Here is a 281,800-nt window from a genome sequence, read left to right as displayed (position 1 = left end):
CCCATGCATGCAGAGCCCTGGGGCAAGCAAACCCCCAGCAGGCTCCTGAGAGCACCACACGTGGATCTGCTGGAGGGGAGCCCACAACATGCAGACAAAAAAAAAAACCAAAACAAAAGGAAGACGGCTGCTTCCAAAAATGGTCGGCCATTCCATCATAGAACGTGCAGGGGGAAAAAAGAGGTAATGGAATATTTTTAAATTCATTCCATATACAGTAACAGAGATGGGACAAGAAAAAACTAATTAGTATTAGTATTTTTGAACAATCATTCCATAATATACTGATTTTTATATTTAAACAGGCAATGAGAAGTTCAGAATAAATAATTATTAACAACCCAACAAGGCACATGATCTACGTGGGTAAGACATCTTCAGCAACTTCAGTGGTAAAAAGAAGGCAAGTGTCATACCCATCTAGGGAATATCCACGATAAAGACACTCAAATGAAGAAAGTGAGGCATATAATCCGGTCAAGAACTCTACATGCCATCTAGTGGTGATAAGGTGCAATCGACCACATATAAGGAAGTCAAGCTTTATTTTTGGCTATTTTTAATGAAAGTATTTAAATAAACATGTACAAAAGACCTTCTTGGTTCAAACACAGGTGTTTTCAGCACTATTTTGAGATCTCCGTGGCACGTATGTACATACTTTGGTAAACCTCTAACCGCAGTTTTAGAATCACACGACAACAGGAAAGAAATACGTTTCTCTGTACATGTTGAGGAAAGTAATGACTAACACAATGACTACAGCATTAGTTGTCAAACTTTGTCAGGCAGTAGCAGGACTGACCATATCGTAGTGCTAATGTGGACAGTGTCAAGACCTCTTGCTAACATTTAAGATGGGGTTCAAGCTGAAATACTTTCACATCACTATATGTAAATGGAAGAAAACCATTTAAAAACATAGTACTTTCTCTTCATAAAGTGCCCTTTTTTAAACTGCTTGTTCATGTTTCATTTTACAGTAAAACAAGCAAACAAACAAACAAACAGCCAGCAACGTTCTGACTCAATAAAGTTCAGTAATTATCAGTCAGTAGGTCGCGAATACAAAGACTGAATCGGTGAGGTGGAGAACAGGGGAGGAACCCACATCTGCTGTATGAGCTCCGGCTCACGAACAGCCAACCAGCTTCTCACGTTCCATTAACTGATGAACCACAGCTTTGTCCATGGCGTCCAGGAAACTCTCCATAGCCAATACGGAGGTCTAAAAACATACAGGAGGAAAGACTTGGTGGGGTACAGTGAGGTTGGAGACTGAGGGGTGAAGACCAGTACCTTCGCATAGAGGGCGTGAGCCAAGAAGGGGATTTTTCGAAGCGTGCGTCCACTTAAGCCTACGCTCTTCCTGACAGGAGGGGACAGAAGACGTGAATCAGTGAAGCCTTTACGTTCACACGAGGCTGACGGTGAAGGAGCCAGCATGTGCTTCTCAGAGGCAGCAAGCTGGTCCAGAGGAGTTTGTGTTTTGGAGAGATGTCACTCACCTGGCGATCCCTTGGAGGTGCAGGCTGAGTTCGGACACGTCGTTCTCCACGTAGTCAATGGTGTCCAGCTCATCAAGGTTCAGAAGGTGCTGCCTCGGGCAAATGACCTGCCGCTGAAATGAAAACGAAGATGAGTGCAGCTGTCTCGTACCGCAGATGACGTCATGGAACGGGACACGAGGTCGATGCAGTAACACACACACACACCTTCATGAGCTCCTCTAGACAGGACAGATAGATGTTGAAGATGGCGGAGGCTCCGGGCAGGCCAATGTACTGCTTTATATCAGCCCTGTCCACAAACGCCAGGTCGATCTTCTCAGTCACGTTTGACGTAGTGAGGATCACCACATTTGGATAGCTGCATTTTGCCAACAACAAATAACCAAAGTTTTTACTCTTCTGTAATTGTAATTTTGCTGTAATTTTAAAGACCTATAGAACACAAAGCAGTGAAAGCACCACTTAAGTTTTCTATCAGAGTGAACATAACACAAGACAGAGTTAGACTCTTAGGTTTTCCTGCAGCTAACATCAATATAGTCCAAGCTGGGCTAAGCAGACATCAGTGTGGAACAGCCAACAGTAGACACAGACACAGAGAGCTTTGCTCTGACCGTTTGATCTGGTCCAACTGTGTGAGGACAGAGTTGACCACTCTGATGGCATCTGAAGGTTCTGTCCCAGCCTGGGAGGCATTCCGCGCTGCTGTTAGACTCTCCACCTGCCCACATGCCACAATTCATATGTATGTATAATATGTATAAGAATCGTAGTAAAGTACACAAAGTTTCCAGAGAAACAGAAAAACATACAACATAATAACAAACATATATGTATAACATATAACATACACACACACTGTCATAGACATCAAACACAGCAACAGTGAACATGCACATATTACATTTCAAGTGTTTAATAAGAACACTCATGAGTGACACTCAGGATACTGAATCAGCCTGTGTATAAATCAGCCTGTGTATAAAATCACACATTAGTAAAGGAGGCCAAGCTCACCTCATCAATCAAGACAAAAACAAGGGCCTCTTTGTCATCTATCAGCTCCTGAATCTTCTGGAACATCTTGGTGACCAGTTTACCACTCTATCAAACAGACTCAGAACACTTAATTATAACCAACACTGAATGAAATCAAGCGGCTAAGTTATACAACAATATAATCTTCGTAATAACAGAATATTGACTCAGTGTTAGAATAGCATAGAGTGAAGTAAGGCTACCATGAGATAATAAAAGGTCATACCTCTGAAAACCACTTAGAAAACAGACTATGACTGTTGATTTCCACAAACTGACCATATGAATATCTGTGGAATGTGCAAAAACTTATATAAGCAAACGGCTTGGAGAGAAAAGGGATGTATTCTTCCAACAGCGTTCCTACAAAACTGCTCACCTTCCTGACATTTTGATGGACAGCTTCTGGGCAAGAGCTTTACACAGAGACGTCTTCCCCGTTCCTGGAGGCCCTGAGGAGAACAAGCTAGAATTTAGCTAGCAGTGCTAATGCAGGACGATGCATTCTGACTTTTTCAGTGTTAACCAGAGGTGGACATTCCAGGTTCAGAAAGTAAAAGTCCTCACCAAGATTTTGCTCAGGCTTCTTGGGTGGTTTTGATTCCACTAATTTTACCTAGTTTGCACTAATTAGAAAATCCAGCAAGCTTGAGTAAAATCCTGGTAAGGACATTTACTTTCTGAACCTGGAATGTTGACTTCTTATAAACATGAAACAGGATAAACGGAAAACATCTATCTAACTAAAGAACACCACAGCAACAAAACGTTCTTCACACTGAGAAGAAAGAAATCAGTCGCTTGGCATGCTGGGACACTCCACCACATGTTGCTACGCTACAGCAGACTGAAAAACAGCTTCTCCCCCAGAGCCATAACCTCCATCAGACCCCCTCCCCTGACCTGCTGAATGTCGAATGTGTTTATATTTTAAACTAGACTCACTCTCATACTGGATATGAAGCTCATCCTGGATATGAACTGGGACAGACTTATGAGCAGAAAGCAGTAGCAGCTACCTATGGAGGTCCATAGTGTGGTCTATATTCATATACATATTGATGTATTTTATCTTTATATACATGTTTGAGTACTTAGAATGTACAAGCTAGCATTAGCTTAGTTATCCAACATACAAGTTGTCATTTGGGCACATCATATCCTTTGAGTGTTTCAGCAGCATTAACCACACACACACACACACACACACACACACACACACACACACACACACACACACACACACACACACACACACACACTATATGGGACAGTGTCATTCTTAAATCACACATGTAGGACAGATCAGTGAGTATATATAAAAGAGGGAACGGTACATAACAGCTGATAACATCTCTGGTTCTGAACTGAACTGGCTGGAGTAGTACATCATTCAAATATCACTACCAATAAATAAATAATAAAAATAAATAAATCGGTCTATTATGTCTTCCTTGTTACTAGGGCAAAGCAACATGTGACTCCTTTATGGGATGCCATTTCAAGCACAGCTTTCACACTGAATGACAACAGGCTTTACTCAGTATGAAAGGCAATTTATGCAACTTTCACACCAATAACTCCAACAGCTGATGGAAATGGCAAAGATAAGAAGAAGAAACTGTCCACATCAGGGTGGATGCAGCAGTTACACAATAAAACCAATAAAACGATTGTGTACTGGTGCTTAAAGGCATTTTAAATATTGTGGTAAAAGAGAACATATAATACAAAATTTGCAATAAACAAACATTTTGTAACTGTTTACACAATTCAGTCTTACCGTGAAGCAACACGACTCGATTCCAGGCAACCAGATTGCTGTCAACATTTTTGTCAGAAAAGAAAATCGCTGTTGACACATAATCCAAGAGCTGCAAATTGAGAAAAGATGACATACATCACATGGTGCCATTTAAATGTGGCTGAGGGGCTTTCTTCTCAAACACTGCACTTTAATGACTCATACTTGTGTTTTGATGCCTTCCTCATAAATCAGACTTTCCCAGATCCCATGAAACTCAGCTGTAAAGAAAAAGCCATGGAATGCAGTGAATTTAATGGATACATAATTCATATCTGGAATAATACGGACACGTGTGACGTGTCATGTGGCATCATTGGGTTAGAGACCAGAGGAACTGGCAACAGTAAACCAAAGCCAACACGACCTGCAGGTAGGGCCCAGTGATTGGCTGCAGAGAGACCCGTCTCCTCCTCCTCCAGGCTGAGCGTGCTCGGTCCATCGTCATTCAGAGAGAAGATGTAAATGCACAGATTGCTCATCTTCAGATCAAGAGGCTGTGGTGAGAAAATGCAGAGCAACTGACAATCTACAACACAGAGACTCAATGAAAAATAATAAAAAAAAACTCAAAAGTAAACGAAACCTTGAAAGGCGTCATAAAATGTCCACTACTACTAATGGCTACTGAGGATCCTTAGTTCCTCATTCAAATAGTGTAGTAGAAAGTACAGCATATTTAAATAATTACTTAAACCATGTTTAAACAATGTATTTACCAAACAATAAGTGTCCTAAAAAGTGGTGAATATGAAATACAGATGAATTGGCATGAAACACTACTTACTGCCTTGCCATCGACGTCCACCACAGCAACAGACTCAACGTTATTAGTCAGGAAGTCGTCATCAAACTCAGTCCACTTGTAAGGTCCAATGATCAAGCAGTGTCGGTCGAGCAGAACCAGGACATGCGCTCTCACCTCAGTCCTTCTCACAGTGCTGCAGACATCAAATTAAAATGGTTAACAAGGACACTGGAACTGCCAACGCAGCATGGCTCTAAGGTAAAAGCAACATAGCCATGATGGGTAGTGCTGATGAACCATGACAGCTGTGAAAGGAATTACTTTATTAGTTATAGTACTAAAATCACAGTCTTCATGTCCAGCTATTAAACGTTGTTAATGTATGGTATTTATCATGCATTGTATGTGCTATTATTAATTATTTAGCCTTTCCCTTTCTCATTATTCTCTCAGTTCTCTGTTCGCTGATTGGGGGTTTCAGGAATGGTTGCCACAGAAGCTAATGGGGATCTTAAAGAAACAGTGAAATGTGACAGTCCTAATAATCAGAGCAGTTAAGGTCATTCTAGTTTTCTTCAGATGTGCTTAATGTTTTTTTATCTTCTACACATGCAAAATTAGCAGCCCTGAGACCTTGTTATAGTTACCATTCACTGATGGAAAAAGATTTTTCATAAGACCTTGATTATACTTGATGTTCTGTGTAACTGAACAGCTTGCTGTGTTCTTCCACTCTTAAATTTAGAGAGAACAAGTAATGATTTGTTTTAAAAATTAGGTTAATGCAAGGATTATGTATCTGAGGGTCTCTCTTGTTTTTTAAAATATATAACTGATTAATGTTTCTTCCCCAAGTGAGTCTACACGAAATTTCTTGAACATTAATCACTAAAGACAAAAAGCAACGTGCATAGAGTCGATATCAATATTACTATATTCAAGATTACTTTGATGGACCACTGATGATAAAGTTGCGCTTTCCGGGCAATGTGTGCATCTACTTGTGTGGAGAATAACTGCTGAACATGTCCCAGATGGAGAACATCAACATTCATTAGTAAACCATCGTAAGTTTGTACCTTTGAGATTTAACAAGAACCTCAACTTGAACATGGGGTCGGTCGGCGCTGGCGTCCTCACACGGATGTTGACTGTGATCGCAGTTCAGCTCCATCTTTTCTCCATTCATCCTTTAAAAGAAAACACAGAATACCTAAGTTCTTACACCAAACTGGTGGCATTGGACCGTTGGATCAATATTTAACTACTTGGCCAGCTTACAATAAATCCAATTCAAGCTCAGATTTGCAGCTACTATCTAGATTTATACTGCAGGTGGTAACTGTCATTTTAATGAAAATGAGATTAGCCAGCTATGTTACCCTAGCAACCCACAAGAATGGCAGCACAGTAATATTACAGGTAGCTTAGCTAGCTAGCTCAGTTATGTCCGCATCCAACTGCGAATATAGCAGCTAGCTAAAACCGCTTAGTAAAATGATCGATCTGGTTTATTCATGTTTTATTAACAAAACATTGGTGCCACACCGTTGAAAGAGTGCTAGATGGGTAAGTATTGGGTATTCAACTCACCTGAATGACAGCCAAAAGCAGTCGAATTTACCGCGCAATGGCTGACCCGGAAGTGCTGCACAGCACTCCAGGAAGTAATTAGTGGTCCGCTTTCTTGTTGTTGTTGTTAGCGCTGATGGCGCTTGTAATATTCTGAAAATAAGTGTTTTTTTCTTTTAGCTCTGGCTTGGAGAGACGCATAAAATGGGGAAAAAACACAAAAAATACAAGCCCGAGTGGAGAACAGTGGATGGGGGTAAGTTTGGGTCTAATACCCGATAAAGCTAATCAGCTAGCGGGCTTTATTCATTTGAGCTGGGTTAGGTGGAGCTAAGGTAGCGTTAGCAACATAGCTAACACAGACTTCATCAACCTCCGTTCAGTGGGGCAGATCTGCATACATATATATAGGTCTGCATACATGCATATACATTCTGTTACCACTCGTGGTGACGCTAGGTAACCTGCTTTTAAAGGCAAGCAGGTCACAGTCCGCCTGACACGAAGTAACACCAGAGTAGAAGTGAGCTGGTGGAAGATCTGTCATTAGAAATGTAGGTTGTCTGAATGTGAGGGTTTCTCTGTATTGCTGCTTTGCCCGTGTTGTCATTTTAAAGTGCATAATTATTGTCACTATACACGATATCATGACATCCTTATCCTCCTTGGAAAATATTTTTTAGAAAATATTTTTTATCAAGTATGCTTTGTCATCAATATTTATGTCTCAAGATGAAATCGTACCTGCTGCTTTTTTTAAAAGAAGAATAAATGTACTTTCATAACTCAAGATCTTTCCTTAACTTGTAGCTGTGGCCATGTCTTTGCTGTTTTGTTTTGTCAGACTATGAGGACAAAACCCCAGCTAAGCCACTGAAGCTCGTGCTGAAGGTCGGTGGCAGTGAGGTCACTGAGCTGTCCGGCTCAGGACACGACTCAAGCTACTATGACGATCGCTCTGACCATGAGCGGGAACGTCACAAAGACAAGAAGAAGAAAAAGAAGAAAAAATCAGAGAAAGACAAGCACATGGACGATGAAGAAAGAAGAAGAAGAAAGGTTAGTAAACTAATAGGCAGCTCAGGGGTCTAAAGTGTGTTTACTTTATTATTAGTCTTTTAGGAGGACTTGAACCAACAATAGAAACTTCAGTGGTTTAGTATACTGCTTATTTTAACCTTTTTTATAAGAACCTATTTAAAAGAGGCCAGTACGGTTATGCCAGTTAACACAATAAATGTCACTGTGTCAAGTCATCACCGGTGTTGCCATATTTCCAGGAGGAGAAAAAGAAAAAACGAGAGCGAGAACAGCTGGAAAATGCAGCCAACGTCCCGGTGGAGCCCTTCACTTTGCCCAAGCCTGTAGAGGTACAGTCACTAACCAGCTCTTTAAATCTTGACTGAAGCAGGTTTATGGATAACCATAAATAACATCTACACAAAAGGATAGGTCAAAGGAGCGTGTACCTTGCAGCTGAGTGTACGGTTTTCATGTGTGAAGGTGGGGGTGGTGGTGGTGGAGGAGAGGAAGAGGAAGAGGGACAGGGACAGGGAGAAGTTTGAGGTGGAGGCGGAGGTTGACGACTTCCACCCCGGCGTTAAGATGGACTTGGACACCCAGACGGATCGACCTGTTAGAGCCTGCCGCACTCAGCAAGGTAGGCGTTTCTGTAGCAACACCTCTGGCACGGTCGGACCAATCAGAATTAACTGACAAATTGTGTACTGTGGAGGGTTTCTAGGGCAAGAAAAATGTGTCAACACTAAACATTTACAGGATGGCTTTTAGAAAATCAGCCTCGGTGCCCAAAGTTGTGGGTTTTATTATAATGCTTAATGGTGCAACCACCATGGGTTCCATAATAGAACATTTATATATTCTACTGAATCCATGGTGCTGACATTAGTCTCTAGTTTGTCAAGTTTCCCTGGGCCCTGTGGTGAAATATGAGCTTAAACTTAGTAACTTGTTTTTCACTGTTGTGGGCTCTCACATTAATATGTGCCATTTCTGTCCTGCTCTCAATCAAGAAAATGAATGCACGCCCCGGCAGCAGCTCCTCGAGCACTTCCTGCGCCTGCTTCAGAGGTGACAACTGTCCGATCACATGATCCATTACAGCCAATCGCCTCGTTTTATTTCTGGCTCAGTTCTCAGTTCTTATGCTCCCTTTTCTGTCTTCTCAGAAAAGACCCTCACGGCTTCTTCGCCTTCCCCGTGACTGACGCCATTGCACCAGGCTACTCCATGATCATTAAGCACCCCATGGACTTCAGCACCATGAAGGAGAAGATCACAACAAATGAATACAAAACGGTCACAGAATTCAAGGTAGCCACAAGCTTTCACATGATGGAGATACAGCAGTTTTGTGAAGTTTGATGATGTTAGTTTTTTCTGACCTGAAGTTTGTAGTCACAAAAATCTACTTCTTGGGCTAATGCTAACATTGCTAATGAACTGTTGAGGAGATGATTGGTTCCCTAGGTGACTGAGTCCCTGCTGTTTCCATCTGTCTGATTTGTAGGCAGACTTCAAACTGATGTGTGATAATGCCATGGTGTACAACCGACCAGAGACTGTCTACTACAAAGCGGCAAAGAAACTTCTCCACACAGGCTTCAAAATGATGAGCAAAGTAAAACCTCGTTACCCACCTTCCTTTAACAGTTCTGATAAAAACTGCAAATCAATTTAAATACATATTTTGAAGACCACGAATTAAGGAAAATAAATTAAGATGCATTCAATATCACTTGGCTTTTCAGTTACAAAATACATCTATACATTTCAGCCTTTGTTGCCTTCATACGGACAAGTCAAAAGATTAAGATGTCCCGTTAAGATGTTCAGAAGTTGCCACATGATCTGTTTAAATGCAAAATGTTACTAAATAGGGGTTCTCTTGATTTGATGCGGCTTATTGAAGACAGAAGCAGAAATGCCAGATTCATTGTTAATGGCCTTTTTTGACTTGCCCATATGAAGGCCATAATGGTTGAAACAGCATGCATAATAAATTGAATAGTCAAGTGGTATTACATGCTTCTTTTACATTTATCTATTTCCATTTACATTTCTATTTTACATTTATCTATTTCCTCTTGAGTTCCTCAGAGTTCTTCAAAATATTTATTTAAGAGGATCCCTGATCTGAAGAGCATCAGAAATAGCCAACTTTATACTCAAGTAACACTCCATGCCCTCAAATAGTCTTTTGTACTGACTATAAATCTGTAGTTTGTCATCCATAACCTTTTTTCAGTTTTATATACCCTGGTCCTAAAATACTCTCTTAATGTTTTCATTTGTCATTTACTGCTAAATGTTTTTTAGGTTGCTATGTACAGGTGCATCTCAATAAATAAGAATATCATCAAAAAGTTATAAATTAATAAATTCAGTAATTCAATACAAAAATGAAACAAACATTATATAGATTCATAACAGTGATCTATTTCAAGTGTTTATTTCTGTTAATGTTTATTATTATGGCTTCAGCTAGTCTGCGTAGTCTTCCATAACACCTCAGCAGTGCCACAGGCTGATCACCTCCATTCCACACTGCATAACGCAGTCATTCATGCAAAAGTGCATTTACTGTATATACATTTCAATATAGCCAACATTTCTGAATAAAAAAATAATTTTTTCAGTTGGTATTATATATATATTTTATATTTTCTGAGATAATGGTTTTGATGATATTCTAATTTATAGAGATGCACCTGTATATGCTACATAGCTTTCCTACGCTTGCTAATTACGTCATTTTTTATTAATTTTTTTACCATATCCAACTTGCTTTGTATTCCATATCCGCTCTCTACGGACCCTTTCTCTTCCTCCGTCCCAAGCCGTGCGTTGTTGTGTTCCTCCACCCGTGTGGTGGTGGTGTGCTAAGGCATGGTGGTAGTGGAGTAAAGGCCTGGGCGTGTGGGTCTGTTTCTGCTCTGTTCCTGCAGGAGAGGCTCTTAGATCTGAAGCGCAGCATGTCTTTGATGCACGACATGGATTTCTCTCAGCAGGCCGCCATTCTTGGCGAGGAGGACGTGGCCGGCGATGAGCCCCTGCCCGAGGTCGCCCCCGTCCACATCGAGTCGGCCAAAAAATCCAAAAGGCAGCCAGTCAAGGAACCCATGATCAGGTGAAAATCCCAGATGTCTGGCCTTGCTGGAGTTTGGGGAGAGGTATTGGCGCACCAGTGACACACGGTCACTGCTTTCCTTACTAAACCTCGAGCCACTTCTCAAAACACACACGACTCTGACACTCGCATGCTAACAACCACATTCTCTTAAGAGCCACTGGTGTGCAATCATATTCTGATACTTAGGATTTGGAATAACACTTGACACAGTGACCATTTAAGTATGTAGTCACAGAAATGACTTCTGGTGAAAGCCTACACAGTTATTTATTAACCTTTGAGTGAGGGTCTGAATTGGGACTGATAAAATGTGATAATTTGCAGTAATATTGGATTATACATTTGATGTTTATAAGAGCAGAAGGAATTGTGCTGTCAGGCTGATGTAGCACTCTCAAAGGAAGCTGATTTCACCCAAATCATGCATCTGTGGCTTGATAAGAAGTATTATTTGCAACCTGCCACAGAATGGCTGATTTGATTTAATTTAGTAGTGTGTGGACTACTAAATGTAATGCTTCTACAAAATATACTTCCATTACTAACACAGCTAACAATCAGTGGAATCAATTAGAAAGCATTTAGCAGGCATTTAGCAATCATATAAAGCTTACAGTCTCCTATATACACTATATTGCCAAAAGTATTCGCTCACTTTCCTTGATTCAATATGACGTTGGTCCACCCTTTGCAGCTAAAACAGCTTCAACTCTTCCAGGAAGGCTGTCCACAAGGGTTAGGAGTGTTTTTACGGGGATAACACAGTTCCCCGCTGTCTGCATGCCTAGGTGCTTAATTGTATACCCCTATGGCCATGGAAGTGATTGGAACACCTGATCCCAATCATTGGGATGGGTGAGCGAATACTTTTGGCAGTATAGTGTACCTCAGTTAGAGGATTTATTTGACAGTTTAAACTCGGTCAACGATCTGTGTTTTACGCAGTGACCTCTATGAGCCGGAGGGAAACGCGTGCAGTTTGACCGACAGCACGGCGGAGGAGCACGTCTTGGCGCTGGTGGAGCACGCGGCCGACGAGGCACGCGACCGCATCAACCGCTTCATGCCAAACTCAAAGGTACAGAGTGATCAGATGGACACACACACACGAGCTAATGGAGTGGTCCCAGAGGAAGAGTCAGTCGTCACAGCAGCACAGTAGAGACAGACAGGAAATGTAAACACGATGGCGACATAAAATCTAGCTGTAGTAATGGCTACAATAAGAGTGCAATAATAATTACAGGAAAAGTAAGGCAAAAATAAAATGGAATATTTGCATATATATTATGCTGCTAAGTGAAAAACATTGGGATTGGGAATAAGCAACAGTGCAGTAAGTATCATAGCTGTCATGCAGGATCCTGAATAAGATGGATAAAGATGTATAGAGACATCCATTGAATAATTAATGTCCTTTTTGACTCTTTTTTTTTTTTATCCTTGCTTGAATCTATTCACAGAAAAATCCACAGTCACTGCAGATCTGTCTACACAGGCTGACATGAAGGACCTTATATTTGTTTTGTTTTTTTCAGATAGGGTACCTTAAGAAAGAATCGGATGGCTCTCTGCTTTATACTGTAGTCAACCCACAAGACCCAGAGACAGAAGGTACACAGAAAACCCCAGAATCCAGTTATGTCTCTTCACACAACATACCATACCTTCCACTCCTCATCCTCCCTGTTTTCATTCCTCTTACAGAGGAAGAGACCCATCCTGTAGATTTAAGCTCTTTGTCAAATAAGCTCTTACCTGGCCTCACTCCGTTGGGGTTTAAAGATGACCGGAGACACAAGGGTAAGCTGCTCAAAGCCCATTTGTTCCACCATGCTGTTAACGCCGTCTGATGCCATGTTCAGTTCATGTGGTGTTGTTTGACTTTCGTCTCTCCTCCTGGGCTCAGTAACGTTCTTGAGTAGCGCTTACAACACTCAGACACTCCAAAACAACTCCATCTACCCAGACCTGCTTCCAGAGGAGATGGAGATGCTCTACTCTGCCTACAGCGATGACACAGGTGTTCAGTGTGCCCTCAGGTAATACTCCAGTGTATCGTGGGCCTTCTGAAGGAAGTGTAACTTCTCAGTGCCCGTGGCCTACAGACTCTCAAAAAACTTTTTTTCACTTCTGAATATTAGTTGTGTTGTAATATGAGAAGATGGTTTGTCATGGTATCAACCTGTGTGTGTGTGTGTGTGTGTGTGTGTGTGTGTGTGTGTCAGTCTACAAGAGTTTGTAAAAGACTGTGGAAGTTTTACCAAAAGGCTGGTGGACGACCTCTTGGATAAAATGACGGGTGGGGATCATTCCAAAGCCGTCTTCCAAATCCGACAGGTGCAGCGTCTTGTGTTATTCATCCTGAATTCCCAATGTGTTACATACTATGCACCCTTCATGAATCACTGTTCTCGGCTCTCTCAGAAAAGGAATATGCTAGTGGATGAAGCAAAGTCCGGCCTGTGTGATATGCAGGTAAGACTGTTTGTCTTTGATCTACAAAACAGAACGCGGGAGACAACAGCATTTTGTACAGCCGTGTTTTACGCCCGTTTTAAGGGGACATATGCATGTGCGATTTTGTGGTAAAAGCCATGAAAAGCATGTTGAAACAGCTGATGATACATAAACCAGTTTTACTACTGTCATTTGAAGAAAAAAAACTCCCAAGAGAATTCATGTGCTGGTATTGCTAACTGACTGTGCCTTGTTCTGTGGATCCAGGCCGCTGATGGAGGAGTAATGGAGGGTGGCTCTGTACTGGACTTCATGGGCCTAAAGAGCTACCCGGACATATCTCTGGACCTGCTCAACCCTCTGGGTAAGGCTTCTCTGTCGGCACTTTTCAAAAGTACAGAGATCTCGGTACGGCCCTTGTCCCACTTTCTAACCAGGCTGTTTGTGCTATGATGCTGTGCTTCTGAAACTGTTCTCTATGAAGTCTGGCATAATAACGTTGTGACACAGAGCAGGGCTGATTTGCTATGCAAAACCATGGCAGTTTTGATCACATGGCCTTTGATGGTGTGGTCAAACACAGTTTTGATCACATCGCCTCAGCTTCTCTCCTCCGTTCAGTGCTCTTCTCCATTTGTGGTTATTGATCAGCAGACAAGCCGGTGAAGAAGGAGCCGGAACACGAGGAGGGTCATCCGCACTTTGACGACACGGCCAAGCTGCTGCAGGAGTTCCAGGAGGCGGGGGTGGAGAGGGTCTGCTCCCGCCCGTCCTCCAACATCTCGTCTCTCTCCAACGCCTCCGACAGAGAGCAGCACCACTTGGGTAAAGAGCAGCCGCTGCACATCTGAACTGAGCATGTTTAATGAGCAGTGAAATCAGAACACACCAAAAACCTCACCAGTGTTGTAGGCTGAACAACACCACAATATAGAAATCTGCTAGAAATATATGTAATGAAATTATTGCATTAAATTATTAATTATTGTTATCTGCATTAAATACACATTTCAGAGGGACATGAAAGCCAAGACTATATAACAGGGGTAATCAACTATATTGTTCCGCGGGCCAAATTTGGCAGATAGCTCTGACCAGCGGTCCGGGGGACGGGAGGGAGGGTGGCGAACGTAAGTGGCGTTGTACGTAACACTCGTGACGGAGTGTTTTTTTCAATAGCGCTGAAATAAATGATCCGGTTTAAAATTAATTCTCCCATCAAAATTAAGAAATATTTTAAACAATTTATTCTGGGTCCGGATGGGATGGCATTTGGGTCCGTATCCAGTTGATCAGGGATGAATTGACCGCCTGTTGGTGACCTCTGCTATATAATCATAGTGACATCTTGATTGCTTTTTAACAATGCCCACCCCTTTTTGTGAATAGGGAGCCCATCTCAGCTGGGTGTTGGAGACCAGTCGGAGATGGTTCACGACCCCTATGAGTTCCTGCAGTCTCCAGAACCTGGTTCAACAGCCAACAGCTGATGTGTGTGGTGCTCCACACACATCAGATCACTAGCCTTAACAACCACATGTAAATGACCTGATTCAGTGCTGTACCATTGTGCTTGTGACTGCGAGCTTGTACATATTAGTAGCATCAAATACCCTTTTTCACAATAAATGTCCCTCAAAGAGTTTGACTTTGTTTTTGTTTACACCAACACGGGAGTTTCGTTAAGTATAATGTTTCACATTTGAGAAGGTTACAAGATGTTCACAGTTCAAAGCCTTATTACACTGACCAGGGCCGGAGTGGGCCACTTTTTCGGTCCAGGAGTTTCATGCCCAAATCCGGCCCAAAATTATTTTTCCCTCCCAATCGGCCCAAACTAGAGACTGACATGAGCCGGCCCATCGGGAATCCTCCCGAATCTCCCGATTAGCCACTCCGGCTCTGACACTGACATTATAATGTGGATAATATAATTTTGGCAAAATGTGATGCTCATGGTAATATCTTTTCCAAAATGTTGTACATTTGTATATGATCCCTGATGACAGATGGCCATATACTCAGTCTGAATGAAATGTCTGCATAGCATCAAAAACTGACAGCATGTATCACTTCAGCTCTGCTGCTGAGTCAGCTGAACCACGTTAAGGTTATATTTACAAAGTGGACGCTCTCACCCTGAGACACTTACAGAAGTGCTTTGTTGTCCACGGGGGCTGAGCGAAGTGCATCACTTCCTGAAATAATGTTTTATATTTTAAAACGTGTGTGTTTGTTTGAGGGCTCAACCCGCTGCGATGTTTGCAGTGTGTACATGAGCCGAGGTGCTCTAGGACCGTGGAAACGCTTCACCCAAACCCGCTTCTGCCGGAGCGAAGCTGTCCAGATATCAACGCTTCATCTGCGACGACTTGGCGAGTGTGGTCAGGACTTTCTAACGCAAGGGGGATACGTGGTCATTTAAATGTGCGCCTGGCGAACCGTTTTCACCCATGCAGCTAATTAGGAGACTCGAGGTGTTCACCTGCAAACAAATTAAGCTGCTGGTGTCGCTCGTTTTCATCCCGAGTCATCGTGGCCCTCTTCACTTGGGAAGAAGTTTACCAGAGACTAGATCAGCTGTCTGAAAACAGATGTGGTTATATAAGACTCTTCTGAAAACGATATCCTAAGATGACTAATGTAAGTATGTTTATCACTACTTGTCATCTTTGCTTGCATAGCGTTTGTGTGTGTTTTAAATGTCAATTATACTTCAGGTATCTTAGCTAACCAGGTGTCTTTTTGCCTTATCGACGGCAGTAATACAGGCAAGATAAGAAAAAGTATAGTCACAAGCGCTTCTGTATTTATTTTATTCTAAAACTACAAGTAGCGTCTTCGTATTAAGAGTAGCTAAACATGAAATAGCCAGCCGACAGCCTGGCTGGCTAACTTAGTCTAGCTAACTTAGTCTAGCTAACTTACTTAACTTGGTTAACGTTGCCATTATGTTGGAGGACGCGCTGTGCAGTGTTGCTAAGATACGGCGCGTGCTCGCTTTAATTGCAGGGCAGGCGCTGCAGCGCCACAGTGACTTACATGGCCTGGGATTTGAGATTATATTTGCTAGGCAACTCCGATACCTCTCTCGTTTTCCACAGGAGTTGGTCGGAATACTCCTCCCGACAACAAAATTGGGTTTTAAAAGCATTTGCTTTAACATCCAACATATGCACCGTGTTGAGAGTTGAACAGCTGTTGAGATTTCCACCCGCAGAGGGCGGAATCTGGAACAGAATTCACTGTAGAAAGGCCGCGTTTCTAAAGCGGTAGCACTTTCAAAAAGTACAAAAAATCACATAATTGTACTTTTCAAAGGTAAAACGCCTGTCCCCTCTAAAATGCAGCCTTGACGTGGGTGCCTAGATCCTTATAATGTATGTCTCTGTGGAGCAAAGTGTTTCTATTCCTGAGAATAGAAACACAATTCCACAATGCTCAGAACAATTTTTTTTCTGGTAAACTGAACTGGGGATACATAATTTACTTTCATTTGGCCTGCAGTATAAACAACCAACGCTCTCTCAGGACATGGGTCCTCAGTACAGATATCACTTCCCTATCTAGCTAATTTCCCTGGCAAATGGGATTCCAACCCCATTCTATTGTGTAGAGATGAAGACTGTACTTCTATGAGTAGAGACATTGTGTGCTAGAAAGTGTTGAGTTTCAGAGTTCTTCCAGTTCATTAGTCCTCACAGCCACCCACCTCATCACTGCACGTTAATCAGGCGTAAGAGAGAGGTTAAATCTCGTTTTAAAATGGGTTTCCAGTTACTGCGTTCCGTAATCTAACAAATCTTGTTCAACTCAACAGCTTATTCCCAAGTGTTCCATAAGCTAAATTAGCTGTATTCCCATAAGGAAAACACCGAACACTGCAGTTTGTAGAGACTCCAGGGGTGGTTTTGGGAGTCACTGCTTTATTAGACGGGTCAAACTGCCCTCTCTGTTGTAGATGAGTTGCTTCGAGCGCCATCTGAGACGCACGGCCCCGGCACGGGGGGGCAGCCAGAATGAACTGGTCACTGCACCCATGCACTCCAGGGTGAACGGCTGGTCCCGCCCCCTCCACGTTCTGCAGCCACTCGCATGGCTCATGTTCGCCTTCATGGCCATCGTTGGCTTTGGTGTCTACATCCCTCTCCTGCCTCCTCCGTGGAACTACCTGTCATATGGGGTACCCTACACAAATGCTCTTCTCATGCTATAATTCCATCGGTCTGAGCACCTGACTGTGGTTCCAGAGGGTCCTGGGTTCTATCCCCGGCTATGTGCACATCATTTTATCCTTAAAACGGCTCCAGCAGAAGGACTTTACAAGCCGCTGTACACAAAAGCATCACCTGAATAGCAAAATATAAAAAACAAATAGAAGTAGTCATGGTCTCCTTTGGGAAAGCAGTTCCAGTTTATGTATACCATTACAAATGTATACAGGTTCCATTACATGCATAATATTATAAAGAGCTACAGCTGTTGCTCTGCTACTGCTCCAGTTATTCACAAAGTAGGGTCTCTCAGGCCAGAGGATGGAGATGTTTACCTGCACTGGTAGCTTCCCTGTGTTCAATAGGAAAGACACAAAGCGCTGATTTAGTCACACTGAACCTCACTCCTCAAACAGTGAAACTTCTTTCTGTGAGACAGAAGCAGTATGCTTCTCTGTCCAGTGACCAAGTGCTTCTTAAATTTGGCCCAGGGCCCTGTACGACGGTGCTGGAATCGTACAAAACATTCTTTCAGTTTTCAAATTTTGTGGCTTGCTTTTACTCGGTCAGTTAAAGATTTGTGCTGTACTGTGTCTGCAAATGCATGTACCTGATGTTGTGCCTAGGTGATTGGTACGACGTTTGTCTTGCACTTGGTAACCCACTTGGCAGCGGTGACTGTAGACCCAGCTGACTTCAGCGTCCGTGTGAGGAAGGACTACTCCAGCCCCATGCCCGTCTTTGACCAGAAGAAGCATCCACACGTCATACACAATCAACACTGCTACTTGTGTGAGGTGGATGTGTATGTACAGTGTTATTCCAGTCATTCTTATTTATTTTCATTTAACATCAAGTGGTGATTATACAAGAGAGTGCCGTATAATTATAATGGATTCAGTTCACTAACACATTTTCTCCACAGCTGATAATTTAAGTTTTCTAACTCTACTTTTAACAGGACTGGTGCTCTCCATACTGGTGATCTCGGTATGGGAGTAGTGTGTACCCTCCATTGCTTTTTGTTTCCAGATAAACGGTTGCTATAACAACAAAAGCCCAACATCTGTTTGCATAAAGTTTTTTACTGCTTCTCTCTGTAGGGGGCCTAAAGTTAAACACTGTAGTAGTTGCAATAAGTGCATTGCAGACTTTGACCACCACTGCAAATGGCTCAACAACTGTGTTGGAGGAAGGAACTATCGGTAAGAAGTTTAAGGGGAAAGCGAAAACACGGGGCCAAATTCATAAAACTTAATGTCAGACTTAATGTGAGGTAAACAGCAAATAGCACATGTTAACATGTTTGGATTGTCGGTGTATTATACCGTTTGCGTGATGCATGGTGCTACTCACTGACCTATAATAAAGAACAGATCGGTTTGGAACACCATTTTGTCTTCATTTACATATGACTTGGCAACTCGTAGTAAGACACCGTTCTGTACAATATAGAACTTGTATACAATCAAATGTCTCGACAAGAAACTAGTATGGACTGCAAACTCTCTTCACTGAGAATGTTCACACATGCAAGTCCTCAACAAAATTCGAATTAGTGCTTAGAAGTCATCCACTCAGTGAAACCATGCAGTTCTCTTATTGGTGAATGTTACAATTGTTACAGTATAATGTAACAGACAGTTTCAGTGTAGCACTTGTGGTGGTCTGTCTTTTGGCCTGGGTCTTTAAGATCAGTGGATGAGTTTACATGTTGATTTTGATTGGTTTTCACCTAGGGCACAGGTGACATTAGCGTAGCAGTAATTATCGCTGTTTTTTTTTTTTTTTTTTGTCTCTCACCATGGTTTTATAAATCTGGCCCACAGTCACTTTGATCATGCCATGTGAGCATTTTGAAACTGTGTATGGTTTTTATGGTTTAAAATACACGTCACCATCCCTGAGAATTGTGTGTTCTCTTGTGCCAGGCTCTTTTTTGTCACCGTTCTCTCTGCGGTTTTTGGAGTCTTCCTCCTTGTTCTCATCATTTTGTTCATCTTCATTGAACACCTTGTGAACCCTGCAGTTCTGCGCACAGCAGAAGCTTTTCAGGGTGAGTGTGTCCCCAGTCCCCTTGGTACTCTGTGTTTAATCCTGCTTCAGTTTGTTCCATGACCACACAGACTTTATTACAAAATTATGTGACACTCAAAAGTGCGGGATCTTTCAATAAGAAAACGACTCGCATTGTCACACTCGCATCACAAGGCATAAAACATAGTATTTACATACATTAATGTATTTACTACTGCTATTGTGAATTTGTTTGTGAGCACTAAGTGAGTTCACTGTAAGGAAACTACTGTCACAAGCCCTCATCTGCTTGCTACTGTCCATTGTGAGGAGAGGAGAGTTGCTCAGGATGAGGTCTTAGGGCTTGGGGATTCTGTAGTGACTGGGCTCCTGCACCCACAGGGAAGAAATCACAGAACCTTATTTAGCAGAGTTGTCATTTGTGAGCCAGGGTGGTCCTTTTTTCCTTTTAAACAAACGTTCAATTTACCCAGTTTTTAAATGCTGATGCTGTCTTTTTCAGGTTTGCATGTAGGACTTTTAGCATTATTGGGTAATGATGCTTTTAATTAATAAATGGTACAAAAAGGCCAAATGCCTTAAAAGGTATGCATCACACTGCTTTAGCTAAAGCCCTGTTTACACTTGGCATTAACATGCCTCCTGGGTGATCGGATCATAAGTGCCCAGCACTAAGTACAAGTGTGAATGAGGTACTATGCATCTCAGAGACACATTCTAATCCAATCACTCGGACCTCTTCTGGAGGTGATCTGGGACATGTCAGACCATATTACATCTGTAGCATAACCTGAAATGTATCCTGATGCATCCTCAACAGCAGTAAAGTACGCCCATATATGGCCCATAACAAGTCTTTGTCCTATAGCAGTAAAAGGCACAATAATTGTGATAATTTGAAATTTGCTTTGTATGTAGTTATACAAATCAGCCTAATGGATAAAATCAGTAGTCATGGCTGGTGGATCAGTGAAATTAAATGTCATTTATGTTTGACTGAGGACGTAAAGTTGGTCAAAGTCTTTTCTGGATGTGAGGAAGGATTTAAAGGACTGTAAACGAGTGCAGTACAAGTGTAGTAAATGTGTGCTGCACTTCAGGGGAGATGATGTAAGAAATACTACAACACGTGATCAATGTGTCACATTTCTGTCTCCTTAGCCATCACCTCTTTTAATATATCCGTGCTCGTTCTTCAATCTCCCTGTACAGCGTTGAACGGCAATGGGACATGGCTCGCCTTCCTGCCCCTGGCACCAGTGGAGACCAGTTCAGCCAGTCTACTGGTATTGGCTTTCTTCACCATTACTGTTGCTCTGGTCTGCCTCTTCCTCCTGTGCCACCTGCTGGTCTTCCACATATACCTCTGTGAGTTTACACGTCCACATACGTTTTCACAGCTATGTTTGTGTTCTACAACCTCACAGAAACATTTACGAATTGTTAAACTTCAGAAAGACTTGAAGTTTAAAAACAGGGCTTATATTGGGTCGTGTAGCTATTATAAACTTATACTGACCAGCTGCAAAATCTGTTCAGCAATACATTTTGCTTATATTCCAGAATAAGTATTAAAGACACTGGAGTAACCATCAGCTGATCATTTGAGCACACTGGGATCAGCCTCTTTAGTCATAGCCAGGTCTTAAACCACTGGGCTAACATTCTTCCCTCACCCACTATAACTATGCTAGCAGTTACAGTACATCTCGTACTATATACACCATCAAGCATATTGGTATTCAAAATATCTTGGGAGCCGACATTACCGCTAGTGATTGGTTGATTAAATACTATTTTGATATAATCTAGCAACAGCTAAATCTTATTCCCAACATTGGCCAAAGGTTTTTTTTTTATTATTATTCGTGCACTGTAGAGTGCAGATCAACTTTGAAATACAGCTGTACTACAAGGTAGCAGGTAGATTGGCTTTACATACAGTATTAATTCTCCTGTGTTCCTTTCTGCAGTATTAAAAGGATTGAGCACATATGAGTACATTGTGATGCAGCGTCAGCGACAGAGCTCCAGGGAGCAGAAAGCAGAAGGACCTGCGCCGTCCTCCGCTGCTGTACCTCAGGTAATCTGCTATAGCTTCTCCTGAGTCCTTTCCAATGTGGCCCTTGAACCTTAGGCTGTACTTAAGTGAAGGAAAAAATATACAGTTGAATTGAATTGAAATGATTTTTTGCAGGTTTTGGTTTGTGATGCTATAGTTTTTATAAGATTAAGTACAGGGCCTCTGTTCTTTGATTAAAGTCATAATGATACCGTTTACTCCTCTGCTAGCAGAGTCTTGGTCCTTTGGACATGTCTATAGACTGTGATGCTCCACTGTCAACCAGATCAAGGTACATTTTGGAGAATATATGGGGGAAATGTAGAGCCTCTTCTTTTTGTTTTAGCTGATAGTATGGGGGGGGGGGGGGGGGGGTTAGGATGTATACTTCTTTAAAAAAATACAATTGTTGCGCTTATTTTGCTTCTTAAAGTTAAATAATGCTGGTAAGGATGTTTCAAATGATCATTTATTAATTAATAAATGAATTAATTTATTCATTCATAAATTCATTTATTCATTAATAAATGAGTTTGGTTATTCCAAATGACTTTCTATCCCTCTTCATAGTGTCTTCAAATACCAAGACAGAGGACAGATGTCCAGTCATCTGTCAGGGCCCATATGTTCAGAGGTCATTCAGCATTAACAATAACACTAATACTTATCGTTTATCCTTCACATTAACCAATTATGGTATTGAACGTTTATCCTTCACATTAACCAATTATAGTATTGAACCAAAGTCTGGGTGTTCCTTTTTCTTTTGGTGTCTGGTGTCGCTCTATATAGATGGAACATTTTCCTCAAACAAGTGATGGAGAGAATCACGCCAACTATGGTTCAAAAGCACTGCCGCAAATAGGACCAGGTAGGACACCATGCCATATTCGTAGCTTATAAATAATTGTTGAAGTATCAACTCCCCAAGATTGTTGGAAGGTAAAGAATTACGGAAAGGTCCAGGATTTGTAGCAGTGTTGTCACACTAAAGGACACATTCTACTTTTGGGTTAGATTGGGTTTTAGTTTAGATACTCCAGTAATAGTCTGACCTGAGTGAGGTTTCTCCACGGCAACACTCAAACCCCTGCTGTATGTCTCTGTTGATATGTGCAGGTGAGGCTGTGGTCGTTCCTCCGGTGGGTTGGGGCCTGAGTCTGAGCCCGGTGCAGGGCAGCCAGCAAGGAGGCGCTGCCAGGCACAGCCAGACGGAGGGAGAGGGAGTTCCTGTGGTCCAGAGTCCTTTAGGCACCTCCATCATGGATGCCGCCACTGTCCACCAGCAGCTCATCCACTGAGGCGAGACGTCTGCAGCATTCGAGTGCAGGGTCCTGCTCCAGAGTGAACGGACCCGGCTCACCGAGTTCTTCATGAGTGCTTGGTTCTCACAGCCAATAGATGAAGAATGAGACTGAACTGTGCAGAAGACTCAATCTCCAGAAGGGTTGGAGTCCTCATGTCTTAATAAATGGTGCCATGGCTCAGTAGGCCTTAATACTCTAGTACAGCCTGAATAACGGCAACCTTTTTTGTTTTGGTTTTCCCACTCCAGACTGCAAGGAAGCCATTGGTCATCAGCCAAGGTCAGGGGAAAACTGCATAAGCAGTACAGAAAAACATAAAACCGCTTAACACTGAGAGACCTCTATGGAGCTGGATCTAACTCAAGTTAACACCTTAGGAACACAGTAGTGTCCATATATGACTTTATATGTGCATAAATACGTTAGACAAAGAGGGTTTTTTCCCTTGAAGAAATCGAACAACCTCGTGAACCGGTTTGCTTTAACACTACACCCGCCCTTATTTTTAATATAAGGGTTTTAAATAAGCGAGAACATTATTCGTCAGCCCACTACATCGGATGTTTGTAACCATAATAGCATAAACTTCTGAACCATTATCGCCGTGGTTGTTCAAGTTCAATATTTGGAGGGCCTTGCCAATTTCTCGTTCTGAAACGTGCCGAAATGAGTCACTTGGCTAGCTGCCCAACAATGTTCCCGAACTTGTTCAACAGTTTACCACAGAACAAGACCTGGTTTCGCTTTGCAAATGTGAAACTATATCAACACTCAAAAGTTGTCGACGCCTTCAAACGACCAAATTCCAGGAACTCGCTTGTACTATGTGTATTTGCGAATAGCTTTATAAACCCACTTTTAAGTATCCGCAAATAACGAAGGAAAAAAACATTCATCGCATTTAAGAAAAGTATTAAGGGACCTATCAAAGTAACGAGAGCTTGTAAAGAAATTACAGAACACTACTTAAATTCAGTTATTTTATAAGCTGAAATAACCGTAAGCTCCGTTCATTTAACACGCAGTTAAAGTGATACCAAATCCAGCCTCTAGGGGTTGATCTTCACTTCACTGTAATCACATCGACTCGTATATGCTGTTGGGCCGTCATCATATTTGACCTCAAAACCTCCGCACCATGTCGTGGCGTTAATACGTGGCCCAAAAACTTCTTACAATGGAGAAGGAATCGCCCCATCCAACACTAACATTAAAGCTCTCTGTGGGGCACATTTCCTCTCCTATATCACCCCCCTGCACTCCTTTCTCGTACTCTCATCAATACTGTTGACTTGTTTTCATTACCACAGAATGTCTTTTCATTTTACGTTTTATTTAAACTCGGTCTATGCCCCTATTCGTAATCACCTATACAGTGACTGGTTTAGATGCACAAAATGAGCCGCACTACTGATCTGCTAACGAGTTTTATAGCTATCCACAAGCCGCGGTCATTTTGAACATTTTGAACATGAACATTTTAATTACTTGTATTCAGGAATTGATTGCATATTTTACTTTTCTTTTTTTTAAAGAACAGATTAAATTTGTTTATAGCATTATTGCAGATTATATTTGATAATGCATACCAAATAAATTATATTTTAAAAATCCATACTCTCAGACTGTAATGTTTCTTTCTGTCTCCCAAATGCATCTTGCAAAACTCTTGCATGACCAGGTACATGTGTTAGCGGGTGTTTATAACCGGATATCATGTGTTAGCGGGTGTTTATAATGTCTTGATTTACAACAGTGTCGCCACATTCCTCTCGGACATGTGACCACAGCACTATGTAATCTCCCCAAAACTCATCAGGGTGGCTGCAAGTCTCAAAACACTCAAATAAACGGTCATCTCCGAATTCACAAAATATCGTTAACTTTGCTAGTGCAACTGACGATATTTAAGTCAGTCAATCTTTCACTGCAGTAAATATTTTTGAAATTTAACTACAGCCTTTCATGCGTGTACCTGTGAATTGTATAAAACTCATCTGAGCTTATAAACCGCCCTTCCCTCTTGAGTGACAGCGATCTTGGCCAATCAGAGAGCTCCAGGCCGGAGCGCATCTATCAGCGCTTTGGGCTGTCGGACAGACTGGAGCGCGAGCTGCGCGAGGACCGAGGACATCCTTGACGTGTTGACAGGCTGGACCACTGGGCTGGACACCGACATGTTCTGGTAGAGACTGGCGAGGAGGCGTGGGCAGTAGAGCGTATTTGATCAGGTAAGCTCGTTTTTGTTTTCCTTACATTAGTTGTGGTGGTAAAACGCCTCGTTGCTGCCTGTAAGGCTTTAATCCTCCACTGTGAAGACGTATGAAGTCGCATCGCGGAAATTCGAATGACAAATAAACATCGGGAATGATTTTCCGCCTCGTTAAAGCGACATGTTAACAGGAAGTTGTGTGTGTTTTTTTGGTTTCATTTCGGCTCTCTTCAAAACGCTCGTTTTGTTACGTAATGCAAAGGTGTCGTAATGTGGTTTTATTAGCCTTCAGATGCAGTGGTGATCTGGAGCACAACAGCTTTTGTGCAGGCGACGCGTGGTGAACAACAACAGTCATCACGTGGACCGATGATGGCCAAGACGAGTTTATGTAACACCTCCTAGAAGAAGCGGATCTGTGATGGGATGCGCGCACAAAAATAGAACCGAAATTCTATTTTTATGATTGAATACCAGCGTCCATGGTCTTTGTGTAACTACCGTGTAGTTATTATTCACTAGCTTTAATCTACCGACGCCTGGGGGGCCACCGTCGCTGACGGCCTGTAATCACAAATTGGTTAATTGCCCCCTTTCTTTAACCATACGTGTAAACTGCCCACTTTTTTGTAATGGCTCTCGCTGCATTTTGACACTTTAAAGACTGATATATAAATACTGTCGAGAGCTGTGTGATTTATGAACGCCAGTGACACATGATGTGATGATCCCATAGATGAGAATGTGTAGTGTGTGAGTTAGGCTAGGTACCACCTCGTCCTGGTGGTCAAGCTCTACTCGCCAAGTAGCTCAAGAACACAGCTATATTATTCATATATAAAGGCCTGTTCACACTATGTTGGCATTAGGTTTGCTTGCTGGAAGGCTGCGGTCACTAGAGGAGCCTGCCCCAGTTTGCTCAGATATGTTGCAGTCCTGATAAAAGTCACAGGCCTTTGTCATCTGCATTTCAGATGAACAGTGTGTGTGTGTGTGTGTGTGTGTGTGTGTGTGTGTGTGTGTGTGTGTGTGTGTGCACGCGCGGGAGGATTGTGTTGAGATAAGAGAACGACCTTCACCACAGAGACAAGCAAAAAGAGAATATGAATTCAAGTTCCACAATTAACTATGTAGCATGTAGCCACATTCTCATTAACATTCTGTTTCTCACAATAGCATTTTTAACAGGCATAGCAAAAAACTTCTGTATGTTCTGTGTGGGAGTTTTATACATTTATTTTTAAAGTCTCTTTGTAGAGGGCTATTTATTTTTAAAGCCTCTCTGTAGAACATGAAAACCTAACACTGACCAAAAGACATAATGCAGATTGTCAGTGCTTGGCCGCGTCGGTGTAATACATGTATCTCTCTTCGTCTCTATGACTCACTACAGTCTTCCACTGCTGCTTTAAAACAATGGAATCCCGATGCCTTGGGAAGTCCAGCAGCTAGTGTAATGCTCCGTGTCCACTGGCGTCCCTGGCCAGGTGTTGGTACACAGACGCGGCGGTTCAGAAGAGCGCCTGTCACAAGGCCTCTTCTCCAGGCACGGCCCCAGCCAGTGAGTCATTAATCAGCTGCAGTAAATATAAGTCCGTGCAGCCAGTGGTGCGAACAGGTCACCGGTCCGAGCTTCCCTGGGCCTGCTGTGGCCCGATAAAATGCTGCATTGTTGTGGTCAAGAAATGACCTATTGTAAATGTGACATGAGCTAATCTATGACAATCGCACTTTAATTCATGCCTTTTTGGTATCTGTACCATGATAGAAAAATGTTTGTGACATTGTTTAAATTAAATTTGCAGGAATAAACCAACAGCATGATCTGTTCTCTTTAGAGAATTAAGAAACGGAACAATATGAAATAGGGGTTAAAAAGTAGACCCTCACATCCAGTCTCACAGTTACACTCGTGGGCATACACATATGTACACACACAGAACACAGCAGTGACTTGATTGTGAGGCTAGTACTGTACTGTGGTGTGTGTGTGTGTGTGTGTGTGTGTGTGTGCATGCATGCGTGTGTTGGGCTGGTGGGTGATGTAATGACGGGAGCAGGCCGTGAATGGGGGGCATCTCTGAAAGCCCAGATCTTGTGGTCAGTTGGCAGGCCTCACTGAGGCACACGCATGCCAGATCGAGACGGTGCGTAGGGGGAGAGGCGTGCGGCAGATGGCCCCCCCCTCCACGTCCAGGCACCACGCAGACACATGGATCTGCACTGCTCTCATCAACCTATGCCCGCCTCTCTTCCTGTTTACCTGGTACATTAGTAATCCCGCTCCGCCCTCCGTGCTGGTCTCCTGCTTCAAAGGGCTGGTTCTCAGAGGGTTCCTCACAGCTGTTCCTCACAGCAAGGCCCACTGCTTCCACTGCACGTTTCCCAGATATAAATAGACCATGTTTAAAATAGGCCAATTTATAGTCTAAGCATTCATCTGTGGAGAGCATCCCCAGAAGGAGAATGTATGTAGGCATGCAGTCATCACCACAATTATCCGTCTCCTGAGATCTGTTTTTTCTCTGTGGTGTCTCTCTCTCTCTCTCTCTCTCTCTCTCTGTCTTTGTCCATCTTTTGCTGCAGTTAATACATCACATCAAGCATTTCTAGCTATAGAAGATGCCAGATGTCTGCCTTAATAGGTGTCTGTAATCAACAAAACCACAAAAGTGTATTAGAGAGTTTCAGCAATGTGATTGTGCTTAATTCGCATTTGCATTGTATATTTGCACAAGTTTGAGGGCAACTAATAATTTCCACAGGTCAAATAGTCTTAGTTCAGTGCGTGCTTAGAGACAGTGTCACTTTTAATAGCAATACGATGTCCCACATGAAGAGACAGTGTCTCGTATGATGATGATGTGGGTAATGCGTGGAAGAATATTACTCTGTGTATTTTGGAAATATAAGGACTTGCACAGTCAGACTAGATTCAGTTGTTGGATTAACAGAGAATGTACTTATAAAAATGATGACCTGCAGTTGTGGTGACCTCTGCCCTCCCATGGCTTGTGAAAGCTGGCGATGTCACTGGGTATGTGTGTGTGTGTGTGTGTGTGTGTGTGTGTGTGTGTGTGTGAACTACATCACACACAATGGACCCACAGTGTTTCTCTGGTTGAATGGTGTTATTGATAGTGATTAATAAAGGTTTGTTTCTTACTACAATGAGCTGTGAAATACAAAGCCCTTGAACGGGGACATCTTCAAGGGGAACTTAAGAATCCACTTGTATATTAATTGCGCTTCTACAGCTCATTTGAGTCCATTGACTTGCTCCGTGGAGTGATCAGGGTGCGATTCAGCCGTGCGGACCCGGCACCAGCCCGCGGGAGCAGGAGGAGCCTGTGTGACCCAACGTGAGTGAGATCACGCCAGTGTGCACTTCAGCGCTTAAACCCGCTCCTGCTCTGCCGCAGATGGCTACGGAACCACCGTGTGCGTCGTGGCGTTTGGATAGCTAGCTTACGTGCCACGGTGCCGAGACAAGACACCGGGCCTCTTCTAAAGGGGAGGTTTCCCTGGCAACCCTGGTTCCCTGAGCGTGCACTTGTTGCGATGCCGGTCGGCTATGGGAGCCGTTGGGAGGTGAGCAGTGTGTGCGCAGATGATCAGCTATGATGGTCATGTGTGAAAGCTCGTGCCAGTTAATTTGACACGTTTATGGCAGTAATGATAACAGCAGTAAAGTTTGATGGGCTGTATGTGGCCAAGCAGCCAATCGCGTGACTGCTGCCAAAATGCGAGTGCAGTCGGACACTTGCATCGACAGAGCTGTAGGGTTTATGGCACCAAATTATATTTGTGACTCATTGCTTTAAGGTCAGTAGTAAATAGTTTTAAGGACGGTGTGCAATTGTGCTTTGGTTTGGCTTTGAAATCTACAGTAGCTGAACTCCAGGATGTGTTTTGGTGTGGAGCGGCGCTGAGGTGTTTGCATGTCTAAGCAGTGTGAGGGGGCCTGATCCGCATGTCTTTAGGGTCCACTTTTATTGTCTAGGGACTAACGTGAATGGAAGGGTTTTTGTGTGGCACTTAAAAACCCACAAAGTAACTTCAACACAGTAGGTGAAATAAGTCAAACGTGAGAATGACACCGTAGGCCGGTGGATAGAACTGACAGCAAACTGCCAGCTTTTGTAGTGGGATTATTTACTGAGCCCTTCTGCAGAGCAAGAGACGGCCTGCTCAATACTGGCGGACAGTCATAAATCACCACAAGCTGTCACTGCACTTTTTATCTAATGTGAAAATGAAAATGTGGACTGGCGGCGTGGAACTTTGCACTCTGGTCCCAGGAGTGTGTGAGCGGGCGGCCGTGCCCACCCGACGCCTGTGCCAGACGCAGTGAGCGCTGTCTGTCTGCACTTTCAGCTGCGCAGGGAGACAGCGAGGACATCGCGGCGAGGTGAGGACAGAGAGCTGGAGGGGACACCAAGGGCTGAGGTGAGAGGACATGTTAGCGCTTTCTAACCTGCATGTGGTTTGTTGGCGTGTGTGAATATTGTGCATGTGTGGATGCCGTTCTGTTGTACGAGATTGTGTCTGTGTCGGACTTTTTAAAGGTAGCAATGTCAAGAGATTTTGGGACGTTTGATCTCCACTGTGGGATCCATTTATTTCATAGATCGTTTTCATTGATAATTTTTTTATTGCAGTTGTTGATTTATTGTGCATTCCTTTTGTTAATATACAGTATGTGTACAGATGGTTGGTATGATAAGACATTATTAATCAACAGTGTAGCATATCTTTTGTGATACGTAGTGATGTGATTCATGATTGCTTTGGGCCAGGCTCAGCAGAGCAGCACTGTCACACAATGTTCTAAGAAAAATGAATCAAAAAGTGCCATGTTCACTCGATAAAGTAGCAGTAATTTCGCAGGGCTGCCTCACAGGGTCTTGAAAGCACTTCATCCAAAAGAACAAATAAGGCCAACGGTGCATGAAAACTAAAGAATGGCCATAATGATCAGCTTCAGAGGTTTTTTTTGTATTATTAATTTTGTGTATAGACTGCAGGCAAACGTTTCTGTCCGTCTGAGGGTGTATTCTCTCTCTGTTAGCCCCTCGGCTGCAGAGGTCTGAATTCCACAAGAGCCTATTAATAACTGCAGCCTGGTGCCAGAGCTCTTCACATCTGCCCAGTGTGTGTGTGCGCACCACAGCCCGGGGCCCTTCCCTCACCCAGCTCTCACCCAGCACACCTGACACGCAGGGGCCCTTTAAGGGCCACAGGTTTGAATCCCAGCTGCACCTGTCTCTCTGTGCTGCAGTACGTGCTTGTTTTGCTGTCGGGCCGAGTCACACGTTTGCCTTTTTGCTCAGATGGGGCAGAGGTCTGTTTGGCCTGCACTGATAACTTGCTACGATTTAAACAGGGAGAACATTTTTCATAATAAAGCAACAATAAGTCACAAGAGGCAGTGGGTTACAGTGGTTGCATCCAGTAATTAAGTCCCTAATAATTGTAGTAAAATCACTGTAATAGTATTTATATAGCACCTTTAAAGACACCCAAGGTAATTTACAACCTTTTATATACATGCTGGTGTGACTTATGATTTATAAGACATTCAATAAAAATAAATTGCACCTAAACAATTCTTCAGTTAAGCAGTAACTGCTATGCAGTGGTTGCCATGCTACATTGTTACTAATTATGCTTGAAATTTTTATTAGTAACTTATTAATGAAAAATTAGTCATAATGTCAGTCAGTCATAATGAATGTGTATATAAATTACTTCACAACAGCTTCAAACATTAAGCCGGTTAGTTTTTTGGAACCAGAACCAAAGCATGTTTTACCAAGGAGGAAAGCATGGATACCTTGGCTCTGCTCAACTGCATTTGGACTAAACTGGGCAGTTCTTGAGCGTTGGAGGAGCTCAATCACACCGTTGTCAGGAACTCTCATTGACTACATGCAGTGGCAGTCTGCAGCAGTTCACTAAGGCTAGCTATAGACCATTCCCCCAGTGATTCACCTGAGATTAAATTGTGATTTGGAAGGGGAAGCCCATATGAAGTCATATGAAAATCTGTGCAGTACAGCTTCAGCGGAAGCCCTTAGAAGCAAGAAATAGATGATGAGATTTCATCTCAACCTGTGATCTACTGCCAGGTTCAGTCTTCTTGGAGACCACTTTCACAGTTAGAACTGTAGGTGTTAATATCCGGAGACAACGGCGGCAGGAAGAAATGCCGTCCACCATTGTGCCATCAACTTTTATTTCTTTTCCACAAAAACGTCCTGTTACCTCGTCTTCTGCCTCTCTCTCCCTCCTCAGCACCATGGAAGAGTTTAGAGTTCAGACCGCCAAGCACCCCGTGCCGAACAGCGCCCCCCTCAGGCCCCCCAGCGATCACTCCAGGGAGCGGGCCAAGCGGCTGTCGACGGACTCCAACGGGACGAGCGAGGGGGGCGCGGGGGCCAAGACGCCGGTGGAGCTGACGGCGCTGGAGGAAGCCTTCCGCCGCTTCGCCGTGCACGGAGACACGCGCGCCACCGGGAGGGACCTGCACGGCAAGAACTGGTCCAAGTTGTGCAAGGACTGCGGGGTCATAGACGGCAAACTCATCACCCTCACGGACGTGGACATAGTCTTCTCCAAAGTCAAGTAGGCCTTCCCTTCCGTCGTCAGCATTTTAATGCATTTTAATCTGGGGATTTTGAGAACATTCCACACGGGGTCTTGTTAAAGAACCCAGTTCACTAGTTATCCAACTAGAGTCTGGTGACCACCTGGCTATCATTGCTATTGCTGCCAACTTACCTTCACATTACAATCTTTGTCTTCAAGAACCAAAGATGCTCTTTTTGAACAGATAAATCTGTTTAACTGTCCTTTCTTGATGTTCCTTATCGGACACTGAACTTTTAAGACAGTTAACACAGTGTAATATTTAAATTACTTTGCGCCTTTCTTGTTAACGCTGTGTTAGTTTAACAACTTGCGACACCTCCTCCATTTTGTCATGTCATCCAGGGCAGCAGGTCAATACGGCTCCGTTTATATGACCCTGCTGTCTGCAGGTCAGGGGGCTTCAGGCTCCACATAAAGCCCATACAATTGTGCATCATTACAGTAGTGAGGAAACTCTGCCGTTAAAGCATTACAAAGCTTTCTGGAGGCTAGTTTCAACAGCAGTAGCTGTTGTGTTTACATGCACCAGAATGTGGCATCAGGACTATGCAGAAAGGATTAGTGCTGCTCTGACTGAACCCAGATAATAAAGACAACTCCACTGCAGAGGCAGTGTTGGCAACACGGGTCCTTAGCAAGGACTCCCTGTCATCTACTGAACGTACACTGACACACAAAACGCACCGAAGTGTCAGAGCCGATCTCTCCAATCAGCTGATTGACACGGTGCCCAGCTGTCCTTCGGCACACTGCCGTTTAACGGCCGCTTCTTTCATTTTAAAGCCATAAACTATTTCTACTCCAGACTGGAGTGTTTGGATGTGTGACTGCAACTGAACCTGAGAGACAGCAGGAGCGGAGCAGCTCAGATGGGTCTCGGCCTCCAGCAGCAGAGAGGGCAGGTTATCAGAGCGGGGAGACGTGCACCAGTCATGGTCAGCAGGCAGAGGCTCCCCTCAATGACATGCCTCAATGATGGCTCACATTTATCAGCAGATGTGTCTAATATCTAATATATGTTAAAATATAGCCCTTTGGATTGAAAAGTTATTATGGAAAGAAATATGGAAGAAATATTGGATGTAAGGGAATTTACATCAAGGCAATGCACAAATATTCTGTTGGTTTACCATCATGCAAGCAGTTTGGTCTTACATTAGTTAAGAGAGAGGCCAGCTGTGTGATTGTTGTGTGAAGAAGAGAGCAGAGATGGGCCTTATCAGCTAGTGCACTTGGTTGTAGTGCACTAGTGCTGCTGCATCTAGTCTTTTGGGCACTGTGTCCCAAAGGTATCCTCTTAAGTTCCCCTTAATGTTCAGAGATCATTTTGAATTTGATTCTCTGTACCATCTTTACTTCCTGCTGCGCTTTTGGGAAACTCAACTTCTAAAGTTCTCTTCTGTGGATGATTTATTGAAGAGCCTATGTAACACACACACACACACACACACACACACACACTGACATTAGGCAGCAGGGAGAAGTCGGAGAGGAATAGAGAGCGAAAGCCCAAACAAAATCGCCCACTCGCCTGAGAGCTCAAATTAATAATAAACCCAAAGGGGGCGTGTTTACCGAAGCCTGTTGCTATGACAGCTGAGTTACCCAGGGAGACCACAGGCTTTATGGACTTTTGTTTACGTTATTCATCACCACGGCGATAGTTGTTTGTATTTTTGTAACTATGTTCTTTTTTCATTGAAAATGAGTCGTAGTGTGATAGCCATTAAAAAGGGTAAACGCGTTTAAGAAGACACTGTAAACATCCGAGAGAGTTTGGAGTAAGGACACTGTACCTGAGACCTGGAAGGCATCCACACACCTGCCAGTACACAAGCGAACATCATCCTTCACTCTCATTTGTAACTGCTAATAAAGATTGTAGGTATTATCACAGTAAGGAGTCATTTCAGATTTGATCTCCTCAGCAGCCTTTCAAACGGCAGAAGCTGTTCCGACCATAACAGGGCAGTTCTCAGGCCCAGCCCACTGGCTGTGTTTAGGGTTTCTGCTCTCCCAGGAAACCCAGTCTGCAGTGTGCAGGAAAACCCCTGTGACGTCTGCAGTTTCACTCTGAGTCCCGTCACACAACAGATCTATCTTGCCTTGAAAAGACTCACATTCTTGTACTTCAGCAGACTGCACACTCACACAACATGATGGCTCATTTCGCCGCTCTCTTCCTCTGCTCTGTTTTGCATGCAATTTTCCAGGAACAAATCAAGCCGTACCATCACGTACAACCAGTTCAGGGAGGCTCTCTCGGAACTGGCCAGGAAGCGGTTTAAAGATAAAAGCAGCGAAGAGGCAGCGGAGGAGGTCTTCAAGATGGTGGAAGGGAAGTCGCCCATTATAGCTGGAGTCACGGTAAGGGTCACCGCAACTTTTACAGTTAGAGTCTGACCATGAGTGTACCATCAGTTCGAACCAAGTTTTAGACTTAAAAATATTTAGTTTTTGTTACTCCAAAAAGACCTTTAGAATACAGATCTCTTCTTTCCTTCATTTCTCTGAGAACGCACTATGCGTCTGTGTTAACCCATTATAAGCAAGTATGCTGTAGTCCACTGATAACAAAGAAAGAAAATGCTGACCCAGCAGCTTAAGAGAGGTCGAACTTTTAATCTTCCCTTCTCTCTCCCCCGCCCCAAGAGAGCCGTGGCGTCCCCAACTGTGTCACGTCTGACGGACACCACAAAGTTCACAGGATCCCATAAGGAGCGCTTCGACGAGACAGGCCGCGGGAAGGGTAAAGCAGGCCGGGTGGATATGGTGGACAAGTCCGGATACGTCTCCGGATACAAGCATGCAGGCACGTACGAGAAGAAAGTTCAACCAAAACCCCAATAAAAACCGATTTGAGGTTACCACAAACGAACAAAAGAGAAGCACAACAGCATGATATATTCCGTTTCCGATTGAAAGTTGTTTTTTGTTTTCCTGTGACCAAGATCAGTTGTCCGTTCCTTTTCCGAAGCTGTTTGAGAACTGGAACACTGTTTACACTGACACCGAGATGTCACCAGTGGCCACACTCCTCTCACTCAACTGAGTCTCAAAGAGGCAAAAGAAATATCGCATGAATTACAAAAGCAAACAGGTCTTACAAATCAGTCAGGAATCAGGAATGATGCTGCCAAGATTGATACCAACAAGAAAAACACTACACAGAAAAAAAATGCTTCACAAAATACATACAATAACCTACATCATATATATATATATACACACACACACACACACACACACACACACACACACACACACACACACACACACACACACACACACACCCTGTTGTTCTTGAGAAGGATATTTGATATGAAAAATTCAGAATTTTTCTGTTCATTTGGTGGTTATTTTAATTCATTTATATATTTAATATTGTCCTTTATAAATGTGTCTTCTATTGTGCATCTTTCCTTGTGGTCAGATTACGTTATGTGTAGATTTCTTTTGCTTCTCTTTACAGAGCAAAACGTATTGCAGACTATGTCCTATTCGGGTTCCCATGAACTAAATTACTTAAGTTTTATTAATTCTGCTGATAACAGATTTTTGTGACTTTGCGCAGACCTGTTTTAAAGGTAACTAAATTTGACAATGCATATGCTCTTAGCTGCTTGTGTGGTGTTCAAAGAAATCGCCATAGTGATCATTGTATATCTAATATTTCGATAGTAAGTGTTACTATCCATTCTAAAATGTGTGGTGTAACTGTACTCCTGATGCTAAAGCTTGATGGCATACTGTGAAATACTGGCTGTAATTTCTTTGCTGTTGATGCCCATCGTACGAACGCTCGGATCAGACAGACAGGAAGTAGTGATGCAGACGTTGGTCCCATGTTCTGCCTCACAGCCGTGGCACTATACTCACACTCTCAGCTATGCACAACTCTCCTCACTTAGTGTCAATCTGACTACTGAACTAGCCAGCTACCCTTACAGAAATCTGCCAGATTCCATCAAATATTGAAACATGTTAAAGCATTAGTATTTTTTATTATTTTTTTTATACAGAAAAGTTTTATTTAAAAAAGCAATGCATAAACCCCTTTTTTTTGGAGGGGGGGGAGGCATACATTTTATTATTGTTATTATTATTGTGGCACCTTTTACAATGTGCAATTTTTCCAGCCTAATGAACAATGTTTACAAAATAAGTATTTTTTGCCAAATAACATGCAATAACTTAACAGCATTTTAGGCTCAAATGTTTCCCTTTTAATTGCCCCTTGTTACAAGTTACCTTAATGAAACTTGACCAGTTCAAGGAAAAATCTTAAGCGGGTTTCTTGGTAAGACAGAACGGCATGTACAGACATATTCTTCTACAGAACATCTATTTTTCCGATTAGATGGCACTGCTCCTGCTAGCTCCTGCCTCGGTCACTCATATTGATATCACACTGCTAGTTAGACATTTTGTTGTTGTATTTAACAAATTCTTATTTCATTCAGATGTTTTGTGTGCTTGAATGCCAAATACTGTAATCCCTCTGTTTCGAGGAACAAATGTCTTATTTTCAAATAACTTTTCTTTTTTTTGTTGTTGTCGTTTAACGTTACAGTGACATGCTGCATGTTATGTAGTCTTGGTAACGTTCAACAGACTTTAATGTGTCAGTGTTTTGTACCATTGTTCAAAATAAAAAAATAATTTAGGAGGTAAAAGCAAGAAACTGTGTCCTAAAGAGCAGCCTGGTTTTCATTAATTCCTCATTCAGGCTTGGCTAGACTGGTTACACTGTTTTTTTGTTACATGCTATTACATCATGACAAAAGCGATTCTTAAAGAGGCAGGCCACCCCAAACCCCTAATTGTGATGGATGGAAATACAGTTGGGTTAAATAACATTTGCTGTATAGTCATGTATTGGTGACATGAGAGAAAACTCATCTGGCTGCTGACAGCAGGTCAAGTGTTGCTTCACTGACATGGCTTGGGAAAACCCGATGACATACTTCCACATTTACTTCCACATACACAGTAAGGGATCGTGGGTACATTGTTTTGCATAGTGACCTTTTAAATTTTGTCATCCTTATGAACAGGGCAGGTCTTGGCAAAGAAAAGACTGATAAAGATTGTAATGTTAGATTTATTCATAAAGTGTTTGGGGGATGGAAAACAAGATATTTAGTACAACTGAGGCAAAAACCCATTTGCATAGTGAAAAGACCCACAGAATTCTCTACAAAAATAAATAGTAATACACATTTTAGGGAATGTGATGTATTGCTAAGATATAAAAACACAAAATATTCTGATCCAATCAAGAAACCTTGTCATCCCTGACACACAGGGGAAAGGGTTGCCTCCTAATCTGGAGACTGATTCAGGACTACATCTTGAGCTGAACGACCCCTAATTCTGCTCTAGTGTAAGCAGCTTACCGCCAATATACGATCTGAAGTCAGCAGTAATAATGAAGATGTTTTCTGGACTTTTTTGGAAGTTCAGTCTGGTTTGGCACGTGCAGAGTGAACCGGGCCACCCTGCATGCCTGCTCCTCCACCCGCTGCTCCCTCTGCCGTGACTCCGTCAGCTCCGCAACAGGCCCCTCCACCTGGCGTAACACACGGGGCTCTCGTTAGCCATCGCAAAGATCCCTCACAGGTAGAGGACAATTTCACAACACAGCACGACCCAAGCATGTGCACACAAAGAGACGCAAGACCCGCTCTACCACCAGAAAGACGATGTTCTTTCCGTAGCGCTGGGTGAGCTCCCGGACTGACCTTATTCCTCTGGGTCCGGCATTTGCCGCAGCCGCTCGGAGAAAAGACGCTGTTCCAGTGTGATCAGCTCTTTCTGCAAGGACACGTTTTCCTCCAAAACAGTCCTCAACTGCTGATCAAGATGCTCCTTGTCATCAACAGAACACACAAATTTAGGCACACTTACTTTACATGCCAGAGAAGTTCTAAAATACATTATTGGTCCAGACATTGATGTCTAGAATTTCCTAAACAGCCTTATTGTCATGTATGGACTAACTGGAAGCATTCCAGCAGTGCTCTTGAAACCCTGTTGATATTTAAAAACCTGAGTGTTCAATGCTTAAACCTGGCCTGCCAAACAGCTGTTTAACATTTGAAAATGTGAGAGTTAAGTTTTCTGTTTCACTGAGTCAGACTCCATCTAATCCAGTCTGACCGCTTCTCACTCTTGAGTGATTTGTCTGTAATTTGTTCAGTCACTCATGCCTCACACTTACAATGGAGCTGTGTGCCTTCTGTAGCTGCTCGGTCAGGCCCTGAATCTGGGACTGGTGACGTGTCTCCTGCTGCTCCGCATGGCTCTTGAGGGCCTTCGTCTTCTCCCTCAGAGCCTTTCTCTCCTGTTCCCCGCTTAGAACCTCCTGCTCCATCGTACGGAGAATCCGGACAGCTTGTGCTACAGACACAGGATGGAGGTATCATGGCGCCGGGAGAAATCTGGTGCCTACGTGCAGGACGGTGCGGCTGCAGACGTCACCATCACTCACTGAGGAAGTGCTTGGGGTCGTGATCCTTGTACCTTCCACACCAGTACTCCTCCACCAAGCTGAGGAGGAGCTCCATCGGCTTCTCGCAGGTTCCCTGACAACAAGGACGTTGTATTGAAGTAACGTCTGTACTCAAATCCCCGTGTAGCCCAAGACCAGCGATCCAGGTAGCCGCACGTCTGGCGTAGGACGAGCTCACCTGGCGGGACCGGCCCGCTTTCTCTGGGACGGTGGTGGGTCGTCCTCCATGTTCCCCGTCCTCAGCTCTTCTGTAGGTTAGTCTCGGGGGGTGCAGCACTGGGTTTGGTTCGCGTTCACAGTGACCCTTTACCAAGCCAGCCCGCTGTCTGTCTTCAAGAGTTTAATAAGAGAATTCATAACCAATTATCCATGGTGGTACATGCATAATAACATAATACAATTGTTTAATTATTTGCACATCCCCAACCGATAACTCTTTGAGCTTGGAGCAAACACGGGAACGTTTGAGTCGAGAGCATCACACCGAGCCTGGCGGTCCGACAATACCTTGCAGAGCCGCGGTGCTGCTGGGATGTGGTGTAAAGCTGCCCTCCGCCTGCGTGAGGTTGAGGGTCACGTCCTTAGCTGTCTTTGGCCACAGCGATGCAGAACTGTGTCCTGTTGCAGATGCATCCAGGAAAGTGACTCTGGGTGCATGCTGGCTAACAGTCCCTGGTTATCGGATCAGTACTGATTAGAATTTAGTACATAACAAAGCACAGAGAGCCAGAAGGTGCAACGACTTAATTTGAAAGTGCTTAATTTTGAACTTTGGAGAATAAAATGGACAGGTTTGTTAAGACACTCTAGTCCTTCTCTAGTCTCTAGTCCTGGAAGACTGGAAGGCTCCGAACAGTTTTGCTCTTTGGTTGTTCTAGCACATCTGATTTCAGCGCAAAAGAAACATAAATCTACAGAGGCCATGTCCCCCAAGAGCATATTACACCGAGCAAGAGTTCAAACTTCACTATATTACTTTAGCCAGAAGCCAGAAGTGTGCACTAGGTTGTAAGAGACATTCTGAGCAATACTGTCTCGTGAATTACCCACCAGATGCTGGGAAACTGAGGAGAGCTAAACAGTTCGTACTGACAGAGGAAGAAAAATGTTGCCCTCTTGTGGACATAGAGAGTAATAAATAATGCATGGATTAAACTCACCACCTTTACTACAGCGTTTCCTAATACTGGGTTTAGACTCCTAAACATGAGGAAAGGACACATTAAAACTGACACATGTGCCTTTATGACTGTGATCTGTAATGATTGAATTACTTTTTAATTGAAAGATTAAATAAATAAACAAATAATGCACCTGATCTTTTGAAGACATCATCCCAGAACCACAATCATTGATTAAATGTATAATTTCAGAAGCAATTTCTGAATGGGAGGAAAGCTTGCATCAAAACAAGTATGAACACTTAACAAAGTTGACTTACAATCATGAACTTTGGAAACATCACATCATTAGATCATATTAACTGTTAAATGTCAGTTTACCCATAGTAATTTTTTTGGGTAAAGTAACAGAATTATTTAAGTCAGTGAAGTAACTCACCTGGTGAGTGAACAGAGTCCAGCTCACTGTCTTTAGTGGGACAAAGACAGGAGGCTTCTGATGTCTTCTTGCTCCTGTCTCCAAAGGGTTTGTGGTTCAGTACAGTTTCCTCATTTCCCTCTCTGTGTGCCAGCGTCCTCATCATCACCCTCCTAACCGAGGCGATCCTGGGCTCACTGCTTCAGTCAAAAGCACCTCACATAAACAACCGTCATTTAAAGAGGAAGAACAGGTGCTCAGGCGTGTCCTCTACTCTTCAGCATGCATCTCTGATCATGTCCCACTCCCAGCAGATCTGAGTCAGGGCATTGGGCCTTTCTTGCCCATGACCAACTGTATCAGGAGCTGGAAAGAACAAAAGCCCTGAAGGCCCAGACCGAGTATCTGCTAAACAGGCAGGTGCACAAACATTTTGACGAGTGAACAATGCGAAGCTGTGAAATGGTAAACAGAGAGGTGAGCAGAATCTGTAAAGCACATTGTGTGCTGAGGGCGTCACCTATTCCCCTTCTCCTCTGTAGAAAGCGAAGGTTTCTGACTCATCTCGTGTGCTGACTCTACAGAAAAGTACATTAGAGCAGCTTTCCTCTCTCTGTCTCTTACAGCACAGTCATCTGTGGTGGAGGGAACACAAACAAAAACGTCATGTTTTATTACGAATAATAAAATAACAGTCATTGTTTTGCAAAACTTTACCAAACACATACCAAGTTTCCGCAGTTTGGTGATTGCATACACTAAGTAGAGGCGGTAGGACGGTTCTTGTTTCACCACGGGGTTGAGCCTCAGATCCAGCTCATTTAAATTTGTAAGTTTACGTAAAGCCAGGACGTCTTGAAGAGATGATATTTTGTTGTAGTACAAGTTAAGGGTCTCAAGCAGGTGTAAATGTACAATTCCCTACATGTCAAACAAACAAAACAGAAAAGGCACACTTTGGTATGGCACTTAAAACTTTACTTAGGATACCTACCTAGTTAGTGACAACACTCACCTCAACAGAGACAAGGGCATTATGAGAAAGGTCCAGAATCTTCAGGCGGACAAAATTCTTGAGAGAAATGCCCAAGTTGCATATTTTCCCCGTCTCATATGTCCCCGGGAGACACAGAGATCGGACATCCGCTGGGTGTTAATCACACAATTAGACGGGTGGACAGTTGGGCCTCCACCACAGGTACAGTGTTGCTAGGACAACGACTAGCTAACAGGCTAACTCACGGTTAGCGAATGAGTTTATGAGGAAACTACTTGAGTGCTTTTGTGAAATAATTCTGAAAGGCAACTTCGTAAATACCTAGCCCGGTGAATTAATTTAACAGTGTATACTTAACGTAAATCTGATTTACCCAGGCAGCTGTGCTGCAGATTGAGCCTTTCTCGTATCCATTGCTCTGTTATTGGTAAACAGTTTGCCGCCATTGTTTCAAACGTCCTCTGACAGACTGCGCATGCGCCTCTTTCGTAGCTGCTCAGCGCTTGACTTGATTTGCAGAGGTATCTTTAGTGTACAGTGTAACAACATGTAGCAACATCTGTGAATATGAAGTATCATGATGCATGAAAAGAAGCTGTGGTTAAGGGAAACGTCTGTTTTACTACATGTGCACCATTCAGTATAATGCAGAAGGACTAATGCATGTTGATCAGTAGGCTATTAATAGTATGTTTGCTCCTTGGGAATTAAATAAGCACCTTGTTGTTGCTAGTACCGTAACAGGTGAGCTAACAGCCTGCCCAATGATGAAAAGGTATGACATTAGAGAAAACACCATAGATCTGACAGACAATTAGTTGTCTGAAATATATTTATTAAGGAAAAGAAAAGGCACTGGAATTTTTTAAATCACTAAAAGCACAAATCACTTGCTGAGCTCAGTAATCTTTATAAACGTCATATTTAAATACCAAGAGAAACTGCAGTGTACTGTAATACGACATTTAGAGATATTCCGTACACAAAGTTTCCAGAGACACAGGACGTTTCGAAAGAGGGACAGGGGTCCTTCATCAGCCATCGGCTGTGCAAGCACTTTGCTGCAATGTACTTCACATTTTGACTACCTCTACATCTTTACAGTACAATCCCTGCAAAAAATGCAGAGGGGCACACACACACACACACACACACACACACACACACACACACACACACACACACACACACATACACACACACATATATATCAAAAAGAGTCATATCAAACAATTAGTATTTCAGTGACTCCAAGAGCTTATGGTTCACATTACCTGACCAAGCAAATTCTAATATCAAACCATTAATAATTATTACTGTTGTTATTGGTGTTGTTGACATCGATGTCGATGAAGATGATGATGGTGGTGGTGGTGGTGATGATGATGATGATGATGATAATGATGATGATGAAATAATATCAGTGTTATTAATATTGGACACAACAAATTATAACATAGTTGTTACATCATCATCATATGAAATACTAATTATTTGATATTGACTAATTCAATCTGTGTATATTTCCCTGTATATATAAATATGTAAAACATTATTGTTTACACATTTTTAATTTAAAAAAGACCTATTGCAAAAGTGTACACTGTAGCCTCACAGTTGGCTAGTTTTAAGACCACGCAAATTCTCTGTGCTATCACATGACCGATGCTTGTGAGAGAAGTGTACTGCAAGGCGTGGGAACCGTCGCTGAACGGCTGTGGCGTAAGACACCGCACTGCTCTCAATGTCTCTGTTTTCCTCCGTACGCCACCGTTATCTTCTCCACCGTGCTCCCTCTCGGCGGGTAGAATGAGAGGATGTCTGATGGGCGAGATGTTGACTCGGGCGGGCTGATGGACGCGGCGGTTCTTCAGGTTCTCGGCGCGCAGTCTGACAGCGCGCGTCCCACTATGGAGAGAGAGGAGAGCGAGGGAGGCGAGATGTCGCTGGAGGATATTTTAACGCTCTACAATCAGCCCATCAACGAGGAACAGGCTTGGGCAGTGTGCTACCAGTGTTGTCGCTCTTTGTCCGAGGAGCGATCACAGAGTCCCGGTTCTGCTGGGGTTTCCGTGATTGATCCTGCTGGGATTATTGAAGGACCGGGCGATGTCAAAATTCATAGAGACGGCACGGTCGTGTTGCAGACTCGAACATCTCCAGGTAAATACTTCCCGTGAAAACCACCAGCAGCCTATTAACATTACAGAGCTTGCTTTTCCTGTAAAGGTGTAAAATGTTGGATGAGCGATGCTTGTTTTCTAAATATCCATCAATTTGCATCTCTGCACCGCGTCAGGCATTTGCTATATCAGGCATCATAAGCCAGATCTTTAGACGAAATTAGATCTTCAGCCATTTTTATATTGTGATTACCCATTATATAACTGAGTGGCATGGGCCTGCGATCGCCAATGTAATGTACTAAATTGTTTGCCACATAAGAATACGGTACATATGGAAGAGAACCGTCCGACTTTCCGTCCGTCGCTATTTATGGTTGGTGAGATCTGATCTATTTGGCGTGCGGACGCTGATAGATTTCGCACATAAACAGCGATATGGCGCAAGTTGCAGTTGCAGCAATCAGCAAGCATGCGATCACAAAATCACACTCAAATGATTGGTCATCATTTGTATTTGTCACAATTATAGTTGTTAATATCCCGTTAATTTTCGTCTGTAGCCAAAGCCTGTTTTTTCCAGTAGCCTATATTATAAAACATTTAGATTTAATTCTTCACACACATAACTGAACTTTTACGAATCACTGAGATATTTTAAATGAGCTCCTTTATGCCGTCCACTATGATTTATGCATTTGGAGCATCTGGTGTTGAAGATTTGCTTCAAGGCCCATTTGTTATTCTGAAATTCATAAACACCTGAGTATAACTTTAAATCATATATTAGGGAACATGCAGTTTTAAAATGCCATTGGTTGGCAGTATAACTAGTATAACACCTCTGTAGGTGTAGATGTTTGGCTGTGAATATTGGTTAATTTTTCGACACCTTCAAGCAGCTATGAGTAATAAGGGAGAAATATTACTGCATGTGAGTTTGGTGCGTATTTGCACTGGGTGGTGTCTCTGTTTACATTATTTAAGCTAATGTCTTACCTGAAATGAAAAAAACAATTATAACCTGACATAAGATTTGTATTTGGGAGTGTTTGAGATAAATACATGCTCAAAATGTTTGTCTTCTTGGTCTTTGAGATAATGAACTAAGGGGCGATTTGAAGACATGTTTTGGAGCCACTGACTAAAAGACAGGATATGTTTGGAATTCACAACTCGTGAGAAATAACATCTCCACCTTTAGTATATAAAAGTGTCTGTTTGCAGTGCCAGAGTCTGTGAGAGTCGTGAGTTCTTTTCTCATGCCCTGTCTAATAGAGATTGCTAGTCAGTGACCTAAATGCATTCTGTAAGGCTTTTAGCCCTTTGGTAACCGTAACCTCTGTCACGCACGTCTGTGCCATGCTGGAACCCTGACCAGAGGAAGCTGGTTCCAGGGAAAGTTGGCTGTGTGTGTGTTTTTTTGTCAGACTGAGGAGCGTTCATTTCCAGCTCTAGAGATCCACAGCACTGTGCTGGGTTGTTTCCTCCTCAAACACATCTAACTCCGTGCTTCCGGGACTAGAAAGTCTTGGTTTAACCGGCGACTATAACAGACACATTCAGTATTGAATGGTCTATTACACTACATTTAGTGTTTAAGATGACTTCATTTAGGTCAAGTTAAAAATTTAAATATTTGTCTTCTGTGTGTCTCTTTTTATTGCTGTCAGTTAATCTTAGAATGCCAGCATTCTCACCGGCACCATACTATAAGAACACTTATCTCTTATATATGTTTAACAGACAGTGAGTCACTGAGTTCCGGATTGAGAATGAGTTATTGTTTAATCCAGCTACCATCCCAGCCGGTGTGAGATTTTTTGTAAGATTTAATTTCTTCCAATATTTCTTCCTATATTGCAGTACAGACCCCCTATATGACATTACAGACCCTCTATATGACAGTACGAGCCCCCTATATGACATTACAGACCCCCTATATGACAGTACGGGACCCCTATATGACATTACAGACCCCCTATATGACAGTACGGGACCCCTATATGACAGTACAAACCCCCTATATGACAGTACGGGCCTCCTATATGACAGTGCAGACCTCCTGTTCCCTGTTAATAAGTAAGGATAGTTCTGGAGGCCTCATGCTGTTCTGGTGCCTGTTTTCTGGGGCCTGTGTTTGCTCATTGATTTTCCTCATGTAGTCAATTGGTGAGCCATGTCATGTGTTCAGTTCTTGTGCTACACCATATCACTTCACAGTAATAACCAGTGCAGAAACTGCACACAACCGTGTTCCCTTACATTTTCTCTTACATTTTCAAGTTCTCAGCACACCTTGTAATGGAGAGCTCTGTAACTGCTGATTACCTGGTTCAGGTGTATAAGGTCTGGGGACAGAGGGAGGCCCCTTTGCTGTAGATTGAGAATCTCTGGTGAGAAAGATTGGAGAGCTCCTAGTGGCACGTATATGTCATTACATCAACAGTCTAGCTGTTCAGTGTTTTCACAGCGTGTTTACATTCGTCAGCATGGCTACTTCACAGGATATGAGTAGATATGGCCCCATCCTACACTACCCAGCTCAGAACTCTCTGTCCCTATGGACCACATCAATGCTAACAGTCTTGTGGTTACCTAGGGTAGTGTGTACAGCCCTGAAATCTGATTAATCATTCTGTCTCCTATAATCCTGACAGACTGTTTTATTTATTTCTGTAGGTAAAGATCAGGCATCGTCCTCAGCGATATGGGTGAGTAAAATTCGTGTTCTTTGCCCTGCAGGGAACCATTACCTCTCGGCTTTTGGGGGATGCGGAAGTTGGCTAGTCTGATATGTATTTTGCTGAGACAACCTTTGCCAAAATTGTTAATATGAGAATTAACTAATTTAAAAATTGTAATTTGAATGACATCAGATTTCATTCACTCTCAATCTCTTTAAGATTTTGAAACATGACCGATGATCTTGAGATGAGCAGTAATTGGCTTTTGATTATTTAAGTATTTTAAGTGCATGTATTTAATTTACTCATTTTTATTTCTAATAGGTGAACTGCACATGTAGTGTTAAGCAAGTAGAGACCATGGAGATATTAACAGTGTTACAGTGATTCTCTTTGGTGTATTTAGCCACCACATTGGTATATTTCTTGAATCCTCATTAACATTTGCAAAACTGTAAGTGTATTTCTCAAAACTATTCATGAACACAGACTATAGCTAGCTAAAAATCCCAAAAGTCTCAATAACATGTCAATTATGTTCAGTATTTATGCCGATGAACATAGCAGTATCATCAGAATGACATGTTCTTGTTTATGAACAGGACAGTCAAAATAATTAGCCATGTTGTCAGTATAACAGTCTTCTCTGTGTTTCTTGAAGACTAAAGTTTTGATGACCAAAGCTGCATTTTTCCTGAATGCCTTTTATCCATTTCAGCAGTTGCCCATTATTATATGTCGACGATTGATTGCAAGAGATTAGACAGAATCCATTTTTGCTTTTATTCTATGTATTGTAATTTGTTGACAGACGTGTCGTTGACCTACAGAAAAGAAAGACCAGGCTGTTGTACAGCACATACATACACACGCACAAACACACACACACACACACACACACACACACACACACACACACACACACACACACACACACACACACACACACACACACACACACACACACACACACACACACACACATACACACACTTCTTCATAAAGGAAGAGCAAAGTGTCACCTGATTTATCAGTTCAGGAAACATTTACCAAAATATAATTTTTCAACAAAGTATATTTGACAGATGATAACTGGTTCAGCACTTTTGAATGTAATGACTTCTGCAATGACTCACTCTGTTGAATGTGGATATAACCACGCAGCAGAGAACAAGTATAATCCATTTTAATCATGTCATAAGCCATTTATAATGTATGAAGCAGCAGGCAATTTTACATAAATGCTTGCATGTGTTTTGCTTTTTGTTCAAACGAATGAGAAAGTGCTTTTATGATGGGCACCATTGACTGGGTGATGTTGAGGTTGAACAAACAGTTCAGAGGATGTCTGAACAATCTTCTTTTTCATTTTCAAGTTCACATGTTCAAGTTCTGCAGTGTTGCTTCTCATGTATTATTATTACAATGGTATTACTACAAAAATACATAAATGAGAAAACACAATAACATCTTTATATATTAGTTATCAGACACCCTGCTGTCTAAATATCGACATTAACTATTGAAAATTCCATATCAGTCGACCACTAATGTGCATTATGTCAGCACAATATTATAGTGTTTTTTTTCAGAGCTGGTGCCACACTAATTGCCTTGACAATATGATATTTTGACCCCATAAAAGACGCTTGAGAGTTACTGGCTGTTAACATGCTGTCAACATTTACACCGTTCCTGTAAGCTACTGTATATGTAACAACCCTTATTGAATTAAATACAGCTAGTCCATTATTTAGTCCATTATTAATCATTTTAACCAATATTCATTGGCTTTACATAACTACTTATGCAACTCTTTTTCAACATTTCCACAACGGTTCCAGTGGACACGTTTGTCTGCTGAAGCTCTTATTGCACTTTGGTGTGACCCTTGGCCAGAGGCTCAGAGCTCTTAGCAGAACTAACTGAACAAAAGTGTTGCCCTGTGACTGCAGTGTCTGGTCACCAGCTGGTGACATTTAGAGACCAATTAGAGACTCACCCCCACCCTCTCTAATGTTATGGTTTGCATTTCGAGTGACCTTGCCATTTAACTCACAGTCAGGTTTCTCTCTGAGCACACACACACACACACACACACACACACACACACACACACACCCATCTTTCAACGAGTGAATCTGAGACCTCGGACCCAAATCCCCTCTAAGCTGCTTTGCTTCGGTGAGGGATTCTGCTTCACCCTTTCTATGGCTCCGTCAGGCTACGGCGCACGTTAATACACGGCACTCGTCTCCGTGCCCCTCGTCTGCTGTCTGAAAGGACAGGATATCTTGACTTTCTTTTGCTTTTGGGGCTCTTTCAGATGTCCCGGTCAGTGCTCGTGTTCTGAGAAATGGGCGCAGCTGAGCCAAAATGGCCGTCACGCCTCCTGCTACGCCCTCTGGCAGGTTCTCTCATTCTACCATAGCAGTCCATTAATTACACGCCACTCCTTGTCATACACTTCAGGGACGTTACAGAATCTCTCTTCTGTTTATACTCGTTGCGAAGTCTCTTGTGCCTTAGCTGAGTTTTTGAGCCAGTTTTCTTGAGTGTTATTTGCTGTAAAGTAAATATACTAAGTAAAGTAAAGTAAATATACTAAAGTATAATTTTGAGTGGTTAGACTACATGTCAACGTCCACAATATAGTAAAGTGAAAGCCAGAGATAAAGTCCTGATCAGTAGTGGCCAGGAGAAATCGAAACAAGTAAATAATAAATACAGTGGAAGTGATTAATAGTGTACAAATAGTGTGCACTGAGGCTGTACACTGTCCTGAGAATTACTTGAGAAGTATATGTGGCATGAGGCGGCTGAGTTAAAGATCCTGACAGCGATGGGGAAGAATGACCTCCTACACTTCCACCACCTAGAGTCTGACTTGATCTGTGTGGAACTGGAGGGCCAGCTCTGTTTGATGATGTGTAGGGGATGAGATGAATTGTCTGTGATTAGGAGCCATGTTGCCACCATCCTCTTCTGAACTACCAACAGTCCCGGTTGGCTCCAGCCTGTCCAGCCTTCATCATCTGATGAAGATGACCTCATTCCACTAGTATAACATCTATGGCGTCCTGCTGCGAACATTACCTGATGGACCAGGTCTTCCTCAAAAAGTAGAGACTGCTCTGTGTTTCCCGTAGACTGCCTCAGTCTTACACATCCAGTCCAGACTGTGGTCCAGGTACCTGTAGGTCTCCAGAGTGTACACCTCCTCTCCCAGGACAGATGGAGAGGTTGACAGGGTGTTAGTTCTTCTTTTAAAATCAGCTGAATTATTTTATTGCGGGTCTTCCTCTCTCTGCATTGTCTTACTATATCCTGTGGTAATACACAAAACACACACACACACACACACACACACACGCACGCACGCACGCACGCACGCACGCACACACACACACACACACACACACACACACACACACACACACACACACACACACACACACACACACACACACACACACAGTTGAGGAAAGCTTCCTTGTGTTTCATTCTGTGCATTTTCTGTTCAGTATACCCATGTGTGATTGGTTCCCTGGCGTGGGCTTATTTGAGTGACGATGCCTCTAATTCGGAGCCTCTGTGGTGCTGGGAGACCCACTTCATCCCCGCCGTGAAGGAATTGGCCCAGTTTCATACCTTTCCAGAAGCACTTTGTGATGGAAATCAGTTATGACAGTGTTCAGGTTAAGTAATTACATAGCACTTAATTAATTTGCCATCCCAATAATCACACATCGTAGTTAGAAAGGAATTAAGAATGACAGTCACTCTATGATTAAGCTTGTGCTTTAAGAAATGTTAGTTTTCTTAATATGTTGATTTCAAGAGATCTACTTATTTATTTATTTATTATTTGGGGCAGTGTGCACTGATCTTTTTAAGCATTTTTGTGCATATTGTGTCGTGACTGAGCACGTTATGGTTAGTCTGTGCTTATTCTTGGGCATATGCCTCTCCAGGCAGAGATTCAGCTCTCTGTTGTCCTGACCAGTAAGCTCCCTCCACCACTCCCACTGATGTCTGCTGTCCTGACCAGTAAGCTCCCTCCAGTATTCCCACTGCTGTCTGCTGTCCTGACCAGTAAGCTCTCTCCAGTATTCCCACTGCTGTCTGCTGTCCTGACCAGTAAGCTCCCTCCACCACTCCCACTGCTGTCTGTTGTCCTGACCAGTAAGCTCTCTCCAGTATTCCCACTGCTGTCTGCTGTCCTGACCAGTAAGCTCCCTCCACCACTCCCACTGATGTCTGCTGTCCTGACCAGTAAGCTCTCTCCAGTATTCCCACTGCTGTCTGCTGTCCTGACCAGTAAGCTCTCTCCAGTATTCCCACTGCTGTCTGCTGTCCTGACCAGTAAGCTCTCTCCAGTATTCCCACTGCTGTCTGCTGTCCTGACCAGTACTCTGGCTCCACCACTCCCACTGCTGTCCCGGCATCTCCCTCACTCAGTCCTCATTGTGTCAGGGGTGTTAGGGCAGGGAGAACACACGAGCCTGATGCTCATTACCATACTCCATTACCATACTGCATTACCATACAGCATTACCATAGGTCATTACCATACCTATTACCATACTCCATTGGGCTATGAAGCAAGGGTGTCCAGTGCCCTGTTTTGGTAGGAGACGGCCTATAAACGAGCCTGTCACTATTTACTTTTGGGTTAATTAGTTGAATTCATACATATCCAAAAGCTATTTTTAATTTTCCATTATTACATAGTGTAGTGAATCAACAAACACATTACATATGACTTGCAAAGGAGCTATTTCCAAACTGAGGCTGTCCTCACCAGATAATTTACCTGTGATAACAGGTGGGGCCCATTATAGGACAGGGATCCCTTTGTCGTCTGCATGTGTTTGATCAGATTCTGCCCCCTCTACTAGGTTGGGGTCCAATTCAAAAATGCTGTGGTCTTCATAACTTCAAAGGGCAACCAGGACCTGTGTGGACAACGCAGTCATTATCGCCCTGGTTCTCTGAACTGCCACAGTGGTTATGCTGTGTAATGGACCACATGTGACGCTCTCTCTCTCACACACACACTTGGATTTCTCCAAATTGAGTATTTCCACCTCTGCTGTCTGTGACTCTGCCATGGTTGCCATGGTGAGGAGAATGGATGGTGTCTGATGCTGAGAGATGGAGGTTTCTGAGCGGTACCCGGGCTCTCTTCTGGCCTGGTTACTGACACATTTGCACTGCAGTTTTTAGCTAGTCGTGGCCTTCTTGTGTTTGGATTTGGTTTTGGGACCAGCCACTTACATACTGCTACCTGCCTGAATCAAATCCGAATAAACTAAACAACACCGAGGAGCTGTCAGAGTGACGTTGCATTATGCACAGTGTCGCCGGGGGAGAAATCAGAGCAGTGTTGTGAGAACTGTTGTATGTGGAAGTTTCAGGTCACCCTCCTGCACTCTGGTCTCTGGACTCGGGAGGTGTGATGTACGTGGGATGGACTGAGGCTAAAGATCTGAGAGCACAGGATTTGATGTATTAAAAAAGAAAAACCGGATGGCACAAAGGCGGGGCCATTTTGTGTGTTGTCTGAACCGTGGAGGCAATTTGTAATCGCAGCCCTGGCAAAGGAAGCAGAGTTGTGGCAGGTGAAAGTGCCTCTCATCGCACAGACAGTAGGGCTGCTTTTCTGAAATGAAGAAGACAGCGTAAAGGCATGGAGGAAATGTGATGTTCGCCCCCGTGGTGTGCTGGGATGCTAACTCCCCCCTCAGCCTCTGTCCCTGTGCCCCTGGGAGGATGGAGAACACACCCACTCAGGAGCAGACCTCTCAGCTGTAAACCAGTGCTTCATAGTAACTTCAGAAGTCATAAACACATTCTATTTACAAAATTAATTTCAAAATATGAATGCCTCATATGAAGGTTGGAAGTTTATATCCTTAACACAACAGATTCTGTGTGTATAGTGTTTATATATATATCACCTTCGCCTACTTTATAGGTGCATTTTATAAACACACCATTAATAAAGAGCTAGCACCACGGCTACCACAAGCATAGGGTCATATCTATGGCCTCTAGCCAGCCCCAAGGGAACTACATTTCCCATAATCATCATGTCCGTTCCCTATCCCCAGCCTTTTAGTGACACCTATGTCCAATTACCCTTAATGTTTTGCCTATTTAAACCGGCCTGTGTCCATTAATCTTTGCAGTCTTGGTCTGCAGAATGAATGGCTTTTCTAAGCTATTCTACCGAAGTCACCTGGTCATGTTTGTTCTGGCCTTGGTTCTGGTCTTGTTCCTGGTCCGGTTGGTTCTGGTCTTGTTCCTGTCCTCTTCATTTTCACCCATGGCCTTGTTCCTCAGACGGTTCATCAGCCGTCTCGTCTGATGTGTTTGATGTGATGTTACGCCTAGATTGTTTTTTTCTCTGTTGTACTTTTATTAAATTGACTGAATTTTAACCTGCGTGCCACCCTCATGCACTTCTGCTCATCAAATCTGACACATGGCAGCATAGGCCCCACACACACACACACACACACACACACACACACACACACACACACACACACACACACACACACACACACATGCACGCACGCACGCACGCACACACACACATGCACACACATACACACACACACACACACACACACAAACACACAGAAGAGACGAGAGGCATCTTGTTAGCTTTAGGTGATGATTTGACCAGCACTATTGAGTTTGCATAGTGGGTATCTCTGACATGCAGCAGAGGGCGGGGCTGGGGGTGCAGAGGGCGGGGCTGGGGGGACGGGGTTGGGGCTGGTGGGACAGGGGGTGTGGCGGTGTATAAAGATGGCTATTTCATCACAGCCCCTGCAGAGCATTGAGGCCCAGGAGCCCAGCAGGACACATCCAGACACGCTGCTGACCCTTCAGATCTCTGGCTTTTGTGTAAACACACACCTTCATGCCCCAGTGGCTCTGTCTCACTCTCACTCTCTCTCACACTTTCTCCCTCTCCATGTGTCTCTCTGTCTGTCTGTCTGTCTGTCTGTCAAGTCAGCTGATCTCAGTGAGTCTTTCTCTTGCTGTCATGCTCCGTCTCTCTATGCCAATTATTATTCTGACAGTTCATTGGAGTGTGTTTACTTGTAGCTGTGCGTGCGTGCGTGTGTGCAATTGAAAGTGTTCATTATGATCTACAACACTGTAGATGTTTCATTTATTTTTATATTGAGAAATGTGTGTGTGTGTGTGTGTGTGTGTGTGTGTGTGTGTGTGTGTGTGTGTGTGTGTGTGTGTGTGTGTGTGTGTGTGTGTTAAAGGTAATTGAGTCTCTGGGCATTATGATCTACAAAGCTCTGGACTACGGTTTGAAGGAGAACGAAGAGAGAGAGTTGAGCCCCCCACTCGAGGAGCTCATCGACCTCATGACCAATGTGGGTGAGCCAGACACGGACCCATGTCCTGACGAAGGCTATGAGGCCACTGAGGAGGAGGAGGAGGAAGGTCTTGACCCTGGCAATGGATTTCGGCGCTACCGTGAGGTTCTCAAGGTATGGCTGAGTGTTTGTTTAAAAGGTGCTTTCGCTCATGCTATTTCGAGATACACTGGTTCTGTGTTGCTTGGGGATCTTGCCTAATGATTTATGTTTACTGTGTTTTACATCTGGCTTTCTGAATCTAGCACTGACAATAATACAGATGTTTGTCATATGTGATCAAGAAACCACAATATAATGTATATACGCACACAGAGTTTTCTCTCAGGGCTACTCTGGGACTATGATAAGCTCTTAGCAGGCCCTGCATGGATTTGTGGCTATATTGCATAATATCTGCTTTCTCCTCCTGTCACACAGATGCCCAGCACAGTGTTACAGGAGGAGGTGGGGTGGGGAAAGTGCTTACAGGGTCTGTTCTACAGTCCTGCCTCAGCATTTCGACTGTGCAAGGCTCTCTTATGATGCCTGTTTTAAAGTTCTGCCTCAGCATTCTGATTGGGCAAGATTCCATTATGATGCCTGTTCTAGAGCCATACCTCAGCACTCTGACTGGGCAAGACTCCATTATGATGCCGGTTCTAGAGCCATACCTCAGCACTCTCACTGGGAAAGGCTCCATTACAATGCCTGTTCTAGAGCCATACCTCAGCACTCTCACTAGGCAAGACTCCATTATGATGCCTGTTCTAGAGCCATACCTCAGCACTCTGATTGGGCAATGCTCCATTATGATGCCTGTTCTAGAGCCTTACCTCAGCACTCTGACTGGGCAATGCTCCATTATGATGCCTGTTCTAGAGCCATACCTCAGCACTCTCACTGAGCAAGACTCCATTATGATGCCTGTTCTAGAGCCATACCTCAGCACTCTGATTGGGCAATGCTCCATTATGATGCCTGTTCTAGAGCCATACCTCAGCACTCTGACTGGGCAATGCTCCATTAGGATGCCTGTTCTAGAGCCATACCTCAGCACTCTGACTGGGCAATGCTCCATTAGGATGCTTGTTCTAGAGCTATACCTCAGCACTCTGTTTGGGCAATGCTCCATTAGGATGCTTGCTCTAGAGCTATACCTCAGCACTCTGTTTGGGCAATGCACTCACCAGCCATATGACCTTACCTTGCAATCTCCGAGCCTATCTAAATAACATTACTTGCCATGCTGGATATTTAGCATGGAGATGTGCAGACACAGAAACAGCTCAGGAAGGAAGTTTGATTAGTCATGTGATCAGCAGCATCAACAGTATCTGTTCATATGTCATATAGTGGCAGCACGTGTGTGTGTGTGTGTGTGTGTGTGTGTGTGTGTGTGTGTGTGTGTGTGTGTGCACATTCGTACACAATTATCTCTTAGACACTGGAACCAACTCACTGTGTGGATCCTGCTGTCCGCTCTCAGAGACTGGGACCAGCTTGCTGTGGGGACCCTGCTGACATGCACTATTTTTACTCTCTTAACACCACATGTAAACAGTGTGTTTATGTTCACCATCTTCCTCCTGATTTTCTTTGCTTTTTTGTTTTGTTGTGTTTCTATTACTTCTTTTGCACTTTATTACAAATTTTGTTCCAGTGGTGTCCAATGTTGACCAGATAAGGATGGGCTCCCCTTCCCAGATATCTAAAGTTGCTTTGTGACTTTTGCTTTGTTGCTTTGTGGCTGTTATAAAAAGCACCATATAAGTACTGAATTCTGAAACACTAGGTTCAGTGTACTGTATGGCACGCTGCTGAACAGAAGTTCAGTGTTTGTTCTGGAATAGAATGATCATTATCTTATTCCTACTGTATATCTACAGTGTGTTGCAGTGAAGGTGGTCTGGGCCTGAAACACTCTTTCTGCATCAGCTCAAGAAACAATGATTTATAGACCAGTGTTCAAACCCATACTGGCTTCAGATCCATTACATCTTACTGGGATCTTTGTTTCATGTTGTGTCCATATTATAAAGCTCATCACAGTTGTGTGATCAACTGTTCTCTCTGTGCCAAAAAACACTGATTTCGTGGTTATGACACATTCGGCTTACAGTACATGGTGAGCATGCCTGAAGTGAGAGGCCAGCTGATTGGTGAAGGTCTGCTCCTTGTATCCTCTGATTGGTGAAGGTCTGCTCCTTGTATCCTCTGATTGGTGAAGGTCTGCTCCTTGTGTCCTCTGATTGGTGAAGGTCTGCTCCTTGTGTCCTCTGCAGCTGTGTACGCTACACCTTCCCAGACCGGCAGATGCCCCCAACCACTACCAAGCCGTGTGTCGTGCCCTCTATGCTGAGACCATGGAGCTGCGCACCTTCCTGGACAAGATCCGGAGTGCCAAAGAGGTACTGAAACACCACCCACACCCTCCCAAACACCGCCCACACCCCCCAACACCATCCACACACCCCCAAACACCACCCACACCCCCCACAAACACCACCCCCCCCCCCCCCCCCCCCAAGCCATCCACAAACACCACCCACACCACTCACCCTCTGTGAGAAGTGAACCCCTATTAGCCGATATAGACCCACAGGTTTCAGCATTGCCAATCGGGGCGGCCGTGTCTGTTCGTCTTCCAGCTTTTTCTGTCTAGTGTTTGATACTGAATTGGTATGTTCACGAGTCTCAACTTAAAAATAAAGCCCTGTCAACATTACACCAATGAGTCCACCATGAGCAGCCATCTCTGCCTTTCATCTGTTGTTAAACACAGCAGCATCTGAGGGTGCAGTATTCCTTTAAAGGGATGTCAAGACTCTATGGATGGTTGATCACTCTGACCTATACATGTTCCCATGACCTATACATGTTTCAGCTGTGCAGTTCAACATGGATCAACTAAAGGGCAGTGGCTCATGAAACTCTGCTGTGCCTTCATTTTGCAGGTGACATATGGACCATGTAGAACTGGTGTGTTAATGTCATAAATTCTGCAAGGTCAGAGTGATATATGGGTGCATGGACCCCATGGTCACTTTTCATTGGTAATTCCAAAATTGCACAGAACAGACAACAGGAAGCAGCAGGACATAATCATAGTGGTCCTATTATCACTATGGTCTTATTATTGCTGTGGTCTTACTGTTACCGTTGAGGGAATTCTAATGTATAGCGTTGAGACAACACCACACTAGGTCAGATATCCTTTAGACAAACGTGGAGATAAAAAATACAGGAATGAATCAATACAGCAATATCAAGGTCACATGGTTAAGAAGGCTTTAATGTGTATGAAGGGTGTGTGTGTGTGTGTGTGTGTGTGTGTGTGTGTGTGTGTGTGTGTGTGTGTGTGTGTGTGTGTGTGTGAAACATGAGATGGGTCTTTCATCCTGTATATATTACTCTTTCTAAAGTGATCTCTGTGTTCCCATGGGGGGTGTGGGGCAGCGGGGGGGAGGGGGGGTGGTCTTATGGTAGCGGTGTTTCCCTACACTGCTTTTTTTCCCCCTCCTAACAAAAGGCCACTATAGACACAACGCCCCCAAACCCCCACCCACCCCTGTTGGGCTGCTGTAACTAGACCTGCAGCAGGCAGAGGCACCAAAACAAAAGTGCGGCACTAAAGGCCCAGTGCTACTGCAGCCACTAGAGGCAGATCTCAGCATCTCACGCAGGTTAGAAGCACCATGAAACAGTGTCCTAGAAACAGCTCGTTTTTGGCCATCTCGGCGATAGGTCATAAATGCACCTTTGACCAGGCATGTCAGAAAATGGTATAATTAATCATGAATAAAAGGACATGTGCAGATGAAGAGGAGGCCTTACTCTCTGGATCCTTCAGGAACTCATTACATTACATTACACTGCATTACATTACAGAGCGTGTGGGGTGGGGGTGAGGAAGTGTAAAACATGCTCTCTCAACTGTGATTGGTTAGAACCTGCGGAAGATGGAGGGCGATGCGACAGACGATCCGGCCAGAGACCTGAATGAGTTGCAGAATGCTGACTGGGTGAGTGACGTCCCTAAAATACAACGATGGTTTCTCTTTAGGACCCTCAGTGATGGGACATACATAAGGGAACTTTTTCTCTTTTCAACTTCTTCCACTTAATATGAAACTCTTATTTGTAAGAGAACACCACTTACATTTGAAACATATGACACACATTGCTGAGCCTGATGAAGTGTGAAATATCCCAAAAATAATTTGACTGTAAACTGCTGGTTGTGAATGTGTGACTGTAGTCTGTGCTGTTTGAGGGTGTGACTGTAGTCTGTGTTGTTTGTGAATGTGTGACTGTAGTCTGTGTTGTTTGTGGGGGTGTGACTGTAGTCTGTGCTGTTTGTGAGGGTGTGAGTGTAGTCTGCTGTTTATGGGAGTGTGACTGTAGTCTGTGCTGTTTGAGGGTGGGACTGTAGTCTGCTGTTGTTTGGGGGTGTAACTAGTCTGTGCTGTTTGTGGGGGTGTGACTAGTCTGTGCTGTTTGAGGGTGTGACTGTAGTCTGCTGTTGTTTGGGGGTGTAACTGTAGTCTGTGCTGTTTGTGGGGGTGTGACTAGTCTGTGCTGTTTGAGGGTGTGACTGTAGTCTGCTGTTGTTTAGGCTGCTGTTGTTTAGGTGACTAGTCTGTGCTGTTTGTGGGGATGTGACTGTAGTCTGAGCTGTTTATGAGGGTGTGACTGTAGTCTGAGCTGTTTATGAGGGCGTGACTGTAGTCTGTGCTGTTTGTGAGGGCGTGACTCTAGTCTACGCTGTTTAAGATGAGATAAGATAAGATAGATAATCCTTTATTAATCCCGCATTGGGGAAATTTGCAATATTACAGCAGCAGAGAGGAAGGGACAGAGAAAGGAAGTATAAAAACTATTTAAAACAAAAATCTATGGTTTGTGAGGGCGTGACTGTAGTCTGAGCTGTTTGTGAGGGCGTGACTGTAGTCTGAGCTGTTTATGAGGTCGTGACTGTAGTCTGAGCTGTTTGTGAGGGCGTGACTGTAGTCTGAGCTGTTTATGAGGGTGTGACTGTAGTCTGAGCTGTTTATGAGGGCGTGACTGTAGTCTGAGCTGTTTGTGAGGGTGTGACTGTAGTCTGAGCTGTTTATGAGGGCGTGACTGTAGTCTGAGCTGTTTGTGAGTGTTAGGGTGTGACTGTAGTCTGAGCTGTTTATGAGGGCGTGACTGTAGTCTGAGCTGTTTATGAGGGTGTGACTGTAGTCTGCTGTTGTTTGGGGGTGTGACTGTAGTTTGTGCTGTATGTGGGGATGTGACTGTAGTCTGTGCAGTTTGTGGGGGGTGACTGTAGTCTGTGCAGTTTATGAGGGCGTGACTGTAGTCTGTGCAGTTTGTGGGGGGTGACTGTAGTCTGTGCAGTTTATGAGGGTGTGACTGTAGTTTGAGCTGTTTATGAGGGTGTGACTGTAGTCTGAGCTGTTTATGAAGGTGTGACTGTAGTCTGCACTGTTTATGAGGGCGTGACTGTAGTCTGAGCTGTTTATGAAGGTGTGACTGTAGTCTGCACTGTTTATGAGGGTGTGACTGTAATCTGAGCTGTTTATGAGGGCGTGACTGTAGTCTGCTGTTTGTGAGGGTGTGACTGTAGTCTGAGCTGTTTGTGAGGGCGTGACTGTAGTCTGAGCTGTTTATGAGGGCGTGTCTGTAGTCTGTGCAGTTTATGAGGGTGTGACTGTAGTCTGAGCTGTTTATGAGGGTGTGACTGTAGTCTGAGCTGTTTATGAGGGCGTGACTGTAGTCTGTGCTGTTTGTAAGGGCGTGACTCTAGTCTACGCTGTTTAAGATGAGATAAGATAAGATAGATAATCCTTTATTAATCCCGCATTGGGGAAATTTGCAATATTACAGCAGCAGAGAGGAAGGGACAGAGAAAGGAAGTATAAAAACAATATATAAGATAAAAAATTTAAAACAAAAATCTATGGTTTGTGAGGGCGTGACTGTAGTCTGAGCTGTTTGTGAGGGCGTGACTGTAGTCTGAGCTGTTTATGAGGTCGTGACTGTAGTCTGAGCTGTTTGTGAGGGCATGACTGTAGTCTGAGCTGTTTATGAGGGTGTGACTGTAGTCTGAGCTGTTTATGAGGGCGTGACTGTAGTCTGAGCTGTTTGTGAGGGTGTGACTGTAGTCTGAGCTGTTTATGAGGGTGTGACTGTAGTCTGCTGTTGTTTGGGGGTGTGACTGTAGACTGTGCTGTATGTGAGGATGTAACTGTAGTCTGTGCAGTTTGTGGGGGGTGACTGTAGTCTGTGCAGTTTATGAGGGCGTGAATAGACTGTGCAGTTTGTGGGGGGTGACTGTAGTCTGAGCTGTTTGTGAGGGCGTGACTGTAGTCTGAGCTGTTAATGAGGGTGTGACTGTAGTCTGCACTGTGGTCCAGGCGATCTGCTGGGTGCAGGTGATGAGGGACCTGAGGCACGGCGTGAAGCTGAAGAAGGTGCAGGAACGTCTGTACGACCCTCTGGCCATCGAGTTCCAGCTCACGCCCTACGAGATGCTAATGGACGACATCCGCTCCAAACGCTACAAGCTCCGCAAGGTCATGGTGAGCATCACACACACACACACACGCTCACGAGCCGTGATGCCGTACGGCTGTCCCAAAGTGTTCACCATCACTCTTGGTGAGCTAGTGTCTGCACATGAATGATCACCCCATGTGTGTGGAAATGGTGGCCAAGAGTTCCCCACCCTCACGTGACACTTAATCCGACCGCACCCCACGACACTAAACGCAGTGGAGCCGGTATTGTGAGTGAGCAAGGAGACACCTCCTATTCTGGAATAAAGAGAAGTGCGCGTACCCCACGGTGTTCTCACAGGTAATCCCAGATGCAAGACGCCTGGAAATATGAGATTGCTGTATATGGCTATGTGAGACTAATGATAATGCATGATCTTTTAAACACAGTGGCTGGGTCTGTTATGTGATCCTCAGAACCATTCACAACAGCTCCTCCCTATTGTGGCTTCAGGGTTAAGGACTGTGATTTTAGCTTTTATGCATGTGTGCGGGAGAATGTGAAAGGTACATGTCGATACGCACGCGTGTGTGTTTCTCAGGTGAACGGAGACATTCCGCCGCGGTTAAAGAAGAGCGCTCATGAGGTCATCCTGGAGTTCATAAGGTCAAGGCCCCCCCTCAACCCCGTGAGTGCTGTTTTGAAGAGTCGTACATGACACCCAGTCTCTAGTGGTGTGTGGGTGTGTTTGTGTGCGTGTTGGTTCTCACAGAGGTTTTCACAGAGGGTTTTAAGACAGGAACAGTGTGTCTGTGTGTGGAAATATACAGAAAATGTGTAGGTGGTACTGCTTAGTCATTCTCTGCATTTATTCACACGTGTAGTGTGTGTGTGTGTGTGTGTGTCACTCCCTATGTTTGTGCATGTTTGTCCACATGTGTTCAAGCATATTTGTGTGTGGGTGTGGTGTGTGCTTTTGTGTGTGTGTGTGTGTGTGTGAATGTGGGTGTGTTGTGTACAGGTAGCAGCTCGTAAGCTGAAGCCCCAGGCTGAACGTCCTCCAAGTCTACATGAACGCATCTTGGAGGAGATCAAATCTGAGAGGAAGCTCCGCCCAGTGTCACCTGACCAGATCCGCAGGAGCAGACTAGGTGAGCCCGGACACACACACACACACACACACACACACACGCTCACACACGCACACAAACGCACACACTTTTAAAACAGAACTTCTGTCATTTCACTTATTAACTATTATTACTAATCCACAAACTGACCATTTTAAAGCTGATTTTTATGACCACCGTATGTTTGGTGTTCACCTTCACTGCTGTGCTTCAGACGTGGTGTTCTGTCCGACCTGCTGCTGGACCGAGTGGCCAAAAGCTTTAAAGCTTTAATAAACAGGCGCTGACTGATATTTCTGCTCACTGTAAACCATGATAGCACACAGTGCTGACAGAGGTACTGGTCCATGGGTCACGGTGAGGTACTGGTTCATTACTCATGGTGAGGTACTGGTCCATGGGTCACGGTCAGGTACTGGTTCAATACTCATGGTGAGGTACTGGTCCATGTGTCACGGTGAGGTTCTGGTCCAATATTTACGGTGAGGTAGTGGTCCATGTGTCATGGTGATGTACTGGTCTGTTATCCATTACTCATTGGGAAGCACTTGTTCATGGGTCATGGTAAGGTACTGGTCCATGGTTCACGGTCAGGTACTAATCCATGGCTTATGGTGAGATATTGGTCCATGGGTCATGGTGTGGTATTGGTCCATGGCTCATGGTGAGATACTGGTGCATGACTCATGATGGAACAGGCCTGTTAGGTTCACTGCTTTATATATCAGATGTTTTCACTTCCATCCTCCCTTTCCAGCATTTTCTGTCATATGCACTGAAGTATCTGATATCTGAATGTTTTAAAGTCAGCTGTGAATATTTTAATACTAAATAAAAATAGTAATAATTTGTAATGGATTATCATGTGGTTTTATGAATTATCATGTGGTAATGGGACTGTAGTGGGTTATCATATCTAGGAATGGGGAGTCAGTCTGTTTCTGATCTCATCTCCCAATCACATCTGGAAAATCTGCCTGTTTTAATGCGCCGGTTGTTTTGTTTTTGCAGTACATCGGCCACTTAGCATGTCCCAGAGCTTTGACTCATCAGGTAAAGCTGTGTTATGTGTTCCCTGCTGTAGCCTGCCCCCCTTGGGTTGGTCCATGCTGCTTGGACCAGCCCTGCCACACATCCGCACTACCATTCCATGCTTGTGTCCCTAGTGGCTCGGCTGGGGGACCTGATTTCACTCATACCAAAACAGCCCATTTCAGAGAGTCTGATACTGTGTAGCACTGTACGAGTTCTCCAAAAGAGGTATGAGTGACTCCAGAGGCACCCTCCATCACCGTGGGTTTTATATGCTCAATCAAACCTGATTCAGCTCATCGGCTAATTGTCAGTGAGTTTGTGAGTATTGTGATGTGTGAGAATGAACAGACAAATGTGTAGTGAAACGGTCCCCTGCATCTGGGAGCCAGTGAAATTCACCTTAGCATACTCCGTTTGGAGAGGCTTTGTTTTGGTGTTATGTTTTTGTTTGGTGTCTGTATTCTGAGTGTTTTAGCAATCTCTCTTCCATCTTGGAGAATACTGTCAGATCTGTCAGATTTAAGTGTGTTCCTGTAAAACGGGTCATTTCTTAGGAAGGAGCAGCAGTGTAATGAACAGTGCTGTCTCACCTACAGTCTCATTTTGTCAGATAAAATTATACACTGTTACTATCAAATGTATTTTTGCTGTTCCTGAGTCCTGTTATATTTTGCTCCAGATCCCTTACATGGCCCGAGAGCTTTCCTGTCCTCCTCTTTGACCAATATATCAAGATGTTTCATTGTTTCATTGTTTGCAGGAATGCGTTAAAACTGCACAGCATGTTTATGGCGCCGAGGTCTCATCTGTCCTCCTCGGGCACGTGCCAGTGGCAGCATCTTGGCTCTCTGGCTCCTACAACACACTGTGCACTTTTCTGCTCTCTCTCGATGAATCACTTCAGCTGGGATAATAACATCTGATCCCAGGCTGCTATTAGATCAGTCACAGGCCTCTCCCACACTTTGGCTCCGTGTTCGTGCATGTTCACGCAGACGCTGAAGAGCTCACTGGTCAGACAGATGGCATGCATCACAATGAGCCTGCAACCTAGAGGCAGTCTGTGTGTGGCCCGTTACTGGGGTGGTGTCTCTGTTTTAGGGAAGGGAAGGCACCTGCACGTCACTGAGGGGTTTTGTGGAGCTGTGGCACTAATAGTGCCTGACACCTTCACAAATGCCACGTCAACCCAACGACCCTTTGACTCTGTATCAGATGAGCTTCCGATATTCAGACCGGCTGCTCTTATTCAAACAATCAGAGGAGCCATTTTATCACACGTCTCTCGCTAAGAACGAACTTCCAATCTGCTTACTCAAGTAGTCACTTGAGTTTTTATGAAACCCACCTGTAATTTGTGTAGTGTGTGTGTGTGTGTGTGTGTGTGTGTGTGTGTGTGTGTGTGTGTGAGTGTGTGAGTGCGTAACACCTGCTGGCTTACACATGCTTTTGGATTCACCCTGTCCCTATCTGCTACACACTCTGTGTCCATATGGTGCTGTATTTTCCTGCACGTGACAATGCCGTGCCTGTCCCGTGCAGACATCGCCACACCCGACGCGGCTAGGAAGGCGGCCAGTACCATCTCGCTAGCCAGCAGCACAGCAGCGCAGCAGAATGGTACGGGCGGCTTCCAAAGGAAGCGGCTCCAAGCGCCCACCCTGGCCGAACTGGAGAGCTCCGACACAGATGTGAGCGTGTTTTTATGCACCTCTACAGGAAGATTTACTGAGACATACTAATATGGCAGATGGTGGGGTCTTTGGGGGGGGGGGACACAACTGCTGTGATAACACCAGCACAATGCTAAATAGTACTTCATTGGTTTTGTTTGTTGTTAGCCATGTTTGTGATTTTAAGTGAAGAATCCATTTAGTTTTTGCAAAGATTAGTCTTTCTCCTTGCACTCTAATCTGTTAATTACAGATTGAGCTCCATTTCTGTTATGAGGATGGATAATTCATGTGAATGACAAATAGATTTTTCCACCTTCAGTTTGAAGAAATAAGATCACCTGACCAATGGGTGATCGGAGGTGGCAGTCCTGTTGACATAATATCTGACTTGTTCTGCAGGATGAGATAGTAGGTCAAAGGTCAGCCAGTAGCTCCAGTATTTCCACACCCATGGTGGAGGACACATCACCAGAGACTGTGGTAGGCAAGAAAAGTGAGTGACCAAACTGCAGCCAGCCACACACACCGTTTAACTACCCTCACAGAGTGATTTTGTTTACATTTACATTTATGGCATTTGGCAGACGCCCTTATCCAGAGCGACTTACATTTTTATATCATTTTTTATACAAGTGAGCAATTGAGGGTTAAGGGCCTTGCTCAGGGGCACCTCAGTCATGGGCTGGGGATCGAACCTGCGACCCTCCGGTCACAAGACCAGTTCCCTAACCGCTAGGCCATGACTGCCCTTAGTTTACTAATCTTTGGAGGCTAACACATACATACACACATTGAACAGCACTGGTTAGTATTTTACCTGTTCAATATCCCCCCTCTTATAGCCCAATCACTGACTCATTCCCCTCTTACAGCCCAATCACTGACTAATCCCCCCTCTTATAGCCCAATCACTGACTCATCCCCCTCTTACAGCCCAATCACTGACTAATCCCCCCTCTTATAGCCCAATCACTGACTCATCCCCCTCTTACAGCCCAATCACTGACTCATCCCCTCTCGTACAGCCCAATCACTGACTCATCCCCCTCTTACAGCCCAATCACTGACTCATCCCCTCTCTTACAGCCCAATCACTGACTCATCCCCCCTCTTATAGCCCAATCACTGACAAATTCTCCCTCTTATAGTCCAATCAGTGACTCACCTCCTCTCGTACATTCCAATCACTGACTCATCCCCCTCTTACAGCCCAATCATTGACTCATCCCCTCTCTTACAGCCCAATCACTGACTAATCCCCCCTCTTATAGCCCAATCACTGACAAATTCTCCCTCTTATAGTCCAATCAGTGACTCACCTCCTCTCGTACATTCCAATCACTGACTCATCCCCCTCTTACAGCCCAATCATTGACTCATCCCCTCTCTTACAGCCCAATCACTGACTAATCCCCCCTCTTATAGCCCAATCACTGACTCATTCCCCTCTTATAGCCCAAACACTGACTCATCCCATCTTGTACAGCCCAATCACTGACTAATCCCCCTCTTATAGCCCAATCACTGACTCATCCTCCTCTTACAGCCCAATCACTGATTCATTCCCCTCTTACAGCCCAATCACTGACTCATCCCCCCTCTTACAGCCCAATCACTGACTCATCCCCCTCTTACAGCCCAATCACTGACTCATCCCCCTCTTACAGCCCAATCACTGATTCATTCCCCTCTTACAGCCCAATCACTGACTCATCCCCCCTCTTACAGCCCAATCACTGACTCATCCCCCTCTTACAGCCCAATCACTGACTCATCCCCCCTCTTACAGCCCAATCACTGACTCATCCCCCTCTCTTACAGCCCCATCCATGTTCCTGCCCATCTCCTCCACACCCCAGCCAGAGAGAAGGCAGACGCCTCAGAGAAGGCACTCCATCGAGAAGGAGACGCCCACCAACGTTCGCCACTTCCTGCCTCCCTCCAGACAGAGCTCCAAATCGTTGGTGAGTAAACGAAAAGCGCTCTCTGTGAGCCGGGTTTGTTTGTGCGTTGCCTGTTTCCATGGTAACCGGCGTGCTGGTGCAGGAGGAGTTCTGCTTCCCGGTGGAGTGCCTGGCCCTCACGGTGGAGGAGGTGATGCACATCCGCCAGGTGTTGGTCAAAGCGGAACTGGAGAAGGTTCAACAGTGCAAAGACATCTACCATGCCTTGAAGAAAGGAAAGGTAATGAAAGGTTAAGAATCAAAAACAGCACCACAACGTGCCAAATAGGGCAATAGGTTCTGTGTTTACTAATGTACGTTGGATTAGTCTTTGAAATTATGTAGTTTTGTTACGATACTACGAATGATCAAACTGCGAGTTTCAGCAACTTCTAATTATTAATCTACATTTAATTCATATACATGGATTTTCTATTATTTTTATGGATGATTTTATGCAGCTTTGCTTCTGCTGTCGGACAAAACGATTCTCCTTCTTCACCTGGTCTTACACCTGCCAATTCTGCAAAAGGTACGGACGACTGATCTTTTAGGAAAGGCAGCATGAATAGGGGCTACATGCAGTTTTTCACCAGGTTTCTTTTCCTCTCTGCAGGCCTGTGTGTTCACAGTGCTGTAAGAAGGTCAGTTTCTCTTCTACATATTAACGGCGAGCTATTTTTCATACAGTGGGTGGACCTGTCACCTAACAGTTTGGCTGCAGAACATTAAGACATAATTTCTGTAATGGCAGGAATATTTTCCTGGATACAGTGCTCCAAAGCCGGTTCTGTTTACGTTTGAAGCAGCTTTTCTGTGCACCAGCAAAGTATTCTAGTCAACACACAAGGGTGTGTATTGCGTTACTGCTAAAGTTATAGCCAGCCATAACACTATTAACAACATTCTTAGTGATTGAGTACTGATCTGGGGTCAGGTTCCACCTTGGGACCCATTCAACTGAAGAGTCTATTATATCATCCTACTGCTCTCTGAGAGCATTATCGTATGCATTCTTAAGACTGTCCATCTTCATTGTAGGGAGGATAAAATGAATATTGCTATTAGGACATACTAGGACATGTTTATTGACATTGGACAGAAGGTCATAGACTAGCCGATATAATATCAGGCTTGGTGAATGAGGGCGTGCAGGACTGTGGGGGTCACTGACATTCATGCTGTGTACTTTCTGCTACTTACACAGATTCGTTTGCCCGCTAAACCGTACGCTAACCTGCCCATCTACTCGCTGGGCCCGTCCACCTCCACACTGTCTCGGGACAAGTCAGAGAAGGCCAGCTCGAGCCATCGCCGGCCCAGCCTTCAGCGCACCATGTCCAGGTAGCACCTTCCACCAGACCCTGTCCCCTGTCTCCTGTCCCCTGTCCCTGGCTACCCATCCACGAGCATGTCTCACCCTTAACCACAAGGGGTCAGTGTGGGTCCAGGTTGTCATTCCTACCAAAAACTAAGAACACTTTATCAACTGAATTACCTCTTGTGATGGAACAGTTTAGACCCACGAAGGTTCTTTTTGATCACTTTCTAAACTTCTTTCTTACTGTTTTGGCTTCATACCTTCACGTCTTCTGCGTCCTTCATCATCCCTCAGACTGTCAAAGTCAACGCGTCACTCTTCCTCGTCCTCATCGAGAGAGGAGATGGAGCTTCCCAAGGAGCTAACGGAAGACTGGAGCACCATGGAGGTCTGTGTGGACTGCAAGAAGTTCATCTCTGACATCATCTCCTCCAGCAAGCACAGCCTGTCCCTGGCCACCAAGCGTGCCCGCTTGAAACGCAAGACACAGTCCTTCGTCATGTCCTCGACTAAGAGCAGCGAGTACAAGCCCTCAGAGAGGACCATCCATGAAGTCTGAGTCAGCAAGCCTTCCGGTCCCATCCGAAATGGAGAGTGGATCTAAGCCCCCCTGAACCAGACCCGAGCAGCTCCAGCGGGCCCCATATGATCCTCTGTTTTGTCCTGCTGTAGATTTAGAACGGTGTGGTTAGGGAAACATTGACTGTACAGTATGGTGGCCATGAAGTCTTATCGTTGTGTACCAGTTCTTCCAAATGAACAAAGCTATGATCAGTGTGGAGACAGATGTGCATACGAGTGCCTCATCACTACCAGTTCTCCACCAGGAGTCACCCAGCCACTCAGAGGAAGATGGAAAGTCAGGTGTAGTTTGTACAGTGTGACGTGACTCCCAGAACACACCAGTCCCAGTGCAGCGTGTCAGCAACAAGCACAATCAAGGGGTTAGAAAGCTCCAGTAAAGATGAACAAACAATGCACAATTATCAAAAATCTAAACTAAGGCAACTCTTATAATTCTTTTTTATGAAGAAGACCCATTTGATTTTCGTAGCTTCGAGAGCTGTTATGTCCAGTGGCCCGAAACGTTTTATATTATGAGGTGGTCAAGGTGTATTTGTGGCATTGCTGAGAGAGTTTAATAGTAAATGACAAAGTCTGTCAGATCACACATTAAAATATCAAAACCCCTAAGTGGTTCATTTATTTTTGGGTTGTACTGTGAATTCTCAAATTTAGCAAGCTGGAAGTGGCACTTTGTTATATCCACACACGTTTTTATTACAGTAGATATAATTTTCTTTAATACTAGCACCTAGTGGCTTACAGCCTTAAATAAATCAGGTGTGCCTCTGTAGGATTACAGAAGCATTATGGTTTGAGGTTTTCAAGTTTGGCAAAGATGATGCATTTAGTTTTTGCTCCCAAAGAGAGAAGTGAAAACATGCAATAGGCCCCCGCCCTGTTGCTATGGCTGCGGAGTCAGTCAGATCAGGAAGTGAGTGTGTCAGTTCGGCCTCCTAACAGTCTGGTTACCTCAGGTTTCCATGGATTGATTGAGTGGGCTGTTGATCTGATAGGTTTACCCTATATAAAACAATAATTATACAGCAGCTCTACTACAGAAGACATGGGCCTACTTGTTTGTTGTAGCCCTTGAAGTTTGTTCTTTTCAGGAATAGCAATAAGTTCTGATGGATCTCATGGTCTGCCTTTGGTCTAATCCTACTTATTAATGTGCATACCTTTACTTCTCTAAAATATTTTATTTATAAATAAACAAAGAACCCCATGCCACATGTGGCATGTACATTAAAGGCCAGTTTAGCATAGCAGGGCAATGTTTGTTTAATGTTGCATAGGCCTTTTACACTGTAGATATATAAGGGCACTTAGCATTACCCCTGAAGGTTCATTCCCCATGATGCTTAGCATCTTGGGTGTACTATAGCTTGTAATTCCTAGAACAGTCTCTGAAACATCAGGGTTTAGGAACTCTCTGAAACGTACGGGACTAACCACGTTTGAGAATATATTGTGATGGTTATTCCTTACGAGGCAGTCAGACACATACTGTATCGTTACAGAAGTCTTTGTTTATCATTTCTTTGTGTAAATAATTGTATTTCTCTTTGCTTCTGTTGCAGGTGTATAGACCATGTACCAAAGTGTATTTAATTTTGTATGATTAGAGTAAAACGCTGTTGCTTGGCCATTGAAAGATCTGAAGATGGGAACTAGTATTAGTTTCTTTCAAAACACAAATCCTTTACATTTGCAGGTTTTCTCTGTTCTCGAGTTGTCATCCCACCAGCACATCACTATTTCAGTCAATTTGTTTGCCTTAAAACTACTGCCTTCTTCCGTGTTGTTAAGCCATATCTGTTGCTTTTGCTTGAACGTAATCCATATTGGTCCTGAAACTCCACCATTTGCTCAGTAACCACGTATTTGTGCGTAACATCTGCTACTATAAACATCTGGACGAATGTTGTTAAAGCAGCAAAGGGAACCCACAGCTTCTGGGATCCGGGTGATGCGAACCACAGCAGAGGCCCCTGATGTGCACGTGTGCACTAACGTGTGGAGCGCTGGTCGGTTGTCATGTTCACCAGACGCAGAGCATGTCAGAACTCGCTGTTTTAGCAGCTCCTGGTTAGGCATTGTGTACGCTGCTTATATGATGTCAAACGAAGGCTGTTGACGGCGACCTTACGGATGGTTTACAGAGAGTTTACTGACTTCCATCCAGGTCTGTTTAAAGCACAGGTTGTTCGTAATGACCCATGGAACTCTGTATAAGGGAAAATCAACCCGTGATGTCTCCTGCTCTTATTAATAAAGTGGCTGCAATATGCATGTATGTCTGCTGTGCTTGTATCTTTGATCTGTAGCTGTGATTGTTTTGGTTTGCATTTTTCTCCAAAATCTGGATAAATACTGTTGATTGGAATAAAATAATGCAAAAGTTTGCTTTGGCTGTTATTTATATATTTAATCAGAATTTGACAATTGCTGAAATTTTTCATCTCCTTTCTTGACAACTCACTGAACCTTTCTACTTAATTTATCCTGCAAACAAACATACAATAAATCACAAACACACAACTTTTTTTGTTTACATTTGAGATGCTCCAAACATTTATTTATTTATTTACACACTTCTTTTAAACTATTACCACTTTGTTAGTAAAAGTGAAGCTACCATAGTGTTTTATTTACACTAAGAGCTTTGTTCCTGCAGTGCGTCATCCTGGGTAACCAAGTTACAGAACACACACCGCACCTGACTCATACCTGAGACGTGCTCTGCTTTCCTGAACAGTATCGACAGAGAGAGGAGGGAGAGAGACAGAGAGAAAACTTTTGTGCATCACTGACTACTAATGCTAGTCACTGTAAATATAGAAGGGAAGATCTAAAAATTTCAATTCAAAGCAATCTCATGTAAAATCAAAACTGTCTGAAACAGATCTGCGTAGGTCTGCATGATGAACCCTGCCAAGTAGGCGGATAAATTATTCTTCACAGTATGACACCAGTAGCTCACACAGAGAAACATGGGTAAAAAAAAATAATTGTAAAAATTAAAGCTTGAAATATTTCGAATATGTAGAAAACAACCGCGTAAAGGTTCGAATCTTCTAAATGGTTTGAAGGACAATTTCTTCATTTTTACGGTACACTGCATGCAGTCCAACGAGACAGGTGGCGCCAACCTTCATCAGTCACGTGCTTCTCAACGTGACATCATAGTCAACGGCGGTGACGTGAGTCACTTTTATTGTCTTATTGACTACATTAAACCCCCCAGCTGCAGATGGGTCCGCTAGGGAATCTTCCTTTTGTTCATATCTTGTCCGGCGTTCTTAACCGCTTTACCGGAGGAGGTTTTCCTAGATTTATTTTTACCCTGCGGAATCGTGACAGAATGCAGCGTTAGTCTGAAGTAGGCCCGCTAAACATTCAACGTTACGTAACACCAGCATGGGGCGTATCGAGGATTCAAGACTTGCCTCTTGGGTCGTGGGCTTCTGCAGGTCGTTATTCGTGAGCTGGCAGTGGAAAGTCTGTCTTCCGCACTGTGTGCCTGCGTTCACCAACTTTCTCTCCTTCCCACCAGAGCCTTTGGTCGCACAGCTGGCTTTTTCTTCTCCGTTACACGTGGAGACACCGAGAGCTTAAAGAACATCAACAGTGTTTTTATGTTAGCTAGTCTAAATCTGGGAGTAAACAGGGTGTTTTTATTATTCTATTTTAATTTAAAAGACAATTGTTTTAAAATGGGTTTATTTAATTCTCATTTCAAAATCCAATAACAAGAAGCATGTCATCAACAATGTCAGAAACTATATTTTTAGCGTAGTCTACAACGTACAAAAGATTAGATATTATTTATTATCGCAAAACAAAATAAGACAAAAACAAATGATGATTGTTATGGTATTGTACACCGCCCGTCATCACGTGTAATTACCAAGTCCATTACCATTACTTTGCAGTAAGGCGATGCGCAGTCTTGACTAAACAAAAAACCCGTTATATATGTGGTGTTATGCAACAAAGCTGTAATAATATGCAAGACACACACTGTTCACAGTGGTGTGAGATCAGGCTGGGTTCAAAACCAACAAGCGCGCCTACTGCACAACACGTGGCCTCACATGACGCATCGTGTATGATAATATAGTCTTCATCCGTGATTAAGATTATTGTTCCGTAATTCAGATTACGTCCTTAGGTAATCCAATGAACCAGAAGCCTACAACCACACCTTTATGATAAACATTTAGAAATGTTTATTGCACAAACACATCCTAAGTAAAACACAGAGGAACTACTAATATTCATTTCGCAGATATACACACACCACCGATTTGGGCATTTTGATCTATGGTCTCATCCTATACAGCTGCATTTCATTTTCTATTGTTATGTTATTGTTTCTATTGTAAAAATCAATTTAGCGTGTATGATGGTTGACGATCACCAGTGACATTAAACTAAGCTTAAGTTTTGAAACAACCTTAATATTCAGAATATTCAAACTTCACTTAGCCTACAGTTTAAAATCTCTAATATGGTTTTGGTTTCACAGAGAAATTGACCTGCGGTTGTAATTTTTACGTTCTGGGATCAAGTTTGCTTTGATACTGGTCAAAGTTAAAATGCAGTTCATTCTTAATGCAGTGAATGTAGTTCACTAGTAATTATTCAGAAACACAATGTCGTTATTATTTCAAAGATAACACGTATATATTTAAAAGTGTTCAGCACCGAGAAGAGATGATTTCGAAGCAAAGTATAACGACAGACATCACCAGAAGAGGAACTGAAATAATTTGACATGACGAGAAGAGGACTATTGTCTTTGACATAATTATGGGAATAAAGAGATCTCTCCTCAAAAAGTATGAGAACGTGCGATGACCTGCTGCTCACGTGTATTCACGTGCAAGCGGGTGTCACGTTTATCAGCCTTTTCATGTAGGTCCATCATTTTTACAGGACTTTGAAATGTTTGCATCTTACATTATATTTTTGTATATCATGCAGATACCTGCAACTTTTCCACGCAAACGTCTCCAAACACTCAATACCCAACAATCATATGACATGATATGAAAGGTTGGACTCCGTCAGCTCTCAGCCCAAACTCGGGGGAGGCCGGACGGTTCCGTCAACTCTCAGCCCAAACTCGGGGAAGGCCGGACGGTTCCGCTCACCGGAGCGAGCAGCACGCGCTCCCAGTTGCCTCGACGACGGTCGTAATAGGGAAAACTTCCGGTTTCAGGAAAAAAATTGACAATTTTCATATGAAAAATAGACCAGTTATGTTTCATTGCGCTTTCATTCTCTGTTTATCGTTGAGAGAAAAAAGCAATATGATTCGCTTTGCATTTTATTACCGACAATGAAAACAAAACTTTTCTCTCATTATTGGATTGAATGTAAAATCGAATATAAAATCGAATATCACGAATTTTCATTTAATAATTTCCGTTTTTGTAAACAGTAGCCTAATTAACACGAGGTCTACGGACCGGACAACATGAACGGAGACGACCCAAACGCAGCCGTTACACGCTGATGTACGAGATAATCTCGTATCCGGCCCATGAACTATGAACTTGACCGATGTGAAGGTTTTAACGTCTCGTTAGATGATACAACTCGCCTGTGCACGTCGCAGTGTTTTCCCTCCTGCCAGCACCGCCCCTGGGCTCGCCGGTCCCGCTCTGGTGGCCGTGACTGCCCACAGCCGTCTGGGTTGCCTCGGTATCGGTGGTGGTGAGCCACGTTGACTCGGTCTCTCCGGTCCAGCTGTCGTGCCATCGGGGGTCGACCGCGTCGGACCTGCTTCCACCGCAGCCCATGAAGAGCACCATACGCATCCTAACCAGCTCCGTGCACGACCCACGCAAACACGAACCTCAGAAATAACGTGGAGATCACATCCCCGTTCAGCGCTGCGCACTGCGTTAGGAGGACACGCAGATCTTCAGATGTTTGTACGGGAACATGTGTGGACCAGCGTCACCACCAACGTACATCCGTGGAAATAAAGGGAGGCGATAAATGGAGGTCTGTAGCTCCATACAGATCTATTCCTGTACAGATTACACAGCTGCTAAACAGCTCCTCAAAAGACAACTAATCATCAACGTGATTACTACGGGAATATTTTATATTTCGATTCAACGACAGGCACCGTTTCCATATATATATATATATATTTCTTTTAACACCACATGTACTTAACATATTGTATTTTTGTAATGCAATCTGTTCATTGATATGGACCATTGTTGTGATAACACAAAGGGCAAAAGACACCAGTGTCCTCAAAAAAAAAGAATCTACGAATGTCATTAGCAGCTATGACTACCACAATGCACAAACCAAAATAACATTTCGGAATGCAGGATTTCTGCCTTAAATACACCCAATCCATCACTTACACACATTATAAATATACCGATGATCTTTTAAAAAAACAACAACAAAAACAAACAAACAAAACCCTGTAAACATGGTGGGGACGGTGATCACTCGCGCTCAGCTGCCTCTGATTACTCAGCAAGCAAAACAAACACGACGTCATCAGGGACGAGCATGCAGCACACAGGTGGCAGGGTTAGTGGAAGAGGAATTATACAATTTATGAAACATCTCGTACACGTTCACAAGGACAAAGCAAATGGTCAAGTGGGTTCTGCGGGTCAGGAGGCGCTGCATTATTTGAAGTCCAGCAGGTTGCAGTCGATTTTGTAGTACACGTAGGGGTAATACTCCTGCTGGCTCAGGTTGAGGCCGGGAATGTCCACAGCAGATTGCTAAAGGAAGGTAAACAAAAGTATTTCAATTTTTTTTATGTAATTAATAATTCATAATGTCATTAAAAATGATTCATTATGTAATTAAAATGTATAATTAGTATGTACTACTTACTTACACCTATATTGTAAATAGCTGCACTGTAAACAAATCTATGTAAAAAACGAATAGGAACAATGCTAATTGTTCACATGGCCTCGTGTGTGAGCTTCCCTTCAGCTCAGGGTGGGGTGTGTTTCCAGGCCCAAAAACACTCGACTCCACCCATGCAGGATGGTGATCGGTGGAAAAATACCATGTGCAGGTGTGTGTGTGTGTGTGTGTGTGTGTGTGTGTGTGTGTGAGAGAGGCGGGCCCAGACACTCACATCGATGATGGCTGCGGCGCTGCTGTCCAGGTGCTTGTAGAGGTCATACAGCACCTCCCTCAGCTTCTTCATGTTCTTCTTGTGTGGCTGAAGGAGCATCGCCTGGAAGTTGACAGGTAGGCCGTACCTGCACAGGTGTAAACGCACCGCCGTCACACACCTGCTGCGCTCCCTCATTATCGCTCTGTGGGCTCCTAACCCAGTTGCCAGGGAAACCGGGCACCGCCGGTCATCTCGTCACGAGTTCGTCGTGACGACGCTGGATCTGGTACCAGCTCGGCAGCTGCTTAGTACTGATGGCCCATGGGAGGAGAGGTCGCCACCCACTGCACTATGGCAACCGCTGTACTATTGGCCATTTGACGCACTCAGGGTATCTGCACATTTTAAAATCTCAAATTCAATGACTTTTAAGACCTTTTTAATACCTCTCACAAGAAAAAATAATACTATTACTGGGGATGCAGGTGTGTTCCACATCGTTGACGGGGGTGGGTGGCGTTACGAGAATTGTTGACGGGGGTGGTGGTTGGCGAACGAAAATTGTTGTTGTTGACGTTGTTGAGGCCGTATACTCCAACGCTAGAATCTAGCACTAGGACCCTGGAGCGGTTGCATGGTCCTAGCGCTAGATTCGGCAAAGTTCACATTGCGCCAGAACTGAACAACACACACTTATAATAATTTAATGCCTCCCCTCATAAAATTCCAGACATTTAAAGACATTTTTAGGCCTTGAATATGGAAAACTAAATTTAAGACATTTTAAGACTTTTTAAGGACCCGCGGGTACCCTGGACACACTTTTCACACACCCAAAGATGCATTACAAATATGTGCAATGCTCTATGTGCACGTGCACAGGGATTAGTCACAGCCACATGTTTACACCTCGCCTCAGTCCGTGAGCTGTGTTTACAACATTTGTTGATTTGTTTACCTTAAGACAGACTCCACAAACACCCGCAGGGCTTTGATGTGGATCCAAGCAATGAAGGCCTCACTGAAATTCACTTTCAGCCATCGCACCAGAGGACCCTGTCAAAGAATCGTGCATTAACAGCCACATGTTAATCAATTTCCAGCAGGCATTAATCATCCTCACTGGTTTTGCCAATAATGACTTGGAGAAGTGAATCCCAGCGGCAGCTCGACTCCTCTGTCTCATGAAGGATTTGGTGATCAGCTGAATGGAGGAGAGTCAGAGCCTTACAAACTGTTTCTTCTTATCAGTGGAGAGCCTGGTCATCTCCTCTTTATCTGCCTTCATCTCCTCCTCATTGTACTGGAAATCTCGGACGACGAACCTATAGGAAAAAATGGCCAAGTTGGATTAGAAACTTTCAAATTACATATAATATCAAAAAGTAAAAAATAATAATAATCATAAAAAATTCAACAATTTGCATATGCTCGTATATAATATGCATATTGCATATCTGGCTGTGGAGTCATCAGATCTCTTTGGATCACTATTCTAGATCAGATCCATTCTTTCTCTGCATGTGCTGGTCTGGCCTTATCCAGTGTAAACCTAACTGTCAAGTGGGCTGGAGTAGAGTAGGTTGTCTAGGATACATCAAGACATCGACCCAAACTGGGTTAGGTGCAACCAGGACAGCACCGACTTGTATCACACGTCTTGTTCATCATATTCTTTCTGGACTTTTAATTTGTTTGCTTTATTTTCCAGTTTTGTATTTTATTTTCATGTCTATAAATGTCAGCAAGGTCTTTGAGTACTGTACATTTTGTGAAAATTCAAAGCAATTATAAAAAAATAATAATAATAAAAATAAAAAAGTTTCCCCACAATCAAGCTTACTTCTGCTCTCTGGCTTTGTGTCGGAAGTCATCGATGGCCTTGCGGAACAATGTGACACTGAACAGCCCACTGTCCTGGTCTTCAAACAGCAGGCTGAGGAGAAAGGCCAACGAAGGTTAGGTCAGTAGCACATGATTGACAAATCAGTGTGATATGTGCAAGTCCAAATATACGTGGTAGGTCTTACTTTGTGGATCGTGGTACCACCATTTCCGCAAGAGTCTCGTACGTCTTCTGCCAGTCTGCGTAATTTGTTCTGGTGAAAAGGCAGATGTACCATTAGGACCCTTAAGGTCTGAGGGTTGTTGCCAAAACAAAAGATACAAATCAAAGAACACGCAAAGTTGAACTTACTTCGGTACCACGACCAGCAGAGTTATAAGGTACTCAGAGTCCAGCACAAAGTCATCCTTCTTTACAATGTCTGCAAGACTCCGAGTTAGCAAACTCCCTCTACAGACAGTGGATATTATCACAATACAGCATGAACAATTCTTTCAGCACTTGGTCTTTTACTTGCAAAAATGTCACTGATTTGACTAATTAAACATTGAGATGATTATCATCTAAAAAAGGGGGGAAAATGTAACATCTTTATGTTTATGTTTCATCTTTTCTGGCCAATGCATTTAAAAGTTCAAAAACCTGTTTGCAGGAAAACCTGTCACTGTTTTTTTAACAGCTTCCCGGCTGTATAAACAAGAGAATTTTATAACCATGCAGGTCTTGGACTCGTGTCCTTCACTCACGCATTCTTCCTCTCCAGGTTCTGCAGGTTGCCCTTGAGATTGTTGTAGGCTGAAGCCCTGGCCTTCAGGTCATTGTCAATCTGTGATACTTGCTGTTGAACAGCAGGGGGAGACAAAGGAGCACCATCAGCATTATCCTTATAATCACCCAAGGCCTTTCACTCAGTTACTTTATACTAAGTCAGGGTAATCATAGCAGGATAAGGATACAATAATAACGCTGTCCTCCAATAATCCATAATCCAGTGCATGCTGCAAGACTTGCCTTGGATATGATTTCAGATATGTTCTTCAGAGACTGCTTGATGGGGTACTTGGCCATGTCCCATTGGAATCGAGTGATATAAGTGATCAAATCCACTGACAAGAGCAAACAACAACAAAATATTAGTTCAGCAGAGCTGCTTCAAGTTTCCAGCATAAAGATGCGTGACGTGGGCTGGGTGAGTCCAGCTCACCTCCGTTGGCCAGCAGGTTCTCCTGGACTTTATCTCGACTGTCCTCCAGGACATCAGCCATGTACTGGGCCACCTTCTTCACCACACTGTGAACCACACCAAACACACATCACACCCTGCCAACCCAGCCCCGCTCACACTCAGTACCATCTTCAACAAACGTGCTTAGGTCATCATGAAAGGAAAACTGATTTTGGCAAAAACAGAGAATAAAAAAAAGACAACAAAGACCAAAAAACCTAAATAAAAGCATGAAATAGCCAAATTCTTCAACGTCTAGAATGCTCTCTTGGGTGAACTGGAATAGTTAGGCAGGGCTCTGAAACAACAAAACTGCTGTGTATTATTCACCATCATCTAACTGCAAATGCATTATTGCTATATGATAATGAGTACGAGATTTCAATACTGAGAATGAACCCCGACCTGTCAGTGCCATCACCTGCACTCGCACTGCTAGGTTTATTTTAAAACAAAAACACTCATCTTTCATAGCACACAGAATGGGAGTGAAAACAAATCTCAGAGCTCAGACCTGGCCAGCAGACAACACCGTGCTGTGTACCAAGTGGGCTTGTGAACTTTCTGCAAATTCCGAACCTTTTGAAGTTTACAAACGTTCATAAATAGAATCTTGCAGCCATGGATGAGGCACAAGTCATGGGACTTAAATATGACTGAGGAAAGAGGCACTGGTGTGTCATCAAACTGCTAATGGTCCATCTGAACCAGGTACAGTGGTTGTTGCACCACCACGTGAGATTTCTCAGCACACTAGGGTGAGCATGAAAGATTAAAGCCCTCCAACTCCGACCTGAACACTGACCACTGGGCCTCTCTTAACTAATAACATCTCTGCAAACACAAGAATTCACAGAACGCTACCGAAATAGCCAGTGTGAGATGGGAGAGTTTGCTTTAGCATTTCAGATCAAAGAGCATTTGACAGGAGGGCTAGTTTGCACCAGGATGGTTTTTTGAAGGGTAAGGGGGGGGGGGACACTGCATGCCGCTACTGTCACCACCAGGTAGAAAAAAAAAACAACGAAATACCATACCTCTCTACAAAAGAGTCCAGCTTGGCCAACTCGTCAGACAGTCCCACTAAAACATCTAATGTGCCGACCTTTAGGATGGGAGAGACCGAGCCTCTGATTAGAATGTGGTGTAATATGGCAAAGAAAACACAGCCAGGCAGTGTTTGATCAATGCCACATGAGAGTCAGTCGGCCAGTGACGACACCCGAGGCAGAGAGCTGCTCCTGGCGCCACCTCGGTGCTCACACACTGTCGGGCATAAACAAACTGACTGAGGGCACATGCGATACAGCAGAGACGGCAACGGGGTCACAGATGGACAATTCCTAACATTTAAAAAAACATTTCTCAAAGTGTTCCTTACACTTTAACCTTTATGTACTTGAAAAGATCAGAAGGGGAGTTAAACTTCCTCACAAGTCACGTTCTATTAGGATCGAGGCAGGAGGAACTAAAGGGATTCAACTACTCAAATGGAGAAGTCCAGAGCTTCGTTGTAGACAGGAAGCCAAACTGACTAATGCAGAGCAGCAAAACATATCTATCATATTAATCTACAACATATTAATCGTATTAATCTACATCTACAGTCTGTAAACCCTAATATGTTAAATATCTTCTATTCATAAAGCCTGAGATTAATTATTCAATCAACAGCATGAACTGGTGGTATAAGGTTGACCTTGAGATCAGGGATATTGAACTTGTTGTTAGTGGACAAGTTGTTGGTGCGGGTGGTGGCCATCATCAGTTTATCCCATGTTTGTTGGCAGGTCTTCTCTCCAGGAGCTGAGATCAACCAGAACTCTGTCATGACTGCACACTGATAACACCCGGGGGCCGATACAGGAGATTGCTGGAAAACAGTACGCAGTCACGTTCATACGTGCGATCTTATTGTAACTACAAGAGTCATATCAGGACAGGACAAAATACCATCTAACTAGCTATCTACCCTACCTTTATAGGATATACAAGTCTGACTGTGGTATGTTATGCCTAAACGATGTAGTGAAGTGATTTGATCAGTGTCATATTCAGCTGGTTTAGGATGATCTGACACTGTTGTTTGACCGTTTCCGCAAAATGACTGACGGTCACGGGTTTCTCACGTGGCCCTGCTCGCCTGTGTTTTTACAATGAAGCCGTTAATACACGAGTGTCGGGTGAATTATCTACTCATATATCTGGTACCTAACCCGAGAACACCTCACACCACCTCACATCTCCCCCACACCACCACACACCTCCTCACACCACCTCACATCTACCCCACACCACCACACACCTCCTCACATCTCCCCCACACCACCTCACATCTCCTCGCATCTCCCCCACACCACCGACCCCACACAGCGCACAACACACCGACAACTTATGCGGCTGTGAAATGCGCAGCTTCGTCCGAAATGCGGAATTTACACACCAGCAGCAGAAAAACCACCAACGCGCACATAAAATACAACAGTCTAAATGACCCACTTCATGTAACATTCGCTGTCCGTCCCACGACTAGGGCACTAGCGCACGAGCGCCTAGTGCACTTGGAGAGGTTACGAAGCTAAGCTAAGCTAGGTAACATATTAGATAACGTAACACAGCAGGTGAACAGCTATAGCTACGAGACCTGCAGAACGACTTACCTGCAATCAAAATTGAAAACGAAAACAGTTAAATATCTATTAGTGTCTGGAACACAATTAATTTTAAAAAGCTAAATCTTACGATTGGACATTCATAATGACACAATACTGGTGTTTCCAGAGAGCGTCACTCTCGCGGTCAGCTGACTCGGTGTCAGGCCCGTTAGGGGGGGTGGGCGATGGAGACAGGGCTGTTGAGATGAGAACGTTTGTCATAGCGACACCTAGCGGTTTGGAGACCGCATTGCAGTTAGAGTTACATTTATGCCTTTGGGCTGAGCAGTAATATCGATTGCTGGATGTTACATTATAAAGAACATATTATCAAGTTGCAAGTTTTCTGCACCTCTAAACTGCAGAGGTTTGATTTTGCTTACTGGCAAATACCGTGCTAATTCAGATAGCGTGTGTCTTTATGCCATATCATTTATTCAATATATGAAGGTACACTTATATAGTGCCTTTCTCAGTTATCTAGAGTGCTTTGCAGTCAACACACTTAACAACTCTTTTACATCCAGTCAACACATCGATGAGACCCGGAAACCACAGCCCCCCGTGGGACTGTGTTGGGTGCAGGAAGGGGAGACAGGGTAACACCCAGGACAGGCTGCCATCCATCATGCAGGCATGCAGTCAATCACGTATGCTCACAACTTTTGTAGGATAGCTAGACAGATTTTTTACCTATACCTCCATGTTTTAGTACTTTTTAATGAGAAAATTATTTAAAATCTCTTTACACTCATAATAGTTAATAGAGAAGATAAAACACAAATTAATATAATATAAAAGGAAGATGCACTGAAGTTCAAAGGAACTTTTTCTTTGTCGGTCTGGTTTAAATATCCATTAACTCATAATATAAGTATAACAATATGTAAATAAAAAGATGAAACAATGATGAAGACAATAATGATTGCACCGTAGCATATATAGCAAATCACTGAAAATAAAGCCATACTTGATGTGAACCAGTGGCATATTTGTTGAAGACTGTTCCCTAGAGGGCAGAGTCAGGAATGGCCAGTCAGCCACCCTCCAATTCCCCATCCCCACACCCCCAAACAGTAAGGAACTGCCTTCTAAATTTGGACAGAAGTCCCACTTCCTGGCCATGGGTGTCCCCCACCCTAAGTTCGAGGAAAACCCCACAAAGGGTTATGTTTATGGAGTTCAGTAGGTCTGGGGTGCATTGTTTGGGATACAATGCTGGGACTGGCTGGAGCCAACCCCTCAGATCAAACAACAGGGTGGGCTGCCCAGAGACTGGCCCCTGTCCAGTCTGGCGGGGACATGTCTGGGTACGCGTGTCCTAATCAGTCACCCGCCTGCAGACCGGAGTGACAGGGGAATAAGGAATGGTGGCTGTTGAGTCTCTGGGGATGTCCAGACCCGGATGTCCAACTTTTTTGTTAGAACTCTCGATTCCACTTCCTTAGTTTCCTAAATGTACTCAACATATGAGCATAATTAAACTACTTGGCATGGGGAACAGCATAACTGTTGAGGTTCAATGAAGGGTTTCTGAATCTATGTTTAGAAGAGTTTCTAAATCCACCAACTCATGTCAATGTGAAAGCTTTTCCATTTGTTTGACACTGACATGAATTTCACTTGCAAATTTGACTTGTAGATTACTGTAATCATTAAGTCAGTAATGCAGAACACTGCAAATAAGAATAAAGTATTCTTCATCTTTGGAAACCACATTATTCACGTTAAAGTAACATGGAGATTGATGTATTAGTTTCTCATAATGCAAAACATTGATTTATTTGAAATGGTTGACATGGCAGTGTTTTGATTCTGTTGTCCTCATCTACCTCAGAATAACTGATGGAACGTAGGAGTGGTGGGCTCAGTCTGCTGCTTTGGGTTTGTATGGGTAGAAAGTCATAGATAATGAGAGTGAACACATGAGATAAGCTCTATTGTTTTGGTTAAAGACTAACTGTCTGCTTTTCAGCTGATAGCAGTGCCCTTGAACTGCGTTAAAAACAATCCAGGTGAAAAATGCTTAAATGGTGCATTTTCTTAAGTGAAAAAATATTATCATAAAAAAACACTACTGTAGGGGTTTCTGAAGCATACTTTGTGCTCAAGGCCTGGAGAGATCTCCACATATACATTTGTGAAAATGCTAGAAATGTGATCTTAAAAATACCAGAGAAATTGTGTTAAGATAAACATTTTCATCTGGATGGAACCAAAAATAAAATGTTTTGTTTACTACAGTATGCAAAAGCATACAAAGTCACACTAATCATGTTTATTAATAAGGCTAAAGTGGCCACTAGGGACTCATCTTGTAATAAAACAGTTTCCTGTAAAGACCTGAACCTTTCATGTTTGAATCCCCTCATGTGCTGTCCTGACCCAAACCATCTTCATCTATTGCTGGGAATGATCTGTTTTCAAAAGAATGAAAGAATGAATGGTCAGTATTGACCTAAACTGGTAATCTTCATAGCTGCGATTTATCGCCACACAAATATAATGCTGTCCACAGAGCACTAATCATGGTTTTCTTTAAAATGGTTTTTCTGTTTTCTGTGTTTTTCCTCAACACATTCTTTCAATATTATACGGTATATACTGAAGCCTTTCACATGCTTTGTGACTTACATTTACACTTTCAGTTAAAACATTTAGTGGATTCTTTTATTCAGTCATCCACACAGAAAATGTACCTAGTACAAACGGCCAAAAAAAGTACAAAAACAGCACTTAAACAAGACTCAGCTCAAATGAATGGAACAACACTTGACAGATGTTCCTTATAAAACAATTTTTAGTGCATAAAATAATTATATGTACCACAATTTTACACATTGTTTGCTGAGTAGGTTTTTTTAGTTTAAAATGAAATTAGTTTGGTTTAAGACAGCTTGCTTGCATAATTAATTACTTTATTTATTTGTTTGTATATTTGCTCCATTTTGGAATAGTTATAAAGATGTTGTATAAAATGTAAATTCCTCTTGCATAAAGCAAGCAGTGGGGTGTAGCAGCTTGCAGAGGGCAAAACACGAGTTACTGCCAACAACAAACACCCAGATGCACATACTTTTATAACCAGAACAATAGCAATCAAACATTGCGTTTTACTGAAGGCCACTTTAGATGCTATGCAAGATTGGAGACCATACGCGCAGTCCTAGTCTGTGGGGAGCAGGCACAAAGCTCGGAACAGATTTCATGTGGTCCAAAGGGAGAAACTTTCATTTGCAAGTGGTGACAATAGTTGAAGCAATGCTGAAGCTAGTTTAACAAACGGGCATTGTGTCACTTCCCCATTCCAATTCCATTGAATCATCTGACATTTTGACTAGACCCAGGGTTGTTCTCAATTAAAATGTCTCAATACAGCAACTAGACAGTAGTGTACATGAGTACAACATTCTTTGCACAGCATTCCTAATTCAACAAAGTTGTATCGTTTACTCAACTGTAATATAGATCATCCGTCATCTAACAGCAGCACAAGTTAACGCCTCTGGGCAAACCATACAAGAAACAAACAAACAACAAAAAACTACTAAGTTTGTATATTTGCATTTGGCTTTTTTACATTACACCCAACCATTTATTTTCAAGCACTAATGTATCACTAGCACCCACAGTTCTAGAGTATACGGTCACCTTCCCCATCATACTCTTGCTTTTCATCCTTCTGTCAGTTTCTATTATCCAGAACTGTTGTTGCTGGATCCTTTAGGGCCACATCACTCTGAATCTGTCAGATTCACTGACACAATACCAGAAATACAGCTTAGCCAGAGAGACCCGAACCACCACAAGAGCACAGGAGGATCAAGTCCTTGCCATCTCACTGTGTGCTGAACTTGGTCCAGTAATGTTTGCGGTGGTCCAGAGGAAAGAAACGAATTAACTGAACCTTGAAGACAGGTGGGCCTAAGCACGTGGCCTATGTCTGTAGCTTCAAGATTTTATCATTTGCTTGCACTGAGTATTATCACGTCCAAATACAGTAGAAGTCACAAAACAAAATGTATGGACTATAAGGATTAATGTCATAAATACATTTGCAGTGTTGCTAAGTGAGCTGTTTTGGAACTTCTGATTTTAAAACTTTGAATTTATGGATAACTGAAATAGCTTTCCTATAAATAATAATATTTATTATTTAAAAAAAGTAATTGACTTGTAAATTCACAAATGCATTCAAAGACTAGACATGTCTTGATCCTATCAATAAAACAAACAAACAAACAAACAAAAACCTCAGAGGCTACTCCTTTCTTCTTGAAGACATTCTTGCTGAGGCGTAGACTAATAAACCCTCCCTCGGTAGAGTAGTCATTCACGTTATAAAGGAGCTACATCTGCTGCCATCAGCCTCTGGACGCAGCAGCTTGACTTGCAAGGTGCGCGCAGCATGAACGCTACAGTCGGATGGATGGGAGCGCGTGCAACCGCGCGAGGCCTCAGTGAGAGCAATGGGGGAATGACCTTATGAGGAGACATACGGCAGGTAGGCTGTCACTCAAATGAACTTTTCGACAAATGTAAAAATAAAAATAAATAAATAAATAAATGGATAAAAGTTATAATTGAATGCACAAATGTAACTAGTAATAATTTATTGGAACATTTGCGTATGCTTAAAAAATAACATAAGAAATAAAAAAAATTATTTTAAGATCTGAAATTGTTTACTTACGTATTTACGCCTACATATAAATGTTTCAGAAACAAACATGGGTTGGTTTTTATTCTCAGTCTTCCCGATACACGTAGACTTGTGAGCCCGAGTGTGAACCCCCCGCCTCGGTTATTTGAGAGGAAGTTCAGAGCGCTGGAGCGGAGCCGCTGTCAGTCCGTCCGTTCAGGCAGCACCTCACGGCCAGCAGCTCCGGATCCCCGCCCTGAACTACGAGATTCGCACTTGGGACTGGCGTATGGCCGTCGGGTTTCATTGTGTTTTATTTATAGAGGTGCCTAATCTTTCGTAAAAATTCCGCCGAAAAAGAGAAGACGGTTTACCCCAAATGCTCGGAGTTCGTTTCATGTGAGTAGCCGCGGCAGCTGCGTGTGTGGCGGACGAGAAAACACGGACCTCGCCGTCCGCTCCACGCCCTCACACACAACCAACCGCACGGCGCCGGAGAGTTTAGATTCGCTGGTTTAACGAGGCGTCGTGTGCACCGTCGGCACACGTAAATCAGGGTTTTTGAGCTAATGTTCGCGTAAGACTGCGGATGTTTTCCTGAGAGAAACCGTCATGTAGGGCTGGGTTAGTCAGCCCAGAGGTCACTTATCCCGCTCGAGCTCAGACGAGCTAAGCTAACGTTAGCCACGTAGCAGCTAACCTGCTAACTGCTACATATACATTAATATGTGTACATAATTAAACCCTTTAATGTAAACCCACACGGTAACAATCTATATTTGTCCTATAATCTGAGAAGCTCGTATTTGTCGTATTTAAACGGCGAGCTGGCGTCTGCCGTGTGAAGGGCTCGTAAATGTGGCGGGTTTGCCGCTCGCTGCTCCTTCACGTCCGGACGCGTTTAAAACGGCGGAGCGAGCGGACGTTAGTGTGAGTGAGCGGGATGAATCACGTCTCAGCGTTTAGGTGAAGATAACGGCGGCCGCTTTATTGATACGTTGGGTTAATGTTAGATGGCTGTAAACACGATGTCGTCGGCATGTCATGTTTGATCTTTTTACTTGACTTACAAATGTTTGTGTGTGTGTGTGTGTGTATGTGAGCGTATATGTATGCATGCATGCGCGTATGTGTGTATATATATGTGTGTGTGTGTATATATATATATATATATATATATATATATATATATATATGCATATGTATATATATGCACGTGTGTATATAATATATATATATATATGCTTGTGTATGCGTGTGTGTATATATAATTATAATACAATTCTTGTTATGTGTGAGATGTGTAATGTGTTATTTTTAACCCAGGTGTGCGTGAATTATCAGAACAACTTGGGAGCATCGATCTACCGTGAGCAGTTTGACTTCAACGCTGAGCCTCCTTGGGATCCTAGCTGATAACAAGAGGGGTCCGATTTTGGCCTGTCTGTAAGTACAGATGATCCAGCTGCAACTGTTGAGTGGTGTTTAACAATTTATAGGCGTTCCGCTGTCAGTCCAAATGCAGCTCTGTGAGATTCTCACAGTCACTGAGAGAACCACTAAAATCAGTAAGCACCAGCTTTTTTTTTCCTGGAGCAGGTGTTTGTGACTCTTGGTCAAGGAGCACTGCAGAGTGTTGTGGTGTTTCTGCTCTTCTGTCCCGGGTTCAACTCCTCAGCTAATTATTAAGCCCTTTATGGGATTGGTTGGGTGTGTTCAAGCTGAGAAAATGCGGCTCTTCCCACGTGATCCAACATGTTGTTTTGCCAGCAGCAGTAGTGATCATACCATCAAAGAGACTTTTCAATAGAATTAATAGCTGTAGTAGCTTGTAACATAAAGAAGTCACTGACGAGGTGGCTCCCAGATCACAAATATTACAGCAACCGTCACTTTTGTTTTACAGAAACAAAGAGGGATCAGCATTTTCTGTTCCTTTCTATTAAAAGGCAGTCCTGGTGTGCTATTATCATGTCCTCTCTGACTGGAGACAGACTGTCCTACCTGTCTTCTATCTGTGGATGACGCTTGGTTTAAATGCTGTTTCTCATGTTTCAGAGCTAACTGCTGGTTTGTTTTCTTGCCGTGGTCTACAGTGGATATCGCTAGGACCCGGGAGCGGTGAGCGTGCTGCTAAATAGGTGACCTGCTTTATGCCTGCGCTGAACTGGGCTTGTGGATGACGATGAAGGCGATGCTGGATGAACTGCACTATTCTGTTGAGCTGCTAGACGGAGACACTGCTCTCCGAGACGTGATCGACAGGCATATCATTGAGCAAACAATTGTAAGTTTTGGCAGGAGAACGCCGGGTCAGAATTCCTTTCGGACTTGGCGGGTTTAAACAGCTCTCTTTCTCAATGTGTACCCTTGGGCGGGCTGCTTACTGCAACGACAATATAAAAATGTTCTGGAGGCACCCCTCCTTCCAATAAAATGTCAATGTTGTCCTCGATATGCAGCATATAGCCAAGTGTCCTCTCCCCTCCAGACCCAGAAGAATGCGTTCTTCGTGGCTGACCTCGGGGCTGTCATTTGGCAGCAGGTCAGATGGAGAACTCACATGGATCAGGTCCGGCCTTTCTACACGGTGAAGTGCAATAGCAGTCCTGTGGTGCTGGAGGTTCTGGCCATGCTGGGAACAGGCTTCGTCTGCTCCAACAAGGTAGCGGCCGTGCCACTGTGCCCTCCACTGAGGCACCCAGCCTCCGGTTGCTCCAGTCGGACCAGCCTTGTACATGGTTGACAGTTGTTGCGGATAAAACCATTAGTGGAATAACCTGATCTATTTCATATTCCTTATAGCTCTTCCAGGTTTTAATTAAACCCATCTCCTAAAACGGAATCAGCAGCGGACCTTATTTATATTTGCCAAATGTGAGCAGTTGTTTTTAATATGCACTAATCCTCTCTCATGCTCTGGGTGCCTTTTCCTCCCAGCACGAGCTGGAGCTGGTGAAGAGCTTCGGAGTGGCGTCCCAGGACATCATCCTCGGTGGGGTGTGCAAGCAGCTCTCCTACATCAAGCACGCGGCCAGGCAGGGCGTCCAGCTGCTGGTGTGCGACAGCGAGGCGGAGTTGCGCAAGATCGCCCGCTCTCACCCGAACGCCAAGTAAGGGCTCCCTTCTCACACGGTCCCGAGCTGTTCCAGGATCAGCGCCACACAAAATCACCAGCACATGTTGCTAGTAATAAAGAGAGGCTTGTAGAGACCTGTCTGTGTCGTGCGTTCAGGTTCCTCTTTGCTTTTAGTTTCTTATGTTTGTCCAGCAGATGGCGCTTCAAGTCTAAGTAAAGTGCCGAGGCCATTTTCTGGGGGCAGTGACTGTGCATTAATGCCCCTTGTACACATAAGCATGCAATACTTGCATGGTGCTCAGTGTATTGTCTGTCTGTCTGCATTAGGTTGCTGTTGCACGTGTCTTCCGTGGGGGCGTGCTGCGAGCGGGAGCAGACGGCCATGCCGTTCGGCTGCACGCTGAAGGACTGCAGGCAACTCCTAGAGGGCGCCAAAGAGCTCGGCTTGCAGGTCGCCGGCATCAAGTGAGCCCCTGTCCCCACAGATCGCCGCTCCATTGCAGTCCTAACCTGTAGATGTCAATGGTGCCGCCCCTTGTTGACGTGGTGACATGTAACGCCGAGTTGAATGACTTGATTGGTCCCAGGTTACATGTGCCCTGTTGCTGTGCTGACCAAGAGGCCATCAGTCGTGCAGTCTCTGATGCCCGATGTGTGTTTGACATGGGGGTGAGTCAGCAGACGCTCTGTTTAGTCACCTGTCCGTGTTCTAGGAGTATTTTTATAGTGGAGCATAGACACATTACCCTCCATAGCATCAATTAAGGTTCATCATTTTTACACAGGAGGAGCATGGATTTGTCATGAATATTCTGGACATTGGAGGAGGCTTTGATGGAACAGAGAGTCAGTTGGAAAAGGTAACGAGTACTTAAATAAATAAACGTTCCCTGTTTGTCTGTTGGGGGGCACAAGTGGGCCAACCTTACCAACAACCACTGGTGTTTTTATTGCTTAAGACTTTATGAATGTTTGTGACTCAATGGCTAACAGCTGCAGTGCCATCTGTTTGAAGTTGGGGGGGGGGGTGCTTGTTATGATTTATTTATAGAGATATTTTTCCCCTTTTCAGCTTTCGGTTTGTTCCTGATGTTTGGGGTTGTCCTCCGCTGCAGGTGACCCAGGCACTGAAGCCCATCCTGGACGTGTACTTCCCCCCGTCCACGGGCGTGGCGGTGATCGCCGAGCCCGGGGCGTACTATGTCTCTGCTGCTTTCTCGCTGGCTGTGAGCGTCACGTCAAAGAAAACCATTGTACGGAACACCAAACACTGCCCACGCGGTGAGCACTGCACCTATGGCCTCTCTTCTGTTCCTGCAGTCCTGGTCCATTCTGGGGGAAATTTACCTCACGCAGCAAATTGTGTGTGTGTGTGTTCCTTAGATGTTGTGTCTGGAAATGATCAGCTGGAGTTTCTCTACTGTATCAATGATGGGGTATTTGGTTCGTTTGCCTATAAGCTGTTGGAGGAATCTGTTCCTGTTCCAGTTCTCCACAAGGTAAAAGCCCTTAAATCTTCCAGTGATGAACTTGGGACGTACCTGCATATCTCAGTTTTAACTTTGTGCGGTGTTTGCGCAGCCTCAAAACGAATGACCTCCTTCGCTTGTGTCCCGTCGCAGGAGGTGTCCGCGGAGGAGCCGGTGTTTCCCAGCAGTCTGTGGGGACCCTCAAGTGACAGCCTGGACCAGGTTGTGGAGCACTGCCTCCTGCCCGAGCTCTCCGTGGGGGACTGGCTGGTGTTCAGCCACACCGGGGCCAGCCGCATCGGGCCCACGTGTGTGCACACGGACCAACCAAGAGCACCTGTGCATTATGTCATCACCACACGAGACTGGTACAGCTAAATCTTGTGCTTGTTTGATTGTTAAATAACCTTGACAACATTAGATCGTTTCAAGCAAAAAGATTAACATTTGTGTTCCTGTAATTTCTGCTGTTGGAAATAACTTCAGCAACTAAATTCAGCATTCCACACAGATTCAGGATGCAGTGAAATTCATTCATAGCTTGACAGATCTTAAATCGGTGTATGGCACAAGCCTCTTAAGCATTCGTACCAAAGTCTTACACAGCACAACTTAATGATGTCATGTAATGTTTTTGGTCTTCTGAATTTTGCAGGTACGAGATTCAGAGTAGCGGCGTCACGTTGGACACCATGAAGAACTTTTCACTGGTCCCATGGTGCCTGCACCCTGGTCTGACCGAGACGTCGATTTCGACTCCAGCGTAGTATTGCGCTGGCTGTGTGGCTCATGAAGGAGAATCTTCTAGAATCTTCAGTTAAGCTGCGAGTTTAGCAGAGATGATACAAAATGGAGGCAGGATGTTGAGGTGTTGGTGGATCAACAAACCCATTTAATATAATAAATTATGTCACAAACCAGACAACCTATTTTAATTATAGGATTTGTTTATTTTTTGGGAGGCCTCTGTTATTACTGTTTCAACACCTAGAGTTGAAGTCGGTCCTCTAAATATATGCAAACAGCAAGAATCTTATATAATATGCAAGAATCTTTCCTGTTGTTATTAATTCCTGTTTGCATACCCAGTTATTTATTCAACATGAACCCAAATTCCATTTTGGTTGCAGTGCTTTTAAGAGTTGTACATTTGTGGTGGAGTTATTGAACAGTGAACTACTTGGTAGGTATTATGTATCTAACCATGAAGCTGGGTATTTATTCTGTATTTTGGGGGAATACCAGTAGGTGGCAGCACAGCTGAGAATTCAAGTTCAGGGCTTTGGGAAAATTATTTGAATCAAACGCTCTGAAGAGATTTTGCTTAAGATATTTTCTTAATTAAAGGCAGGAGCACTATTGGGTATTGTAGATGCTAGTGTACTGTGAACACTAACACAATTGAAAGTTCTTATTTGATGCTATAATTACAAAACTGGAATGGCTTTGGCATGCAACTTTGTGGTTCACTTATAGGATGATATAAATATATGCATGTACAAATTGGAAGCAGAGCAAAGAATGTGTTGAATAGTTTTCTGCAAGTGCTGTTGGCAGAAGTGAGCTGCTGGGTAAACAGATGCCATTGTCGCTGTTCTCAAAGCTGTCGAGTGCTCTGGTTAACGCGAACCCTCAAAGTGTTAAAAGAAAGTGTCGTTTTTACATGAGACTTTGATTTCGTCTTGTAGAAAGTGAATAACTGAATGAACATGACCGGGCCTCTGTAGCTTGGTCCTACTGGTCAGTACACAAGCGTGCTTGTGTGTGCTGGCTGCCTTGCCTCGTCTAACCTGACTGCAATACAATGGGGGTTGTTGGCAATGCATTGTGTCATTGCTTAACTGGGAAGTGATTTACTCCTCACAGAATTTACACACGGCCTTTTAATAGATGCTCTTGCCTGTAGCAAACCAGGTGAGATCCTGCATTAGCCGTGTGGTAACGTGATGTTGGTTGTAAATATTTGAGCTTTAAATATTTTATTAATGATTTCAAGCTGTAAACTTACACTCTTATTAAAACAGAGATTGTACAAAATAGAATAAACAATTTGGAAGTGAAAATATTTGTCATAATGAGGAAAGTTTGTTCAGTGATTTAATACTTTGTTAAAGTTCTATTATTAAAGAAATCAAGTGAATTATAAAAAAAATGTCATGAACTATCAGAGAATTGTGCAAACTACATACTGCTACATGAGATCAGTGCAAACTTTTGTCACTTCAGCAAACATGCACTTCCTGAACATTATTGACACTGGTTAGAACATTTGAATCAGACAGTGACAGTCTTATGAAGTATTGTGGGTTCCTTTAAATATGATTTTACACATGATTTTCTTCTCTTGGCTGGATTTATCAGAAAGAAAAACCTTGCGCTTGAATTTACATTCAAGAAGTAAACACGATAGAACAAATAGATTCAAATATTTCATTGTGAAGTCTCTTGGTAGTCTGAGGGAGTCACAAAACCCTAAGATGTTCAAATCGTGTCCTTGGAACTCGCACGGTCCGGTTGGCTCCCTACTCTGTGTTCGTTTGTGCAGCACACGGCCTGTGTGTTTTTGCCACACCTGACACTAAGGTAGGTGCCAAGTCCACAGCTCAGTTTTTCCACGAACCCTCTTGGTTCTGTGTCGCACACCTAGCTCCCAGCCTTGGGGCTGAGGGTCACCAGCAGGCGACCCCTTGCACCGGTGGCCCGGGGTCGTCCTGCATCCACCTGCCAGGGCGGAGCCCTCCTGAGGTGGCGTCGGGCGTGCTTGGCCAGGTGGTCGCTGCGGCTAAAGTGCGCATGGCACATGGGGCATGAGAAACGCTTCTCTCCCGTGTGAGCACGCCGGTGGCGGGACAGTTCATCCGAGCGGGAGAAACGTCTCCCACAACCTTCCCATCGGCACCAAAATGGCTTCTCACCTGCATGAAGGAGTGCACACAAACATTAACATTATTCTCCTTGAGGCCCAGGCATTCCTTCATAGCCAATGACTACAGACTTCCACTCTAGAGAGGAGTGAGGGAAATCAGATCCTCAGACGATGCTACAAAACGTCTTTTGATTGTCAGGTCCTGAATTGGTTGAATTTCCACTGACATTTATAAATATTGCTTAGTGATACTTTGTGCACAGTGTCATCAAGCACAAAATTAACATTTTCTTCATAGAATAACTCCTTGTCCTAGTCTAAAATACAAACAAATCTTGTTCACATAGACCCAATGAAATGTTTTCACAGGTTTTTAAGTTTGGCTTCAAAAAATAAGATCTGGCATAATTTTGCACTCAATGACTTAAGTTTTAGAATTAGTGGTTAATCAAGCTAATGAACAAATCTAGGTGATTAGAACAACATTGTGGGGAGAATGTTTACGTTCTAAAACTATCGATCTGTAGTTTTATAAAACCTAGGCTGGTGACTTCCACTTTGTTAAACCCTGTGGAAGTACTCTTGCATTCATGAAACTGTTTCTCTCTTTTTACAATATATTGTCAATTACATGATTACACAAACACTTTGACCCCTTTCCTGTGCTTGCAAAAGATGTGTATGTGCAGGAGAGGATGACCGATGGCTTATATCACATGTAGTCTAAGGTCAGTTGCTGCAAAGCTTCATACTTTTTAGTTAAAATGACTGTTTACCATATTGGTAATCAACACAAAAATGAAAATGAACCCTCATCTGCCTCGTCTCTCACCTGTGTGAATCCTCAAGTGTGCGCGGAGATGGGAGCTTTTAAAGTAGGTCTTCCCACAGTTAGGGTGGGTGCAGACATGACAGCGCACCCGTGTAAGGTCGGGTCTCGCCTTGATCTGTGGCAGTGGGGGGCCGTGGCCTGGTGCAGGAGCTATAGCGGTGAACTTTGACCCTCCGTAGGGCACCGTCTTGGGTTGCGGGGCTAACGATGCCTGCGGCACCAGAACCAGGACGGCTCCTGCGGGAGCCTGACAGGTCACAACAGCGGCAGCAGAAATTGGACTCCCAATTAAAACGGCCGATCCGGGAGAGGCATGTGGTGGATTATCCGTATGTGGAGGTGGAATGTTAGGCAGGAAGCCAGCAGGTGGCGCTGGTGGAGTCATCTGGAACACTGTTACTGACAGCACACTTGCAGGAGAAAAACCAGAGAGCGTTCCAATAGGGGTGGGAAGAGTTAGGGGGGGTGGGGCTAGGGGAGGAGTCAGAACGGTGGGCGAATCAGTGCTCAGAGGATTTACCCCTGGGTCAGTGCTAGTAGGAGCCCCAGAACTGCTCTGGGCGTGGCTGTGCAGGCTGGGTCCACTCCCTGTATCTCTCTGGACGGCAGGATTGGACAAGGGGTCGGATGTGTGACGGATCACGCTGATAGCCCTGCCCTTTGTCAGCAGGGGGTGGGGTGAGGCGGTGTAAGTCACGCCCTTCATCATGTCTCCTTGAACCACTTCAACAGCCGGAGGGGTGCAAGGTGGCGTCATGCACTGTAATGTCTGTTGGAGAAGCAAGACGTGTGTCACGACTGCTGATCAATTTTCCGCTGCCACGCGTAATTGACAAAACAAGCCTTTGTAACCGATGAAACTGACAGAACCATTCTTTGGTTTATGCTGTAAGAATGAAAAACGTAACACTCACAAAAGCAGACTCATGGATGTCCTGTGGCCCTTTGCAAACAGACTCTCCTTCACTGGAGTCTGAGCGAGGCGCCAAGAGGTAGAGGTTGGTGTGCCAGGAAGGGCCATCCTTCCGGCTCTCCGTGTGAGTGAGGGACTCTCCAGCCTGCGCGTTTCCCAGAGAAGGACCACTCACCGTCCGGCTACTCATAGCCTCATCTAGGAGGTCCTGTTATAAGATATACTCGATATACTCAAAAGAAAACTTTATTGGTCGCCTTAGAGAAATTTAAGAAACAGATACTGGAAAATAAAGCAAAAAAAGTTATATAAATACAGATTTAAAACGGTAGTAGGCCCATTTGTGCTTTATGGGATTAACTCCTCCACTCAAAACTGATAAAAAGCTAGTCTATTCTATTTATTCAACACTTCCCCCCCCCCAACAAAAACAGAAACAAAACAAATCTGTTTGGTACCAAATTATTATCAAAGAAAATACAGTAGGCGTAATATTCAAAGCTGTGTATATTACAAAAACAACCACTTTATGTAATATCTGGGGGGAAAGGTTTGAGATATGCCATTTGCTTACTGGCGACGAATGAACCCAAAGCTATTAGAAGAGTCGTCCCGCTTACAGACGGTGGGGGAGCTGCTTGGGTGGAGGATGAAAGCGAGGCTGAACTTTCACCTAGTTCTGAACAGAACCTAGTTCTGACACAGGCAAAATACTCTACGAGCATCAAACCTATTTTCTTTAATAGACGAATGAACTAATAGTAATATTACCCAACTGTGTTTCCAAATAACAATAACGCATTATTGAAAGAAGAAGCAAACATTTTTAAAATCCCAAACGCTGACAGGCTACTTACATTATTTGCAGATGAATCACGATGCAATTTACTCATGTTTTAACACGAAGATGTATATACGGTAATGGCTATTGCTAAGACTGGCCCAATCTTACTCGTGTGACATGTTAAAAGAATTCTCCCTCTTGTGTTATTACTCATTCAGCCATTTCAAACGTCGGAGGCATGGGTGGGCAAGAATCCACCGCAGGCCAATGGTGAGTAAAGGTGTGTGGCGCCTCCAGCCAATAAGGAGAGAAGCGACGCGTGATCACGGGCTGGTTCGTGTCGTGAGATCAGCATGGCACACGTTCACCGCCCGGCGTGTAAACGCGATCACCACCCGAGCTCGAAAATCACTGCCATGACGACACCTGATGATCCTGTCGTGGATTTTGTAAGGGCAGCAGGGCTATAATGTCTTGTAACCGAGGCCTTGGCTTGTAGGTCGCAATGTCGAGAATAACCAGATAATGAGTTTCTCCCTTTACAACTGCTAGTATATTTTATTACATAGATAATAACGCAGTGCATGTGGGATATAAAAGTGACGGGTGACTGGTTTTTGCGTCCTGTAAACAAATCAATTACCGTAAATGACATCATATATAAACATCACACCAAAAAATCAATCAATCAGATCTTCCTCTGTTCTCTTTCAGCCTGTCTAGATTAACACAGACTGGGTTTTGAGCTGGGGATTGAGCTTCTTGCAGCTTCTGTGAGTGGAGAAACAATATTAATTGACGTTTCAATGTAACATGGCAGTAACCATGAACCATGAATTTGCTGGAATTCAAGTGCATTGCTCGTCTTTACTGTTACTGGGGATCATCTACAAATGATCCAGTTCAAATGTGCTTTCTCATCAATTTTATCAAAGCCAAAGCCTAATAGCCTATGTGGAACCCACTGTTTTGTTTTTATTTTGCATTGTATTTCACAGTATAATTATGTCCATTTACATGTTCTGTGTATTTTGTTTTGTGTGTACCCCCTATAGTAAAGTCCCCTAGTGGGATATTAGCTTTTACAGTCTTAATGTTCATTCAGTTGGCCACAGATTAACACGGTAAGAGTTTATTCAACATATTATTCACATGTTATTTCAGCACTAGAAATGTTGTTTTATGTGTTCTGTGTTTCCTGTATCTGTCTATACGTATCTGTATATCCATTTATCTCCCCATTCCTCCATCAGTCAGAATGACCCACACTGGAAGCGAAGGCCGTGGATGTCGGAGTGTAACCGCAGACGGACCACACCGGTCTCACTGTGTTTCTTTGCAGCTGTGGTAGAACAGCCACAGTAGTGTAGTGGGGACAGTGGGGCCAATGGTCAATGTTGATCTCCTGCTCATGATTAATGTAAATAACACTGTGAGGTGGCCTTGTTCTCCTCCAGACCTCAACTGTAACCACTGATAAAAGCAGGAGACCAGCTTCACGTGTGTGTGTGTGTGTGTGTGTGTGTGTGTGTGTGTGTGTGTGTGTGTGTGTGTGTGTGTGTGTGTGTGTGAGAGAGAGAGAGAGAGAGAGAGAGAGAGAGAGAGAGAGAGAGAGAGAGAGAGAGAGAGAATAAGGGATTTTTTATAGCTAAATGTATTTTAATGAACATTGCACTTGTGTGTATGAGCACTCAAGACTGCAAAATATATTTGGCCAATGGATTGGTCATTAGAGTGTGTATTCAGAATTGTCTAGTATAAATGGTAATACTGGGTGAATGGTATCGTGGACAGTTATTTTCGGGTTCTCCCTGGCCTGAAGCCAGTGGTCAACACTCCTAAAGTGATCACATTACCAAAGCGGGCAAACGTAGTGCTGATGCTCTCAGAGGAATCATCGTACATTTGAGGGTGAAACCAAAGGACGAACTTTGGGTTTGACCTCAAACAAAAATATCCTGCTTCACCTTAAGGCTTACTGAAACTCTGCTAGTCAGCTAACATCCATTGTGGAATATGATAATAAACTTCAGCCTGTGTGTTATGTGCTGATAATACACTCTGCCCCAGATGTTGTTGTGAGTTATGAGTATCTTGTTTATTAGTGCCTATTTAGACAATGGTGAAATTTTTAACTGCAATAAGGTTGAAGTGGCTAAGGATTTTCCATCTCTGAATTGAGATATTTATCCCACACTACAACCCCTGTACTGTCCCCATCTTGAGGCTGAAAGACCTAAATTGATGTTCTGCATATTTTTAGCTTTCTGACTCATTCTTTGAAAATTCTCGGGAAGCACAAAGTGCAGTGAACCCAAGGAGATCAAAGACATGATAGAACAGGTTAGCTGTTCTAACTATGGAGTATATTTGCATAAAAAATTAATCTTTAACCATCCAAGCCAGAAATACCACTTTTATAGCTATATTTATCCTGGCTCATGTCCTAAAGTGCAGAGGTTATTTCACATGAATAGCCCAATGAAAATACTTGCATTACAAATGAATCTTTCTTAAGGTCTTTCTTTTGCCTCTGTAGGTGGATATTAATAAAAAATGCTTCCCTAAAGCATTATAGAATTAAAATCTCCAGTGAGAGCGAGAGATGGTGTGTTCAGTATAACACTCACTTTACCACTTAAAGATGCTCTTTAGGTTATGTTGGTTTTGTGAAACCTAGCCCAGCGTTTTTCATTCATTTGTATACCTATTCTAATGACAAAATATTTTATGTGTATTCATTTTGCAAAACCAAACTGCTTTGTTAAACTATTTATGCAGTAAATCACAGTAATGCTGGTAAAATGCAACAGCACTACCTCAAAGGTGATACATTCCTTTCAGTACATGATTGCCCCCTGTTGGTCATTGCAAAGCAATACTGTATTCACTTCTGCCATTTGTATGGCTGCTGCATTTCGGGGTCTACAGTATGCACACACACTTTGAAGTGGTGTGTTTCATTGATACAAATGATGAATTGCATCATTTACACTATTTGCATTAAACTGATGACATATTCTCATAAATTCTTGAAAAATGTGCACATGCATTATTTTCCAAACATTACTATTCAAAGTTGTATATTTAGCTGCTTTGATTCTGTTCTTGAAGATTCCAAATATGATCAATTAAATGATACAATCTACAATTTGAAATAGACTGCACTGAATATTTAACAAAGGCACTGTTTTACAGCACAATTTTGATTTTCTGATATCCCTGCCTGCCATTGACAATTATTATCATTCTCCATAAGTCATTCTTTCATCTTTATCTGTGAATATGTTTACAGAGTTTTAGAGGATATTTCAAAGGAACAGCAGTTGTTGCCGTATGTCATACTGTGAGAGTCGATCTAAACATTTCAACAAAAAGCACATGAAAAGCACCCCACCCCCACCTGCACCACCGATCTGTGTTCTGGAGGGTGTACAGGTAATGTTTAGGCCAAACCCTCCCCTCGCTGATGGACTCCTGCACTGACCTCCTGCACGATGTCCTGCACTTACGTCCTGCACTTACATCCTGCACCGTTCTCTCTCAGTCCTGCATCCATGCAAATGTTCTGTAATTTAGCAGCGGAATACAATCGCATTTCTTTCACATGCACATCAAACGGTTTGTGTGGGTTTTGCTGGAAAAGAGGTGTTGAAATTTTTGTTCTGCTATATTGGCTAGAGGCGATGAACTGCATACAGTTTCTCCTTATAGCCATATAAGGACATAGTTGTGTGCTTTTTTTGCAGGTTTTGTCTAGTCCATTGCAATTGGATCATACAATTAGGTCATGTGAATCAACCAGCAGTAGGCTTTAAATTATAAACATGTCATGCTTTTTTGACAGTATGTACTTCATATTGGAATATGGGTCAGTTTGCAGACCACACTGCATTGAGTTCTCTGCTTCTCTTCTCTGGCTGGTAGGAGCTTGACCAATGAACACCCACGTTCTGCACTTATCATGTTCTTACAGAGCATACATGAAGAGTTGGAAGCTGGAAGACGTATTATTGCAGATTACTATATGTCAGCCTCCAGGTTATTATGGACCATCTCCAACAGCAGGGGCTTGTTCTATCTGAACATGTAAAAACTATAAACAGCATGTTGATAAAATATTATTCTGTGTATAATTTTCCCCGTACATCTACTGCTACCCATGACCATCTTGCTCCATACACATACCTTGGTCCACTGATTCCCCCCACCTTAGCATCCATGCCCCGCCCATTACTTGTTTGTACACCTGACTTTACGATTTTATGGCTTGCTAAACCTGGCCCTAATTGTTTATGGACAGATGAGTGTTAGGCAACATCAAGAAAGAAAAGTAGAAGCTTCTGTTAATTAATATTTTTGAGGCCTCAAATTAGCAGACATTTGGCAACACAGTTGTTCTTGATTGAACTAGTTATTTCTCCTATTATTGTAAACATTTTTTATGGTGGACTGTACCTGTCATGAACATGTACCTGTTTTGTTTAGGTTTTTTAGCATGACAGACCTGTTGACTGACAGTTATCATCTAAGATAATGAACAAGAGAAAATGCACAACAAAGTATACAAAACAAATAACCAAAAACATATGCATCTTTGTACATGTAGATGTACATGTAATTATTTTTTTGTATCTGTCTAGTGCCACATAAAGTGTTTTTGAAAACTAGCCACAGTTTGCTCAAATGAGCAGTTGACCATGTTTTTTTTGTTTATATTTTACCTCTTAAAATTATTTTCTCAGTCTATTTATTTATTAATTATAGTTTATATTTTCTTTTTGATAATTAATACCTTTTAATGAGTCACATTGACTTCAGTGCATGACCTGGGTAAAGGGTGCACGAAGACTATCACTTGTTTACTCTTTAGAGCCTTGAGCATGGTGACTCGCCATACCAGCGATATGAGACCATTGTCTTTGTTCTGAAATATGAGAGATTTGTTCGTGCTTTCTGCCGCTAAGGTGCCCAGAGTGGCGCGTGCGTGTTGCCCATTACCCAGGTATGTGAGTCACGTCGATATAAAGTAGCTCGTCTCCCTTTTCACGAATGTGCAGAATTCACGAATTTGGTCAAATGAGCGAAGGACACGCTATCATAATAAAGTATTTATAATATTGTCATAGGAATCCAAAATTCAAAGACTTTGTCGCACGCATTTCAAGAAAGAACGTGTTTTATCTCCAGGAAAAACTAAATTCAAACACTCACACGCATACAACATCGTGGTTTTTTATTATATGTATAAGACCGTTTTTAACAACAGTGTCCTCGCAATGACAACACATGCTTAGAAGTGCTTCTTTTCATCCCTTTTATGCTCCACAGCCAATCCGCTTCGCCATAACTCGTTTTCCTGTAGCGGTCCGGGATCCAGTCAGCGTCGACGTTATATCCTCGTCGGTCGAGACAGAACGAAGAAGCTTGATAGAGTTAAGATGGCGGCATGTGGGTGAGGAGGTTGTATGTCTCAGCTCTGGGTTTTTGTCTCGCAAAGAGGATTTATAGTCAAATACGCCATTACACCTAATCAGTAAGAAACGACACCCATATACTTGACACATTTCGGCTTATTTTGGACTGAAATAATGACCTCTATACACTTCGTCGTTCACCCGTTGCCCGGGACCGAGGATCAGCTCAATGACAGGTATTTGTTGCGGGCGGGGGGGGGATAAGGGTTCAAATCAATATTTGTGTACGGGGTGTGGTGAAGCTCTTTTCGTCTGTTTTAATAGTTTGTCGTATCTGATATGGTTATTTGGCGTCACTAATATTAGTCGATTCTACTTTATCGTCTGGTAGTGCGGCCCAGCTCGTCCGGTCTTTCTCGGTGTGGGTGCAGAGCGGCTCGCTTCCCCCGATAGCTCGCCCGCTAACCGGAGTGATTGGCCGATAGTCAAAGTTGAGATGGACAATGCGGGTTGGGGGATGGGGGAGAAAAGAGAGGGAACCCTCAAATATGCTCAACTGTAATGATTTTTTTTTATTAATCAAACAGTACAGATTTTTTTGTTCGTTGTGTTAAATGTTATTTCGGCGATGTCGCCAATGACGTGAACCAAGAAGCGGTTAAGAAATCTCTTGTGCTAGAGTGTCGAGTTAGCTAGCACGTCTGTTTCGCGGCTAGCTCGCGCGACCTAGCTCGCGAGCGCCGACCAGCTAACGGCTAGCTTGGCTAACGGCTATTCCGGCTAGCTTGGCTAATTACGTTCTCTGCACGTTGTCGTACCGTGAGACGTGGGTTGTGCCTCCCTGACGGCTTTGTGCAACTCCTTATTCTTGTTCCCATTTCATATAACTTGGCTAGAAAGCTATCTTGACTACTTAAACAAGACATGTTTGCAAATTAACAGTTAATCGCCGCAAACCCCAAAAAACAACAATAACAAAATCTCAAGACTTCATATCTTGGCGAAACACACGGGCGTTTTGGTCGGAGTCTGTATTTCAGCCCTGTTGTTTTCGTGTTAACGTCGGCAACGAAGCCTTCGTCCTCCCTATTTGAGGATAATGTTTGGGGTAAATGTAATGTAGTGCTTTTGTGAACCAGGTTTACTTCATGTTTTACGAGGTACAACGTGACGTTGTGGTTACCTGATACAACTACTAGTACTGGCTGGTTAGCAGGCTAGTTAAGGACCAGTGCTAAATTATGTAGCCAACGCTACATGTTCTGATTCTCTTAACTAATAGATTTGTGACAGCTTACGGTTAATAATTTATTATCTAAACATCAGTGCCAGCTTTACGGTGATGCCTGTTCTTGGGTTAAAACTAATTTTCATTGGAGGAAAGTAATTACTATTATAATATAGCCAGATTGCTGAGTTGTAACCCAGCTAACTAGCTCGTTTTGACTACCGCAACTTCAGATTAGTCTGTGGCAGCGAAATCGTATCTACAAGGTTCAACCTCGGTTACAAATGTTTCTTTGGTGTAGGCTACGCTTCATTATCTTGCTATTCATGACCACAGAGTTACATAATTTATTTGCCTACAAATAAAGACGTCAATTGTAATCTATCTTAATACATATACATGTGTATATGTGCATGTCTGGGTCATTTTAGGAACATTACGGTAGCCCCACTTATTCCATTTTAAGACTCGTATTTGAATTAATTTAACGCTGTCCTACAATTAGCACCATGATCACACATTTTAATTGCCGGCGGATATGGGTTATATTGTCAATAGCCAATCAAAAGATCACAGTCTTCTTTTTTTAATGCTTTGTCGCAAGATGTGTGATCATGATCATCAGGGATTTTTTTTGCTTTTGAGTTTATATCGGACCATATTTCGAGGTGACACTCAAAGTATTTGTGCACTTGTGGTGATTAAGTTGTCTGTTTATTTGTCCTGTATGGAAGAGTCTTGGTTTTCCGCTGTCACCGGAAATGAGGTGTTTTCCAGTCTCTGTGGCCCTTCATGTGCAGCTGTGAGGTTCAGGATGACATCAGCACATTAGACTGCTAGTCCAAGGCTATTTGTTGAACACGGGCTGCTCCCAAATGGTTCACTGCACAAAACAACTGTTCCCTTTGACTTTACAATGCTGGATGCAAGCTACTTATTCAGGGCTTCAGCCTAGCTGATGTACTTGAAAACATTGCAGATGCTTTGCAAATTATGCAGCTTCGCGCATTGTTCCACAGATTAAGAGAGGAAGTTGGGAAACTGTTATAATTTGTTTTCAACATGGATAAAGGCAGCAGTCCGTATTTTGAGTCATATTGCAGGTATTTTCTAGCATTTACCAGTAAGTACTTAATTGTCTGGCTTATTTTTATTTTGAAAGGTCTGTTAGTTGCTTTTAATCTTCGCTGGTTACCTTCTAAAATCACTACACTAAAGTCTAGTTTTGTTCGCATATTCTGATTACAGCATTCCCTGCACAAAGAGCTTCTTGGCATTGGATAAATCAAATCAATATTACTCGGTTTTCCAGACATAATGAATGGTGTGTGTGATTGTTCACAGACTGTCCCTGCACATCTGGCTGAGGTGATGTACAGGGGCATTGTCACTGAAGATCGGAGGAGAGCTAATTTAGGCCCTCAGAGGCTAATCAGAGGTGTTTCTCTGCCAACACGGCTGGTTTCTAAGGCGACCCATTGCCGAGCGTCTGTTTTGAGGAGCAGGGTGGGAGACTTCCTCTCCCGTGGGGGTCAAATGAAATGGTGCTGAACACGGGCGGTGAAGCTCCAGTGATGCCGTTAAACACTCGAGAGGAACACATTCTGGAGGTTCTGTGAAATGGCAGCTCTGTCCAAGATGAACTTGTTTGATTACACATACCTACCATTCTCAATTGTACATCTGCTTTTCCTTGCATTGCCTATTTGTGCTTTGGGTAGATAAGGCATCAGGTAACACACGGGAAGCCACTGACGGCTGGCACTGAAACTGACTGATGGCGCGTGTGTGTGTGTGTGACTGCCTCTTTCTTGCCAGCACTTTTGAGCTACCAGAAGGTGGTGAGCTGGCTTATTTCTGAGCAAGGGCCAATCCAGGGCTCTGATTTTATAATAGTTTTTTTTTTTGAACCAGCATAGCAAGTAAGCCTCCATATTATCAGAAATTTCATAACACAGTGGTCTGTTCTTATTTAATCAAGGCCTGTTTTGACTGAAGCCAAGTTTCATATTCCTCCCTTTTTCTAAACAGCTGTATAAATTATCCCTATTTGCTGAAACATACTGATGTAAGCAGAGATACTGAACATTTCTTAGAATAAGCCAACATGTGTGTGTAAGCCATTGGATAATTAAACCTTTCTATGCAGGCTGTCAAAAGAAATTGTTAATTTTTTGGTAGTTGCCCAGGGCCACATTAAGTACATTTAGGTTCAAAATGTTGTCATATAAATGAGCAGGAATGTTGCATGTCCTGCTAGAATTCTCATTTCATTCTCATTTTTTAAAACGTCCAAAATGTGCAAGTATACCATATTCACTTTATTTAACAAATGGTTGAATCCAGTTCAGTAATTCCACCAAAAGTGATGCTCAGTTCGTAACACACCATGTGATTAAAATGCTGTTCATGCATTGACATTTTGCATGCCTCCCTTCTTGGCTCTCCAATTTGCATCTCAAGAATGATTTCTTTATTTATATTTTTAGTATGAGGTATTAAATGAATGGAGGTATGAAAAGAAACGAAGGGTTTGAAAATACTTTGTCATTGTAAACGTTTGAATTGATTGGAAAGTTTCACGTGGTGCAGCAGAACCGGCCCAGTTGGGCTGCGGCGAGCCACCACTCAATGGAACACAACTATGGGCAGTAGCGTGTAGCTCCGCCTCAGCCTGTAGCATCTTGGCCCCTGTGAACAACTGATGGTGTGGAGATGGAGCCCCAGTAAAGAGGCAGTGTGCTGTTTTATGACCACGACCGTGTGCCTTATACGAGCTGTACTTGTTTGAACAGAAAATTCTGTTCAAGCTGATCAATGTTGGAGAGCCCAGGGATGCCATTAAAATGTCTTGCCATACACTGGTATTGAAAAGGGTCTGCTACACCTAATCAATAGAGCTTGTTAAATGTGCACACCACTGATGATTCTGGATGAAGTGTTACATAAGGCTTTCAGTTTATGCAACACTTTCCCCTCAGTGTAGGGACAGAGAAGCTGCTTCAGGATTTATTCAGAAACTCCCTTCATGGGGGCGGTTGTCGTCTGGAGCACAACGCTCGTATTAGTGCGTTTGTTTTGCTCGTGTTTCTGAAAAACGGTTCTAATGTGTCATTTTCTCTCCGCAGACTTCGTGAGGTTTCTGAAAAACTCAACAAATACAACTGCAACAGGTAAAGGGATATGAGCGAGAGTCAAACGGAAACTTTGTGTTGAGCACTACCGTTATTCCCCCTCTCCTATCAAAATGGCACATGTGTAGTATGGCTGCAGGACTTGGGCCTCTCCAGCGTTTATGGGCCATATGCGGATTCTCAGCAAATTCAGTCCATCCCTTCTCCCCCATTCATCATTGGGCTTGTACTGCTCTGCTAGGATTTGCCTCTGCGGTACTGATGTCAGAAGGCAGCAGTACTCAAATGAGCTGATGAATGTAAATCATTTGAACAAAATGCAGGACAGCCTGGGTGTTACTCCACAGGTTCACAACTTGCTTCAAATGTATTGCAATGCTTATTGCATTCAAAATCAAACATTTTAGAAATAATCTCACATAAATGATCTCGCCCCACACACACACACACATTATGCCTGTGACATTTGTGACGGTTTTCCCATTCCAAAACATCTGGAATATGTGGATGGTAAGCAAACATCCTCCTGGAATGTGATGGTCTTGCAGAATTTAGTCCTAAAGCCTGAACCAATGAGCTTATTGCTTGGGGGGCGGGGGGTGCTTTTAAATACTCAGATGTGCTGGGCACATCGAAGTTTTTCTGTTTAGTTGTCTAATATGAATGATAATAGGTGTTTAACAGATTCAGTAGAATCTCCTTGACGTTCTTGTCTCTCCACGTTCCAGTCATCCACAGCTCAACCTCCTGGAGCAGGCCACACTTAAACAGTGTGTGGTCGGACCCAACCATGCAGGCTTCCTGCTCGAGGTAGGATTTGAAACGATGTTTTAAGATGGTGGACTTTTATGTGGGTTAAATGGCCCTGGAGCCCTTGGTTATATGTGCAGGGTCCCCAGCGCTGCAGGAATGATGCTGCTGCCCTCTGTTTCAGGATGGACGCATCTGCCGGATCAGTTTTGCTGTTCAGCCCGATCGATTGGAGCTGGGCAAGCCGGATGGAAATGAAGGGTGAGACTCCAGTAATGTGTGTAGACTCGCAGTGAGCAGGGGGGTTTTGTCTGGGGGGGGGGCAGAGCAAGTGTCATTCTCCACTGAGTGTCATTCGGGTTTAGATGGCTGCGTTTGGCTGTAGTATGTAGCGCAGGCATTGCGTAGTGAGTTAAACCTTTTATATTTGTACCAAGTGAGCTTTTAATAGAAGGAATATTGTTGAAAACCGGCCGGTTTTATTATCTTGAGTTGGGCGTTAAAGCTCCTTTAATGCAGTTGGTTCTGCGTTAAGAAATCTGATCTCGCTTGTTTTTCATGCAGAGCTGCACCATCATGTATGACGGAGAGCTCCACTTGCGGTGGTGTTTTATTTGCCCAGGGTGTACTTTAACAGGCATCCTGCAGTAAGATGAGGTGGGGGTGGGGGTGTTTTTTTTCTTTAATTAAAGAAAATGACGTGTTTCAGATGTGAAGGCGTCTGCCTCAGAGCCTCCGGGCCCTGGATGTATAGATTGCATTCTTTTGTGGCTTTGTAAAAGACACGGCTGCATCTGGTTTGCATTGTTTGTTAGAATGGGCTCGCAGCTAAAGGTGTAATTCAAGTTCCATCCTAACGTCCCATGAGAGTGGCTTTTGTTTTCTCTTCTGGGAAAGCACCTCGTCCTCAAGTGGCTGGATAACATGACTGGCCTTGGCACTTTTGATTAGTCATTTAGATCAATACGTGGTCTTCTCGGCATGGTGGCGTGGTGGTAAAAGCTGGTGTTTTTGCATGGCGCGGAATGCTGCCGCTTGTGTCTCACTCACGGTTCAGCACCATCTTGGTTTTATTTGATTTATTTTACCCAGGCCAGGTAAAAACGTGGTACTGGATTTTCTGCTTAACATGAATGTTCCTGTGTGGGCTGGGGTGGTGGTGGGCACACTGGTTGGTGTTCAGTCAAGCAGGTTAAATGCGTGGAGGAGAGAGCCAGAGAAGCTCCAGCTTTCACCCAGCAGCCACTGAACCGTGAACAGCTTTGTTTGAGTTTTTCAAGGGTGTTGCCATGCTAGTCAGCCCCTCCAGTGTTTCCTCCCACTGTTTTAGACAGACAGATGAATGGGCCAATTGGCATCTGTGCCTGGACCCCCCAGGCTCTACTCAGTAGTCCCCGTCGGGGGCTAGAGGTTTGTAACTGTAATCTCCGGTCTTTTGTTTCCAGTTCAAAGTTGAGCAGTGGCTCAGGGGCAGGAAGGACGTCCAGGCCAGGTAGGACTAGCGATCCGCCCTGGTTCCTGTCTGATTCTGACCCTTTGGGCCGACTGGCAGGCAACACCCTTGGGTAAGTTTTTGGCAGTGGGGGTCTCCTAATGTTGTTGATGTTGTCTGAGGCATGATCGAGACACCACCATGGCTTACACAGCACATTCAAGCCTGATTAGGTCCAGCCATTTTGGTTTGATAAGGATAATTATTTTAGAACAAGTTTGTGATGTGTTAAAAATACTTCATTATGGTAGCCATTTGCAAGAGAGAGGGAGACTTTAAACCTGGGAGAAACCAGACATGAGATTCCAACATGGCCAGAGAATTACACCTGGAGTAATGTGGTTGTGTGGAACATGCACAATAAAGAGTTAATAATGCATCTTCTCTGCGTGTGTTGGATCTACAGTTATAATCCTAGTAATTGTTAGCTGATTACACTTTCTCTGCAGTTGTTTTTGTTTGTAACTATTTAATTTGCTTTAGAAAATAGTTTTTATTAAAGCGATTTACAGCGATTTCTTTTATATGTGATTTGTATGTGATAATTTTTATTAATATTAGTATTATTATTATTTAGCTTAAATGCATTATGTGCCCTCTCTGAGGAGTCGTGTCTGTGTTGCCAGGAGCCGATGGAGTTCAGGTGTGAGCGGGGGAGGCAGTGCTGGAGGCGGGGCCAGTGGAGGTGGGGGAACAGGTGGAGGGGGAGGGGGCGGAGCAGGAGGAGGAGGGGGCGGAGCCGGTGGCGGGGGCAGTGGCTCCTCGGGCCGCTCCAGCACCGCGGGGGCGCGGGACTCACGCAGGCAGACCCGGGTGATCCGGACGGGCCGTGACAGGGGGTCTGGCCTGCTGGGCAGTCAGCCCCAACCAGTCATCCCAGCCTCAGTCATCCCAGAGGAACTCATCTCCCAGGTATCTCCTTCACCTCCACTCCACTTGTAGGGACGTGCTTAACTGGTCCGGACCAACTTAAGCGCTACGTACGGCTGGTGTGATTAGCTGTGTGGTCTGGTCTGGTCCTCAGGCCCAGGTGGTTCTGCAGGGCAAGTCGAGAAGCGTCATCATCCGGGAGCTGCAGCGCACCAACCTGGACGTGAACCTGGCCGTCAACAACCTGCTGAGCCGCGACGATGAGGACGGCGATGACGGCGATGACACGGCCAGCGAGTCCTACCTGCCCGGAGGTGAGCGCCCGCTCTCCCGTACTTGGGACCGGTATGGGTCCAGTGATGCGCTGTCCAGTGGAGCGTAGAGGCCAGAGATGTCCTGTTGAACCCTAACCGTAATTACCCACCGTCTCCCGCAGAAGACCTGATGTCGCTGCTGGACGCGGACATCCATTCGGCGCACCCCAGTGTGATCATCGATGCCGACGCCATGTTCTCGGAGGACATCAGCTACTTCGGCTACCCCTCCTTCAGACGCTCGTCCCTGTCTCGCCTCGGCTCCTCCAGAGGTAATGGACAAACAAACTCCTCTGGACCATCAGCAGTGACAGGACGAGCGTCCCAGACCTGCAGTGAATGAAAGGATTAGGGATGTGCTGTCCCCTTAAAATTCAGAACTAGATCCCACCCAACACGCAAAACGTCTGCTTGGACGTCTACTTACAGAGCTCTTATACAGGGCTGCCAAAAATATCTGTTCTCAAGTAATGGGGGTGTTGCTAGAAAGGAACCATGAGTATAGCATAAAAAATTGTGAAATTATCACCTGGTTGTAGCTTTAAGTCAGAAGGTATGAAAGAGCAAAGATTATATTAATGCAGATTATTAGACATTTTCAGGGAGGGAACAGATTGCCCCAGTCAAACAGAAAAAAGTGTGTGTGTGTGTGTGTGTGTGTTAGCATCCCAGCTCTCCATGTGGCTGTGTGCACGCCTGTGTGTGTCCCCAACCCCACTGCATGGTTACAGACATAATGAGCCCTCTGAGAAAGGCCCTGTTGTAGCATTGCAGTGCAGTCCCAGACCCTGCAGCCTATTTAGAAATGTCCCCTGGCCTTCACTGGACACCCCTGACAGCCAGCCAAGACTGCCCCCATCTCATCAGGCCCCCAGGCAGCTGCCATGGCCTCTGCTGCCTCTTAATACAGTTTCATGAGTATCCAGCCTGGATTTTTACCCCATCTTGCACTGTTTGGACTGTTTCCATCAACCACTAACCTAGCTGCATTAAAACTGCATATGTAGTTTTGGGTGGCCTCGATCTCTATATTTGCTACAAGATACGTAGGGATTTTAGTTGGTGGTGTCAAGTGAAGATTCAGTGTAAGAAATACGGAGGGGGGGGGGGCTGGACCCTTCTGGTTATATATTTTTGTGTTTACTTCTTTCTTTAAACATGTTTTTCTTTAGTTAAGTTCGTGTGGTAGTGATGAATCTGACTGATTCTGAGGGTCTTTCCCAGAGAGTGGCTTACTAGTATCCCACTGGTGTGACCCTATTGCATACCAGTTCTCCTTCTTCCCCTAGAGCGTGACTCCGAGCTGCTGCGTGAGCGCGAGTCCGTGCTGCGTCTCCGCGAGCGTCGCTGGCTGGACGGCGCCTCCTTCGACGCCGAGCGCGGCTCCACCAGCCGGGAGGGCGAACCCAACCTGGACAAGAAGACCACGCCCCTGCAGAGCCCCGTTTCCCTGGGCGACGAGCTGCAGTGGTGGCCCGACAAGGTGAGGGGGAGCGTCGACGTTGGTTCGGTTACTTTCGGCTTCGGCCGTGCGTTTAGCGCGTTCGTTATTCCTGAGGCGTTTTGTTTTCGAAGTATGATGTTGAACTGTGAGACCTCTGCTGTTGCATCGTAACGCCTCCATTTTGCCACGTTGTGTGTGGGGGGCGTATGGATGGAACCGCCTGTCATGTTTTTTTTCCGTGTGTCTACCCTCCTGAAGGACGGCACGAGGTTCGTCAGCATCGGCGCCATGTTCTCGGAGTTGGTGGCTATCAGCTCTAAGGGAGAACTCTACCAGTGGAAGTGGAGCGAGCCAGAACCGTACAGAAACGCACAGGTAGGACATCCGACAGGTGCGCTTACCTGGGCCAAAACTGCTCCGGACTAGCATTACTCTCTGGCTAGGGGTCACGCTGATGAATTGCCCATGTAACCGAGAGCTTCTACTGGGGCTGTGTGAGGACCAAATGAGCAAGGTTTTAGGACGTAATTATATCACTGAGTATTTCTGCACATCAGTTCGTATAAGCTCAAAGCCTCGATGTAACATGGTTAAAACCTCATTTGTGCCATCAGGTCAGTGCAGTGATTCATTTCAACAAAACAAAACAAAATCAAAAACATTTTTTTAAATTCTTTTTATTTAAAAAAGATTTACAAAAATTTAAGTGCATACATCCTTAGTACCTCCTGTTAGTGGTATCTTCTGCTCAGTGGTAACTAACACGTACTTCCTCTTTCCCAGAACCCCTCCATCCACCACCCTCGTGTGTCCTTTCTGGGCTTGGCCAATGAGAAGATCACCCTCCTTTCTGCCAACAGTATCCGTGCCACAGTGGCTACTGAGACCAACAAGGTCAGACCTCGTCTACCGCTGCGTTATCGATGTGTGAACAGAGGAACGAGGATGTGTGTGTGTGACTGCGTGTCCTTGCTGTGTGTTTGTGTAGGTGGCCACGTGGGTGGATGAGACTCTGAGTTCGGTGGCGTGCAAGCTGGAACACGGAGCCCAGACGTTCCCCGAACTGCAGGGCGAACGCGTCGTCTCCCTGCACTGCTGCTCCCTCTACACCTGCGCACAGCTGGAGTCCAGCCTCTACTGGTGGTGCGTGCCTCCATCTCTCCCTCTCTCTCTCTCTCTCTCTCTCTCTGTCTCTGTCTCTGTGTGTGTGTTTTGATTTTTTTATTTTTTTATGCCAAAGGGTGTTATTTGAAACGGCTTTTTAGATCACAGCAGAGGGTACTGTGAACTGGAGTGTTTGTGCTGTCTCCCCCCTGCAGGGGTGTCGTGCCTTTTAGTCAAAGGAAGAAGATGCTTGAGAAGGCCAGAGCCAAGAACAAGAAGCCCAAATCCAGCGCTGGCATCTCGTCCATCCCCAACATCACAGTGGGCACTCAGGTGAACCGCGCGCAAGGACCTCCTCACTTTACATTCATTCACGTGGTTGTCAGAGAAGTAGCAATACACAGAATTCTCTGGTGCTTTTGTGCTTCCGTTTCCTCTTTTCTAAACCTCAACTCTGTAACGCTTCATGTATTTCTTTAAGGCATTATGTGGATGTGTATCTTAGGACATCCAGTTTTTTTTGTATTTATCTGGATGTCCTATCAAAGATGTTGGTGTTCCTCTGTCCACACGTCTGAGGAGGTGTGGTCTTGTGCTGCAGGTGTGCCTGAGGAACAACCCTCTGTACCACGCCGGTGCTGTTGCCTTCTCTGTCAACGCCGGGATCCCCAAGGTGGGCGTGCTGCTCGAGTCCGTGTGGAACATGACCGACAGCTGCCGGTTCCAGCTTCGTTCTCCAGAAAGCCTCAAGAACATGGAGAAGAACACCAAGGCCCAGGAGACCAAGTATGGTTCTCCAGCTGGACCACAGCCACAAATAACACAGTATTTTTTTAATGAGTTTTTAAAAAGATACAGTGAACAGTACTGCCGTAACGGGTAAATAGCACCTCCTGCAGTCTCGTCTCCCACTGCGAGGCTTGAGGGGGCGATCTGCCTGTGACCGCTTTGTTTCACGTGTTGCAGGACGGAGAGTAAACCGGAGCTGGTGAAGACGGAGATGGGCCCGCCCCCGTCCCCGGCCTCCACCTGCAGCGACACCTCCTCCATCGCCAGCAGCGCCTCCCTGCCGTACAGTATGTGCCCCGCCCCGCTATCACATGCCCGTGTGCACCTGCTTAGCATCCGGACCGGAGTAGCGCAGAGAGGCTGGGGGCCCCGTGGCCCCTGTGCTGGTCTCCATTATGCTCCCTGCACCATGAACAGCACACCCCTGCAGCACTGCGCTGAGGCACTAAAGGGGAATTATAGCGAAAGGCCAACATGGCAAACCATTCATAACATCCAGCGAGGCCCAGTTGCCATCTTGTCATTTCTTTAATGGTAATGGACACCTGCTGTCAGGCACATTCCCGTTCTTCACAGTGCTGGTGGCTTTGTGTGTGTGTCTGGAGGGCATGGCTGGGTTTACCTTTAACACAAGCCCAGTTGCCAGTAAATCTCCCAAATTACATCTGTGCCAGTTTTTAATATTTAATTCCTTATGTTACTTAATAAGCACATTATGACCGGCTAAGAAGAGCTCTATTATATTATTCAGGTTTTCCCATGTTTCCCACGGTAAGTATATTTTCCCAGCATTTTTTAAAGTTGCTAATATTGTTTTATTGTTTACACCAAAAATCAAAAACAAGAGAATCAACTGCTTCTTTTTATATATATCAGCTTTGCCTCAGAAAGGTGTTCAAGAAAGCGTCAAAGTTAAAAACGCCACACAGTTAACGCCACACAGTTAACGCCACACAGTTAACGCCACACAGTTAACGCCACACAGTTAACGCCACACAGTTAACGCCACACAGTTAACGCCACACAGTTAACCTTTTTGCCACATCTCTGGGAGAGAGCGTAGCAGTAAGGTGGGCTCTGTGGGAGTGGGCGGAGTTTGCAGAGTGGGCGGTGGCTTACGTGTTGCTCGCTGTGCTGCAGAGCGGAGGCGGTCCACGCCTGCGCCTCGGGAGGAGGAGAAGGTGAACGAGGAGCAGTGGCCTCTGAGGGAGGTGGTGTTCGTGGAGGATGTTAAAAATGTCCCCGTGGGGAAGGTAGGTGGACCCCCAGGCTGCGCCCAGCTGGAGGTGTGGAGGTGTGGAGGTCCCACAGCGGAGTGGCCCTCCCCTCCCACAGGCAGTCCAGTCTCGCACACTTTGTTTTAACGTGTGTGTTTTGGAGACTGAATATGTACTCAATGCATTGTTCAAGATTTTAATGTCATGATTTTGTAATAAAAGCATAAATGAATAATAATAGATATTATTTGTAATAATAATATTATTTGTGATATTCTGTAGTTCATAAATCATTTCCAGAGTAAAAATCTGTAATGCTGTATAGTTTTGTAAATATTTCTATTCTGCAATTTTGTAACCATAGACTATTGTGTAATTTGTTGACTTAAATTGTTTTGCTGTGTTTCTTTCTCTGTGTGTCTTGTCTTTTCTCTTTTTCTGTGTTGACATCATGCTACGACGCCAAATTTGCAATCAATCTCTCTTTTGAACTCAAGGTGCTAAAAGTCGATGGTGCATATGTTGCTGTGAAATTTCCAGGGACGTCGAGCAGCGTGAGCAGCCAGAGCGCAGCTCCCACTGACTCTGACCCCTCCTCACTCCTGCAGGACTGCAGGCTCCTCAGAATAGATGAGCTACAGGTACGCGTGCACCTCCCCTCCGCCCACAGCAGTGGGAACAGGCTCCTGCTCATGAGGGAGTAACGCAGGAGAGAGGCTGTTCACGCTGGTGTGGGATTGTAACGTTTTCGTACACGTCCGCTAACAGGAGCCTTTCTGTAGACTTAATGTTCTTTTCTTTTGTCTCAACAGGTTGTTAAAACTGGTGGAACTCCTAAGGTTCCAGACTGTTTTCAGCGCACACCTAAAAAACTTTGTATACCTGAAAAAGCTGAAATTTTAGCTGTGAACGTTGACTCCAAAGGTAAGTGCAGTTATTCGATGGCTTACCGATTTGTCTTGATTGTTTTGTCTTGGAATAGCTGTTGACCACGATAACATCAGAACTATTAAACATTCAGCAATTGTTAAATCAGACCCAAAATCAGTGATCAACTAGTATCTTGTTCTGTCTAATAAATACCTACAAATATAATCGAGAATTCATTCTTTGTTTTATTCAGCATTCAGTCTTATTTACGTTGGGTCAAGATGTTTTTGCCAAATACTTGATTATACAGTTTGTACCAGAACAATTACTTCAATAGACTTCCACAGAACAATAATTTCATTGTCTAACTATAGTATCAAGCTTTTGTCCCCAAACCACACTAAATCAAGTTAAAGTCAAGTCAATGCTGAATAAAGTATGTTTTGACGTTTAACATCAGAGTAGTCCTTCATGTTTGAGGACTGTGGTGAAACCCAGAGCTGGTTAACAGAGACGTGTTTCCCTGTGTTTGAACATGCGTGAGAAGCATCTGTTGAGTCTCGTGTTCTCATCTCCGCCCCCACAGGAGTCCATTCTGTGCTGAAAACGGGTAGCTGGGTTAGATACTGTATATTTGACTTGGCCACCGGCAAAGCCGAGCAGGAAAATCATTTTCCCACAAGTAACCTGGCCTTCCTGGGTCAGAGTGAGCACAACGTGGCCATCTTCACCGCCGGCCAGGTAAGAGCCCCTCGCCATCACCACCTTGGCAGTAGAACACCCCTCTCATAAATCTAGTGAAAGTTGTTTTAAATAAGTAATGTTTGGTATTCATACAATTTTGAATGTGTTTTTTGTTAAATAACCCTTTTGAGTGTTCTGTTTGAATGTATAAATAGAGATTATCAAATTATGGTGGGGCAACTTTTATTTTTTATTTATTTATTTTTTATACGGGCAGATAAGTCCCACTATCACTCAGGTGCAAAATCAACAGATGCAGATCTTCATACTTCTTTTGAGTTCTTGAAATACTTGGAAAGAAAGAAATTTAGAAAGACCAAATTTAGTACTTTAGATTTTCTTAAGTGGGTGGTTTTTCATTCGTAGTGCTTGGGAAGTCATTTTCAGTTCTAATGTTGGGGTTTTATGCTACTCTGCAAGTTTAGAAGCTGGTTAAATTTTGTCTAAGGTGTTTAGAAAACACACGGAAAGTCCTGCACTGATTTGCGGGGTCCTTGTAATGTGCAGTTCACACTGTCCATGGTCATCTTGTTTTCCGTGTGTGATCTCAAAGGTAACTTGTCTTGACACGTTGGCGTTTTGGCGCCTTATTTGTGACCGTACTGATGTTATGTGAACTTGACAGGAGAGCCCCATCATCCTGCGTGATGGCAATGGCACCATTTACCCAATGGCCAAAGACTGCATGGGTGGAATACGAGACCCTGATTGGCTGGACCTGCCGCCCATCGCCAGTCTAGGCATGGGAGTTCACTCCCTGGCCAACCTTCCCAGCAACTCCACTATCAAGAAGAAAGCAGCCGTCATCATCATGGCAGTGGAGGTACAGACACAGTCTGACCAGCGTCGTGTGTGTGTGTGTGTGTGTGTGTGTGTGTGTGTGTGTGTGTGTGTGTGTGTGTGTGTGTGTGTGTGTGTGTGTGTGTGTGTGTGTGTGTGTGTGAATGGAAAGAACCACAGTAATTCAGTTTTCGCTTTAGAATCAGCATGCTTAATGGCTTGTGTTAGAATGTGAGTGAATTGGTTATATAGTTATTCAGCTGAACTATTGCATCATGCCAATGTTTGAGAAGTATGTTAAAGATGGAGGTATCCAGTGTTTAAAACGAGTCCACCAGTCTGACTAAACCCCCAGGGAGACTCCCGCTTGCGCCCAAGTTCACGGCCCCTGCAGGATCATCTCACGGGGCAAGACGAGCGCGTCTGAACGTCCGTGCGTGGTGTGTGTGTGTGTGTGTGTGTGTGTGTGTGTGTTTCAGAAGCAGACGCTGATGCAGCACGTCCTGCGCTGTGATTACGAGGCCTGCCGGCAGTACCTGGTGGGCCTGGAGCAGGCGCTCCTGCTGGAGCAGAACTCCCACGCGCTGGACGCCCTGCTGGGCCACCGCTGCGACGGCAACCGCAACCTGCTCCACGCCTGCGTCTCCGTCTGTTTCCCCGTCAGCAACAAGGAGACCAAGGAGGAGGAAGGTAGGCGCCCCGTGCTCCCGCCGCCGGAGACCAGAGCGAGAGCCCAACTCCTCCGCTTTATTGTCTGTTTCTTTAATACGCGTTTTGCAAGTCAGTATGTTTTGCCCGAGCTTGGTGGTGATGAGTTGCTTTACTAAATCCTGATTATTAAAGTGTTCTATTTCTTTGTTAAAGCAAATGAATGCTTTAACATTTTTTTCCTTATGAATGTGAAACACCACTGTTAATTCAGTTTCACCCAGAAGTCTATAATGCTAAATGAGACTCTAGTAGTGAGCAGTAACCTCACGTAATACTTCACGTTGCTGTCTGTCTGCTGTAAGCCTTAGTCAGTGCAGTGCTGTCTGTCTGCTGTAAGCCTTAGTCAGTGCTGTCTGTCTGCTGTAAGCCTTAGTCAGTGCAGTGCTGTCTGTGTCTGCTATCATCTGCAACTTCTCAGCTTTCTGCCACTGCAGCTGTTGTGTGGTGTGTTACAGAGGCTGAGCGTTCTGAGAGGAACACGTTTGCCGAGCGGCTGTCTGCCGTGGAAGCCATCGCCAACGCTATATCTGTGGTGTCCAGCAACAGCTCGGGAAACAGGACTGGATCGTCCAGCAGTCGCGGGTAACGACACCCTTCAAAACACGGACGTCCCTCCAATTTGAAGAGTCGTCGGTTTGGCCCTAATTTCTGTAATTTTTCATCACCTTGTTCATATATCTTACAGGAGTTCAGGATGAGCCATCAAAAGCTAGTGTAGGCTTAGTCACTAACAAACCCAGTCTCAAAATGGTGCGGTCATGCCACCTTTTGCCAAAAGTCAACTGCATAGTGCCATTATTGTGACATGGAAGGATCTAGAAGCTCAGTGATGAAGCGGTAGATTGTGCCTATCACTCACTGCAGACTTCCAGACGGCCCCAGCAGCATGAGTAGGATCGCTCAGCATCGGGAACTTGGTCATATGGCTTCAGTGTCTTGAGAGGCTGCACTAGAGCCGTAAGATCGCTGGGTTGAATGCCGGCAGACGTCTGGACTGGTGAAGCCTGGGGGGGAAACGGAAATCTGTTCTCTGGAGTGACGAGAGATGCTTCGCGCTCTGGCAGTCCAATATGGAAGTCTGTGGTTGGTGGATGTTGTGAGAACGGAGGCGGGACTATATGCTGGAATGCATGGTGCGTTCTGGGGTTTTTTCAGGGTCTGAGATCCGGCCTTAGTCCCAGCGAGAGTGTTGATGCTACAGCATACAGAGCCATTTTAGGAAATAGTTTGCGTCTTTGTGGCACCCGTCTGGGGGAAGGCACTCTCCTGATCCAGCACGACTGTGTCCCTGTGCACACAGTTGTCGTCCGTGAGGATATGGTTTGATGAGTGTGGTGTGAAGGCACTCCTGTGGCCTGCACAAAGACCCCGACTTCAATCCCTATAAAGCTCTTTGAGATGACCTGGAACATTGATTGCGAGCCAGGCCTTCTTGTCCAGCATCACTGACTGACCTTACAAATACTCTTTTCATCAAAAGGGCACAAGTTCCCTCACACACTTCAAAATACTGTGCAAAGCCTTCCCAGTAGAGTAGAGGTTGTTGTATGATGACTGAGCTTGGCCATGAGTCACCTTCCAGCTAAAAGCTCTGCCCAGCCCACATAATGTCCCAGATCTGAGCCAGTCTCTGATTATTCAGTCTCAGAGTCCTTAGTCATTGTGTTTCTGCCCCTGCACGCTAATGCTTTAGCTTAGCTTGACTTCTTCTTGACTCCTGTGTTTGATCCCCTCTGTGTAGACTCCGCCTCCGGGAAATGATGAGGCGCTCGCTCCGAGCTGCAGGTCTGGGCCGCCACGAGTCCGGTCCGTCCTCCAGCGACCATCAGGACCCGGTTTCCCCGCCCATCGCCCCTCCCAGCTGGGTGCCTGACCCCCCACCCATGGACCCTGGTAGGTGCAGCACGTGTGGTGATGGGTGGGTCCTAACACAGTCGGCAGTCTGCATGCCCGGGTCTAGCCCCTAACCTACAAAACGGTCTCCTCTGCTAGATGGTGACATTGATTTCATCTTGGCCCCCGCAGTCGGTTCACTTACCACAGCCTCTTCTGGGCCGAGCCAAGGACCCAGCACTTCCACAATACCGGGTGAGGGAGGCCGTTCACCTCTTTATTTCTGTCTGGTTTTAGTACACGTTCTTGCACGAGTATCGATCAGCGTGGTTCACTCACTTTCCTGGTTAGCCCACTGCACTGTTCTTCTCCCCTGCCCTACCCAGTCCATCTCAAGTCCCCGGCTAATCACCGAACCTTTTAAGAGCAGTGCCAACTTTGTAGTCCGCCAGGTCCAGTTGTGTAGTGCAGCTACACACTTTTGCAAGGCATTCTATTCGCGTCTGATAAATGCCACAAATTTAAAGATGACAACTTGGATCTTCTGGGGTGTAAGAGGACTTTTGATAGTGTATGTGGACACACTCCTGGTTTGTCTGACTTTGGTTGGTTGTGGTTTAATGCGTCGGCGTCCGTTTGTGTCCCGCAGGTCCGTCGTCGGAGCCGTCCGTGGTGGAGAGTAAAGACCGCAAGGCTAACGCTCACCTCATCCTCAAACTGATGTGTGACAGCGTGGTGCTCAGACCTCACCTCCGGGAACTCCTCTCCGCAAAGTACGTTGGTTTACAGTAGCTTATTGGTGCTTACAGGTTCCAGAGAGGTGAAGGCCCCAAGCTTCTAGAATAGTCTGCTCCGTGGGACCTGATGGACTTCAGTGCTGGTTTGGGTCTTGTTTACATGGAGGGAACTGCCTGAAATGGTTAATGGTGTGTAAGAGCAGATGCTTACGGCCTGTGGTATCACCCAGCTGTATTCCGATCTTCGTTTTGTTCCGTGTATGCATGTTTCCCCTTGGCCAAATCCTGCAAGACTATGGAATCGCCTGCCACAACTATGCAGACGGTTTCATTTGGTGTGGGAGCCAGAGAAATCTATCCCATCCTCTCTCTGTCAGTGCCTTGAGCATAATACAAAATCAGTGTGCAAAAATGTCCTGCAGCTGAATAAAGATAAAACAGATTATTTAATAGGTAAGAGGTGTAGACTTGCTGTGTGTCTCTCCTCTAGAGCCCTCAAATCAAAACAAATCACAACCCATGTGTACTAATCGACTCTTATTTAGGTTCTAGAAGTCATGTCAGCAGTGACCAAGTCAGCTTTTTGTCAACTTGTAACCATAAACCAGATTATTGTTAAAACGTTGAGAAGTTCCTCCAAGTATTTAAGTTTAGCAGTCTCCTTCTTAAAAACCAAACAAGTTGCTGAATCAGAATGCAGCTCCTAGTCAGCAGCATGGAATACATGATGCTAATTCACCACTACTGTGTTTCAGAACTGATCTGAAGGTAAATGAATCCCCATAATAAGAGTCCGTGTATGTTTGACTCTAGCAGGATGCTTAGTTCACTAGGAGTTCAGTTATTCACACTTCAAGTCATCACTGAGTATGGAGAAGCTGCATTTAGCTTCTCGGCAGCTCATAGATGGAATCACCTAACTCAGAACCACAGACATCAGTGGACATTAAATCGAGATTAAATCTTTGATGTAGTTTTAGCCCTCGCTAGAGTATTGTGCTGCCATGTTGTCAAGTTGATAAATTTTTATGCCTTTTTTAATAATTCTATATTTGTGTGTGCGTTGTTGTGGCAGGGATGCGCGTGGCATGACCCCGTTCATGTTGGCTGTGAGCGGGAGGGCGTATCCGGCTGCAATCACCGTGTTGGAGGCAGCCCAGAGAATAGCCAAGGGTGAGTCCACACTACCACCGCGGCTAGCCTTCGCACCGTACCACTGCGGTTAGCCTTCGCACCGTACCGCTGATGCTAACCCTTTACACAGCTGCTTTAGAACACTGAAGATATTCCTGCCTGGATTCATGGGAAGACTAATTTGTGCTAATTTGAATATTGGTGGAAAAAGGTTTTAGTTGGTTTCTGGTATTTGCTCATATCTTCAGACACGTGCAGATTCTATTTTGATCTGTTCTGTATAGCTTTGTTTCTCAGTGGATGTGTGAATGTGTGGTTTTTGGCTGCACTTTGTGGGTGCAGGTGAGCCCGGCATTGGGGAAAAGGATGACGTGAACTCCGTGTTTATGGAGATGATCTGTCCACCGGGCACGAACCCTGACGACTCGCCCCTCTATGTGCTCTGCTGCAACGACACCTGCAGCTTCACCTGGACAGGGGCGGAGCATATCAACCAGGTGAACATGCCCAAGCAGGACGGACCCACCCATCCTCCCTGATGGACATGCCCATCCTCCCTGCCATCTTCAACTATGCACTGTTTGGAAACAGAATCTTAAAACTCCACAGGGCAGTGCTAGTGATCCCTCTGTATTGAGGGTGGCATTTTTGAGTATAGAGTTTATATTTAGTGTATGTGTGTGTGTGTGTGTGTGTGACACACATCTCTGAGTGCAGAAATATGGATACAATGTAGCATTTCACTGAATGTTAAAACCTCACTCGGATAGATTACAACTGATATCTTGTGTGTGCATGCATATGCATGTTGTGTGTAGGACATCTTTGAGTGCCGGACGTGTGGTCTGCTGGAGTCTCTGTGTTGCTGTACGGAGTGTGCCCGGGTCTGCCACAAAGGCCACGACTGCAAGTGAGTGGAGCCCTCCTGCTAGCCAGAACCGAACCCGGGCTGCATCACACCGCATGCCTTCTCAGCCTCACATCTCTCATCTCAGCCATGTAGTCGAGAGCTGAACAAGAGCTTTGACCTGCCTTCCAGACGTCTGGTTAAATGGGCCACCTGTCTTCTTTGTTTGCTTGTTTTTTCCTGGGTGGTCATATTTTGTGAAATCTAGAAAAATAAATCAACCACGTGTAGCAACACTGAGTTAAAGTACACAGACGTGTAGAAATGCACTGGGTACTGACTTTAATGCAAATATATTAGTGGCGGGCGATATAAAAATTATCGCCGTTAATCTATACTTAAAGTTGGGTTGGGAACTGGGTCAAAATGGTTAAGCAAACTGTGATGACTTTCAACTTGATAGTTTAGCTTGGCTGTATTCCTAACCAAATTGCACAGTAGGGGCGAGAACAAGTTTTCAAACCTGTGAATTACAAATCGTTCGTGTGTTTACATGGATGCAGCCACGAAGTCGCCAGGTTTGCTTCATGGAAAATTCATTTTTAGGAACGTAAAGTCTTACCGGAGCGGAGCTCGGAGCGGTCGTTTTCTGCATGGTCCTAGCGCTAGATTCGTCGCTATTTAAATATTTCTTTTTAACCGTTAAAACTGCAGAGGACCAAAACCGGCTTTTGAAAAAGTCCCCCCCAAATTACGTCCGTGAGGTTAAATGTACTAAATATTGGCTTACATTTCAAATATCATGTTTAGCTGAATAAACATGTTATCAACCCCTTTTAATGTACAGTATGTAGGCTTACAAATTCATTTTTAACTGAATAAACCGTTGAACACGAGTAGCCTACATTTTATTGAGCATGTTTTTTTTTTTTCTTCAAGTATCAAAGTAGAACAGCTTTCTCAAGAAGTCATTTTGGAAACAGGAGATGAGTCCCTGGTCTAATGCGCCCTCTGTATTGAACCCTATCTCAAAAACTGACTTTTAGTCATTACTTGGGTAGCACGCATATGAGCCATTTTAATATAGATTAATCTAGATTAATTTCAAGATTTCAGTGAGATTAATCTAGATTAAAAAAATTAATCTATGCCCACCCCTAAAATATATGTAAGGATGTATTCAGGTGTATTGCTGTATTAACATTTTGAAGCCCGCGTTAACAGTCTTGTCTGTGTTCAGGCTGAAGAGGACGTCTCCCACTGCGTACTGTGACTGCTGGGAGAAGTGCAAGTGTAAAACCCTGATCGCAGGCCAGAAGGCAGCACGTCTCGACCTGCTCTACAGGCTCCTGACCACCACAAACCTCGTCACCAACCCCAACAGCAGGTACCACAGCCGGTCATGACCCCCTGTGGGAGCTCTCGTCACCCCCGTTAGAGAAGGGATGTCAAACTCAATTGCACCGGGGGCCAAAACTCAAAGCACACTTTAGAATCACTTTCTCAGCTGCGACTGTACAGGCCGACAGGGGACCTGCTGTGTGGTCTGTGACTCACAATCACCCGGGAATCTGGAGGCGGAGATTGTCGTTGCAAGGGAACTGCGCATGCTCAGTAATTCGTTCAGTGATTCGTTCACTGTACTGAGGGCTCTTGTTCATTCTCTGATTCGTTCATGAACTGAGGGCTCTCGTTCACTCTCTGATTCGTTCACTGAACTGAGTGCTCTCGTTCATTCTCTGATTCGCTCACTGAACGTACTGTCACTCAGAGAACTGTTGCTAAGGACATGATTCACGTTTGCACTGCCACTCACTCGCATTTTCTTTTTGATTTGATTTAAGTTGATATTTTCTTCTGAATGTACAGTTTTTATCTTAATGTTGCTCTTAATTTAATATTTATTTTGCACTCAGTTGTAGGTTAGTTCATACTTATTTTTTGTATCATGTTAGTGATCCTGCGCCAGTTCGTGCTTCAGCTTTTGTGAATTCACTCTTTCACGGGTTTTTTATAAGATATTAATGGGAAAAATTATTCGCGGGTCATCACATTTTCGCCGGTTGTCTGCAGAATTCGATCGGCGGAAAAAAAATTATTTAATGTTTTTTACATGACAATCCCAAAATTGATAAAAATATAAGTATTAATTCTAACAATTAACAAGGAATGTTATAAATAATAGTGCGAATTACAGTAAATAATGCATATTTACTCTCGGAAACGAGAACCAGCATCACTTGCCTGAGATGCTACTCGCCTACATGAGATTGTAAACAACACGACTGGTTGCTCGCTGCACAAGCACACATGCACAGAACAGTAGAGGGTTTTCCATCCACCGAGTTTTTGCGCATTTTGAAAATGCGCATGCAAAAAGCTGGATGGAAAAAGTCCAAAATTCGAAAAAAGCCCCAAATATCGCAAAAAGATGTAAGTGACGTACAAGTGCTTCCACCTTGTATAGGTGTATGAACCCGGCAAACATGACTTTGTTCATTGCGCTAAAGCGCGGCACGCGTGAAGGTTACAAACTTCGAGAGGTGCACGACTTCGCAAAGCGACAGATGCCACCGCGATTACGTCAAGCACTGCCAAGCACTGAACGATTCAGTGAACGAATCTTTTGAACGAATCTTTTTAGTGAACTGTTCTGTTTTGCCCATCATTAGTCTGCATTCAGGTTTTTCTTCCTGGAGGTTTTTCCTCCAGCCACATTAGCAAATAAGACACACGGGTTTACCAGAAATGTCAAGTAATATACTGCAACGAAGGGAAACGACTCGTTTTAAACGTTTATTGAACTCACCACAACATCGGCTCTTTTAAACAGAACAACACTATCAGGAAAAAGGGAAACCTGCTTTACAGTGAAAACACACAGACCCCTTAAACCCAGCCAGCAATCATCATAACGGTGACCCGGGAGCATTCTGGGCAACATGATTGCTCCGCCCCCTATTTACCAACTGTAGCGCTATGAACACGACGCCACAATATACGCAGCCTCCCATTGGATTTCAAAAGCTCTGTTTTCAGAGTCAGTTTCTTTTCACCATTGTTAAGGGGCTTTGACGTCAGATTGTAACAGACGTTTGACTTGATTGATGCGGAAATGTTCCCAGTATCATGAATGTATCATTCGGCAAAGCAGCTGTTGTTGCTGGGCCATAATAACAATAATAGATCAATGTAAAATTATCTTGCAGGCCAGATATAATTGTATAATTGTATATCCTGCGGGCCTTGAGTTTGACACCTATGCTTTAGAGGAGTAGTTTGTCCGTCAACATGGCTGTGATTTAAAGACCCCTCATGTGAGAGGGGTCTTTAGCTACCAAGTTTTCAGTAATGGGCCTGGTGCTTTGGACTGGAAAATGTATATACCATTCAACAAAATGTATATACCATTCTTTAACTGGTCACAGTGTATTGACAATCAAAGTTTTTATTTATATTTATTTTTTTTACCACCGAAATGATGAGCGCCCTCAGGCGGCAACGTCAAGTTTAATGAACGGTTATTATGCTGCTCATTTCGCTGTCTTAGGTTTCCCTCTCTCCCTGTGTGTGTTTCTGCAGGGGTGAGCACATCCTGCTCTTCCTGGTGCAGACTGTGGCCAGGCAGAGCGTGGAGCACTGTCAATATCGGCCGCCCCGCATCCGAGAGGACAGGAATCGCAAGGCTGCCAGCGCAGAAGGTGCAGGCCCAGGACACACCCCCCTCATGCCCAAGACACACCCCCATCTCAGAGTTGTGTTGTGTAATCCTCCCTCCCTGTTCCCCCCCCCCCAGACTCAGACATGCCGGATCATGACCTGGAGCCTCCGCGCTTTGCCCAGCTTGCTCTGGAGCGGGTGCTGCAGGACTGGAACGCTCTCAAGTGCATGATCATGTTCGGCTCGCAGGACAACAAAGACCCGTGAGGGGCCCTTCCAAACACCACACACACACACACACACACACACTTACTGTAGTCTGCCCCATAGCTGGCTTGATCACGGTCACTAAATGAGAATTAGAGACCACACAGATTCACCTCACGGACTTGGATCTTTGTTGCAGAATACTGACATGATAAACCGAGTAGTGAAAGCACAAGGATGAAGTATCTCTGTGCTCATGTAACTGTCCTTCTGAGGTCCACTGTGTGTGTGATGTGTTTGTCAGTCTGAGCGCGAGCAGTCGTGTTGCACATCTCCTGCCGGAGGAGCAGATGTACCTGAACCAGCAGAGCGGCACCATCCGTCTGGACTGCTTCACCCACTGCCTCATCGTCAAGTGCGCTCCAGACATCACCGTGAGTCCTGCACCAGCGGCGTACAAACGGGGTCTCCCGCCGCTCAGCACAGGGGCTCACGCGGCCGCTCGCGTTAGGGCCCCTCCCCCGCTGTCACCTGCATATTTTAAAAGCGTTTCTAAAACGGAATTATTCAACCAGTGTGTTCTGCGTGTGTGCGCGTTGTAAGCGCGTCGAGTCTCACTGCTGTTGTGATGTTGTACACAGTTCATCGACACCCTGCTGGGAACTCTGGTGAAGGAGCTGCAGAACAAATACACGCCGGGCAGGCGCGAGGAGGCCGTCTGCGTCACGCGCCGCTTCCTGCGATCCGTGGCCAGGGTCTTCGTCATCCTCAGCGTGGAAATGGCCTCGTCCAAGAAGAAAAAGTACGAGTCGCCAAGCTCTCCGCGTCCTGGACGCTGGTGTGCTTCTGTCTTGCTGAAATGGCCCAGAAGAGAACAGACAGTGCTGTAGTTCTGAGCCAGCGAGACCAGTCAAAAGATAATTGCTTGCATGTGGAGACATTTTTAGATACCCTCCCCTCCCCCCCCTCCTCTCACTCAAGTGCACTTTCTTCCCTTTGAGGACAGATCTCATTTGGCTTCTCTAAATTTAACTTTGGTAAACGTGTCGATCAAACTGTCGTTTCGGTAACCGCACAGCCTTGCTAACACTTTGTTGCTTCCTGTTTCTGTGTCAATAACACCACCCCTGCTCTCCGTTTCTCCCCCCCACCCCACCCTCTTCTGCCCCCTGGTGGTGCTGCTGCAGTAACTTCATCCCTCAGCCCATCGGGAAGTGCAGGCGAGTCTTCCAGGCGCTGCTGCCCTACGCCGTAGAGGAGTTGTGCAACGTGGCCGAGTCCCTCATCGTGCCCGTGCGAATGGGCATCGCGCGGCCCACCGCCCCCTTCACGCTGGCCAGCACCAGCATCGACGCCGTGCAGGGCAGCGAGGAGCTCTTCTCCGTTGAGCCGCTGCCCCCGCGGCCCTCGCCCGACCAGTCCAGCAAGTGAGTTGCCCCGCTGGCTGGAGCCGTGAGCCCACGAGTGCTGTTCGGGGGGGGGGTGGATGTTTTAATAGGCTGAGCTGCTCAATGTGCAGCTCGTCAGTTGTTACTGCGCATGGGACCTGGTCATGCCGTGTGTGTGTGTGACTCCCGGGCTGTTTGTGTCCACCAGTTCTGGTCAGTCCGCCTCCTCCTACATCATCCGGAACCCCCAGCCGCGGCGTAGCAGCCAATCACAGGCGGCCCGCGGTCGCGATGAGGAGCAGGATGACATTGTGTCCGCCGACGTTGAGGAGGTTAGGGAACCCGCCACTGCAGGGTTTTCCTAAGCTGATCCTGAACTATAACAATAAATGACTAGCATGATAATTATATACCTATAAGACAAATCTGCATTTAACATGAAGTGTTGAGTTTTTGAGTGAGCGTGACCGCTCCTGATTCTGGGGGGTCTACAGGTGGAGGTGGTGGAGGGGGTAGCTGGTGAGGAGGATCACCATGACGACCAGGAGGAGCAGGGGGAGGAGACTGCAGAAGCAGAGGGTCAGCACGACGAACACGACGAGGACGGTAAAGTCTCCGCAGTCCTAAACCTTAGAGGGAACACTTTACCCAACCTTGCTAACACAACCTGCAGCCAAGACACACCTGGTTAGCATGCTTCCATTAGCATAATGCTAACTCACCACCTTGTACATTTGTTTGGAGTTGGCTTGCATTATACACAGTGTGTATACACACACACACCCACACACACACACACACACACACACGTGTGCGTTTAAAGTGAAGTTGATGCCAGCATCTCGTCTTAGGAAGCGACATGGAACTTGACCTGTTGGCTGCCGCAGAGACGGAGAGTGACAGTGAAAGTAACCACAGCAACCAGGACAACGCAAGCGGGCGCCGTAGCGTTGTCACGGCAGCGACGGCCGGATCCGAAGCAGGTGCCAGAATTTCACTTTGTGTCCGTGACGATGCTGTTTGTGTTTCAACACTTTACAATTGCGATAAGTATACAATATTTACACAAGAGCGATAATCAAATCAAATATATTTGTATAGCGCTTTTCACAACATATGTTGTCACAAAGCGCAAGATCTTCAAGATGATCTCTCTTGCGCTGGTGGTGGTTCTGATCCGGTTCCTAACCCTTCCCCCTCTCCCGCCCAAGGCGCCAGCAGCGTGCCCGCCTTCTTCTCCGAGGACGACTCCCAGTCCAACGACTCCAGCGACTCTGACAGCAGCAGCAGTCAGAGCGACGACGCCGACCAGGAGACGTACCTGCTGGACGAGCCCCTGGAGCGGACCACGGGCTCCGCCCACGCCAACAGCGCCGCCCAGGCCCCCCGCTCCATGCAGTGGGCGGTGCGCACCACGCCCAACCAGCGCTCGTCCGGCGGGGCCCCCACCAGCTCCTCCACCCCCGCGGGTACGCAACTCACACCCCACACTGGGTCGCTCGCCTCACACCCCACACTGGGTCGCTCGCCTCACACCCCACACTGGGTCGCTCGCCTCACACCCCACACTGGGTCGCTCGCTTCTGGACTCCAGTGGACACTTGACCAAACGAGACACACACACACACACACACACATCATGGCTACCAGAGTTTGTGTGTGTGTGTGTGTGTGTGTGTGTGTGTGTGTGTGTGTGTGTGTGTGTGTGTGTGTGATGTGTAATTCTTACTTTGGTGCAGTCACATATTTGCAGTCTGCTTTGTTGTCATACTAGTGTTGTTATTTTTAATGCCACAGTCATTTTGGAAAAGCTGAATCCATATTGATATTATATAAACTTTACCATGTGTAAGGATTAACTCATTACAAAATAATGCAGCCTAACAATAAATAATGAATTTCTATTCATTTTAATTAGCTGCTTACATGGTTCAGCTGAAACATAACTCGTGCGCTAGTTTTCCGCGGTCTTGTCTGATCCGTAACGTGTCTCTGCCCTCCCCAGCGAGCTCCACGGGCCTGATCTACATCGACCCGTCCAACCTGAGGAGGAGCAGCGCCATCAGCACCAGCGCGGCCGCGGCGGCCGCCGCCCTAGAGGCCAGCAACTCCAGCAGCTACCTGACGTCGGCCAGCAGCCTGGCGCGCGCCTACAGCATCGTCATCCGCCAGATCTCCGACCTCATGGGCCTCATCCCCAAGTACAACCACCTGGTGTACTCGCAGTACCCCGCCGCCGTCAAGCTCACCTACCAGGACGCCGTCAACCTGCAGGTGGGGCTCCGGCGCTGGGCGGGGCCTGTGTGTAGGGCGCTGTTATTGGATAATGAGGCTTGACTCTGAATACAGTGGGAGCCAATAGCAACCTGGTGTGAAAAAGCATGAACCCTAAACTAGGGATGCACCGAAATGAAAATTCTTAGCCGAAACCGAAAACCGAAAATTAGGAAACCAAGGCCGAAAACCGAAACACCGAAATACATTATGCCAATTATTAGTAACATTGGATTTATGGCTAACCTCACTAAAATCAAGGCATTGCTATTCAAAGAATAAATCAACTACAAAATTTGATTTGAAAATATTTATTTAGCACTGACATTACAGTAATGCATATTATAAAATAAAATTAGTGGTGGGCCGATAACGACGATAACGCTGACAACGGCCGACCACTAATTAAATTTAACTCGCTTGCAGACCGTTTTTATCTGAGAGGATAAATATTTGTATTTTATACGAGTTAAATTTAATTATAACTGACTGGCCTGAAAGATAAATATAAATTCTCTCATAAAAACGTGACGTGAGTTGCAACAACATTAAACAGCTCAGGTAAACACGCTTCTGAGAAATGTCGTCTGTTCGGCAAAACATAACGGGGCTCAATGTTCTCTATTAGCCTACGAAATCCCTACGACAGAGAACGGCTGATCGTCTAAACGAGTTCCATAATTTTTGGTGTAATGTCCTTTGCCTTGGCGCCATCACTGGAAAACTTTTTTGCTAGCTTTATCCAAATAAGCGCGTGCAGGTGGCGATTTTTGCTTGCGTCATCACAGCACATTGTTTCGGCCGTGTTGTTTCGGTGATGAAAGTATTTCGGCCGAAAACCGAAAATGCAAATTTAAGCCATTTCGGCCGAAAATTTTCGGTGGCCGAATTTTCGGTGCATCCCTACCCTAAACCTAAAAGTTTGGAAGGCCAATTGTAGCGCGATGCTGACGTTTAATAATTTAGAGCGTTCTGAATTAACAAGGAGTGATAATTTGTGATCACGCATCGTAAACTGTGTGCCCTCTATACATGGGTTTTTCCCTGTAGAACTTTGTGGAGGAGAAACTGGTACCGACCTGGAACTGGATGGTGTCCATCATGGACTCCACGGAGGCCCAGCTGCGCTACGGCTCGGCTCTGTCCTCAGCGGGCGACCCGGGCCATCCCAGCCACCCGCTGCACGCCTCCCAGCATGCCGGACGGCGGGAGCGCATGACTGCACGGGAGGAGGCCAGCCTCCGCACCCTCGAGGGCCGCAGGTCAGACGCTTGCGAGCGGATGCAGTACATGGTTTATCCAGCAAGGGGCAGTAAAGTGCCCCTGTGCAAAACTGGTCCCATTTTACAAACTACAGTGAGCTAATACTTGAATATTTATAGGCCAGAAAATGAATGCTTGTCACTCATCCTGCAGAGCTTTTAAAAAATGCTCAGAGCGTTGAACCATCTGCTGTACAAATACATAAACCATTTCTTCTCATTTCTCTTCATAACTCATTTATAGGTGTAAAATAGTTTATTGCTACTGTGAGAGATCCGTACCTATTCTATGTGTATTGTCCTGGTCCTGGTGGAGGGGTTAACCGTTGTGTAACTGTTGCGTCTGTAGGCGTGCGGCTACGCTGCTGACCGCTCGCCACGGCATGATGTCGGCACGCGGGGACTTCCTGAACTACGCCCTGTCGCTGATGCGTTCCCATAACGACGAGCACTCTGACGTGCTGCCCGTGCTGGACGTCTGCTCCCTCAAGCACGTGGCCTACGTCTTCCAGGCCCTCATCTACTGGATCAAAGCCATGAACCTGCAGACCACGCTGGACACGGCGCAAATAGACAGGAAGAGGTCAGCTGACCTGATTGGGCTCTCCGCCCCAGAGAGGACTGTGATTTTGTGGCACGTTTCATGACCCGGAGCAGTTTGTGCTTTTAACTCATTTTTGTTTTGTTGTAGAAACCGTGAGCTGCTGGAACTCGGCCTGGATAATGAAGACTCTGAGCATGAGAATGACGAGGACACCAATCAGAGTGCGTACACACCAGTGCTGTTCACCACACCCCTCACATCGTTCTGATGGCCCTGATGCACATACGCTAGCTTTGAACACACAGCAACGCAGGCGTGATGGACGGTTTTGTGCTACTGCTGTACATCATTTTGGGACAGTTAGGGCATACTCACACTAGGCACGGTTTGCTGGTTCCGTGCTGGGGCCCGGTTATCCCCCCTCCCCACTCCCCCTCTGGCCTGCACTCACACTGCCTTTATCAAGCCGGCCCGAGCATGCTTACATCATCACAACGTGACTTTATTTGGAAAAAAAGCGCACTCGCACAACACTATGGAGCTCATGATTCTCTTTTTATTGTATTTTTGGAGTCGGTTTGGGAGTGCAGAAACACGGTGCAAGCACAGATTTATCGATAATTTAACACAACGATTGTCTGCTAATCGCTTTGCCGCTATGACTGTTTAACGTGAGCGTCGCATCACTGACGTCATGTTTGAGTTCCAGCGAAATGAACCAATCACACGAGGCACCAAGCGGGCCCGGGCACAGATAGCGCTCACACTAGAAGCGAACCGTGCCCGAGTCCACGCGAATCGTGCCCTGGCCCACCTCTTCAAGCGGGCCCGAGCACGGTTAACTGATCCGGGCCCGGATCACAGAGCCTAGTGTGTGTTCAGGTGGTAGTGCAGCCGTGGAGTGCTCTGGGCAGCTGTTGAGCACATTCTGATGATGCGCCCACTCTTTTAGGCTCCACCCTTCAGGATAAGGAGGAGGAGCCTGTCCCCGCGGAAACGGGTCAGCACCACCCGTTCTTCCGACGCTCCGACTCCATGACCTTCCTCGGCTGCATTCCTCCTAATCCCTTTGAAGTCCCGGTGGCGGAGGCCATCCCGCTGGCCGACCAGCCGCACCTGCTCCAGGTGAGACCACGCCCGCCCCGCCCAGCTCCACCCGTTACTTGAAAGTACAGAACAATTTTTGCAATTGCTGGTTTTGTGGTGGCAGCCCAACGCGAGGAAGGAGGACCTGTTTGGGCGGCCCAGCCAGGGTCTCTACTCCTCCTCCTACATGGCGAGCAAAGGCCTGTCGGACCTGACGGTGGACATGAACTGCTTACAGGTGAAAACACTCACGCACGCGGTGAGAGAGCTGCACATATGCAGACTTCAACTTTTCCCCATAATTAACAGCCTAGAAAACTAGATAAGCCTACCAAGATGCATCCAGTTTATACAGTTTTGTAAATTTGGTAGTTGGCTAACTGTACTTATTACAAAAAGTGTAATTTAATTTCATATATATGTCATGATATTTTGTCAGATTTAATGATAAAATTGGAGGTTTTTGTATTTAATGTTTTTGATTTTTCAGTGGAATTGTTTCCTTTTTTAATGTACTTTGTGAATTGGCTTTTCACAGTAATAAATAAAGGGAGTTATATCAAAAACAAACAAAATAATGTTGTATAATCCCCATCCCAGATTCTGCCCACAAAGATGTCGTATTCTGCCAATATGAAGAATGTTATGAGTATGGAGTCCCGCCAGAGAGGCGTGGAAGAGCAGCCAATTGCAGCGCAGGACATGGACACCTCCAAGCCTGGCCCCTCCCCCCACGACCTGGCCGCCCAATTAAAGAGCAGCCTCCTTGCAGAGATTGGACTGACTGAGAGTGACGGCCCACCCCTCCCCACCTTTATGTAAGAACGAACATTGAAGTTGACATGTTAAAGGTCGGGGCGTGATAGTGGAGGATAGTGAAGGTCCAGTCGTGCGTAATCCGTAAATAACGTTCTCTTTGTTTACTGTTTGTCACGTTGTGTCGTCCTGCTGAGGCTTGTTGTGATGTTGAAGCGGTTTGTGTCCCGCGCAGCCCCCACTGCAGCTTCATGGGGATGGTGATCTCTCACGACATGCTGCTGGGACGCTGGCGCCTCTCGCTTGAGCTCTTCGGCCGCGTCTTCATGGAGGATGTGGGGGCGGAGCCTGGCTCGGTGAGTTAACCGCGCTCCGACCGAAGTAATAAACGAAGTAGGGCGTTCGGATGGTCGCCATGTACGAACGCCGCTCCCCGACTCCTCACGCTCCGCCCTCTACCGGCTCCGTTCCCGCAGATTCTGACGGAGCTAGGCGGCTTCGAGGTGAAGGAGTCCAAGTTCCGGCGCGAGATGGAGAAGCTTCGCAACCTGCAGTCGCGGGACCTGGCGCTGGAGGTGGACCGCGAGCGCGAGCAGCTCATCCAGCAGACCATGCGGCAGCTGAACACCCACTTCGGCCGGCGCTGCACCGCCACGCCCATGGCCGTGCACCGCGTGAAGGTGACCTTCAAGGACGAGCCGGGCGAGGGCAGCGGCGTGGCGCGCAGCTTCTACACGGCCATCGCACAGGCCTTCCTCTCCAACGACAAGCTGCCCAACCTGGACTGCGTGCAGAGCGTCAGCAAGGGAATGCAGGCCAGCAGTGAGTGAGAGTTTGAATCCTCCGACACGCGGGTGACCTCCAAAGACGAGCTATGGTCTTAAGCAGGGGTGGGCAATACATTTTTACAAGGGGCCACATGAGAAACCTGAATTGTGTCAGAGGGCCACCCAAACGATAACTTGCGTGAGGGTCCGAGCGCTGAAAATGACGTCATCGCGGTAGCTCCGCTCACTTCACGCAAACTTCCACGAACGGTGGAGGTGTTTATACTTGCCGCGTCACATTCTGTGCAGTGTTCTCCGAAACGATATGTTAGTATAAAGAAACACCCCTCAAAAACAGGGGAAGGAACATTTACCTGACCAATTTTAATGTTGCTTTTTGTTTCAAATTTGAAAAGTGCTGAAATTTAGTCTTAAGTACTTGAAAATGTTTGAAATTGTAACTACTTCGTTTCACAACAAATAACCATCTGAATGAACAGTTTTCTTGTATTACGTTGTAATTCCAGGACGAAAAATGAGAGAACGTGAAGACGTTAAGATTGGGTGTTTTGAAAATAAACAACCATTAAATAATGTGATAAAGTGAATTATTTCGCATAATTTCGAATATATGTATAAGTATTTAACTTAATTAAGTTTAACGTGCTGGGAAATATTGAAATGGACCTTGAAAGTGACAAATGCTTTAATTCCTCCTTGTAAAGGTGTATGAACCCTGCAAACATGACTTTGTTCATCACGAAGTTACAAAATTCGAGAGGTACATGACCTTGCGAATCGACAGCGTGCAAGGCTGTCGCACAAACCTAGCACTTCTACGGCACTTTCAATGTCCATTTCATATTTCCCAGCTGACTCAGGTTCTCTCTAAGCTCTGTTTCAGGAACGGAAAACCCTGAGTTTTCGTTAACTCTTAGTTTACTTACCCGGTTTCGTCACTGAATCAGCTGACTGGACAGGGGGGTATTCCAGAAAGCGATTTGTTGTGAATCAAAATACAGTTAAAATTTCAAGCATTTTCAAGTACTTTAGCCTAAATTCCAGCACTTTTCAAACCTGGAACACAATGCACAATAAAAATTTGTCACGTAAATATTTCGCGTGAGGTGTGCGGAGTCGCGCGCTACGCTCACTCGCGAAAGCCTTTAACTTGTCACTGATCACCTACAGTGTTTCTCGCACAGCTCACACACACACACACACACACACGTCCGTCCACACGGAATGAACACAAACGTAGCGCTTTCAAAATAAAAGAGCCACAGTTGTATTGCACGCACGACATAAGATATTTGTTTCATTTATGATTGGCCTCTCGGCCCGTTGTGCGTCCCTGTCCGGCCCGCGGGCCGTAGTTTGCCCAGGTCTGGTCTTAAGGCTGTGTGTGTGTGTGTGTGTGTGTGTGTGTGTGTGTGCGTGTGCGTGCAGACCTGATGCAGCGTCTGAGGAACAGAGACCGGGAGCGGGAACGGAGGAGTGGGGGGCTCCGGGCAGGATCTCGACGGGACCGGGACAGGTGAGTCTGAACGGGACCTTGTACACTCGTAAACCAAGGGTGCTCAGGTCTGGACCTGGTGACTTACCAGCTTTCAGTTCAAACACTAGCATAAAGTCCTATGAAATGCCACCCCCAACTTATGGTGAACTATCCAGACTCCTGAAAGGTTCTAGTGGAAATATGAAGATGATCGTGAGAGGGTGGGCCGTGTGTTCAGTATTTCTCCATCTGTCAAGTAGCAGCCTGTAGAACAGATGACTACATCTGTGTCCTTTCCTCTCTGCCTGTCTCTGCATGCTTGGCTGCTTGCGGCCACAGGGACTCCAGGAGGCAGCTGTCCATCGACACCAGGCCGTTCAGGCCCGCCTCCGAGGGGAACCCCAGCGACGAGCTGGAGCCGCTGCCCGCTCACAGGCAGGCGTTGGGGGAGCGTCTCTACCCCCGCGTTCACGCCATGCAGCCGGTAAGAGCGCCTGCCCGGAGGCCCGGCGGGACGTGGGCGTGAGGAAGGCGTGCTCGGTGACGCGGGTCACGTGACTGACGCGGGCTGTCGTGTGCTCCGCTCCGCAGGCGTTTGCCAGCAAGATCACCGGCATGCTGCTGGAACTCTCCCCCGCCCAGCTGCTGCTGCTCCTGGCCAGCGAGGATTCCCTCAGAGCCCGCGTGGAGGAGGCCATGGAGCTCCTCATCACACACGGAAGGTACCGCACACGCGCAGGCACACGCATGCAGAGAGACTCGTGTCACGTGTGTGTGTGTGTGTGTGTGTGTGTGTGTGTGTGTGTGTGTGTGTGTGTGTGTGTGTGTACACACTGAATTTGGTTCTCTCTTTTTCTTAGGGAAAATGGTGCTGACAGCATTCTGGACCTCGGTCTCCTTGACACTCCAGAGAAAGCACAGGTACAGTAGCCAGACGGCTTCTGAGACGCATGCAGACGCATCCACTCCCTTTCATTCAGCGTGCGACACTCACATTTTGTGATACTGCTATAAGTGTAATGGGGTGACATTGTTGTGACGAGTCTTTCCAGTAAGAAATGATGCTGTGCGATTGTAATAAGCTGAGGTGGCTTGAGTAGTGTAGAGGAAAGTCCCCAGAATAAACTAGTGGAGGATTACTGTCTGCCTTTCCTCCTATCTTTTGTATTTGTGTGCTTAACACTATAGTAAAGTCTAGGATTCTGCATGTGTGTGTCCGTGTAGCAGGAGAATAGGAAGAGGCATGGCTCCACCCGCAGTGTGGTGGACATGGAGCTGGACGACACCGATGATGGCGACGATAACGCCCCCCTCTTCTACCAGCCTGGCAAGAGGGGCTTCTACTCCCCACGGCCCGGCAAGAACACGGAGGCTCGACTCAACTGCTTCCGCAACGTGGGCAGGTACGCGTGGGCCCACTGGTACACCCGCTGGCTGGCGGTGGCTTTTCTGTACTGTATTCCAGGACCACATTTGGAATCTGATATCCAGAAACGGATTGTTTGCAGCCTTTAGAAAAATAATTTTAAAAGTACATTTTTACTAAGCTGCTCCTCCTCCTTTCTAGGATACTTGGGCTTTGTCTTCTGCAGAATGAACTTTGCCCCATCACCCTGAACAGGCACGTCATCAAGGTGTTGCTAGGTAGAAAAGTAGGTATCTTGCATGATATCTCTCTCTCTGCTGTTGGTGTGTGGGGGTGTGTGTGGGGGTGTGCGCGTGCGCTAGCTATCCTGACATGAGTTTATGTGTTGCAGGTGAACTGGCATGACTTTGCCTTCTTCGACCCGGTGATGTACGAGAGCTTGCGCCAGCTGATTCGCCACTCACAGACGAGCGAGGCAGAGGCTGTGTTTGCGGCCATGGATCTGGCCTTCGCCATCGACCTCTGCAAAGAGGAAGGATCTGGACAGGTAATGTCGACTCCCGGGACCTCCGGGCCTGAAATCATCATCACCAGCAAGCGCTGGTTTAAATCAGCCGGGTGCAGCTTTAAATGTCATGCGATTGGCGTGTGGAGTGATGTGTTTAAATCTTGTCAGGTGGAGCTCTTGGCCGGCGGGGTCAACATGCCCGTGACTCCTCAGAACGTGTACGAGTACGTGCGCAAGTACGCCGAGCACAGGATGCTGGTGGTGGCGGAGCAACCCCTGCACGTACGTGGCCCCATGGGTCGTCGCTTCAGACACGTTTTGACCGTTTAATCCCGTAGTACCTCCTGTAAATGTGTAAGCTTATCGGTGGCCAGCTGCTCCGGCTGTCTGGTGCGTTGACCTTCGACCTGGCGGCGCTAGTGACACGTTCTGCTCCGCAGGCCATGAGGAAGGGGCTCCTGGACGTGCTTCCCAAAAACGCGCTGGAGGACCTGACTGCGGAGGACTTCAGGTTGCTGGTCAACGGCTGCGGGGAGGTCAACGTGCACATGCTCATCAGCTTCACCTCCTTCAACGATGAGTCTGGTAAGAGCGTCTGGAGATCGGAGACCGGAGGCCAAGTCGCTCCGATTCTGGCTGGATGTTTGGTTGTCCGTCTGTTTTGGGGGTGTTGACACTTCTGTTGGTCTCAACCGCAGGGGAGAATGCGGAGAAGCTGCTGCAGTTCAAGCGCTGGTTTTGGTCCATCGTGGAGAAGATGAGCATGACTGAGAGACAGGACCTGGTAGGTCCACCATGACTCCTTCTTGTTACGACATTCATTCAGAGTCAGAGTCTTAGTCTTTCTGGGTGCATATTTAGCTTGTTTTGTGATTAATCACAGAGTTTTGCTCCAGCCCCGTCGTAACCAGTTCTTGTGGTTCTCCTGCAGGTGTACTTCTGGACCTCCAGTCCGTCTCTCCCCGCCAGTGAGGAAGGCTTCCAGCCCATGCCCTCCATCACCATCCGACCGCCCGACGACCAGCACCTGCCCACGGCCAACACCTGCATCTCCCGCCTCTACGTGCCCCTCTACTCCTCCAAACAGATCCTCAAACAAAAACTTTTACTAGCCATCAAGACCAAGAATTTCGGTTTTGTGTAGAGGGTGACGAAAACGTTTACTTGTGTAATATTACTAGTTCCATTTTTTTTGTAGATTCTTTTTTTTGTCTACAATTTTATGAAATTTAAAAGAAAAGTGCTGTCATGATTGGCGGTAGTTTTTTTTTCTTTTTTTTTTCCTTTTTGTTTTCTTTTTTGCACACTCCCTCCCACCCACCGGTCTTTTTGTTTTTATTTTTTTGGGGGTCTGTGTTGTGAACGCAGACATAGTTTCTTCTTCTTTGAGTTTTAGTTGCGTGAGTACGTGTACATTCCTGCATTGGCTTTGTGAAGCCCGCTGCCCTCGCCACCATCGGCTTGAACCGGAACTTCCCAGGAAACTTTGGTCTGACAGCAAACTGTCTGCCAAACCCCAGCCAAAGATGACAGCAGATGTATTTAAAGAAAATGAAAGGTTTCACTGTGATTATGAATTTTGTTCCCCCCACCACCCCCCATTTGCCCTGAACATAAAGGTCATGACTGAGAGTTCACTGATGCCTTTGTGGAAAGTCATTTTTTCTTGTATAGGGGGAGTTAGGGAATTTCAAAATAAACTTGGATGCAAACCATTTGTTTTTCCATTTGCTGGTCTAATTGTGTTGGTCAGATGTTTTACATCCATGTTAATGTCTGAAATATTTGACCATTTGGAATATATTCAAGTGTCTCCATCCAGCTGCATGGTGCTTCTCCAGCACCCACCGTCTCGCTGTTGCTTATTCTGAGCAGCAGACTCCAGTTCCTCTTACCCACCTTCCCTCAGGGCTTTAGCTAACGTGTTGATGAATGCCATGTTGTCAGCCTGGATGACCCAATCAGTCCTCTTACTGCGACACAGGGTTAATTTCTCAGATATGTAAGCATGGTTGACCCAGGCTGTCCGTGTGGTTTAACATTTTACAATAACTGTACTGATCAGCCCTCTGTGCATGAAAGCTGCTAATCTTTTAAACTTCACTCTCAGCCCAGTGGCCTCTAGTCAACCTTGTATCCATAATATCACCCTTCATTTTAGGACAATGACAGAAACGCAGCACATGTTTTAGTGATGGCTACTAGCACATTAAGATAGCTTAGGGTTTTTTTTCCCTTTTATTTAATGTTTCTATAGCTATACAGCATGAGCCTGGAATGTTGCATTTAACATCATGATGTTCAAATACCTCCTTTGTACATTTAAATTAAATTTAAATGAAGGTACTAAACATGATGGTAATGGATAAAGCACACTCAAGCAATTCAATCACCCCAATCGCAGTTCTGCAGTTTCAGTGTGCCGTTATGATGGCCTTCATACTGCTAATAGGATTTAAACTGACAGATGTAACATTGAGCGTGTGATAATGCTCTTGGTAAAATGGCCCAGAACACTCATTCAGATGCCTGACTGCCCCATTTTCCCACTGCATAGGAAGACCACAGCATTAATGTAAGACACTGGTAAGAAGCAATCAGAAAATACACTTTACTACCATTTTCCGTCTCTGCAGTCACTCTGCAAGTAAACACTGCTTAAAGTATATATAAACAGTTTAAGGAACTCCAATTAAAACAAAATATCTTGTGGGAGACAAACAAGCTGGCAACATTTTTGCAATCACATTTTGAGATTGAACTATGAATGGCATGGCATACCTAAATCCCAGATAAAAGAAATTCTACCACACAAAACGGTTCACGCCAGACAAATTCTGTACAATCAAAACTTTAGTACAGCAAATGACAAAATAGTAATACAAAATACTGCGCTCACCCATTGCTAATACAAAATGTAAAACAGCCTAATTTAACAAAATTCTAACTTTTATTGTTCAAAAAGAAAAACTTCAGGAAACACATTTTGCTTTAATCATTTCAGTTACCCAACAGCTTTTGTTCTATACCATGACTTACCACAGATAAAGAGAAAAACACTAAACTGATTAATAACAGCAGGTCAGCCATCAACTACATCTGGCATCTACTGCCCACCCTGAATAGGAGAGAGGACCAATCACAACAGACCCAACATTTTACAACAGAATGTGAGCAAAAAAAAAAAAAAAACCCAACTAGGAACTAAGAAGTGGCCAGAGAGCTGTATAAGACAGAGTCGAAGAGCCATAGGGTGAAGCATCTTCTTAAATCTCCCAGAAACAATCTGTTGACAGGGGCGTGGCCTCTTCTAGTGGCCGCCAGATTTGCGTCCAGCCCAGGACCGGGAGCGGGACCGGGAGCGTGAGCGGGACACCGAGTGTGAGCCAGAGCGAGAGGGCGATCTAGCGCGCACCGCCTCCTCCTCGTCCTCCTCCTCCTCCCCCCGTGCGCTGGTGGAAGGGGGCAGGTCCTCCACGGGGGGGCGGGGGGAGCGAGACTGCGAGCGTCTGCCGCCTTTCACCTTGAACCTGGAGTCGGGGGAGGGAGAGCGGGAACCCGAGCGGCTGCGGGACGCTCCGGCCCGGTGCACACGGCCGTGTTCACGGGGGTTCCTGTACCTGCGGAGCATGAAGCCATCGGTGTCTACAGCCTGGTATCCCAATGCAGGACAGAAACACTCAATTACTCCAGCTAGTCAAGCCTAGAATGTCCTGACGGTCATGCAATGGACAGTAACTCCACACCACTATTGACTACATGCAAGTGCCCTGAAGGGTCTGGGTGTTTCGAGAACCGAACTCAGGCGCATAGTTTAACCTCACCTGTCATTCTCACGGCTTCTGCTGCGTCTGTGTCTGCCGTAAGAGCGAGAACTGGTCACATGAAAACAACCAAAGAAACTGTTACACATTATGACAACACTACAGGACATGATCTGAGGCCTGCAGGACAGCGAACGCTTGTGTGAATACAACTTAGCAGGAGTCCTACATCCGGCTGCTCTCATTACAGACTGTAGTTAGAAAGCGTTGAACCACGTGTGTGACAGCAGGGAAAAGCAAATCTGGGGTGAGTTTCCCAAAACGTTCTTAGTGCCAAGTACTTCGTAAACTCGTTCTTACGTACGAGGTTTAGAAGTACTTAGCGCTAAGAACGTTTTTGGAAACTCACCCCAGATCTTTGTAACGGGCGATGTGAGCAGTCAGAACTACTTCTGGTCATCTTGAACCCGTGGTTCTGACGGAGCCGTGGAGGGAAACGCTCACTCACTCTCTGGGGCTGTCCGAACGACGGGGCCTGCGCTCGTAGGACGGGCTACGGGAGCGGCGGCGGTCGTAGCTGCGGCTCCGTGATCGTCGGTAGCGGCCGTCGCGCTCGTACTCATCGTACCTGGAGAAGCTGCGAGGGGAGCGTCTCTCTTTGGACCTCATCTGACTGGGGGCTGGAGGGGAGGGGCCAGGGTGAGACCACAGGAACGCCAGTTGCTCTGTGCCACACGCATATGCCTCTGGAAATACTACAAACCCCAGCAAACCTGACAACTGGGCCAGTGCGTCATGTGTTGTACTTTTACCAAACATCCCTAAGATAACTTAATATCACGATGTTGGCAGTTATGTTGCTTTTAGTGCTGCAAAAATGTACCTGGTGCTTATAACTAAACCAGCTCACCCAGGGTGCCAAAGCCATGTGCAGGAAGTGTTTGGGAAAGAATCTCCTAGAAGATAAAAAGAAGGCCTTACTCTTCCTGTCTCCTTGCGCAAACTGGATCTCGATCTGCCGCCCACAGACCCATTTGCGGTCCAGGTTGTGGAGGGCGTCCTCGGCGTCCCGGACGTCCTCGAACATGCTACCGCTGTTAAGGTTTTGCATTTGAAACACACGGAGAAACAACAAGGAACGCTCATCTCCTAAAGGACAGGCTCAGCAAGTCAGAACCCAGTGGTCCTCAAAAAAGCGATCTGCTTTATTTTGAGTAATGAAAGGTGTTATTGAGAAGGAGAAGGGAGTTTTTCTGGAGTAATTAAGATAAGGGGAAGTATAACTGTTGGATCAAACTGCACTTGTCTTCATTGCTTAATTGGTGGCATTTATGCAAGGGAAATACTTGAATTAAATTCAAATGAATTACGTCAAATGAATTGCGTATTTACAGAACTAAGAATTTAATAACTAAGGTGCTTCATTGACATACAAGAAATCTGAACTTGTAACATAAAAACAGGGAGAACGCACATACTTCCAGCACATGTAGGATACGAAAATTTATAATCGTTACCTTTAACATGCTTGACCTTTGACCTTGAGCTTGACCTTTATTCTCTTTAACCGCTTCCCAGAAGGACTTGGGGAGAGGGGAGATTTCCTGCTTGTCTTTGCCCCATTATCTCTTTTCTCTTTTGCTTTCTCTGTCTGGACTGGACTCCCAACTCTTTTTCTCCTCTTTGAATCTTCAAGCTTTAACTTTCTCTTTATTGCCATCTCTGCCCCTGTACTTCCCGACGCCTGAATCCTTACGGGCTCTTTGGCTTCAACCTACTCTACTTCGGCCTTTACTCTTAAATATTCTCTGTAGGGAAGGTCTCCAGAACTGTATGTCTTTACATTTTCTGAGACAACAGAAGAAATAGCAGTTAGGAGACAATGCCCAAAATACAATCAAATTATATTTCACAATGTCACGTTCCGCCCGTTTGCTGAAGTTGTGCACAACCTTTCCTTAAAAAAACAAAAACCTTACATCATGACCATCATCTTAACAATTGCGTACAAAGGATATTGAATGTATGCAAATCCTCTTGGCCGACGAGAATAGAAGTCAACAGGAACGTAGACATCTACAATAGGCCCGTAACGACCAAACTCACGACGCAAATCCTCTGGCCTAAAGCACCATGAAATGACAGTTTACTCATTTGTCTGATGGAAAGTCTCCTCGCCCCCGTTACCTGTTACTTCTGTAGGACTTTACCTTGGCTTAAAGTAAACAGACCACACTCCCAATACCATCTGAATTAGACTGGATGCTTTTCATCTTTTACAAAATAAGTCCTTAGTTTGCACACATAGTCAGGCAAGAAGAATACATTTAATTTAGCTCCATGCATTTTTTTACGCAGTTGAGAGGTTCTTGTTAACATTCATTGGCTAAAGGGAAAAAGTTTTTGTACAGAATGCAGTGTTTCCACAAGGCACTGCTTGTACCCTTAAATTCCACCTTCAGACACGAAACTGCAGTAACGTTAATCTATCAAATTGTCTAAACATTTAAAAACCCAGTTGTTCTGCAGCAAAGAAACTCCTTTCGTGAACCTTGCCATTCACGTACACTGTAGTTTAAATATTAGTTAAGACCTCTGGGACAGTAGTAAACCATTATATTACGAAAAATAATCAAAAGGTCAGTGTTAACATCAAAAAGACACATAACAGCATTCAGAAATAACCATCTGGTCGTCCTTACAGGAACACTGGCCAGCTGGGCCTCACCATGATTGTGAAACTAAAAGTAGCTGTTCTTAGCTAAACTACACACACGCCATGCGGCCTTGCTCCATCCTGGCGATCCCTCCTGGGTAAATTTGTTAAACCTAGAAATATTAGGATTAATTTTGGTCCCCCGTGCTATGTATTTTGCAACGTAATTTATTTTTTCAGCCAACTGAATCAAACGTTGTAGCTAACCACCGTTAGCTAAACTAGCCAATATGGCGTCCTGGCCGACGCGCGTCTTTACCTTATTTGGTCAAACCTTCTGGACGCGTCGAATATGAACATAAAAACTAGCCTAGCTAATGTAATAGTGGAGGTAGACAGTAAAGTTTATTAGTTGCACAGGATCTAGAAGAGCTGATAATGTTTCACGTGTAGCCAGGAGATCCAGTTTTGGCGGTCTAGGTAAAGACCTTTTATATCGCGATGCTACAAACGCTGCCAGTGCGAGTGAATAGCTGGCTAGGCTAAGGTGCTAGCGTTAGCTACATTGTAGCCTGGTAAAGAAACGAAAAGGGAAAAAAGGGCTAAGAATGTAGAATATATATCGGATAAACTAACGTGATTCACTCGTGCAAACATACCTGCTTTCATCGGATATATTCCTGATGAAGAGAGATGTGTTTGGAGGCCTCAGGTATCGTGCCATGTCACATCCACGTTAGGCTACTGTTTGATCCTCTAGGCCAGTGTCCTTATGTGGAGTCTGCGCCAGTGTATGGAAGACCAAAAGGGCCAAAAGGTCTATGTGCAAAAATTTGTTTTACCCGCCTGAAAGTTAGTTTGTATAGCAATTTGTTCCTTTTTTTGGTAACTAAAATTTTGTTAATATATTTCAAGGCACCCAAATGTTTAGGATTCTAACTACCATCATGTTGCCTTGCATACTTTGATTTGTTGTGGTAGTTTATGTCAGAATGTTTGAATATGTTTGAAATTTGGAATAAATATGCAATGATGCGCATGATAAATTCTTTCATGATTTACATGCAAATAAACTACATTTTCAGCGTGTTGATGGGTGTTTTGTTTGAATTTGTTTACATAATGTATTTTAGGTTTAAACATTTGATTTTTGCAAGGCATGGACCTTGTTAAAATATTTTGGCCTCATCAGTCTTCCATACCAGCCCATGTTTTCACCTTTCTAACCAAGATCTGAAAACCCTCAATTAATCAGTAAGTGACATGATGATAATCAAAATAGCATTTTAGGGTGTAGTAAAGAAGAAGTTGTCCAGCAGGATTACCATTTAATTAACATATAGTACTATTATTTTAAATATAAACCATTGATAACATTTGCATGTTGAACAAGGACCTGTGATTTTGAAGGTAAAGGACTACAATAATGCAAGTATATTTGATAAAAGATGTGTTTATTTAAATAGTTTCAAACTACAATACATTTTCTCCTGGATATGTTTCATCACACCTTTTTACTCTTCCTGATCATGGTAGTCCCTCCTACTGTAAGAGTCTGAAATAGAGAGCAGTAATATCAGAAATACAGAAAGGAAGACTGTGGCTGGGTGTTTTGTTATTCCTCATAAAACTTTTAATGTTAAATATTTTGAAACATTTCAACATTATTTGGCTCATAAATAAATAGTAGATACATTTGTATGTATCTACTATTATCAGTTCTAAGATTTTGTTTTTCCTATATGATTTTAGAAATACTTTGTACACACCTCAATCATCTCTCCTCCCTTGATTTCTTGTGTGTGTGAGAACTTCTCAGTCTGGCAAACAAGCTTCCCTCCCTCCATCTTCACAGTGCACTGGAGGACAGAAACAGCAATTCCACTCAACATCACAGAGATGTATGAGCAGGGGCTCTTCCCCTCACGGATTAAGGGATGGATTAGTCCTCTCAATCCCCAGTCCTGCACACTCTTTTCCTCATGTCACTTAACACCTATGTCCACTCACTTGCTGCTTGTCAAGCACCTTATGAGCTGAGTCACGGAGATTACAGAGTTGTAAAAATATCTAAACTTTCCACTGTTTTGGCCTAGCAACCACAAAACAAGAATAACAATTGTTATTCTGTTGCACATGCTTGCAGAGTGCATAAAGAAAACTGTCAGCTTTGTAAAAACAAATAAACAAACCCTTGTCGTTGTATACAGAACAATATACTAGGTTTTCTGAAACAGAAACAGTTTTTAATAGTGTTTTATCAAACCTCTAGCCACCATCCAGATGGTGGGTAAAAATAATAAACAGACACCTTGAGCTTCTTGCCGTCCATGGTGTTGATTTCTGCTTCCTTGCCAATGGTGAATGAGTTAGTGACTGATTTTCCTGGGGTCTTGGAGGTGATGACAAAGTCATTGCCCTTCTGCTGGATCTCTGTCACTGGTTTGATGTCTTTGGCCATCTTAATCACGTCCTCTGGTAATGCTACAGATATACAAAATAAATGCAAGAGAAAAGAACACAAAGCTCACAAAAAGTTCCAGTGCTAAGGGCATGTGCCTTGTGTTAAAGCACTCTTTAATGGGCCCGGTGTGGAGTACACACTCACCCTTTGACCCACGGCCAACAGAACTTTGATGTAGAGTACTCACGGATAGCTTTGAGGAATTCCTCATAGTTCTCCTGCTCATAAACCTGCCATGTTCCATTGAAGGCCATGTTTCCTGGGGTCTCCTTCACAGCGAGAAGCCAGAGCTCGACACAGCGGAGTGGAGGGGCCGCACACACTCTCTCAGGTACTTATACCGGAGAAGAAAGGGCCTTTTTGCTTTTGTAATCATTAATGTGTTTGCCGTTTGTATAACCCAAAGTTCACTTACATCTACAGTTCTAAAACCCTTATGAAAATCAGTCAAAAATAGGGCACTCTTGATCCACACTGGCATTCAGTGCACAGGCTAGCCCCTGTTGCTAGGGCTGTCCTGGAGTAAAATTCCATAATACACATTGAGGTTACTGATACCTAAAAAAGATAGTAATAATAATATAGCTAGTTTCTACATTTATAGAGCCAGACAGTGAAAATACAGGACAAACAAGGTCCAACTTGTGACAAAAAATTATAATGACACATTGTGTTCTATAACATAAGCTTTAACATGTAGAAAGGCACCACAGATATTTCTTCTACCTTTCAATCTTTAAATAAAACCTGCTGGCCCAGTGATACAGACTACTTTAGTGATGAACACTGTTAGAGATTAGAATTCTATAAAAATCTGAATATGTAAAATATTAAAGTGTCTGTAGCATTCTTTTTTAAACAATGACAAGTACATGACAATCTGCACTTCTAATAATTTTAACCACATTTAACAGTACTGTAGAAGAGTAATTTTAATGAAGGAAAAATCTTTCTGCCAGTTTATATGAGCTATCTAAGGTATCGGGTATGAATGTTTCATATCTCCCCTTCATTTCTTCATTTTCACCCTAATACAATACTGGTCTATTTATGTCAGAGACATAGTTTGCCTAATACGATTTGCAGTTAGATGGGTTTTTTTTTGCATCTTTCATTCTTGATCAATATTATTGTGAGAAACCTAAAGATTTGGTGCTCACATTCAAGTGTGCATGAATTTTATCTTGTATTGTTCCATCCCACATTTCCACATTTAATTTATTGTTCCACGAGTCCACATTTCAACAGACGTGCATTTAACCTTCGCTATAACCACCAGAAACATTTACTGATGTGTGAAGCCAAAGCTGAGGACCGATGTGGAAACGCTGCACTGTTCAGATGAACAGCAGGTTAACGACACTGATCTGTTTGCTCTTTTTTTTTTGCTTACCTGCACAAGAAAACGATGGCCTCTGATTTTCTCACATACACACACACACACACACACACACACACACACACTGAACAGACCACAGGTCTTATGCATTGGAACCTGCTCCCATTCTTCTTTATTATTCTTACACAGTACAAATGAAGACATCATCACGCTCTGAACCACGACACAGGCAAAATGAATATGATCAAAATCCTCTGAGCTTTATTCCACTCCACAGTGACACAAACACACACCTGTCAATCAGACTCGCAGGCCTTTTGTTTGATTAACAGTGAACTCGCTTAATTGCTTGATGAACCTTGATCATTTTTGCTTGATTAACCATTTGACTAATATGTTTTTAACACCCCACTGGGAATCTGGCTGCAATTGATTGGCTGGTTTCTAGGCTCTCATATCCACTAAACTATTAAGGACACATGCTGACTAAACTCTTTGGTACTAAACTGTGAGCTAATCACATGGGCTTGGAGCAGCTTTTTATTGGCGAATCTGAGTGGGGACATTAAATGGGTCCTTGCTGGGCTCGAACATGCCCAACACTGTGTAGACGCTCCCTCACGCCTGCTGTGCGCTACACCTCGATGGCGTCTGCCCGTGGTTTCTCTCCGTGCTTGTACACGCTGACCGTCACATTGACCGTCTCCACGCCGTACTTATTGCGCACAAACACGCTGTAGTTTCCCGAGTCCTCCATGTTCACAGAGTGGATGGTGAGGGTGGAACACTTGTTGTCGGTGGCTACGTGGAAACGTCCCGCGGAGGGGATCTCCCGGTCGTTCTTCAGCCAGAACATCTCCGGGACCGGGTCGCCGTCGGCAAAACAGGTCAGACACAGAGACTGTGGGACATTGTGAGAGAGGGGAGAGGGAGAATGAGAGAGGTTGACCTTTATTTACTGATGACAGAAGCTCCTTCAGGTTGGCTGGTGGAGGATACCTTGTCTTCCTTTATCGCCACCACGTCTGGTAATCCCTTCGTGACTCTGGCACGGTCTAGCAAGACAAAGCAGACATAATCCTCTAGAACTGAACTGCTTTTTACTCTCTACTGTAATGCATGACAAAGAACACACTGTCCAAGAATGCATACAGGATGAAATTAAACTCGTTAGTGTGATTACACATGCATTACAAATAATTTCCTACTACCTATAAATAATAATGTCATCTGCATTTTCAAGAGGTCCTTCAAACATACTTACTTTTCTCAGCAATTTCAACTTGCCTGATGAGAACAGAATAAAATAGCTGTTAAATGTAGATCAAGTTATAAATATTATGAGATTACAACAGGCAATGACCAAACCGCACTTACTTAAGCCTTTGGTACTCGAGCAGAGCATCTGCAAAAGCTTCAGAGGAAAGAGAGCGGAGAAGGTTTAAAGAACGCCACAGAACCAGATATTTGACTGAATACGAAACTGACTGGCCACTAGATGGAGCTGTTGAGTTGGTGAGTTCCATTATTTTGTTACAAGCCCTGCTAAAGGTCAGACGAGAAGCAGTTTTCTGCTCACTGAATGTACAAGTGCCTGTTTGTGATTCTGTTTGATTCACAGTGATGCATTTGTACTGTGGTGTCTAGAATATCTTTTATTCATTTGTCGTCTGGTGTGAACAAGAGCAAAAACTCCACTAGAAGGACTTTGAGTGCCTTCAAAGTGACCAGGACATTCAGATAACCATGGCTGTACCTTGTCCAGACAAATCCAGAGAGCGCTTGTGTGTCTCCTGTCCATCGAACAACTCCAGCGTGTACTTCCCTTTGTCATTTTCAGTGGGGTTGAAAATCTCGATCCAAACCTTCTGCATACTGCTGCCAGGTTTGGTTCTCTCCTCCTGATCAATCCTCTTCTCCCTACCAAGCACATAAAAAATACAAATAGGAACATAGAGGAATAGAGGAATTTTTTTTACAAATCAATAGCGTCTCCTTTTAAAACAGAAACCCAAGACCAGTTAGAGAAAACCCCCCCCCCCCAAAAAATCCAAAAACACATTTTACTGTTCGTGTGGATGCAACACTTCTTAGCACCACGAGGGAATTGAAACAAGCACAGTCCAAAGCATTCTGAAGTGTTCTGAAGTGGCGGCGTGCCGGGCCTCAGAACTGAGCCACAGCTCCAAAGCCCGGTGAGGCAGCAGTGCTCCGAGAGCCCGGGGGACACGTCTCCGGACAAAAGGGACTCACTTGAAGTACCAGCTGGTCTTCATGTAGCTCAGATAGTACTTCAGAGAGCAGTAGAGTTTGAAGCCGGCTGCTGTGCACTGGATCCTCACGGGGCCGGCGGAGAGAGCTGCGATCACACAGAGGGCCGGGAGATGCTCTCACTGCCAGCGCTTTGTACAAAGACATCAAGGTTTGTGTTTCAGTTGGATGTCAGTGGCTCTCTAGCTGCTCGTGAACCTACCACACTGTTTGCCCAAGTGCTGCATAAGCTTGTCAAACTCTGTGAAGAAAGCAAGAAAAGAATTGGCTAGATGTACAGGTGATAAAACGGCATTTCAGTCAAACCCACTGCATGTTTTGGGATATGGCAGATGGTGATGAAAGAGACAGAGGTTTAATGCTTATTTTAATTTTTGACATTAGAATGACATTAGTTTGACTACTGGGAACTTGTATTTCTACAAAACCCAAACAAACACAAAACAATAAAGTGGAAAAGTGAAAAGGCCCTTTTTATGACGGCACTGATGAAGTTGATGAAGTATTTCTGACATACTAATCTAAAGAAGAACTAACAGTCATAATCAGTGTAGCTGTAGGAGCCCATGTAGTCTTGTTTCCTCCTTACCCTTGTCCACTAACTCCAGGACACTCTCGTCTGTCCCTCTGCTGTCAGACACAATGGCCCGGTACACGCCTGCTTCCTTCTTCGTCACCTGAGAGGCCACACAAATATGGTTCACATTTTAATAAAGAACGTACACTCCTCTCTGACATCTTCTTTATGCCAACAACGGATGGAAGTTGATCCTACGGATGCTAATGTTAATCGACGCCTGCGTCTTTCTTTCAGTATTAGCAAAGCTGAGCACGTAGCCAATCTAAGCGGCCGTGTGTGGAAACTTAGCAACGCTACCTGGGCGACTGTATATGTGCTCACTCCAGACGGGTCGTATTTGGCCTGCGTGATTTCCACACCATCCTTAAACCATTTCAGTGTGGTATCCTTGCTCACATTTGTCACCTGCATTCATAAGAAAGCCCATCGCAGTTGGTATACACAGAACAGATTTAGACTCCATTTTTCACCATTATTGTAATCCAAAAGGAATCTGATGCCAAATCAGCAATATTAATCTTTAAACAGTTCTCTTAGTTCAGGTTATCTGATATCAAATATGTTTTATATTCATTTACACTTCTGAATTAGTGTTAATACATTACAGTTATGGATTAAATATATTACTTGGATGAAATAGCTAAGTAGAAATGGAAGTTAGTCCATTAATACTTTGTAAACACTGACCCAAGCGTCCATGTAATAGATTCATGTCAGCAGTAAATTTGTGTTCAAACACGCATGCAGTAAGCCGGCTGGTGACCTTGCATTTCATAATCATCTCACAGTCGTTTGTCACAGTCCAGGACAAAAACTCCTCAAAGTGGGGACCTTCAAAAACACGAGCCTTGTTGATCATTTAGCATTTTATATTGGCATCCGCTAAACGATTCAATATAAATGCTGGCGATACTCTTGCATAAAGCAGTTTGGTTATTGGCTAAGTGCGGATTTGAGTAAAAGAAAACTGGAAAAAAGAACAAGATCAAGAACAACAACAACAACAGAAACTGGCTGGTGACACGACCCCTAGCAGAAAGACTGCAACAAGTGATGCAATACACATGTAATGTGTTGTGATCAGATTACATTACTAAGGCTGATGAGACATCCTTCACTTCATTGTAAAACACATTTTAAATCAGTTAATCTCTAACTGAATACATTTATAAAATAACCTCCCCTGCCCTGAACTGCACATTGACAGCTATGTGTGTGTGTATGAAATGATGAAATGTGTCCTATGATCAAAATTCCACTTCCACACTCACACAGCTGTCTGAATGTGTGTGTGTGTGTGTGTGTGTACTGGCCCTTTGGACACTCACCTGCACGCCTCTTCCAGTCCTGTCTGTTGGCCTCAGATCTGGCCATGGTTTGCTTGAACTCTGCCAAATGACCCGAACACAAAATGACAAGATCAGAGAGATTGTTTATGGGCTAAAGTACAAAATTCAATGTGGTTTGTGACAGTGACCTTTGACCACTATGAGACCTTACGAGATGCACAAGCTGAAGTGTGTAGCATTCAGCGCTAGCTGAGTACGTCAGCACCACGTTTAAAACTATTTAAAGAGGCGGAATAAAGACTCATCTGACGTACTCTCATCCACCAGGACCAGCGTGAACTGGTTCTTAGCTCTGCCATCCTTCAGCTGAGCTGTGTAGGAGCCCTCATCCTCCTTTGACAGGTGATCAAACAGAATCTCCACTAGCCCGTTCTCCCTGTCAAAGCCGATCCTGCGCGTCTGTGGAGGGCACAAGCAGATACAGTTTCAGCTCGGTCTCATAGTTCTGGGGGGGGATTATGAAAGTGTTGAACCTCATCAAGCTTACTTAATCTCAGTGAAAGAACAGAGAGCTTAAATTAAAATGGTCCTGAATCTCTCTCTCTCTCACACACACACACACACACACACACACGGAAGCATGTACTGGTGTGCTGGAGATCTCTCTGTCGTTGAGGATCATGCGTAGTTCAGCACTCTTGCTCAGAGGCTCGGTCTGCAGCCACAGACGTACAGCTCCCATCTCCGTCACCTCCACCTGCCAGCCCTCCGACCGCAGACCAATCACTGCCCGGAAATAAAAACACAAATACAACCACATTATTCTGTGGTTGGATTGGAATGCTTGTGTGTGTGTGTGTGTTTGTGTTCATCTTATGATGGGCTCCATAACACTTTAAAGAAACATGGGGGTTCTGAGGTCCACGTCTGAGGATCTCAAGACTTGGTGCAGTGCACCAGCTCTCCCTGAGCCAATCAGCTAGCCTCTAGGGCGGGACCTCCAAGCCCATGCGGAGCCCATTGGTGGAGTCTAGCTGTCAGCAAAGCTGCTGCCCTGAACAGGAGCCCTTGCTTCACCCAGGCCGGGGCAGGTAAGGAGCTCCATGCAGCACTCCGTCAGATGTTCCTCCTGCCACTTACATGGGTGTCGGATCTGCCAGCTCAGCTCCATCAGCCTCTCCAGATCTGCGAGACCATGAACAAGCATAGCGTCAGAGTCGCGGCCGGGAACGAGTCCTTTCGACTCATAACGCACCTGCAGTTGGGCTACAGCTGCTTGGTCTGCTACGGTACATCAGGGTACGTTGTTAAAACTACAGCAAATGGAAAACCTGACTTTTTACACTCAGCTCAACCTTCGAGCCACTGACGCTGTACGCTATGGTAAGAGAACAGAAGAGGCACAACGTACCCGCAGCGGTGAAGTCGAAGCTGGAGGAGATGTCGGGACTGTCCGTCCTCTCAGCAGCGTAGAGGCCCAGGTCCTCCTCTGAGGCAGCGGTGAAGGTAAGGACAGACCTGGTCCACACACACTCGTCTCAGTACCGTGATGTGCTCACACCCCTTCACTTACTCATCCTCTCTGACGTCACTACTATCATTCCCTGTTTCCACCCATGCCTGTCCAGACGTATGAACCCCAGTGAGAGAAGCTGTTGGGAGATGGGCAGGGAGCTTTTTGGGGGGGGGGGGGGGTGTTGCATCTTCATGACAGTACGTGTTCTCTTCACAACTGCTTACTGTGCATATTTCACATCAGGAGATTATTTACTGCTGGAATTCATGCAATTTTATGACTTCTGTACTATTTTTGGTAACACTAGACAGGTTGCATAATCTGCATGATACGTGTTTATAAAATGCTCTGAAATGCAACTCAGACCATAGAAACTCAAACACACTTGTTTTGCTTGCTCTCCACGCGAGCTCTTCCTGCATCGATGGGCTCTCTGTAGCTCTTACTCCACTTAACCTCGCCTTGGGCGTCAGTCTCAGGGCTCTCGAAACTCAGGAAGATGAAGCCATCATTATCAACCCCGATCTCGATGTCCCTGGTTCCTGTCAGTTATAGCAGTGAGAACAGTCATTGAAGCCACCTGGGCTTCAAAAGGGCTACCCAAATGTACCTATGAACGTGTAACATAGACCCCAACAACTGAAAGCTGGCTCAGAGGTGCAGCGCCATCTGCTGGATGGTTTAAAGGAACTGACCTGGGCTGGTCTGGGCTGTGATTGGCTCGGTGGAGAGAGAGGGTCTTCCTACTCCAGCACTGTTGATGGCGGACACACGCAGGCAGTACTTCTGACCACCCTGCAGCCCTGACACCTGCCAGCAAGCAAACCAATGTAAAGCTCACATTTCTCTTCAAGCACTCCGTTAAAGTCCAACAATGTCAATGTTATTAATGGTCAGTGAATGCTAGAATGAGATGACACTGTGTTCTATGATGACACTACGTTTAGGACCTGACCTTCAGCTGGGTGTCTGTGACGGGCTCCTTTGTCACAGTGGTCCAGTCCTCTGACTCCTCCCCCTGTCTAATCTCCACTACATAACCAGTCACTTGTGATTGGCCTTGGTACAGAGGCTCCGCCCACAACAGGACCAGGGAATCTTGCCTCACCTCTCTGAACTCCAGGTCATAAGGGCAGCCTGCAGACAGCAAGTGAACATCAGAGTGTGAAACCCATCAATTTATTCATGGCTTGTCAGATTCAACACCCCTCCCACCAGCCCAGCCAGCTATCCATCAATATGTCAGTTCATCCATCTAATCATGAATCCATCTTTCTGTCCGGTTCTTTTGCGCTTTTCCTTGCTTCTCACATCACTTCGTGTGAACAATCTTTTTCTTCTTGTAGGAGAAAAACTACTTTTTTTTTTCAAATGGCAATAAAACGTGAAATTCAAGGCACAACTTGAATGTGTTTGTCACATTCATATCTTTGCAATAGATGGTTATATATTGTATGCGAGCCCACGACTGGCAGACAACACTACGACATCCCTGGGCACAGACAAACATCTGAATTGTGTGTATTGATGCTTCATCCTATATGGGCTTCCCACAATAATATCCATACAGTACAAGATGACTCTTGCAGAATAAATAATAATAATAAAAAATACTAATGAATTCCTAAGTTTGAGCTTTATAGAATAAAAATGTGCTGCATTCATCCATTTAAATGTACAGCAGTAAATCCTCTTAAACGTCTTCACTCACATTTAAATTATTAATGGTGTAGAAAGAGCTTAATCCATGGAATTAACAGCCACTGCTGAACAAAGTAGCATGTCTCTGCCAGCACATTAAGAAACCTAGCATGGGTCTCCCAATACATATGAGCAATGTTCAAGATGCTTCTGTCTACGATGGTGCAATCAGAACTCTTACGTTCTAGCTTCGCCCGTGTCTTCTGTCTTCTGTGGGAGTGGGAGCGTATTTTGGACTTCTGAAGAAAGACCAGTGAGGGTGTGTAGTGTTCTTACCAGGCACGGGCATGGTCCACCGCTCACACAGAAAAGCCTCGCTGGGTTGGGAGGGTCTGCCCACCCCGATGATGTTTTCTGCAAATACACGGAACTGGTAGTAGTGTTCCTCCAGGAGCCCGGACACCTTTAACAAGAAAATAACGAAATGAAAGAGCTTGCTTAGCCGATCGTGTGAAGATATGGTGTGTAGTTACAGGATGTGCTTAAGACACAAGAGAAAGGCGCTCCATACGTATGGTGGAGAGAGATACCCAGAGGTGAACAATTTAATGTTGACTTCCTCATCTTCAAAAACGTTGCACTGAGATGTTCGCAGTTTAACTTCCCATAACTGCACGTTTATGGAGGCTGTGTAGTAATCATTCTTCTTAATTAGTTTCCCCACTGCTGCAGGGACTGTGGGCTCTAAACGTATGGTAAGCCGTGTTTAACGACATTATGCTAAAGAGTTCCTCCGCTTAGAGATACTAATGTTTGAAAGGTGGTTGGGAGCATTGATCTCTTCACTTTATCTCTGCACTGATGGTCACTTGTCCTGAGAAGGGTTAGTTACATCTGCAGATACCAGATACCCAACCACTTACAAAAGCTTGCTTACACAAAACCATTTGATTAACATTCTTAGATTGTGGTTATCATGTGTGACCAAGATTACTATATATATATATATATATATATATATATATATATATATATATATATATATATATATATATATATATATATATATATATGCCTATTAATACTAGACAGGTGATAAAGGTTATTAAGGCACTGATTTCAAACACAGTTTTTTCCATACTCAAGTCTTCGGCGTATACGAGTAACTACTAACAGCAAAATACTCAGATTATTGCCACTAGGTGGCAGTAGTCCACTTGAGGACACTTGGGCACAGGCCATTGGATTAGTAAGAACACTGAAGTAAAGAGCCCAGCTAGAGATGTACAGACAGCTTCTAATGAAACTACATAGTCAGGATGCTTCCCTGACTGCCTGATGTGGTGAGTATCTCTGGTAGAAATGGTTAACATTACATTCTCTGTAACAAAAAATGCCCGAGATACTGGATCACAGCAATGTATTCTAATCAACATAAATGACACGGGAATGGACTTGGCAAATTAAAGCCAGAAAAGCCAGAAAACTTCTTTTGTGGGATACATTAATAAAAATGAATAGTGATATATTCACCAGATGGCCAGCAGAGGGTGCTGTGATCTCATGATCAAGATAAATGCTGGTTTTACTACAATAATTATTATACTTCTATAGAGAAATACAAATCAGCCAATCACTGCCACACTTCTAGTATACTAATTAAAGGGTGAGAATGATGGAAATAAAAAAAATTAGACTTTAAATTGAGGTTGTAATTAGGTTGCCATGGACACTGCACGGTGCCAGCTGACACTTAAAGGAAAGAAAGGGAGAAAGCTTAGTGACTGGATAAACACATTAGTAGATAAATGTGTTTATAAACAGATAAGCAATGTATGCAGTCTAAACCGTGTAAATCCATTTTAAGGATGGACCGATCCATCTGGCTGTTCACAGCAAAAGACACATTTAGCACTGAGCTTTGGGTTCAGCCTCAAATATGGATTTCTAAAGCTGTAAAACTTTGTTGATATGTGAGAAAACCCAATTCTCTGGTGAAAACCCAACGGGGAGTCAGAGTTTGGTGGTTTCTCTACTCAAACACACCTAATTCATATCATCAGCTACTGTCCAGGTTTTATCATAATGGTGGTGCATTCAGATTGGGCCTCGTGATCCTTTACTCATGAGAACTTCTAACCTTCTCTTAAAACAAATAGTCACAAATAGACATGGCAGTCACTGTCTGGGCGGAGGGCAGTCCTGGACTCACCGTGTACACCCTCTCATTGACAGGCCTGACGTTGACCTCTGACCAGGCGCTCTGGGACTTCTCCCGCCAGTCCAGGTAGTAGCCACGCACGGGCTCTCCGCCGCTGCGCTCAGGGGCGCGCCAGGCGATGACCATCTCACTGCCCGTGCAGTTGAGAAGCGCGATGGCAGACGGAGACGACGGGACCCCTGTGGCGGGAGGGGGAGGGGCTCTTCGTCAGCTCCAGCTGTTATACGTATTTATTATATTTTTAAAAGAACTTAATGAAAACAGTGGACCAAACGAGACCGTTTGTGGCCGACAGCAGTGGCTCCACCTGCTGGGCTGGATGATTAGCAGTGTGAGTCTTAGCACTGATGGAGGTGATGGTGTGGGTGGTGTGTGAGGTGTAGTACTGCTTAAGCTACCAGCAGTGAACGTCTGGACAACAGCAATAAATGAAAACCATTACCAGCAAATGCTGAAATAGACAGTGACTGAAACATGATGTCATGTGTCATATGATGTGATGTCATACAGTGGTGATGTCACATGGACATGAAAGCTGGTGAGTCCTGCTGGGAATCACGAGGATTACTGGTGCAACTCGTTTCCCTGTGCAATCCACAGAAGACGCTATCGTGGTTTCCGTCAAGGAAGGCTGGTTACTGTTATCTCCTCCTGGTGACCTATCAGTTTCAATTTTAATGTCAGAGCCAAGGAATTACCTGACAGGGCATTGTAGACATATATTAAAAACAAATGGTGTTATTAATCTGACAGATGATGCTAAGAACGGAGTGTAGTATAGAGTGATCAGCAGTCCGATTTCTCTGCTCACATGGTGGCTTCTAGTACCAGTCTACACTCTATGCCTTTCACTGTCTGGATGACGCAAGTTAAATTGGCAGAATGCAGCGTCCTAAATGGATAACAATGTTATAACAGCACATCCATCCGCACGTTTATCCCTCCGTTCTCAGAGAGTCGCGCAAAGATTCTTCGGCTGGAACGACAGAATGTCGAGTCTATCATTGTCTGATTGGGCATGGGTGTGTTTATAAATGGCCCGAGTGTGAGTGACAGTAGGAACGAGGAGGCGTTTAGCGCCCAGCGCGGCGGGGAAAGCGCATTATCCAGCACCTATTACAGGTCACAGCTGTGGCAGCCGCGGGGCGATTCCATTCCAAGATTTCACCAGCAATGAGGCTCGCGCGCACTTTAGTTCTATTACGCAGGACTACAGGAGGGGAAATAAACACCTTGTAGGAGTGTATGTCTGTTATATTCTTCAAAAAAGGACACATTTCGGTATTTTAGGTATTAAAAATATCTTTAAAAATGCTTATTTGACGTTATTTAACAACTGCTCTTAGAAGTCGGTTTCCGGTCAATGGGTTTTGCATTCAGAAGTGTATAAATTATCTGTGGTATCCAATCATACGTGTGTGTGTGTGTGTAAACCCCAGACTGCTGGTTAGCAGGTCCGTCTTACTCTTGGCTGCTCTCACTCGGAGCGGCTCGGATTCCTCGGAATACCGGCTGTTTCCAGCTCGGCCCACGGACTTCACACGGAACACGTACTCCTTCCCGGTTCTGAGCCCATGCACTGTAAACCTGAACCACAGAAGAAATAAGCATAGTGTGTTAAAAGTTAAAAAGCAGCTTGGGGGTTACGTGTAGAAGAGCAATCATTAAAACCTCCTGTTAGAGTTATTATTCATGTATTCATTATTCATGCCATATTATAGTCAAGCAAAGACGAGATGGACCAAAATGTCAGAGAATCAACGAAATCCGGACTGACCCCCCCCCCCCCCCCTTTTTTTATTCAGCATTATGTATGATGCTGGCGGCCAGCACTGCCGTCCATGTATAACATCACTCAAACACTGATGGAGAAGGAGGACTGGACCTCGTGCAGGCGAGCGGCTTGTTGTTGATGGTTCTCCAGTCGGAGGTCCCTGTCTCGCAACAGTACAGGTAGTATCCCAGAATGCCCTCTGTATTCTTGGGCTCCTTCCACTGCAGTAGGACCGAACTGTCCGTGTCCCTGATGGCCTGGACAGAGTGTGGCGCTGCAGGTACGCCTACAGAGGGGCGGAGTCTGTGTTAGCCAGCTTTACCTCACGAGACACAGTGTGAGGTTCTCTGAGAGGACTGACCAAAGAGGCCATTTAAAATCTTCCCCATTTAAAATGTACTATGAAGAACTACGATATACACACAGCAACTTCTCCACACAGCATTTTTAAATGTTTGTGTTTTATAGCCAAGGCAACTAAGGAAGAGCTGGATTTCTTCCTGATGAGCTGAAAATGCTATTTGTGTCAGAGCAGGAAAATATCATTGTCTTTAAACTCGTGGGGACTCGAGCTTAATAAACATTACTGTGAGTAATTGTCAGTACTGTCTTAAAAGCAAACATTGGTATAAGCCCATGTGAGGGAGATGACAGGAGAGATAAGGAAGGAGAGCGAGCCCCTCCACCCACCGAGAGCTTCCCGCAGGGAGACGGGCGGGCTGGCCTCCGACGGCTCGCTCACACCGTACTTGTTGACGGAGCGCACGCGGAAGTGGTAGACCTTCCCCTTCTGCAGGTCAAACGCGGCGAACCGCGTGGAGCTGATCCTCATCTCAAAGCTGGCCAGGTGCCAGCTTGGCTTTCCGGATTCTGACTGTAAATTTAACGCACAGAACTCAGCAACAAACCGCACTCGCCTCTTTCGGAAACGTAATTCATTATTTACTGGTCGACACATGCTCAAACTAAAAGCCAAATTCTTGTCCTGTGAAACAAAAGCAATCTTGGACAACAGTTTTTCACATGGGCTCTTCAGTGCTCTAACTGTCCTTTTGAATCACTGACTTTATTTTTCAATAATGTTTTTTTTTTTTGCTTTAGTAATATATATTTGCCTCTCCACATTTCTTCCTATTTTAATATAAATTACATTTAAATAAAAAAGGAAAATTTCCATGTAGATAATATTTCTCATTTTTCCCATGCAGAGGTAAACGAGTCTCAATTCTTGCTACTCCTGATGGATCAGATACATTTATTATGGAGCTACTTATATAAAATCCAATGAAGCAGCAGTATCCAGCAGACCACGAGCTCTCTCAGTCATTATAACCCCAGCAGGCGGCAGCCGACCTCGGCAGTGATGGGGGGAAACGTGGGCGCCTCTGCACTACATGATATGAAACCATCATCGCTGGCACTACAAGGGTGAATTAAACCCTATTCGACGGTCTAAGCTTTGAAACATCCTCCAAAATGTTTTTTTCTCTTCACTGTTCAGACATCCCCGGCGGAAACACCACCCACGAGGGCGATCTGATGTCTCACCAAGTGTAAAACAAAAGACGAGGGTGGAGATGGGTGTGGTTGGGTGGGGTCGGGCTAGTTTTAAGGCACAAACGCGCAAAGTTTGTGTTATTTCAGACGTTAGTGATGTCGGCTCGGTGGCTTTGAAGTGAGGGCAGAGATCGTAGGTCATGTGGTGTTGTGCGAACAGCTTAAAGGTGGCTGTATTTTTAATGAGTCCTCTGGCCGTCCCAAGCACCCCCCCCCCCCCCAGCAGATGCTGCTCCCTCTGCTGGGTCTCTAACTAGCAGGGAAGTCAAAGGGTGTTGTTAGCTAGACCCATTACCTTTCTGTGGGAGGCCTCCGCAGTGACCTGCTAAAGGCTGCTGGTTTGAAGACTCAACAAAGAAGCGTGGTGTAATGAGCTGTTTGGGGAGGCATGGGAAATGTGTGTGTGTGTGTGTGTGTGTGTGTGTGTGTGTGTGTGTGTGTGTACAAAAGCAGTAGAAGCATGGTAACAGCGAGACTTTAATACAAACTACACGCGTGTGGGGGTTGAGAGTTGACGTCTACCTGCTCCACGAAGTAGGTGAGCGGCTCCTTGCCGCGCGGATCTGGCTCGTTCCAGCACATCACAGCGTAGGTGTCGCTCAGCTCACACACACGCACGTCTGTCGGAGGAAACGGAACCCGGATCTGACCTGCAGCAAGAGGAAGGGGAGGAGCAGAAGGGCGAGAGGGCCAATCATCAACTAGCACAGATATCTCATGTTTGTGGAATACGCAGAAAGGCACAGAAAAGCCGATACAGCCAGTGGTGCCCCTGGAAAGGTGTAAACACATTAATGGAGTGGCTCTCATATCCTCCAGTATGATCAGAATGTGCTACGTGTGCTGTGTCTCTGGTGCACATCTCTTAGACGCATAAGACTCAGACTTGCAAGACTCTGACTTACAGAACTCAAGACTTATAATAGAGACATATTTTGTAACCTTGATCCGTATTGCCCGACTTGTGTCAGTCAGATCCCTTTCAAAACCGAACGCAAATGTTAAACCTCAAACGTGATTAACCAGATATTTTTCAGTAGGTGTATTTCCAGAATACTACAAAAAGGTTTGAACATTTTTTCCTGACAGATCTGATAAATGAAAGAGAAGAGGTGACAAAGCGATGACAGCTGATTTAAGAGGCGTCGGGGGAATGATTTCTTGATTATACTTGCCTGATTATAGTAGGTGCACACAAGGCCGTTCAAATCCCTCTCTACCTTTCTAGGGTGATGCGTAACACTATTAAACCAAGTGAAGTGGTATTTCGTCATCCCCAACTGCAGCCTCAGTATTATTACGGCATACTCAAAGCTTGGGAAGCTGTTGCAAAGTTTAACCAAGTTATTTTCACTCAATAGGAGCACGAGGAGCCGGACTAGTGCGATAAGTCTAGCAGGAAGTGCCCCGCGTTACTCCGTTCACCAACTGCAGGGTTTGTTATCACAGCGGTGAGGAGACTCATCGTGTGGTTCTTACTTTCCAGCTGGTCCTTGGTGATCACAATCTCTCTCCCTCGGTCTACCCTGACCACTGGAAGACAAGAGGAACAACAGGAACTGTGTTAGATAAAGGTGGCGTTGGGGGCAGTACCACTGAACGGTGTGAGAGAAAAATGTTTATTAGGAGAGGTTCAGGGGAAGAGGGGTGTTGACTGGGGGGGCTGTCTGAACAATCGTAATCATGGGCGTGGTAGTAGGGGGGGAAGTGGACCTGACTACCCAGGGCCCAAGTAGAGAGAGGGGCCCATTTTGCTCATGTGCCTCGTTTACTGGCATTTATAGGGGCCCACTGACATTGAGAGTGTACAGGGCCCAGAATTTGCTGCTACGCTCCTGATCATAATAACCTATTATATCATACCTATCATATCATACCTATCAAATCATACCTATTATATCATACCTATCATATCATATCTGTGATATCATATCTATCATACCTATTATATCATATCTATCATATCATACCTATCATATCATATCTGTGATATCATACCTATCTTATCCTGCTCTAGGTTAACGCAGTTCAGCCTGTAATATAATGTTCCCAAACCAGGTCTCATCACAAGTGGAATGCCAGTCATAACCAAAAGTTTTACTGATTCTCCAGTAAAATGTATTTTTAAATTTGAGAGCGTTAAGGTGTCCCTGGTGGTAAGACTGCAGCCCAAAGCACAGGGACACTATGAGAGCTAATGAGATGAGAATGAGATGAGAACGAGATGAGAATGAGACAAAAAGGTTCAGTGAGACTCGTTTCGCTAACAGTGTGTGTGCATTATGGGTTTCGTTTCTGTGTTGCCTGCTGCCTGATGAGTTATGATGAGTTATGATGAGTTATGGTGAGTTATGGGTTAAGGGAATCATGCTTTTGCCATAGCATTCGTCAGTTAAGCATTATATTGACCATAGTCATTTAATTAACTTATTGTAGAACATTATCTAAGCAATTTAAATGGAAATAAGATTTGCATATAAGATTTGCATTTGTGAGTGAGTGTATAATTATGATTATGTAACTAACTCAATTACCCATAGTCCTGCTGGGTTCCATGGGGTCAGAGGTGAGGACGGGGTTGGTGGGTTTAGATGGGCGTCCCACGCCAGCCTGGTTGACTGCACACACTCTGAACTGGTACAAGGTGTTCTCCTTCAAACCCATGACTGGGTAGTGACACAGCGTCCGCACTTCTTCATTGCAGCGTATCCACTTCTTGGTGCCTACCTCACACCTGTAACAGCAGGAAACGATTACAGGAAGAGAGGGAAGAGATATAGCAACACAAAAAGAAAGAAATAGAGAAAAACTAGAAAGAAGGATATTGTAACGTGGTGAATACAGAGACGTACACACCACGTAAGAAACAGAGAAGGGAGGACCCAAGTGCCGGTTAGTAAAAAAAAAAAAATGCAGAGCGTAAAAAACGAGCGATAACGCGCGCACACACACACCTGAGCAATAAACAATACTAGAGAAAATTAAACACGACGCGCAAAAACGAAAAGGAAACTAAACCGTGGAAATACAATCAGAAAACAACACGGAATTATCAACGTGTAAGCAGACGAGATAATGTCGTGGAATAATACGGTAAAAACTATAAACAGAAAACACGTGGAATCCTCAACACGTGAAAACCGAAACTAAGGACGCCAGGGAAAGACTGACAGCAGGCAAACGCCGCAACATAAAGACAACCTTCCCAAAACAATAAACAATGGATAGGAAGAGAAAACAGATTGGGGAAAACTTGAGAGGGGTCAGATAGCGGCGCAGGAGGTAGAGGGCGTGGCATCCGAGCCAGCCCTGACAGATATGAGCAGTTTAAGGAATAAAGATGGCCCTAAAAACATAAAAAACTAAACACTGCACTAATAAAAATGAAAACAGCAATTTAAAAACAAGGCAATTTAATTTGCTGGCCCAAGAAGAACATATCCTTGTTTACATATTTGGCTGTTTAGGTTATTCTGGCTCTGTCTTGTAGCAGAATGCTAAAAAGCTCTTTTAAAGGCCCCTCTACAACAAGGCCATCAGCATGTTACTTCTACAATAACCAGCATACTGTAGACAAAAAGAAAGTAATAATAACAAAAAATCAAGGATAATTTTCCAGGAAGTGCATGACTGACCAGCATAATACACCATAACCTGCCCACCAAAGGGAGGAAATGAACTCTGCAAAACTTTAAGAGCTTGAAGGTGTTGCTAGGAAACTGGAGGCTAAGTAGCTCAGAGTCGTGCTTTGACATTTCATCCAGCTGGTGCAGATGAAGCGCCTCTGTGTTTCTCTCTGTGTTTCTCTCTGTGTTTCTCTCCCTCTCTCTGTTTCTCTTGCTCTGTGTTTTGCATACTCTTTCATTCTCTCTCTATTTCTCTCTTATTCTCTCATCACACACACGCACACACACACACACACACACACACACACACGTACCAGTTTTTCACATAAATGCATAGTGGGTGTGAGTAGTTGTGCAGTAGTGTTTTATTACAAACACAGTCTTGCTGTTAACTAGTGGAGCGAGAGAGAGAGAGAGAGAGAGAGAGAGAGAGAGAGAGAGAGAGAGAGAGAGAGAGAGAGAGAGAGGGAGAGGGAACTTTTGACAGGAGCTACGTATCGAGCTACAGTGGCACAATATCTGTCTGTGGCAGCTAAGGAGAGAGCCTCGAATAGGCTGGGAAAGAGCTGAGCACCATTGCACTGACCTCTCAATGAAATAGCCTCGCACTGGGCCTGCTCCGTCAGCACTGGGGGGCTTCCAGGAGAGGAAGACATAGTCCCTGTTCACGTCAGAGCACTCCACCTGCAGAGGAGATCCAGCTGCCCCAGGAACCGCAGCAGACCCATCTGGGGGGGCAGGGAATAGAGACAAAGAGTGAGAGAAAGGTAGAGTGAAAGAGAAAAAGAAAAAATATATATAGAGAGAGGGGAAGGGATGTTGCAGGGAAAAACAGAAAGAAGGACAAGAAAGGAGTGCGGGAAAGACAGGAGTGTGTGAGAGCATGAGAAAGAGAGACATATAGCGAGGGAGACAGAGACATATATCAAGAGAGAGACAGAGAAAAAGAGAAAGGAGAGGGAGAGAAAGAGAGAGAGAAAAAAGAGAGGAGAGTCGTACAGCGAGAGAGAGAGAGAGTGTGAGAGACAGATTAATTACAGGCTCTCCGAGAAGCGCACGTCTCAAAATAACGACTGCCATCAGTCACAGTTCCCCCAGCAGGAGAAGCAGCCGGGTTGTGGGAGGCCCAGTGCAAATTCCCACTGCCCCCCGTGGCCCCTCCCTGACCCCGCCCACATTTGCACCGCACATTTGCTCAGTAAGATTAAGGATGGAAGGTGTAGAAAAAGCACTCTGAGCCATAATTACTCTGGACCCGAGCTGCTCACTGCCTTCACACAGACAGAAATGATGATGGCTAGTGTGCTGTCAGAGCTCTTAGGAGCTCCACAAGCCAGAGTGTGAGAAGATCGGTTAGACAGGAGCTCTGCTCGAGACACAGGCCACACCGCTGCCACCGACACCACTCAGGCTGTGTGAGGGACTTACAAAGCAGAGATTTAAAAATGTGTTCAGTGTTTGCAGGGGTTCAGGTTTTGCAATGTTAGCTGGGAGCAGCCTCGAATCACAGAAGAGCCACTGATCTTTAAACCCCCAGAACGCATACTTATGGAGGATAATTTTATTCTTTCTTGGAGCTATTTTCTGCTACATTATAGATTTGGAATCTTTTTAAGTTTCACACACACATAGTAATTAGCGAGCTGTCAAAACAGAATTTGCTGAGTGTAGGGCATAGAATTTTAATTGAAAATGAAACACTATTTACATTCTTAACAACACATTTGAAAAAAACTACCATCTGCACCATTAAACATCAAACAGACATTCATAGCTAGTCATCTGCCCTTGCGACAGGCTGTTGGCGGTAAATCTATTTATAATTTTAATTATTTTACTTTATTTGGACCTAAATACACTCAGTGCCAATGAGGTAAAAAAAAATCGACTTGTCTAAATAACCTCATTCAACTTTTTAACAGAAGTGTATTTCAAGGAACACATCCATACACCAATCAGCCCCAACATAAAAACCACTGACGTGAAGTGAATAACGCGTCTTCGTTACAACAGCATCTGTCATTGGCTGGCATATATCTGGCAGCAAGTAAACAGACAGTATTTCAGGATGATGTGCTGGAAGCAGAAGAAAACAAGCAAACGTAAGCAGTTCAGACAACGGCCATGTTGTGTTGCCTGGAGGAGAGACAGAGCTTACCCAGGACAGCACGTCTTGTGTGGGGCTGCCGCTATGTGGCGGTTAGTACCCACCAGAAGAGGCCCAAGGAGGGAGAAACGATGAAGTGGTGACTGGGTCATGGGCTTCCAAGGCTCACGGATGTGTGTGGGGAGTGAAGGCCTACCTGTCTGGTCCAATCCCACAGAGGAGCCACTGTAGCCCCAGTGGTTGGTAAAACTATCACAGGAAGGTGTCAGAACAAGCAGGGGTCAGAGTGTACAAGCTGGACCCTGTGTCGACCACCGCTGTCAGTGAACATCGGAACTCAGAAGGTGGCCTGGTCTGGAGGAGCTTGTTTTCATTTAGCTCATGGGGATGGCTGGGTGTGTGTGCATGGCTTATCTGGGGAAGAAGGGGAATGAACCCTGAGAAGAAGACAAGGCAGTGTGGGTCTGTGGGTCCATCTGGGTGATGTTCTCCTGGGCATCCTTGAGTCCTGTCATTCATGCGGATGTTACTGTGACATATACCACCTACCTGAAAACACCACGTTCACCCCGAATAGAAATAGTATCTAATGCCAGTGGCCTCTTACAGCAGGATAATGCACCTTGACACTATATTGTTGAGGAACATCACTGAGAGTTCAGGGTGGAATTTGGAGTTCTCGAGATATCAATCCGTTTGAGCACCTGTGGGATGGGATATTCCATCTTGCAACGTATACCCGACTTGTTGGCGTATGTGCACACACGTCTATTCACATAAACTAAAACATAACCAAACACGATTATTTCCATCCATCGGCCCATTTGATAATAACAAACTGCCTCTGACCTTTGACATACACAAAGGCGCAATGTTCTCTGGTGCCGTCCCAGGTGCGCAGACGGACCGAGTACAGCCCCTCGTGCTCCTTATGCGCCCCCTTCAGGGTGAGAGTGGTAGAGCACCTGGCTGTTTGCAGATCCACACGGACGGACGGACGGAGAGGCAACCCTACAAATGCAAACGCAGATGATGAATCACACAGCCTACGCATTACGGCATAAAGAGCAAGTAGATATTGACTACTGGCTGCTATATTAGGTATATCTCTCTACTTTGTAGAAGTCCAGGTACAGACTGCAGTTCCCTGGTGGCGTGCAGGAGGAGAAATGAGGCAAACCTCATACTCTGAAGACTTTACATACAACCACAGCTTAACAGTCCATACTGAGCTATTATGAGGGCCTGAATAAATCCTGCAGATGGGACATTTCAGTGGAGTGTTCATTCTATTGTGTGTATGATACATCTAAAATGAACATAACGACAAATCTCTTATGAAAAATCCAAAATTTTTGCAAGGTTTTGCTTTTAAATTTCAGAAAAGCTTAAAATGTTCTACGTTGAGAAATGAAGGCAGCATCTCCAGGTCTCACCATCTCTGAACCAGCTGACGTCCTGCTGGAAGGAGAGCAGGGGTGAGGAGAAGCTGCAGAACAGCACCAGGTTCTCACCCTCCTTCACAAATGTGGGAGGGAAAGTGGAGGCAAACAATGCCTCCTGCTCCAGCACTGGGACTGAGGAGAAAAGGAAGAGGAGAAAGAAAAGAGGAGAGAAGAAGAGAAAGAGGAAAGAGAGAAGAGGAGAGAAGAAGAAAAGAGGAGAGGAGATAAGAAGTTAATTAATGCTTCATATATATATATATATATATATATATATATATATATATATATATATATATATATATATATATATATAAAGTAATGTAAGGGGAAAATGTGTGTGTGTGTGTATATATATATACACACACACACACACACACACACACACATTTTCCCCTTACATTACTTTTGCTTTTATACTTTAAGTAGTTTTGAAACCAGTACTTTTACACTTTTACTTGAGTAAAAAGACTGAGTCGATACTTCAACTTCTACTGACGAATTTCTACAGAAGAACACACCTTTGTGTGTGTGTGTGTATGCACACACACACATACACACACACACACACACACACACACATGCGGTACACATATATACTTCTACTGTACTCGATATTATATTTCTGTTGGTGTGAGAATATTGGTACTATGATGGAATCACATTTAATCATCTCCATGAAGCAAGAGGGAGTAGTGAGAGCTTTCCTGTCCCCTCAACCGCACAAATGAGCCATCCAACAAATGAAGGGGTGGAGGTGTGTATGTGTGGGTGGAGGTGTGTATGTGGGGGTGGAGGTGTGTATGTGGGGGTGGTGGTGTGTATGTGGGGGTGGTGGTGTGTATGTGTGGGTGGAGGTGTGTATGTGTGGGTGGTGGTGTGTATGTGTGGGTGGAGGTGTGTATGTGGGAGTGGAGGTGTGTATGTGGGGGTGGTGGTGTGTATGTGGGGGTGGTGGTGTGTATGTGTGGGTGGAGGTGTGTATGTGTGGGTAGAGGTGTGTATGTGTGGGTGGAGGTGTGTATGTGTGGGTGGTGGTATGTATGTGTGGGTGGAGGTGTGTATGTGGGGGTGGAGGTGTGTATGTGGGGGTGGTGGTGTGTATGTGTGGGTGGAGGTGTGTATGTGTGGGTGGTGGTGTGTATGTGTGGGTGGAGGTGTGTATGTGGGGGTGGAGGTGTGTATGTGTGGGTGGTGGTGTGTATGTGTGGGTGGAGGTGTGTATGTGGGGGTGAAGGTGTGTATGTGTGGGTGGTGGTGTGTATGTGGGGGTGGAGGTGTGTATGTGTGGGTGGAGGTGTGTATGTGTGGGTGGAGGTGTGTATGTGGGGGTGGAGGTGTGTATGTGGGGGTGGTGGTGTGTATGTGGGGGTGGTGGTGTGTATGTGGCGGTGGAGGTGTGTATGTGTGGGTGGTGGTGTGTATGTGGCGGTGGAGGTGTGTATGTGTGGGTGGAGGTGTGTATGTGTGGGTGGTGGTGTGTATGTGTGGGTGGTGGTGTGTATGTGGGGGTGGTGGTGTGTATGTGGCGGTGGAGGTGTGTATGTGGGGGTGGTGGTGTGTATGTGGCGGTGGAGGTGTGTATGTGGGGGTGGTGGTGTGTATGTGGCGGTGGAGGTGTGTATGTGGGGGTGGTGGTGTGTATGTGGCGGTGGAGGTGTGTATGTGTGGGTGGAGGTGTGTATGTGTGGGTGGTGGTGTGTATGTGGGGGTGGTGGTGTGTATGTGGGGGTGGTGGTGTGTATGTGTGGGTGGTGGTGTGTATGTGTGGGTGGAGGTGTGTATGTGGGGGTGGTGGTGTGTATGTGGGGGTGGTGGTGTGTATGTGTGGGTGGTGGTGTGTATGTGGGGGTGGTGGTGTGGGGGTGGTGGTGTGTATGTGTGGGTGGTGGTGTGTATGTGTGGGTGGAGGTGTGTATGTGGGGGTGAAGGTGTGTATGTGTGGGTGGAGGTGTGTATGTGTGGGTGGAGGTGTGTATGTGGGGGTGGTGGTGTGTATGTGTGGGTGGAGGTGTGTATGTGTGGGTGGTGGTGTGTATGTGGGGGTGGTGGTGTGTATGTGTGGGTGGAGGTGTGTATGTGTGGGTGGAGGTGTGTATGTGGGGGTGGAGGTGTGTATGTGTGGGTGGAGGTGTGTATGTGTGGGTGGTAGTGTATATGTGGGGGTGGAGGTGTGTATGTGGGGGTGGTGGTGTGTATGTGTGGGTGGAGGTGTGTATGTGGGGGTGGTGGTGTGTATGTGGGGGTGGAGGTGTGTATGTGTGGGTGGTGGTGTGTATGTGGGGGTGGAGGTGTGTATGTGTGGGTGGTGGTGTGTATGTGGGGGTGGTGGTGTGTATGTGTGGGTGGAGGTGTGTATGTGGCGGTGGAGGTGTGTATGTGGGGGTGGTGGTGTGTATGTGGGGGAGGAGGTGGGGGAAAGGTAGCCATATAAAAATCATTCAAGTGGTAAGAATAAATAGGTTATTTTTCCAGAAGAAGTGCATGAGCTTCTAAACAGCCATAGTAAGATATCTCTAGGAGAGCCAGGGCCAGATATTACCATAATGAGGTTAGCGCCCCAGAAGTGAAGCCTTCTGGACGCAGGCTGTGACAGCTTTTGAAAAGGTACGATTCCTTACAGACCAGGTTATTTATTAGCAACTGGAGGCCAGACAGAACTGGAAATGGCTTTGTGACATGAAGCAATAACTCGTACCTAGAATTCCATCATTGTGGCTTTGAGAGGAATCCTGGACAGTCTTCATCTTGAGGTTCGCTCACGTCCGTGAGACCACAACACACCACGCTAAGTCAAATTAGCTCAGGAGCAACCCATGATCACGGGCTGCACACGGTTCTCCTGACGCGGTGTAGCGTGCAACGTTCGGGTTTCAATACACCGGTTAAAAAAACGTACAGTACATTTCACACGCACTGCTCAAAGGTAATGAAGCAGTGTCCTCAATGCAAATAGAGTCGCTATTAATCGCAAAACCACGCTGCTTAAACTCAACAAGCACATTCGTGAGCCCAGATGTGCCAGATGTACTACAGCTGTGAGGACTGAGATTGTGCTATTTCACAAGCCATATCCACAGCACACACTAATACAGGATACAGTACAGGAGACTGCTTAGCACTGCAACTATACAGAACGTCTAAGGAAGACTTATTAAAACTACACACCCAGAGAACGGGCGTCCCGGGGCTATTGACGGAAGTCAAAGGCAGAAAGTGCTTAATCAAAGTACAGTGAGTGCCGCGAGATGTTGGAAGTTGTTGCGCTGCTGCTTTGTTGGAGGGAAGTCGGACTTCCACAGCCTGGCTGGGTGTGAGACAGTGGTGCATAGGTGGCTACCAACCCCACAGGAGGACCAAATTAATCCCAACACCTATGATGAAATATACATGACTCTGCAGCTGAAATTGCTGTGATCCATTCACTCACAGACACACGCTCACAGGCGTGCGCGTACACGCACACACACACACACACACACACACACACACACACACACACACACACACACACACACACACACACATACATACCCACACATTACATCCTATACCTCCAGCCTGCAGTCATTTTGAGCGGATAAAAAATAAGCCGTATCTGAGTCTTCAAAGCGCGCCAGTGTCTCTGTCTCACCCGAGGAGAGGAGGACTTCAAAAGCCAGGAAAGAAGACGAGTCATTTTTCATTAGAAGCGGTGGTGCCTACTCACCCGTGGTCTGGACACACAGCAGACCGGCCTCCACGCCGCGATATGCTGATTTAGAAAGAGGAAAGGTTTGTAAAGAGGGAGAAAAAGACAAAAAAGCCACACACACACACACACACACACACACACACACACACACACCCTCCACCCACTCTCCTTAAATATATTCTTAACAACCACAGAACCTTGGGAAACAGACCCTGTTAGGGCCAATTCCTGCTTGAAATGCTTCGTTATGTTTCCGTATCTAAGCGAAGTCTGGAGATAGTGCCACAGTCTGATGGTGCTACAGGTTGTGAATCAGTGAGCTAAGCAAAACTTGCTGTGATGAACCACCTGTGGCAGGATGAAACAGACATCCAACACGCTGAAATAATTGGAACCTGTTGCAAACTGTTCAGAATAATTTGACTTGAGCCCAACGTAAATGCATGCTCAAGTGTGTCGTGACTGGAAGCATCTTCCAGGGAAATTGGTTAAGAGACTACAGTCTGATCAGTGGTTGGACAACTGTTACGTAGCCATAACGTGTGCGTGAGAGTCACTCACAGTTCACCACCAGTGTGGCGAAGGTGGTAGCTTCACCCAAGCAGCTTCTGGCCACCACCTTGTATTCTCCACCATCGGCAGTGCTACACCTGGAGAGGGACGCACAGTGAGAGTGAATCAGCACCTCTGTTCTCCACCCGAACCCCACATTCATCAGCAGGGAGAATGAATCAGCACCGCTCCGTTCTCCACCCCAACCCCACATTCATCAGCATGGAGAATGAACCAGCACCGCTCCGTTCTCCACCCGAACCCCACATTCATCAGTAGCATTTCCGCTGAGCTGGCCCAGCGCAAGACCGGCGATAATAGTGAAATCTGGAGAATGCTTTAAACAAATAATGGAAAAGACAGTTGAGACAAATGAACAGGTTTAAAGTACAGATGGTGGTCTCCTTTATCTCCTGCTGGCTTTCTCTTAGTGAAACAGAGTACTGAACTGAAGTACATGCCTGCAGCCATCTCTCCTGCAATAAAGATAAACGTCACATTTGTTATGTCTAAAACTCAGAAATACGAGCAGAGAAGACGAGGCACCTGAAAATAGCCTGCACCTAAAGGGCTTCGTTCGCACCGGCTTGATTTGAAAGTTTTAGATGCAATTATCTGAGAGCGATTTCTTTTACTGACTCTTTGTAAAACTTTTCTCTTTGTTTTTTGATTTACTCATTTTGGGAATGTAATTACCTTCTAATCTCCAAGGTGTTGAGGCCGTAATTCTGCTGCAGCTTGTAGTTCCAGGGCAGTGATGTCGCTCTCAGAGGTACATCATCTTTGTACCTGCCCACCACAGCATTGCATGCATTCACACCAGGCTGAGACATTGCTGAAGGTTTGAAAGCCAACATTAAACATTACGTCCGATCTTTCTCAACACGGTGATAGATGAACATACTGGGAAGCCTTAACGCCCACTCAGTCTAAATACTGGGACAGATCTGGGGTGAAAACACTGGCCACTCGGGTGTAATACATCGCATTAGCATTCTGGAACAGATGCCTCTGCCCACCCACTGACAAGCAAGTAAATGTGTAAAATTTTATGAAAAGCTCTTGATACTTTTACGCAAGAAAAACAAGTGTGTTTGAGGAAGTCCCTCACCAGGTGATGCAGGGGGCTGGACTGCCCTGGGCGCTGCAGGAGAATTTGACGTTCATGCCCTCCCACACAGTGTGTGGGCGCAGGGGGGTGGCAAAGTCAGGCACCTTCATACTCAAGTCTTCCAGAAACCTCAGGTGCATGGAAGCCTTTCGCTGGGCCTGCAGGCAAAGATCTCCGCTTAGATCACCTTAGACACGAGGTGGAAAGATGATGAGGGAAACATCTCTAGAGGGAAATGAAGGAGATTCACTGTCTTCCCATTATAAAGTCAGAATGAAGAACACACAAACCTAATACCATATACATACCTACTGTAATAACCATACCATACACATACTTAATAACCATACCATACATATATACCTAATAACCAAACCTTATACATTCACCCACTTCTGTCACCAGACTTCCTCATAAAAATAAAACTCTGAAATGATTTGTTTCTTAACCAATCAATAAATGGGATGAAATCTCCCCAATAACAAAGACATTCAAATGGCTAACAACACATAAAAAGCTAGTGGGAGAGCTGGTTAGCATCTCATCTCATTGTTTCATTCACCGTTAGCTGTTAGCTTTGGTTTTGCATTCAGAACAGTAGGATCCAAACCAGGTCCCTGGTGTGTACCTGCACATGTCACAGGGTAACCATTCTGATTCAGCTCATGTCTAGCAGAAGGATCTCCAGAGGGCAAATTGAACTGTGTTAAGAATAACACGTGGTCACACACAGCAGTGGATATGTGAGGTCCTGACCCCTCGGAAATTTCCGGCAGCCTCGTTGGTTTACCTCTTTGCGCAGTGCCATGTGGTCCACACGTCTACGGACCTCATGTTGGTTCCGGATCACCTCGACCTCCACCTTTTCTGCCTCGTTACCAAACAGAGTCCACTGGTCCCTCTGGTGGAGCTCATCATTAGCCACGGTTTCCCCCAGGGCCTCCCTGAGGGCCACACAGGGACACACTCACAGAGGGATGGTGGAAGGTTATAGAGCGCTGATCTGAGGTCAGGCTTGTGCTTTAGTTCTGTCAAAAACACCTGCAGTCCTAGTGATCAAATGGTGCTCTAGAGTTCACTAAACATTAAAGGGTTTATGATTATTTGAACAGTTAATAGTTATTATTGAAATTAACTAATAGTTATTAGTTGTTAACTTCAACACCAGTCCTTTCATTTAAATTTACTTCCACATGAGACTATACAGGTTTTGTATTGGAATTTTATTTTTTATCACCTATGACAGTAAGTCTATAAAAGGGGGGGGGGGGGAGTCACTAACGCACTATAAAAGTTGGGAGTATACGCAGAAATCTGAAGGTCAGCATTGGAAGTCTGATGGAAAGTCCAAGACTTTGTGTTTTATGTCAAGCCAGAAGCCATTTCACACCATTTTTGGCATTATTTCCAACTGCACTAAATCAACAGCATATGAGGTCGGTTTGAGCCGCTTGAGCGTTCCTCTCTGCGGGCCTCCAGCCGGGCGTGGAGAGCTGCACCCGTGACACCGCCGCTTGTCACTGAAGCGCTCGTGAGGCGGTCAGTACGCGCGTGGGCCTCGGACGTGTTTATGAATGTAGACGAGGGCAAGAAGAGACGGATCCCGGCTGAAGGACGGTCAGTGCCGTGTGTGCGGAGCAGACGAGGGATTTTTAACTTAAGAGCACCTGATGAACACTTGAGAACACTTTGTTCAAAATATTGGACTTGTGCTTCGGAAGATAATGCGCTAGTTATCCGTCTTTACAGGGCCGCCGGTGCGGTTTTGTTCTGTACGGTAAATCTTGCTTTTCGCGTATAAAGGAGCCAGCCTGTGCTCTCGGGACTTTAATACTGAGCACATTTCAAATTTCAAGAGTGTGTTTCAAAGCAACCTACATGCGAACACATCAAAACAATTTGCATGGTTCATTATTTTTCACGAGAATACCATTATGTTAAACCCACATACTTTATTGTGCATTAGGACCTGCTCGTGTGGATTTGCAGCACACGCGCGCACAGCGCATGAGTCACGAGCGCTGCACTCCGGTGCAGGAACAGACAAATATGGCTACTGATCTCCAGGACAGGGCTCGTGCTTCAGCAGATCGAAGGCTGCTGTTTGAGTTTTTATGAAGGCATTGCCACAGTGCTTAGGTGTTTGTATAAGCCTCAGGGAAGCAGGGAGTCTGGAGGAGAGGTTTCAGGTGATCACATGTTGGAGCTTTTGATCACTTGGCTTCTGATACGGAAGCGCAGCTGTGATTGAATATGCACTTTGATTTAATCAGTTCTTACCCATCTCTCAGAACCCTGCTGATCTCTCTCTCTGTCTCTCTCTCTGTCCTTCTCTCTCTTTCTCACTCTCTCTTCTCACAAACATGCTTTCTATAACTTCAATTCCTGTGCAGACTATAAGAAGACAGGTGTGAAATTGAAATATATGGCAGAAACCAACGAGCACAACAGTAAAATCAAAGAGAAAAGATTCCACATCCTAACACCCAAACACCCCCCCCCACACACACAAACACCCCACTCCCCCCCCACACACACAAACACCCCACTCCCCCCCCACACACACAAACACCCCACTCCCCCCCCCCACACACACAAACACCCCCACTCCCACACACACACAAACACCCCCACTCCCACACACATACAAACACCCCCACTCCCACATACAAACACCCCCACTCCCACACACACACAAACACCCCACTCCCACACACACACAAACACCCCACTCCCACACACACACAAACACCCCACTCCCACACACACACAAACACCCCCACTCCCACACACACACAAACACCCCCACTCCCACACACAAACACCCCACTCCCACACACACACAAACACCCCACTCCCACACACACACACCCAATGGTATCTTCTTCTTCCTCTTTCCTCTTTCCTTTACTTTTATTGCTCTCTCACAAGCTCACATTTTTTTCCACTCTTGAAAATCTTCTAAATTCTTCAGGCCCGGTTTGGCACAGTTGTGATAGCAGCGGGAGAATAATGACTCATTGTTAAATGGTAGAATGAACTCCTTTCTTTTTTCTTTTCTTGCAGTAATGGTTTTAGGAAACTGGGCTCTGACGGGCTCTCTTCTAAGACCAAGGTTTCCAAACATCACACATCTCTGATATCTAAACTCTTGTGTGCGGTTCTGTCTGCACGGACACTGGGGCCTGTGTCCCCTCACAGGAATCTTGTGCGTGTGTGGTTAACATGTTAACGGCATGTGCAAACAATGGTGTGAATTTCATCTCGATTTCTGTTTCAGACTCGCCATTCGACGTCCGCTGTCTTCTTAACCGTCTTCCTCACCTTCTTCTTCACTGTCTCATTTCAATCTCTCTGTTTGATCCAAACTGGAGCTAAATCAAGACTGCAGTCTGAAGTCTGAGGTCTGAACCTGTCCCAGATAAAAAGCAGTTCGGTGAGCCTAGGCATGGGGTGTTGGGTGCCATGCTGGAGATCCAGACACACGCACATGAGGTCATGGATCCAGGGTATAATACTCGGAGAAGAAGCATGCTGTGACATAGTTTGCATTACAAGGTGCCGAGATCTCTCAGCATGACAGGAGACCATAACATTTCTCTTCGAGAGCATTTTGAAATGAAATTTTTTTGTCATGCTTAAAAGAGGTTTCAGCATGACAGTGTCATTGTGATCCTTGAAAGGAACATGGATGATGTTTGTTTTTGAAGCTTCACTGCTTCACTTTTGCTTCATGTGCACTGAATACCACCACTGGTTGATGTTCACCACACCAGCTACAAGGAGAAAGGAGATTCTCATGGTACAGATTGGTACAGGTTCATGTGCAGGGAAGACTCCAAACTCCAGCCTCACATCTCTTCTGTATGATTGCTCAGTGACAACCTGAAGGCCCACCATGTGTTAATCATACGCTTTACCTATTGATTATAGACTTCAAAGTAGAGCTGAACTGAGCTAGTGTTCAGCAGTATTGTAAATTCTGTTTTGTAGTAGGAAAGATCTGAGGATGATGTAAGGACATGAGAAGGGTCTCGGAGCTGTGGTCCACTGCAGAGAGGTATGAGTCATATGCCCCAGACGTTGGGGAAGTGAGAAGCAGAGAGGGCAGCACGGGGCCCAGCCCGGTCGCTCGGGCCAGGAGGTGTGATGGAAGATGCGGGACCTTTGAGAGAGGCGGGTGGTGGCCAGCAGGAGGGGAGCTCGTTAGGACCCATGATGTGGCAGGAGCTGCTGCGTGTGCTTCCAGGCCAGATCAGTGGTTTTGGTTGTATCTGCTGTATATTTATTGGCCCCAGCCTGCATTCCGGATTTGCTTTTTCTGGATTGCAGGACGCGCTCTGAAGAGCCCATGAACTGGTGTCTGCTGCCACACCTGTCTGCAGAACACCAGCGGGAAGGCTGTGCCACTTTGCCATCATCCAAGCAGTGAGGAGGCTCTGTGTGTGTGTGTGTGTGTGTGTGTGTGTGTGTGTGTGTGTGTGTGCGCGCGTGCGTGTGTGTGTATTTGCATGTGTGTGTGTGTGTGTGTGTATTTGCATGTGTGTGTATGTGTCTGAAGTGTAAAAGGAAATGATTCAAAGTACCATGTCCTGTTGCATGGGAATTTGGGATCCGTGAGAATCTCCTTTGCTGACATGATGTCACCAGGGATGATGGGACAGAACTGGCAGAGGGGGGGTTCTTCATCACTGGGAAAAACAAAACAAAAACAACAGACCTCCATGAGCAACCATCAGTCATGATAACACTGCAAGGCACAAACGCTAAGGGCCTTTTGGGCCGTTGCAATGATGATTCTTTCCACGTCTGATTGTTAGATCATTTGAACTGACTGGATGGTAATGAATGACACACTCAGAAACTTGTTATGACAGCAAACCTTTTGGTATAAAGCACTATTATTAGTGAAATATCTGTGACATTGACTTGTCTTCAACTTTCAGTCAGTATTAAATTAGATCAGATTTGCTTTTGTAACATGACAGTGTATAATATCAGTTCTATTTATACTAGACCTACCATGTCACCACTTCCTGTAGCCAGTAGAGGGCTCTGGAGTATTAAACAGAATTTTACCCAGTACAGGTTTTACTGGTTTGGAGCTAAGTCTTTCTTTAGAAGACTTAGATGACTGATTTCTTAATGGAATGTGAAGAATCTTGGACCTATTGTGCAGTCTGACAAAAACTTTGCACATTCTTTTTCTGTAATTCACTAAGCAATTCATTTTCATTGTCCTATTGTTGTTGTAAAGGTTTGTGACAGAGGCTAATTGTGTTTTATTAATGCAGACTGTAATTTAAGCATGTTTTAAGAGACAGAGAGATAGTGAAAGCAAAGATATGTGCAGCAGAAGTGATGGTTAATTTCTGAATATGTTCAACATTTCTTTTCTGTTTAATTCTATTCTATCTACCATTTACTACCATGGCATTGCATGTTCTTGCTTCTCTCTGCTTCTGTTGAGTCTCAGACTCAAGCCTGCCAAGACCCTTAACCCAGGAGGCAGGGATCATATGAACGTTACCACATAAATGGGATCAGCACTAGCTGGCTAGCACATGAACGGGATCAGCGCTAGCTGGCTAGAACACGAACGGGATCAGAACCAGCTGGCTAGCACATGAACGGGATCAGAACCAGCTGGCTAGCACATGAACAGGATCAGCGCTAGCTGGCTAACACATGAACGAGATCAGTGCTAGCTGGGCTCCCCGGCGCTCTTTCCAATTAACGACAAATTCAGACACGTAGGTCAAAGAACAGTTATTTTATAGCTTTTCATGAAACGGATTAAAGGTCAAGTCAGCTTGGTGTCTGGTACCACACCTTCATGTCCGAAACCACAGCACAATGCTGATGCCATGATGTCATTGCCAGGGAAGGTCCTGGAGTCTTATGTTTACGGGAGCACATGGCAAGAAAACTATGCAGGCCAATTAGTGGCTTAAGGCTCACCCTGAATAGAGGGAATGCACCTTATCCAAGTAATCAGGGCCATTAGAGGTGTTTTAATGGCAGAACTGGTTGTGCTGGAATAGATCAGGGTTTGTACAGATCTTTATGTTGGAACATCATTGAAAGCCGTTTCCTTCCAAACCATTGTTAATGAATCTAAGACACTCAAGCTGTGAGCTTTTATCACTGCTGTTTTTGTTCAATTTAAGAATGTAGTGTCATTCCATCCCTATATTTAATGAGATAATGTAAGAATAACATACAAAATTGTCTACATACAACCCAGAGCTTACAGTGTTTACAGGACCACACCCTACATCTGAACCAGACAGTGAAGGAGACACGGCTGTTTCCTGCTCAGTGTGTTGAGATGAATCTTGTGTGCTCTAAGACTAATCATGTCTTCTCTGAGACTAATAATGTCTGCTCTAAGATGAATGAAAGGCCGTTTTGGAGCAGTGTGTGTTGCCCCTGGTCCAGGAGGGCCACAGTATTACATGCTTTAGTTCTATTGTTCAAGGATACCCATCTTGCTGTCAACACGGCGCAGTGTCATCAAGTCATGAAGAAAAGGACCACCCTAAATCAACCCCCCCATCCGATTGTCTCTGAAATGATTTTCACATTTTCCCAAAGGTGAGGGTTGCTAATTGCAGTCATGGAGATCCCCTGTTGTGCACAACAATGAGGTTTTCTTGTCTTTCATGAAACGGAGCTATTAAGCTAGAAGAAACACACCTGTGTAGCATAGCTACACTAGAACACTTGCAACACTAGAATATTTCAAACATCCAAACAAGCATAGAGGAAATATATTTTATTTATTAGGTGTTGGATAGAATTCCGCACATAATGCAGCAGATCAGAAATCTGCTTACAGTTATCAGAACCTGGTATTCAGACTCAAGTCCAACTCAACTCTAACTCAACTCTAACTCAACTCTAACACACATCACACGTCAGCCGTTTAAGATTTGTTCTAAACCGTAAGCAGCAGAGCTGCGAAATAAACCCCATAGAAGGGCTCATACACACAAAGACGAATGCTGCCCTGAAGGTTTGTGTGCATTAGCTGTTTGCGGCCACACACACACACACACACACACACACACACACACACACACACACACACACACACACACACACACATCCCAGCTTACGGATTATTAGTGAAGGCGTGGCTTTTTGACAAGTGATGCTCAACAGATCACGTGCTGAGAAGATGAGGAGAAACGGAGTGTGTCCAAAGAAAAACAGAAGTGTACGGCCCATTTCAGGAACCCCCAGAAATTGCAGCCTGCTAAACAATAGCAGAAAAGGGAAGTTAATGCCGTTTGGCTACGTAATGTGAGCTGAGTAAAACAAACAGCTAAGGTGAAACCCACACGCACATTACACGCTCAGTTTGGTCTGCGGCTGCTGCCAGCATTCAGCTCGACTGTGAAATCCGTTTGTGAAGGGGAACCTCGGCAGTCAGCATAATGGCAGGCATTATCTTGCCTTTTCAAAGCGTGCTGTGTGCATCTCGAGTGCAACCACAACCACATACCGCAACCTTCCTCACAGACCTGCACAGACCTCCAGGACGCCGGCGGTGGGGCGATGATGTGTGAGGAGCCGTGACCAAGTCCACGTCTGTGTAAAAACTGCAAGCTGTGCATTGTCCACATCTGAACTGTAGCAGGTGGATCACACTGTGCTCCTTGTGTTTCTGAGTACATGCCTAACGTGTATGAGCCAGTGATGTAAAGCTTTAATTGCTATTGAGGTTTTGTTACTGGAAGGATGAAACGTGTCACAGGCCTAACACGTCACAGGCCTAATGTATCACAGAACTAACTGTTCTTGCAGGATTCATCCAACAAATAACCCACCAAAAAACAAACCCAGTTTTCCTTTCTCTATGAAAACATGGGGTATAAGTATATACTGTATGACTGTATGTGTGTGTATGTGTTGTTAGAAGTCTGCTTTCCTGCACTCATGCCACTGGGTGTACGTGTCACCTCTCAGTGAGCTGGGAATAACCCTGATGTCTCCGTGTTCTTGACGGAGCTGTGGTGGGACTCGGATGGAGCTCATTCTCACTGTGACTGCGCCAACAATGGTCCGTCACTCTCTGTTATAGGCATGGTGTTACTGCCAAGCTGATTAACTGAGGCCATAGAACCGTCAGACAGGATACAAGCCATAAATATAGTCTTCAGTTTTCTTTTACAAGCAATTACCTGAGTAGCGTGTTACAAAGGACAAAGTCTTATGTGTAAAGGAAAGTCAGCATAATTATGGTAATTCGGTTAAATGACTTACACTTGTTTCTTGTGTTTGGCTAATGTGACATTGAAACAACCAGTGATGCACGCAGTGTGTGAATGTGTGTGTGTGTGTGTGTGTGTGTGTGTGTGTGTGTGTGTGTGTGTGTGTGTGTGTGTGTGTGTGTGTGTGTGTGTGTGTGATGAGTCAGGGTGGGCGGGGCGTTAGGACTGTACCTGGATGTAAACGTCTTCTTCCTGAGCTGGGAGGACAGCTGCATGCTGTGAGACAGCTGCTCCTCCTGGGCCTCCAAGCAATGAAATGTTACTATTTTGGTTGCCATGGCAAAATGATGACCAGCACCTGCATCAGAGCAGAAGAGCAGAGCTGTTAGGAGGATGGAGGGGGAGGGGCTACAATCTCAGTGGAACTGATTGGCTGGCTTGCAAAGAGCATCCATTTTAATCTGGTAATGAATTATTCTGACCCTGGTGATAAAAAAGGTGTAATTGGTAAATTACACGAACCAAATGCCTAAAAGTTAATAACAATCTGCAAGAGCACAGACTACCTGAAGGACCAGAGAGAATATTGACCACATTACAGGAAAGTGCTTGTGTCAGCAACTGAGGGTTCTCCTTCAGCAAACGGACTCTGTGCTAATATAAGGCTGAGTAATGTGCATCAGAGGAGGGAAGAGAGAGAGAGGTATAAAAACAAGAGAGAAAAGTGAAGGAGAGAGAGAGAGAGAGAGAGAGAAGAGAGAGAATAGGAGGTGGAAGCAAAGCTGAAAAGATGAGAGGGTTGAGTCTGCCTTAAATATCGCTTTGTGGCCTGTTGAATGAATTATCATTCATTTGTTCGGGTCTACAGTGTCTGCCCACTGTGTCATACAATCATTAATCACATAGGGAACACACACACACACACACACACACACACACACACACACACACACACACACACACACACACACACACACACACACACACAGAGCCAGCCTAGCAGAACTGGGCCACTTGTGAAGGATGACTTCATTTATGGTGGAACCTGCCTCCGCCACCTGTTACCATGAACAGCAGAGCCAATATGTTCGCTCCTCTCCTTGTCTGTGTGGCTCGTGTCTGTTGGGCAGGATGGGCCGGACTCTCTCTCCGCTCCCCCTGCAGGACTTTCAGGGTGGTGTGAGTGGCAGGAGGGGCTGTGTTTGAACACGGGGAAAGAGAGAGCTGCTCGCAGCACATTAAGATCGATCTGTCATCAGCTGAGCAGCCTGCACGCTCCCCCAGACTGCTAGGGAGCAGGAGGATGGGTTCAAGGTCCCCGTGGAAATAGACTCTAGCAGTCAAATGCAGGGTTCAGGAACAAAATACACTTTAGGAGGTTGGGGGTGCAGACAGATGACGAATGCATTCTTCACGATCTAGAATATAGATTCGCTGTAACACCTGAGTACGGCAGAGATTCGGACGTTTAGTAATCTACATATATCACATTGCTGCTTAGTTTTGCCACAATACATATTGCCTGCATTCCATGTACAAATGATTTTCAATTTACTTTTGGGTGGAACCTTTAATCTAAGACAAAATCTACAGTACAAATGTAGATCTTTCTGATCTACGGTACAAGCGTCATTTAAAGCGCTGCACAAATGGATCTTTCTTGAATTTGGGGATGATGTCAGAACAGGGACGTGACAGACTGATTGAAGAGCACAGTCTCTAGAGCAAGTTGTGCATGTTATATCCATTGTAACCAGGCAGCACACACTCACGTCCCTGGTCCCAATCACACTTCACCCGTTCCTTGTTATCTTCTCATTCAAGCCCCATAGGTAGTCTGGCACCTGTGGGGGTGGCGCCTAGCCTGCTGCTACACACTCTGCCAAGCATTCTCCATCCCAGCATACTAAGCAAATTTGTTTGCTGAATCAATTTATTTTTGTTTATTTTCAAGCTGCATAGTTCCTCTTTGTGTGTGTGCTTTGTTAATACATCACCCTGGTCACCATCATTCGAGCCTCGTCCCTGACTGAGAGGTGTCACTTCCATAAATTATTAATGATGAGTTGTGACATGCATCATGGCTGCTCATGTTTGGAAGGTTTAAAAGGCCAGGACCTGATTTAGGAGGTAAACCAGCAGCCATAAGTCCTGTACGTGTTACTGTATGTACCTTTTAAGTATGATAAGTTCTATTCCTAAAGAAGACGAATGGGAAAGAAGACAGCGGATAGAAAGCCACTCACGTTTGTCTGCAGGGTCGAGCTGGGTTACCACTCCATGAAATCCTCAAAGGGTTTGTCTTTCTTGTTCTCTCTCTCTCTGTCTCTGTCTGTCACCCAGTTCTCCTCTCTCTCTTTCAAACTCTCTGTCACCGTGTCCTCCCCCACTCCTTCTCTCTGTCAATCACTCTATTCTCCTCCACTCTCTCTCTCTCTCTCTCTCTCGTTCTCTCTCTTACTTCCTCGCCTTCTCTGTCTCTCCTAAGATCTCTCAGCCTGCGTCTCTTTCTCCCTGTGTCCTCGTCCCCCAGCGTGTCCTGTGTATGTGTGTGTTTGGTGTTGGGAGCGGGGACGTGTGGGTGTGTGGGGTGACCTCTGGACACAGACTGTCCTTCACCAGGGGAATGCAGCCTGGACAAAGCACACCCACCTCCTCAAGGTGATAAATATAGATCAGCTGTAAGATCAGAGCCCTGTTAGACCCACTGCCCAGCTGGACGGGCTCGGAATAAGAAGAGTCTGCACCAGGCAACACAGCGGGGTGTATTATATTTCATGAAATATTGTTATTGTGTTATATTTACATGAAATGTAAATATGTCTGTTTAATGTGTTTTCTCGGTGCTTTCACATCTGGAGTGCTGGAGGCCACGTATGTTTCATCAAGCACCTCTCAGAGGTGGATGCCGCGCTCCGGGTCCATATGCTGAGGACCTGACTCATCTCTCAAACGGACCCATCCTCCGTCCCCGGGTCCCATTCTCTGCTCCATCTCCATTTATAGGGGCTCTTAATCATTCGCTGGGTTCTTAATGGAGCTGGGTTTCTACATACTCTCATACCAAGACTCATTTGGGTACGGAAACAGCAGCGGAATTGTCAAGGCCATATCTACAGGCTCAGGGTGTGTGTGTGTGTGTGTGTGTGTGTGTGTGTGTGTGTGTGTGTGTGTGTGTGTGTGTGTGTGTGTGTGTGTGTGTGCGTGCATGTGTGTGTGTGTGTGCATGGAGTTTTTTATTTATATGTGTTTATTGTCCACACCTGCTCCTGAAACATCAAAGTAAACAATGCAGGGAGGAGGTGCCAGGTCATTCTTTGACTCATATATCATTTGCCACATTCAGTCTGAGAATAACTCAGCTGCTGTTTTAGGGACAAAGCAGACTGCCTTTATAGGGCCCTGTTGTTGTGAGGGGACAAATACACTCTAAAGAATGGCTTCCCACAGCAGACACGTAATGGCAAAATGGAGAAAGAGCTCAGAGGAGAACACGGAAGTGCCTCAGCAGCCGTCCCACACTAATGGAGGTGTAACCAAAGGCCGCTTCCTGGGTGCCCAATTAAGTACAAGTCTAAGCGAAAGAGAGAGAGAGAGAGAGAGAGAGAGAGAGTGGTGGCTCACCATTCACCATCAACACTGTAGTTTAGTCTGTGCTCAAAGATGAGGCTTAATATCTGACCAGAACACCTGCCTTATGTGTCTGTAAGTCTTTACATGAGGGGATTTGCTTGGCTGTAATTAAATTAAAATGAAAAGCGTTGAAGAAAAATTTTCATGGTCTCAGTTTGTGTCTCTGGAGCTGTGTTGTAATTTTATTTTTTTTTATCAGCAACCCATTAAGATTATATTAATATGCGACAGAAGTGCTGTAAACCTTTGTGTGGGAGTGCAAGTTCAAGATGTTTTGTGGTGAACTCTTCAGGTTGAGAGACTCAGAGAGGATGGAAGAGTGCAGTCATAACACCCCCCACCCCCCAGGGCAGGAGGCTCGTGTGTGAAAGAGCAGTCTGGACCTCTCTGTTCTTGCTCCTAAAAACACTGAACCTTGCAGGGGGACAGGACGTGTGTGCCAAGGGGGCTCATGTTTCTGGGAATCAAGGAACCATTGTCCAAAATGCTCAGGTAGGCCGTTCAAGTATGTAAAACAAGGGATCAGACACTTCCTCCTTTTATGGTGATCTTGGGCAGAAAGACTGATGTGAGATCAGCAGCTCTGGGTTGAAGCGCTTTGGGAAACCACAGGTGAATGGAAACACGAGCTGTGCTGGGCAGAGCCAGATCTGATGTGGCGTGGAGTGGAGGAACCGGTGTGAAGTGTCTTAGGCCAGACACACCTAGACTGACACAGTCGACTTACCTCAACACAAAAGAACTCAAACATACAGATGGTCTTTTCATATATCACATTGTCTGTTTTAATCAGGGGGATACTGGAAAATAATGTAAAATAAGGAAAAAATGTAAACTGTTTTGTGTTGATCAGTGAATGACACACACTGATTAAGGATATTGCTAATATTAATAAGGTTATTTCCACATAAACATAACTGAAGGAAAGGTATCAGAAAGGTTGGTAAAACAGACCGATGTCATCACTATATCACTAATATATATTTTTTTACTTTACATTGTAACAATGTGATAATGCTATATTTATCAGTTCATATTATTCATTAGCACACATTCCTATGGTGTAGAAATCCACATGCCTAGTGACCATAGGTAATAAAAAAACAAAACAAACATCATTAGCAAAAAGTTGATTTAATCTCAAAGCCACTGTCACGTATGGCCGCGCCCCCCTCCCTTAGCTGTCACTCCGGGTTCGCTCGTGTCTGTGCTCCTTGCCCGTTTATCCCGCCCCGCTCGTTTGTCTCCGTGATTCCCTTTTGTCTACCATGCCCCCGTGTCATTGCCATCACCTGTTCCTTGTTTCAGTCCTGTGTATATTAGTCCCTGAGTCTTCCTTGTCCTTCGACGGTTATTTTGGTTGCTTTGGCTGTTTGGTTGTTCGTAGTGTGTTCCTGTTTTTTTATTCATTCGCCTGTTACTCATGTTCCCTGTTTCTCCATGCCCTGTTCGCCTTTCCATGTTTTGTCATGCCTGTCTACCTCTGTTACTCGGACTGCCCTCCCGTGATGACCCCGGACTGCTTCTCTGACTCCGATGATGGTATTCCCTGTAATAAATCTCGCTCTTCTCAGCATTTGTGTCCGTCCCCTCGCTACGCAGCGCGAGCTGCGTTACAGCCACTAAATAATCTATCTTATCAGGCAGCATTCAACGAGGCTTCAATACCTGAGGACAGTAAGGAACCGATGGGGAACTGAAATATTTGTCAATTGTGATTTTTCACCGCAGTTGAAATTTGTCCTCCGCATTTAGCCATCTGTGCAAATAGAACACACACACAAACACACACTAGTGATTACTAGGGGGCTGCGGTGCACACGTGCCCAGAGCGGTGGGCAGCCCTAGCCCGGCGCCCAGGGAGCAGTTGGGGTTAGGTGCCTTGCTCAAGGGCACCTCAGTCATGGCCTCAGGCCTGGGAATCGAACCCACGACCCTCCGGTCACTAGACCAGTTTCCTACCACAGGACCATGACTGCCCCATGGAACTGATCTGATCCCTGGTTCTGTTGCTCTCTAATTGCTTCCGAGGTCTTTCTGTTTATCTCAGGTGCCTTTATAGGTGCCTGGACGCAGGAGATTTCCACCAGCTGAAGATTTCTCACCATCACAGCCTGTAGGTGATCCTGCGTTCAGCTGTCACGACTTCCACGTAGGCATCTGGATCTGCTAGATGTCCTCCATGAAGGAGGTGGGGGTTCGTTTGTTCTGTCTTCCGTGTGAAATTGAATAAGGCCTCAGTCAGAGCATTAAATCTTTCTTCACTGTGTCCACGTATTATGTTTCCCTGTTTCTTCTACAACTGTGTCACGGCAGAATCAGCTGGGACTCTACTAACACAGAACACACACACACACACACACACACACACACACACACACACACACACACACACACACACACACACACACACACTGTGCAGCTGAGGAAGTGTTGCAGTCAACCCAAACCCGCCTTTGCTGCTGTCACGGAAAAAAGGCCCCTCTGTCCCAGCGGTGCTTTGGGGCTTCTTAGAAATTCTGCATGGGTTTCCTTTTCGCTGAGCATTTCATAAAGTATTACTGATGCAAGTGTAATTGGAATCTGAGCAGGTCATGCTACTCCTCTCCAAACGTATCGGGTTTTCTAGCACTTCGGGTCCAGTCCAGACACGCCATCAAGACAAGAAGACAGCAATGCACATCCAAAGGGATCAAAGTTAAATGTTTATTCAAAGTATAGTAACCACTCTGGAGACAGAGAGAGAGAGAGAGAGAGAGAGAGAGAGAGAGAGAGAGAGAGAGAGAGAGAGAGAGAGAGAGAGAAGCAAAACCTGTCTGCTTTAAATGTCAGACAGACAGGTATACCATCTAAAGTTATTAGACTTCAGAAAAGGTATCTTAAAATAGCCTATTATTATTCATAGCTTAATATTGTTATTCATAGCTTAATATAACACCAAAGTAACACCTTGTATTTGTGTTCCACATAGCATAAATCATATTCAGTGATAAACCATTAACTATTTCTTATTAATGTTTTATTTCTTTTATCTTTTTGTACATAAATAGCATTGTCATATTATGACCACACTGGCCATGTTTTCTGCATTTTGTTACTGGCAGAACATACATTTGACATAGCAGTATTTAGCTGCAGGGTAGACCACAGGCAGGTCGCCAGTCCACCACATGGCCAACACACATTCACACCTACGGGCAATTTAGAGTGACCAGTCAACCTAACACAAATGTCTTTGGACAGTGGGAGGAAAGCAGAGTACCCAGAGAAAATCCACACAGACACAGGGAGAACATGCAAACTCCACACAGACACAGGGAGAACATGCAAACTCCACACAGAGCCGACCAGACTGAGAATCGAACCCAGAATACCTTGCATGACTAACATTATACTTTATCCATAATTCTATACAGGCACAGGAGATCATAAGAATGACTCAGAATGACTCTTGTATGTTTGATGCAGTCTCCTGTGAATGACCCGGGAAGTAATAGGTGTTGAGATGAAGTGCCACAGGCCTCATAATCCAAACGCATCCACATACAAATGAAAACTTCCATCCTTTAAACTACGCTGTGCTGCTGTCTGACACTGAAAATTATTTGGATGACATCACATATGGCCGGCCTTTGTATACTGTGATCTGAAAATTACTAATTTATTTAAATTTCCACACAAGGCGAAGGGTAAAAGGTGTTATGAGTCACAGAGAAGGATTAAAAGGTAGTGCGTACTGCCTGTAATTCTCCAGGTCAACCTCTTCTGTCCACCTGCTGTTTTATCAGTGGCTGTAACCTAGCAACCAGCTGCCACATAGACACTTTGGCATTGTTACACAATCATTTGCTTGTTACAATCATAACCAGCTTATGACTGGGAAGCATAAAACCGTCAGTTCTTTCTCTTGTTTACGTAGTGCTCTATGTTCAACTGGGTTAAATAGCTGAAAGAAATGTTGCATCATATAAAAACATTGCCTCCTTATTTTTTTACAAACCCTAGATGCTTTAAAATAACTTTGTGTGGGCCAGTCACCTTTAGACGTTTGATCCACTGTCATGCTATGTTGAATTTCAGTGGAGACCATCACGGTCTTGTCACTCTTAAGTCGTTCAACTGCAGTTTTGTAAAAGCACTCGACTTCCTCATACCTACGGAAATGAGACTCCCACAATACCATCCTAACCCGAAGCCAATGAAACTCTAGACGTCTTTGAGACACAACACAGTAATGTGGTGACAGGGAATGTGATACCTTCCTTCATACCGCAGTGTAATAATAACAGCATACAAAAATACATACAAATGGATTTATTCTATTACATTGTGCAACAGAAGCTGATGGTAACTATATACAGCACAATAATAATAAAAAAACACAGGTGAAGAAACCACAGTCATTGTGTTTTTACTTCATACTGTAGACAATGTCCATGGATCACTTGACACTACCACACGGAAATAATGACCAACAATACAATGTTGGAGCAACTAAACAATCTTCTTCAATTTGTCATGTTAAGAACCTTGTTAGTTATCATTTTCAGGTACCTTACAGCACGTCTTCCTCTAAGTTTCAGCTTTAGGAAAGATTTCAACACTGTTTACACAATGGCAGAAACCTTAACAAAGGTTTTAACACCCTGTTAAGTCAAGTGAAAATTAGATAAATAAAAATTTCATTAAAATAATGTAAAAATGCTAAAAAGAAAGTAATAATCAGTCTTAGAAAGGTTTCACTGGCAATGGGAAAAAGAATTCTGACATTCATATAAATATTACTGTCAAGATTCAAGTCCCTCATGTCCCTCATGCCCACAACTGAACCAGCCAGAGTGCTTTTTCAAGTTTTTTTTCTACCTGAACAACAAACATACAAACAAAAAACGACAGTGTTACAGCCCCACAGGGTCAGTTCTGATTAGTGCATGAACAGCCTCAAACACAACACACGTCCTGCAGGACGGCGTACACTGCTTCCTGCATCTGGATAAACAGATCTGTGCTGCATGTAGCCGGAGGCGTGACCAGTTGAATCTAATCATAGTTCACCTCAGCCACCTTTATCTTCTCTGTTCCCTGATATCCTGTTCAGGTATCTTCCTTTTACAGAAACACCTTGCTCAATTCAGTCTGAACTTCAGATCGGAGCGTTCTCAGCACAGAATGAGAGCTAGTTAGGACCACTTAGCATCATGCTAACTCACCTCTGTGAAAGTGTCTGCTTCTCTTTCATATATACTGTATATCCCTGAGGCTCAAAGCCACAGTTACCTCAGAAGTTAGGCTCCAGAAAAACACGGCTACCCTTGGATTTGCACCATCCACCCTCCCAAAGTGATGCTCCCAAAATGTGACTGTGTTTCATCTTCCTCCTCATCCTCTTCCTCTTCCACTAGTTCAGATAAAGCATGTAGCTGCGCAGCCCTCGCGGTACAGGCCCTACTACTTCTCTGGGTTTCCGGAAAGATCCCTGGGACCCAGTTTTGCCTGTAGTTCGATATAGAGTCAGAGAGTGAGGCCAGGGGAACAGTTTCAGCAGAGGGAAACACCGTGCAGCTGTGAGGAGCTCCGTTTGGAAGGTAAGCCCTCCTGTAGTTCAGAGCTAACTCCCTGCTTTGAGGAGCTCCATTTGGAAAGTAGACCCGCCTGTAGTTTAAACCTAACTCACTGCTCGGCCATTCTGACTGGTCTGTGGTGACGAGACTGGTCAGCAAAGGGCACTTTTCATCAGCGGGTGTGAAACCTGTTTTAGGAGGTATGTTCTCTGTACTGTGGACCAGGTCAGAACTAAGCTCAGGTTGAAAAGAAATGCTGGAGAATTTCAAAGTCCCATTGGTGCCACGTAACACAGGCAGCACCAGGAGATCACAGCCAGGTTCTGGTGTTCTTATCGCTCGGTCTGCCTGAGGGTCACTTAACACCCGAGACGAATCACTGTCCTCTCTGGCACTCCGTGGTCCTGGTGTCTCAGACATAATAGAGTCTTCCTCATGTCCACCCTTCTCAAGCTGGGACGGTTCCTCTGGACCCGAGACTGGGACCGACACCAATATGCTGTAGCTGACAGAGGATTCAGCGTTCTGGTCACAAGTTCCGACTGGTGGCACCTGGTGGCTGGTGTAAGATCGACAGTGCCATGGCTGGTCATGGCGGTTGTGTGATGTGTAGACACTGTCATTCCTTACAGCTTTATGCAAAACAGGAGGTGAGTGTGGTTCATATTTGCCAGCATTCCTTATAACCTCTGAGCATATCGTCACAGCGGCGATCTCCACCTCCGGATCTGGATAATAAGCTCCAGTGATGCTTTTTGACATGATCTGAATCAGAGAGGAGAAGAAGACAGGAAGAACAAATCAGACCATGAGTCTGTTTCAGAGTTACTGTGAGGGAACTTCAACTGCACGTGTTTGGGTTTTGAAATAATGAAATATGATTAGCACAATCTCCTATTATTTACAAATAAGAATTGGCAGTTTTATATTTGAATTCTCTAAAGTGTCACACTTAGTAAGTAAACAAAAAACAGAGGTAAACTTACAATACAAAAAAGAAATCAGTCTCAATTCAATCAATTCAAAATAAAATTAAGATAATTTAAGGCTCAAAATTCATTACTGAAACCTACTGGAGGTGAGAAACTACACTTCTCACTCACAGCCACACACAGCCACACACAACCACTCACAGCCACACACAGCCACACACAACCACTCACAGCCACACACAACCACACACAACCACACACAGCCACACACAGCCACACACAGCCACACACAACCACTCACAGCCACACACAGCCACACACAACCACTCACAGCCACACACAGCCACACACAACCACACGCAGCCACACACAGCCACACACAACCACACACTGCCACTCACAGTCTTATACAACCACACACAGACACACACAGCTGCACTCAAACCCCCTCCACCCCACCTCCAACTTTACAGTCTGTCAGTTCCAGGCAAATGAGCTGGGGGCTGTTTCACCGATGCCCTCGAGGAGAATTTTTCTAATAGTTTGTGTACATAGCAGCATTTACCAGCACTTTGGGCCACACACAGCCACACACAGCCACACACAACCACTCACAGCCACACACAGCCACACACAGCCACACACAACCACACACAGCCAGACACAGCCACACACAGCCATACACAACCACACACAACCACACACAACCGCATACAGTCTCACACTGCCACTCACAGTCTTATACAACCACACACAGACACACACAGCTGCACTCAAACCCCCTCCACCCCACCTCCAACTTTACAGTCTGTCAGTTCCAGGCAAATGAGCTGGGGGCTGTTTCACCGATGCCCTTGAGGAGAATTTTTCTAATAGTTTGTGTACATAGCAGCATTTACCAGCACTTTGGGCACTTGATTCTTCCTTGTGACGTAGATTTGGCACAGGACCAAGGCCGTGGTGACGAGGAGGAAGAGGGCCACCAGTCCAGTCACGAAGAACACCTGCATCCATCTCTTACCTACAGCAAGGGCCGGTGGGCAGGGCAAAACAGTCGAGCCAATAGACAGTCAACAACACAACAGCCTGATACTATGGTATCACAACAAAGGCTGGTGAGAACAAATTTTCTTTGCAAAAAGGTCATATTTCAGGAGAGTGCACTGATGTGATCAGGGAACTTGCACAAAACCTGAGCTGGATGTCTGTGAATTACGTAATAGTGCATAGAGCATTTCCTGGAGTCTGTGAACTGTTTACACAGCAAAGGAGGATGTCATAAAAATAAAAGTGAACTCCTGCACTTGAATCTCATAGCCATTGTCTTATTTTGAGATCCGATGCTTTATCATCACTGATTAACACTACAAGAGGCAGTGGGCAGGGCAACATAACTTCCACCTAGCTAGGATAGTCTTCAGGGTGAGGATGAAAGATGATGAGTAAAACTATCATGTAAAGCCAGCCAAGCAGGGGTGAGCGGTGACCCCCGGGACTGCTGGAGGCTCTGCGTGAGGTCTTCTCACCTGGCACCGTCACGCAGAAGGTGGCCACCTCGCTCTGGCGCTCCGCGGCCGGGTGGGTCAGCCAGTACAGCACCGTCCCACAGTACTCCGTGCCCGGCTCCAGGTGCTGCAGGGTGACCGTGCCGGACTTATTCTCGAACGGCTGCTGCGGGTTGGAAATCGAATGCCACATGTTCACTGTGTCATTACATAACAACTAGCGCCGTCAGTGACCGGTCTGTGATAAGGACGGTCACCGGTATATCCTCTTTCGCCAACAATGGGCTGCTTAAGAAGGCGTCTCGGGCTTAAAGCGCTAATATGAGTTGGAAGGGAATTGAGACTAGAAATGCTGCAGTTCACACAGTGCTGGCGGTTCCAGTGGTGGTTGTGCCTACTGTGGGTATGAAGGGTAGAAGTGGCGATAGGAAGTGAAAGCATCAAGTGTGGATGAATGAGGCTTTGTTTAATTTTCAGATATATCTGTGTTTTCTGGAGATGACTTTGCAGCTACAAGGGGATTTTGATCTTGCAAAGTCATTCCCCTCCAAAACAGAAATATGAGCAGCTTGTACTTAAAGGCTGTTGTGACCGGAGTTAGATAAGAAGAAGGATGAACTGTTGTCTTTAACCCGTATTGTGTGAAGTGCTCGCGTCATAGTGAAGGCGAATAATTAACCATGCGCATATCATCTACGTGCATGGGAGAGGCTGCATGATTTACCCTTAGAGCTTCAGACTCTGGGCGTGTAAGATGGACAACGTAGTTAACGGGCGCAGCGGCAGAACCCTGACATTTCTCCCAGCAGCTGATCTTGTCAACGGAGCGGTTGTGGGGCCCCATGGGTGCCGTGGCCCTCACAGTGAGAGAAGAACCGGACACACTTTTAGACACCAGTGGAGCTCCCAGGATCGCTGGTATGAGTGAGGAAGATTAAGAACAGAGAGAGAGAAAAAGAGAGAGAGAGAGAGAGAGAAGGAAGGAGAGGGAGAGAATGAAAGAGAGAGTAGAAGCATGGTTGAGAGAGAAAGAGTGGTGTGAATGGGGTAAAATGAAGAAGAAGTTGAGACATAATTAAATATTAGAGATTTAAATAATATAAACATGTCCAAGAGAACCTACAGTGATGGTTCTTCTGACATAATGGAGAAGTCCAGTGGTCTTACTTTGCTCAAAAGGAGTGAACTCCACATATTGGCCACACATCTCGTTGACCATAATCTTGGTGTAATATCTAGAGCGAACGTCAGTCATCACAGAGGTGAGGTCACAGAAATGGTCAGAGATATTCTGGCATCCTGTCACTGGCTTCAATAAGTTTCCATATCTACAAAAGCCAGAATCATCACATTAGGCAGGACAATGACATTTTCCTTTTCAGAGAATAAAAGGCCTGGACTGAATTGCTGTAATTTATGTAATTATATATTTTGCTAAACCGACTCATTCCCCTCCCCCACATGTGAATCACACACAGATTCAGGAATCGCACACAGATTCATGAATCACACAGAGATTCAAGAATCACACAGAGATTCAGGAATCGCACAGAGGTTCAGGAATTGCACACAGATTAATTTCACAGCCCCAATTAATCAATTTAATCAATTCTGAATGTCGTCCACAAAGATGTAAGAGCACATAGGTTTAACTGCACAGAGTGCAGGAAACTCCAGTACAGTGATACGGATATGGAGAGAAAAAACTCCGCAGAATCAGGTCCACAGGTACCAGAGCTCAGACTTCACCTATTACAGGGTTTAAACTCTCTTACTAGGTGATCTAGCAGCCTGAGGAGAGTATTTTGATATTATATGGTTTTATATCATTCATTTATTTTTTGATGTGATGTGAACACATAAGATATATCAAGCTAGCTACAAGACATTGTAGAGACAGCTGAATTCTGTAGTGCATCTTCGTCTCAGGCAGACAGCTGACTGAACGGTGATCTTACACTTCCTTGTGACTCACTTATGCTCCAATTGATCACCTGATGAGTTTAATCAGGTGTGTTCAGTGTTAGAGCAAAAAAATGATTTAAAAAATCTGAAGGGCACCGTGAGGAAGAAGAATGAAAATCTGAAAAACAGAAACAGAGTGTGGGGTCCAGAGAGATGAGATCAGAGTGTGGGGTGCAGAGAGATGAGATCAGAGTGTGGGGTCCAGAGAGATGAGATCAGAGTGTGGGGTCCAGAGAGATGAGATCAGAGTGTGGGGTCCAGAAAGATGAGATCAGAGTGTGGGGTCCAGAGAGATGAGATCAGAGTGTGGGGTCCAGAGAGATGAGATCAGAGTGTGGGGTCCAGAGAGATGAGATCAGAGTGTGGGGTCCAGAGAAATGAGATCAGAGTGTGGGGTCCAGAGAGATGAGATCAGAGTGTGGGGTCCAGAGAGATGAGATCAGAGTGTGAGGTCCAGAGAAATGAGATCAGAGTGTGGGGTCCAGAGAGATGAGATCAGAGTGTGGGGTCCAGAGAGATGAGATCAGAGTGTGGGGTCCAGAGAGATGAGATCAGAGTGTGGGGTCCAGAGAGATGAGATCAGAGTGCGGGGTCCAGAGAGATGAGATCAGAGTGTGGGGTCCAGAGAGAGATAAGGTGTGTACTAAGAAAGCACTGATCCACATTGAAACCTTGAATCTGACATATCCTTTGCCCCCTTTCCTCCTGCTGTCTCTGTCTGTTTCTCTTTTGTATTCTGGTCAGGCCGACTTATTCCCCCATCTGGCTCAGGAGACCAGGACCGTGACCGACGCCCCAGAGCGGGGAGACACAGGACTGGGTGACAATCTGCAGGCTAAGCTCCTCATGGTTCTGATGGAAAACTGCCCTTTTCATCTGAATGTAAGCACACTGGTCAGTGTAATTGCTGTCCTGAAAGTGATTGCAACTGTAAATTGACAAGTGCAGCGGACAAAGTTATAAAGCATAAAGTTATAAAGCTTAAAGTTATAAAACTTAAAAAAAAAGAATGAAAAGATGTCCTGTAAATCGCGGCGGCCGCCGACGTTTTGGCAGAGTGTGCTGTTTTAGCATGTCCGCCTGGCACAGCCAGATGGCCTCTGTAGGAACTCGGGACGCGGGACATCGTCCACAGCAGGCACAGACGGTCTTGGCTGACAAACGGAACTTGGATTTTCAGGACAGCTGCGTGTGACTTTTTTTTTCACTTCCCTTGACCACCACAGGGTGAGTTGAGTGGGAGGAACAGAGGCCAAAAATGAACGTCTCTTGTGTTTCTTTTTGCTGCTTCAGTAAAATGAGGGTCTTTAGGACACATTTACTTAAACTGGAATATTAGAGTCATACAGGACAAACAGGAACATGGGGAGGTTCCTGCCAAACCTGTTCAAAATGTATACCGTCTGAAAACGTTCAGGCAATCTTATAGTAGCAATATTCACAGACCTCTACCTAATTACCGTCTAACCTCTACCTAACCTCTACCTAACCTCTACCTAACCTCTACCTAACCTCTATCTTTTATCTTCATTTTTTCACTTCACACTGAAGAAATGTTTTGGTTGATCCAAACATTACATTTTTTGTTCTGCCTACAGCTAATGGGGCCCATAGCTAATACGTTTTTACACATCTGAGGAATTAACCCATCAGTTAATTACAATTAATTAATAAAACAATAATCTGTGCATTAATTCAGAATTAATTAAACAAATTGATTCATTCATGTATTTATGTAATTTAACTGTGAATTTAACTGTGAATGAATACTGGGTGCTCCTCGAGTCCTTGATGAGCTGACTCAGGAGAGGAAGACACAGAGATATAGTCCCCTGGTCCTGCGGCAGGACAGCTAGTTCTGCCAGAAAGGCCCTCACACACTCACTTTATATACAGGACACAATACCGGACCTCTTGATCTGGGATGTGCACCGCGTCCCAGTGGAGTACAGTGTAGAAATTGCGAGACTCAAAGCGAGCCTTCGTCATGTTGCACTCGAAGCTCCAATAACCTACAAACAAGTGGTGAAAAGAAAGAGACGTCATGATCGTAACACACGTTTCACACACCAGAGAACGTTGGTTAAAATAGATATTTTCTATAGTTATAGGGTTTGCAGAGACTCACAAACAAAGGTATGTATGGGTAGGAGTGCACAACCACCCCCCATCTTGCCCCCCCCCCCCCCCCCCACACACACACACACACACACACACACACACACCAAGCCTTGATCTTAGATTTAGCCCTGTCATTCAGTGCTCCAACAGCTGATGTAGCTGCTGTAGAAACATCTGAGGAGTTCTTCCACCTCACGCTGACGTCTTTCTCTCCTCTAGTAACACCATATGCTTTTCCTCATCATCATCGACCTTAATATGGTGGCCATGAAAAGCCATCACGCTGCAAATGAAATGCTGTTGCACATTCAGTATTCATTTTGATGTCATGAGCTATATTTCCAAAACACAGCGCAACTTAAGAAATGCTGCAAGTCCAGTCACAACACGACGGGAGTGTTTCTGGAGGACAGGAAGACAGGACGGACGCTTATGAGACCAGCTGTAACCGCAGTAACCGCAGTTACCGAGCAGCTAGTGAAAAGTAATTACATTTGCAATTACCATGGTTTCATCGTTGGAACAGCCGATGCGGAATGAACAACTGAGCATTTCCTGCTCTTCATTCTTGCATACTTCCTGTTGCTGGGTTGTACAGAACACAGATGTAAATAATCCCAACACAACTGTAATTAAATCGAAGTTTAAATACCTAGCTTCATGCAGACTGTGTTGTTAATTTACAACGTAGGCTACATTTTTGTTCAAGGTTGATGGTTTAGCTGGTCTATTACAATGACCACTTTTGTCATTTTGGTCAACAGTCTTATTCTTTGCAAAATTGAATTTAAAATTTTAATGACGCTCTACTTCTTGAATGTCTAGAATGACATTCTACTGACACTCTAATGACACTTTTTTTTTTGACAGAAACTTATAGGGATTTAGTCACTAAATAGATCCATTGTTCATTCTATACCATATGGCAATAATTAAACTGTGGTAACTGCAAATATAAATGTATTTATTTTATTCATAAATTTATTAGCTGCTCGGTTGTTACTGGGCTCAAAGAGTCTCTCATCCCCATCAATGTACCCTGGAAACACTTCCAGGAACATCACACATTCCCTCTTCCACTGTGTTGTGGTGGGATTGTGCACGTTTTATAGCAACTGTACCTTAGAGGTGCGTCCATCGATCTGGAGGGAATTGCATCTACATGTTAAAGCTTATCCTTCATTCTGAAGAAGTAATGGCATACATTACTTTGTCCACGTACCACCACTGTGTCCACTAGTACCACCACTGTCTCCACTAGTACCATCACTGTGTCCACTGATACCACCACTGTCTCCACTAATACCATCACTGTGTCCACTAGTACCACCACTGTCTCCACTAGTACCATCACTGTATCCACTAGTACCACCACTGTCTCCACTAGTACCATCACTGTGTCCACTAGTACCACCACTGTCTCCACTAGTACCATCACTGTGTACACTAGTACCACCACTGTCTCCACTAGTACCATCACTGTGTCCACTAGTACCACCACTGTCTCCACTAGTACCATCACTGTGTACACTAGTACCACCACTGTCTCCACTAGTACCATCACTGTGTCCACTAGTACCACCACTGTCTCCACTAATACCATCACTGTGTCCACTAGTACCACCACTGTCTCCACTAGTACCATCACTGTATCCACTAGTACCACCACTGTCTCCACTAGTACCATCACTGTGTACACTAGTACCACCACTGTCTCCACTAGTACCATCACTGTGTCCACTAGTACCACCACTGTCTCCACTAGTACCATCACTGTGTACACTAGTACCACCACTGTCTCCACTAGTACCATCACTGTGTCCACTAGTACCATCACTGTGTACACTAGTACCATCACTGTGTCCACTAGTACCATCACTGTATCCACTAGTTCCATCACTGTGTACACTAGTACCATCACTGTGTCCACTAGTACCATCACTGTATCCACTAGTTCCATCACTGTGTACACTAGTACCATCACTGTGTCCACTAGTACATCACTGTGTCCATGTACCATAACTTTGTTTACTAGTACCACTACTGTGTCCACTAGTACCATCACTGTATCCACTAGTATCATCACTCTGTCTACTAGTACCACTACTGTGTCCACTAGTACCATCACTGTATCCACTAGTTTCATCACTGTGTACACTAGTACCATCACTGTGTCCACTAGTACCATCACTGTGTCCACGTACCATAACTTTGTCTACTAGTACCACTACTGTGTCCACTAGTACCACCACTGTATCCACTAGTACCATCACTGTCTCCACTAGTACCATAGATTTGTCCATTAGTACCACCACTGTATCCACTAGTATCATCACTCTGTCCACTAGGACCATAACTGTATCTACTAGTACCATAACTGTGTCCACTAGTACCACCACTGTACCATCACTGTGCCAGAAATAAACATCATTGTGTCTTCTAGTACCATCACTGTGCACAGTGGTCCACACCGCTGTGTTCCACAGACTTTTATTTGTACACTTTGAGTCATGTGTGTGAGGGGAGTTGGAGTTCTCATGTACACACATGCAGAGCTCTCGAGACTTTGCACTTGAGATGATGTGCAAACAGATTCTCAGATAGTCAGTCAGTAGTACCCCTGTATCCTCAATAAAAGGATACAGGATACACTTATGGAACTGTCAGTGTGCTTGGCGCCTACATTTCACCGAGTACTAATGACAATCTGCTCTTATTTGTTTTCCCATCAGGATCTTTAGCCCTCCAGACACATAATTTTTAGTTTTTGTATTTACCCACATTTGTGAGGATGTCAGAAAGCAATTATCCGTGAGTTAACACCAGATCTTTTCTGAAGTTGCCTCACCTGATAACACTGTTTCCAGCGCCGCACACACTCACCTGAGCAGCAGACCAGCAGCAGTGCTGTTCTTAGAGGCCACATGTCTGGACAGAAGAGCATGTTGGGAAAAGAAAACATCCACTTCTTTAGGTTCCGATCCTCGATGTGAATTTACCCACAAGGCCCCAGTGGTGGTAATCCAGAGACATGTGGAAACAAAGTGATCCTGAGATAAAATCACAATCTTTGGGGTAAAATTTTTTTTTTAAATCACATCCTATGTAGGAGAGAGCAGAAATCCATCCAATGCCTTCATGATCTGCTTTGTTTCTGAAGATCTCAGGAAGAAGGAGTGTAGCCAGTCATGGGTGTGCTTGTGTGTGTGCAGGTGAACTTTGGAGTTACCTGATCGGTGTGTTCCGTTTTCATCCGCCTGCCTAACCCCCTCCCACTGTCGTGGCCGGGCCCTGTTCTTGTATTTCAGGTTCTCACTAATGATAAATGTAATGGGAACGTATCCGTTTCTAGGAAGTGTAAAAGGAAAGTAAAATAGCCCTTGCAGAAATAAAGACCTGCCATACCACAAGCCTTTGGGTTGAAATGTGAAATGATGTCAGAGAGTTACGTGCAGTTCTGTGGGAGTAGCCGTCAAACACGACAGCACACGCTACTCTCTGGTCTCCGCTCGCTAAACACAGCGGTTCCTTTACCTTTACACCCCGGCCAGATTGCCAGTTTGAGCTGTTATCAGTGTGCAGAGCCACTAAAAGAGGGTTAATTGGTTTCCCTCAAGCGGACCACCAGGTAGACGGAGGCAGTACAAGCAGAAGGAAGTGTTCTCGTGGTTGGTGTTTAAAATTCCCCGGGAGTGTTCAGACTGTTTACGCAGACACAGGGTGAACCCACATTACAGTGGATCAGGATGATCCACATTTGTCTGAGACGAAAACCACCCAGCTGCCGTGTAACATTCTCTCTGGGTGAGTGCATGGTATGGTGTGTGGTGTCGCCCAGAGGTACACAGGCTTCACCTTGGAGTCTTGGTTCCTGTTGAAGGTTCTTCCTCATGGTCTCTGGCATACTCATGGGGGAGGGGGGGGATTAGATATGAATATCTGCATCGTGGACATGGACATCGCAAAGACCCTTTGTGACAATGTCTTTTGTAAAAAGCACTAAAATAAAATAAATTTTAATTTAATGCATGTGAGGACGCATCTTATAGGAAATTAATTCAGTTTGGGAGTTTAGGAGCAGAAGGTCTTTAGCTTCTGTGGTCAGAGCCTGTGGTCTAATAGAGCCTCTTGATTATGTATATGAGGTTACACATACAGTGTACAATGAGAGAGGTTAGATCAGTAGTACAGTAATGAGCATCCAATAAACAAGGTCTAGATGGGAAAGTCTGCTAACTTGTGCAGTGATCATTTACTGATAGTCACATAAATTGCAGCCTGTCTTGTTTTTAACAGTAATCTCATTATGGATTTTTTAAAACAATTATAAATTAGGCTTTATGTAAATAAAAACCAACTTGCTATGTCACCCTTTGGCAACAGCTGCCTCTCAGTGTGGCGATGTCCAAGCACACTGAGCAGTCTCTCTGAAAGCCTCATGGGGACCTTGTGGAGGTTTGTCCAGTAGGTGGTGCTATTTAGCACCTCTTGATATTCTCACACATTTTTCAAACATTCCAAACAAGCCAATCAGGTATGCATATTTCCAACAAATAACATAATGCTTATTGCAAACAAATACCATACCATTTACAGCTCAAGACCTCTACACATGTGTACTACATACTATTGTGTATATGTATATACTGATCTATTTATTTATCTATTTCTTTCTCTGATCTATTTATTTATTTATCTATTTCTTATTGTAGCATATGCACCCTGCACACTCTTTTAAAATTAATTTTCTTTGATAGACTAACTACATTTTATTGTAGTCTTGGCAGGGAGTTCCACAACAAATTTTGTCGTTATACAATGGCAATAAAGTGTCTATCTATCACAGAGAACAATGTTCTGGGATGCAATCCACCATGTGTCACCATGACTATTCATTCTCTCTCTCTCTCTCTCTCTCTCTCTCTCTCTCTCTCTCTCTCTCTCTCTCTCTCTTTCTCTCCCTCTCTCTTACTCAAGGCAGGCTTCTCATCATTTCCACTGGCACCTCACACTGTCAGCAGACCTCAGCTAATTATGTGACAAATTAATTAGTCTCATTGCAATTAACTGTTTTCTACCCTCTCCCTCCACTCGTCAACATGCAAATGAGGAAAGCCAAAGGTAGCAAAGTTTATGAGGAAAAATGACACTCAACAAAATAAACAAATAGTGTGAGCAGATGTCATAGTTCCTCCCTAACCTCATCTCCAGCTCGTGGAATGGAACAGATTGGGGAAAGTGACCATATGATCATAATGCATTGTGGGAAGAAGGTCACTCCGCAGGTACTGTGCTGTGTCATGGGGCTCCTCCAGATGCCATTAAACCAAAACACATGCCAGTGCACCTCCATAACTGGGGTGAGCCTGCTGGCTATGATCAATAGGAGACCACTAAACTCTTCATCTGGGAATCTGGATTTAACTGCACGCAGTCACCATATGGTGTCAAACATCCATCCATCCATCCATCCATCCATCCATCCATCCATCCATCCATCTATCTATCTATCTATCTATCTATCTATCTATCTATCTATCTATCTATCTATCTATCTACACACATATATGCATTCTCAACTGAATAGTCATATCACAAACCTATTTTACATGGCATTTACGTTTCAAACATTATAAATAAAGAATAAAGAGGAAAGCAGAAGCTCTTAACCTGACCCTCTTCCACCTTCCATACAAGTATTCTTTTTCTTCGTGTGCTGGGAACAGAGATCCATCATCCTGTGTTGGGACTAACACCTAGCATCATTTCTGCCAGCTGAGCTACAGGACATCTCATGGGATTCAGCAAATCAACGTAAAAATATATCAGATGCTATTTTATATATATGTATTGATTTATATTTGATGTATATTTATATATATTATTTTAAGAGTGCCCTTTCATCTTCTCTTCAGACGTGAGGAGACTGTTCAAGCACTGGCTCCAGTCAGCAGACCTCATGCTTCACGTTGGTAACCCATGTTCCCGGCAACAAGTTGGCGTCCGAGAGGGCGGTCCAGCCGGCTGGCGCCGTGGTCTACGCCTAAGCCAGGTTTACAGCAAGCCCTGCTGCAGAGTAGCAGGTGGTACACACGCCCAGGTGGTGCTGGTCGGTGAGTAGTGTTTCAGGGAGCATGGTAGCTGTGGACACCGGCGATGGCGAACTCTGAAACCATGGATCACGGACGCTAACGCTGGAAGGAGAATGCATCCATCATAGGGTCACCATCAGGCCAGAAAATGATCCTGGATTCCTGTGAATAATGGGATTTTATAGAGGTACTAGTGATGTATCTTTCTCAGTAAAGATTTATTATTCCTGACTCTTAGAGTCAACTCTCTAAACATGGAGAAACAACTTATATATATATATATATATATATATATATATATATATATAAAAATACAGAGTTTGTTGAATTTTTTCCCCTAGACCGTAGGATGCTCCCACAGAGAAGTCAGTGTACTGTAGTCCTAATGCCATTCATCACAGACAGTGCCGCTTGGATTAGAACCCAGCCTGGGAAAGTTTCCCCCACTGTCTGACTTGTTTGGTACAGAACAACGATTTAGAGCCAAATCTAGTGAGAATTGGGGGTGGTGGTGGTGGTGAGGGGGGGGGGGGTGTGGGGTGGTGTTGGTGGTGGGGGGGGTGCGTTTGACTCTGCTGTAGACGAGGAAACAGAAGCAGAAGGCTGCAGTGCTGTTTGCTATGGTGATGGAAGTGGAGGTGAATTAACATATTATCATTTATCCTGAGCTGCGAGCACAGAGACAGCTTTTCTTTTATTTTTGGCTTGTTTGTTTCTTTCATGAATGCAGGAAGCACAAGAACATGAGAATAAAGAGGAAATGGGGTTCTGTGTACATTTATCACCTCCACATTGTCATAAGAAATAACATTTTATACCATAAACATTCCAGGTAATAGGTTGTCAATAAAAAGCCCTGCAATGTTGCTTCAGGGACAAAAACAGCAATAACTACAGTTGTGTGTGGACCATGAACAGCTGCTGGCTGCAAAACGCTGGCTATCTCAGACCATTCTGACATAAGCTTTACAATAACCATGTTGTAAATGCTTGTGAGCAAACTATGAGCTATAGAGCATGACAATGACATATATTTAAAAGACCTTGACAGCTGATGGTGACATTCATAACACTCAATGAATGAAATGTCACCTGGCAGTCATGCTAATACTCCCAGCATAATGCTGAATAATTCTAGTTCTCTATAGAAATAAACATCTCCCATAAAATTGCAAATATAATAAAAATGCTTTAGTGTGCCATGTTTGCAAAATACAATTTGCAGTCGCAAATTGACTCAGGAGCACTGTGCCTGTTTCCAGTAGCTATGTTCTGGAGTTGGTGAATGTCATGGAGGTAAATTCTATTGGACTTACAATCCAGTTGTTAGCTGCAGTCAGCCCTGTTTGTGTAGGACGGTACGTATTAAAGACGCTTCAGCCACATGCTGACTGACTCTGGGACCTGAAGAACTGGTCTGTGCACTGGGGGCTGTGGCTGGGAGGCCATGGCTCTGTTGCCATAGGAATATCACAGTGCCGGTGCCAGAGAGTCTTGGCTGAAATAAGCAGCACTGCACATCAGCTCAAGCAGAGCTAAATGAAACTGAGTCCAAAAGGGCAGCAAAGTTCAAAAACAGAACTCAAGCCAAAAACCGATAAACTACAATACTTAAAAATCCCCCCCCCCAAAAAAAAGTACAAGACTAAAATGACCAAAAGACTAAAAGACACAGCTAAAGACACATATAGGCTTAACACAGAGCATGAGCCCTACAAGAATCAGGATCAAGCAACAAAACATACATGTGGACAAATGTATTTGGACACCCCTCTGAATCAGTGAACTCGGGTGTTTCATTAAGTACCGCTGTCACGGGTGTATAGAATCACGCTCCCAGCAATGGAGTCTGACTTTACAAAGAATTTGTGAGAGAATGCTTCATCCTAAAGAGTTCACTGAATTCGAGCACGGTGTTATAATATAATCCCAACTGTTGCAACAAGTCATTTTTTGAAATGTCTTGCCTCCTAGATACACCACGATCAAGTGTGAGTGGTATTAGTGAAAAGTGGAAGCATTTAGGAACCACAGCAACTCACTCATGAAGTGTCAGACCACTTAAAGTTTCACAGCAGGACTGTCGAGTGCCGAGGAGCATAGTGCATAAAGGTCGCCAACACTCTCTTCTCCTAGTAACCTCCTCTGGCATGAACATCAGCACAAAAATGGCGCTGAGTGCTTCGTGGCATGGCTCTCCATGGCTGAGTAGCGGCATGCAAGCCTTACATCACCAAGCACAATGCCAAGTGTTGGATGGAGTGGTGTGAAGAACACCGCCACTGGACTTTGGAGCAGTGGAAACAAGTTCTGTGGAGTGATGAATCAAGCTTCTCTTCCTGCCAGTCTGTTGGATGAGTCTGGATTTGACAAATTCCAGGAGAACGTTATCTGCCTGAGTGCACTGTACCAGCTGTAAGGTTTGGTAGATGTTGGACTTCTGTGGGGTTATTTTTCAGAGGGTTGCCCTAAGCCCCCTTTTTTGTGAAGGAACGTCAGCATGTTTCGGCATATAAAGACATTCTGGACAGCTGTATGCTTCCAACTTTGTTTGAGCTATATTTCCACCCGATACTGGACCCTACCATGGGACCAGCAATATTCAGGCCAAGAATACTGCCCCTTGCTGTTCCCAGATAATGACTGCCAGAGCTTTGTCAGTGAGCAGAGTTATATATGCGATTCAAGATCAAGCCTGAATGACTGAAGTCTGAAGTTCAGAAAACCTCTGTATCTATCTGGGTGGCTGTGATACCTTTGGGGTGCAGGAAGACTGGGGCTCTGGAGCAGCAAGTGGAGCTGGGGCATCGTAAGAACACAGGATCAGAGTTGGGAGTTGTAGGAGGAACAGGATTAGAGCTGGGAGTTGTAGGAGGGAACAGGATCAGAGCTGGGAGTTGTAGGAGGAACAGGATCAGAGCTGGGAGTTGTAGGAGGAACAGGATCAGAGCTGGGAATTGTAGGAGGAACAGGATCAGAGCTGGGAGTTGTAGGAGGAACAGGATCAGAGCTGGGAGTTGTAGGAGGAACAGGATCAGAGCTGGGAATTGTAGGAGGAACAGGATCAGAGCTGGGAGTTGTAGGAGGAACAGGATCAGAGCTGGGAGTTGTAGGAGGAACAAGATCAGAGCTGGGAGTTGTAGGAGGGAACAGGATCAGAGCTGGGAGTTGTAGGAGGAACAGGATCAGAGCTGGGAGTTGTAGGAGGAACAGGATCAGAGCTGGGAGTTGTAGGAGGAACAGGATCAGAGCTGGGAGTTGTAGGAGGGAACAGGATCAGAGCTGGGAGTTGTTGAAGAAGCTGAGAGAAAATGTACAATATGAAAGATGTCCCGCACCATATGATCATGTCTGCCAGCATGTTCCTTTGTGGGTAGGAGCTTCTTCTTGTCTGTCTGTTGTAGCTTTAGGGTTGTTCAGGGTTAGACCAAAGCAAATTAAATTGTTTAATATCTGAAAGATAAAAGAATTCAAAAGATCAGACGGTATCACACACACACACATGCACACACATGCATACAAATGCACACACATGTACGCACACACACAAGAGGGTTAAAAAGAACAGAAAAAGATCAGGCAATTCCCTGGCCTAGTTGTTTAATTATCATGGAGACAACAAAGCTGTTTAGTCTGGACAGTTTTAATGGCTTTAAACTTATTTTTGTCGTTTTCTTGTTCTGTAACTTTATATATATTTTATACATTTTTGAACACTTTATTGATGTAGGCTTTCTCAGGTTAGCTTTCCACTATTCATTTACACATCAGTGCAGAAATTATTGCTTTATTAGGTGCTATTAAATATACCTCTGGAGTCGTGTTGTAAAACTATTCCAGAGTAAAAAAAAAAGAAACACTCAAGAACTGTAGAGAGCTTAATGAGGTGAAGAAACCAGGAGACTATCTGGTGGAGATGCCCCTTCCTTTATAACGAGTGGTCATGAGGAAGGTGAGCTTTGTCACCCTGTCTTTAATTAACGCTTCCTTAGAACTGAAATAAATGCAGTTCATCTCCGTGGCCGTTTACCATCTTCCACGCCATAAGAGCTCATTTACTGCTATATCTGTGTGACATGGTGCGTCACCGCTCTGATCAAAACATGGAGCTTATTTAGGGACTTCAAAATAAAACAATATTGGGAGCAGGTCCGGGTGAGGAGGTACGGCTCTCCTGCAACCGCAGTGTTGACACACTCCTGAAAGTGGGAGGTTGTAGTGCCCCCTGTGTTGGTTGGAGAAGAGAGGCTAATTACGCACTGTTGACAGCCGCGGTCGATAAAGCTGCAGTGTTTGGACGACTGTATCCCTCTAGAATGTGACACTCTGCTACCTCGAGATAGCGCCGCTCACAATGATATTCCCAGGAGAGCATTCTTCTCCCGCTCTCCGTCTCCTTCTCCCTCTGCTTCCCTGTTGCTCTCTTTTAAAATAACCACTTTAATCTAATGACCAGCTCTCTCACACCTGCAGATGTATTTCTTGGCTCACACCAAATGAATGCAGACAGATCGGCCCGTAACTTTGAGAGGTTTGACGAATAAAGTCCCTGAGTTAGTGAGACAGCACAGTGTCCAGCGCCGAGGTGTGTGATGCATTTCAGGCTCGTTCTTCGTATGGAAACAGCACGTGAACCTGTTGGGAGACTTGATTGCATTTCAATCGATGTTGGCTTCACCCGACAAATCAAATTATCGAATGTTAGAAGAAGTGGCAAATCAAAAGACTGAAGACTATATATCATATCAGGAGTGCTGAACGCTTTTTCAATTATAATTAAACTGAAGAGGTTTGGGATTTCTAATTAGGAATCTGATGCTTTACCTATTGATGCTGAATCAAAGTGTTTTTAAACATTAGCATATTCAGTATATTTATTAGCATATACATTAGCATCCTCAGTGTATTAGCAAACACATTAGCATACTCCGTTTTACACTGATTTTGGCAGCACTGGTCATTTCTCATTAGTAATACTGCAGCTGCATTATTTATTAAGGATTTGTGCTCTGATGCTACATAAATTAATGCTGATTCAAAGTGTTTATATAAAGCTAATGCATTGCCATACTCAGCAAGCTTATTAGAATATATATCAGCAAGCTTTGTTGGACAAAAATTTACCTTAGCTGATCAATAACTATTTTGAATCTCTCACAACAACTCATAGATTGTACAGTAACTCATGTTATTGGATAGTGTGAAGGTACTCACAAAATTATCTTTTGATGATTCCACAAAAGGCAAATATAGCAAATGTCAGTGACAAATATCCAGACATAAAATATTCTTTGACACATCATACCATACACAAAACATTTAGGAAAAAACAATGTTGCTTGGCATGAAAGCCAAAGCAAGGAAACCATTGACATGCAAAGGGCAAGTTCATCTGGGAAGGACACCTGTACAGCAGGTGACATTTTCATTGTCATTAAGCCTGTGGTATTGTACAACTTTGGTGGAGGCTCTTGCTTCAGAATTGTGGTCAAAGGACAATAATGTGATATTGTTGGCCAGTGGAGGATCAAAACAGCTGTGATCAGCAGAGCAGTGTTACCAGAAAATGATCTGAGGGAATAGTGGCTACTGTCACTATGAGTATGACACACACACACACACACACACACACACACACACACACACACACACACACACACACACACACACACCTTGGAAATACAAGAAATGATCTGTTTTGCCATCGCGGTCATTAAATATTCACACTCTTCTCGTTCTGCTTGTGAGCAGACACACTGCTCCTCACACACTGCATTACTTGATCTTACTTCAAGAGGCACTGAAGTGACACGAGACCACAGAGCCTGGAGCAAGCGTGTAGCAACGGGACACCAGTACTAGTTCACAGGTTAAGGTGCTTGATGGCAGCCCAGGGAGAGGTGGGTGGTAGGATCTAAATGCAGCTTTCTGGAATTTGGTCTGGAAAAGCCCTTTGTCAAATGTATATTCAACGTTGTTTGTTCAGTGTCTTTTATTTCAGTGTAATCTCCACTTCCCTTCTAAGAGATATGAGAGAAAGTTGCATAAAAAATCTTGTTTACAGTTTAAGAGAGAAAGTTAAAGGACATTGAAAATATATGTATGCTAAACTGGAATGTCCCTGTGGAAATATGTCCTAACTCCTAACTGAGACAAGAACTGGGAGAAAATTGTATGCAAGGCCTCACGATAATCACACTCGCCTTTGTGAAGCAATCTAAACTAATAAAAAAGAAAAACTTTTCCCAGTCAGCTCAGACGTGCTGTGGGTGAACTTGGCTGTTTGCAGACCCTCCTTTTTTTTTACAATAGAAGCTCTGACAAGCAAACACAATTAACCTAATGTCTGGGTCAACTAAGTAAATAAGCCCGTCATGTGGTTAGAGCAGTGCTCTCCATTGCTGGACAGAGAAGGTCACAGCGCAGTAGCTTCAGAGGTTCCTCAGCTCAGGTCACCCTTGCTTCAGCTCATGCGGGGCATCAGAGCGGTGTAGCAGCGATGCTCCAGTGTGGAGTGCAGGACCTGTATGGAGTGAAACTAATGAAACAGAGAGGGAGTTTTTCTTTATCCAAGGAAGAAGGATAGATGCCTCTCAGACTGGGGAAACAGGCAAGCATGTCCCTCAAAGATCAGTAATCACAGTGTTGCAGCCTGATTCACATGCGTTCAAACCCAAAATACTCCCACTGATCAGTAGGGTTAATCAAGCTACCAACCACACGTTACATACACACACCACAGTCCTGCTTTCTTCTGTTGTTGTGCCATACCTAAGAGAAGCGGTCCAAAGCCGATTTACGTTCTTGCATTTAATAGCCGCAGCCAATTTGTTATGGTCTTTTAACTCTCATGGCATTAGTACAGAACAGCTCAATCATGCCTTTCATGGAGTGATCAGATGAGCTGACATTCGGTGTCATTGGTGTGGTGCAGAACCATGTGACCCTGCTTACGACCTTCCATGTGAGTGATCTCTGGATGGAGTTCAGACATCGTGTGTTACAAAGACAAACGCATTAGCCGCACGCGTGTGACACGTCCTCTCGTGCAGAGGCTCTTATTGTGATCCATGCCTGCGTTGATAAGTCCTTTAAAAGGAAAAGAAGTGATATGGATGTATATCAAATAGTGACACCACTTAGCCATCTGTCTGCTCAGTGTACGTAGCTGGCATTTAACAAATGCCAGGAGCACATACATACTGCACAGTAGGGCTGAGCGATATATTGCCTGCATAACATTACTGCAATACTGTGGTCAGTTATTCGATACTGTGATATTTTTAAGTATTCCTGGTGGAATGCAGTGAATTTATAACAGAATTGTAGGAAATTGTGTCATCTGTCCTTAGCCCATTGGTGAGTGTTAAACAGCTGCATATGTAACAAAATATATGCAAATGCAAAATGACATTTTGGTCATATGCAGATCTGTGTGGGATAGTGTTTTACTCCTGATAAAGCAAGTCAACTTTTGGTATTGAACATCATTTTGAAAGCATATAGTGTTTGTCTTTTTCTCTTTTAGTGTTTAGTTTTGGCAGTGTTAGGGCCAATTCCATCTAAATTAATGTCATGCTACTACAGTCTGGCCATTTCAACTAATTAAGCAGATTTTCAAAGGATCAATTTAACTGACATCACAAACTGAGATGACCTTCTCAATTAATGTTCATCTGACCCCAGTCCGCTCTTTTTCAGACGACTTTGAAAGCAACAGACGTCTGTGTGACGTTCAGGCCTGCTGTAGCGACTCTAATGTGCATGAACCATGGCTCCGAGCCGTCTTCAGCACTCAATGTTCACACGCCACACCAGTTTTCATCTGCCACTGTCCCTGGTGACCTCCAGATCTGGGGTGGCGCTGTATGGCAAAGCAAATCAGGCTGGAAGCCCAAAACTGTGGTTTTCCCAACTGAAAACATAATGAAGTCTCACAAGAGAGTGCAAGAGAAATGAGAGTGGGGCAGGGAGAGTTTCTTCACGCGCCAGGACGGACCTTCGCAGTCCTCAGAGAAAACTCACTCTGCTGCTATCTTATGCCCCAAAGACAAAAGGAAGTTAACAAAGGTAGTTTAAGGATAATTAAGACAATGTAATTGATCCATAAACCTGCCATTATCTTTGCTTGTTTATTTAACACCCTTTCATTATTCTCCATCTTTACAGTAAATGACTGCCATAACCTAATCACTGCACACCCTTGAGTAAATAATGAATACAAAATTAGCTGAGAATCGAATACACAATAACACAATGAAACACTGTAATATTTCTCCCCCATGTTAATCCGAGGCTTCCGTAGACCAAGTGGAAATGTCTGAATAATTGAAGACTCCGGATCTGTTTGTACTTATGTTGCTGTTACAAGCCCTCCAGTGTAAAAAAAAAGAATCTGTAATATCATCGCCTGAAACAAACCTGAAACAATCTGTGATCTTTATGTGATACACGCTCTCAGGGTAACCATCTTTAATGATCATTTTCCTCGAGTCGTTTTTACATAATGCATAATAATTCACTTTTATTGTCTGATTTGAGTAACTGAGTGGGAGGAGATATAATTATAAACACTGAATCAATTTCATAGGCTTATTTTTTGTTTTTTTTGTTGTCTTGGCGTAGATTTCTCTGTGGAGGCAGTGCCATGTACAAATCACTTTCCCAAGATAATTCATATCCATCAGTCCACCCTGACAAATTGGGTGAAATCCAGTTGAGGCTTGCTATGACACACAGACACACAGACACACACACACAGACACACACACACACACACACACACACACACACACACACACACACACACACACACCCTTCAGATGTTTTAGTTTGAGTTTGATCAAAGAGCACATTGCAAAGAATGATAACACTGATAACACTCTGGGCTGTTGTGGTGTTGTTGGGGTGGGGATTGGGGGGGGGGGGGGGGGGGGTTGTAAAAGAAGAAAGCGTGAAACAGCCAGAAGGAGAGGAAGATAAAGGCAGGCATGCTTGGGTTTATTAGTTCGGTCAGTTAAATAGAGGTGAAGCTACAATGTGACATGGATGTGGAGTATCAATAACCTCCACTCCCACGTGGCTACACCGTCGGACAGCCACGCGCTGCCATTCAGAGGAGAACATGCAGACAGGACATTTAAAGTCAGTCCTCACCTCTGAGCAGACCAATCATATACCACGTATGCGAGTGCGGAGACACGACTACCTGCATCTCTCCTGTAAGGTGCGTGCAACCATATGGACTCCAGCTCCTCCATCTTACCAGGAAACTCGTTAAGCACCGTAAAACATTTCACACGTCATCGCACTCTACGTCGTCTGGTTTTTTCTCCTTAGTTCTTTTCCTCAAAGCCTCAGGGTGAGGTCTAAATCAGTCACGCCATCTGTGGCCAAGTCCGTGTCACGACTGTCACTCCTCTGTTGTCTGTTTGAAGCAGAATCTATCAGCCATCTTATTTTTTATCTTTCTAAACTTTTAAAGACAACATTCTCGTGACCTGAGGGTGTTTACATGCAGGCTTGAAGTGAGCAGTGATTTTTTGGCAGTCACATGAATTATGCATCCTGTCCAATCCTGTGGCTGCTTTTCGAACAGAGATTTGGCAGCACACAATACAAATATTGTCTTGACAGATCTCTCTCTTGTGGTTGATGAGAGCAAAACAAATAGCAGAGTTATGGAACACAGTTATGGAACACAGTTATGGAACACAGTTATGCAGCTGATTTAGAGTTAAGGTCTAAATCAGAGATCAGTCAGAGATCTGTTATTACATTTTTAGTAACAGATGATGTTATTGTTTGTCAAAGAATTCAACTGTTTGATATCTTCTTTTTTTTACACAACTATTTCACCTCAGTGCTGACCAAACTAGAGGTCTGAATCATGCTGTCTTCCTCTAAAAGTGGGTTTGAATGGATGAGTGTGAGAAAGCAACCAGCCTTGACAACCTCACAGCCAGTGGAACTGAACTGACCATCTCTGTATCCAACCAGTAACCCAACATCAATGGGTTTTATCTTCAGGATATACCACCGTGCAATGAGAACTCAAAGGCAAGACTGTAGGGCAAAGATAACTTTAGTAAACTTCAACAAAAATATAGTTTTGTACTTGCACTTCTAAAACATATGTAGACCATGCATATTATCACCTACATAGAGTAAAATGGCTTAAATTATATTTAGTTATGACTTCATGTGACCTCAGTACTGCCACAGGTGACATCACAGCTGCTTGTCTAAAGCATTCTGGCTTTGTTAAAAGAAAAAGGTGACACCATGTTTAAACACAAACTCATCCATCACAATCAGATCACAGGATCAGACTGAAGCACCAACCACTCACTCATATCCCCTCAAATGTGTTGTATCGTTTCAAGATGAGATGCATTTAGAAGTCTGAAACAATGGACCTTCTAACAAAAGTGAGCGAGATGCTCCTCTGATGGGTAAAGTAAGGACAGTTTTTGTTATATGATGAAACACAGGGCCCCTGAGATCAGACACCAAAGAAGCACAGCCCCGTTTCTGATGAAGATGTCGTAATTACATGTTTATACTCCACAGCACGGACAAACGCTGATGACTCTGCCAATTGCCAGCCAACTGTATTCTTCAACCCCTACAATTTCAACTATATTCTTCAACCCCTACAATTTCAACTGTATTCTTCAACCCCTACAATTTCAACTGTATTCTTCAACCCCTACAATTTCTAAGTATATGCCGATACCAACCGAATCATTACAGCATAGCTGGTTCATGAAAAAAAAAATGAGTCTGAGCAAATCTCTTGGCTGAGATCGGATTGGCATCGAGATGTGGTGTCGAGCGCTGTTTAACAGGCCTTGACTTTAAGCACGAAATGCCACACTGATCTAGTAATTAAGAGGGACACTTAGGCCAGAATGCCATCGGAATAAGAAAGCGCGGTGCTGAGTTTTATAGCAGATCTGTGGAACGTCCAGCAGCGTGTGGTACACCAGGTGAATGTGATCAGGGGAATTAAATCTCCCCAGTGGACCTGCACATTACGAGCCAGTCGATACCTGTGCACGCTGCGTTGTCATGGTTACTGCACACCTGCAGTCCTGGATGACAATAGCGGCGTTCTATGCTGCACGATTCAGCAAGAACAAGGCAGACGTGGTAATCAGCCGACGCGTTGAACCTGGTTTGGTGGAGCAAATCCACAGGCACAGTTAACAGACACAGAGTTAATATTTCCTCTTTGTGGCCTGGGGACAGAGATTTGGGCTGGAGAGGTTTCCTCTATTTCATTTCTTCTGTTCAAATAAAGCAAATTACAGATTATGACGAGATGATCAGTTTCCTTTATTGATGTTTGCAGTCAATTCACAGCAGATGCCACATTATCTTTAAGCATGGTGGATAACACACATGAGTCTGGAGCAGATGTAGTCGGTACAATATTACTTGAGTAAAATGAGCAATGAGAATGACTAGGGCATATTAAAGCCATGTTACATATTAATAAACAAACTTCATATAACAGAGAAAAGCGCCCCCATCAATCATTTTTAAGATTTTTGGATAAATTGAAGAGGACAATGATGCTGTCATGATAAACATGTAAATAAAAATAATAAATCCATAAATGTGTTTATTTTAGCATGCATGGCTTTCTTGTGTTCAGTTGCAGGTAAGTACATCTAAAAGTTTGAGACTTTGAGAAAGGCTTAACCTGTCACGTTGAGGACCCCGGCCCCTCCCTTTTGGGCGTGTGTTTACGTTGTCCACGTGTGGCTCGTCTCGTAATCACGTGGGGCTTATGTGGTTTGTCTATTTAATGTGCGCTCGCGCAGTGTCTTGTGCTCGTTGTTGTCTAAAGTTTACACGTCTCTGTGTTGTTTCATGTTGTCCGTGCGCTTTAAGCGCTATATGTTGAGTAAAATAAAAGTGACGTCTGTCATAAGGAGGATTCCGTGTCTCGTCCTTCGTCGACCCACGAACGTCACATAACCCCAGCACACAGCACACCTTGACTCATATTTAAATGAAAAGCATATTTACTTAAGTATGTAACCAGCAAAATATTGCATGTAGACTTCCTCTGTAATTACAACAGTGTTTCCACAAACACGGTGTCCTATAAGATCCCAGTGACTCAAGTAGTTTTCAGGCTAGTTTTTAAGACAGCTGTTTAAAAATTCATCACATGATATACAGACCAAAAAAATGTTCTGCATAATTTATAGTCATGATCCTTTATTGCATGTTCATTTCTAGCCATTGTCTGAAGACAATTTACAGAAGGCTTCATCAGGCTGCTAATTGCCGGAATTGTTAGATTTTGTACTAGAAAATAGTTTCAAAAGTCATTTTTAATAACACCGTTTTGTTTTCAAGAAAGAAAAATAAATAAAGGCTTTTGAAAATCTACTCAGTGAAATCCATTTTCTGGAGAGGGTCTTCATAATGAAACAAACATTTGAATTCCATCATCAAAAGGCCAGGTTTTGTTTTTTAAGTATGTAGGTTACATAGTTATTCAGACATTTTCTAATTTCCATATATATAGGTTGCTTGTAAACCTAATATAAATGTATATATCAATATCAATAACAGTAGTCAACTGGCAAAGATTCAGCATGAATTGTGTAAACACCTGATTCACCTATAAGGTCTCATCATAAGATAGTCCGGGAGGATTCTGCAGCGGTACATGACCCATACCTGACAGATAATGCCAAGGGTCATGGCAAGGGTCGCGTGCCAAGGGTCGTGCTGTTCCTTCACCTTAATGCCTCATTAGGCAATGCAACTTTATCTAAGGTTAAGGTTGTAGCTACATGGCTATAGCTACAATGTGAACCTTTTTCTAAGGTTAACGTTGTAGCTACATGGCTATAGCTACACCTCTGCACCCAGCAAACAGATCAGCCTATTACAGTAAAACGTCCTACACTCTGGTCACTTTGCTTCATTTTGAAAGTTTTTATAAAATCTTGGTCCACTTACATTTACTTTCTAATTCTTCACCACTGATCATTACACCTGTTCATGAACCAGAAGCTTTTATTGCCCTTATGGACATGCAAACACATTTAGACACATGCTTAATGGGAACAGTGATTAATAGGTGTAAGGACAACACAGTTAATGTACAGACAAAGCAATATTTCCATTATCAAAATGTGTGGGTATAAAAGTAGGTATAAACATTTATGTCACATTAATTTCACTACGCTGTACTGTGATAATCTCCTTTTCAACTACAGTATGACATAGTTCATTCCTGCCTGGCTTGCATAGTTCCAGCTGTAAGCTGTAAAGCGACCTGGTATTTACTCAACATGAAGTTATCGTGGGTAGGAGTGCTGCCTTGAACCTGTACAAAGAGTCGCTCTGGTGTCATTAAATCCACAAGGTAACACGCAAGGCGGGGAGAGGTCGCTTTTTCATCACCCAGGTGATAACGTACCTGTCTTGGACGTGTTTACACGGGCACAGGGCCAGGCGGGCACACAGACGCTCTCGTGCAAGAGCGGTCCTGGCAGCCTTTGACGAAACCCTTGACCCATGCCACACTTCCCATCCCTCCACCGTGGACGTGTCTTGTGCCTGGAGCTCCACTCGTGGTGGGTCTCTTCCCTAGACCCAGGTGGGAGGGAGACAAGGTAGCCTGATTACTGTGCCCATTCTGGAGAGAACAAGAGAGAGAGAGAGAGAGAGAGAGAGAGAGAGAGAGAGAGAGAGAGAGAGAGAGAGAGAGAGAGAGAGAGAGAGAGAGAGAGAGAGAGAGAGAGAGAGAGATGTTGAGACAGATGCTGTGGACACTGCTTGCAGATGAGTAATGTTCCTGGGAAAATAGACCCAGCAGCAGGGTAGCAGAGGAAATGAGCAGACGCTGGGTCTTTCTGAACAGGTTATCTGATGTGACCTTCAGCAAATACTTATTTAGAGACTCTCACCTTATGTTACTTTGCTCAGCACTGAAGTCTAATAATTATGTTGATGTAATGCACCTTTTGCTCAAATCTATTTTTAGAAACACACACACACACACCTGTGCAAAAAAAACAAAGGTGTTAAGTTTAGAGTTTAGCTTCGTATGGTGACATGACTTCACTTCTACTTGTGTCTCTCACATACAGTGCCTATCCAGGGTTATATTACAGCAAAGCCCAGCAGGCATGATCTATGTGTGTAAGACGTTCTCATTACAGTGTACATATCAATGTCCGCACTCAACTGTATAATCTTTTTAGATTTTTTAAATATTGACATCCGTGCAGTGATTCACGTGTACTTTGTGTAAGAGTACTGCTAGAATATAAGGAGCAAATATAAATTAGATGTGACAATAATATTGATCTGATTTTGAAAAACACTACAGTGAACTCTCACTATTGTGCATGCTAATCCTCTCTTTCCTTTATAAGGTTCTTGATGTTTCTGTTGCAGTGGTAATCTAGGGCAAAGGTCAGGGGGGGGGGGCTGGGGGCTTCCTCCTGAATACGCCACTGATGTCAGGGTCTGTTTCTGTTAAGCATATACAGGATGATTTCCTGTGTACCCATGCAATGATTTGGCAGTGAGAGTTCATTAGAGAACTGGGTTTAAGAGTTCATCATTGATTTGGGAGTGAGACTTCACTATTTGCCCTCTGGTGTCATGGTCCCCATGGTGCCCATAGCCATGTGTTCATGTTGTTGTTTTGTTTAGTTCCTATATGATTCAGGTTATTCTGACACCTGTCTTGGGTCTCTTTGTTTGCAGCTGTTCCTTGTTTTGTTTCATTAGCTATTGTGTTTGGTTCTGTGTTTTCATGTCTACTTTGTTGTTTTGTCTTTGGCGTGTTACGGTGGTTTCCGACGTGAATCTGTTTGGTTTTCTTGTGTTTAGCATATCTGTTGTTGTTCCCGTTTCCTCTAGTGATCTCTGGTTGTGGTTTACAAACCCAGTGATTATCTCAGCTTACACCTGTAACTGACACTATGAGGTCACAATTAATGATTTAGCAGTGAGAGTTCACCAGTGTTTTGAGGTGACTGAGAGACTGAACGACATAGAGATTGGGGGGAAGGGGGGGGGGGGGGGGGGGTTGGAGGGCAAAAAGTGGAGGAGGGCAGGTACTAGACTGGCAACCGAAACTACAAAATGAGACCAAACTGAATTACAGATGGTTGTCAATAAAACATCAGCATCACATCCTGCTTCCTCCTTCAAACTTGCTGGTTCACTGCAGCCATTTTATTTTCCATCATCTCATTCAGAGACATAAACTCACAGGATATTTAAGTGTTTGGGTCCTCTGTTGCCTGGCCTGCCTGTAGCAAACCTCCCTTTTCATAGCATAAGTGCTCCTTTGACACTCATTTGCCGTTATGTGTTAATGTCTCCCAAACTCTAACGCTGTCCATCCCAAAAAATGGACGTGTTTTAAGTTGGTCGTCCTTGCAACACAAACTCTCAACTTCCAACTTTTTATGACTCTCACAGGGTATGGGAGTCAGGTGAAGGATTCTGAACATAAGCTCATCACAGCTGGAGCAAACCCACAGCTCTCCAGCAGACACGTGCAAACACACATCACTGAGCCACCTAATGATGAGGTCACACCAGGGCATTATGGGATAGGCGAAGGCCTGAATGAAACCTTCCCCACTCAGAGACGTCTAAAAGTAGAGTCCAAGTGTTCAGTGAGAAATCCACAGTAATCAATGTATAAGTAATAATAATATAGTTGAATGCAAAATACACTTCATAACAATGACTTTGAATAATAAACATTACCAGTCAACTTTTTCCAGCACTGACTAATCATTTTGTCAAGTGTTGATAAATAAATTTCATTCCTGCACTTCACGAAGCCTTGGGGGACCAGTTTAATGTAATCTGGGCGTGCCCGTGTTATTTAATCTAAAGCTGTTTCCTTGGGGGCAGTTTGCAAGCCTGCTGCTTCACCTTCATATTGGCTCATATACTGTACGTGACTACTGTACACTCCCGCAAATCCGAGGAACATTGGTCCCCAGCCCGTCAGCACGTCGTCCTCAGCAACTTGCAGTTTATGAACTACGCATAGATGTCATATCTCCAGGGGTCGCTTGGAGCTCAGCACCCTGCCCACAGGGACACTGGCACTTAGAGCGCTCCAGGCGTTCCGCGCACCCAAGACTTGGAAGTTTCGATTATAACTGCTGTGGTTTGTTCTCCTGCTGCAATTAGTTTGAGCAACAAAGAGATAGTTGGGCTAACAGGTAGTACCGTCGGTAGCATCAGCTTTGCACCCGGCTGACTGCACGCTTGTTATCAAACGCGCGAGCGCATGATTGTCGGTCGTCACATGCAGGGCTGTGATTTGGAGCAATCACACGCCACCTCGTTCAGTGTACACCGCAGTCCAACGTCTGTTGAACTAATAATGATGTGCCAATATGAATTATTCAAGTGCTGGAGAGGTGAACTTTGTACGCCCTGTTTACAATTTTCTTTGCTGACACCTGCAGGTACATCTATAAGAAAAACAATTAGAGCACAAATCTCCAAGGACGTCGTGGCCAAGCCGTAAACCTGATGGACACCTTTGTGTGCTCTCTCTCTGCCGTCTTTCCACTCATTCATTTGTTGGCCAGAGCTTCAGGGACGTTGCACAACCCTGAAATGTGTCACGTCACGATGCTCCTCCCCTTTTGGTTATTGTTATCTGATTGGTCTGACCCAGGAACCTGAACTCATTCTGCTGTGTCCATAGCGGAGACCGTCTCTGGTCCATAGCCAGACTGCTTTCCTTTGCATGTCCTGAATTTTAACAATCTTCTCACTGCAACATGACATAGCACCACCCATTATTTGAGTTTTAAAATACAGTGCTGCTTGAAGGATTATGAACCACATAAACACGGTCATTGCTTTCTAAAAAAAAGTAAATAATCTTATGAAATGAACACCCAAATCTCAATTTGTAAAGGCGACCTTCAAAATAAGGGACACACAGAAAAAATATATTTTCATTATTTATTCAACAAAAGTAATTTTATCTCTCCAAAAACTGAAAATCTACCAAGTGCAAAAGTCTGTAACCACAAATCTTCTGTAACCACAAATGAGCACTCATCTGCTTTTTGGGATTTTTGCCTACTCCTACTTGCAGAACTCTGCCAGCCGAGGTCAGAACACTGCTTCAGATCTTTCCACAAAATTTGGGATTGAGGTCTGGACTTTGACTGGGCCAATATAGAGTGCTAATCTTCTTTCTCTGAAGCCACTCCTAGGTAGTTTTGCTGGAATGGGTCGTTGGGTCATTTCGTTGCATAATCCATTTACATCCCATCTCCAGCTTCCTGACTGATAGCAAGAGATTCTGGTCAAGAGTTTGTTGATAGGCCTGAGAATTGATGGTTCCCTGGATAATATGGAGTTGTCCAGGTCTGGAGGCAGAAAAGTAGGCCCAGACCTTCACATTTCCACCACCATGCTTCACTGTATGGAGGAGGTTCTTCTCTTTATTTGCAGTGTTGACCTTTTTTTTTTCAAACATGGTACCTGTGATTGTGGTTAAATAATTCAATATAATTCAATAATCCAAATAATTTTGGACTCATCTGTCCAGAAAACGGACTTCCGGAAAACATCTGGTTTGTCCAAGTGCTCTCTGGAAAAGTTTAAATGGGCAACTTTGTTCTTTCTGGAGAGCGGAACTCAAGCAACTCTCCCATGAATGCCATGTGTATTGATTTGTTGTCTCTCTGGAGCTGATGTGTGTTGGCCTTTAGCTGAATTATTCATTTTCTGGTGCTTCTTGGTGTAAGTTTGATGGCCGTTCTCTTCTGGGCAGAGTTGCGGTGATGCTTGTTTGTAAATGATTTGTCTTACAGTGGATGGATGGAGCTGGAATCTTTTGGAGATGGTCTTATAGCTTTCCCCAGACTGATGGATTGTTACCACCTTATTTCAGACGTCTTCTGATGTCTCTTGTCCTCTTGTCATGTTGATCTGTGTTCTTTACACCTTGGCATGATAGTGGTTTGGTTGGTTCCCTGTCCATTTTAATCAGTGTGGCTCAAATCTGTTCTCAAGAATGTCTAATTTGATTGGTCTGCTTAATCGATTACTTGAGCACTCACACGTTTCATGTTGAATCAGTCTTTTACCTAATTGACTTTACCAGAGCAGCTGTGGTAAATTTACTTTTGCACATGCTCTGATTCCATCTTTCATGTAGTCAACTCATATATTTCCCTCAAAACAACTTGATGAACATAAGCCTGACATTACATATACAAAAACATGTGGTGATAAACTAAGAGAATCATGATAAAACAAAAAAATTCCAAACTACTAAAGGAGTTCATAAACTTTCAAGCAGCATCGTATATAGTTTGCTAGCTAACAACTAGCACCACAGCTTTTACCTGTTTAGGTCAAGTACTCTTGTGGTTTGACTTTTACAAGGTGTGTGGCGATACAATGCCTTCCTCTCACCCCTGGCTATAAGTCAGGGAGAGCAGAAGCCCAGAGGTTGTCACATACATCCTTCTGGTCTTCTTGAAAGGGGCTTGATCTTCCTTTACGCAGTTAGTATGGAAACAGTTCCTTTCATGACCCCTAACAAATCCCCTCAGCATGATCCAAAGGCTGGCATGCTGGGAATACGGGTGGGAGGCCTTTAAAGATTATTAAATGCCTGGGGAGAGAGAGAGAAATGCTTAAATAGGATGGCCCTGTGAGGATGACCGTATCTCCACCCCTGCCTGGGGGAAAATGGTATGTCCCATACAGAGTGTTCTCCACAAAGTGGAGTGATAACATGACTAATAAAACCAAGAGGGATTTTCCCACAGATTAAAAGCATGTGCTGTGTGGATCTCTGCTTCTTAGAACATAAATCCTGTGCTATTGACAGGCTAATGAAGTACTATGGCCATTAGACAGTGTCTAAGATGAGAACTTACACCACATTGCCATTGCTGTGTGTTGTATGGAAGATCTCACGCCCTTAACGCATGGAGCATAAATTACATCTCATTCGTGATAATCACCTTTAGCATCTGCCCTCTTTAAATCTGCCCTTTGCTAATTTGCAAGTTTAGATGTCTGACCCTATATCCTCAGAGGATAAAATTACAGGGAGAATTCCGATGATCCCGATAATCACATCAGTGCTTTTATCCCTGTACAGACTGACCTTGTGTGTAACTTGAAAAGCAAAATTAATTTCCAAATGAATATTTTAATAAAATTGTATCATACTATTAAAGTAAACTAATAGGAAATCTCAGACTGCTAATCGAATTTTAGTTCACACAGCAGCAACTTAAATGTCTCAACTCTAAATGCAGGAATTGAAAGTCAAAGGCCCATGTGCACAGAGATGTCACATTCATACCCCAGTGAGAATGTTTTACAACCTGGATAGGCTGAGAGGTACTCTTGAGTTTCATAAGGTCCTCATATTATTATAATCACCAGCACGTTCAATATATGATATTTCTTTTCTAAATGAATCAAGAAGTCTGTGTTCTTTTTCCAGAAAGTATGGCCTCGTAAAAGTCCCCTTTTAAAGTGTGGGAAGGCGCTGGTAAGAGGCGCTGGCTTAATCTGGCTTGTTCCCACATGTGGGCTCTAGAGGGAGGCTTCACGCAAATGAGGTCCCTTATTAACCAAGGCATCAGCCCCAGTCAAAGCTCTTAACCAAATATTTGACAGGCCATTAGACAATATGATGTGCACTGCTGATCAAAGGAGAGGAAAAGTCAATTGTTTATTTATGTAGATGTGACCAACTGAGACTCAACCATCATTAATGGTGGGATCCTAACTACATAAAAATGTAAATACAACCACATTAATGGTGCTGGACAAAGTGAAGATTAAAAAATATATATTACATTATCAACAGGGGATTGCAATAAAGCAGCTGCAATTATGCGACTCTCTGACTGATATTTGTTTCAGAAGCGATGGTTGCTGTTTTTAGAGGTGTTTTCATTAAAAATGAGAAATAAATGCAACAGTAGCTCAATATGACATTTCTAGGGGTCAGTTATTTAAAAATGCAAACTATGTAGTCAGTTACAGTTACTACATATGCATGGTTGTTGTACACACATCTACAGCTCATCTACATAAAACTGTAAATGGTTTAGTAAAGTGGGCAACTAAAGCTGAATTGAGACTTTCAAAATTCATGCGAAATATGTGCTACATTAAAAGTAAATGTTTTCTTGACCAATGAAAGAATATCAAGAATGTCAAAAGGAAAATAACAAAAACGAAGTGGAAATTACAGTAATACAAGGACATGGTCTGAGATTCAAATTGAAAGTCATCTGTGTATGATTTAAGCATTTTATGAGGATGCACATTGAGTTACTGCTGTGTACATCAGAGGTGGGGACTCGAGTCACATGACTTGGACTCGAGTCAGACTCGAGTCATTAATATTAAGACTTTTGACTTGACTTGAAAAAATATTCAGAGACTTAGACTTGACTTGGACTTTTACACCAATAACTTGGGACTTGAATTGGACTTGAACCTGTTTACTTGCAAAGACTTGATTTTTTTTTACCCCAAATCTAAATTTTAAAACGCATATTAATATTTATAAAGTGCGCCCCATTAATTTCATTTCCGTCCTTCTGACGCAGACCGGCGTTACACCAGATTCTGTGACCGTCGAGTTTTGTGACCACAGGGGGCGCTATTTCACAGTTTCTGTTCAGAGGCACAAACGCTTTACGAATGCTACGTAAACTACGCTGATGCACTTTCTTTACTCGTTTTGTATGGAGTCAAATTAGGGTCTTTAATGGTGACGAAAAAACAATAATATCGCAAATATAAGATTAGCATTTTGCATTTTACATTCCTAATTTGTTTCTGCAATACTTTCCCTCTTTTGCGTTTCTTTCTTTTCTTTGCGTTTCACATTTTATGTTGCTGCTTTTTTTTGCAATACTTTCTCCCTTTTGCGTTTCTTTCTTTTGTTTGCGCGTCACTGCTTTTCTTTGCGTCTCGCATTTTACGTTCATAATTTTTTTTTGCGCTTCTCTCTTTTCTTTGCTCCAGTTTTACCCTCTGTGTGGGGGCGGGGAAAGAGGCGTGGCCAAGAGCGAAAGGCGTGCTGTGAACGTTCAGCGTCAGTTCAGCTTCCTTCCACTCGCTGAACTGAACTGCTGCTGCAGCGCATCTGGTGTTAAAGGAAGAGAGAGGTCGGGTGTGTGCGAGATGGTGGCGCATTTCAGGGCATTGTTTTTATTCGCTCAGGTTTTCAAAAGATCATTTCAAACCGACCTCAGTAAAATGATGATAATAATAATAATAATAATATATATATTTTTAAACGAAGTTTTAAAAGGGCACTTTCGTTGATAAAGGGCAGAGTTGGTGGTGCTTTAGCACCTGATGTCTATGTCTGCACGCATATACCTGTGGTCCAGCTGGGCGACCGTCTGCCATGATACCAGTAACCAAATTGCCGCGCTGTGTGACGGTTCAACGGATGACGCTGAACGTTCACAGCACGCCTTTCGCTCTTGGCCACGCCTCTTTCCCCGCCCCACACAGAGGGTAAAACCGGAGCAAAGAAAAGAGAGAAGCGCAAAAAAAAATTATGAACGTAAAATGCGAGACGCAAAGAAAAGCAGTGACGCGCAAACAAAAGAAAGAAACGCAAAAGGGAGAAAGTATTGCAAAAAAAGCAGCAACATAAAATGTGAAACGCAAAGAAAAGAAAGAAACGCAAAAGAGGGAAAGTATTGCAGAAACAAATTAGGAACGCAAAATGCATAATGCTAATCTTATATTTGCGATATTATTTTTTTTCCGTCACCATTAAAGACCCTAATTTGACTCCATACTTTTGTTGGTGTCCACGAGCCAAAATATGACAGATGTTTATATTTACATTTATCGTCTCTTAATTACATAAATGTACTTAAACAAGATTTACCATCCCCTCACCATTGCAGCCAACAAAGAAATCATGAATGCAATGTACAGGTGAGCCTTTTTAACTGGGGTCACCAATTCTGACGGCAGCCATCAGAATATGTGACCCCACTGAATCTCCAGGTAACAATAGTAGCCTACACCGTGACCCCACAATAACAGAAAACAATAAAAAAATAACCCTAACCTTTTATTAGTCTATATTTAAACATTTTATCCAAATGTTTAGAATAACCATTCGTAATGACAGCATCTTGCTTACGATGAAGCTTGCTATTTTCGTGTAAATGATGTAACGAAACATTCTTGTTTAAGTACATTTATGTAATTAAGAGAAGATAAAATGTAAATGATCTGTCATCTTTTGGCTGGCGGACACCAACAAAACGAGTAAAGAAACGCATCAGCGTAGCATTCGTAAAGCGTTGGTGCCTGTAAAAAAAAAAAAGACTCGAAAGGACTTGAAATTCCAAGTTTCAGACTTGGGACTTTACTTGACGGTTGCCTGTCTTGACTCGAGACTTGACTTGAGTTGACTGTCTTTGCTTGAGACTTGACTCGGGACTTGAGGATAAAGACTTGGACTTACTTGAGACTTGCAAAACACTGACTTGGTCCCACCTCTGGTGTACATACTGACAATTCTATATTTAATGCATTTTAATAACTTAGGCGATACATTCATACATGTATAAAATTAAGGTGCGTTAGTCAAGATTCATGTAACACTACCTCTTAGGTCAAGACTGAAGAAACGCCACATTAAGCGGTTACAAACGTGAACACAACAAAATCCATGTATAAGGTCTCTGCGAGTATACATGGAGATTACCCATAAACACACACTACACCACTAAAGTCTAAGCCCAGTTCAATAAGAAGCTGTCATAATTTTACCTTCGAAGGATGAGCTAGGCTCCTTATTAATATTACTTTATTTACTTTAATACTTTAGTTATTGAATAATTTAGTAGCTATTATCTCAGGGTGGGAGTGATTGTATACAGAGGCCTAAATAAACAATAAGCATCAGGAGAGGCTACAACACTGATATCCCTTGACAAAGAACTGATGTAATCTACTTGGCAAATGACTTATGATGACATACCATTACATGTCCTTTTCCTTTTTTTCCAGGGAAGACTTTAATTTTGTTTAATCATGTTACCAAAATCCTCTACAGATTGCTTGATACAGCAGTGGAATTTGGCCAGAGTGGATATCAAACTCCCGTCTGGGAAGTCTGGCATAATGGGGTTAGCATTTTACCCTGACATGTGGCGCTGCCAGATTTAGCTTCTTGATAGTGAAATTATAAACACATAAACATTTAGAATTCAGATCCTAATGATCTGCTGCTGTGAGAATAGGCAGATGTTTTTGTTGTTCAATATTTCTGTGTAATGAGCTCCCATGAGTTCATCAGATACTACCTGTGTTAGCTAGTTAGCATTATTAGCTGCAAGGGAGTGTGATGAAGTTGACCAGCATCAGACGTAGTTCTCTGGAGATGGTTCATCCAAAGCATTACTCTGGTGACAAAGATTGGTGTCATTCAAACAGTTCAACACTTTAACCATATCAAGTTTACATACCTGTTCAAAAACACTTCCATTGTTAACTGTTTTATTAAGTTGTCATGATGTTTTTTGTCCATCGTACAAGCACCTGGCGAAACAGGCCACTTACTGGACTCTACAATGTTTTTAAGTAACCAGATGGGAAAAGGGTTAGAAATAACTGGATGCTGAGGACTGTCTATCTGTCCTGGAACCCAGTTTTTCAACCAGGGTTTCTCAAGCAACTGTTACACATGCTGATACCACTGATAAAATATAATTTTATTAGGCATGTGTTGTAATTTCTCAGTTCATTTGAATTGGTATGAAATTGGAAGAAAATGAATAATGCTCAGATAAACAGTTTTCTACATTAAATACTTCTTCTTTTCCAGCAAATGAATATATCATTGTACCGTCAACATAAAAAACCCAAACCCAAAGTAAGTTTTAATGAGGTGCATGTGACGCGAGGGATATAGGCAGGATACCGAGACATGCATACATTTACATGTAGGCTTTATTACTGACTGCACATACAATATGTAAAACATACAACATAGCAAGGCACGCACGCACGCACGCACCACACACACACACACACACACACACACACACACACACACATACACACACGCACGCACATATGTCAAAGGGAGAGGCCAGGGGTTGTACTATGAATTAATATACAATACAGTATTATTACCATGAATGTACCATGAATTAATATACAATACAATATTTATGGGTACTAAAAACTAAACCTGAGAAAATGATGGTCTGAAACAGGAAAGTGAATATGGTGTGATTACAGTAATTACCTGGTTTCAGCAGTGAACACTGCAGAACATCTGAAGGCCCTTTGCCTTAGTTCCCCAAGTGGGAGAACACTTTTACTTCACTGAAAAGCAACTTTGAATTAAACAACAATACAACACAACATGTCTCGGTAAGGTGTGTCTTTAAAAATAAGAACAGGCCGGTTTCTCTCAGGGCCACAATAAGCACAGAGATTATATTAATTAACTGCTTGTTAATTTTTATGCTATTTGCCGTTTTGGATGTAAATTGTGTTTTTCTCCTGAGAGGGCAAGGTGACATGACATGACTTGTTTTGCCTAAATTCTCTTCTTAATTTCTCTTCCCATAATGAACAAATTCTGAAACTACAAACTGTAAAGCTGCTGCACTGTATTCTAAAAAACACGATGAACTTCAAATGTTGGTCAAAAGGCTATTTGTGATGTAACATTAAAACAACTGTGAGCAGCATTTGGCTGTAATCTGATCATGAGCTTATGCAGAACTCCTTTTGTGTGACGTTTGATGCACATTTAAAAAAGAGGATTTAAGGCCAAAACCAGCATAAAATAGATTAAAAAAAAGAAAGAAGCACAAAGATTTTAAAAAGATCACATGGCTTAGTGTTGTTGGTCTCTCAAATATATCTTTATAATAGATACAGCACATTCATTAATAATGATACTGTTTAGCTATGCGCCAAGTGATGCATCTTGGGGCTAAGTACCTTGAAATGTGGCAGCGCTTCTCACAGGTTCCACATAGTTTCAGGTTTCCTTGAGCCAGCACACCCAATCAGGCTTATTAGTTAATTATCACGTGCTTCATGAGTTGAATCAGGTGTGTTTGTGCAGGACAGTGCATGGCCAGCTCTGGATCTGAAAACACCTGCTCTGTGGCATAATAATAGCGGGACATTAACATGTGGAGCCCAACACGTGCTTGATGTTCAGCTCCAACTACACATGCTGACTGACTAGCACCACCCATAGTACAACAGGTGCAACTGCAAGGTGGGGAGGGGTATTTGGGGGTGAAAATAAATCTGAGCAGCATGGTCTCAAGTTGACATGAGCATATTTGAACCACAGCTGAACAGCACAAGTCAAATAAAACTCACACGGTTATATGTTTCAAATAAATATTTTACAAATTTAACATCAGTATACCAAATTCTGTGTAGACTGCCGTATAATTTCAGCCCCACAAAATAACTTCTTAGCTCACCAAAGACTATGTAGCAGTTAATAATTCTCTTTCCCAAGGTCCCTTCAGTGTGGGGGGGGCTGAGACATCATGTGAGGCGGTGGAGGCCGAGCTAATGGTACGAGAGATAATCATCACTCATCGGTGGGACAGCAGACACTCTGGGGCTCCATTCACAGCTGAGTGTGTTTCCAAAATGTCACCTAGCAGCCAGAGATCATAGGGCTCTAATTAAGGTGGCTGCATTGGGGCGTGAAAGCCACCTCATGCCACCTTTTACTAATTCGGTAGGACACACACACATTTATTGGCATTTGTTCATTTGCTGGGGGGAACTGAAAGCACCTGTGACAAGGTGGGCAGTGTTGTGCAACAGAGGGTGTGACATTTCAAAGTCAGTGGTGCAGTGGTATTGGATTAAAGTGGCATGGTCATTACCCCCTTATTGGAGCTCATCTTAACACATGCATTTCCCCCTTCAGCCATCCACATGAACAGTATTAAATGCAAATACATTATATAAACATATGCACGGCTTAAGATATTAATAAAAAGCAGCGAAAATCGATTTTAACAGCCCAGTGCAGCCACGAGCCATATGTTCTTCTACAGTATTATGGTTACCAGGTCCAACCACTCATCCTAAATAGACCTCACTAATCAAAAAGCTTATCTGAGCAATGCATTGCAAACCCATCCCAATATTAAAATGGAAAAACAAACAAACAAATAAAAACATTTTAGAATCCATGGAGAAACCGAGGACCTTTTAGCAGGGGTGCAAGGTCTTGACAAAACCCCTCCCCTTCAAAAAACCAAGAAAATTTTCGTGTCAGTAACAATGTTTGGACGCTAGGAAGCCGGGAAAGCCAATCGAGTTAGCAGGTGTGACGATCCCTTTAAGAGCACACCACCATATGTGTGTAATTTTCTTCTTTCTTACACATTACACTGAGGTGCTTAAATAATCAACACATGGAATTAAAATCCTCTCAAGAGGGCACATTGAGAATATCTCAGTTCTACAGGGAAACCAGGGCAGACTTGGCATTAGCACTACAGCCTCATTAAAAATCCAGATGGTAGTCGAGTAAACTTTACCCAGGGAACTGGGACCCACACCACATGACACTAAAGCATTTGGTATGGTGGAAGCCGCCTCGCAGACCCGTCTTTCTATCTGTAGCCTTAATAAAAGTACAAGAACATGAACTACAGTGACAAGGAGTGCAAGGAGTCAGTCAAGCAGCCGTAAAAGACGTGTTCTAGACAGGATACTGCTTGAGGAACCTCTTCTACCAGAGTACACATGACCTGAATTGACCTGGCAGTGTGGTGGGCACTGGTACGTTCTCTCTCCAGACTTGTCCATGCTGCTCAAGAGATGTTCGGCACAAGGAGGTGTTCCTGTGATCTCCAGAACATCGGCCAGGAGGCGTTGGCGGCTGCTGCTGTGGACTCCAGGAAGTCACACTAGTCCTAAACTTTCTGCTGGATGCCTTTGTTTTCCATTCATGTAATCATACCTCATCAACGGCCTGTCTCAGTTTTGTGATTGCATTGGTGCGCGCTGATGTTTTTTGCCTTAGACATCTTATTCTTGTCTTCTTTGTCCAAGTGCTTCATGGTGGCGCTTGCAAATGCACAGCTTTTGTTTGTTTTTGTCTTTCATTTCTGTGAGTTTTATATTTTGGCATATTTTTCCCCACACAAATGACACGTTTCTGTTTCATTCGCCGTGCCACCTGTGCGTCATTATGTCTTTATTTCTTTCCTTTGGGTTTTACCTGCTTTGTCACTTGAAGTGTTTCATTTTTCTTTGTTCTGAACTCGTTCTTTATCTGCTTTGTGCACATTCTTCGCCCATGACACTTTATTATTCAACTGTGTTAATGTTTTACACGTGTGTGTGTGTGTGTCTAGTCACAGAAGTTCTAAGGAAAATGTTCAAATCTTTAAATGTGCATGATTTTTCACATTTTTACATGTCAATAATCAACAATCAATGTTTATCCTGTTTGACTGGTGCTGCATTTGTTAGATTTATCGGTAACACTTTACAATATGGTTCCTTAATTAATGTTTAAATACTTATTAACTAAGCAATAGGTAATGGAGAATTATCGTCATAGTTTTACCTGAATTACTCTTCACTATAATAAACTACTATGTTAGGTCACATGTAAGTAATTAATAAGTAGTCTTCATCAATTTTCGTAACTACTTACTTTCAGTTCCTTAATTAATGTATTAGCTAAGCAACAAGTAATAGAGAATTATCATCATAGTTTTCATTAATTACTCTTCACTTCACTGTTAGTTCACATATAAGTAATGAATATGTTGTCTTTATCTATTTTTGTAACTACTCACTTAATCAGTCCTTCATTAATGCTTATGTACTTGTCACTCCAGCGTGTCTTTGTGTGCATGTGCGCTGGTTTGGGTATTATTGTTGAGATATGTAAGTGTGTGTCCTGTACATGTCCTTCATCAGTTGTTGTTCGACCTTTGTCATGAGTGTTGTGTTGTTCATTTTCATCACTGCTTTAAACGCTGCTCCCATCTCGGTATCCTGCCTGCTCGCAACGTCACAGTAAGTAACTTCAGAATAAGTAATCACGTATTTACTTAACAGTGGTGAGTATCCTGCAACGTTCTTAGCGCTAAGTAACCTCGTATGAAACGTACGAGGTTACGAAGTACTTAGCGCTAAGAACGTTTCGGGAAACCCACCCCAGTACGGTTTCCTTAACACTAAGTACTCCTCATTGTAATGACCTGTAATTACAATGAGGAAGTGTTATAGTGTGCAGTGTATAATAGTAAAGTGTAGCCTGTATGTAAGGATGCGTTTAAAGCAGTGACGAAAACTAACAACACAACACTCATGACAATGTCAACAATAATACATAACGTGTGCAACGAGACTAGAGATAGGTGAGAGAACTTACAAAGGCGATTGTCTAGACATCGCTAGACATTTAAACAGGGGCGTACCCAAACCAGCGCACATGCACACAAAGACTACTTATTAATGAAGGACTGATTAAGTGAGTAGTTACAAAAATAGATGAAGACAACTTATTAATTACTTATATGTGAACTAACAGTGAAGTGAAGAGTAATTAATGAAAAATATGATGATAATTCTCTATTACTTGTTGCTTAGCTAATACAATAATTAAGGAATCGAAAGTAAGTAGTTACGAAAATTGATGAAGACTACTTATTAATTACTTACATGTGACCTAACATAGTAGTTTATTATAGTGAAGAGTAATTAAGGTAAAACTATGACGACAATTCTCCATTATCTATTGCTTAGTTAATAAGTACTTAAACATTAATTAAGGAACCGTATTGTAAAGTGTTACCGATTTATCATTAATGGTAACCAGCATATTAGTTAATAGTACTAATTCACTCTGAGCTCGTACAACACCTATGAGATCACACTCCAACTCTGCTTCTGAGCAGGACACACACAGTGTCCAGAAATAGTCTGGAGAAAGAGTGTGAACTGCTTAGGAGTCTGATTGTGTAAGAAAGGCTTACAAAAGAAGATGGCAACCGTGGGGGCCATGTGATCATCCACAGAGAAGCAGCAGGTTTGGGTGAGTGAACCTGTAGAGGGTCATACAACACCCCCCACCCCCACCCCCATGAACACACAGCTCCAGATACTGATGGTATATTATGGTGGTATATTGCTAAGACAAACAGACTCAGAATCTTTACTAGGACCAAAGAAGGAATGAACAGAGTCAGAACGTCCCATCCATCATCTATAACCAAGAACACAAGGGGATCACCTTGTGTCTGGTTTAGAGATAATGAAAGGTTCAGAGATTCAGAAACAGCTCTAGCAGTCAGTCCGATATAATGAAGATGCAGCGCTGCCTGAAGATGAAACCTCCCTTTTGACCACTCCAGCAGAGTGACAGAAGAAAAGAACTTCACCAAAGAGTTAAGCACGGAAGGGAGAAAAAAGAGGCGTTTGAGATGTGGAGAACTGTGGAGATGTGGTAACTGGCTCTGTTCATTACTGCTGGCTACCTCTCTGCCCTTGAGAGCATCCGTGTTCTTCCACGCATTAGCAGACATCCTCTGGTGGGGATAATCAAAAAGTGCTCTGGGAGATGGTCGTGGAAGAGTGGAGATGCGCTTGTGTCAACTAGGAGGCTTTAGCGCAGGTATGGAGCTCAGACCACGGGAAGCCATGATACGAAGCTTCGTCTTTATCCACGGCTCTCGTGCGAGGGAGCAGATTGAGAGGTTTATGGGTAATGGAAAACAGGGCAGAGCTTGGCAGCACTCCCTATGGGAGACTTAGCCAGAATGATTGGGCCCCTGTCACTCACCTGGATTTACGACATGACTCGGAAGGAGACCCGTCGCTCCCTCCTTTGAATGAACAGAAGGTCTCTGCAAGGATTTGCGGGAGGATAGACCAGTCTGTCCGGGGGGGTGAATGTGGGGGGTGTGGGGGGTGGGGGGTGCATAAGACGATGCTGAAGCGCTAGAGACACACTGTAGATATTTTTTTGTGCATCTGGCATTCTGCTTCAGCTCTGTCAAAAAGTAAACTACATCCAAGTTTATTCTGTCCAGATTAGCAGTGTGGTGTAGTGTTATATGTGGTGTAGTGTAGTACCCCTATGTCCATATCTTTACTGGGTCTAGTGCTGGGTCTAAGGTTTATGCAGACCACTCAAATAATCCATGTATGGAAAATCTAAAAAACTTTCAGGCTTATTTCTTATGACAGCTTTGCCATTACAATGTTAAAAACATTCAACATAAATGTACCTTCCGACTTACACTGTATACTGATCATTCAGCTCTTAAACAACCGCAACAATTACAACCATGTAAAGTAGAGTCCAAAGGGCAAAATCCATAAACAAAACCAAGACAACCAGCGCAGACAGAAAACAATGCAGATACTGTATACGGTCATAAAACAAGACTAGACTTTGCACTGAACTAACCCCAAGCCCAAGCTGAAACACTGGTCTAGTGAGAGTTAACAACAGGTGTGGAACACAGTTCAATACACTGTTTACAGTGACCTCTGCAGTCGATGAGGGAATATCACCAGGGTAGGATGTGGCACTTACGTTCTGAATAGTTTGCTTAGTCCTCCATGCAGATTCTGTATGTTAAATATAACATATTGCCCAAATATATAGGTTATATTTCAGGTAAGAGTGCATGAGTATAATGCTCACCTGGAATACTAAATGAAGTGGAATCTGGATTAAACTAGTTCTATAGATCTGTTAAGTAGGCTAGCATAATATGCTATGTGGGGGTAAAATGCCTTGATTGCTGGGTAATACCAAACTGACTGTAGAAATCTGCTGATTCAGCACACACAGTTGTTTTATTGCAGAAGCCTACAATAGCACTTTGACTTCCACAGCATTATGCACACACAAGAAGACATCAGTTTCTAGACCCGTATGAACGTAGATGTAGACGTAGTTACATTTGCAAACTCCAGAATGAAAAGAAAGTCTCATCATGTCCTACAGCGGCAAACCAGCCAAACACTTCACGTAAGGACTTTGCTTCCTGTAGTCTTGCTTTGCTAGAGGGCTTTTCTCTTATGGTGGTGGTGGTGGTGTGTTCACCTTTGAAAGTTTGACTATGGCAGCATGTGGCAGATCTTAACATAATGTCTGAGTCACTGTGTTAGAGGTCAGAGGTCAAGGCAACTCTCCTCGCTTGGCTGCCCTGGCACTGCACACAATAATGACATAAGGACATAAAAAAACAAAGAAATGGCGAGGGGGAGAAAATGCAATTTTGTCTGCCAACATGTACTGAGGTTAAGAAGAAAACAATCCAAATATATTTGTAAATTGTAAGAAGCACAGAGGCTCACGCTGTTGGCATACCAAGGTGTGTTGAGGGCCAAGTCGCATACGCCCTATACAGTACTTACAAAAGAACTAGCGCATCTCAGCCCCGGGCTGCTGGGGCCATATTCTACAGCTGCAGCCTCTCTTTGTTTCCTGGTCCGCCAGCTTTGGCGTGTAATTAACAACTTTTTTTAATCACTGTAGATCTGCATCTGTGTGGATGGTGAGTGATGCCAAATGAACACAGATTGTGCAACTCGATGCAGGTTTTCTGGCAGCTTCAGAAAACTTGTTCACATCAGACAGGCTGTAGGTTCCATAGTTTTTACTATATGAATAGCAGCAGCACGCAGATCAGAGGCATTTTGTGGGAATACAAAAGGTCTGCTAAGGAGATATGTGCCTAAAATGTAAGACTAATAATTCATGACTGAAGAAAACATTTGTTTATAGGTAGTGGAGTGCGAGTGCCTCTAATAGGTCTGCTGAACATTACGAATGACTCTGGAGACAGAGTAGAAGTTTGATGATGCTCTCTGGAGTCAGGAACTGTGCTTCACCGCAGTGTGGATGGCTTGTGCATTAAGACAGAACATCGATCCCCTGCTGAGATGGTCTGAAAGCCAAAACATCGCCGGTGAGCAATTTGGACCGACTATCATTAACCCAGCATCTGCTGTGATGATGTCGCTGCGCAGACACACTCTAACCCACACACACACACACACACACACACACACACACACACACACACACACACACACACACACACACACACACACACACACTGTAGTGGAGACAGCTAACAAAATGAGCAAAGTGAGGCACCTGTGATTTCTTCAGCTACTTTCTTTGGATCCATGCAAATCGTGTCCTTTTCAAAACTTCAGGCTTCTATCTCAGCACTTCCTAGTGAAGACAAGGAAGAAATCGAATGCTTTAAAAATTAGGGCAGTTTTTTTTGGGGGGGGGGGGGTTGAGGCTTGCAAGCTTTCATAAGGTCTGTTACAAAGTAAACAAACATTAAGCAACAGGCTTTTAGGTAGATTAAACTGTGACACATACTCTCTCTAGCAGATGTGCAGAATCCATCTGTTGTGGCAAGCTGTACTGCTAATTAGAGAAGCAGTGATGTTGACTGAATTACAATTATCGTTTTAGTGGTAACCAAGTCCTCTTTACTGACACATGCCGCATCGCAGCCATAACCCCCTACGCCAGTATTACAATGCTGCTTCATCTCTTGATTGTTCTCCTCAATTCTGTGTGCTACCTGCCAAATTGGTAGGAGACATAGGTTGGAAAAGCATGGGATTTGATTGTAGTAATTCTGGATAATGTCTGGAATAGTGTAAAAAAAAAGTATGGAAATAAGAAAAAAAAAGTTGCTTTCTTTCTGTTGCTTTTGGAACAGACAGCCACTGCAGCCAAAATGTTTCCCACCGTATGATAGAGCACGTGCCAGACCGAGTTTGAAGCCGTTGAAAGCAAAGCAAGTTAAGATGTATGGCATGCACCTGCACGAACACACCCTGCAAAATAACTTTGCCCAAGTACCTTATAACCCAACCATTCCAGACATCCGCGACCAAATTAGTTTGAAAGAAAACATGCCATCTATTTTAATTGCATACATACCATCACAAATAATAATATATTAAGCTTGTCTTAACATTCATGAGTTATGCAGTGACGTATCTAGTTATCAGGAGCTCATGTGTAAAATCACAATTCTAAACTGTTTTGAACTAACCTAATTGGTTCAGATAACCAGTGTCAAGGTGTTGTGCAGGCAAAATAACAAATGCTAACTACACGTCTGCAAAACAAGTCTGTTTTTAACTAAAGCAGTTAAAAACGTCCTATCAGTCTCATAGCAACCGTCCCGTGCAGCCACGTAAACATTGCCATGGTGACGTTCGTCCCGAGTATGTGTACAATGTGATGCTCTGCTGTTTCTGAGACGTTTTATTAGAAGAGCACGTTCCTGGGATACGAGTGGCATTTCATTTGTGCCTGACGTACACCAACCATTTCATCCCTAAAAGTGTTTTGAACTGATATTTGTCACGGTACGGCGGACCCCTTGCTGATCGCCCCCGTCCACAGCAGGAGTTGTCTTGTTGCGTTGTGTTCGTCCCTCAAGTGGGAGGGGCCTATGATCCGCCTCACTTGATGTTCGTTTGTTTGTCTATATATGTCGTGTCTTTGTACCAGCTGACTGCTGGTCAAAAAGACAGATAGGTTGATTACGTCTTTAATAATAATTACTACATTTATATGGCATTTGGCAGACGCCCTTATCCAGAGCGACTTACATTTTATCTCATTTTTATACAAGTGAGCAATTGAGGGTTAAGGGCCTTGCTCAGGGGCACCACAGTCATGGCCTCAGGTCTGGGACTCGAACCCATGACCCTCTGGTCACAAGACCAGTTCCCTAACCACCAGGCCATGACTGCCACGACTATAACAATTACTAAAATGTTATAGTCAAAGTCAAATCAAAGTTAAATCCTCTCAGCGCAATTACACTTAATAATGTGTAAAGTGCAATAACAAATGTCGAACTAGACTCTTTCAGAAACAAGGATGTCAGAATTGAAAAAGTAGTTGAAATGAACGGAAGCGATTGCGCAAGAACATGATGACGTAACGACGTAACGGTGGGGGATCCACGGCATTTTATAGCAGCTTGACGTAGTCTTATCACTAATTTAGCAACATAATAGCATATCTACAAAACATAATAATAACATTTTAATAATAACAATTTCTTTTCAGCTTTACAATATGGACTGAAAATCTTTCAGATTAGTCTGGAAATTAGAGTCTGGAAAAGGAATAAAAAAATGTAAATAAAATTGGAAACCTGATAAAAGGAAGTAATTGGAAACTAAACCAGTAAAAACACACTAATAGATAAAGAGCGTTCTTGAGTTTTATAGTAGTCAGTAAATCCAGTGGTTGCTATTTATCCCTTCATCAGAGGCGTAGCGCAAAATTCTGGGGCCCCACCGCAAGGAGGCAATGAGGAGGCCCGTGCGTGAGCTAAAATCTCGCGAGCGACCGTAGCGCGCGACCCTGCGCGAGCGTCGCGAGCGTCACTGCAGTGTAAAATATGGCTTTGCAGTGTTGTCCGAAACCATATGTTAACAAATACGAGCCTCTTGTAATTCCAGGACGAAACATAAGAGAACGTGAAGACGCTAAGATTGGGTTAGGGTTAGGGTTAGATAGGGTTAGATTGGGTTAAATAGTTAAATAGTTTAACGTGCTGGGAAATATTGAAATGTACCTTGAAAGTGATGTACAAATGCTTTAATTCCACCTTGTTAAGGTGTATGAACCCTGCAAACATGACTTTGTTCATCGCGCTGAAGCGCGGCGCGCGTGCGAAGTTACAAAATTCGAGAGGTGCACGACCTCGCGAATCGACAGCGCGCGAGGTCCTCGCGCACGGGCGGAGCCACAGCGATTACGTCATTTTCGCCGCGCAGACCCTCAAGTATAAACCAGGCTTAAGCGTGGGGGAAAACATTAACATCACCCAGGAGGATGACTAAACAACAAACTCGTCCTAAGGCGGGGCCCACCTGTGTTCGGGGCCCCCCCGCAGTGCGTGCCTTGCGTGCCCCTCCCCTACGCCAGTGCCCTTCATGTAACATGACTTCAAATGTAAGTGGCGACTGTCCAAGGGGAAAAAGCAGTCATTTGGATCCTTCTGCACTCATAAGTGATGCAAGTGCAGGTGGAAGTATTTTTTTCATGAAAAAGAAAGACAGCATCGAGGAGGAATTGAGACAGAAAGCGGGAGGCGAGGGGCAGGTCAGAGCTAAGTGGAGGTTGTTTCGTGTCGTTATACCGCGCAGGCGGTGTCCTTCCTCCGCCCCTGTGCTGCAGTCCCGCCCCGTCGATTAGCGAGGTGCTGTGCTGCCTCTTATCACTCCGCCGAAAGCTGGGGACCGGATCCGCCCGTACCGCAACAAACACGCCTCCACCGAGTCGGCGACAGCTGGCTCGTGTCGGGTCCACTTTCATGGCTGGGAATACTGTTCAGCTTTGTGTGCGACGTTTCAAAGCTTTTTGTACAATTATGCTGACGACGCTGGCAGCTTTGTAATGTCGATACACTAATGACAACGAGTTTTCGGTTTATGCTAATGTTTATGCCTACATATTACTGTGAAATGGCATTTATAGGTCTAGATATCTTACATTTAAACGTACAGTGTCAGTGCTCTCTGTAATAAAAAATCTGCCTATTAAATATTTTCTTTTCATTGCCTGAAAGAACAGGTTAACACGGTAGCAATAACAGGCTATTTAAGTCATTGTGATTCTTGTTACTCCATGTAACCTAAGCTGAAGCATTTTAATTCAAATCTGTCCATGGTTTGAAATCACCCCAGGACTTCAAGCTCATATCAAAGGCCACCACATTATAACACAACTTTACCGTCACTGAATAAACAAATGGTCACCATCCGATTGTCCTATTAACTGTCTGAGATGTGATGTATTGAGGGGACACAAACTTCAGTGCCACAGTAATCACCTCAAGGCAGGCGTGGTTCTGGGGGGACAGCAGGGATCGGTGCCCCGGTGACGGTGAGCTTGGCCTGCCTGTGGCCCTCCTGAATAAGGAGTGAGTTTGCTCACTCTTATGAACACATGGCCCCTCTAACATAGCCACATTTCAACAGGCGAGAAGTGCCACTGCTTCTGGAAATGTGTCTGCTGTGTTTCATTCTTTCAAGTGTCAGGAACGGACTGTGGCTGTAATGCAATGGCTGTAAAATATTGTGTCGTTTTGCCTCTCGCTGTGGACACTTCATCCATTGGAACATGTGCAAGGTGAGACCACTTGTCCAGCTGCCTTGACTGATAAACAGACTCTAGGGGAACAAGGCGGTAGGAAAAGCTGTTTCACGCACTGATAAAACAACTTATATCTACAGCTATAAAGATTGATTTTGTGTGAACATATTCTATATAGATCACAGTCTGTTATATGATTTATCCTAATCAAAATGCCTCTTCAGATATTATCATGCCAGATCCATCTCTGCTTTAATGATTTCCTGAATATATGGCATCTTTGAACATCTTAATTAGAATCTTGACACCTACGCATATTATGAAAGGAAACCTATATGTGTAGAGTCTTGTTTTGCCATAGGGTATGTGATGTCATTCCAGGAACAGACAGCCCCACAGTTCAAATGGGCAGAATGACCAGGAACACATATATGCAGGGTTATAACAGACAAACACAGGGCCCTCACCACACTGCCCTCACCTTCATGGCTCACACTCGTGCCATCGCCTCACAGGTGGGGTGGAGGGGTGAACAATGACCCCCACTCTGACCTCAAACCCTGGTCAGCAAACAGGTAGCAAACATGCTCTGACAACCGGACCAAAGAGCCAGCTCTCTGGTACAGCAATCAGAACACACATTTAGCTTCATGAGTGACGGTCTCCATCACACTTGGTAATGTCAGCATATCCGCTCCGGACGCTGCAAACTACCAGGACAAACAGGGGAGTCCATATGTGTGAGAATCAGTGCCTGAATTGAGAACAGGTGCAGGTGATAATGAGGGGGCGGTGCCAAGCTGAAACCAGAACATATGAGGACCAATCAAAAGAAGAACTGGTGTAACGTGTCCTAGTTTAGAGACTTTGTGACAGTAGTTCAGCATGGTAATATCATGGCAAGACCATGTTTCTACTGAAGAATAATATAATGTAACTGATTAGGTATGTGTGTCAAGTAAGTTTACTAAATTATAATATAAAGAAACACGTTTAGGGTAAAGGAGAGCTTTTATCTGGAAGTGAAGCAGAGTGGCTGTTATATGTGGTGCTTACTGTTAAAGAAGCGCAAGAGAAGAAATGTGGAGCATCAAAGTTTTTTGGCAATGCAAGAGACCTGACGACGATCCCTCTGGTGTTGAAACGTTGTCATTATGTCTTAATAAAGCACAGTGTGTGAGCAGAATATAGAGTGTGGGCTTATTAATTTATTAATGCAAGAAGTCTGCTTTTTTAGTTATTAAATGTTAATATGGCAGAAGAGGTAAGAAAGTAAAAGAGTAAAAAAGTCTTGTTTTTCAAAAGAAAGAAAGACGTGTGTGCTGGCAGGCTGTCATGGCCTATGGCATGTTGGAAGGCGTCTAATTAAGATTCTTTCCTGTTTCATCTAGGCCAAGTGACAAGTGTAAGTCCCTCTGGATAAAAACATGTGCTAAATGCCATAAATGAAAATGTAAAGGAAAAGGTAACAGTGATAAGTTATGGTGAAATTCCTTGTGAGCAGTGCGGAACTGGTGTTGTGCGGTCATGTTGGTCGTTTGCTAAAAGGTCAGCATGCTGATTTATGAATGATCAGTTCTGCTACAGTGAATGACTCTAGATAGCAGGGTATGAACAGAGTACTGCAGCATTGATCTGCTAGCCTGCAGAGTTCAGCTTCTAATCTAATCTGGAAAACTGAAGTGTTTCACTCAAGGGTTAAACTGGGGTTATGAAGCTTCTTAGGAGCAAGTCTGGGCAATTTGTAGGCTATGTCCTTGAGATGAACCCCGCAATAGTGAAAAGCTTGTGTGTGTGTGTGTGTGTGTGTGTGTGTGTGTATATATATATACATATATATATATATATATATATATATATATATATATATATATATATATATATATATATATATATATATATATATACATTGTTTTGCTTTTCTTTAACAGCAAAGATGTATCGCTATGCAACAATGAATCTAGTGTGAGCATATCTTGCCTCTACACTTTTTCCTAAACCATAAGCCTCTTCTTTCATAAACTTCCCGCGCTCCAGCCAAGCCATTCTCTGAACATTTGCCCCGCTGTTTCTGCCGAGCAAGAGCAACCTTTTCTTTTGTCTGCCTGGAACGTCTCTTTGAATTCGTGCTCTTTGTATAAGTACCTATTCTTACCCCGAGCTCTACGGGCTGCCATACTGGAGTCTATACGATTTCTAAACACTGTTCATTAGACAGCACAAACAGCTTATGCAGTGTGTTATCTCATTGTTCCAGTGCGCCCCAGTACACACCCCATAAAGACGGCTATTTAAATGCAAATTAGTCATACGGATATGTCATTACCATCTTTACCTATGTCACAGGCTATGGTGCTGCTCCCACATTATCAGCGCTCTGGGTTGGCCATGCTAACTCACTGTGTTTTCTCGATGAATGGGGACCGGCATTTGGGCCACTGGCTGGGGGAAATGCTCCAGGCTTTGGCTGCCCTTTCCCATCAGAAGAAAAGGCTGGAGCGACTGGCATGTTAATGTGGGGGTCTTCTCAAATGTTGCCTGGTTGGAGATTTGATGCTGGGTCATTGTGGAGAATGGGTGTGAATTTTAAGTTTTTCTTTACTTGTCACGCACTGCTCACATGTTCATGAAATGTGATGTGTAATTACTATGGTCAGGGTCACAGCCTGGCCAGTTTCTAGCACCCATAAAAGCAGAGATTTTTTGACCAACATGCCACTCACTAAAACACAACCTTTAGCATTCGAATCAGAAACAATAGGCATGTCAACGAGTAGCTACCATGTTGAGGCAACATTTTATGAATGAGGCTGTGCACTGTTTAGATTGCGAATGTTTTTGTCCATCAGACTACAGTTGTAAGTCTTTTCCCCTGGGTGAACTGAATGAAGCTGCACTAGCATTAGCACTGAGCACTGCTGTATTATGTTTCACTCCAATCACAGCTCAGATGCACATACCAGTAACGTTCAGGCAGATAATTAAATCTATAACTCACAAGCAACTATTGGGAAAAATGCAAGTTCATTATCAGGTCCTGGGAAAACAGTGTGTAACTGTCTTGCTTCAGCAATTAACTTGACTGAATTAAATGTTAAACCCTGCTTTACACTTTGCCATTTCTGGCCCCAATTTTCATCTCTTTCAGGATGATTAGTACTAAATCACGAATGTGTTTGTTTTCCAGGTCCTCTTAATTATACTGGGTTTGGCTTCTTGCATTCAATTATTTTGCAGTTTAAATTGTTAGTTGCCAAGGGCCATTCCAAGATATTTTGGGCCTCTGTTCTAAGCCGATTGTACTTAAGGCAGAGACAAAGATGAAAGCAGGATCTCAAACTACGATGAATGCTGGGCTTCCATGGTTCTGTCACTCAGCCTGCCTTCTGACCAAGGAGATACGTTTAAAAATATGGCACCCAATGTGAATTTAAACCTCACTTTTGTGACGATTCGCTCCTTTGTAATTACACAGAAGTGATTATACCTGCATTAAAACACAATAATAGTCCTATGGATCAACATAATGTGCTCATCGCTGCATGAATAAGGCTGATGGTCCCTCTGTGGCTACTGAGTCTGGCATATTGTGAAGCGGTAAGAATGGCAATTAATCATCAATGCCCATTACAAATTAACAAAGCACAACAGTAATTAATCTGACGGGATATAAACGCTGCGATAGCAGCGACAGCGCACGCGCAGACCTTCAAAAACACACGGCCAAGATTACAGCTAATCTCCCATGGCAATTATGATGGAAATGGAATGAAAGATGGGAGAGAGAGAGAGAGAGAGAGAGAGAGAGAGAGAGAGAGAGAGAGAGAGAGAGAGAGAGAGAGAGCATGATCAGCATGGATCAATGCATTTCAGTCTGAGATTGGGAACATTCAGACTAAGACCTGCCACTGTCCAACTTGATCAAGATCAAGTTGTTTCTTATGTCGGATAGAACTGTCAAGCAAGGACACAGCCAAGGGTGCAGAGTCAGAGCGCAGGCAATCTAATCTATTACAAGAAAAAAACCCCTCGGGATAGGTTTTAATATTAAGACATCAAAGGTCCGAGACAGGCGTGAAATGTGCTGATGCGGTAGGACTGGGTCTGTATCTAACACTGAGCCAACTGGTTTGAGTGAAGGCCAGGTGGACCAGCTCAGAGCAGGAAAGCAGCTGATGCCCTGAGCCCATCCCTGGCCCGGGAACCCAGAAGTGGCATTCCCAATCAGGAGGGAGACCTATGGCAGACTGGCAGCAGACGGAGAGAGGATATAAGAACGCACGGTTTATTCCCAACAGACGGATTCTCCTTCCTTCTGCTCGCTGGGTGCTGCCAACTCCCCCCAAGCTGGTCTTTCCTCTCATTAGAGTCTTGCTGGCTGTAGGCGAGAAGCCCAGATCAGGTGGAAGAGGCGTGCATCTGTCCATGAACGACTGTGCAATATTAAACTGTAGCCAAAATGGTGGAGCCAAAATTCAAAGACCAATTCGCCTTCCAAATGGGAGGCTTGGAAGTCAAGCATGAGCATAAGCGTTAACTACAGCAACAAATACTTCAACAGATTCCCAATAAAAATGGCTTTTGGAATATGAATATGGAAACATCCTCATACAAAGCAGTGACGTAAACAGTCAACGGACAAAATTGTTCCAGATAAAGTGCTAATAGGCTAATTGCTAAGTAGTTTCTATAAATTCTCCACCAGACACAGTCCCTAGTGCCCAGGGTGTGCAGCCTGTAGCACAATGGTTTCTGCCCCAGGTTTCTGGGTAATGGACACGAATCCCAGCGATGATCACAGGCAGGTACCTTCAGTTCCTGACAGCTTTGATGCATGATCATTTGAGTTAAAAATTATTTATACCACAGTACTGGAATTTCATGTAAGATTTCAAAATATATTAACATATTTTCAGTGAGGTGAAGAATATCGGTATCCTATGAAGCAAATAAATATAGCAGCACTGCCAAGGATATGACCTCATCTACAAACATGTGCTCTGTCCGCTTCTCCTGGGCATTTGAGTGAAGCACTTTTGCTCTTCACTGGAGCTCAGGATATAGTAGAAGAACACACACACACACACACACACACACACACACACACACACACACACACACACACACACACACACACACACACACACACACACACACACACTCAGTGAGCTCAAATATTGCAGTTTGCAAGGTGCCAGCACACTGCTATGAGGTTCAGGGGAAACCAGGGCCGTGTTTGACAGACCCATATGCCAGACTGCCCATGCTGGTTCGCTTTTAAAATGATGTGGTAATTAAACTGTCGTGCATCAGTACATCAGAAAAACTGTACATCTGTGAAGATTATGGGCTTACTCTTACAAACCTTCTTACACTGAAATTATATTCAAGGACAGAGGAAGTTAAAGCTGATTCATTCCGGGCTGTGGCATATATCTTAACATCATAACGAAATGATTTGATGTCAAGATTGAAACTTCTTTTAAGGTCCAGTCTCTCCATTACAGGTTTGGTGTGTTTTTGATGTTTTTTTAATTTTTTTCTCAGCAAACACACCTACTTTCTCTAAGACGTTCTATGAGGTCACTCAGTATTCATAAAAACAAGGCCAAGCTCAGAAGGCAGAGACAACGGGCTTCCAGAGAGGAGATGCCAGTCAAACCAAAATGAACTAGAAGGCTGCCAAGGTAAACCTTTCCCTGCATGAAATGACCGTTTGTGAAATGAGCAGGTTTCATTTTGTCTGCATGGGGTTCAAAAATAGGATTTTTGAACAGATGAAAGATTCCTGATAAACCAGCAGTGCAGTACAGCTGAACAGAATGCTGAGGTAAGAGATTTTAAATGTATTCTTTACAAAAGACAGGAAGATACCCTCTGACCATTATAGCTGACGGAAGGGGCTGCTATTGCGAATGGTCTCTGGGTGAGATTAGCTCGAGTGACGATCTCCCCTTTCGCTACAGGGATCTAGAGGATTCTCTGAAATAGGCTCTTCTTTTTTTTCTCCCTTCATACAACTAGCAACTCTGTGAGAAAATAACTATGTTCAACAAAGCGTGAAACCAAAGAGACAGAATGTAGACGGGCTGGAACACAGGGCGCTGAGCACGGCGGCAAATTTTAATTTCATCCCAGGAACAAAGAGAGTGGAAGAGCTGTACATTATGCAGGCCGCCTTCCTGCTTCAGTGCTCAGTGTGTGTGTGTGTGTGTGTTGCACACTTTTCAATCCTTACACACAGAGCCATAGAATGTGTCCACATGCTCAGATGGATGCAGACATACAGTCTTATTCACACTCACATACACACACACACACACACACACACACACACACACACACACACACACACACACACACACAAATGCACAAATGGACACAGGTGGGGACCCTGGACAAACAAAGGCACGTGCAAACGTTTCATTTTCCCTTTCTCAGTCACAGACAGAAACGAAATGCATAAATTCTGTACTGAATTACTTGTGTACACACACACACACACACACACACACACACACACACACACACACACACACACACACACACACACACACACCTCTCCTGGGAGAGATGGCCTGTAGCCCAGACTCCTAGGCTTGATGGTTCCACTGGTCCAACAGAGGCCCGTGATGGGCAGGACTGCTGGTCTGCAGTGGGAGATAACAATAAACACACTGAGTTGTGGCACATATTCTAACCCACATATGTGTGCTCATACTCACACATCTATTATGATTCCTGGGGTATTGCCATTCAATAATGTGTCGCTATACCTCATGTTATATCTACATAAAAAACCAATTTTATAACTACACATAAAACTAATACATTGGATATTGGAGGTATTTTATATATATATATATATATATACAATCCCCTTTATATATTTTATATATATATACAATTTTATATATATATATAAAATCCCCTTTATGTGAACAAGCTTAATAAATGTCCCCACATTGTCAAAATGTCCATACTTTTCTGGCATTTGTCATTTGGTTCCGACAAAAAGCCAAATACATGCCCCAAACACGCCTAATTTAAATGGATGTTATTCTATTATGTTAGACAACTTAATTCCCATTTCTGTCCGCAGAATAACAACAAAACCTGCCTGTCACCCCTCCCCCACCATTTGAAACATCAAACACTAGGATGGATAGTTGAAATGTGAGGAAGGAAATGCTACTTGAAATTCCAGCTGTAATGTTCCCATTCTCCACACTTCTCCACGGATCCTGCCTCATCATGTAGTTACTGGATTAGCCAGAAGACAACTGGCTTGTGTTTTAGTTCCCCCTGATATCTTCAAATTAAGGACAACACAGCACCTCAGGGCACTTTGTTTGAGGGCAGGGCTCAGTAGCTTCATTTCATCAACATATTCTTTGACAAAGAATAACACAATTATGCAAAAACAAATGAGGTTGAATAGAGAGGGAGAGCATAATCAGTTAGTCCTGAATGAAATATACTCTCAACCATTCATAAACCTGCAATTAATGTAATTGATCTGCAGTGCAGAGCTCTAAGACAATCAGTGTGCAAAGAGCGTGATGAATTTGAAGTGATTTAAGAAAGGTCACATGACTACACCCTGCCATTAATTTCACCTCACTAATTATCAGAGGCATACCTACTCCCAGCAAGTCTCTCATCAATAAAATCTATAATGAACTTCCTGCGGTGCCAAGCAGGGACTTGATGCCATTCCTACGAGCTCAAATCAAATGGAGTCAGAGAAGAACAACTGAAGGAGGGGGGCGGTAAAGCAAAAGGACTCGGAGGAGTGCGCTCCCTAGTGGCCTGGCGCTGATCTGCAGCAGAGGGATGGGAGGCCAGGTGTCCTCCTTCACGAGACGGAGGCTGAAGCTTCGTCCCACGCCTACTGAAACTGCAGATCTTCTGCAGTTTGGATATTCTGCACTCCTGGGACTACTAACCCTAACCCTAGTGTGGGCGAGACGAGCAGCAGCTCGAAGAACCCTGACCCTGAGGTCCTCAGAAATAAAGTCATATTCCTGTAATATACCCTAAGGGGGGTCATATAGTCTATATCATGCAGCCTAACGGTGTATTATACAATGTGGTTGATTGAGTTTTTATTGATGTTTTCTTGCCAAAATTATTTAAGAATTACCAAGTAACAATTAGTAAAATAGCATTTCTTTCTGAATAGGTACAAATATTGACTTTAATATTAACATGGCATTAGCCACTTATTACCACTGAAAGTGCTCTATGTATTATTGAAATCAATTAGCCTAACCAATGAGAAATGAACACCAGAGCAAATTTGAAGATAAAAACAAGAGACTCAAAAGATTTGTGCAGTTGTTTTAAATGTATAAAGTTGCACAGATATTTTACCAGTATCTGAAAATATACAACATTGAAAGATAAGTAAAATCAGCAAAGATAATTCATACCATAAGTAACAATAATTCTAAACAAAATTAATCTTTTCTGGAAACCCCTGAGGGAAGCAAATAAAAAAAACGGTTATAATTATTTGAAGCAATCGTGTAAAAAAAAAAAAAAAAGTAAAAGAATGAGAAGAAAAAACTTGGCAAAGAAACATATAGAGAGAGAGAGAGAGAGAGAGAGAAAAAAAAGAATAGAGCAGGGAAGCTTAATGACAGGGGGTCACTCAAAGTTGCACTCATCATCTTATGTACAGCACATTCCTCCACTAGTGTGTCGCACGGTGGTGGAAAACAAAACAACAACAATAAAAAGCCCATCACCAGGTGACCAGGTCGACCAATGGGAGAGAGGTGTGAGGCTGTGGGAGGCGGCCTCTCCTCAGAGCAGGCTTGGGGGCCCAGTTCGGGGCGTTCTCTCCCTAGTCGCCCTTTTGCTATGTGTTCTGTGTATGTGTGCACACCCCCCCTCTGTAGCCTCCTACAAACAGCGATGCTGGTCTTTGAACCACAATATACTGACTGTAACACCATAGAGCTGCATGGCTTACACGGCAATAACGGCACAAGAAAATCAGGAACTTGCATTGCTCTCTTCACACATCCCCCTTCTGTTCTCATCTTTACCTCTTTTAAGGAAATCCTGTAATGTTCCATAAAAGACCCTCTGTATGATACAACAATTCGTCTTTAACATTTTTTTTCCCTGTAATTTGCCTTCAATCCTCCAGACTTCCTGGTCCTTTTGTGGTATTGAGAAGCAAACCGACAACCAAATCTGACATGGTCAGACATTTAGAAAAAAATTAAGCATGTTTGTAAAAAAAAAAAAAAAAAGAAAGAAAGAAAGAGAGAGAGAGAGAGAGAGAGAGAGAGAGAGGGAGAAAGAAAATGATATCAGAAAAGCTTTGGCTAAAGATGGAAAGAAATGGTAAATCATTGACCAAGGGTGAAGAAGAGTGGCATTCTCTGTCTGTCAGAATGGCCCCTGGTGTGGCTACTCAACAGATGGGCCTGAATGATATTCACTTTTTGTTTTTCCTCACAGAGGAAAGAAGGAAAGAAAAAAAGGTGCTCTTTTCACAAAAGTCATTTGATTTGTCATGATTGTCCACAGAAAAATTTGTGCCGGCTCCCCCAATAGGGCGGGATATTCCGGCTTAAAGATGTACAATCACAGCGTATACCACAACATCCTTTACAGGAAAGGAGCGGAGAGTCTCTTGAACGGGCCTTTAAGGCTGTGGCCCTGCATTGGTGTGTGTGTGTGTGTGTGTGTGTATGTGTGTGTGTGTGTGTGAGAGAGAGAGAGAGAGAGAGAGAGAGAGAGAGAGAGAGAGAGAGAGAGAGAGAGAGAGAGAGAGAGAGAGAGAGAGAGAGAGTGTGTGTGTGTATATGGCCATGCAAGGGTACAAGTGTGCGTGTTCACAGGCTACTCTGGATGTGTCCGATCGATGTTGTGTGTGGTGCCGTGTTCCTGTAAGCAGCTCTTGTGTATGACGGGTAGGGGGTGGGCCTCTGTGTTGAACACCCAGTCATCCAGAGGCAGCAGGTCGTCATCAGAAAACAGCAGGTACAGATATCTGAAATCAAGCCAGCGCCAAATCAATAACACGGTGACAATTCCTAGTTCACTGGAAAAATGTGAATCAAGTGCAGCCTTTGTGTGTTTTACAGAATTTACACACTATATCACACTGTATGTGATAACTGCTAGCCCAGGTGAAGGCTAGCCCAGGTCCACCAGCCCACGGCCTGTCTGCAGTGGGGCTATGTATGCTGTGTGGAAATAGGCGATTACTCACTTCAGTGTTTCAGACAGGAAGAAACTCTGCTGCATGTTGTCATGGCTGACAGTGGAGGCGTATACGTCTCTGATCCCCGAGAAACCCCCGTCTACACGACAGTGTTTCTCCAGTGCCTGTGAGAAACATACCATTACCTCTTAAAGATCGGTTGCTGCAAAAATGTCCAGTGAGGAGTGAGGGCCTACATGCTACAATTATCCTATTTGCACTATGCTAACCAATTCCACAGCATTTGTGCACTGACTAGCAAGCCAGTAAATGTATTACTATATGAATGCAGTTATAAGAGCTAGCTAATGACACAAAAATATTCTCCTACTAATGTTGTGAAAAATGCACAAACTTAGCAAATGAACAAGAAAGAGGTGACGTTTCAAATTAAGGGACAATTAACTCATAACAAAAGCAGACATCTACACTGTGATTACGTGTGGCCCCAGTGTTACTTTGGGAAATGAACATGACAAATCTATTTTAGGTCCCTTCCAACTCCTAATTAGCATGTCGTCCTATCTAAAAGAGACAGGCGCGCTGGTTTAATACTCTGCCTTCAGCCAAGCTTTCATTTCCAAGGGCTAATGGGCATAATGGCATGTTAGCTCTTTTGCCTCAATCTCTTTTACCTTTGCTTGTCCAACCTGTTAACTTATACGAGGTGGTTTCTTAACCCCACAGACTAAACATATTTACAGTTAACACTGGTGTTCCACATTTTGGGATGGTTTACCATATAAAGTTTAAGACCATGACTAGGGACAGACCAAGCCTAAGTACAATTCATGTTCAGAAAACCATGTTACTAATTTTGCAATCACAGAACAATCACTAGAAATGTCCGTGCAGTGACACTGCAGTTCAATACACCAGATTCCGTTTCATGAAAACCTCTTCTTTACTGGAATTATTATATTCTGCATTCATTGTACGTATATGGTTTTTTACAAACATGACCTTTGATATTTAGTCTCTTTTTGCTTTGATAGCTCCTCGTGGCTGATATAGTGCGTAATTCAAAAAACTAGAACTCACTCCAGTGTCTGACTTCATTTCACAAGGCCAATTCATAATACAGGGAATAAATGAACTGCCATTGTAGAACTGACAGTTTACATTCCAGCAGCGATTAATGGCTGTACGACTGCTTCCTCCAAGAATCACTGCCGCTTCGTATTAACTCGAGGCCCTGCAACATTTACTAAAGAAAATCGTGCACCTCGTGGAGCCAGAAGTAACTTGGGAAACTGAAGAAGGCCCTAATCGTTTTCAAGCTGGAATCGGTTGCCTGGCAATGTGTGTTTCCTGTGTGACCCTACAACCCACCTCCACAGCCTCCCAACCCCACTGCCGGTACTTGGGGTCATGGGTCAGGCGCCACATGTACATGTAGCTCTCGATGACCTCAGGCCTCAGGATGTAGTAGCGGTCGCTCAGTCTGGTGCCGGTCGCCTCAGCTCCTCCGTCAAATCGAAAGGCTTCGGGGCCCAGCTTGGTGGCTGTCAACACACAACAGGCCGCGCATGAGGTAAACGACACGACTGACACATCCGTCATGACCTCTGCTGCCCATAGAGAGTACTCCAGCCAAGCACAGGTAGATCGTCTTGTGTTTGCTTTGAGAGCTAGACAGAAAAAAATCACTGTGTTCTTATGGTGTAGCACTCCGGGTTTTCAGTTAATCTGTCTATGATAGAGCTACTTTAAAAAGTATTTTCACTGTCTCAGCTACCAGACTGAAACCTCACGCCACATGTAGTGAAAGGATTCACTGAAGGGCTTAAATGAAAATCCACTTTAAAAGAGAAGACCATAATACAAAAGAAAAAAGAAAAGAAAAGCAGAAGACAAGTTAAGAAATGCGTCTAATGACGAAGCCAGTGAGCGGAGAGCAGGGAACAGATGCACCAGTCATTAAAGTGAACTTCTTCTCACTCTTTTAGAGTGCACTTCATCCTCCCTGGGTAGTGTACATCCACTCACACCCAGCAGGTATATCACGTCAGGCTGTCAGTAGGACGGCCCCGCAAGCAACACCGCAGTCCATCACTATGTTTAGAAGAGAACGAAATGTACCTGAAACAATGAGGATGAGCAAATTCTGTGTCTGGTGGCACTGATTGACGGTTGAGAAAACAAAACGTTTTATTAGCTTGTTTTTAATTTGGGCTGATCCCTGACTCCACAGCCTCTGCCTCTCTTTCTCAAAATAGAACACCTTCTAAGTTCAGCCTGAGTGCCTTTGCACGTGGTACTTCTGCGGCACTGTGTGTCTGTGGATGCATTCCCGACGCTCTCCCAGAAGACTACTTTCATTCAGTCAGCGTTCATTGTTAAGCAGTGCTAAATGTGAGACTTTTTGGTGCAGAGGAAACACTTTCTTACTCCAAACATGTCTAATCCGACAGCTGTGCAATGAACCTGAGCAGAATAATGTGGGCAAAAAAAAAAAAAAACTTTTAAAGTGTGAGATCTAAAGTACTGCAGATGCTCATTGCAGTGTGCTGCCCCAGAGACAATAAATAAATATATATCTTCTAAGGATTGAAGCTTTCTTAAAGGATCTAGTCAGCTATGTGGTAGCAAACTTCAGATGGGCTCAGAGTGATGTCTAGGGCTAATCAGTAGGGCCAGAAATGGACATGGGAGAAGACTTGGATCAAACAAAGCATTATGGGTAATCTGGGAATTCCTCTGCCTCGCACACACATCCTGCTCTCTCTATTCTTCCCTTCCTCCCTGATCACGAAGGACTGGAAGGGTTCGAGCTGGAGCTGGTCTGAGGAGTGGGGCAAGGATCCTTCTCCACGCTGGTGTCGTCTGAGGAACCAGCAAAGCCTGTTTGCTAAAGCTTGGAGGAGCTACAGAGGAAGCAATGGTCTTGCCTAAATCTAAATGCTGAGTTTTTGATGGGTTTTATGTGAGATAACATTACTGCTACATTAGCAAAAAACAATAGAGTTTTTAGAATACATTTTCTAACAGCAGAATGCTAGAAGCACGGTTACTATTAACATTTACATATAATTTCAAATAACTTTCAGCAAACAGTTGGAGTGCTTACAGACTTTGTAAGGTGTAATGCAAAGGCGAGTGTTTTTTTGTGAATTGCCATGCTTATGCATGCCATGCAAACAATATCTCACTTCAATAACAGTACTAATCGTGAATGAAGACGCACTGGCAAGTTAGTGTTTTGCAAGAGAGGTCTGCTAAGAGACCCCTGCAAATGTTCATCTATTATTAGCTATGTTTACATTTTCCACTTCTGTACCCCAGTAAAAAAAAACAAAAAACAAAACAAAGACAAACTTATATAAATGGGATATTGCCAGACGGTCAAATATGACTTACTTGTGTTTAATTAGCTTTAGCCTTTTTTAATAAAAAGGGTGATAGAAGCAACAGCACCATCTGCTGGATGAATATTCCAGTGGGCAGCTTTAATACATATACCGAAGTGTCTCTGTATAGTACTGACCCGAACGACTGTAGGACTCATGGCACGTGTGCGTGATCTCCGCCGCCAGGTCCAGGTAGTGCTGCCTCTTCTCTGGTGCGCCGTCATCTGCCCCGATGCCCACCATGCCACCTGAGAAGCAGGCCAGATGACCCATCTTGTGGTCCAGAATTCCACCTCTCCATTCGGCAACATACGTCAGCCCTCCTGGAGACTTCTGCACCAGGTTGGCTTCTATTGCCTGGAGGTCCAAGCACGGAATTATACAGCAAGTATAAATTATTCATTGTATACCACAGATACTAAGAATATACAATATAGAATAAGTATTAAATCAATATATCAAGCGAATAAGCAGAAGATGATTTCTGTGGATCAGCTCATATCTATAAGGTTTCAAATCTGTCATCTTTGATTTCACTGTCAGGTGTCTCAGAACAGAACATTACTCCCAGCATGACTTGCAGGTATGAAGGTCAATTCTTAAAAAAAAAAAACTCAACATGCTGCCAAAATGTATGAGATGCCTGATAGATAAGCAGACACCTCTGACTAGGGAAATGGCTCCCAGTGAGTAAGACCCTTGAGCTAAATCACATCTTGTTCTTCAGCAGCCCAGTTCGAGCCCAGATGAGAGGTTAAGATGTATGGCATTCTCCAACCAAAATAAAACGAGTTGAACGCCCCTGGCCTGCATTTACAAAAGGTTCCACAGCGAATCCCTCACATCTCTAAAAGCAAATATTTCTTTACGTAACCTCGTGTCGATGAGGCCATGTCCTGCTAAAGAGTAACATGCTCACATTGCTCTGGGTAGCTACATTTACATAAGAAAATATTTGTGCATAATATATCATGAGTCTAGTATAGCAGGAGCACAGTACAGTGGGAGTATAGTATAGCAGGATCATAGCACAGCAGGAGTATAGAATCACAGCAGTATAGTGTAGCAGGAGCACAGTAAAGCAAGAGTATAGCACAGCAGGAGTATAGTACAGCAGTAGTATAGTACAGCCAGAGTATATATGTACATTACATTTGTTTATACTCCTCTTATTATTGTCAGCCACATGTTTTCTAGTCTAGGCCTCCATTAGGTGGTATGTGTTGTTCATCACCACCAGGGCATCATTATTTTAGTGTTGCCTTATTGAAGCCCTGTTTAGTTTCATGGTAGCATGTCAGTCACGACATATTATATTGGCTTTACTGTAGTTAGTTTACTTTCATGCTTGGCGTTGTTTTCATTGCATTCAATAAATACTTCAGTTGGAGACTAAAATTTGCTTCCTTCCTTTTTTCTGCACATTCTTTGCCCATGACACAGGGGGCTTATGGGTCTCCATAAAACAACGTGAAGGAAAGGACACAGAGGGATGTTGGGGAACATCTCCACCATCCTGAGGGTGATTTTCTTTCAGCACCGTCTCTCCTTCAAGTCCCTCAGTCTCCATTTACGTACTTTAGTCTGTTCTGAGAGGCTGTGGCAGTGCATTGTGGGGGATCGATAGCAAATGACTCTTCTTTTGTCCTTTTCTCCTTCTCTCTTCCTCCCCCCTCCCCCCATTTTCTTCTGGATTTTCATTTTACTTCAAAATAATCTTACACACACAAAAAAATTGATGTGTGTCTGCATTGGCAGAGTCTGTCTGTATAAACATGTCCTAATCAAAGACTGTGAAACATGCATACAGAAAACATTCAAATTCAAGTAGATTCCAAATAGATCCAAACCTTCTTATTATGTATTGAGGACTAAATGATTCAAATTAGCAGAATACCAGCAAATTAGCAGAACTGATTCATAGAAGAGAGTGCTAGTTTAACCTGTAATCTCGCCAGACCTCGGACCTTGTACAGGAGTGGGTAAACCAAGAACTTATATTAATAATTACCAGCACTTTATTCCATACAGAAAGCAGCTCATCCAGAGATTGAGAGGAGATATGATGTTACGGTCCTGGTTAGTCCCATAGCAGGCCCACAGCACTGATGAGAGTTTTTGCAACACTGACATCCTTGATAAGTTACCTGCATTTTCTCTGGGCTGTGTGTGTGTGTGTGTGTGTGTGTGTGTGTGTGTGTGTGTGTGTGTGTGTGTGTGTGTGTGTGTGTGTGTGTGTGTGTACAAGAGAATATCACTGATCACTGATGATCTTCACACACTGTGTTAGTGACACGCCCCCAATACCTCCAAGGCACTGTAGTACATTCGTTTAGCCTCCTGGTCCGTCCTGTCTGACATCAGATACGATTTGATCAGGTACTCGTAGAAGCTGTCTCCCAGACCTCCAAGAGAAACGTGATCTGAGAGAAGACGGGAAGAGACCTGAAATCAAACCTTCTAATCATGGAGATACAACCATAAATGAAGCGCAAGTGTTAGGAGTGTTTGTGAACTTGTGCACAAGGTTTTTATACTCACATTTTTGACAAAAAATTTACAAAAAAATAAAAAAACAGTTATAGAATGCCACATCCCCCCACTTCCTGCCACATCATGCAAATTAAAAAACGCAAGGAGGATGTCATGGTAACACACACAAAACCACACGCCCCCACCACAGATGTCCTTGACAGACTTGATGGGGGGTTTGGGGGGGGGGGGGGGGTGAGCTAGGTTTCCGCCCCTGCATTATTCATTTCTTTTTAATCACTGCTCTTCATTATCCAATCATCAACAACAACAATTAACTTTTGCCATCGTGAATATTACACCCCACGGTTTGCATTTCAAAATGCCTCCACTGTCTCGCAGGTGAATCCGAAAGATTCAATTTGCAGTGGTAATGGGATTTATTATCATTGTAATAACCCTTGGCTGTGGTGCTGTGGTCCATAGCTAGGATTTGATGGAGTTGTGTTAGCGGTATAGAAGTCACGGATGCTGGAATAACTGTGTCAGTGAACCTTCACAACTCCTGAAGGATGTGTATTCATGACGTGGTAAAATAAAATTTAAATTTCACATTTATGAAAAACCTTAGAGAGAAAGTTAAACAAATGGTAAATCAGCAGACAGCCTAAGGATCTAGACCTAGGAATGCATTTATGCTGTGTGAAATACCATGTTCACATAAAAGGTCAAACACAGCCAAAGGTTAAATGGACCGATCCATGAAATGCTTCACTTAAAATGTCTGCTGCATTTATCATTGCATCTATTAGAAAACGACGAGAGAGCTGAACCCAGATCAGCACATTTGGTCTGTAGTACGTGCTGTAACTGAGGCTGCACTGGGGTGAGTGGAAGTGGGAGTGGTCACTTACGCTGGACCCAGTTCCCGCTCACAGGGCTCAGGAAGTTCGGGTACAGTCCATGCGGCTTCTCAATTTTGTCCAACAGCTTACGGATGTTCATAACCTGGAATAGCGCGTGAGCTTGAATCAGTGTGACGAGTCGTTAACGGCAACCCGCACAACGTGCACGTTCTTCTTCGCACTAGCAACCCAACATCCCCATTGGTTTGTTTCCCCTGTTCTAACACACCTGATCCTCAGATGTGTAAGAACAGGCAAAACACGAAACCACAGTAGCTCTGGAGCTCAAGGACAAGGATCGGACCAACGTTCTGCGCCAGCGTTGCGGAGCCCTGACCTTCTCGGTGAAGACTGGGTTCCCGGAGAGCTCGGTGAGGTGCAGGAACTCCAGGTGCAGCGTGCCGAACTCGGCCAGGATGCTGCTGCCGGCGGAGGCCCAGCCCCAACTCCAGCTGGTGCCACTGCAACAGAGGGCAGGACGGGCAACGTGAGCACCCACGCTACCGCCCTCCAGCGCCATGGCAACCACCGCCAGCCACACAAGCAAGCAGGTACGGAAAACCATGGACGATCGGAACCATGGCAACAAGACATCGAATCACGGGAAAACAAAGCTATTATGCCAAAGGGAAAACAGCCATTAGAAATCAAATCATTAAAAGCCAAACAGTGCAATAAAGGGGAAGTTATAGGGAATGTGTCAGAGCCCGATGCGAACAGGCAAAACTAACCGAGGCATGAAATTAAAAAAACACAGTGGTTTGTCCATGTATGCTATTAACAACTAGAGTGGATTATATTATTTGGGACGGCAAATTTTGGTAGATTCAGCCATTTTAGAACTGCTACTGTTAAACAGCAGTTGATGTCAAAGCCGTTCGTAGTTTACAATATGTGTGTTCACCGCAATTATTATAAGAATAACTAACAGGAACTCACAGCCTGTTTAGCCCATACTTTGGCCATTAGGTTTACAACAGCACTTCGCAGGGGAACATGAAGTACTCTTCCTGGCGCTGTTAGAACTGAAGGTCTCTCTCTAGTGGGTTTGAGATCCTGACCTGAGAATCGTAGGTATTTACCACACAAGCCCAGACCCACACTGCCAAACGTCCTGCTTTTAGTGCAAGCTTCTTTCAGCGTGTATCAGACACCTAAACTGTGTGGGAGAAATGATTCTGTATAGTTCTGTATGAAGCTGTATGGTTCTGTATAGAGCTGTATGGTTCTGTATGGAGCTGCATGGTTCTGTATAGAGATGCATGGTTCTGTATAGTTCTGTACAGTCCTGTTTGATGTGACTGCACTGCCTGTGGTGTAAGCCAGGGCCAGTCAACCTGTGGAAATGTTACTACAACGACTACATTTTTTTTTAGGTCACCGACTGCTGGTTGGCCCCCCTGTAGGGCTGACGGGGACGGCATGCCTAATTCTCATTGCCAGCATGACCCACAGTTCTCCCCACTCCAAGGAAAATCAATACTGGAGCGGTCTGGCTGGGTGGGGGGGGGAGTTTGGGAGGTGGGAGTGGTGGAGGCGGGTGAGTGGGTTGGGGAAAAAAAGCTCCTGACACGTTTGGGGAAATATAAAGCACCTGGCGTGGGGGGGGGGGGGGGGGGGGTCTTCTATAAAACAGGGGGTTATTTATGCAGGAGGAGTGCATGAATTAAACCAGTGAACCAAATCTGTGTGGAGAGCCAGAGACTCCGGAGCCTATTCCGGCTATTCCAGAGAGGATGTTGGAAGACTTAGACTAACAGAGAGAGTGAAGCTGCCTCCCTTACATGTGTTCTCTGCATCATTACCCACACTGGCCAGAAGAAGCCTGGTGCGTCGTCCAGCTCCAACAGCTCGACGAGAAAAATCAATTCCCGATAGGGTGAAGCAGGGCGGGGGCTCTCACTCGTCTCCTCTCTTTCAGAATAACTTTGGTGCCTATCCATCCATCCACCCACCCGTTCATCCATCCGTTCATCCATCCGTCCGTCCATCCATCCATCCATCCATCCATCCATCCATCAGCCATCCGCCCGTTCATCTCTCTATCTCTCTCTGCCCTTCACCTATTCTCACATATCGATCTCTCTATGCCACCGCCTCTCCTACTCAAGAGTGTCACAAGTCCTCTCAGGAGTGAAGATGCGTGACTCGGCTATATAAGTGAGAAGTAGAGCCCATTACTGGCGTGTAACTGCATTCTCTGCACAGCAGACCCTGCCGTTCCGGGCTGCCCCGTAGCCAGATGCAATTCATCACTATGTGCGATTAAAAAGATTTGTACACTGACTGGTCTCTGTACTTTCAGTTTGCACTGAATTTTGGTAATGAAATGATAACTGGACACAGCACAACACTATGCCTTTGAGTTTTTAGAATTGCAGCCGAGTCCAGTTAATCTTGTTAAAATACTCCACATAGAAACTCTCCAATAGAGTCTGCCGGTCCATGTCGCAGGTTCTGAGTGGAAGTGCGTCTGGAATAGCTCAGGTAAAAGTGCCTGCTGATGTCTACTGGAGTTACTGGGATAACTGGAAGAAGGATTGTGACCATCCACATATCGAGGTGGCAGAAAGCAGAGGATGAGGACGCAGAAGAGATGGTGACACGTTTGTAATAGATGGGTGTTATGGGCTGTGGGGCAGGAGTCTGGGGTACTGGCTATAACGTAGACTACGAGCCAGTGGGTGTTGGGTAGTAGGTGCTGAGGAAGCGTGTATGGGGTGTGAGGTATGGGGGTGTGGGTTATGAGCCAGTGGTATGGGCAGTAGGGCGGTGGATACAGGGTGTGGGTTATGAGCCAGTGGTATGGGCTGTAGGGCGGTGGATACAGGGTGTGGGTTATGAGCCAGTGGTATAGGCAGTAGGGCGGTGGATACAGGGTGTGGGCTGTAGGGTAGAGGACGAAGGGATCATGCTGGAACTCACCTGCCCAGGTTGATGACTCCTCTGGGAATGCCAGTGGGGGTGCTGAACGCCGGCAGCAGTTTCTCCCCCAGTTCCAACACCTTCTGCTTAAACACCTAAGAAACAAAGAGACACGGCAGCAGAGAAATAGAGAGAAAGTTATATCTACATTTGTATATGTATATTTCTATATACAAAGAAGGCTTTCTACCTGTAAATACATAAAACAAAACCCACACACACACACACACACACACACACACACACACACACACACACACACACACACACATATATACACACCTAACTATTTTGCTTAATGGCTCCCGTTTACTCTTCAAACAAAGCTAATTATGTGGGCCATAAACCCAGACTGGGCTAGTGGGCACCAGGGCCGGGCTGAGATGAAGAGTCATGGCTGTGAGGTCATCCACAGCAGTGTAATTACATTCTCACTATCATCTGCCTAAGCATGGCGGCTCCTCTCTATTCCAGAACGTCTCTCTCAGACAAATAGCGACACTCCTGTCGCCTCTGATGCGTTAATGGAACTGGACTCAAGTCGGTCATTTCCTTCCTGTGGACCAAGTTTGGCCCTGAAGCAGCAGGGCTGGACCCTTCAGGCCTGGTGCAGACATTGCAGTCTGACCAGCTCTCTACTGTTCTGGGTCAAACAGTACCGACATCTGCTGTACAGACAACAGCCACCTTCACCTGGCCGTGTATACACCAGAATCAGAACAGACTACTACGATTGAGACCATTCCGAACACAACTCTTATGCAACTAAAGGAGGTGGGTAATCCTGTAAATAATGTGTTAAATATAATTATTAATGATTTATTTAAAGAATAATTCACCAGAAACTTTTGAGATTATTCTGGACATGTGAAATGGCATCATAAAATGTGAATTTGCAACATTCAATTGTGGAGGCCTGCAAAGGGTCACATGCAGCTTGTTGTCACGGTAACATGTACACTAAATACTGATCTATGGCTCTGTTCTAAATAGCCTACTACATACTGGATACTGCATACTGGACTCAGTATATACTGGATACTGCATACTGGTCCTCGTAGTAGTATGCAGTACAGTTTCCAGTATGCGACAAAAGCAAAGCACACTACGGGGTCACGTGAACGTAGCGTTGCATGATGGGATGCAGTACACCACGAAGATAGCTCTGTTCGCGTACTGGAATATTTTGCGGAAGTAGTATGTCATCCGGGTATGTTTCGCGTACTGGAAATTTTCATTTTGGTCACATACTGCATACAGCATACTGATTTGGGGCTCGATCAGTACGCCAGTAGTATGTAGTAGGCTATTTCGAACAGAGCCTATGTGTGTGCGTAACATTGGACCTTGCAGTGTGCGTGTATATGGAGATTTTCATCAGATTGTTCAGTAGAGTAAACAGCCCAGACACAATGTGTAATAGGAATGAATTTGACTGGTTTTGTGAAAACTGTTATATGTAACCATAACCATTGATAGACAGAGAGAGAGAGAGAGAGAGAGAGAGAGAGAGAGAGAGAGAGAGAGAGAGAGAGAGAGAGAGCGCATGGAGAGAGGACTTGGACTGAACTTTGATTTGCTACTTCTGCATGTGAATAACTGCTACCTTTAACTCTGTTTCTATGGCACTGCAAACACCCATAAAGCTTTGGAAATTACACATATAGATTTGCATGTCACATTTGAGTCTAATCCCCCCTAACTACACTGCCATGCTCAACATGCACATTTTATTGCTGAAACACAATGAATCGTGGGGGGTGGGGGATGGTCTAACTGCACATGCGCCACTATTGTGTGACTGCAGAACCTCTAACAGGTACAGATCAGAGATGCTGATGCAACGTAGCTAACGCGGCTAACGCGGCTAACGCAGCTAACGCGGCTAATGCGGCTAATGCAGCTAATGCGGCAAACGCAGCTAATGCGGCTAGTGACACCAGTGAAGCTGGTGAGGGATGTAATTCAGCATCCTGCTGCTTGTTATTAGAGATTGGCTCAATCCTGCATAGAACCCAAGTCTGTTCTTGAGTGCAGGTGTAGCAACATTACCCAGAATCCTGTGCATGTGTGGCGGCATGCACGGGTCAGTTTTAAATTGCGTCAAAGCTTGATATATTTGGAGTTATTTTCAATACCACAGGCTTATCAACCAGACATGATCCAAACAAACAAAAACAAAAATCGAGGTTTTAAAGCAGGTAACAGTAGGTGTGTGCCATTCGGAAGAGACAGTCATGGGTGTTTTTCTTGCTAATCTCGTGGGTTTTTAATTGTGCTGAATGATGTGGGGTGTAGTGCTACGAACGGCAAGCGCGCTATCTCTAAAAGCACGAGCTGCTCCCAGGGGGACCAGCGGCATCGCACGCGGGAGCAGACATATGCGGGCGCGTGCGGCGGGGTTGATCTGCCATGACAGAAGACAGCTCTTGCACTTCACTTCCAATTTGGCTTCTCGGGAGAACGTGCGAGAAAGAACGGATTTTCTCTTCGCGGCTGCACAGGAGGGCACGTCAAATAACCCGTCTTAAATGAACATCTCCGGCGCAAGCTAGATATAGCTGTAAATACGTTGTCTGTGATTGGAAGTCTATCTGTATATGCACGCTGTGAATCCCAACAATGTTACGGACACTAGGGAGTGAGGAAGGCGTCATGTGACCACATTTAGTCGTAAAGGATGCATTTAGCAGAGGCACAGCCGTGCAACTCCGGAATCAGCTGGCTCACGTTCTAGAACCACAGTCAGCATTGCAGAAATCCACTGGCATGAGCCCGTGTCACCATGGCCACTCTGTCAGCAGTGCGCTCCACTTTTAGAAGCCACATCTGCACTGAAGGTTAGTGCAATCCTAACCAGCATGGTCAAAGATGCAGACAACAGAGGCATAAATGTCAGATGCAAACTCCAAGATTGGTTTTGGCTTTTACATCACAGTGAGCAACATCTGATGAAACGATCACTTCCCTTATGCTGTATCAGCACTCTCTGTCTCTCTCTGAGGGTGTGGACCAAAATGAGGCACAAGTGATTCGTTTAATGTTCTGGTCCAACAGCGGCACAGGCAGTGCTGTGTGCGATAGTTATACGCCAGTGAGGGATGGCAAATGACTTCAAAAGGCTATTTCGGGTGGAATAACCCTTTGCCAGAGGCTCATCCCCTGGAGGTGGTAGACACACTTATGAAAACAAACTGGGAAAAGATGGGAAGAAGCTGGAGCAATACAGAGAGAAGGGTGAAGAGATAGAGAGAGACAGAGAGAGAAAGACAACCCCACTATAAGTGCAGATAGGTGCTACGTGCCATTAAAACCGTACTGTGAACACACTGCTGCAGCACATTCACAGTGGTGTGGATCAACCTCACCTCCAAACGCTCAGCCCTCCTGTCTCATGAACTCAGCGTGCCGCCAGAGAAGGTAAAGCTCCAGGAGGAAGGTGGAGCTTCTCGTGGAGCACCAAGAGAGATAAAGATGACGAGGGGATGAGGACTCCTTCGATTATCAAATTACCAGAGCAGATCTCTGCCCGGGTGAGTCACCTCCCACCACCTCGTCACGAAATCATCTGGATCTCTAGCTGCCAGAGGTCGTGTCTTGGGTTGGTCTTCGATCTAATTTGTGCCCTAAGCCCTCCATCAGGTGTTGGAATACTGCGGCGTGCTGATAAACGTGCACCATAGATTGAGAAAGCCACTGCAGCTGTCGCCATAGCGATGTTTGCTCGGGAGTTTTATGAATAAACTAGCACAAGGCTTTGACCTTGGTTCATATGAAACACCCGAACAAAAGTTTACTGAACTTTAAAGTTTCAAGGAAAGTCCGTAAGAGGCAGCCTGCTTCCTGCACGAAGAGAAGGTGACATATAGAAAACATTTCTGATGTCCCAACAGCACAGAAGTCCTTGTCTCCTTCTTGGAAGAAGATGAATCATTCCTTGAGGCCAGTTGCGTTTCTGCTGGGTTGAAAGCTCAGTCTTCCTCTTCCTGTCTTCTTTCGAACATGACCGAAGCCTCTCCTGCTTGTTGTCTTGAGCTCGGTACTTTTTGCGAAAGACGGCAGCTGACTGTAGTGGCAGCAAAGAGACTGCCGCTGTCAGACTGTTGGCGTCGGATGCCTGGCGCTTGGCACTTGTCGTGGTGCCATCTGGTGTTTTCCTGCCGTGGAAGAGCGAGGGCCACGCAACCCTGACCCGATTGGGCCACAGCTTATGGTCTGCTGTAACAGAAACAAGTGCTGGGATCAGGTCACAGAGACCTTGGTCTATCAGCCACGGCTGGGGACCCGCATGGAGATATGCGATGGTCAGCTCCATGGAGGTCAGACAGGGCGTCTGACTCGACGGTGGGTCACGGGCCAAGCCGAGAGCGCCATAAGACGGCCAGACACGGTGGCATCAGACAACAGGACATAGCCGGACATAAGGACATAGCCGGGCAATTACAAATGGATTCCCTGAGGGCAGGGTTCAAGGTCACTCCCCAGTGGACCACAAGATATTTGACCCCGAGGTTACATGGGAATGCCAGTGGTCGCATGAGTCACGACCACAGGCTGCTTGACAGCTAGTCAAACTTACAGCGGTGGAAACGGTGAGTAATTTTAGCTGCTATGCTTTTGAGATGGCTGCAGACCACTGGGGGAAGTTTGGGGCTGACTGGAGTCCTGGACTGACTACACATCATTTCAGTCACCCACCAGCTTCCTTTCTCCTCTGTCTGGAGTTCTGGTGCAGCGAGACGGCAGAGCCGGGCCGCGCCGACCCACTCACGCTGGATTACTGGAGCTCAAGCTGAAAGACTCGCACTGTTTCTGCAACAACTCAGTCCTTTGTGTGACATAAATGAAGGGAGTGGGATTAAAGAGGGATTAAAAGAAATGAGAAAGAGAAAGAGAGAGAGAGAGGAGAGAGGAGAGAGAGAGAGAGAGAGAGAGAGAGAGAGAGAGGGGGAGAGAAAGAGAGAGCTGGAAAGGGCCCTGTGACAAAAAGCACAGAGGATCTGCAATGGAGAGAGGGAAAGAAAGTGTCATTTTCTGATTGTGATGTGAGCAGTAGGGGTCGATGCCTTCTCTTTGCCTCTTTGCTTTCTCATAGATCTTAATCATTATAACAGAGTGTTTTACTACCGACTTCACTTGTCTTTGAACCTGTAGCTTTGCTGCTGCGAGTTGCCCCAGTAGAAGTAGGACATGGACTCTGGAAGAAGGAACCAGTGACAATTGACAATGACTTATATTTACACCTGGTATTAAAAGGCATATACACCTCATTGTACACTGTACTGTACATGACTGTCATTTTGAGGTAAAGGAACACAATCTAGATGATCCCATTGGTCACCGGTTTAAACTAGAAAAATGACAAGAATAGAACACGTTCGAGAATATCAGCGAGTCTCTCATCATCCCGGAAATGGATCAGGGGTCTTGAAATGGACTCGTTTTCCTGCTTGAACAACCCGTGCAAAGAATCCACCCGGCATTAGTGAGAAGATCCGTTTCAAGTTTTCCCTGGTATCCTGTATTGCAATTACTATGGGGAAAAAAAGACTACTATCACTATGGGATTCAACAGGCATCTCACAGAAACAGTCCAAGGTACAGAGCAAATGCAGATTTACTAGTGGCTTCAAAGACAAATGCAACAAACGGATGCTAAACACATGGAATGGGAGCTAACAAGGAAGGAAGTCACTGGAGTCTCGGCTTTGTGATGCACGATCCGGGAAGCGTAAGGATCCTGTCGCAATGATGAGGAACAGGCTCTGGGACGCAGGAAAGAGCATGAAGCTCACAGACAAGTGTGCATCCATCACATGCACATCGAGTCAGCCAGTTGCTAGGAGCCCATGATGCTTTATTCTTTCACTACCATGGTGGAGTTGCTTTTGTTAAAAGGTTGATCCTTATTACTGTTCGATAAATGCAAGCGTTCCTCAACGCGCACACACATCTTCAGCCATGAGGCAGATGACATCCCTCTCAAAATCTTTGTGAAAGAAGAAAATTGGAAAAACATATCTTGGCTTGGAGATTGCAGGGCCTCTGGAGATTCATGAGCCATCACAGTACTGGTTTAATTAAGCATCTGTTTACTCTCATTTTGGTTTCATTGTTTGTACAAGCAGAAAGTAGCTTGGCAGTCCAGGTCTGTTTGGGTGGTAGTTTGTGTGCATTATTCATACGTGGACACGGCTTTAAAGAACAGGAACAAATCAATCAGACATTAGGTTTTCCCATTCAGCATCTGCGTTTGACACACACACACACACACACACACACACACACACACACACACACACACACACACACACACACACACACACACATTGGGGATGCAGTCTGGGGCACTGTCCCTTGATCTATGATGCGTTTACAGACCTGGCACATCTCTCCTTGTTCTGGCCTCAGCCGTTGCCAAGCACCGCTGCTTCTGTGTGGACTAACGAGAGCACGCTCTAAAGCCGAGCCGCTGCGCTAACGTCGCGCTAGCACCACGCTAACGCCGCGCCACGCGCCGGCCTGCTCTGGCTCGTTCGCTCTCCCTCTGTTACAGGCGACGAAACGAACACCCCGGCATGCCTTCTCCACTAATTACACAACTTCCCGTGTCTGCGGACACGCAACGGGCTAAATGTAGCGGGGGCTGGACCTTCAGGGGAGGGTGGATTTAACGGCATTGTGGAGCATGAAAGGCCCGACCCGTGGAAAGGGCGGGTGGGAAAGGCGCCGATTCTGTTGTCAGGTCCGTGGCAGGCGGCGCTTCATCCGCCCCCGTGCCCGGCCGCTTTTCCACACGAGTTCTCTCTTCTGTGATCCTGCGTGCGGCCCTGAAGCCGTCAGCCAATCAAAGACGACCTGCGTCCCCTGCCGCCATCACCAGCCAATCAAAGGCATCCCACAGACACGCCATCACCAGGCCAGGGACCCCAGCCGAAGCCAATTGCGGTCCATATAAAACCAGAGACGTTACACTGATTTCATTTTTTTATACTAGTGGCAGCGTTATGGTCTCCATCAGAGGGGCAGTTTGAGTGACGGCCACAAGTGCAGCTAGCTTCCAGCATATTAACACGGTGACCGGACATGATCCAGAAAGTTCCACAAGCCCCAGCAAAACTTTTGGTCTGAAGAGTCTCATTAAAGTCATGTACAGTGTGTGGGCTATGAAACACCTGCTAATGTCCTCAGGCAATGCCTGACAGTCAGAGTTACACCAGAGTTATGACCTTCTGAGTCAGTTTTCAGCAGCTGCAGAAATTCGCCAGGAACTCATACGCAATGAGTAATGTTTCGTTGTGCCCATGAATATTTATGTAAAGAGATTAAAACAAGCAAGTTAAGCAAAGTCAAGCATTTTTAGAGATGTGATTACATAAGACCAGACGTGGACAGCCACTGAAATGTAAGCCCTCACATTCTGGTTTCCATACTGTGAGAAAAGCTCTTACAATGTCGTTTTCATACAGAAGCGTACTCAACCTCTCACTAAAGATCACAGGAAGGACAGCGAGATGTGTCAAGGATTTAAGCAGCTTTTCACACATGCTTTCTAAAGCAAACATCTAGCACACAAGGCAAGAGCAATTAATTCGAAGTCATTACTAACAGCAAGATGGACACACTAGCAGACTTCTTTGAAACTTCGGGCGATGCTGTTCCTATTTAGGTGATGGTGCTCCTATATGGGTGATGGTGCTCCTATATGGGTAATGGCGCTCCTATATGGGTGATGACGCTCCTATATGGGTGATGGCGCTCCTATATGGGTGATGGCGCTCCTATATGGGTGATGGTGCTCCTATATGGGTGATGACGCTCCTATATGGGTGATGATGCTCCTATATGGGTGATGGCGCTCCTATATGGGTGATGACGCTCCTATATGGGTGATGGCGCTCCTATATGGGTGATGGCGCTCCTATATGGGTGATGGTGCTCCTATATGGGTGATGACGCTCCTATATGGGTGATGGCGCTCCTATATGGGTGATGGCGCTCCTATATGGGTGATGACGCTCCTATATGGGTGATGGCGCTCCTATATGGGTGATGGCGCTCCTATATGGGTGATGACGCTCCTATATGGGTGATGGCGCTCCTATATGGGTAATGGCGCTCCTATATGGGTGATGACGCTCCTATATGGGTGATGGCGCTCCTATATGGGTGATGGCGCTCCTATATGGGTGATGGTGCTCCTATATGGGTGATGACGCTCCTATATGGGTGATGGCGCTCCTATATGGGTGATGGCGCTCCTATATGGGTGATGATGCTCCTATATGGGTGATGGCGCTCCTATATGGGTGATGGCGCTCCTATATGGGTGATGGTGCTCCTATATGGGTGATGGCGCTCCTATATGGGTGATGGCGCTCCTATATGGGTGATGGTGCTCCTATATGGGTGATGGCGCTCCTATATGGGTGATGGTGCTCCTATATCACACGGGTGACTACAAGCAAGTTCACAAAAGTGAGGTAGCAATAGAAGGTCTGCTGGATGCAAACCAATCACAGCAGATCATAGCAGGACGACCAGAGGCCTGCTTGAAGCCAAACTCGACTGCTATTGTGAGGGACTGAGACAAAACCTTCTCCGCAGGGAAAGAGGAACGGGGAGAAAGAGAGACAGAGAGATAGAGAGACAGTCCCTGGGAATGAAAGAGAGAGCCATTCTGACAAACCCTCTCCAGGGATCTGGATGAGTGGAGGGACCGGCGAGGCTCTAACGAGATTGCTGGCGGTTCCCGTTTCCTAGAAGGACTCAATCAGGTCCATGTTATCACTCAGCAAAAGGGGCGCCCCCTGCAGGTGTGAAGATGCATGCGTAGGGCTGGTTCCTCTGCCAGTGCCCAGAGGCAGAGCTGTCTGAGGGGAAGAGGCTCGCCGCTCACTGTGGGACAGAGACACCCACAGTTCCACATAATGTGAAGGAGCTGTGCTATTCGGGCACTAAAGCAGCCTTACATGAATTATTCAAAGACCTGTGGAAGGCTGTGCTTGCAGTTGAATATGGGGCGGTTTTTTTTTTGAAAATGATATTGTAATTGGTCTTTGGAGTGACTGCAATCTGCCTCCTGAGTGTTCCCGTCCCAGGACTCTCTTCTCGGAGGACACACTGCTCAGACGGCTCAGATAACAGCCCTTCCCAGCCTGCACGAAGCACTTTTCCCCCCCTCCCCCCCCACGAACGGAGAAGAAGAAAAAGCTTTTAAAGTCAATTATGCAGACATGCACATATGGGGGAATAAATGACAGAATATCATGATCCTTCAGAGAGTTCATTTCCATCTTCCATCCAATGAATATATATAATATATATTTAACACAGTGGAGCTGCAACTTTTACATTGGAGCTCCCCAACACTGTTCTAAATATATCTATATATGTATATATAATTATATCCAAATTACCATTATACTGTATATCCTATGTGTAAAATTCATTGATATGCAATATGTTTTCAATGCAAAGTTTGGCACGAAAGTTTTCTGATGACACACAATCTGTCTATTACACCCCTGAGTAACGAGTGGCTAAAGCCGTGAATGTAGTTTCACAGAGCTGAGCGACGGCTCGAAACGCTGCAGTGACTGGCTCGACCTATCAGCAACCGGACAAGCCCCCGGGGCCCCGCCCTCCCGGGGTGGTAGCTATGGCGACAGGTGGAGACCCGCGGCAGGTGGCTGCTGGCTCTGGCCAGCACCGGGAGCAAAGCTGCACTTATCACTTCAGAGCAGAAAAACGCATTTGTACAGATGCCAAAAGTGACGTCTTGCACATTTAGAGACGAATGAAACAATTATTAGGGGTCAATAACCACAAGCAAAAAGAGCTCTCTGATCACGCAAATATGGTTAAGCATGACAAATCCAATACCATGTGAAGGGGAGTATGTGTGTGTGTGTGTGTGTGTGTGAGAGAGTTAGAGCGAGTATACATGTGTGTGTGAAACTGAGTGTGTGTCTGTGTGTGTGTGTGTGTGTGTGTGTGTGTGTGTAAATGACAGAGAGAGAAAAAAGAGAGAAAGTGGGTGAATAGAAAGTGGGTGAAGACTGGTGCCATTAGCAGAAGCCTGCCCACATGTTAAGAGGTCTGTCCACTCTCATTAAAAAGGCAGCCATTAGCAGAACTGTCCTCTCCTGGCTTGAAGGCTGTTGCGTGGACAGGCGCAGATGGATGGGGGTGGGGTGGGCTGTGGATGGGGGTCGTGGGGGGTGTTTTTCACACATGTGCATATGCCCTGATGTAGCATGCACAGTAGGAGGTGTGGGGAAACAGCTGAAGAGCGGGAGTGGTGAGCCTGATCTTGTCTTTAAGAGCAGAAGGGCCATGTGTGGGGACCAGACTCACAGATGTCATGGGCTGCCCACGTCACAGAGCGGTGGATCCAACACACACCCACGTTGCCTCATGTCTCACGTGAGAGGGTGAAAATGCTTTTAAATGAAGCAGGACAGTCTGCACAAACGTCCACGCGCCAGTCCCCGTCCAATGAGCTGCAGCGCAGAGCCAAAATCACAGGAAGACGCATGATTAGTGTCTGGAGATCACTGTTGGTGTGTCCATTCACAGGGGCTGTGGAGCGTTCACCCCCGTGTCAGTTTAGAAGGTGTGCGTTTCTGCTCCAGCTCACACGGTCCACTAACGTCGGATACCGCCACATCTCTGAGCCGCGGCTATAAGCAAGACATCTAATTCCTTAATGGAAAGGGCCCAGAGCTCTGCTGGCAGTCTGCTCTCACAACCTCTGCATTCACCTCCTGAGACTGGGCTGGTGTTCTCAGTAGCTGATTCAGCTTCCCAGCTCACCTGGCCCTTTCTGCCCAGCAGAACTAGCAGATAATCCCCTGGAAAACGTACAGCTCTGTAGATGCACCTCCAAGCGACCGCAGCTCTGCGCTCGGCACGGCCGTGTGGCTACGCTGTCGGGTGATCCGTCTCTCACTCTCTCTCCCTCTCTCTCTCTATCCCTCTCTCTCTCCATCCCTCCCTCTTCCTCTCCCTCTGTGTTTATCTCCAGTCTTTTTCTGTTCAATTTGTCAAACAGATTTAGGAGTGTTTAAAAAAAGAAAAAAAAGAAGCAATTATTTTTTTTATCCCTGGGAGCCAAAAAGATTTTCCAATAGCAAGAGGCAAAGATGAATCCCAGCAGTCTTGACAAGGTCACAAAGGTCAGGGGTCAATAGGTCACAAGTCACAAGTCCCCCTTCAAGATGAGGGCAGTGCCCATGGCAGCAGCAGACCCATAACCATTTACTCCCTCTGCTAAAGCAGCAAAGAGTACTACTAGACCACAACCAGGGGTCCAAATCTGTCTGAAATATGAGCTCGCAAGTCAAAGACTATTTTTCAATCTATATGTGGATTATATATATTATATATATAAATATATATATTTATGACATATTCAGACATATGCTTGCATTGCCAGTTGTTGCTATGGCAGCAGTGAAATTAAGAAACTTGTGAAAAGAAGTAATGTATACTCTTGAAATTAATGTTGCAATTTAAAACACCTAATCTAACATCTAAAACAATCTAATTCACAAATTCAGAAGCTGTGAAGAAACACAGCTGATGAAGGACCTCTGTCTCACATTCACACACACACACACACACATGCTGTGAGAAGATAGTGTTTCTGCATAGCTGCTTCCTCATTTCATAATGCAATTATGAAACTGCAGGAATTGTGGAGGTAAAGTTAAAGTCTGGAAGATCAATACATCCTACAGAACTGTTCTTGTGTAAATGAATGTAGAAGGAAGACTTAGAAGACTCTGATGTTGTGTTGCACGGATCTACTGTGCAGTGACACCTGCACAAATGTTACTTTCATGAACGAGTCGTCAGACGACAACATTCCTGCACCCTCACCCTAAGCTTCAGGATCAGAAGTTTGCAAAGGAACATCTAAACCAACCTGATGTATTCAGGAAACAAGTCCTGTTGCACTGATGATACAAGAGAACGTTTGGCCATAATGAGCAATGGTATGTTTGGAGACAACAGAGTAGAACTACATGTGGAACTACATGAAAAGAAGACTTCTCTGATTGTTAAGCAGGGACGTGATGGTGGCGTGATGGTGGCGTGATGGTGGCGTGATGGTGACGTGATGGTGGCGTGATGGTGGCGTGATGGTGACGTGATGGTGGCGTGATGGTGACGTGATGGTGGCGTGATGGTGGCGTGATGGTGACGTGATGGTGGCGTGATGGTGACGTGATGGTGGCGTGATGGTGACGTGATGGTGGCGTGATGGTGGCGTGATGGTGGCGTGATGGTGGCGTGATGGTGGCGTGATCGTGGCGTGATGTTGCTGTGGGATTGTGTTGCAACCAGTGCCACTGATCAATTCACTGGGACATTAAATGCCAACAAATTCTGTAAGTAAACATCACTGAGTTTTAAAAAAACTGAAAATGAAAAGAAAGGCAATGAACAAAGATCCTAAACACCCTTTAAAACCCACAATGGCCGTAAGCAGAAGGTCTTAAAACAGCCCTCACAATCCTCTCCCTTACAACATCAAAAAGGATCTGTGGATGGACCCCAGAAAAAGTCCATCCAAGAAGCTCATGCAAGACGGCACGAGAATGTTCCAGAAGCAGAGGGCTATACTGAGGATGAATGGACACAGTTCCCCCTTTCTGGCTGCATAAAGCATTGAGAGGCTCTAGTGCTTGTGAAGGGGGTGTTACTGTACTGACCAAGCTGGGTGCTTAATCGTTTGCTGCAGCGCCATCTGTTTATTGCAACTGCAAAATAAAATAAAAAAGTTTATAAAATAAAATTATATTATGAAATATATAAGACAAATGATTCCAGACAATAAAAAAGTGGATGTTGAAATGTAAACTATGTAAACATATCTGCAAATCTATTTAATTTTTAAGTACAAATAGTATATAAATTGAAGAGTTGGCTTTCAATGAACTGGAATCCATTTAAAAATGGAGATCCAAGCTGAAATGTGGTATAAAGCCTTTAATGTCAGAGGTTTGTCTGTGCCCCTCCCAGTGTGCTAATAACACCAATGTCCCTTTTACTGCTGATGTCCATGTCTCCCCTGGCAACAAGCAGCGTGGAGGAGACATCTCAGAGGGCAAGAGAAGTGTGATTTAGTTCTCTGCTGTGCCACGCCTGTCCCCTGCTGTGACGTGATGCTATCGTCCTGCTGCCAATGGCGTGATGTGCATCCGAATCAGGGCGTGGCCGGCGGATCCCCGAGCTCACTCCCACAATGCTCAGGGGCTGCGGACCCTCCTTCCGCCCAGACTGAATGCCGGGATGACAGAAGCCAGGTCAACGGAGAATTGAGCGTGTGTTACGGTGCGTGTGAACGTGAAAACGGACGGGAGCAAAAGACATCCCTCGATTACCGCGGGGACGCGACTGCTTTGCGTCCAGTGTTTGTGGCGTTCAGGAGCCCGTGTGCTGGGGACTGATTGCGTGGTCTAATCAGCGCCACCTCGAAAAAAGGCACCCGGGGCACGACAATCACAATCAGAGGGTCCTCACCCAGCTCCGCCCCTGAACATCCTGGCACCGCAGAGCTGTTATTGCCGTAGTGACGGTGTGAGGAAGCGCAGCGGCGTTCCGCGCTAGCCTCGTCTCCGTTGGCGTCAGTCCGTCACGTCTCTGCTGCTTCAGCGCCTGCATGTCTGAGCTGGCGGTGTGATTGTCCAGAAGCGCGGAAGCAGCCGGGAAGGTCGCCACAGCTGTGCGGAGGTGCGGGATGAGGTCACGTGATCCAGGAAAGGAGGCTTCACGTCGACGTGGGAAAACGGGGAGTGTATCTGGGACGCGACTCCGCCCGCGCTGTCTGTCGTCATCCCGTCACGCGACTCCGCCCGCGCTGTCTGTCGTCATCCCGTCACGCGACTCCGCCCGCGCTGTCTGTCGTCATCCCGTCACGCTACGTCAGACTGACCCGCTGTGTCCCGCCGTTCCCTTGGCAGCGGCGCGGGTGGGGTGTGGTGCGTGCTACGAGCCATGCGCACCTCCACCCGCAGCCCCACGTGGAGGGAGAGGACGGGCGACTAGAGTACGTCCATTAAGGTGGAGAATTAGGCAGCTGTATCGATCACGCTGATACACTGAGCCTGGGTCACAGCTGCAGAGACAGTCAGGAGGACCACGGAGGGTAATTAGACTGCGGTATACACACAAAGTAAATCCAATTATTCGCATGTCTAATTAATCACAGAGACCGACTTTAGCGCGTGACAGAATGAAAGCTACAATATAACATGGCAGGTAAGCTTTAAAAAAAAAAAACTACTTGAACAAGAACAGTAACATAGCTAATAATCAATAAATGAACGGCAATTAGCATTATGCAAATTACCCCTTGCTAATGGCTGACCATTAGCTTTAATTCACATCATTATGCAAATGACGAATTGTCGCATAGTAGCTTTTGGTCCATGCTAGTATTTTTAGTGGAGGCATTTGTTTAAAAAGCAAAGAAAACTTTAAAAATACACGGCATACAAGGTACATGGCAGACCTATCAGTTCCCTGCAGACCGGCTCCATCCCAGGTGCTCTTGAGCCTGTCAGACCGCATGACCAAGCTGTCACCTGGAGCGAGCCTGCAGCAGGGATTCTGGGATATGTGGCACAGGAGGAAGCTTTAGCCGCGCTGCCCGGCTGGTACTCACCGGCTGCGTCCAAAAGCGTGGCGCTAAATAACCGAGGAAAGGGCTTCTCTGATCTGCAGTCACCTGGTGTTATTTAACCAGCCAAAGGTTACACCTCACGTGTCACATAGTGATTTTCTACCATCCAAAACGTGTCCAGGCTGTTCGCAGAGACACTGCCTGAATCTGAACACGAAATGGTAGCCTAGTCATTCATAGCGCGACGTATGTGGTTTAAGACGTAGAATCCAGCAAAATTTGGGGTTGAATCTAAAATGATCAGAACAAAAAACTTTGTTTGTTTATGGACTCATATCTGGATAGTGTGCAGTCAGAATGATAACAAAAATGAAAAAAAAGAATGAAAGTCATACAGGTATTTGACATTTACAACTTTTAACTGTCTGATGTGATGAATTTTCATGACGTGGTTTAAGGATTTACTTCAGTGCTGAAGAAAATTATCCAATTTTGCTTAGAGAAAGTGCAGTGACTCATCATAAACCCACAGGGCACTGAACCGTCACATCTGATTGGTCAGGAAGCTTGAAGCACACACACACAAAACGGAGACTTGCTAGACAACTAATTTGCATACTGAGCCTCCTGTGATATTAGTACTGCAAATTCCAGTATTGCTGTTATAATTAACAAACAAAGCATTGTGCCGCCCTACTTCTTAACCAATATCATATTCATATTACATTCATATCATACCTCATATCACACCTCATATCATATTCATGCCTGTCATGCAGAACACTGGCCATAATTAGCCTTGTCTAAAGGGAGGGGGAGAGGGGATACAGCTCTGCCTGATGGAGACGTGTGAGAGGGAGACAGAGACAGAAGGAGAGAGAGAGAGAGAGGGAGAGGGAAGGGAGAGACCAAAGGGAGAAACAGAGGCAGAGAGACTCAAAGAGAGATGGAGAAAGGGAAAGTAAGGTGTAATAAGAGGAAGATATAGAGTCAGATATAATGGGGAAAAAGTGACAGAGTGAGAATGATGGGAGACCATTGAAAAAGCACGAGGCCCGTGCTTCAGGAATAGCATCACAGGCCAGATCTGCACGCTCGTCATCAGGAGACTCTTTACTGAGTCACTCCACAAGCGCCACACTCTGACTTACTCTGATTAATATCATTAGGCTAACGTGATTGCACCGACGCTGACAGCGAAGGCAAACAAAGCGATCTCCGAGCAGACGCAAACATATCCTTCCTTTGGAATTACCCAGCGGGCTCAGTGCAGGCGTGTGTGCCACACGTGTGTGTGTGTAACAGCGGGGGGGTGCCACAGTGCCGAGGGGGGGGGGGGGGGGGGGGTGCCACAGTGCCGACAGGACGCGGCTCGTCTGCGAGAGAAGAACGGGAAGATCATGTGGTGGTCATGATGGAATCAAGAACGAAGATACAGGCGCTGACTCCTTCTCTGATGTCATAGGTACCAGAATTGGGTCGTATAAAACTGTGACCCTCATGGAAGCCTGTGAATATAATTGCAACCTATTACACATGCGCGTGCGCAAACACGCACACGAGCACACACGCACGCACACACATAAACGCACACACAAACCATGCCTGCCAAGCCCAGCCCTGGCCCGCATCACTGGAGAAGACCAGCTGTGTAATGTCATTAGAACTGCACAAGCCCGACTCGGAAGGCTCTTTGTGTGAACACGTTGAGACAGCGTACTGTTTAATAAAATTGAAGATTAATTGTAGCTCTAGGCTCATAACCTCAAACATGTTTTTTTCCAACATTTTCTTCTTGCTGTTAAGTTCTTTTCAGAAATACCAAACATTCGAATATAAAATTGCCCATGAGGTAGAAAAGAGTAAACCATTCATTTGACAGAAACAACACAGGGGTGTGTGTGTGTCTGTGCCCATGAGTGTGCATGTGTTCATGTGCGTGTGTTCGCATATATATGTGTGTGTGTGCATGTGTTCATGTCTGTGCATGTGTCTGTGTGTTCATGTATGTGTGTGAGTGTGTCTGTGTGCATGTTTGTGTGTGTGTGTGTGAGAGAGAGAGTGTGTGTGTGTGTGTCTGTGCATGTTTGTGTGTGTGAGAGAGAGAGTATGGATGGCAGCATTGTGCCAGCAGCCATGAGCGCCATCACACTGAGCATGTCACAGATCCTCTGCCCTGCTACGCTTCCTTCAGAGCCAACCGCTACGACTCACCGGTTACCATGGTTACAAGCAGTTCAGCGGCAGCTGATAGGAATAGAGTGGGAGGGTGCATGTGGTTGGGTGGGGGTGGAGTTCACGGTTGGGTGGAGGGGGTGTGTTTGGTTGGGTTGGGGGTGGAGTTCACGGTTGGGTGGAGGGGGTGTGTTTGGTTGGGTGGGGGTGGAGTTCACGGTTGGGTGGAGGGGGTGTGTTTGGTTGGGTGGGGGTGGAGTTCACGGTTGGGTGGAGGGGGTGTGTTTGGTTGGGTTGGGGGTGGAGTGCGTGGTTGAGTGGGGGTGGAGTGTGTGGTTTGGTGGGGGTGGAGTGTGTGGTTGAATGGGGGTGGAGTTCACGTTTGGGTGGGGGTGGTGTGTGTGGTTGGGTGTGGTTGGTATGTGTGGTTGGGTGGGGGTGGTGTGTGTGGTTGGTATGTGTGGTTGGGTGGGGTGGTGTGTGTGGTTGGGTGGGGTGGTGTGTGTGGTTGGGTGGGGTGGTGTGTGTAGTTGGTATGTGTGGTTAGGTGGGGTGGTGTGTGTAGTTGGATGGGGGTGGTGTGTGTAGTTGGTATGTGTGGTTAGGTGGGGTGGTGTGTGTAGTTGGGTGGGGTGGTGTGTGTGGTTGGGTGGGGTGGTGTGTGTAGTTGGTATGTGTGGTTAGGTGGGGTGGTGTGTGTAGTTGGATGGGGGTGGTGTGTGTAGTTGGTATGTGTGGTTAGGTGGGGTGGTGTGTGTAGTTGGATGGGGGTGGTGTGTGTAGTTGGTATGTGTGGTTAGGTGGGGTGGTGTGTGTAGTTGGGTGGGGTGGTGTGTGTGGTTGGGTGGGGATGGTTTGTGTGGTTGGTGTGTTTTGCAAAAACCATTCACAGTTCTCCATGCTACTGTTGCACCAATCAGACAGTGAGGACAGGAACAGGCCAGTCAGGAACGGTCCAGTCAGGAACAGGCCAGTCAGGAACAGGCCAGTCAGGAACAGGCCAGTCAGGAACGGTCCAGTCAGGAACAGGCCAGTCAGGAACAGGCCAGTCAGGAACAGGCCAGTCAGGAACGGTCCAGTCAGGCAGGCTGCCTATTATGTTAACCTCTGTACTTGTACTTTCCAAACTATCACACAGCACTGCAGAGGGGAGGAATCTGGAAATGTGACATCTGAAATGCCTCAGCCTACATGATGCTTTCTTGTGCACAACAGTCAGGGCAGATTCAAGGCACCAAGTCATAGTAAGAGGGAGAGGGAGGGAGGGAGAGGGAGGGAGGGAGAGAGAGAGAAGAAAAAGAAGACAAAGAGTGATAGAGAGAAGCACAATCACAAGAGAGAAGATATGAAGAGAGAGAGTGTATGTGTCAGCATCTCTTGGTCGCATCTATCATCCCGGAGAGGGATAGGGGGGTGATCGGTGTGATAGTGTCGCATCATGGTTGAGCAGGTCTGATCAGGAACCCAGCCGACTGCCCCCCCCCCCCCCCCCCCCCCTCCACTTACTGATCTTCAACAGGAAGAAGCGTGGCATCGTCTGTTTAAAAAACTAATCTTTCCACATATTCCACAACTAATGTATCGGACGAGAAAAGCTTACATGGCCTACATAATGAGACCACTGGTCTGGGCCCTGGCTCGGTTTCCTAAAGCTCACCCGAGGACATTTTTAACTGTGCTATCACACTGTACGTTTAGCAAGTCTTGGACATGAGCCCAGAACCGTGGAGCCAAGCCTGGTACAGAACAGCACCATGAAAGCTTTGAGTGCTCCTCTGTTCTCTGTAAGGTCAGTGGCTGCACACTAATTCATTCTGTGGGCAAATGCTGAAGGACTTCTGAACCAGCCGTCCTGGAGGTGCTCTACACACTGAAGGAATAATGTCTAGTAAGTCTGATGGCCTCACAAAGGTATAGAAACTTTAACCAAGGTCTTACCAGCCTGCCAACTTAAAGACTTCTTCTTTCCGCCCACTGATGCAGATTTTTTCTTACGCTTGCAGTCTGCTTAAAATTTGTGAAGTGTGCCATGAAAAATGCGAAGCAAGAACTCGAGTGGATGAATATTCACTGAGCATGATAACCAATCAAGGTCCTTTAGGTGTGTTAGAGCAGGTGAACTATGCCAGGAATATGTCTGGCATCAGAAAGACAAACAGTCTTCACCTCTTACCCATTTGCTCGTGTACTTATCTCAAATAAATCTGCAAAGTTCCACAGAAAGTTAAAGTTATAAAAGAGTTTTGGATCTCCAGGTCATGGATCGTGAATGATTTGTGCTGAAAAGCTCAAGAGTTCAAAAATCATTGAGCAAAAGCACTCTGGGACTTTGGGGGTTAATGAATCACAGTAGACTGAGTCTTGTCGTCTTTGTCGTCCTGAGACAGTGACTCTGGTGCCCCCAGGGCCTTTGAGCATCAAAAGACAGTAGGAGAAAAACAAAGGGGAAGACTGCAATTTCAATAAACTACCCTCTTTCAATTAAACTTTGTTGTGATCCCTAAAAACCCGTCAAGCTACCGTAGCACAGGAGTCAGTGAGCTAAGAGGAAAGAGCAGGAGGGAGAGAAGGAGAAGGACATAGACACACAGAGAGGGATGAACAGAGTGGGAGATAGAGGGGACAAAAGAGGTAATGAGAAAGCTAGAGAGAGAGAGGAGATAGAGAGAGGGAGAAGATAGAGAGATAGAGAAAGAGAGAGAGAGAGAGAGAGAGAGAGAGAGAGAGAGAGAGAGAGAGAGAGAGAGAGAGAGAGAGAGAGAGAGAGAGAGAGAGAGGAGGGACAACAGGATGTTGGATGCGTGTGTGCTGTCCCTCCCTGCAGGCGGTATCGCTACTCTAGCCGACACGCTTTTCGGCAGTAGTCGGTACCCTCTGGGATTTCCATTTAATCAGTTTCCTCCCTCCAAATATTCACCCTTTACCTTTGAAAAGTAAAGCCAGCGGAGCGTACTTGCCTGCAGTCCAACACATGCTGTGGCAGCAGAGAAAGAATGTCTACTCTGGACTATGTACGTGCCTCAAAGTCGGGTTTTCCAAGGTGGGTTTCAGCACCGTGGACAGCGCCTTTCCCCTCAACACTGACTGATGTCTGTCTTTTTTTTTCTCTTTAGTTCAGGACCATGGACAATACCTATATACGCCCATCCTCAGGAAACGTGGAACTTCACACAAATCCGAGAAGACTGTTGTTAAATGTTTTTAAACAGTTAGGTCATAAAAAACTAAAACTTTAACAGATACAAAACAAATACACAAGGAACAAACTTTTAAATCAAAACATTTAATTCCATGAAATTTAACTTAAATTTTGTTCAATCACGACTACAGCTCAATTAGTCAATTAGCTACAGAAAGGGCTTTAGATGCCAGCGCCATTAGAGATAACGGCAGCTTAAGGACAAATAAACATAACGGTGAGTTAAAGCGCATCGACTTTGTAACCTGGGCTGCTTCATTCTGTGGGAGAAACATCCGTCGATCCCAGATCACGCGTGCGTGAAGAATGTCGTTCGCTGAGTAAGCAGCGCTCTCCGGACACGCTCTCCGGACACGCTCTCCGGACACGCTCTTCGTCCGCGCTGTGCGTGAGGGCATCACTCCAAAGCCTTCTCCCCACATGGGGCCACCGACCGCTAACAAGACAAACCGTTAGCTAATCGCGTTACGTCCCATGGAGAGAGATCAATGCCCAAGTCTGAGCGATTGCGGCGCGCCCGGAAGGACGTAGCGGACGCGGATAATGATGAGTCTTAGGTGTCGCCAGCCTGGCCACTGATCCGATAATGTACCTGTGCAATTGGACAGATACCCGCTCGCATAGCAGAGGCTTAGCGGGCGCAATGTAATTAAGTGTCATTCCCCCGGCAGTAAGTCTGCGATATTATTTATTATTCAGCTTATAATTGATTGTATGGCCGCGGCCTTCCAACCCCACTACGATTAATGCGCTGCTTCTGCGCATGTAATTAATGGCCGACGTGGGTTCATGAAGAAGAAAAATGAGTCAAACACAGACACATGCACATAGAAACGCATACATAAACAGATATGTATGCACACACACACACACACACACACACACACACACACACACACACACACACACACACACACACACACACACACACATGCTGTGCTCTTAATAATAACAACCAGAAAGCAACTCATATCTACAGCTCTTCACCTGAGTTTGAAACGCAGAGGCGTGCTGAGTAGCTTAATGGAGACCGCCGTCACGTTGTATGAGCAGCTACCTGACCTCTGACCCTCCGCGGGCGGCCGTCACCCACACAGCCCCGCGTACGCGACCGAGACCTCTGTGCTCTCTCCCTGCACCTGGCCTGACTCCGCCCACTCTCACCACAGCACTGTGCTACTTGTGCCCTGGTGAGAAACTCAATCTGAATATTTGCCTCCTGTGCTTGCCTTGCGAATGATCTCCACGGTGACACACATAGATCTGGACCACGTCTGGCTTGTAACTTGATGAGCCTTTTTAAATACTTGGTAAAATAAGTATTAAGAAATAAGAGAAGTAAGCCTAGTATTTACAGCTGAATGGAGCAGAGATTCAGTTAACAGATGTGCGGAAGAGAAGAGGCAGGTTGAGCCTTCACACACAGCGCCGGGCGAACATCTGTCTCGGTGTGGGGTGTGAGGAAGGAGCCCAGCTACTGGACACTCGCCCTGAGCTGGTCAGGCTGCTACTGGACACTCGCCCTGAGCTGGTCAGGCTGCTACTGGACACTCGCCTTGAGCTGGTCAGGCTGCCACTGGACACTCGCCTTGAGCTGGTCAGGCTGCTACTGGACACTCGCCTTGAGCTGGTCAGGCTGGCTTCACTCGTCATGACGCCAGACATGAAAGGGTCCTGAAGAACTGCAGTTAGTTGCTACTGAAGCAGACATGGCAGAACCTCATCCTCATCCTCTCCTTTTGTTTCTTTCTCTCTCTCCCTCCCTCCTCCCTCTCTCTCTCCCTCCCTCCTCCCTCTCTCTCTCCCTCCCTCCTTCCTCTCTCTCTCCCTCCCTCCTCCCTCTCTCTCTCCCTCCCTCCTTCCTCTCTCTCTCCCTCCCTCCTTCTTCTCTCTCCCTCCATCCTCCCTCTCTCTCTCCCTCCCTCCTCCCTCTCTCTCTCCCTCCCTCCTTCCTCTCTCTCTCCCTCCCTCCTCCCTCTCTCTCTCCCTCCCTCCTTCCTCTCTCTCTCCCTCCCTCCTTCCTCTCTCTCTCCCTCCCTCCTCCCTCCCTCCTTTCTCTCCCTCCATCCTCCCTCTCTCTCTCCCTCCCTCCTCCCTCTCTCTCTCTCTCCCTCCCTCCCTCCCTCCTTGAGTCCTGTGTGTGGTCTTCCTCCCTCCGTTAAGGGTGTCTGTGTCTGTGTGTGGTCTTCCTCTCTCCGTTAAGGGTGTCTGTGCCTGTGTGTGGTCTTCCTCTCTCCCTTATGGGTGTCTGTGCCTGTGTGTGGTCTTCCTCCCTCCGTTAAAGGTGTCTGTGCCTGTGTGTGGTCTTCCTCTCTCCGTTAAGGGTATCTGTGCCTGTGTGTGGTCTTCCTCTCTCCATTAAGGGTGTCTGTGTCTTTGTGTGGTCTTCCTCTCTACGTTAAGGGTGTCTGTGCCTGTGTGTGGTCTTCCTCTCTCCGTTAAGGGTGTCTGTGCCTATGTGTGGTCTTCCTCTCTACGTTAAGGGTGTCTGTGCCTGTGTGTGGTCTTCCTCTCTCCGTTAAGGGTGTCTGTGCCTGTGTGTGGTCTTCCTTTCTCCGTTCAGTGTGTCTGTCCCTGTGTGTGGTCTTCCTCCCTCCGTTAAGGGTGTCTGTGCCTGTGTGTGGTCTTCCTCCCTCCGTTAGGGGGTCTGTGCCTGTGTGTGGTCTTCCTCTCTCCGTTAAGGGTGTCTGTGCCTGTGTGTGGTCTTCCTCTCTCCGTTAAGGGTGTCTGTGCTTGTGTGTGGTCTTCCTCTCTCCATTAAGGGTGTCTGTGACTGTGTGTGGTCTTCCTCTCTCCGTTAAGGGTGTCTGTGCCTGTGTGTGGTCTTCCTCTCTCCGTTAAGGGTGTCTGTGCCTGTGTGTGGTCTTCCTCTCTCCGTTCAGTGTGTCTGTCCCTGTGTGTGGTCTTCCTCCCTCCGTTAAGGGTGTCTGTGCCGGTGTGTGGTCTTCCTCCCTCCGTTAAGGGTGTCTGTGCCTGTGTGTGGTCTTCCTCCCTCCGTTAAGGGTGTCTGTGCCTGTGTGTGGTCTTCCTCTCTCCGTTAGGGGGTCTGTGCCTGTGTGTGGTCTTCCTCTCTCCGTTAAGGGTGTCTGTGCCTGTGTGTGGTCTTCCTCTCTCCGTTAAGGGTGTCTGTGCCTGTGTGTGGTCTTCCTCTCTCCGTTAAGGGTGTCTGTGCCTGTGTGTGGTCTTCCTCTCTCCGTTCAGGGTGTCTGTGCTTGTGTGTGGTCTTCCTCTCTTCGTTAAGGGTGTCTGTGCCTGTGTGTGGTCTTCCTCTCTCCGTTAAGGGTGTCTGTGCCTGTGTGTGGTCTTCCTCTCTCCGTTAAGGGTGTCTGTGCCTGTGTGTGGTCTTCCTCTCTCCGTTAAGGGTGTCTGTGCCTGTGTGTGGTCTTCCTCTCTCCGTTAAGGGTGTCTGTGCCTGTGTGTGGTCTTCCTCTCTCCGTTAAGGGTGTATGTGCCTGTGTGTGGTCTTCCTCTCTCCGTTCAGGGTGTCTGTGCTTGTGTGTGGTCTTCCTCCCTCCGTTAAGGGTGTCTGTGCCTGTGTGTGGTCTTCCTCTCTCCCTTAGGGGGTCTGTGCCTGTGTGTGGTCTTCCTCTCTCCGTTAAGGGTGTCTGTGCCTGTGTGTGGTCTTCCTCTCTCCGTTAAGGGTGTCTGTGCTTGTGTGTGGTCTTCCTCTCTCCATTAAGGGTGTCTGTGACTGTGTGTGGTCTTCCTCTCTCCGTTAAGGGTGTCTGTGCCTGTGTGTGGTCTTCCTCTCTCCGTTAAGGGTGTCTGTGCCTGTGTGTGGTCTTCCTCTCTCCGTTCAGTGTGTCTGTCCCTGTGTGTGGTCTTCCTCCCTCCGTTAAGGGTGTCTGTGCCTGTGTGTGGTCTTCCTCCCTCCGTTAGGGGGTCTGTGCCTGTGTGTGGTCTTCCTCTCTCCGTTAAGGGTGTCTGTGCCTGTGTGTGGTCTTCCTCTCTCCGTTAAGGGTGTCTGTGCTTGTGTGTGGTCTTCCTCTCTCCATTAAGGGTGTCTGTGACTGTGTGTGGTCTTCCTCTCTCCGTTAAGGGTGTCTGTGCCTGTGTGTGGTCTTCCTCTCTCCGTTAAGGGTGTCTGTGCCTGTGTGTGGTCTTCCTCTCTCCGTTCAGTGTGTCTGTCCCTGTGTGTGGTCTTCCTCCCTCCGTTAAGGGTGTCTGTGCCGGTGTGTGGTCTTCCTCCCTCCGTTAAGGGTGTCTGTGCCTGTGTGTGGTCTTCCTCCCTCCGTTAAGGGTGTCTGTGCCTGTGTGTGGTCTTCCTCTCTCCGTTAGGGGGTCTGTGCCTGTGTGTGGTCTTCCTCTCTCCGTTAAGGGTGTCTGTGCCTGTGTGTAGTCTTCCTCTCTCCGTTAAGGGTGTCTGTGCCTGTGTGTGGTCTTCCTCTCTTCGTTAAGGGTGTCTGTGCCTGTGTGTGGTCTTCCTCTCTCCGTTAAGGGTGTCTGTGCCTGTGTGTGGTCTTCCTCTCTCCGTTAAGGGTGTATGTGCCTGTGTGTGGTCTTCCTCTCTACGTTAAGGGTGTCTGTGCCTGTGTGTGGTCTTCCTCTCTCCGTTAATGGTGTCTGTGCCTGTGTGTGGTCTTCCTCTCTCCGTTAAGGGTGTCTGTGCCTGTGTGTGATCTTCCTCCCTCCGTTAAGGGTGTCTGTGCCTGTGTGTGGTCTTCCTCTCTCCGTTAAGGGTATCTGTGCCTGTGTGTGGTCTTCCTCTCTCCGTTAAGGGTTGTCTGTGCCTGTGTGTGGTCTTCCTCTCTCCGTT

At 44.8% G+C, this 281,800-nt stretch overlaps 16 protein-coding genes and 1 long non-coding RNA gene across 50 annotated transcripts in view; 6 read left to right on the top strand and 11 right to left on the bottom strand.

Moving 5' to 3' along the window:
• Positions 1-528: 528 nt before the first annotated feature.
• Positions 529-6,800, bottom strand: trip13 (thyroid hormone receptor interactor 13). Of its 4 annotated transcripts, none has more exons than XM_077012516.1 (14): positions 6,695-6,800; positions 6,181-6,291; positions 5,141-5,294; positions 4,721-4,850; positions 4,519-4,574; positions 4,333-4,423; positions 2,929-3,001; positions 2,776-2,839; positions 2,529-2,615; positions 2,126-2,232; positions 1,716-1,869; positions 1,509-1,621; positions 1,300-1,369; positions 529-1,228 (listed from the first exon to the last, which is right to left on the bottom strand). In XM_077012516.1, the coding sequence occupies exons 2-14, from the start codon at positions 6,288-6,290 to the stop codon at positions 1,133-1,135; spliced, it is 1,305 nt and encodes a 434-aa protein (XP_076868631.1). In that variant the 5' UTR covers position 6,291; positions 6,695-6,800; the 3' UTR covers positions 529-1,132. The 4 variants fall into 4 exon arrangements, with proteins under 4 accessions (XP_076868631.1, XP_076868632.1, XP_076868630.1 ...); XM_077012517.1 differs by lacking the exon at positions 6,695-6,800 and adding an exon at positions 6,650-6,673; XM_077012515.1 differs by lacking the exon at positions 6,695-6,800 and adding an exon at positions 6,383-6,518 and having other exon boundaries at positions 2,929-2,992.
• Positions 6,788-14,929, top strand: brd9 (bromodomain containing 9). Of its 4 annotated transcripts, none has more exons than XM_077012512.1 (17): positions 6,788-6,929; positions 7,518-7,732; positions 7,954-8,043; positions 8,177-8,333; positions 8,707-8,764; positions 8,863-9,007; positions 9,204-9,314; positions 10,705-10,823; positions 11,772-11,904; positions 12,365-12,440; positions 12,534-12,629; positions 12,736-12,868; positions 13,055-13,166; positions 13,254-13,304; positions 13,554-13,650; positions 13,938-14,111; positions 14,676-14,929. In XM_077012512.1, exons 1-17 carry the CDS (start codon positions 6,878-6,880, stop codon positions 14,774-14,776), a joined length of 1,920 nt encoding a protein of 639 aa, XP_076868627.1. In that variant the 5' UTR covers positions 6,788-6,877; the 3' UTR covers positions 14,777-14,929. The 4 variants fall into 4 exon arrangements, with proteins under 4 accessions (XP_076868627.1, XP_076868626.1, XP_076868625.1 ...); XM_077012511.1 differs by having other exon boundaries at positions 10,702-10,823; XM_077012510.1 differs by having other exon boundaries at positions 10,642-10,823; positions 13,941-14,111.
• A 587-nt stretch (positions 14,930-15,516) lies between these two features.
• On the top strand, positions 15,517-24,519 carry zdhhc11 (zDHHC palmitoyltransferase 11). Of its 2 annotated transcripts, none has more exons than XM_077012501.1 (11): positions 15,517-15,929; positions 17,248-17,469; positions 18,127-18,305; positions 18,604-18,705; positions 19,432-19,556; positions 20,750-20,905; positions 21,511-21,620; positions 21,833-21,891; positions 22,170-22,233; positions 22,392-22,470; positions 22,719-24,519. In XM_077012501.1, exons 1-11 carry the CDS (start codon positions 15,921-15,923, stop codon positions 22,898-22,900), a joined length of 1,287 nt encoding a protein of 428 aa, XP_076868616.1. In that variant the 5' UTR covers positions 15,517-15,920; the 3' UTR covers positions 22,901-24,519. The 2 variants fall into 2 exon arrangements, with proteins under 2 accessions (XP_076868616.1, XP_076868615.1); XM_077012500.1 differs by having other exon boundaries at positions 21,830-21,891.
• Positions 24,520-24,981: 462 nt separating this feature from the next.
• tppp (tubulin polymerization promoting protein) lies at positions 24,982-36,415 on the top strand. 7 transcript variants are annotated; one of them, XM_077012502.1, is made up of 6 exons: positions 24,983-25,137; positions 25,404-28,709; positions 29,496-29,567; positions 31,416-31,745; positions 33,986-34,139; positions 34,425-36,409. In XM_077012502.1, the coding sequence occupies exons 2-6, from the start codon at positions 28,693-28,695 to the stop codon at positions 34,620-34,622; spliced, it is 771 nt and encodes a 256-aa protein (XP_076868617.1). In that variant the 5' UTR covers positions 24,983-25,137; positions 25,404-28,692; the 3' UTR covers positions 34,623-36,409. The 7 variants fall into 7 exon arrangements, with proteins under 7 accessions (XP_076868621.1, XP_076868617.1, XP_076868619.1 ...); XM_077012504.1 differs by having other exon boundaries at positions 25,404-28,480; positions 34,425-36,403; XM_077012503.1 differs by having other exon boundaries at positions 25,404-28,480; positions 29,420-29,567; positions 34,425-36,403.
• On the bottom strand, positions 35,848-41,301 carry cep72 (centrosomal protein 72). Of its 5 annotated transcripts, none has more exons than XM_077012494.1 (13): positions 41,196-41,301; positions 40,841-40,971; positions 40,554-40,746; positions 40,346-40,460; positions 39,847-40,025; positions 39,601-39,668; positions 39,447-39,486; positions 38,794-38,958; positions 38,465-38,616; positions 38,266-38,359; positions 37,996-38,174; positions 37,517-37,643; positions 35,848-37,344 (listed from the first exon to the last, which is right to left on the bottom strand). In XM_077012494.1, exons 1-12 carry the CDS (start codon positions 41,266-41,268, stop codon positions 37,518-37,520), a joined length of 1,515 nt encoding a protein of 504 aa, XP_076868609.1. In that variant the 5' UTR covers positions 41,269-41,301; the 3' UTR covers positions 35,848-37,344; position 37,517. The 5 variants fall into 5 exon arrangements, with proteins under 5 accessions (XP_076868609.1, XP_076868612.1, XP_076868611.1 ...); XM_077012497.1 differs by having other exon boundaries at positions 38,794-38,904; XM_077012496.1 differs by having other exon boundaries at positions 39,450-39,486.
• Positions 41,302-42,492: 1,191 nt separating this feature from the next.
• spire1b (spire-type actin nucleation factor 1b) lies at positions 42,493-69,585 on the top strand. 2 transcript variants are annotated; one of them, XM_077012490.1, is made up of 17 exons: positions 42,493-42,985; positions 45,628-45,659; positions 52,928-53,158; positions 55,309-55,434; positions 56,974-57,048; positions 59,428-59,592; positions 60,111-60,197; positions 60,531-60,660; positions 61,651-61,692; positions 63,217-63,365; positions 63,750-63,843; positions 65,172-65,314; positions 65,397-65,534; positions 65,755-65,825; positions 65,910-65,937; positions 66,501-66,637; positions 66,909-69,585. In XM_077012490.1, the coding sequence occupies exons 1-17, from the start codon at positions 42,640-42,642 to the stop codon at positions 67,171-67,173; spliced, it is 2,259 nt and encodes a 752-aa protein (XP_076868605.1). In that variant the 5' UTR covers positions 42,493-42,639; the 3' UTR covers positions 67,174-69,585. The 2 variants fall into 2 exon arrangements, with proteins under 2 accessions (XP_076868605.1, XP_076868606.1); XM_077012491.1 differs by lacking the exon at positions 61,651-61,692.
• A 35-nt stretch (positions 69,586-69,620) lies between these two features.
• On the bottom strand, positions 69,621-73,050 carry baalca (BAALC binder of MAP3K1 and KLF4 a). The gene is made up of 3 exons (XM_077012492.1): positions 72,793-73,050; positions 70,631-70,794; positions 69,621-70,527 (listed from the first exon to the last, which is right to left on the bottom strand). The coding sequence occupies exons 1-3, from the start codon at positions 73,007-73,009 to the stop codon at positions 70,444-70,446; spliced, it is 465 nt and encodes a 154-aa protein (XP_076868607.1). The 5' UTR covers positions 73,010-73,050; the 3' UTR covers positions 69,621-70,443.
• A 150-nt stretch (positions 73,051-73,200) lies between these two features.
• On the bottom strand, positions 73,201-80,019 carry atp6v1c1a (ATPase H+ transporting V1 subunit C1a). Its single transcript, XM_077012493.1, has 13 exons — positions 79,872-80,019; positions 79,072-79,245; positions 78,410-78,477; positions 77,352-77,437; positions 77,159-77,253; positions 76,894-76,985; positions 76,499-76,597; positions 76,332-76,400; positions 76,145-76,237; positions 75,533-75,626; positions 75,260-75,357; positions 74,320-74,446; positions 73,201-73,951 (listed from the first exon to the last, which is right to left on the bottom strand). The coding sequence occupies exons 1-13, from the start codon at positions 79,881-79,883 to the stop codon at positions 73,853-73,855; spliced, it is 1,206 nt and encodes a 401-aa protein (XP_076868608.1). The 5' UTR covers positions 79,884-80,019; the 3' UTR covers positions 73,201-73,852.
• A 4,359-nt stretch (positions 80,020-84,378) lies between these two features.
• On the top strand, positions 84,379-90,145 carry azin1a (antizyme inhibitor 1a). Of its 2 annotated transcripts, none has more exons than XM_077012488.1 (12): positions 84,379-84,530; positions 85,995-86,114; positions 86,765-86,955; positions 87,160-87,333; positions 87,609-87,781; positions 88,075-88,212; positions 88,335-88,416; positions 88,533-88,607; positions 88,863-89,028; positions 89,131-89,246; positions 89,370-89,584; positions 89,872-90,145. In XM_077012488.1, the coding sequence occupies exons 3-12, from the start codon at positions 86,848-86,850 to the stop codon at positions 89,981-89,983; spliced, it is 1,359 nt and encodes a 452-aa protein (XP_076868603.1). In that variant the 5' UTR covers positions 84,379-84,530; positions 85,995-86,114; positions 86,765-86,847; the 3' UTR covers positions 89,984-90,145. The 2 variants fall into 2 exon arrangements, with proteins under 2 accessions (XP_076868603.1, XP_076868602.1); XM_077012487.1 differs by lacking the exon at positions 84,379-84,530 and adding an exon at positions 84,872-85,067.
• Positions 90,146-91,272: 1,127 nt separating this feature from the next.
• On the bottom strand, positions 91,273-94,801 carry klf10 (Kruppel like factor 10). Its single transcript, XM_077012489.1, has 4 exons — positions 94,685-94,801; positions 93,829-94,035; positions 92,915-93,683; positions 91,273-92,131 (listed from the first exon to the last, which is right to left on the bottom strand). The coding sequence occupies exons 1-4, from the start codon at positions 94,718-94,720 to the stop codon at positions 91,860-91,862; spliced, it is 1,284 nt and encodes a 427-aa protein (XP_076868604.1). The 5' UTR covers positions 94,721-94,801; the 3' UTR covers positions 91,273-91,859.
• A 5,220-nt stretch (positions 94,802-100,021) lies between these two features.
• ubr5 (ubiquitin protein ligase E3 component n-recognin 5) lies at positions 100,022-137,057 on the top strand. Of its 7 annotated transcripts, none has more exons than XM_077012473.1 (58): positions 100,022-100,264; positions 104,385-104,429; positions 105,119-105,200; positions 105,325-105,401; positions 106,586-106,705; positions 107,259-107,544; positions 107,657-107,816; positions 107,939-108,088; positions 109,106-109,299; positions 109,519-109,635; positions 110,044-110,154; positions 110,249-110,403; positions 110,580-110,697; positions 110,966-111,150; positions 111,331-111,440; positions 112,294-112,406; positions 112,868-113,011; positions 113,183-113,294; positions 113,827-113,981; positions 114,610-114,807; positions 115,244-115,454; positions 115,931-116,057; positions 117,217-117,368; positions 117,468-117,563; positions 117,958-118,081; positions 119,121-119,218; positions 119,522-119,676; positions 119,998-120,089; positions 121,267-121,413; positions 123,609-123,727; positions 123,823-123,949; positions 124,198-124,327; positions 124,535-124,695; positions 125,081-125,320; positions 125,490-125,613; positions 125,776-125,968; positions 126,133-126,264; positions 126,493-126,750; positions 127,287-127,555; positions 128,606-128,817; positions 129,167-129,400; positions 129,509-129,582; positions 130,314-130,486; positions 130,572-130,706; positions 131,048-131,265; positions 131,439-131,559; positions 131,680-132,025; positions 133,420-133,507; positions 133,808-133,952; positions 134,060-134,190; positions 134,329-134,389; positions 134,693-134,871; positions 135,036-135,120; positions 135,226-135,381; positions 135,511-135,624; positions 135,783-135,927; positions 136,041-136,126; positions 136,274-137,057. In XM_077012473.1, the coding sequence occupies exons 1-58, from the start codon at positions 100,203-100,205 to the stop codon at positions 136,484-136,486; spliced, it is 8,565 nt and encodes a 2,854-aa protein (XP_076868588.1). In that variant the 5' UTR covers positions 100,022-100,202; the 3' UTR covers positions 136,487-137,057. The 7 variants fall into 7 exon arrangements, with proteins under 7 accessions (XP_076868588.1, XP_076868589.1, XP_076868590.1 ...); XM_077012474.1 differs by having other exon boundaries at positions 109,088-109,299; positions 117,501-117,563; XM_077012475.1 differs by having other exon boundaries at positions 109,088-109,299; positions 125,776-125,887.
• An 872-nt stretch (positions 137,058-137,929) lies between these two features.
• On the bottom strand, positions 137,930-142,548 carry srsf10a (serine and arginine rich splicing factor 10a). 4 transcript variants are annotated; one of them, XM_077012481.1, is made up of 6 exons: positions 142,422-142,548; positions 141,125-141,229; positions 140,088-140,191; positions 139,615-139,786; positions 139,167-139,217; positions 137,930-138,962 (listed from the first exon to the last, which is right to left on the bottom strand). In XM_077012481.1, the coding sequence occupies exons 1-6, from the start codon at positions 142,484-142,486 to the stop codon at positions 138,653-138,655; spliced, it is 807 nt and encodes a 268-aa protein (XP_076868596.1). In that variant the 5' UTR covers positions 142,487-142,548; the 3' UTR covers positions 137,930-138,652. The 4 variants fall into 4 exon arrangements, with proteins under 4 accessions (XP_076868596.1, XP_076868597.1, XP_076868599.1 ...); XM_077012482.1 differs by having other exon boundaries at positions 137,930-138,956; XM_077012484.1 differs by lacking the exon at positions 141,125-141,229 and having other exon boundaries at positions 140,088-140,954; positions 142,422-142,542.
• Positions 142,549-143,199: 651 nt separating this feature from the next.
• fabp10a (fatty acid binding protein 10a, liver basic) lies at positions 143,200-144,559 on the bottom strand. The gene is made up of 4 exons (XM_077012485.1): positions 144,414-144,559; positions 144,074-144,246; positions 143,532-143,621; positions 143,200-143,317 (listed from the first exon to the last, which is right to left on the bottom strand). The coding sequence occupies exons 1-4, from the start codon at positions 144,478-144,480 to the stop codon at positions 143,267-143,269; spliced, it is 381 nt and encodes a 126-aa protein (XP_076868600.1). The 5' UTR covers positions 144,481-144,559; the 3' UTR covers positions 143,200-143,266.
• A 1,245-nt stretch (positions 144,560-145,804) lies between these two features.
• myom3 (myomesin 3) lies at positions 145,805-181,765 on the bottom strand. Of its 2 annotated transcripts, XM_077012480.1 has the most exons (37): positions 181,412-181,764; positions 179,397-179,523; positions 175,533-175,637; positions 171,737-171,890; positions 170,947-171,104; positions 170,532-170,624; positions 169,845-169,933; positions 169,299-169,343; positions 165,584-165,724; positions 164,997-165,158; positions 162,627-162,768; positions 160,949-161,148; positions 159,894-159,947; positions 158,937-159,064; positions 157,548-157,731; positions 156,969-157,143; positions 156,549-156,670; positions 155,075-155,262; positions 153,199-153,325; positions 152,177-152,358; positions 151,917-152,031; positions 151,607-151,763; positions 151,117-151,223; positions 150,846-150,890; positions 150,352-150,491; positions 150,020-150,164; positions 149,745-149,804; positions 149,180-149,247; positions 148,714-148,821; positions 148,426-148,513; positions 148,039-148,077; positions 147,819-147,924; positions 147,322-147,485; positions 146,943-146,979; positions 146,830-146,852; positions 146,565-146,620; positions 145,805-146,466 (listed from the first exon to the last, which is right to left on the bottom strand). In XM_077012480.1, the coding sequence occupies exons 2-37, from the start codon at positions 179,501-179,503 to the stop codon at positions 146,200-146,202; spliced, it is 4,281 nt and encodes a 1,426-aa protein (XP_076868595.1). In that variant the 5' UTR covers positions 179,504-179,523; positions 181,412-181,764; the 3' UTR covers positions 145,805-146,199. The 2 variants fall into 2 exon arrangements, 1 of the variants encoding a protein (XP_076868595.1); XR_013132389.1 differs by lacking the exons at positions 145,805-146,466; positions 146,565-146,620; positions 146,830-146,852; ... (2 more) ...; positions 147,819-147,924; positions 148,039-148,077 and having other exon boundaries at positions 149,104-149,247; positions 181,412-181,765.
• A 3,945-nt stretch (positions 181,766-185,710) lies between these two features.
• Positions 185,711-198,135, bottom strand: ifnlr1 (interferon lambda receptor 1). 3 transcript variants are annotated; one of them, XM_077012470.1, is made up of 7 exons: positions 197,766-198,135; positions 194,647-194,773; positions 191,964-192,124; positions 191,521-191,711; positions 190,818-190,959; positions 190,191-190,312; positions 185,711-189,124 (listed from the first exon to the last, which is right to left on the bottom strand). In XM_077012470.1, exons 1-7 carry the CDS (start codon positions 197,842-197,844, stop codon positions 188,105-188,107), a joined length of 1,842 nt encoding a protein of 613 aa, XP_076868585.1. In that variant the 5' UTR covers positions 197,845-198,135; the 3' UTR covers positions 185,711-188,104. The 3 variants fall into 3 exon arrangements, with proteins under 3 accessions (XP_076868585.1, XP_076868586.1, XP_076868584.1); XM_077012471.1 differs by having other exon boundaries at positions 185,713-189,124; positions 190,818-190,962; positions 197,731-198,133; XM_077012469.1 differs by having other exon boundaries at positions 185,713-189,124; positions 190,818-190,962; positions 197,766-198,133.
• A 35,024-nt stretch (positions 198,136-233,159) lies between these two features.
• On the bottom strand, positions 233,160-234,196 carry LOC143519740 (uncharacterized). Its single transcript, XR_013132529.1, has 3 exons — positions 234,091-234,196; positions 233,403-233,610; positions 233,160-233,246 (listed from the first exon to the last, which is right to left on the bottom strand). It is a non-coding gene; the product is annotated as an uncharacterized LOC143519740 (long non-coding RNA).
• Positions 234,197-245,401: 11,205 nt separating this feature from the next.
• Positions 245,402-281,800, bottom strand: part of LOC143519243 (mannosyl-oligosaccharide 1,2-alpha-mannosidase IA) — a 146,141-nt gene continuing 109,742 nt past the window's right edge. Inside the window, exons 5-12 of one of the 3 annotated variants that reach the window (XM_077012468.1) lie at positions 257,037-257,130; positions 254,448-254,575; positions 254,120-254,213; positions 253,041-253,156; positions 250,871-251,090; positions 248,716-248,888; positions 247,393-247,508; positions 245,402-247,170 (exon numbers count right to left, since the gene is read on the bottom strand). In XM_077012468.1, the coding sequence (XP_076868583.1) occupies positions 247,020-247,170; positions 247,393-247,508; positions 248,716-248,888; positions 250,871-251,090; positions 253,041-253,156; positions 254,120-254,213; positions 254,448-254,575; positions 257,037-257,130 (1,092 nt within the window). In that variant the 3' untranslated portion in view covers positions 245,402-247,019. Of the gene's footprint in view, positions 247,171-247,392; positions 247,509-248,715; positions 248,889-250,870; positions 251,091-253,040; positions 253,157-254,119; positions 254,214-254,447; positions 254,576-257,035; positions 257,131-281,800 lie in introns of all 3 variants that reach the window. The other 2 variants (XM_077012465.1, XM_077012466.1) reach the window with 2 other exon arrangements.

Source organism: Brachyhypopomus gauderio, chromosome 7, assembly GCF_052324685.1.
Source record: "Brachyhypopomus gauderio isolate BG-103 chromosome 7, BGAUD_0.2, whole genome shotgun sequence".
In the NCBI taxonomy this organism is placed as follows: domain Eukaryota; kingdom Metazoa; phylum Chordata; class Actinopteri; order Gymnotiformes; family Hypopomidae; genus Brachyhypopomus; species Brachyhypopomus gauderio.
This window is presented reverse-complemented; position numbering and strand designations above follow the sequence as displayed.

Excerpts from the sequence above, each read along its gene's own strand:
- ubr5 (XM_077012472.1), top strand. The coding sequence starts at position 100,203 with ATGACCTCTATACACTTCGTCGTTCACCCGTTGCCCGGGACCGAGGAT. Across the intron at positions 109,300-109,518 it reads TGCAGTGGTGGCCCGACAAG|GACGGCACGAGGTTCGTCAG; the intron begins GTGAGGGGGAGC and ends ACCCTCCTGAAG. Across the intron at positions 129,583-130,313 it reads TGACGAGGACACCAATCAGA|GCTCCACCCTTCAGGATAAG; the intron begins GTGCGTACACAC and ends CCACTCTTTTAG.
- ifnlr1 (XM_077012469.1), bottom strand. The coding sequence starts at position 197,844 with ATGTTTTCTTTTCCCAACATGCTCTTCTGTCCAGACATGTGGCCTCTA. Across the intron at positions 194,774-197,765 it reads GCTGCTGGTCTGCTGCTCAG|GTTATTGGAGCTTCGAGTGC; the intron begins GTGAGTGTGTGC and ends ACTTGTTTGTAG. Across the intron at positions 190,313-190,817 it reads CTTCTGCGTGACGGTGCCAG|GTAAGAGATGGATGCAGGTG; the intron begins GTGAGAAGACCT and ends CCCTTGCTGTAG.
- azin1a (XM_077012488.1), top strand. The coding sequence starts at position 86,848 with ATGACGATGAAGGCGATGCTGGATGAACTGCACTATTCTGTTGAGCTG. Across the intron at positions 88,213-88,334 it reads TTGCAGGTCGCCGGCATCAA|GTTACATGTGCCCTGTTGCT; the intron begins GTGAGCCCCTGT and ends GATTGGTCCCAG. Across the intron at positions 88,417-88,532 it reads GATGTGTGTTTGACATGGGG|GAGGAGCATGGATTTGTCAT; the intron begins GTGAGTCAGCAG and ends ATTTTTACACAG.
- spire1b (XM_077012490.1), top strand. The coding sequence starts at position 42,640 with ATGTCTGATGGGCGAGATGTTGACTCGGGCGGGCTGATGGACGCGGCG. Across the intron at positions 61,693-63,216 it reads CCAGAGCTTTGACTCATCAG|ACATCGCCACACCCGACGCG; the intron begins GTAAAGCTGTGT and ends TGTCCCGTGCAG. Across the intron at positions 63,366-63,749 it reads TGGAGAGCTCCGACACAGAT|GATGAGATAGTAGGTCAAAG; the intron begins GTGAGCGTGTTT and ends CTTGTTCTGCAG.
- myom3 (XM_077012480.1), bottom strand. The coding sequence starts at position 179,503 with ATGGCAACCAAAATAGTAACATTTCATTGCTTGGAGGCCCAGGAGGAG. Across the intron at positions 165,159-165,583 it reads CGTCAGCTGGTTCAGAGATG|GGTTGCCTCTCCGTCCGTCC; the intron begins GTGAGACCTGGA and ends TTGCATTTGTAG. Across the intron at positions 146,621-146,829 it reads AGTTGAAATTGCTGAGAAAA|ACCGTGCCAGAGTCACGAAG; the intron begins GTAAGTATGTTT and ends TTGTCTTGCTAG.
- zdhhc11 (XM_077012500.1), top strand. Across the intron at positions 18,706-19,431 it reads GTTGGAGGAAGGAACTATCG|GCTCTTTTTTGTCACCGTTC; the intron begins GTAAGAAGTTTA and ends CTCTTGTGCCAG. Across the intron at positions 21,621-21,829 it reads CCTCCGCTGCTGTACCTCAG|CAGAGTCTTGGTCCTTTGGA; the intron begins GTAATCTGCTAT and ends CTCCTCTGCTAG.
- fabp10a (XM_077012485.1), bottom strand. The coding sequence starts at position 144,480 with ATGGCCTTCAATGGAACATGGCAGGTTTATGAGCAGGAGAACTATGAG. Across the intron at positions 144,247-144,413 it reads GGAATTCCTCAAAGCTATCC|CATTACCAGAGGACGTGATT; the intron begins GTGAGTACTCTA and ends GTATATCTGTAG. Across the intron at positions 143,318-143,531 it reads AGGGAGGAGAGATGATTGAG|ACTCTTACAGTAGGAGGGAC; the intron begins GTGTGTACAAAG and ends TCTCTATTTCAG.
- tppp (XM_077012502.1), top strand. Across the intron at positions 29,568-31,415 it reads AGGGGACACCAAGGGCTGAG|CACCATGGAAGAGTTTAGAG; the intron begins GTGAGAGGACAT and ends CTCCCTCCTCAG. Across the intron at positions 31,746-33,985 it reads ATAGTCTTCTCCAAAGTCAA|GAACAAATCAAGCCGTACCA; the intron begins GTAGGCCTTCCC and ends GCAATTTTCCAG.
- klf10 (XM_077012489.1), bottom strand. The coding sequence starts at position 94,720 with ATGAGTAAATTGCATCGTGATTCATCTGCAAATAAT. Across the intron at positions 93,684-93,828 it reads ACATCCATGAGTCTGCTTTT|ACATTACAGTGCATGACGCC; the intron begins GTGAGTGTTACG and ends CTTCTCCAACAG. Across the intron at positions 92,132-92,914 it reads ACACTTGAGGATTCACACAG|GTGAGAAGCCATTTTGGTGC; the intron begins GTGAGAGACGAG and ends TCCTTCATGCAG.
- srsf10a (XM_077012481.1), bottom strand. The coding sequence starts at position 142,486 with ATGGCACGATACCTGAGGCCTCCAAACACATCTCTCTTCATCAGGAAT. Across the intron at positions 140,192-141,124 it reads AGAGGATTTGCATACATTCA|GTTCGAGGACGTCCGGGACG; the intron begins ATATCCTTTGTA and ends CAGCGGTAGCAT. Across the intron at positions 139,787-140,087 it reads TGCGCAAGGAGACAGGAAGA|CCCCCAGTCAGATGAGGTCC; the intron begins GTAAGGCCTTCT and ends CCTCCCCTCCAG.
- cep72 (XM_077012494.1), bottom strand. The coding sequence starts at position 41,268 with ATGGCGGCAAACTGTTTACCAATAACAGAGCAATGGATACGAGAAAGG. Across the intron at positions 40,747-40,840 it reads ATGCCCTTGTCTCTGTTGAG|GGAATTGTACATTTACACCT; the intron begins GTGAGTGTTGTC and ends TTTGACATGTAG. Across the intron at positions 37,644-37,995 it reads AGAAGGCACACAGCTCCATT|GAGCATCTTGATCAGCAGTT; the intron begins GTAAGTGTGAGG and ends GTTGATGACAAG.
- trip13 (XM_077012514.1), bottom strand. The coding sequence starts at position 6,450 with ATGACAGTTACCACCTGCAGTATAAATCTAGATAGTAGCTGCAAATCT. Across the intron at positions 1,622-1,715 it reads GTCTAGAGGAGCTCATGAAG|CGGCAGGTCATTTGCCCGAG; the intron begins GTGTGTGTGTGT and ends TTTTCATTTCAG. Across the intron at positions 1,229-1,299 it reads CTCACGCCCTCTATGCGAAG|ACCTCCGTATTGGCTATGGA; the intron begins GTACTGGTCTTC and ends GTATGTTTTTAG.
- baalca (XM_077012492.1), bottom strand. The coding sequence starts at position 73,009 with ATGCGTATGGTGCTCTTCATGGGCTGCGGTGGAAGCAGGTCCGACGCG. Across the intron at positions 70,795-72,792 it reads AAACACTGCGACGTGCACAG|CTCTCGGTGTCTCCACGTGT; the intron begins GCGAGTTGTATC and ends ATGTTCTTTAAG. Across the intron at positions 70,528-70,630 it reads AGAAGCCCACGACCCAAGAG|GGTAAAAATAAATCTAGGAA; the intron begins GCAAGTCTTGAA and ends ACGATTCCGCAG.
- atp6v1c1a (XM_077012493.1), bottom strand. Across the intron at positions 76,986-77,158 it reads TATCTGAAATCATATCCAAG|CAAGTATCACAGATTGACAA; the intron begins GCAAGTCTTGCA and ends GCTGTTCAACAG. Across the intron at positions 74,447-75,259 it reads TTTGTGGAGTCTGTCTTAAG|GTACGGCCTACCTGTCAACT; the intron begins GTAAACAAATCA and ends ACACCTGTGCAG.
- brd9 (XM_077012509.1), top strand. The coding sequence starts at position 6,878 with ATGGGGAAAAAACACAAAAAATACAAGCCCGAGTGGAGAACAGTGGAT. Across the intron at positions 12,441-12,533 it reads ACAAGACCCAGAGACAGAAG|AGGAAGAGACCCATCCTGTA; the intron begins GTACACAGAAAA and ends TTCCTCTTACAG. Across the intron at positions 13,167-13,253 it reads CCGTCTTCCAAATCCGACAG|AAAAGGAATATGCTAGTGGA; the intron begins GTGCAGCGTCTT and ends CGGCTCTCTCAG.